This window comes from Salvia hispanica, chromosome 2, assembly GCF_029641045.1.
Source record: "Salvia hispanica isolate PSC_SH4W2 chromosome 2, Shi_PSC_v1, whole genome shotgun sequence".
NCBI lineage: Eukaryota > Viridiplantae > Streptophyta > Magnoliopsida > Lamiales > Lamiaceae > Salvia > Salvia hispanica.
In genome coordinates this window covers 763,551-979,149 of record NC_142693.1, presented here as the reverse complement: position 1 = coordinate 979,149, position 215,599 = coordinate 763,551, and the positions used below count along the sequence as shown (strand labels likewise).

Below are 215,599 nucleotides of genomic sequence, written 5' to 3'. Positions count from 1 at the left end.
AAGTGAATTAAATTTGAAAATTAAAAAGTGAGATGTAGAATACTCTATCTGTTCTTCACTAATTGAAACTGTGTGATTCGGCTTGAGTATTAAAAAATAGAATGAAATAATTTAAGTAGAGTGTAAATTCAACTCATTGTTTTATCGTGACAACACATAATAATATTTGTGTATATTCAACTCATTGTTTGTATCACTAATTAAAACGTACTACTACTATATATAACTCTTGTTGTTCATGTGTTTAACTCTCTATTCGTTTATGAATAATTGCCCAAAAAAAATACAAGATTCATATCCCCACAATAGGAGTCTGCCATTAAACAACTAACCATGATCTACTATAAAGCTCAACAAGGGGGCTCACTTACACAGAATTAACGGCGGGCCCCATAAACAATACTCAACTGTGATGTAGGAGGTGTATTCCGAAAATGAAATGGTCAAATTAAGACGAGAGAAGATCGATTCAACAATAAGAAAATGGCAGATTTAACACCCTATTCGTAGCTATTACCCTCGGCCATTAACAAGTATACATTATGCAGTGTTAAAAACTCTGAAACTCGTGATTCGCAGACACGTGTTAATTGGGATTTCGCGAAAATTACCTGTCTCTCCAACCTCAACCACGTTCAGCAAGATCTTCCGAGGAGCAGGCTTGAGTGGGAACTAGAGAAAAAAAAAAGCGGCAATGAAAATGAAGAAAAGAACCCAATCTATATTTAGATCAATATGAAGAAAAGAACCCAATTTATATTTTAAGTCAATATGAGGGCAAATAAGGTAGAAGCAAATTAGATTGTGAGTAACTACAACATCCTGTCACCCACGGTGTTCTATCACACGTATAGCAAAAAGGCAGTTTCTTGGTCAAAGTTGGAAGGAGCCTTGATTAAAATCTTAAATATATTCTTGAGACTATATTCATGGTAAAAGTATTAAACACTCCCCTTATATTTTACTGACATGCTTTTAATAAAAGAATATACATTTCGTTAAGTTACCTTACACACATTTTATTATATAATTAATTTAACTAGGCTTAACATTATTCTAACTTTTTTAGCTCATTATTCCACCACTTTACAAAGTAGTCTCATTTACTAATTTGATTCGTCAATTAAAACTAACCCATTTTTATTTTTTAAAATATTTCAATGCAAATTATTCTATTCCCTCAGTTCATGAAAAAATAGTTTCATTTTGTTAGTTTTAATTGTCCAAAAAAATAATTTAATTTTAAATGCTTTTTATCTATCTTTTCTCCTCTATATCTTACTTTTTCTCGTTCTTTCTCCTATTTTATCTATTTTTTTCGTAATTCTTTTTATTTTACCAATTTCTAGAATGGACCATAACTTTAAATTTTCTACGAAGACTTATGGACCAGGAGACTATTCTTATTGTGATCGAAAATGAAAATATCTTGCTTCGCATTGGCCTGTCAATGATTTTTCGTAGCAAAATTCCTTTTGTGTAATGTCGAAGATTTACGATAGCTGGGAGAGGTTGGTCGGAGCTGTTTTGAAGAGAGAGGAAGATCGCCAACTTGCCCTTTGTGAAAGCTTCAGCAGCTCAACCACTTCTCGTTCCAGTTTCAGTTTCAGTTTCAGCTTTAGTCCTTTCATCCGAGATTTCAGAAATGGTAATGAAACAATTTTTTTTTTTTTTTTTTTTTTTTTTTTTTTTTTATAAATTCTTTATTGTTTTGTTCATATCTCCGTTGTGCTGATCTCTGCTGCAATTTTTACTGGTTTACTGTTAACAGCAAGTATTAATTTGTAGTATATTTTAGTGATCAAAGTTTTTTGCAATTTTTACTGGTTTACTGGTTTACAGATTATCAATTCTTCACTTATACTCCTCAAGTTATATGAAATAAATTTGTCATTTCATGTACTGACCTATTTTTAGTCCATTTATACAGTCTGGAATTTCATACAATTTCTCTTATGATCTTGATAAGGTTGTAGAAATTCCGGTGAGAGGCTCTGTTGGATATTTGATGGACTCTTATTGGGCTGTGATTATTCGTTGAGCCCAGATGTTGTTAATTGGGTTGAGCCCAATTACTTAACCCCTCTCACCAGATGCTGCCACGTGTCCCCTTTATGGTTGATGATCTCCTAACCGTTGGATGTAGGGTGAGACGGTTTATGTGTGTGTTGGCTTCGTTGAGCCGTTTCACATCTCACATTCACTCTCTCTCTCTTCGGTGTAACTCAGAACACTCTCTCTTCTCTCCTCTCCTCTCTTCTCCGGTGATCTTCCGGCCATCTCTTAGTGATCTTTCTCGGTTCTTTGAGAGTAAGATCTTGTGTGAGTGCTGGTGTGAAGCAATCTCTTCGATTGCTTAAGTTCTGGAGAAGTTCTAGGGTTTGTGAGTGGAGGCTTTGTCCGGTGGATTTTGATCTGGTGTGAGGGGCTTTCACGGTGGAGGTATTGGTGGTCTGAGGGTTAACTCTATCCAATCCAGTTGTGCTCCCTTGGGTCTTAGTTCTGGACGAATAGATCAGTGTTTGTTTGGCGGGTTCTGAGCCAAGATCCTTTGATATCTTGCGCTTACTCTTTAGTGTTCTTAGTCAATTTCTTGTGTTTAGATCCGAGAGGATCTCTCTTTGTATTGCTGACTCGCTTCTTGAGTGTGCAGGTACAATTGAGTGTGATTGAAGCAGGCGTGATAGCTTCAAGGTCTTGTAATAGTTAGAACTAGATTCTAGTGATCTTAGTTTGTATTACTTGTTAAATCAGCCGCGTGGGTGAGAGTTTGGCTGAGCTCTCTTGTACAAGAACAAAGAGGTCTCAGTAATTAGTGAACCTAGACTGATCTGATCCCTACAGTGGTATCAGAGCCACGGGGGGATTAGTCTAGCACGCCGAGTCGCTTAAGGAGGTGGGCAAGTGGAATCCTCCATCGAGAGGGGATTCACTCTGGTAAATTGGCTTAACCTCTTTCTTGTTTTACTTTCTGTTTAGTGCCAACTATAGGTTTGGGCTTTTGTTTCTGGTAGACAGTCTTTGGCAAGGACTTAGGACCTCTGTGTTTTCTTTTCTCTGTGTTGCTTCCGCTGGTTCTAGTGCTCTGTGATCTGTGATCTCAAGTCACTTGACCACCAAGCATCTTGTGCTGCCCAAGTGACCCCCTGCGCCCTCCAGAAGTGAGTGATTGCGAGCTGGGATAGCCTTGGCCAGCCTTGCTCGTGACAGTCAAGGATTTGAGTCTCTTTCTGTTGTGTGAAATCCTTTGGTCTGTTCCTGCTTTGCTGGTGTATGTCTCTGTTCTCAGGTGTGTAAGGCTGTGTGTTTCTGTCTTGCTTCCTGTGTTCTTGCAAGTTTTCTTGTTAAAATGTCTCAACCCGTTGGTGTGGTTCCTTACAATGGTAAAAATGATTTTGCTATTTGGAAACAGAAAATGAAATGTGTTTTGATTCAACAAAAAGTGTTTAAAGTTGTTGATGGTACCTTGCCTGATGGTACTGCTCAGGATAAAATTGATGAGATGAATGAATTGGCAAGGGCTACTATTGTGTTAAATCTATCTGATTCTGTGATTAGGAAAGTTGATCATGAGGAATCTGCTGCTGAAATGTGGAAATTACTTGATACTCTGTATACTGAAACCTCCATGTCTTCCAGAATGTATTTGCTTGAAAAGTTGTTTAAATTTAAGCTTGATCTTGCTAAAGACATTGATGACAATGTGGATAGGTTTCAGAAGTTAGTTCAGGACATTAAGAGGTCAGGTGATAAGACTATAGATGAATACACAAGTATAGCCCTGATGAATGCCATACCTGACTCCTATAGTGATGTTAAGGCTGCCATTAAGTATGGCAGAGACTCTGCTCCTCTAGACCTAATTATTAGCTCCCTGAAATCCAAAGAACTTGAACTAAGGGAAAGGACTGCTGATAAGAATGCTTATAATAAGGTGTTGAATGTTAGAGGTAGATCTAAATCTAGAGGGGGCAATGAACCCAGTAGTGGCTCTGGAAATTCCTCACACCCTAGAAAAAAGTTTAGGTCTAGATCTAGAAGCAAGGACCCTAGAACCTATAGGAAGTGTTTCAACTGTGGTGATGTTGGGCACTATAAAAGAGAGTGCACTAAACCTAAAAAGAATAAGTTCCCTAACAACAATCCCTAGGTTGAAACCCTTGTCAATGTTGCTGCTTATGATAATGTAAATGATTCTGTTTTTATGGTGCATGATCTGCAATTTGTCAATGCCTCCCCTGCATGTCCTTTTACTTCAAATGATTGGCTGTGTGATTCTGGATGTACTTATCATGTGAGTCCTTTTAAGGAGGTGTTTTCTGAGCTAAAACCTGTAACTAAGACTTTTGTGTCAATGGCTGATGACAAGAAGTGTGAAATTCTTGGTATTGGCACTGTGTGTTTGAAGTTTGAAAATGGTTATGTGGTCAGCCTAAAGGATGTCAGGTATGTTCCTGATCTATGCTATAATTTGATGTCTTGTACTGCTCTTGAAAATGAGGGTATAGGAGGAAAGTGGGGAGAAGGTTGCATGAAAATTTGCAGAGGTTCTATGTGTCTTTTCAAAGCTCAGAAGAAGTGTGGCTTGTATGTGTGTAATGCTGTGCCTCTTGCTTGTGACAAAGCTTATGCTAATGTAGTTAAAACTGACAGAACCATGTTGTGGCATAATAGGCTAGGTCATATAAGTGCAAAAGGCCTGAGTATCCTGAGAAAACATGCCTTTCTTTCTGATAATGATGTCCAAAGTGAGTTGCCCTTCTGTGATTCTTGTGTGCTGGGTAAACAACACAGAGTTTCTTTCCCTAATACCCCTGCTCCTGCTAGTGTGAGTAAATGTATTCTTGAATATCTGCACATGGATGTTTGGGGTCCTGCCTCTGTATCCTCTCACTCTGGATGTGTTTACTTCTTATCTGTGATTGATGATTTCTCAAGAAAAGTGTGGTGTTTTTTGATGAAGCACAAGTCTGATGTTTTTGAAAAATTTAAAACTTGGAAAATCTTGATTGAAACTCAAACTGGTAAGAAGATCAAGGCTATTAGGACTGATAATGGCCTGGAGTTTTGTAATAATCAGATGGATGATTTATGTGATAGCTTTGGAATTAAAAGACATAAAACAGTGCCTTATACTCCACAGCAAAATGGAGTTGCTGAGAGAATGAACAGAACTTTACTTGAAAAAGTGAGATGCATGCTTTCTAAATCTGGATTGTCAAAAAGGTTTTGGGGTGAGGCCTTGTTAACTGCTACTTATTTGGTAAATAGGTCTCCTTCTGTGCCTCTGGTTGGTCAGTGTCCTGAATATGTTTTCTATGACAAGCCTCTTGTTTTTTCTCACCTAAGGGTTTTTGGCTGTACTGCCTTTGTGCATAGTAAGTCTGACAAACTTGAGCCTAGATCTAGGAAAGGTGTTTTTCTAGGTTACCCTGAGGGTGTCAAAGGGTATAGAGTCTGGCTAAGGGATGAACCTGGTTTCAAGGTCATAATAAGTAGGGATGTAGTCTTCAATGAAGATGAATTCCCCTGCTCAAGACTGACCTTGAACTCAGATCCTAAAGATGTGGACAATGAACCTCTCAGTGAGGTGGAGTCCACAGATACACTCACTGGTGTGGAGCAGTCTATTGGTGCTCCAAGTGAGGTGGAGCAGCCATTCTGGAACACTTATCCAGTCTATACTCCTAATGAGACACTTAATCAAGGACAACCAAATAATGCTCCAAATGTCTGTGATAACCTGCCTGATATGCATGATAGTCCTCCTCCCCCTGTCCAAAATGTGATTAATAGCCCTGCTGGTATTCAAAATGCTATTGAAGTTCCTAACTTACAGGATTATGTCCTTGCTAGAGATAGAGCTAGAAGAACTAATGTTAAGAAACCTGTTAAGTTTGATGGCTTTGTTGGTTTAGTTGCTCTTTTAAACTTAGCTTTCAATATTCATGAGTCTGATGGGGATGAACCCCAAACCTATAAGCAAGCTACTAAATCTAAATTTTGGAGTCAGTGGCATACAGCCATGATGGAGGAAATGCATTCTTTAAAGATTAACCTTACGTGGATTCTTGTACCTTTGCCTTCTGGTGCGTCTGTAGTTGATTGCAGGTGGCTTTATAAGTTGAAAAATGAGGTGGAGGGCCTTAGGTACAAGGCTAGACTTGTGGCAAAAGGTTTTACCCAACAAGAGGGGGTAGATTATACAGAGATTTTTGCTCCTGTTGTTAAATTTACCACTGTGAGATTAATGCTTGCCTTATGTGCTCATTTTGATTGGGAATTAAAACAGATGGATGTTAAGACTGCCTTCTTGCATGGTGACTTAGATAAACCTATTTACATGAAGCAGCCTGAAGGCTTTGTTGATCCTAAGTTCCCTAACCATGTGTGTTTGTTAAAAAAGGCCCTGTATGGTTTGAAGCAATCTCCCAGGCAGTGGAACATCAAGTTCAATAATTGCATGCATAAGTTAGGTTTTGCTAGAAGCACCTTTGATGCATGCTTGTACATTAAAGATCTTGATTCTGTTCCTGTGTTTCTGTTGTTATATGTGGATGATATGCTCATTATGGGTCCATGTTTGAAAACTATTAAGGCTGTGCAATCTTCTCTGAGTGATAACTTTGACATGAAAGACTTAGGGGATGCTCAGAAAATTCTTGGCATATGCATTTATAGAGATAGGAAGAATTATTCTCTTACTTTGCATCAGGAGCCTTATGTGAATAAAGTGTTGAAGAAATTTAACATGTTTGATGCCAAGCCTGCCTCTGTTCCCCTTGCTGCTCATTTTATGTTGAGTAAAGATCTATGCCCCAAGTCTCAGTCTGATATTGATGCCATGAAGAAAGTCCCTTATGCTAATGCTATTGGATCTGTTATGTATTTAATGGTTAGCACCAGGCCTGACATTGCCTATGCTGTGTCATGCCTTAGTAGATACATGTCTAATCCAGGTCATGTTCATTGGGAAGCTCTGAAATGGCTTCTTAGATACTTGAAGCAAACTGCTAAGTATGGATTATGCTATTCAAAATGTGATGATGGTGTCTTGCTAACGGGTTTTGTGGATTCCAATTATGCTAATGACAGAGATAAGAGGAAGTCAACTACCTCCTATGTATTTTCAGTGTGTAGGTCTTGCATAAGCTGGAAATCACAGCTGCAGCACATTGTGGCCCTGTCCACCACTGAGTCAGAGTATATTGCCATCACTGAGGCAATGAAAGAAGCTGTATGGTTAAAGGGAGTACTTTTTGAACTTAAGTTTGTGAAATCCTCTCCTGTGTTGTTCTCTGATTCTCAATCTGCTATACAGTTATGTAAAAATCCTGTTTTTCATGATAGAACAAAGCATATAGATGTAAGGTTTCATTACATTAGGGATATTGTGGAAAAAGGTGAAGTGTTTCTTCATAAAGTGCATACTGATAAGAACCCAGCTGACATGGGAACTAAGCCCTTACGTTTAGAAAAACTTCTTTTCTGCATAAAGTTCTTGCACTTTGATCTAGGATAGGTTGCATGTCCCGGGGGAAAGACCTCAGTCACCTTATCTGCTGTGGTAAGGGTGGTAGGTGACTGGAGGCTTAAAGTCCTTTAGACTAATGGGTGTCAGCCCCTCTGGTGTCTAAAGGCAACCTGGTAGTGTCCCGAGATGCTTGTGGACTTAGTCCTTTGGTGCTGAGGGATCTGCCTTGTAGGCTATGATGAGAATACCTTAGCCCACAACACTTGATTGGTTTCCCAGAATAAAAGTCCAAGGTGGAGTATGTTGGATATTTGATGGACTCTTATTGGGCTGTGATTATTCGTTGAGCCCAGATGTTGTTAATTGGGTTGAGCCCAATTACTTAACCCCTCTCACCAGATGCTGCCACGTGTCCCCTTTATGGTTGATGGTCTCCTAACCGTTGGATGTAGGGTGAGACGGTTTATGTGTGTGTTGGCTTCGTTGAGCCGTTTCACATCTCACATTCACTCTCTCTCTCTTCGGTGTAACTCAGAACACTCTCTCTTCTCTCCTCTCCTCTCTTCTCCGGTGATCTTCCGGCCATCTCTTGGTGATCTTTCTCGGTTCTTTGAGAGTAAGATCTTGTGTGAGTGCTGGTGTGAAGCAATCTCTTCGATTGCTTAAGTTCTGGAGAAGTTCTAGGGTTTGTGAGTGGAGGCTTTGTCCGGTGGATTTTGATCTGGTGTGAGGGGCTTTCACGGTGGAGGTATTGGTGGTCTGAGGGTTAACTCTATCCAATCCAGTTGTGCTCCCTTGGGTCTTAGTTCTGGACGAATAGATCAGTGTTTGTTTGGCGGGTTCTGAGCCAAGATCCTTTGATATCTTGCGCTTACTCTTTAGTGTTCTTAGTCAATTTCTTGTGTTTAGATCCGAGAGGATCTCTCTTTGTATTGCTGACTCGCTTCTTGAGTGTGCAGGTACAATTGAGTGTGATTGAAGCAGGCGTGATAGCTTCAAGGTCTTGTAATAGTTAGAACTAGATTCTAGTGATCTTAGTTTGTATTACTTGTTAAATCAGCCGCGTGGGTGAGAGTTTGGCTGAGCTCTCTTGTACAAGAACAAAGAGGTCTCGGTAATTAGTGAACCTAGACTGATCTGATCCCTACAGGCTCGATCCTACAGATCTTTCTAGTCAGGAAACTTTCGTCTCCCGTAATGTGATGGCCATAGAGTATGGAGAGTTAAAAAAAGCTACCAAAAACTTTCACCCGAGCATGTTGTTGGGGGAAGGAGCATTTGATTTTGTGTATAAAGGATGGGTCCATGAACAACGTCTTACTGCAACGAAGCCTGGATGTGGAATTATCGTTGCTATCAAGAAGATGAATCTTGAAAGTTTTCAAGGAAATAAGGAGTTGCTGGTTGGTGTTTCTTCCCCTAACTTCTCTTTAGTTCTTTGTTGTACAGTGTAATGTTTAGCAACCATACAAAAATGTTGCAGGATAAAGTACATTACTTGAGTCAACTCCGCCACCCGAATTTGATCAAACTTGTTGGATATAGCTTCAGCGCTAAAAAACAGATTCTGGTGTGTGAGTACATGTGCAAAGGAAGCTTGGACAACCATTTGTTCAGAAGTAAATTTGCCAGATTTGATGACTGCCTTAAGGCCATTAACATCTAACTGTTTTCTAAGTAAATATTGTTGGGAGATGTTCCTCTTGAATATAGCCTAGTAGATAAAATAGTGCTCCCTCTGTCTCAATAAAATATGCGCTTATACGTTACGACTTTGAGTTAGTCTTTACAGTGTGGATTTTGATGCTGATAAATGTCAATTCTTGTGTTTTGGTAGGAGGCCATAACTCCCTCAATTGGGCTACAAGAGTCAAAGTGGCTATCGGTGCTGCAAGAGCTGTTGCCTTCTTGCATGACTTGGAAACACCGGTCATACATCGAGATATTAAGAGTAGCCACATTCTTTTAGATGGCGTAAGTTTGGCAGAGTTTTTAAATTGCTCTCCTAGATATTCAAAACTAAATTTTGGTTTCGATTGAGGATTTCAGGACTTCAACACCAAGTTGTCGGGCTTTGGCCTTGCAAAAGATGGTCCTACTGGTGACAGGACTCATGTATCAACTCGAGTTATGGGTACAAAAGGATACGCTGCTCCAGAGTACTTGAGAACAGGTTCTTGCTTCCCAACTTCTTGTCCTTGTGCTAATTGAAAGGAATGATTAGAGCTGTAAGCCTTTAAACCGAACAGACTAGGGTTCTACACATTGTGCACAAACTCAGCTCAAATATTTTCTGAGCTTCAGTACAGTTACATCTCTAAACCTACTTAGTTACCATGTTCAGATACTGCTCTGGCTGTCCTTTTCAAGGCTTCTGTTTTTTATGAACAGGTCACTTGACCACAAGATTTGATGTGTATGATTTTGGAGCTGTTTTGCTTCAATTAATATCAGGGCGTAAATTTTTAGACCACAATCGGCCTGCAGGAGAGCATATTCTGAGCGCTTGGGCTAAACCTTATTTGAATGGCAAAAAAAGGCTGGCGCAAATTGTGGATAGCAGATTAGAGGGAAATTACCCTCCCAAACAAGCATATGAAGTTGCCAAGATAAGTCTACAATGTCTGAGTGAAGAACCAAGATTAAGACCAAAAATGTCTGAGGTTGTAGGTGTACTTGAAAAACTGTAATACTGATGTATGTTTGGATGCTTGTAGAGAGAGATGTTACAAACTCTGTATTAGTGTCTCCATAAACATATGATCACTATTGTATCTACTTTTCATGTATTTTTCTAAGGCCTTGTGTGAATGAATTTCCATTACTAATCTGTTCCTCTGTATATGGATGGTCTTAGCAGAAAAAAATGTTGACAGATGAAGTGAGAGGAGAAAATCGGATCTATATTTGTCGTATTTTCATCAATACTTAATCATTGATTTTACATGTCAGGATCTTTGGTCGCATCACCCAAGCCCTGGTGGATGAGCATAACTCTCATTTTGATGCGCCATAAACCAAAACCGAAAAAGAAGGAAAATGAAACAAGAGCCGACACTAGCTGTTGTTGCGTCGCATAGCTATCAAGTCTTCGTTGCATAGCTATCAAGTCTTCGTTGCCTGCTTGCCAGCAGTGACTCGACAGATACGCAATGCCAATTGCCCAACATGATGTGTCTGGCACACCCCAAATTAAAATCATGCATCCATCTCTAAATATAAGTGGCATTAATCCAATAGCCAGACAAAACACCAAGACATAACTTTAAAACATGCATATGAGCTTATTCTATAAAATACAACAGCATGATCCATCTGAACTTCTTAAATACCATTCATTCTTACAATTTTCATGCAATAACACCAGGAATAAAATGGGTACAACAGTCAAACTCCCTTGGTATGTAAATTTAGATGTTGCTCTAACACGCAACTCTGTTTCATCTTCTTCTGCCACCACTTTGCGGTATGAGAAATTCACACAGCACAAACAAATGCCAAACCTGTTTGGGAAATTTAATATGCAATATACAGTTACATGGCTAGATTTGGAGATGATGCCTTAAACTAATTGTATAAGAAATATGAATATGTATCCTACAATAACACTTAGGGGGTATTCGGTTGGCAAGACTAAATCTCATGATTAAATATGTATCATGTTTGGTTCATAAGATTGAACCCCGCAACTTAATCCTAGATGGATAATCTCATGATTATTAGTCATAGCCTCTCCCTGCAACTAAAATATTCCCACAACTTAATCCTAGATGGATAGTCTCTTGATAATTAGTCATGACAACCGAATGCCACCGCAGAAGACACAAGATCATATATCACCTGGATATCGAATTCCCCGAAAACCATGGGAATCTGATCAGAGGATGAGAGTGAATCCCTCGCACAAGAAAAATGAATCCAATAATCGCATTGTGAACAGGAGAAAGCAGCTTGGTCTACCAATCCTGGGATGATTTGGTGACAGTACCCACACCTCTCATTTCTTCCATAAGTAAGCATCCGTTTAAGTGTGAGAGGATGAGAGTGACAAGGCATGCTACTTTTGCTTCCGAACTTGACTTTGGACAAATAGCCAAGCGAGGGAATGCAGTTTATGTGGAAAGAGTAGTCACATTTAGCACAATGGTAGAACCAATACTTGCACTCTATACCTTCCTCACACACCTCGCATATGTCATGATCACTACCAGTACTGCTAGTACCACTAGTGATCAAATGAAGAGGATGTTGATCAAATTTATGAAAATGAACCCTTTTTGGTAGTAAGGCGCACCTTAGATGAATGTAGAAATTGCAGTTAGTGCACCTATAGACATCAAAAAAGGTTGAGAGGCGGGAACAACAACTGATGGAGGAGGGCCACATACTGTGGGTGGTGCGAAAAAGAAGGTGTTGGCTGTGTGAGCTGTGCTTTATAACCATTGGGGCAACCATGCACGATAGATCAAGCATATAGGGACCTGAATCAGGCGGAAAGTAGTAGCAGGCTGCATTGCTAGGAAGACAACAGAAAATACAGAAAAATATTGAACTGAAGTACCATTTGTCTGGGTACGGATAAGGGTGTGCCTTATATTCTTCGCTGTCTTCAGCATTTGGAAGCTCAAACTTGATAATGGGGAGGTCTGCACAGACTTTATGAGCAAGAAAAGAGCAGCCGCCTTGTTGAGAGCATTTATAAAATGGAGATGGAATAGTAATGGTTTGTGTGCATATATCACACACTAGTTTGTAAGTGTGGTCATCTTCCTCATCACCTACTAGGATCAAAGGATGCTTGTGAAAAATCTCAATCGCAAGCTTCTTTTCTTCAACACCAATATTATGTGCTTGGTTTCTCTGCGAGTGTGAACGGATCTCCAAACTTGGAAATGCGTCCAAGTCGTCATCTGGATCAACTCTATCCTTGTTTCTACAATGAATATATATTAGATGCTATTAGTATAAGCAATGAAGTTGAGTGAATGAGTTATATACGATCCTTACGTACTGGATTGAATTTTCTCGAGTCCACATCTGACATGAGAAAACTCCAAGGTTTGGGGGCAGATATAGATGGCGTTATGGGTAAGAAGCAAGGGTTGGTTGCAAACTATGCACTTATTATTTCGGATGCCGGCACGAATAGAATAAGCGAGAATATAAGGTTCGGGATTCGAGGGGAGCGTGATAGCAGTAGGCAGTATATGGTGCAGTCTTGATGAATCCAGAAATTACATTGCTGGTATGAGAAGAAAAAACCATCATGTCTCTCCCCACAAACATCGCACAGAGACAAAATCTGTCTACAATGAGCCACGAGCGGGTGAGGTGGATGGCTCTTGTGTTTGCTTTTGATCTCAACACCAAACATTGCAGCTACGGACAGAGGATGCATTTTGAAATTGCAATCCTCACAGTCGTAGGTGAAATTAGGACTTCCTTCTCGGAGACGAAGGGTGTGGTCCTCATCATACGGACTATGATTGGGATGGATAAATTCTTCTACGAATTTGTGCGCGCATGATTTGTGCAGAAAAAAATCGCAAGTAGCAATGGTGCAAGTGTAGGAGGGAGCGGATAGAATTGGCAACCCACAAATTTTGCAAGAATGATAGTCATCAGTCTCATCCACTTCCTTATCATTTACTACAAAGGAAGTCAATGGATGATCATGTCTGAAATGCCTATAACCCTCCATGCCATCTGTGATTCAAAAGACAGAAAGAGGTTGTGTTAGAACCAAAAAAAAAGAGAGATTAACCAAAAAAAATAACAACCTAAGGCAAGAGAAATCGACGAAATGCTGAAGTGCCTCTGATGCAATTGTATGTGAGTGAGCTACACCAGATTTTAAGGAGAGAATGTGTTAAGACATGGCAAAAACTTCGAATATAGTACTAGTCTATATAGGGGGAGTGATCAATTGCTAAATTATCCCTTAATTGCTAACTACAACTAATTTAACACCATAAGATTTTAGAAATCTTGTGGTCTACAATTTGCCATATGTAATTTGTTTTTCATTTTTTAATATTAAAAAGATAATAGCAACTATCAAATTTAGGGTTTAGAAATACAATATCAATATAGTGTATGAAATACATCAACACGAAGGCATAATAATGTCAACACAATTTCATATTGACATTTTACAAGCATAATATTGACATATTATGTAAGGTGTATTGACATAAATCTGTTCGTAAAAAATACGAAAACTTTAAAAAAAAATTAAATTTTTTTTTTCAAATTTTGACGTCGGAACATATGCATGTAGTATATCGTTGGAATTCTTATAAAATTGTCTTTAATTTTATATATGTTATATGAATTTAAAGTTTTGGGATTTCTTTTAAAAGTTAGTTATAACTAACTTTATATTAATACCTCTATTGATTTTTATTGGAATTAATCATATAGCCTTATTGACTTTTTTTGTTGATCGTATTGACATTTCGTGGTTGATGATCTAGGCCTTTAATTTAAATATCTAATGGCTATTATTGAATTGTAGTTGGCAGTTAAGCATTGAGTTAGCAATATAACACTCCCACGTCTATATATACTTGTTTAAGATGGGTTAAAGTATTTAAGATGCACAGTATATACTAGACTTGATCAGTCGGCCAAGAATATTAATCACTTTGCTCAAAATGTCATGTTGTAGGATTTATTTATTTCAAACCAAAAAGGAATTTCAAACTTATGTTTTCAATTATAACTAATTGATGCGTGCTGCTTTAACAAATCATGATGGAGTACTATATATAACTCATTACTCATATACATCAATTTATTTATAATTTATATCACAATGATCCACTATTAAAATTCATTAGACACTAATAATAATATGAGTCTCACTATCCGGTAACACTATATTACTTTCTTTTTCTCCATCCCTCTTACTTTACCAATTATGTATTAATTTTCGTACAGATTCAAATATCCATGTTTTTATAGAACGGATAGAGTATTATATGATAAAGTCTGCCACTTTATTCAGTGCGACGATGATTCGATAATATCAAACTGTATAACTTTCTTTTAAAACAATACTATATTATTTGGAACCACGACTAAGTAGTGATTTATACTACAAAAAGATGTTAATTAGTCTATTTGCTTGCTCCATGGATTTGGTATCTACTAATGAATTTTTAATTTCTAAATTTGTAAGTATATGGCAAATAAAAAATTTAAAGATATTAATGACTTTTCTCTTTATGATTAGTAGATGTTAATTAGTCTATTTGCTTTCTTTCAGAGGATTTGTATCTACCAAAGTTGTACGTATATGGCAAATAAAAATATTTAAAGATTAACTTTCTTTAAGATTAGATTAGTAGATATCAAATGCGATAATTGATAAATCAAGCATATTTATGAGCTTTTGATATGGTAAGCAACCAGTGTTAGCACTTGTTCTACCTCACTTTTATTTTTTTTATGGTCTCTAATGTTAATTGGGATGGGCTTTCTTAGTTCAGCATGACATAACCCACCAAATATGTGGGTTGTTTGATTAATTGAGACCTGAGACATTTATTTTTCAATTCGGTACCCAGACCCATCAAAAATCCAACCTATTCGAATACAGACCTAAACCCAAAATCGGTCCATATAAGATCCACAATTTCATCTAATTTTGACATAGTTTTAACTTTTATTATATTTGTTTTAGATTTCATATATTAACAAAATTCCTCTTTACAATTATATTTTCTCAAAATAAATTGAAAAAAATTAACTCATTAAGGTATATATATAGATATAGGAGTATTTAATGAATAATAGTACTACCTCCGCCCCTGAAAATTTGATACATTTTACTATTTCGATCCGTCTCTGAAAATTTGATACACTTCATTTTTACCATTTTTGACAGTGGACCTATATTCCACTAACTCATTCCTACTCACATTTTATTATAAAACTAATATTTTAAAAGTATGACCCACATCCCACCAACTTTTTCAACTCAATTTCCATTACATTTCTTAAAACCCGTGTTGGGTCAAGGTGTAGCAAATTTTGGGGGACGGAGGTAGTATAATGTAGTATTTTATGTAATTCTAAAATATTGAATAAACATATTACTATAAATAAAAATATAAACTTATGATTAGTTTAATATTCCAAATATAATTATTCTATAATTATAATATCTAACGAGAAATTAAAAAATACAAAAAATAATTTTCTACACAGCTGGGCTGGTCATAGCCCACTTACTAAGTGGGCCTACGCTTGATTGTACCTACATTTAAAGAGAGAAGACCAACCGAATCCAGCCCACAATAGACCCTAGACCGACACGGCCGAGTTGGGCCACCCCACGTTATTCACATACGCTCAAATATTATTTTGCCGGAGAGTACAATCCAAAAAATCTTTATTGAGAAATCGAGGTCTTATAACTCTATGTTCTCTCCGTCCCAACTAAGTTGAGTCAAAACTTTTGGGTATTGAGATTAAGCAATTGTGTTGAAAAGTAGGAGAGAAGGAGTGTGTACCTCAAACTCATTAGTCATTAATCATGTACTCCCTCAGTCTCATCTCAAGTGATTGATTATTTTTCAGCACGTATTTGGAAAAATTGATAATAAATAGTTTAAGTGTAGAGAAAGTAAAGTAAGACAATAATGTAAGTATAGTAAGTAAGACAATAATGTAGATACGACTCACTTCTATATTATTCTCTCTCTTACTTTACTTTCTATTCACTTTAACTATTTATTATCATCTTCGCAAAACAACGGTGAAAAAAGAAATTAATCACTTAAGTCGGGACGAGGGAGTATAAAAAGCCAATATGGACTCAATAAGTTGGATTTTTATATTTGGGAATTAAAGTACCTTTTCTCAAATATTCACATATTGCATGAAGTTCCAAAATGAATGGATGTATATTTTCTGAGGCAAAGAAAATAATGATATAAATTGTAGATGGGGTTGGAAATTAAAGAGGTGGATTACATACATGACATGAGTAGACTTTTAAGTCAAGTCAAGTCAAGTTAATGACAACTAATTGACAGTCTCAAATTTACGTACAGATGAAAAAAGTAAGATTGATACTAGTCGTGGTGTACTATATTAACGTGTGTGACTGATGTCGCAAGTCAAGGTCCACAATCATAATCGATTCTCTGAAATTTTTAAAAAATCCACCAAATTAAATAGTGCTTACTAACCAATTTCAACACACTTTAACTTATACTCCTACTTAATATGAATTATAAGTGTCGTTATATCACAACTACCCTACTCAAATAAAATCAAGAATCCCAAATTCAAGCCTAAAATTGGGTTTTGACACTAACTTAACCAAAATTTTGTTAGGGAGATTCAAAAATACTAAACAGAATGGATAATCTGAAAGTCGTGATGAAATCACTTTATCAAATCAATTTCGGTGGTTCTACCAAAATATTTGATCGAATACAATTCAGAAAAAATCAGAACTTTCTTATGTTGATATCTGAGAAAAGTAATCTATCGAACCAAACAAGAATTGAAGAATATATAACAAGATGAACCAGCGCATCTGTTAATTTCATAACCGAAATTAACTGTTTTCCAAAGGTTTCTGAAATTGCAAATTAGTCCTTTGACTTTCAGACATTACATTTTCAGATGAATCTCTTACACAGCTCGACCCCAGCCAGGGGCTCTGCCCCTTGGACCCCGCTACCCAAGGGCGCTGCCCCCGGACCCCGTCCATCTGTTAAGGGCTTCATATGTCTCATTATGATAATACTGATCAATCAAGTTAATCCAATTACACTAAAATATCCAACAAATTTCACACAATGTAACTCATTCATAAGAAATAAAGATTGACTGTAAAACTTCAATCCTTGGTTTTTCTTTATTTTAGCAACAATGACATCAGTGGTGCCATCCCCTCTGGATTAGGAAACCTCCAATCCTTGTTGTTCTTGATTTGAGCAACAATAACATCAGTGGTGCCATTCCCTCTGGATTAGGAAACCTCCAATCCTTGGTTTTTCTTTATTTGAGCAACAATGACATCACTGGTGCCATTCCCTCTGGATTAGGAAACCTCCAATCCCTGGGTGCTCTTGACTTGAGCAACAATGACATCACTGGCTCTATTCCATCAACTTTCATTCAATTAACAAGTTTATACTTCTTAAAATTGGATGGTAATAGGTTGGAAGGTGTTTTTTTGGAGTGGATAGTAAGGCTACCTTCAATAAGAATGATAAATCTAAGTAGGAACTTAATCAAAGAAGGGATACCTTTTGATTTCGGATATGTTCCCAATGCAATGCTTCTGAATATTGATCTTTCATGGAACAATCTTTCTGGTGGAGTCCCTCAATCTATTTTATATTTCAAAAGTATCAATTTGTCCTACAATCATTTGGAGGGCCAGATTCCGCTCGCTGTCTGGCGTTGGTTTTCGATTGAATCATTCTTGGGCAATCCCATGTTACTTGTTCTAAATGAGTCCATACCGACGCTTCCAGTTGCAATGAAAAGAGAAAAACATCGAAACAATACTGTTATAAACTATGTTGTGGTGATAGTATTTGGCTGTGTGTTTGTGTTTTCAATTTTCTTTGGAGTCTTTTTCTTAAGAAAGAGAGCAGCAGTAACAGCATCAACCTCACCTGTTCTCAAACATGGCGACATATTCAAGATATGGAACTTCGATGGAAGCATAGCCTATCAAGACATCATTGAAGCAACCGCAGACTTTGACTTGAGATACTGTATTGGAACTGGAGCTTACGGGAGTGTCTACAGAGCACAACTTCCCACTGGAAGAGTTGTTGCTGTTAAAAAGCTTCACAAATTTGAAGGAGATAATCCTACCTTCGAATCCTCTTTTAGGAATGAAGCCGAGGTTCTCTCCCGAATTCGCCATCGCCATATTGTCAAGCTTTTTGGATTTTGTCTGCACCAGCGGAGCATGTTTCTCATCTACGACTACATGGAAAGAGGAAGCCTCTTTAGTGTGTTGAAGTATGATGACGAAGTCGTGGAGCTGAACTGGAAGAAGAGGGTAAATGTGGTGAAAGGCATTGCCAATGCCTTGTCTTACATGCATCATGATTGCAACCCTCCTATTTTACATAGAGACATTTCGAGCAGCAACATACTCTTGGATTCAGAGTTTGAAGGTTGTTTATCCGATTTTGGAACAGCTAGATTGTTGGATCCAGATTCGTCCAATCAGACTCTACTTGTGGGAACTCGGGGCTATATTGCACCAGGTTTGCACAAAATAACATATTTTAAAGTAGTAGAAATTGTTTTCATGACGATGACATGTTAGTTGGATGCAGAGTTGGCCTTCACAATGGTTGTTACAGAAAAATGTGACGTATACAGCTTTGGAGTTTTGGCATTGGAAGTCATGTTTGGAGATCATCCGGGGGATTTCGTTTCATCCATGACGATGGGGAAGAGATCCACGCAGTTTGCTCAAAACATGATGGTGCAACAACTCATGGACAAGAGGCTACCATCTCTAGACGAAGATGTAAGAATGTCGAGGGAAGTGATTGCAGTGGTCAAAACAGCTCTGAAATGCATAAGCTGTGATCCAAAGTCGCGGCCGTGTATGAAGGATGTGTCTCAGGAGCTCACTAAGCATCCACCACGATTGGCAATGCCATTCCGATGCATATCGGTGCTTCATCTCATGCACTCAGATTGAACTCACAACTTACAACTGCCTTCTTTTGGTAATAAATTTTCAGATGTTCAGTAGCCATATGGAAATTACTCTGTTTTCTTTGTTTATGTATCAAGATTAAATATTATCAGCTTGGTTTGTATGCATATTATGAGCTTGGTTTCTCTGCGAGTATGTACGGATGTACATTTGACATGAACAAATTTGTTGGTTTGGGGACAGAAATAAATAGTATTATGGGTAAGAAGCAGGGTTTCGTTGCAAACTATGCATTCTTCAGATCGATTTGCATGAATTATTCTCTTTCTTACTTAATTTATCTGCATTGTAACTATTGATCATTATTTTTTCAAAACAGACGCAAAAATGAAACGTCTTGCTTAGATTGGGACGAAAGGAATACAACATAAGAAAAATCACATTTAATTGGAATCAGTCATTATTATAAGGGTAAGTTGTCTTTGTTGTGAACTGATCATGACAAAATGAGGTATTGGAAATTTTCCTCCCTCTAAATTTCTCATTTCTTTTCTGAAAAAGTTGATCATTTTTATTTGATTTTCGCGAGCAATATTTTTGGTACTTTAAAATTTAATTAACACGCAAACAAAAGAATGAAAAATGCTCTAAGTAATTGTCCAATTTAGGCTCATTAGATTTGTATTTTTGTGAAAATATTAAAATATCACATCAAAGATCTTGAGAAGAACCTTGACTTGGGAATATGAGTGTAAAATGGTGTCACGTCGATATTCAAAATGGGCTTTGTGGAATATTATACAGTAGCTACAAATAATCGTGAAATAAGTAACTTGCAAATTGGGCTGGAAATTGGGGTAGTCTGCTAAGTCAGTCAATCCCTTAATATCCAATATTCAAATTTCAATTGTATAACATATCTAAGTTTGTAAAACATATCTAGCTCGGGGAGTGATCAATTGCTAACTCATCATTTAATTGCTAACTACAACTAATTTAAGGTCACATGATTTTAAAAAACGTGTGGTCTATAATTTGCCACGTGTAATTTTCGTTTTTATTAATTAAATAAAAAAAGATAAAAAAAAAACTCCAAATTAGGGTTTTGGATGAAAATGTCAATATAGTGTTCCGAAAATATCAACACAATGCTTTGAGAATGTCAACACAATGCTTTAAGAATGTTAACCCATTGTTTATATTGACATTGTACATGTATTATAATGACATATTTTATATAGTATGCTGACATTTCTGCTTGCACGAAAAAATTAAAAATTGTTGAATTTTTTTTCAAATTTTGACATCGGAACATATGCATACATGATATCGTTGGAATCCTTATGAAATTATCTTTAATTTGATATATGTTATATGAATTTTAAGTTTTGGGATTTCTTTTAAAAGTTAGTTATAACTAAACATGTGTTAGAGTTTGTATACAAGAAATCACCTTTCGAGTGATTGAATACTGTTAAAACTCTTATTTTATTTTCCAAATGAATAAACAGATTATTTTTGTCATAATGTTGTTATATTTTACATTTAATGGATGTTTATTGCATATTTAAATGTATAAGTAATTTAACAAAGTCTAAGCCTTTGTTTTAGTAGACCGGTCGTGGGCGTCGTCCACTTTAAGGTAACACGGTCAGTTCTAAACAAAGAAAAAGAAGAATTTCACAACCTAGATAGGCTTAGACTACCTATCGTGAAAGGTTGCAATGTCAGTCCGATTATTTCTAAGCCTTACTGAAATAAGATGACGTTGGTGTGGTATAGCACTGAATGGATCTAACAGCGAGACAGTCTTTATGCTATCTACTGAAAGACGAGGTCTCGTAAATTATTTCTCAATCAATGTACGTTAGCATTGAGCATACGGTATTAATTATGCACTACTTTGACTTACCAAATGGTGCGGGTTTTTCGTAACCCAATAAGCCTGGTATATTGGGTAGTGGTGATTAGTATCTAGCGGTGCTAGGATTGCTATTATGTTGAATCGTGCGCGAGGTGAGTCTCGTTTGATAACATCCTCAAGAGAAGCTTGAAATAAGGTTTTATTATTCGGAACCTAGCTAGTTGGAGTTTAATTACTCTATGAATAATAAATAAGATTTTCTTGCTGAGTCCTCTCTTGGAATAAATAAGATATTAATTAATTAAGTCCATAGCAGACTATAATTAATTAATGGATGTTTCTATCTTAAGCGCGGGAAATAAATATAATTTATTGGAAACCCGAAGTACTTGTAATTTCGGATTTGGATGGGGAGTGCAGTATTACTTCTGTAGTGGCTGCTCGTAATATTCCAATTTTAAGCTCATATTAAATTGGGTTTAATTTAATTAGTAAAAAGCTAATTGGAGGAGCCCATATCCTAAACCCTAATCCCTGTCTGGGCCCAATATGTGACTTATTATAAATAGGAGAATAAAGGAGACAGAAAATACACTAGATTCATTGTCTAAATTTTCGGCCCTCTCTATTACTAGAAGAGGTCGAATTCTTCTCCTCCGTGGGAAAGGATTTCTGTCTTCTCTATTTAAGTCCTAGTGCGCTGGTGAGATCAGCCCACCCTGATATCAGTTCACAGTCCGGGAACCAGTCAGAAGATCCGTGGTTTTGTACTAAAGATCTTCACGAGGAGAAGGCGCTAGCTATCTTCGATTCTTTGGAGAATCATCAAGGTATAATGGCTAAACCCTAGAACAGCATGTTTTAGATTTTATTTAATTTAAAGCATGTGATTATTTGAGTTATGAGCATGATACGTGAGATAATTACGCGAATAGAATTTGTCTAAATAATCCGCTAAATAGATCTGATTATTATGTAATTGATTTATGCATGCGCTTCCGCTGCCAACCCATACAACATGTAGTTAATTGACATTAATACCCCTATTGATATTTTTTGGAATTAATCCTATGGTCTTATTGACGTTTTTCGTTAATCGTATTGACATTTAGAGAGAACTAATCTAAACCCTTAATTTGAATATCTAATGGCTATTATTTAGTTGTAGTTAGCAATTAAGTTATGAGTTAGCAATATAACACTCCCCTATCTAGCTCGATCACATATTCATTTATATTTTGTCATCACAATTTGAAAAACATATTTAACGATTGGCATAGTTAGATAAATAACTGATCATCATCATCATTGTGTAAATTAGTCCTTAGAAAACGCTAGACTTAAATTGAAAAGAGAAAAAAACACCTCCACCTACATTGCAATGCAATACTACAATGGAAAATGAAAGCTTCGGATATTTTGATTGACCTGGAAGACTTTTACTTTTATGATTTTCACTCATTAAATGTGTGGTGTCAATAATTACCAAGTAATAATAAAGTATGATGCTTGCAAGTTGTATATAAAATGATATTAGAGGTATGAGTAGATGATTAAGAAAAAGAATCATACATATACAAACAAGCCAGACAATATAAGTGATGGGTGTTGTCTTTGTTGCTAATGCTATGGTCATTTTGAGCATCTGCATATTATTGATCAATAATGTAGTTGCATCTAATGTTTCAGATTCGAACAGAGAAAAGAAGGCGTTGATGAATTTTGGATGGCCTTATATCAACTCCTCTGCTCATCACTGCCATTGGAAAGGCATCACTTGTGACGGTCATGGCCGCGTTGCAGAGTTAAGCCTCATGTCTCGAGAAAGATGCAATCCGAGTGAAGCTTGGTGTCATGATCTTGGCTATTTGGATCCGCTTGTTTTCACATCACTCACTAGCATTCATCTCACCTCATGCGGTCTCTATGGATCTATCCCAGAAGAAATAGGTTCCCTCTCCAACCTATCTTATCTCAATTTGTCCAATAATCTACTCAATTCCGAACTGCCTCTTTCATTGGAAAATCAGAGTGAGTTGCGCGTTCTAGACATTTCTGATAACCGTTTCATTTATGGTGACTTTAATTCTGATAACCGTTACCGTTTCATTCATGGTTTCGTGCCACCTGATATAGGAAGCTTATCCAAACTTACTTATCTCAATTTGTCCTACAATCGTTTAGAGGGCCAGATTCCACCCACACTGTGGCGTAAATTTGGGATGGAATCGTTCATCGGGAATCCCAAGTTACTCGAATCAATTGATTCTGTAGGTGGAAGCAAACATATAGACAACAAACGTATAGACAAGTCAGTTATAATCTATGCAGTAATAGTATTTTTCTGTGTGTTTCTTCCTTCAATTTTACTTGGAATCTGTTTCATAAGAAAGCGAGCACCGGTATCAAACAGTCCTGATCCCAAACATGGAGACATATTCAAGATTTGGAACTTCGATGGCAACATCGCATATCAAGACATCATTGAAGCAACACAAGACTTTGACTTGAGATACTGCATTGGAACGGGAGCTTATGGGAGCGTCTACAGAGCACAACTTCCCACCGGAAGAGTTGTTGCTGTCAAGAAGCTTCATAGATTTGAAGGAAATAATCCTACTTTTGACTCCTCTTTTAGGAATGAAGCCAAGGTTCTCTCTCTTTTTCGGCTTTTGTCTGCATCAGCGATGCATGTTTCTCATCTACGACCACATGGAAAGAGGAAGCCTCTTTAGCGTGTTGAAGTATGATGACGAAGCCGTGGAGCTGAACTGGAAGAAGAGGGTAAATGTCATGAAGGGCATTGCCAATGCCTTATCATACATGCATCACGATTGCAACCCTCCTATTCTACACAGAGACGTATCGAGCAGCAACGTACTCTTGGATTCAGAGTTTGAAGGTTCTTTATCTGATTTTGGTACAGCTAGATTGTTGGATCCAGATTCGTCCAATCAGACTCTGCTAGTCGGGACTCGAGGCTATATTGCACCAGGTTTAAATATCGCTTACCATACCACATCTCCAATTAACGCATTAACTATATCCATGAATTTGATGGTTATATGTTTGTTGTTTGCAGAGTTAGCCTTCACAATGGTGGTTACAGAAAAATGTGACGTATATAGCTTCGGAGTTGTGGCACTGGAAATCATGTTTGGAGATCATCCAGGGGATTTCATTTCCTCCATGACGACGATGAAGAGATCCACACTGTTTGCTCAAAACATGATGGTGCAACAACTCTTGGACAAGCGGCTACCATCTCCAGATGAAGATGTAAGAGTGTCGAGGGAAGTAGCTGGATTGGTGAAAACAGCACTCAAATGCATAAGCTCTAATCCAAAGTCGCGACCGTGTATGAAGGAAGTGTCTCAGGAACTTGCTAAGCACCCACCACGTTTGACAATGCCATTCCGCTCCATATCAGTGCTTCATCTCATGCATTCAGATTGAGCTTATGTCATGATTTTGCCATTGTGTCGTGTTCTCTCTTCTCCCATTTTGTTAGTTTTTTTCCGATAATAATCAGTGTCTCGTGTCGAACAAATCATAAAGATCTCTATGAATCAAGTCACCTCTGTTTTTAGAAGAGCTTCTAAACAAAATGTGGAGTGTTACTTGAGTCTTTTCCTGTCCTAACATTTTCTATTTCATTCAGCATTTTGATCAGATCAAGATTGTGGGTTTTTCCTTCAATCAAAAGAAGGTCAAAATAATAATTATAAGAAAAAAGTACTCCTTCTCAACCAAGATCTATTTATAGCTTGTTGTTCAATAATATCACGAATTTGGCCAGATTCTCCCAAATTTTAATAAGTTTGTGGTGTTTACGACCAAGTTTTAATTTCATGATAGTGTTTGGAATTTCCTAAAAAAGTTCACTAAAGATACGCAATAAGTCAAAAGAGTACAGTCAAGTCATTCCACTAAAGATAGAAATGTTATCCGAATTTCGGAGCGGATCACCTAGGGCAACCCCTAATTCATCTTCTAATACATGCACACATACATAGGTCCATCACTCATGTATGTGTGCATATATTAGAAGATGAATTAGGATTTGCCGTAAGTGATCCTTACCGAATTTCATAACCATCAAAGCTTGAATCATAAACATACCACTTTAAAACATCATCAATTCGCATACTGCTAAGGACCTTCTCCTTAACTGCGATCTGCAGCTTGTTTGCAGCGATCAAAAAGTGTTCTGGCGCCCTTCGTCGGGTCAGTGGAAATAATAGTTTCGAGTTGTGCGCGGGATCCTCCCGTCGGGCAACGCGATAACTAGGCGGCTGATAAAATACTCCGGCGTCCAATTAGGATCGGCGGAGGGAATCCATTGGAAAACATACGTTATCTTTGTGGAAAAATAATAATTCATTAATTGATTGAATGAATACAATATCTCCTATTTATAAGACTAGAATACTAAGAAACAATATCTAAACAAATATAGAAAAGATACGGTAAATCAAAATATAACTAAATAATTGGGATTTCTAAAGATATGATATGGGATCGTATCACAGACGCTAATTATATAGCTTAGTGCTCTGTCCTTTTTAATAACTCAACCTAGGGTTGAATTATTTCCAATTTAATCCACCATTTATTTTAACTGTTAAGCTTCAAACTTGTTACTACCTCTTCAATGGAGTGTGTTTTTTGTCTGAAAAGTGTGCGTCTCCGGTCGTCAAGCATGATTCACGAATGATATGTATTCAAAGACAAATAATAACAATGGTACAGTTACAACTTACAACCAAAATGCCCCGTTATAAATAAAGAAATAGATGACACAAGATCAAGTACTCTACGAATCATACAACGATTGTCTGCTATATATTGTCTGCTAAACATTGAATGATCACATTGTATGCTCTTTACATGATTTGTTGCTTCTTCATCAATACTTTATCATTGATTTTACATGTCAGGATCTTCGGTCGCATCACCCAATCCCTGTTGGATGAGCATAACTCTCATTTTGATGCGCCATAAACCAAAACCGAAAAAAGAAGGAAAATAAACAAGAGCCGACACTAGCTGCTGTTGCGTTGCATAGCTATCAAGTCTTCGTTGCCTGCTTGCCAGTGGTGACTCGACCGATACGCAATGCCAATTGCTCAACATGATGTGTCTGGCTCACCCCAAATTAAAATCATGCATCCATCACTAAATATAAGTGACATTAATCTAATAGCCACACAAAACACCAAGACATAACTTTAAAACATGCATGTGAGCTTATTCTATACAAATACAACAGCAAAATCAATCTGAACTTCTTAAACACCATATATTTTTACAATTTTCATGCAATAACTCCAGGAATAAAATGAGTACAACAGTCAAACTCTCTTGGTATGCAAATTTCGACATTGCTCTAACACGCAACTCTGTTTCATCTGCTTCTGCCACCACTTTGCGGTATGAGAAATTCACACAGCACAAACAAATGCCAAACCTGTTGTGAAATTTAATATGCAATTTATAGTTACATGGCTAGAATTGGAGATGATGGCTTAAACTAATTGTATAAGAAATATGAATAAAAGAATGTGGGATTAATCGTGGTGAAGCTATCTTACCAGTGTGAATTTGAAGAAATTTTTAATGGACGATAATTCCTTCTTCATCTCCTCAAACACAAATCCTTTATAATTCCTTCTTCATCTCCTCAAACACAAATCCTTTATAATTCCTTCTTCATCTCCTACAAAGTCCATGTCATTGCTTCCATTAGCTACAAGAAATCCTTCTCCCATCTAATACTCAATCAATTCATGCCTTTCAATTCTCCTACCTTTAGGAAAAATGTTACAGTATGCAAAACACTTCTTGAGTGATGGTACCGACAATTATCAAAGCTCAACTCAAATATCTTTGTGATATAATCTCATTCACCCCTTGAAAGCATAGTTTACACAATAGTACTCCCTCCGTCCCTGAAAATTTGTCATCTATTTCCTTTTTTGTCCGTCCCTAAAAATTTGTCACCTTTCACTTTTACCATTTTTGGCAGTGGACCCAACATTCCACTAACTCATTCTCATTCACATTTTATTTTAAACGAATATTTTTCTTGTCTCATTTAAATATATTCTTCTAGCATAGATAGTATGGTTAACCAAAAAAGGAACATCAGCTTCTCCTTTTTTCGTGTAAACACGTAGATTAAGAAATAATATTGTTTAGAGGTTATGTGGAGAGAGAATAAAGAATGAAAGATAGAAAGAAAGTGAAGTAATAAGAGAGGTTATAAAGTTTTTGAAAAAATAAAAATAAAAATTTGACTTAGTTGTACTGTGACAGCTCAAAAATTAATACGATTCAACTACAATGGGACAAAAAGGAATAATTTTCAGCGCAAAATTTTATGTAGTATTGTTTTGTGATTTTAAGAAATGTTTCATTTTTAGTGGAACAATAAAAAAAAGCTTTATTATTTTTTATGGGACATAGGTAACTAATATTTAATGAAACACAGAATGCAAAATAGAAGATCTAATTTGTGTTAAATATGTTGGGTATTTTATTTGCAATTTACAGTCTTAACAACTAATGGAAAATACCTGCATTTTGGGAGCAACAAAATCATGCAATGAATAACTCTTGCTATTCCCTCAACTGAAAATGAGCATAAATTTCTGAAAAATATGGTGTCCACATCATCTTCAATTAGTAATCTCATTGACAAAAAGCAATGAAAGTAAAGGGAGTTGCAATGTGAGGTTTCTTACCTGTAGTAATGAAGAAAGGTTGAGCAAATCAAATGGGCACTTTAGAGGCACCCACTCATCAAATTCTCAAGTTTTCCCCTCCTTCCTTTAATTATCAAACACAAAAAGGATTAAATGGAGAAAATGTTCAATCAACAAGTCAATGAAAGCGAATATAATGTGGTGGTGAGGAAATAGACATACAACTGTTTCTATTAAAAGGAAACAAGAAAATGCTTTCATACTCACCTACTATTTCTCCATCAATCCAAATGTCGGGGATATGGGAAATGTTGGGCCATTGGGAATCAGCTGCATCACTTTGTTGTTCAATACTTATTTCTGGGCAGCCCTTAATATCTAAGATATCAAGTGATGTGAGGCCCCGCAGTGCATGTAGACTCCTTAACTTCTTGCAATTATATATACTCAATTGCCTTAGAGATGAGAGGTTCCCCAACCATTCAGACAACTCTTCCATTCCATAATTCTCTATCTCTAACCATCTAATAGAGGTGAGATGTTGTATTGATTCTGGCAAATTTCCCCAACCTTCCCTCCCTTTCAATTTTATATACATAAGTGAGCGGGAGTTGCATCTTTGCAATAAGCCTTCAACGGTCTCCATAGATCCCTCCATACTAACATCTATGTTTAACTCATCACTAGAAAATATGGCCCTAAATTGAGAAACATCAGTAATTCTTAACCGTGTTAGACGAGGCAATGTCGGCAGACAATCGACATTTATATATTTCTCAATTATTCCCGGTAGATTCTTTAGGCTACTTAAATTATCCAACTCCAGTTCTTCAAGTGAGGATCCTACCATTTCACATGGAAAATACAGCAAAGCTTGGCATTTACAAATCTCCAGCATTTTAAGACATGTGAGGCTTCCTTGTGATTGTTGCGCACCAATAACTGCTACTCGTTCCAAATTTGGACAGTCACTTATAATCAACATCTCCAAAGAATTGAGGGTGCCTAGACCATCTGGTAGTTCTCTCAAATTGGAACACATGCTTATATGTAACTCCAACAGATTGGGATTGTTATAGAATAACCAATTTGGGAGATATTCCAAATCATCTATTCCTTCTATCCAAAGCTCTGTTAGCAACTTTAATTTTGTCTTGAATATACATGTTAAAAGCATGCTCCCACTCATCTTGATGATCAAACTTTTGAGGCATGACCACGAATGATTAGGAAAACTCATCAACTGCTTGCACTGAGAGATCTCCAAGTGTTGGAGGTTAGGAAATACCTTCACATCACTTTCACATGCAGATTCTACTTCTGCCCACTCTGCAAGATTAGGCATGTCTATCAACACAAGCCTTTCTAGTGCTGCAAAAACAATCCATGTCTCCTCATTCACTAATCCATAGAAAGAAGAATTTATTGACTTCAATTTTGTCAATTGTTCTAACCACAGAGACTTGAGATTTGGCAACTGCCCAAACATTGGGATTTCATCACATTCTGAGCACTTGGAGAGTTTTATCTCAATCAACTTGTTAAGTGGTACCCAACAGCCTTGAGGTACATTTTCAACTGCCATCTTCTGAATCCATGATGGAAATTTTTTGCCTTTGAATCCTTCAATCACTAACTTTTTCAGATTTGAGTGTGGTTGAAGACCTTCCAACACATTCTCATCATTTGGAGTTTCACCTTCTCTATCCTCACTCCATGTCAAATGCAACTCCAATATTTTTGACTTGTTAGATACACTAGCTTTCTCAGCCTCTTCCTTGTTTTCAACCCTTTCAAGGTTCGAAATTTCCAATTTTCCTTTGAGACCATTCAAACTCCCGAGCTCTTCAATTTTGCATCCATTCTTGTCGCCAACTATAAAATACTCTAGCGTCCGGAGAGAAGTTAAACTCCCAATCTTAGCAGGCAACTCTACACCATCATTAATATATAGATGCCTTAATTTAATCAAGCACTTCAGAGTACTAGGCAGTTTCCACAATCTTCCTGTATCTGCGTTTAATGTTTGCAACTGATGGAGTTCCCCAATCCAGTCCGGCAAATAATGTATATGCGTCGAGGAAATATCAAGTTTCCTTAAATGTATCAACTTTCTTATTGAACTTGGCAACTTTTCACACCAATCATCTGCGAGAACTAAAACATGTAGACGCTCGAACTCTGTAAACTTGTTACGATAAATGTGTCCCTCGAACAATAATGTACGCAAATATTTTGCCACTTCTTTTGGAATTCGACTTTCTCCATCGTGAATCATGTATCTCACTCGAATCCCGCCTTCTGTATTATTAGAAGAACCTGAAATTGAACATGTGAGATCGTGCACAAGATCATGCATCACACAACTCTCTACATTTCCATAATCATCTCTTTCTGCAACTTGTAGTAGAGAGTTATGAAGAAGAACTTTCACAAATTTGTCTCCTAGGCACTCCATCTCACCGCTTCCATTAGCTCCAAGGAATCCTTGTGCCATCCAATACTCAATCAGTTCCTGACTTTTGATTTTGCGACCTTTAGGAAAGACCGAACAACATACAAAACACTTCTTCAGTGACGGTAGAGACAAATTATCAAAGCTTAACTTCAATATCTTTGTGATACGATCCCCTTCATCATGTGAAAGCCATTTCTCTTCAATCGATAGCCATTCTTTTTCAGATTTCTTATATAGCGCCCCACCAACTACATTAGCAGCTAATGGCAAACCTTGACATCTTGTTGCAATCTTCCTCCCAATGGCCTCAAACTCTGATGGAATATCCTCTTTTCCAAAAGATTTTGCTTTGATTATTGACCAACAATCTTCATTTGATAATCCTTTGAGCTCATGTGACTGAAGTGATTGCATAGTTGAAGCTACTTCCATATTTCTTGTGGTAACAACAATTGCATTCCTCTTGGTAGAAGTGACGCCAACCAAAGAATTGATAAAATCATCCCATTTGGAACGATCTTGATTCCAAACATCATCAAGAATCATAAGATAAGTTTTATCTTTGAAAGCTTTTTTAAGCCTTTTCAAAATATCCTGCCTACTCTCAACCTCAACTTGATCATGATAATTCTTTTTCACAAAACCTTTCCTACTCTCAACATCAACTTGACCAAACGAAGCCTTTTTAAGAAAATCCTTCCTACTTTGATCTTCAACTTGATCAGAAGAAGTGTTTTCGAGAATATCTTGGCTACTCTCAGTTTCATCAAGATCAGAAGAAGTCAACTCCTTGAGGATTTTCTTGAAAATAATTATTGGATCAAAAATTTGAGAAACATGTACCCAAAGATGTGATCCAAAGAGAGTTTTTATCTTTGGATGATGGAAGACATTCCTAGTCAAAGTTGTCTTCCCCAATCCTCCCAATCCCACAATGGCAAAGATAGAAATTAGACGTTCATCGGTGGTAGTACCAGTGTTAATAACCTCCACTATTTCCGACACCAACTCATCTCTTCCAATGAAAATTGGATCATGTGAGAAGGAATCGGTTTCAAAAGTAGGCAAAGTTGTCACATTGGTGGCAAGCCTCTCTTTGAGGCCAAGATCGGCTCCCTCTTTTCGAACATACTCCAAATTATCATTGATTTCTTGGATTTTAAGAGCTATATTTCTGGGATGCGCAATATGACTGAAGGGTGAGAAGCATGAGAGTACCTTTTCCTTCACGGGCTTGATGGAGTTAATTTGTTTGGAGAGAAGATGATAGTTGAGTTCATCCAACACGTTGTCAGCATCGAAGGCCACGTCTTCGAGATTCCTCAGCCAGCTTTTGACAGCCCCACCGGGAATGGTACGGCTCTCAGCATCGTTCAACAAATGCTGGATGGTATCTAAACTCCCAGCTAGCTTTGCTGCTTCTTTGTCGAGACCACGGACTAGTGAGATCTCTTTCTTGGAATGGTCGATGAGGTTTTGAACTAGAACTTTAATGACGGCGGCGACAACTTCTCCTTCCATTGTATGAGATTGTAACTGATTCAGAAAGAGCCAAAGAAAAATGGATGAATTGGTGTGGAGAGAAGGAGAAGGAGATAGCTGCAATAGAGAGAGATAACAATAATTGTGGTGTGATTGTAACTGAAAGAGAAATGGATGAATTGGTATAGAGAGAAGGAGAGACCAATAATACAATGGGATAAGTGGTTGGTTTGATGCAGTACAGTTTAATCAATGCCTTTTCTACCTAACCTCATTAATTTCAATTCTGGCCGACAGCTATTTATTTTTAATTTCTAATTGACTTGTGGCTTGACGCCCAATTTAAATGTTGGATTCAATTAAATACTCCCTCCGTCCACAATTAAGAGTCTCATGTCTAAATACACGAGTTTTAAGATATATTAAAAAAAGTGAATAGAAAAAAGTTAGTGGAATAGGAGCCACTTGTATATATTAGTTTTAAATAATACTCCATCTATCCCATTAAAAATGAAACGTTTTTCTTGTCCCATTAAAAATGAAATGTTTCTTAAAATAGAAATAACTTTATCTCTACTTTTCCCTCTCTCTTACTTTATTCTCTCTCATTTAACTCACAAACAACACTACATAAAATCATGTGCCGAAAAACAAACGTTTCATATTTATTGGGACGGAGGGAGTATCTGAGTGGAATGGGTTAGTGGAATGTGAGTTCTCTTTACCATTTATAGTAATTATGAACTAGGACTCTTATTCATTGACGGACAAAAATGAAAAAACGGGACTCTTATTTGTGGACTGAGGGAGTAGTAAATTCTTCAAACTCGCATGATGGAGTAATGTTTGACTACACAAAAGAAAAGGGAAAGAAAGTACGTACCAAATAAATACTGAGTATATTTCCTATATCCTTTATTAGATTCCAATTTGATTTCATTAATTTTAAGAAATAAAAAGAAAATTGAAAGAAATAATATATCTCAATTTGATTAGTACGAATTTATAAAAATATAAAAAATATATCTAAACTATGTGTCACTCTTTAATTCTGCACCAATTTTGATAAATATAAAGAAAAATTATTAAAAAATTAGTAGAATGTAAATGTTATTTTTAAATATTAAATTTATACTAATAAATTTATAAATGATAGTAGTATTAAATATAAAGAATTATTAAAGGATAAGTGCTTGGTTTGAGGCAGTACAGTTTACGGTCTCTCATTCAAGGCTATCAGTTCTGGCTGACAACTTTTTTTATTTTAATTTCAAATTGACTTGTGGATTGACCCCCAATTTAAGTGTTGATTCAATAAAATAAATTGTTAAAACTCTCATAATGGAGTAATGTTTAATTAGAAAAAAAAAAGAAAAGGGAAAGAAATTACGTACCAAATAAATACTAAGTATATTCTCTAACCCTTATTAGATTTTAATTTGATTTAATGAATTTTAAGAAATAAAAGAAAATTGAAAGAAATAATATATCACAAGATTAGTACGAAATTATAAAAATATAAAAAAAAATATCTAAACTATGTGTCACTCTTTAATTCTGCACCAATTTTGATAAATATAAAGAAAAATTATTAAAAAATTAGTAGAATGTAAATTTTAATTTAAATATTAAATTTAACTAATAATATTAAATTTCATGCAGTTCAGTTTACGGTCTCTCATTCAAGGCTATCAATTATTGCCGACAACTTCTTTTATTTTAATTTCAAATGAACTTGTGGATTGACGCCCAATTTAAATGTTGATTCAATAAAATAAATTGTTAAAACTCTCATAATAGAGTAATGTTTAAGTAAAGAAAATGGAAGAAATACTTACCCTCTATCCCTTATTAGATTTCAATATAATTTTATGAATTTTAAGAAATAAAAATAAAAATGAAGAAATCATGTCGTAATCTGATTAGTACGAAATTTTAAAAAATATTAAAAGATTATCTAAAATATGTGTCACTCTTTAGTTATGTACCTATTTTTAAAAAATATAAAGGAAAATTAATAAAAATTTATTGAATGTAAATGCAATTTTTAAAATATGAATTAAATAAGTGAATAATGATACTCCATAATAGATTTGAAAGGTAAAAAAGTGAGATGCCGAATACTCCATCTGTTCTTCACTAATTGAAACTGTGTGATTCGGCTTGAGTTTTAATAAATAGAGTGTAAATTCAACTCATTGTTTTATCATGACAACACATAATAATAGTTGTGTATATTCAACTCATTACTAAATAAAACGTACTATAGTATAACTCTATTTGTTCATGTGTTCAACTCTCTATTCGTTTATGAATAATTGCGCCAAAAAAATTACAAGATTCATATCTCCACAATAGGAGTCTGCCATTAAACAGCTAACCATAATGCTGTAAAGCTCAACAAGGTGGCTCACTTACACAGAATTAAGACAACAGAAGATCGATTCGACAATAAGAAAATGACAAATTTAACACCCTATTCGTAGCTATTACCCTCGGTCAGTAACAAGTATACATTATGCAATGTGTTAAAAACTCTGAAACTCGTGATTCGCAGAGACGTGTTAATTGGGATTTCGTGAAAATTACCTGTCTCTCCAACCTCAACCACGTTCAGCAAAATCTTCCAAGGAGCGAGCTTGAGCGGGAACTAGAGAAAAAAAAAAGCAAAAATGAAAATGAAGAAAAGAACCCAATCTATATTTTAGGTCAATATGAAGGCAAATAAGGTAGAAGCAAAGTAGATTGTGAGTAAGTACAACATCCTGTCACCCACGGCGTTCTATCACACGTATAGCAGAAAGGTTGTTTCTTGGTCAAAGTTGGAAGGAGCCTTGATTAAAATCTTAAATATATTCTTGAGACTATATTCATGGTAAAAGTATTAAACACTCCCCTTATATTTTACTGACGTGCTTTTAATAAAAGAATATACATTTCGTTAAGTTACTTTACACACATTTTATTATATAATTAATTTAACTAGGTTTAACATTATTCTAACTTTTTTAGCTCATTATTCCACCACTTTACAAAGTAGTATAATTTACTAATTTGATTCGACAATTAAAACTAACCCATTTTTATTTTTTAAAATATTTCAATGCAAATTATTCTATTCCATCGGTTCATGAAAAACAGTTTCATTTTGTCAGTTTTAATTGTCCAAAAAAATAATTTAATTTTAAATGCTTTTTATCTATCTTTTCTCCTCTATATCTTACTTTTTCTCGTTCTTTCTCCTATTTTATCTATTTTTTTCGTAATTCTTTTTATTTTACCAATTTCTAGAATGGACCATAACTTTAAATTTTCTACGAAGACTTATGGACCAGGAGACGATTCTTATTGTGATCGAAAAGGAAAATATCTTGCTTCGCATTGGCCTGTCAATGATTTTTCGTAGCAAAATTCCTTTTGTGTAATGTCGAGGATTTACGATAGCTGGGAGAGGTTGGTCGGAGCTGTTTTGAAGAGAGAGGAATACCGCCAACTTGCCCTTTGTGAAAGCTTCAGCAGCTCAACCACTTCTCGTTCCAGTTTCAGTTTCAGTTTCAGCTTTAGTCCTTTCATCCGAGATTTCAGAAATGGTAATGAAACAATTTTTTATTTTTATTTTTATTTTTATAAATTCTTTATTGTTTTGTTCATATCTCCGTTGTGCTGATCTCTACTGCAATTTTTACTGGTTTACTGTTAATAGCAAGTATTAATTTGTAGTAGTATATTTTAGTATAAATCGAAAATATATTGAAGATGTGGTCATAAATTGTAGTTCCCTCCGTTCCATAGTAGTGGAGGCATTTTTTTTCGGCACGGAGATTAAGAAAAAGTTGTGTTAGGTGAGTTAAGTAATGGAGAATAAAGTAGGAAATGAAAAAGGTAGAGAGATGTAGAGAGAATAAAGTAAGAGAGAGTAAAGTAGGTGTGGAAAAATGCGTTGACTATTACCAAAAAAGGAAATGACTCTACTGCTATGGAACGTACCAAAATGGCAAAATGACTCTACTACTATGGAACGGAGAGAGTAATTAGCACTTCTAAGAATCGAGTGTTTGCTAATACCAAAGCTCCATTCTCAAGGAAGATTATCAATTCTTCACTTATACTCCTCAAGTTATGAAATATATTTGTCATTTCATGTACTCAGCTATTTTTAGTCCATTTATACAGTCTGGAATTTCATACAGTTTCTCTTATGATCATGATAAGGTTGTAGAAATTCCGGTGAGAGGCTCGATCCTACAGATCTTTCTAGTCAGGAAACTTTCGTCTCCCGTAATGTGATGGCCATAGAGTATGGAGAGTTAAAAAAAGCTACCAAAAACTTTCACTGGGACAATTTGTTGGGGGGAGGAGCATTTGGTTTTGTGTATAAAGGATGGATCCACGAACACCATCTTACAGCAACGAAGCCTGGACGTGGAATTATCGTTGCTATCAAGAAGAAGAATCTAGAAAGTTTTCAAGGAAAAAAGGAGTTACTGGTTGGTGTTTCTTCCCCTAACTTCTCTTTAGTTCTTTGTTGTACAGTGTAATGTTTACCAACCATACAAAAATGTTGCAGGATAAAATACATTACTTGAGTCAACTCCGTCACCCGAATTTGATCAAACTTGTTGGATATAGCTTCAGCGCAAAAAAACAGATTCTGGTGTGTGAGTACATGTGCAAAGGAAGCTTGGACAACAATTTGTTCAGAAGTAAATTTGCCAGATTTGATGACTGCCTTAAGGCCCTTAACATCTAACTGTTTTCTAAGTAAATATTGTTGGGAGATGTTCCTCTTGAATATAGCCTAGTAGATAAAATAGTGCTCCCTCTGTCTCAATAAAATATGCGCTTATACGTTACGACTTTGAGTTAGTCTTTACAATGTGGATTTTGATGCTGATAAATGTCAATTCTTGTGTTTTGGTAGTAAGGCATAACTCCCTCAATTGGGCTACAAGGGTCAAAGTGGCTATCGGTGCTGCAAGAGCTGTTGCCTTCTTGCATGACTTGGAAACACCGGTCATACATCGAGATATTAAGAGTAGCGACATTCTTTTAGATGGCGTAAGTTTGGCAGAGTTTTTAAATTGCTCTGGTTTTTCTAAACTAAATTTTGGTTTCGATTGATGATTGCAGGACTTCAACACCAAGTTGTCGGGCTTTGGCCTTGCAATAGATGGTCCTACCGGTGGCATGACTCATGTATCAACTCAAGTTATGGGTACATACGGATACGCTGCTCCGGAGTACATAGCAACAGGTTCTTGCATCCCAACTTGTTGTCCTTTTGCTAAATGAAAAGAATAATCTGAGCTGAAAAATAAACAAACACAGTTTCTACTCTTCACCTTGTGCCCAAACTCAGCTCTAACATTTTCTGAAGCTTCAGTTACATCTCTAAACCTACTTAGTTACCATGTTCAGATACTGCTCTGGCTGTCCTTTTCAAGGCTTCTGGTTTTTATGAACAGGGAAATTGACCACGAGATGTGATGTGTATAGTTTTGGAGCCGTTTTGCTAGAATTACTGTCAGGGCGTCGAATTTTTGATTCCAATCGGCCTGCAGGAGAGCAGAATCTGGTCGACTGGGCAAAACCTTATTTGCATGACAAAAGAAGACTGTTTCGAATTGTGGATAGCAGATTAGAGGGCAATTACCCTCCCAAACAAGCATATGAAGTTGCCAAGATAAGTCTGCAATGTCTGAATGTAGAACCAAGTTTAAGACCAAAAATGTCTGAGGTTGTAGGTATACTTGAAAAACTGTAATACTGATGTATGTTTGGATCCTTGTAGAGAGAGATGTTACAAACTCTGTATTAGTGTCTCCATAAACATATGATCACTATTGTATCTACTTTTTTATGTATTTTTCTAAGGTCTTGTGTGAATGAATTTCCATTACTAATCTGTTCCTCTGTGTATGGATGGTCTTAGCAGACAAAAAATGCTGACAGATGAAGTGAGAGGAGAAAAACGCATCTATATATGTCATATTTTCTTCAGTTGGAGCTCGCTCACAGCTATGTTTGATTGATCTTAGAAATGCAACCAAAATCCGAGTCACAATGTTCGAGATTTCTGGGAGAAATTGGTCGGTGCTGATCTCTACAAGGAGGAGCTTCTGCTACCACACTTCTGCTCTAACTCAGCCACCGGTATGATTTTATTGTTAATAATAAATGTGATTCACTTTTGGTGTTCAATTCTAGTTATTTTTCTGGTCATGTTCTGAATCATGCTGGCTTTGATTTTGTTTTACTCGTATGATCGCTATAAAGGAGGTAATCCTCATGTTATTGCCTACTGCATATTTGAACAATCTGTTTATACTATGCCCAAATTAATGATTATTTGATAGAAGATAAAATAAAAAGAAGTCATTTTGCAGATCGCAATCTCTCTTTTCCACGTGTAGCAATCTTTCTTGAATTTCTTTTTTTTTCTTCTCTTTGATTTTGCCAATATTCAAAGCTTGATTACTAGGCTCAATGCCCTGAGCTAGTTTTCCTTAGCTGCTTTCATCTCAAAGCACGTTGCACCTCTTCAAGTGTGATTGTGTTCTCCATTCCACGTTGCACGTTGACGAGTATGATTGCCTTGTCTTCATCATCTAGGCTGACATCAATGTTCTCCAAGTCATCCACTGCCTTGCTAAATTCATCCAGCTGTTCACTTATTCCTTTTTTCTCAAGAAATTAGTAGGAATACAACCTTCGTTTCATGAATAAAATCGGTTTGCTAGTGACTTTGTCATGTAAAAGATTTCCAGCTTCGTCAAAGGTTTCCTTTGAAACCTCACACTATACATTGTCTGCCAAACATAGAATGATCACATTGTATGCTCTTTCCATGATTTTCTGCTTCTTCATCAATACTTTATCATTGATTTCATGTCAGGATCTTTGGTCGCATTCACCCAATCCATGTTGGATGAGCATAACTCTCATTTTGATGCGCCATAAACCAAAACCGAAAAAGAAGGAAACTAAACAAGAGCCGACACTAGCTGTTGTTGCGTTGCATAGCTATCGAGTCATCATTGCATGCTTTCCAGCGGTGACTCGATAGATACGCAATGCCAATTGCCCAACCTGATGTGTCTGGCACACCCCAAATTAAAATCATGCATCCATCACTAAATATAAGTGACATTAGCCAGACAAAACACCAAGACAACTTTTTAAAACATGCATATGAGCTTATTCTATAAAATACAACAGCAACATCAATCCGAACTTCTTAAATACCATACATTTTTACAAATTTCATGCAATAACACCAGGAATAAAATAAGTACAACAGTCAAACTCTCTTGGTATGTAAATTTAGACGTTGCTCTAACACGCGACTCTGTTTCATCTTCTTCTGCCACCACTTTGCGGTATGAGAAATTCACACAGCACAAATAAATGCCAAACCTGTTGGGAAATTCAATATGCAATTTACAGTTACATGACTAGAATTGGAGATGATGGCTTAAACTAACTGTATAAGAAATATGAATGAAAGAATATGGGATTAATCGTTGGTGAAGCTGAATTTTACCGGTGTGAATTTCAAGAAATTTTTAATAGTTTTCTTTTCTTAATTCAGTATATTCTTCTAGCATAGATAGTATTGTTAGCCAAACTATCATCAGTTTCTCTTTGTTGTGAGTCCACACATAGATTAAAAAAATTATTGTTTAGAAGTTAAGTAGATAGACAAATTAGTAGGAAAAGATAGAAAGATAGTGAAGAAGTAGGACAGGAAATAAAGTTTGTGCCAAAAATATTTTGGACTAATTTAATTTGTAACAGCACAAAAAATGAATACGATTCAACAACAGTGAGACATGAGACGGAAGGAGTGATAAATATAATATAAACACACTTTCTTATCTTAATTATAATCATTATATGTTAATCTATCTATGTAGTAGTAATAAACACGAATGCAGTATAGAAGACTGCATTTTGGGAGCAGAGCAATGCAGCTAAATGGAGAAATGGATAACTCTTGCTATTCCCACAACTGAGAATGAGAATAAATGTGTGAAAGACATTGGTTTACACATCAGCTTCAATTAATAATCCCATCAACAAAAAGCAAAAAAGTAAATAGAATTGCAATGTGAGGTTTCTTACCAGTAAACATGAAGAAAGGTTGAGCAAATCAAATGGACACTTTAGAGGCATCCACTCATCAAACTCTTAGTATGTTTTCTCCTTCCGTTTTCAGCTATCAAACACAAAATGGATTAAGGGAGAAAAGGTGAAATCTGTAAGTCACTAAAAGTCAATATAATGTGGTGGTGAGGAAATAGAAATGCAACTGTTTATATAAAATGAAACAAGAAAATGTATTCATACTCACGTATGCTGTGTCCATCAATCGTGATGCTGGGGATATGGGAAATGTTGGGCCATTGGGAATCAGCTGCATCACTTTGTTGTTCAATACTTATTTCTGGGCATCCCTTAATATCTAACCATTCAAGTGATGTGAAACCTGGCATTGCATGAAGACTCCTTAACTTCTTGCAATTATTTAAAACCAACCATCTTAGAGATGAGAGGTTCCCCAACCATTGAGGCAACTTTTCCATTCCATAATTCTCTATCTTTAAAACCTCAATGAAGGTGAGATATTGAATTGATTCTTGCAAATTTCCCCAAGCTTCCCTCCCTTTCAATTCTAAATACCTAAGAGAGCTGGAGTTGCATCTTTGCAATAAGCCATCAACGGTCTCCATGGATCCATCCACATTAACATATATTTTTAACCTATTCATGAAATAAGAGGCCATAAATTGAGAATCACCAATAATTCGTAAACGTGTTAAACGAATCAATTTCGGCAGACAATCAATTATGCCGGGTAGATTCTTCAGGCTACTTAAATTCTTCAACTCCAGTTCCTCAAGCAAGGATCCTACCATTTCACATGGTAAATACATCAAAGCTTTGCATCCACAAATCTCCAATATTTTAAGACATGCAAGGCTTCCTTGTGATTGCTGTGCACCAATATCTGCTGCTCGTTCCATATTTGGACAGTCCCTTATGCTCAACTTCTTCAAAGAATTGAGGGTGCCTAGACCATCTGGTAATTCTCTCAAATTGGAACACATTCTTATACTTAAATCCAAGAGATTGGGATTGTTATAGAATAACCAATTTGGGAGATATTCCAGATCATCTATTCCTTCTATGCAAAGCTCTGTTAGCAACTTTAATTTCGTCTTGAATATGCATGTGAAAGGCATGCTCCCACTCCCCTTGATGATCAAACTTTTTAGGCATGGCCACGAATGATTAGGAAAACTCGTCAATTGCTTGCACTGAGAGATCTCCAAGTGTTGGAGGTTAGGAAATACCTTCACATCACTTGCACCTGCTGATTCTACTTCTGCCCACTCTGCCAACTTAGGAATTTTAACCATCGCGAGCCTTTCTAGAGCTGGAAAAACTACACGTGTCTCCTCATTCACTAATCCATAGAATGAAGAATTTATGGACTTCAAATTTGTCAATCCTTCTAACCACAGAGACTTGAGATTTGGCAACTGCCCGAACATTGGGATTTCTTCACATTCTGAGCACATGAAGAGTTTTATCTCAACCAACTTGTTGAGTGGTACCCAACAACCTTGAGACACATTTTCAACTGCCATCTTCTGGGTCCAGGACGGAAATCTTTTTGCCTTGAATCCTTCAATCACTAATATCTTTAGATTAGAGTGAGGTTGGAGGCCTTCTAACACATTCTCATCATTTGGAGTTTCTCCTTTTCTATATTGATCCCATCTAAAACACAAATCCAATAATTTTGACTTGTGAGATAGACTTGTTTTCTCAGCCACTTCCTTGCTATCAACCCTTTCAAGATAAGAAATTTCCAGTTTTCCTTTAAGACCATTCAAACTCCCGAGCTCCTCGATTTTGCATCCATTCTCGTCGCCAACTTTAAAATACTTTAGCGTCTGGAACACACAATGCAAAACACACAATGCAAAACAGAAGATCCAATTTTTGTTAAACATGTTGGGTATATAAATTTTCACTTTACAGTCTTAACAGCTAATGGAAAACACCTGCATTTTGGGAGCAGCAAAATCACACAATGAATAACTCTTCTTGCTATTGCCTCAATTGAAAATGAGTAGAAATGTCTGAAAAGTGTGGTGTCCACATACGCTTCAATTAATAATCCCAACAACAAAAAGCTAAGTAAAGAGAATTGCAATGTGAGGTTTGTTACCAGTAATAATGAAGAAAGGTTGCGCAATTCAAATGGACACTTTAGAGGCACCCACTCATCAAATTCTCAAGTTTTCCCCTCCTTCCTTTAATTATCAAACACAAAAAGGATTAATGGAGAAAATGTTCAATCAACAAGTCAATGAAAGTCAATACAAGGTGGTGGTGAGGAAATAGACATGCAACTGTTTCTATTAAAAGGAAACAAGAATATGTATTCATACTCACTTATTCTGTGTCCATCAATATAGATGTAGGGGATATGGGAAATGTTGGGCCATTGGGAATCAGCTGCTTCAATACTTATTTCTGGGCTGCCCTTAATATGTAAGGATGCAAGTGATGTGAGGCCCCGCAGTGTATGTAGACTCCTTAACTTCTTGCAATCATATATACACAATTTCCTTAGAGATGAGAGGTTCCCCAACCATTCAGGCAACTCTTCCATTCCATAATTCTCTATCTGTAAGTGATCAATAGAGGTGAGATGTTGAATTGATTCTGGCAAATTTCCCCAACCTTCCCTTCCTTTCAAATCTAAATACCAAAGTGAGCGGGAGTTGTATCTTTGCAATAAGCCATCAATGGTCTCCATAGATCCCTCCATACTAACATCTACTTTTAACCTAATACTATCTAAAATGGCCATAAACTGAGAAACACCAGTAATAACTAAATGTGTTAGACGAGGCAATGTTGGCAGCCAATCAATTATCCCAGGCAGATTCTTTAGGCTACTTAAATTCTGCAACTCCAGTTTCTCAAGCGAGGATCCTATCATTTCACATGGAAAATACATCAAAGCTTTGGATTCACAAATCTCCAACCTTTTAAGACATGTGAGGCTTCCTTTTGATCGTTGAGCACCAATATCGGCTACTCGTTCCAAATTTGGACAGTCTCTTATAGTCAGCTTCTCCAAAGAATTGAGGGTGCCTAGACCATCTGGTAGTTCTCTCAAATTGGAACACATTCTTATACTTAACTCCAAGAGATTGGGATTGTTATAGAATAACCAATTTGGGAGATATTCCAGATCATCTATTCCTTCTATGCAAAGCTCTGTTAGCAACTTTAATTTCGTCTTGAATATGCATGTTAAAGGCATGCTCCCAGTCTCCCTGATTATCAAACTTTTGAGGCATGACCACGAATGGTTAGGAAATCTCGTCAATTGCTTGCACTGAGAGATCTCCAAGTGTTGAAGGTTAGGAATTAACTTGACATCACTTGCACCTGCAGATTCTACTTCTGCCCACTCTGCTAGCTTAGGCATTTCAACTAACACAAGCCTTTCAAGAGCTGGAAAAACAATACGTGTCTCCTCATTCACTAATCCATAGAATGAAGAATTTATTGACTTCAAATTTGTCAATCCTTCTAACCAGAGAGACTTGAGATTTGGCAACTGCCCAAGCATTGGGATTCCTTCACATTCTGAGCACTTGAAGAGTTTTATCTCAAACAACTTGTTAAGTGGTGTCCAACAGCCTTGAGTTACATTTTCAACTGCCATCTTCTGAATCCATGATGGAAATTTTTTGCCTTTGAATCCTTCAATCACTAACTGTCTAAGATTTGAGTGTGGTTGAAGACCTTCCAACACATTCTCATCATTTCGAGTTTCACCTTTTCTATCCTCATTCCATGTCAAACACAACTTCATTAATTTTGACTTGTTAGATAGACTTGTTTTCTCAGCCTCTTCCTTGTTCTCAACCCTTTCAAGCTTAGAGATTTTCAGGTGTCCTTTGAGACCATTCAAACTCCCGAGCTCTTCAATTTTGCATCCGTTCTTGTATCCAACTTCGAAATACTCTAGCGTTTGAAGAGAAGTTAAACTCCCAATCTCAGCAGGCAACTTTACACCATCATCAATATAAAGATGCCTTAAATTAGTCAAGTACTTCATAGTACGAGGAAGTTCCCTCAATCTTCGTGTACATGCCTTTAATGTTTGCAACTGATGGAGTTCACCAATCCAGCCCGGCAAGTATTTGATATACGTCGATGAAATATCAAGTTTCCTTAAATGTATCAACTTCCTTATCGAAGTTGGCAACTTAGTATACCAATTATCTGGAAAAACTAAAGCATGTAGATGCTCGAAATCTGCAAACATGTTACCATAAATGTTTCCCTCGAACAGTACCGTACGCAAATATTTTGCCACTTCTTTTGGAAAACGACTTTCTTCATCATAAATCATGTATCTCACTCGGCTCCCGCCTTCAGTATTATTAGAAGAAACTGAAATTGAACATGCGAGATCATGCACAAGATCGTGCATCACACAACTCTCTACATTTCCATAATCATCTCTTTCAGCAACTTGTAGTAGAGAGTTGTGCAGAAGAACTTTCATAAATTTGTCGCCCAAGCACTCCATCTCACTGTTTCCATTAGCTTCAAGAAATCCTTCTGCCATCCAATACTCAATCAGTTCCTGACTTTTGATTTTGCGACCTTTAGGAAAAAGCGAACAATATGCAAAACACTTTTTGAGTGACGGTAGAGACAAATTATCAAAGCTCAACTTCAATATCTTTGTGATATGATCCCCTTCATCATGAGAAAGCCATTTCTCTTCGATCGAGAGCCATTCTTCTTCTGATTTATTGCACAGTGCTCCACCAACTACGTTAGCAGCTAATGGCAGACCTTGACATCTTGTTGCAATCTTCCTCCCTATGGTCTCAAACTTTAATGGAATATCATCCTCTTTTCCAAAAGCTTTTGCTTTGATTATTGACCAACAATCTTCGTGTGATAATCCTTCAAGCTGATGTGTATGAAGTGATTGCATTGTTGAAACGACTTCCATATTTCTGGTGGTAACAACAATCGCATTTCCCTTGACAGAAGAAACGCCAACCAATGAATTGATAAAATCATTCCATTTGGGACGATCTTGATTCCAAACATCATCAAGAATAAGAAGATATGTTTTATGTGTGAAAGCTTTTCTAAGCCTTTTCAAAATATCCTGCCTACTCTCAACTTCAACTTGATCATGAGAATTCTTTTTCACAAAATTTGGCCTACTCTCAAAATTAACTTGATCAAAAGAAGTATTTTTCAGAAAATCCCGCCTACTCTGATCTTCAGCTTGATCACAAGAAGAGTTTTCGAGAATATTTGGGTTACTCTCAACTTCAACTTGATCAGAAGAAGTTAACTCCTTGAGGATTTTTTTGTAAAGGATGATTGGATCAAAAATTTGAGAAACATGCACCCAAAGATGTGATCCAAAGTGAGTTTTTATCTTTGGGTGATGGAAGACATTCCTAGTCAAGGTTGTCTTCCCCAATCCTCCCATTCCCACAATGGCAAAGATAGAAACTACACGTTCATCAGTTGTGGTACGAGTGTTAATAACCTCAACTATTTCCGATACCAACTCATCTCTTCCAATGAAAATTGGATCAAGAGTGAATGAGTCAGTTTCAAAAGTAGGCAAAGTTGGCACATTGGTGGCAAGAGTCTCTTTGAGCCCAAGCCCGGCTCCTCTTTGTAAATGGACTCCAAATTCTCATTGATTTCTCGAATTTTAAGAGCTATATTTCTAGGGTGCGAAATATGACTCAAGGATGAGAAGCATGAGAGTACCTTTTCTTTCTTGGGCTTGATGGACTTGATTTGTTTGGAGAGAAGATGATAGTTGAGTTCATCCAAAACATTGTCAGCATCAAACGCCACATCTTCGAGCTTCCTCAGCCAGCTTTTGACAGCCCCACCTGGAATGGTACGGCTTTCAGCATCGTTCAACAGTTGCTGGATTGTATCTAAACTCCCAGCTAGCTTTGCAGCTTCTTTGTCGAGACCTCGGATTAGTGAGATCTCTGTCTTGGAATGGTCGATGAGGTTTTGAACTAAAACTTTAATGACGGCTGCGACAACTTCTCCTTCCATTGTTTGAGATTGTACCTGATTCAGAAAGACTCAAGGAGAAATGGATGAATTGGTATAGAGAGAATGAGAGAGCTATAGAGAGTGATGAAAATAATTGTGGTTAACTGCAGTATAATTTAAACTTTGCACTTTACACTTTACACTTTACAGCCTTTCATTCAAGATACTTTGCTTTCATTTTCATACAACTACTACTGTTATTTTAATTCTTGCCGACAACTTATTTTTTTTTAAATTTCTTCATAAAAGGATCAATTCCTTTCTTGTGTTGATTTTTCCTTGATAACATGTATATTCAATTAGTTTATTTCCAACTTTCTAACATGAGAAGATATGGACAAAAAAAGTACTAGTAATATTTAATTACTACTATGATTTATAGGTATATATTCAATTAGTGATAAAAAGAATAACACGACTTTTAATTATTTATCACACATAAAACAATGAGTTAGAATATATATGCCATCCTGTTACCAAAAACAAAAATACAAATAAAATGTTAAACAACTTCTCTAAAGAGTTAAGATAATCATTCGGCAATGTAAACGATAGTTTAAATCTTTTAGATGGCGTAAGTTTGGCAGAGTTATTATATAATCATTATTTATAACTTAATTAATTTGTAATAGTATTTTTAAGATTAAATAAAAATACTTTTTAATAAAAAGGAAAAGTATGGGCTCATTTTCTGCACAGAATAGGATCCCAATTCCTTTAATACTTTATTATGCATATGCTTATCTTGTGGGCTAATTTTATAAATATGCTAATCTTGTGAAGGCTAACTTTCATTCAAGTATGCATTTCTTTTATCATTTTCTTATATTTTTATTCTTCCTATCAACTTTTTTCTTTCAATTGAAAATTTAGTTGTGGTTTGACGACCAGATATAAACATACGGAGTATTATATATCTATTGAGTTTCAAGTTAATAGAGATTTATTCAAACTCTCTTAACAAAGTTTCTTCACATAAAAGGTGGAGTTTGACTTGAACCAATTTGCGTGTGATGATTAGTTATTGTTTTAATTAGGAAAATTATTTATCAATAATACGGGTATTGGTCTTAAAATTATAAATATTGGTATTTCTTACGAATTTTAAAAGTGATCTTAATTCCTATTCTGTTGAAAGGGGAAACATTGAACATAATCTTATTGATGAAGATAAAGTATCCAATTATTTATATTGTCAACCTTGTATAGTAGACATCCCTTTGAGTCTTGTTTTAAATCAAAGTGTTCCAGTTCTCATGAACAAAATATGCACCTTTCCGCTACAATTCGTGAGTTACTTCTTACAATGTGGATTTCGACGTTCATAAGTATAAAATGTCAACTCTTGTGTTTCAGTAGGATGGCATTACTCTTTTAACTGGGAAACAAGAGTCAACGTGGCTATAGGTGCTGCTAGAGCTATTGCTTTCTTGCATGACTTGGAAAAACCGGTCATACATGGAAATATTATGAGTAGTAAAATTCTTATAGACAGAGTAAGTTTGGCAGAGTTTTTTTTAAGTACTCTGTGTTTTCTAAACTGTTCTCATAGACATTTCAAACTAATTCTTGGTTCCGATTGAGGATTGCAGGACTTTACCGCCAAGTTTTCAACCTTTGGCTTTGCAAGAGATGGTCCTATCGGTGACAGGACTCATGTATCAACTCGAATCACGGGTACATATGGATATACTGCTCCAGAGTACATCGCAGAAGGTTCTTGCATCCCAACAAACTCAGCTCATATATTTTCTGAGCTTCAATTAAATCTCTAAAACCTTGTTGGTTACCATGTTTAGCTACTGCTCTGGCTGTCCTTTTGAAGGCTGCTGTTTTTTTTATGAACAGGTCACTTAACCACGAGATCTGATGTGTATAGTTTTGGAGCCGTTTTGCTAGAATTACTGTCAGGGCGTCGAATGATTGATTCCAGACGGCCTGCTGGAGAGCGGAATCTGGTCGACTGGGCAAAACCTTATTTGCATGACAAAAGAAGACTGTTTCGAATTGTGGATAGCAGATTAGAGGGTACTTACAGTTTCAAACAAGCATATGAAGTTGCCAAGATAACTCTACAGTGTCTGAGTGTAGAACCAAAATTGAGGCCAAAAATGTCTGAGGTTGTAGGCGTACTTGAAAAACTGTAATACCAATGTATGTTTGGATGCTTGTAGAGGAAAATCCTACCAAACTCTCTATTAGTGTTTCCATAAACATATGATTACTATTGTGTGAATAAATTTCCATTACTAATCTGTTCCTCTGTATGTGGATGGTCTTAATCAGATTTTATTGTCTACCATATATATACACTTCCACAGCCTGCACAAAAGCAGAGGGAGAGCCGACACTAGTTGTTGCTGCGTTGCATAGCTATCGAGTCATCATTGCATGCTTTCCAGCGGTGACTCGACAGATACGCAATGCCAATTGCTCAACATGATGTGTCTGGCAGTAATCTAGCTAATAGCCAGACAAATTGGTACCAAGACATAACTACAAAGCATAGGAGCTTATTCAATAAAATAAAACAACAACAAAATCAATCCAAACTTCTTAAATACTATACAAATTACAATTTTGACACAATAACACCAGGGATAAAATGAGTATAATTGTCAAACTCTCTTGGTATGCAAATTTCGGCGTTGCTCTAATACACGTCTCTGCTTCATCTTCTTCAGCCACCACTTTGCGGTATAGTTAAGAAAAACACACAACACAAACAAAACCTGTTGGGAAATTTTAACATGAAATTTACAGTCTTGAAGAAGTAGAGGAAAACATCATGGCTAGAATTGGAGATGATGTCTCAAACAAATTGTATAAGAAACAGTATGAATCAAAGAATATGGGATTAATCTTTGGTGAAGCTGAATCTTAACAGTGTGAATTTGAAAAAATCTTTAATGGACAATAGTTCCTTCTTCACCTCCTCGCTCTTCGGAAGCACCTCAAATTTCAAACACAAATCCCTTCCCCTTTTACTTCTTCTTCATGTTCTTCAGCTTCTTCTTCTTAATCAAAATAAAACACGAAAACATTGTGTATAATAAGTCGAAGTATTACTAGTTCATATCTATTTGACTTGTAACTTGAAATTTGAACTCTAACATCTTCTTTTGTATTCCAATCAAAACACAAAAAACCTGCATATACCAATCATACACCGAGATTTCAAGACTGCTAATATTCTTGTAGATTGGGTATTTATGCTGAACTTATTTTCTTGCTTGGTTGTAATTAACTAATGCAGTTATAATTAACTATACATGCTTCTTTTTCTCTGGTTATGCAGATGTACAAATGCACATTTGATGTTTCATTATTGATTGCAAATTAACTCTTAAAATTGTGTTGGTGACTTTGGCTGTTAATGCATAGAAGATCCAATTTGTGATGTGAGGTTTGTTACCAGTAAAAATGAAGAATGGTTGAGCAAATCAAATGGACATTTTAGAGGCACCCACTCTTCAAACTCTTAGTACGTTTTCTCCTTCCATATTCACCTATAAAACACAAGAAGGATTAATGGAGAAGAGGTTAAATCAACAAGTCACTGAAAGCGAATATAATTTGGTGGTGAGGAAATAGACATGCAACTGTTTCTATTAAAAGGAAACAAGAAAATGCATTCATACTCACCTACTATTTCTCCATCAATCCAAATGTCGCGGATATGGGAAATGTTGGGCCATTGGGAATCAGCTGCATCACTTTGTTGTTCAATTCTTATTTCTGGGCAGCCCTTAATTTCTAAGATTAGAAGTGATGTGAGGCCCCGCAGTGCATGTAGACACCTTAACTTCTTGCAATTATATATATCCAATCTCCATAGAGATGAGAGGTTCCCCAACCATTCAGGCAACTCTTCAATTCCATAATTCTCTATATTTAACCATTTAAAAGAGGTGAGATGTTGAATTGATTCTGGCAAATTTCCCCAAGTTTCCCTCCCTTTCAATCTTAATTCCTTAAATGAGTGGGTGTAGCATCCTTGCAATAAACCATCAACGATCTCCATAGATCCCTCCATACTAACATCTATTTGTAACCAATTATATGAATAAGTGACCATCAATGGAGAAACACCAATAATTCGTAAACGTGATAGACGAGGCCATTTTGGCAGACAATCAATTATCCCGGGTAGATTCTTTAGGCTACTTAAATATATCAACTCCAGTATCTCAAGCAAGGATCCTACCATTTCCCATGGAAGGTACAACAAAGCTTTGCATTCACAAATCTCCAACCTTTTAAGACATGTGAGGCTTCCTTGTGATTGTTGCAAACCAGTAACTCCTATTCGTTCCAAATTTGGACAGTCCCTTATACTCAACTTCTCCAAAGAACTGAGGGTGCCTAGACCATCTGGTAGTTCTTTCAAATTGGAACACATTCTTACACTTAACTCCAAGAGATTGGGATTGTTATAGAATAACCAATTTGGGAGATATTCCAGATCATCAATTCCTTCTATCCAAAGCTCTGTTAGCAACTTTAATTCTGTCCTGAATATGTGTGTGAAAGGCATGCTCCCACTCCCCTTGATGATCAAACTTTTGAGGCATGGCCACGAATGATTAGGAAAATTCATCAATTGCTTGCACTGAGAGATCTCCAAGTGTTGGAGGTTAGGAAATACCTTCACATCACTTGCACCTTCAGATTCTACTTCTGCCCACTCTATAAGCTTAGGAATTTCAACCAACGCGAGCCTTTCTAGAGCTGGAAAAACAATACGTGTCTCCTCATTCACTAATCCATAGAAAGAAGAATTTATGGACGCCAAATTTGTCAATCCTTTTAACCAGAGAGACTTAAGATTTGGCAATTGCCCAAGCATTGGGATTTCTTCACATTCGGAGCAGTTGGAGAGTTTTATCTCAATCAACTTGTTAAGTGGTACCCAACAACCTTGAGACAAATTTTCAATTACCATGTTTCGAGTCCATGATGGAAATCTTTTTCCCTTGAATCCTTCAATCTCTAAATTCTTCAGATTAGAGTGAGGTTGGAGGCCTTCCAACACATTCTCATCATTTGTAGCTTCAACTTCTCTATCCTCATTCCATGTCAAACGCAACTCAAATATTTTTGACTTGTTAGATAGACTTGCTTTCTCAGCCTCTTCCTTGTTTTCAACCTTTTCAAGGTTAGAAATTTCCAATTTTCCTTTGAGACCATTCAAACTCCCGAGCTCTTCGATTTTGCATCCATTCTTGTCGCCAACTATAAAATACTCTAGCGTCCGGAGAGAAGTTAAATTCCCAATCCCGGCAGGCAAGGGTGACTTATTAATATACAAATGCCTTAAATTAATCAAGTACTTCAAAGTACTAGGCAGTTCCAAAAATCTTCTTGTACATGCATTTAATGTTTGCAACTGATGGAGATCACCAATCCAGCCCGGCAAATATTTTATATGCGTTGATGAAATATCAAGTTTCCTTAAATGTATCAACTTCCTTATCGAACTTGGCAACTTAGTACACCACTCATATGCAAGAACTAAAGCATGTAGATGCTCGAAATCTGCAAACTTGATACGATAAATCTGTTCCTCGAACAATAACGTACGCAAATATTTTGCCACTTCTTTTGGAATACAACTTTCTTCATCATGAATCATGTATCTCACTCGTCTCCCGCCTTCTGTATCAGTAGAACCTGAAATTGAACATGCGAGATCGTGCACAAGATCGTGCATCACACAACTCTCTACATTTCCATAATCATCTATTTCTGCAACTTGTAGTAGAGAGTTGTGCAGAAGAACTTTCATAAATTTGTCACCCAAGCACTCCATCTCACTGTTTCCTTTAGCTTCAAGAAATCCTTCTGCCATCCAATACTCAATCAGTTCATGACTTTTGATTCTGCAACCTTTAGGAAAAAGCGAACAATATGCAAAACACTTTTTGAGTGACGGTAGAGACAAATTATCAAAGCTCAACTTTAATATCTTTGTGATACGATCCCCTTCATCACGTGAAAGCCATTTCTCTTCAATCGAGAGCCATTCTTCTTCAGATTTATTGCATAGCACTCCCCCAACAACATTTGCAGCTAATGGCAAACCTTGACATCTTGTTGCAATTTTCCTCCCTATGGCCTCAAACTCTAATGGAATATCCTCTTTTCCAAAAGTTTTTGCTTTAATTATTGACCAACAATCTTCGTGTGATAACCCTTTCAGCTCATGTGTATGAAGTGATTGCATAGTTGAAACGACTTCTATACTTCTGGTGGTAACAACAATCGCATTTCCCTTGACAGAAGTAATGCCAACCAAAGAATTGATAAAATCATTCCATTTGGGACGATCTTGATTCCAAACATCATCGAGAATAAGAAGGAATGTTTTATCTTTCAAAGCCTTTTGAAGCCTTTTTAGAATATTTTGCAAACAGTCAACCTCAACTTGATCATGAGAATTCTTTTTCACAAAATCTTGCCTACTCCCAAAATTAACTTGACCAAAAGAATTCTTTTTCAGAAAATCCTGCCTACTCTGAACTTCTACTTGATCAGAAGAAGTGTTCTCAAGAATAGTTGGGCTACTCTTAGATTCAACTTGATCAGAAGAAGTCAACTCCTTGAGGATTTTCTTGAAAAGAGTGATTGGATCAAAAATTTGAGAAACATGCACCCAAAGATGTGATCCAAAGTGAGTTTTTATCTTTGGATGATGGAAGACATTCCTAGTCAAGGTTGTCTTCCCCAATCCTCCCATTCCCACAATGGCAAAGATAGAAACTACACGTTCATCAGTTGTGGTACGAGTGTTAATAACCTCAACTATTTCCGAAACCAACTCATCTCTTCCAATGAAAATTGGATCATGTGAGAAGGAATCGGTTTCAAAAGTAGGCAAAGTTTGCACACCAGTTGAAATCCTCCCTTTAAGGCCAAGCCCAGCTCCCTCTTTGTAAATGGACTCCAAATTCTCATTGATTTCTTGAATTTTATGAGCTATATTTCTGGGATGCGCAATACGAGTCAATGATGAGAAGCATGAGAGTACCTTTTCTTTCATGGGCTTGATGGAGTTGATTTGTTTGGAGAGGTGATGATAGTTGAATTCGTCCAAAACATTGTCAGCATCAAACGCCACATCTTCGAGCTTCCTCAGCCAGCTTTTGACAGCCCCACCTGGAATAGTACGGCTCTCAGCATCGTTCAACAATTGCTGGATCGTATCTAAACTCCCAGCTAGCTTTGCTGCTTCTTTGTCGAGACCTCGGATTAGTGAGATCTCTGTCTTGGAATGGTCGATGAGGTTTTGAACTAAAACTTTAATGACGGCGGCGACAGCTTCTCCTTCCATTGTTTGAGTTTGTAACTGATTCAGAAAGAGCCAAAGAGAAATGGATGAATTGGTACAGAGAGAATGAGAGAGATGCAATCGAAAGTGATAAGAATAATTGTGGTGAGCTGCAGTATAGTTTACACTTTACACTTTACACTTTATTCCATTCAAGATACTTTGCTTTCGTTTTCATACTACTCTAACTCTTGCCGACAACTTATTTTTTAAAAATTTCTTCATTAAAGGATCGAGAATTGTTGTATATGTTACGGAATGGATAATGCTGCTGATTTACATGCACTTATAGGTGTAATATTCTATACGCAGTGTGATCAATTAATTCCCTTCTTGTGTTGATTTTCCTTGATCACAGGGATTTCTTTTCCACTTTCCAGTTCAAGTATATTTCAATTCTTATCTTGAAGCCCAATTTAAGTTTCGATTCAATAGAAAAACTGTTCAACTAATTTAGTCCTGACTTCCACTAATTCGTTCTATGTTATTGATTAAAATAACATAACAAAAATGAACATATTTCAGTTTAACATGTATGAATTTTAAGAAATATAAAAGAAATTATCTAAAATATTTTGAGATTATCGAGTTTTAAGAAATACCAAATTAGATGAAAAATAAAAAAGTTATCGGAACGTGACTTCTATTTTTAAATATTAATTTTATAATAAACTTTAAATAATAAGTGAAATATTAGGTTTAATTAATGATTTATACAGTATATACAATTAGTGATGACAAACAAAAAAAAAAAACAACAGCTTTTATCACACATGTTCTCATGATAAAACAATGAGTTGATACAAACTATGCAAAACATGAACGAGATCAAAAGTGCGAAAATGGAAACGTGCAAAACGTGCCATCTTTCTTTCGGATAAGCAAAACTGGGGATGAAAACGGGCTCTGACTGGGGCGAATGACGCCCGAGGCTAACATCTCCTTCACCTGCCTCTCAATCTCGTTCTTCTGAAAGTATGGGTAGCGATACGGCCTCACATTAACTGGTTTTGAATTTGGGAGTAAGTGTATACGATGGTCGAAAGGTCGTGGCGGCGGCATTCCCGTCGGAGCGTGAAACACTGCCTCGTGGGATCTCAAAACCGCCAACACCATGGGATCCAGGTCGTCCGGAAAGTGGGGTGGTTCGGTAGCAGCCCCCTGATACTCGTCCTCGGGGACCGAAATCAACTCGAACGCCTCAGCCTCGCCCCGAAGTGACAGCAAGCTCGCGGCTGCCTTGAGGGACACCGGCTGAGCTTTCGGTGTGGTCACCCTCAACGAAATTGGTACCCCATTGCGCATAAACTCCAGCGTCCCTTCCACAAAATCGCTAGTTACACGCCTCAACGATTTCAGCCACGCCAATCCCAGAATCACTTCTGGCCCATGTATCGGAAGTATATGCAAATCAATCAAGAACACGTGGGATTGAATCACTATCCGCGTCTGGAGGCTAGCGTGTGAGCAAACCAACGATTCTCCATTGCCCACATACACTCTGAACGGTTTGACAGCCGTTAAAGGAAGTGATAACTGCTGCGCCACTCTAGGATGCAAAAAATCGTGAGTGCTGCCCGTATCGACCAGAATGGCAACGGGGTCAGCGCCAATTGTACCCCGCAATTCCATCGCCTCTGGTCGTTGTTTCCCGTCCAGCGCAAAGATGTGGGAAAGGTCCGCCGTTATCACCTCCGGGTCCTGCTGCTCGGCCAATGCCTCTGGTTCCTCGACTTCGTCCTGCACCTCTCCTCCCATATAGGCCAAAAACGGTTGTTTGCAAGCATGGCTTGGCACCCACTTCTCTTGGCAATAAACACAAAGGCCGCGCCGTGTGCGATCTGCTCTCTCTGCTGCGGTTAGGTGGATAACTGGCAGCTTCGCGTAATCGGGGCCTCTGGCGCGAACAGGTCTGGTCGTTGGCTGGAGTTGCTGCTGTGGCTGAGATGATGATGCCGGCATACCTTTCTGCTCTCTGGAAGTCCAATTCCGTCGCTGGAAACCCGGTTGGGTTGGTGGCTTCTCCACGCTCCCGTCAAATTCAGTAGCGAGGGCCATTGCAGCCGCCACCGAACGCGGGTGTTGGTGTTTAACCTGGGATCGAACAGGCTGCTGGAGACCAGCCACATAAATAGGTAAAAAAGTAGATTCCGGAACGTTTGGGATTCGATTCCGCATAGACTCAAAGGTCGCGTTGTATTCTGCCAAAGAACCCGTCTGCACCAATTTGGCTATCAAACCCAGGTAATCCTCAAAACATTGCGGATCAAAACGACGCCGCACATCCTCCAAGAAGTCCTTCCACAGTACCACTGGGTTGCTAGCGCGATAGTTAAACACCCACTCTGCCGCTTGATTCTCAAAAAGCATAACCACATAATGTAGACGATAGGCCTCGGGCATCATCAAATGGTCAAAATAGTATTGGATTCTGGCAATCCCATTAACAGCATCCGACCTATCGAAACGTGGTGGCTTCATCTTCACATCCCTTGGTTCCTCCCATGCCCGATGGTTCCCATTATTGTTCCACGCTGGATTATCCCACGAAGTCGGTTGACGAGCCAAGGGTGCCAGCATCCCCTGGTTGCCCCCCGGAGGCTCCCAGCAATTTCCCTGGCCTGAACCCGCGCGCCATCTGCTGACCAGTCCGTCACCACAGCCAGGAGCAGAAAAGGTGGGCAGAGACGATCCAAGCGAGGGAATCCCTCCAGTCGCGCCCACAGCTGATCCCGGTTGCTCCCACCGATGAGATGATGTAGAGGCCGGCATGGTCATCACCACTGATTGGGTAGGGATTGAGAGAGGCGTCGAACGAGGTAGGGAATCAGTAAACCAGTGCGAAGGAAGTCCAAAACTCTGCTCCGGCGCCGATCGCGGAGGCACTAAACGCCGATCAAAATCATCCATCCGAGTCTCAAGTCTCGCTAAAGAAGCCAAAATATGCTCAAACATTGTTGACACCGGAGTCGGGCCCTGAATCGGCGTACTAGATGAAACAGTTGCACTGATTGGCGAGATGGTCGACCGAAACAATGGTAACCCATCCGATCGAACGGCATCAGAAGTGATAGCGTCCATGAGTTCAGTGAAAGCACCAATTTGTTAAGAGTCTTCCTCTCAACTTGATGCCGTTAATAGAAACAAGAAGTCCCGGGAGGCGGAATCCCGTCGACAACTAGGGTTTGTAGCGATAAAATAAAGAAAACAGAAAAATAGGCGAATTCTCGATGATTCTATTATTAATTTCAGCGCCTATTTATAATCTAAGGACCCTAGGGTTGGTTCGACTTACGGCCCGGGAAAGAACCAACAAAGAAAACCCGGAACGGAGCTTATAAATTGCTCGACTCAAAAGTTCCAAAAATAATAATAAAACAAAACAATAAATTCAGAAATTAGCAATAAATAATCCTATTCTATTCCACGCTTCATTTAGAGACAAAGTCTCCAAATCTAACAGGTGGCCTTGTTCTTCTTCTCGGCTTCCCCTGTTTACTCGCCTCCCTCGGCGACGGTCTTCCCCGTTCCACCGTGTCGCAATTCAGTTCCGGCGCTTGCAACTCCTCAACCTCCTCTTCCTCTATGACGGTCCGGCGCTGCTCCGTCTGGATTAGAGGGACTACCGTATCATAATTACTGCCAAATTCTGGATTTTCAATTGATATGCATACAAATCCTCCCTTGCAATTGGTTCATTCATTTTGAACCTCCAACTAACTACCATGCATATTGTTAAGGGAGTTTTCCCTTAACGGTGGCCGGCGTTGATGCTCGGCTACCAAAGCAGTTCCGACGCCCTGTCTTAGGGTCGGCGGAGATAATAGTTTCGAGTTGTGCGCGGGTTCTTCCTGTCGGGCAACACGATAACTAGGGTTTGTAGAGAATTCAATAATATGTTGGACAAATAATGATGTTATTGATTTACTGAATGAATGCAAATAATAACCATCTATCCCTATTTATAATACTCAAATACTATACCCTAACTTATTGACCAAGATAACAAATATATGGAAGGATTTGGTTAATCAAAAGATATAACTAAATAATAAGATATAGGATCATATCAACTCTCCACGGTTAAAATCCACCTTGTCCTCAAGGTGAAAGATAGCCGATAGCAAAAGCTTCCCCTCCAGGATCAAACGTGAACAGTCGTTGGTGATAATAGATATAGATCAAACCTTGTACACTTGACTGGCACCATGATGCAATTTTGTCTGTAAACATGACATGGGATCTTGAACTCTTAGAGTTAATCTTCGATGCTCCACTATTTCTACTTTACAGGCCTCCAGTTAGAATCGTGATATCCTCATAGCCAACAACATTCTCCTCAAGCCAAGTCTCTACATCATCTTTCATCTTCAATTCCCGATGTGTTGGAACAATCAGATCACCAATGTTCTCATCATATACCCCGACGAGCACTTGCGGCGGCATATTGTCCATCTTGACGACCTCTTCCAAGGGACTCGTCGTTCGGCTTGACGATCTCTTCCAGGGTCAAGGAAAATCCTCAGCTAGATTTTTGTCAACAATACTCTCCTCAAACAATGCATTCACACGGGCGAGAAGGGCGGCTTGCTCCAATCTATAAATACGCAGATTCTCGTTGTAATCACTTACGGGGGCTAATTGGCCTGGGCAAGGCGAACGAACCATGAGATTGGGTGTATTGGGCAGACCATGCTGCTTCCCGAATTAATAAACTTGCTAGCCTGGCGTGTCCGGTGCGTGAAGTCGGACGGTGGCGGGGCACCGGCAGGCAACGGAGCTGTTCCGTGACTCGGCAATCGGTCGGACCGGTACGTAGGCTGCTCGGCGCGGCTATTATGAAGATGCTAGTGTCGCCTCGGAGTAGGATACTCCTCAAAACCCTGTCGCTGACGGTGGTCTCTGTGATCATCCCACCCAACTTGATCCCAATTGTTAGCAATGGTTCGTGGATGAGGTTGGTCGTGAAAACTCCCCCGATACCTCGCGTTAGGACGCCGTGTAGGAGTTGGTCTATCTGCGCTCGGGAGCGGCGATGGGTCCCGCCATGGCTGCCCTGCACTTCGATGCTCTACCCTGTTGGGAGTCGGCTTAGATCGTGGCGTAGCATATAATCTTCTGATACGACGATCCGTGGCATCCCACTTATCAAACACAGCAAGGAGATAATCCAGCTTGGCATGAATCTCTTTCTCGCATGCAGTCTCTCTAGGAATCGTCCGGCGGTTGTACCTGTCCGGCTGGTAGAGCGGTTGTGGTGGGTGGTCGAATTGCGAGGGCTCTCCTCCCTCGGCTTCCCAGGCTGCTGGAACACGTTTTTGTGGCGGCTGAAAGCTGTTAAACCCGTGTGGCAACACTTTGCGATAGCGGGACTCCTGATCGGGCAGCGGCTGTGTATGCTTGTGAACGAAATGGCAATGATGATTGTGTGCCATGATGACGGATTGAATGGCTCTTTTTTTTTTTAATTGACAGAATATGGAGGGTGAGATGCGGTGGTGATGGTGGTGTTGCGGAATCATTCCGTTGGTGAGCTCTCAATGAAAGCACCAATTGTTAAGGGAGTATTCCCTTAACGTTGGCCGGCGTTGATGCTTGGTGGCCAAAGCAGTTCCGGCACCTAATCTTAGGGTCGGCGGAGATAATAGTTTCGAGTTGTGCGCGGGTTCTTCCTGTCGGGCAACACGATAACTAGGGTTTGTAGAGAATTCAACAATATGTTAGACAAATAATGATTTTATTGATATATAACCATCTATCTCTATTTATAATACTCAAATACTATACCCTAACTTATTGACCAAGATAACAAATAAATGGAAGCATTTGGTTAATCAAAAGATATAACTAAATAATAAGATATAGGATCGTATCACATATCCTTCAAAATTTTGACAATTCAGGTCGCGTGCTATGTTAAAACTTTTTTATTCTCTTTTAACTAACTTGTTGATACTGCTCACGTGGATGTGATCTTGGATAGTTTTAACTCCGAAAAGCTCATACTATCCAACTTTTTTTGGAGTTAAAACCACCTCAGACAATCAAAAGTAGTGGTAGTAGTGTTGTATATCGCTATGCAATGAGAATAACACGAACAAGGCAATGGTTTACGTGGTTCAGCGTAAGCCTACATCCACGGGCGAACAAAGAGATCTTTTCCCTAAACTCGATCAAAAAAGATTACAATGTGAATCACAAAAGGCCATAGCATACAGAGTCAGGAAACTTTCATCTTCCGTAATGACATCAACACAATCCCAGGCATGTTGTGGGGGAAAGGGGCAGGGGCATTTCTTCTTCCGAATTGGATCAAACTTGTTCGATATAGCTGCAAGCAGACAACAGGATTTTGGTATATGAGTTCATGCGTAAAGGAAGCTTGGACAACCAACCGTTCACAAGTAAATATGGCATACTTGACTTACTTCCTTCACATCTATCCATTTTTCTTAGTAATAAATACTAGTAAATAAGTAAGAAAATAAGCAAGTTTAATGGATGGACGGAGTATAAGCAATTAGTAATCCCATCATCAAAAGCAAAGAAAGTAAAGTGAATTGCAATGTGAGGTTTGTTACCAGTAATAATGAAGAAAGGTTGAGCAATTCAAATGGACCTTTAGAGGCACCCACTCATCAAATTCATATGTTTTCTCCTTTTCTCTTTAACTATCAAACACATAAAAGGATCAATAGAGAAAAGGTTAAATCATCAAGTCAACGAAAGTCAATATAATGTGATGGTGAGGAAATAGACATGCAACTGTTTCTATAAAAGGGAAACAAGAATATGTATTCATACTCACCTACTATTTCTCCATTAATCTTGATGGCGCGGATATGGGAAATGTTGGGCCATTGGGAATCAGCTGCATCACTTTGTCCTTCAATACTTATTTCTGGGCAGCCCTTAATATATAAGGATCCAAGTGATGTGAGGCCCCGCAGTGCATGTAGACGCCTTAACTTCTTGCAATTATGTATTCTCAATATCGCTAGAGATGTGAGGTTCTCAAACCATTCAGGCAACTCTTCCATTCCATAATTCTCTATCTTTAACCAAACAATAGAGGTGAGATGTTGAATTGATTCTGGCAAATTTCCCCAAGCTTCCCTCCCTTTCAATTCTAATACCTCAAGTGAGTGGGAGTTGCATCTTTGCAATAAGCCCTCAACGGTCTCCATAGATCCCTCCATACTAACATCTATTTTTAACCTATTACTTGAGAAAATGGCCATAAATTGAGAAACCCTGATAATTCCCAAATCTGTCAGACGAGGCAATTTTGGCAGATAATCAATTATTCTAGGTAGATTCTTTAGGCTACTTAAATTATTACACACCAATACCTCAAGCAAGGATCCTACCATTTCACATGGAAAATACATCAAAGCTTTGCATTCACAAATCTCCAACCTTTTAAGACATGTGAGGCTTCCTTCTGATTGTTGTGCACCAATATCTGCAACTCGTTCCAAATTTGTACAGTCCCATATAATCAACTTCTCCAAAGAACTGAGGGTGCCTAGACCATCTGGTAATTCTCTCAAATTGGAACACATTTTTATACTTAACTCCAAGAGATTGGGATTGTTATAGAATAACCAATATGGGAGATATTTCAGATCATATATTCCTTCTATCCAAAGCTCTATTAGCAACTTCAATTTCGTCTTGAATATGCATGTTAAAGGAATGCTCCCAGTCTCCCTGATTATCAAATGTTTGAGGCATGGCCATGAATAATTAGGAAAACTCATCAATTGCTTGCACTGAGAGATCTGCAAGTGTTGGAGGTTAGGAAATACCTTCACATCACTTGCACCTGCAGATTCTACTTCTGCCCACTCTGTCAGCTTCTGCAGGTTATGTAATACGAGTTTTTCAAGAGCTGGAAAAACAATACATGTATCCTCATTCACTAATCCATAGAAAGAAGAATTTATGGACTTCAAATTTGTCAATCCTTCTAACCACAGAGACTTGAGATTTGGCAACTGCCCAAACATTGGGATTTCTTCACATTCTGAGCACTTGGAGAGTTTTATCTCAACCAACTTGTTAAGTGGTACCCAACAACCTTGAGACACGTTTTCAACTGCCATCTTCTTGGTCCAGGACGGAAATCTTTTTGCCTTGAATCCTTTAATCACTAACTTCTTCAGATTAGAGTGAGGTTGGAGGCCTTCTAACACATTCTCATCATTTGAAGTTTCACCTTCTCTATCTTGATCCCATCTCAAACACAAATCCAATAATTTTGACTTGTGAGATAGACTTGCTTTCACACCTGCTTCCTTGCTATCAACCCTTTCAAGATAAGAAATTACCAGTTTTCCTTTGAGACCATTCAAACTCCCGAGCTCCTCGATTTGGCATCCATTCTTGTCGCCAACTTTAAAATACTTTAGCGTCTGTAGAGAAGTTAAACTCCCAATCTCGGCAGGCAACTCTACACCATCATTGATATAAAGATGCCTTAAATTAATCAAGAACTTCATAGTACTAGGCAGTTCCCTAAATTCTCCTATATATGCCTTTATTGCTGCATTTAATGTTTGCAACTGATGTAGTTCACCAATCCAGTCTGGCAAATATTTTATACGCGTCGACGAAATATCAAGTTTCCTTAAATGTATCAACTTCCTTATCGAACTTGGCAACTTTTCACATCCATAATCTGCAAGAATTAAAATATGTAGACGATCGAAATTGGCAAACATGTTACCATAACTGTTTCCAATGAACAATAATGTACGCAAATATTTTGCCACTTCTTTTGGAATACGACTTTCTTCATCATGAATCATGTATCTCACTCGGCTCCCGCCTTCTGTATTATTAGAAGAAACTGAAATTGAACATGCGAGATCATGCACAAGATCATGCATCACACAACTCTCTACATTTCCATAGTCATCTCTTTCTGCAACTTGTAGTAGAGAGTTGTGCATAAGAACTTTCATAAATTTGTCGCCCAAGCACTCCATCTCAATGCTTTCATTAGCTTCAAGAAATCTTTCTGCCATCCAATTCTCAATCAGTTCCTGACTTTTGATTTCACTACCTTTAGGAAAAAGCGAACAATATGCAAAACACTTTTTGAGTGACGGTAGAGACAAATTATCAAAGCTCAACTTCAATATCTTTGTGATACGATCCCCTTCATCATGTGAAATCCATTTCTCCTCAATCGAGAGCCATTCTTCTTCTGATTTATTGTATAGTGCTCCACCAACTACACTTGCAGCTAATGGCAAACCTTGACATCTTTTTGCAATCTTCCTCCCTATGGTCTCAAACTCTGATGGAATATCCTGTTTTCCAAAAGTTTTTTCTTTGATTATTGACCAACAATCTTCATGTGATAATCCTTCAAGCTGATGTCTATAAAGTAATTGCATACTTGAAGCGACTTCCATATTTCTTGTGGTAACAACAATCGCATTTCCCTTGATAGAAGTAATGCCAAACAAAGAGTTGATAAAATCATCCCATTTTGGACTATCTTGATTCCAAACATCATCAAGAACAAGAAGATATGGTGTATCTTTTAATGCCTTTTGAAGCTTTCTCAGAATATTTTGCATATTGTCAACCTCAACTTGATCATGAGATTTCTTTTTCAGAAAATCCTGCTTACTTTGAACTTCACCTTGACCAAAAGAATTCTTTTTCAGAAAATCCTGCCTACTCTGAACTTCCACTTGATCAGAAGAATTGTTTTCGAGAATATCTTGGCTACTCTCGATTTCAACTTGATCAGAAGAAGGCAACTCCTTGAGGATTTTCTTGAAAAGAATTATTGGATCAAAAAATTGAGAAACATGCACCCAAATATGTGATCCAAAGTTAGTTTTTATCTTTGGATGATGGAAGACATTCCTAGTCAAGGTTGTCTTCCCCATTCCTCCCATTCCCACTATGGCAACAATAGAAATTAGACGTTCATCAGTGGTGGTACTAGTGTTAATAACCTCAACTATTTCCGACACCAGCTCATCTCTTCCAATGAAAATTGGATCTAGAGCGAATGAGTTTGTTTCAAAAGTAGGAAAAGTTGGTACATTGGTGGTGGTCTGTTGGAGGCCAAGCCCGGCCCCCTCTTTGTAAATGGACTCCAAATTCACATTGATTTCTTGGATTTTAAGAGCTATATTTCTGGAATGCCCAATATGACTCAAGGATGAGATGCATGATAGTACCTTTTGTTTCATGGGTTTGGTGGGCATAATGGGCCTGATTTGTTTGGAGAGGAGATGATAGTTGAATTCATCCAAAACGTTATCAGCATCAAACGCTACATCTTCGAGCTTCCTCAGCCAGCTTTTGACAGCCCCACCGGGAATGGTACGGCTCTCAGCATCATTCAACAGTTGCTGGATCGTATCTAAACTACCAGCTAGCTTTTCTGCTTCTTTGTCGAGACCTCGGATTAGTGAGATCTCATTCTTGGAATGGTCGATGAGGTTCTGAACTAAAACTTTAATAACTGTGGCGACAACTTCTCCTTCCATTGTTTGAGCTTAAAACTGATTCAGAAAGAGAAATGGATACTTGGTACAGAGAGGAGGACAGAGCAGAAAGGAATGCAGTACAGTTTACAGCCTTCCATTCAAGGTATTTTGCTTTCATTTTCTTATATTAGTATTTCAATTCTTACAAATAACTACTCCTTCCGTCCCTTATTAGTTGACACCATTTGTCCTTTTGACTCGACAAGGACTTTAAGAAATATAGTGGAAAAAGTTAGTAGAACGTGAGTTCTACTTATATACTTAATTTTATAATTAAATATGAGTGGAATGAAATATAGTAGAAAAAGTTAGTGGAATGTGAGTTCCACTTTTATATAGTTAATTTTATAATAAAATATAAATGGAATGAGTTTGTAATGTACTATCCATTACCAAAAGTTATAATAGGTAAGAGTGTTAATTAATTGGGAGTGGAAAAAAAATGGAATTGGTACCATCTAATGGATGACAAAGGAAATATTTTTTTAAAATATATCTAATTTACTTGTGGATTGACGCCCATTTTAAATGTTGATTCAATAAAAAAAATTGTTCAAACTCGCTCAATGGAGAAAATGCTTGATTACAAAAAGAATAAGTGAAAAAAATAAAATAAATTACTCCCTTCGTCCTTTAAATTTTGTCACACTATGTTTCAAATTGTTAGAGTTTGTATACTAGAAATCACGTTTCGAGTGATTGAATACTGTGAAACTCTTATTTTATTTTCCAATGAATAAAACAGATTATTTTTGTCATAATGTTGTTATGTTTTACATTTAATGCATGTTAATTGCATGTTTAAATGTATAAGTTAGCTTAACAAAGTCTAAGTCTTTGTTTTAGTAGACCGGTCGTGGGCAGCGTCCACTTTAAGGTAACACGGTCAGTCCTAAACAAAGAAAAAAAAGAATTTCACGACCTAGATGGAATTAGACTATCCATCGTGAAAGGTTGCAATGTCAGTCCGCATATTTCTAAGCCTTACTGAAATAAGATGATATTGGTGTGGTAAAACACTAAACGGATCTAACAGCAAGACGAGTCTTTGTGCTATCTACTGAAAGACGAGGTCTTGATAAATATTTGTTTCTTAATGAATGTAGGTTAGCATTGAGCATATGGTATTGATTATGCATTACTTTGACTTATCAAATGGTGCGGGTTTTTCGCAACTCAATAATCCTTATATATTGGGTAGTGGTGAGTAATATCTAGCGGTGCTAAGGTTGCTATTATATTGAATCGTGCGCGAGGTGAGTCTCGTTTGATAATGTCCTCAAGAGGAGCGTGAAACAAGATTTTATTATTCAGAATCTAGCTAGTTGGAGTTTGATTACTCTAAGAATAATAAATAAGCGTTTCATGTCAAATCCACTCTTGGAATTAATAAAAAGTTACTCCCTCCGTCCCACAAAAGATGGCACACTTTTCTTTTTAGTTTGTCCCACAAAAGATGTCACATTTCCCTTTTTGGAAAAAGTTCTCTCTCACATGAATATAAAAATTATATTTTCTCTCTCCATTTAACACACAAAACAAACCTCCTAAAATCCCGTGCCATTCTCAAAGTATGCCAACTTCTCTGGGACGGAGGGAGTAATTAATTAAGTCCAGACATTAATTAAAAATGGACATTTTTGTCTTAAGCGCAGCAAATGAAAGTTAAAACGGAAACTCGGATTACTTATAATTTCGGATTTGGATAAAGAGTTCAATATTATTTCTGTAGTGACTACTCGTAATATTCCAATTAAAGCTTGTATTAAATTGTGTGTACTATTTAATTAGTAAAAAATAAATTGAGTGAACCCACATCCAAAACCTTCCATAGATATCTGTCTGGACCCAAAAAAGAACTTAATATAAATACTATTATTAAAAAAGAAATTTCTCCAAGCTAGTATCATATGTTTGAATATTTTCAAAATATTACTCATGTTTGAATTTTATCATGAATAACTAGAAACTATGCATATTTATATTAAAGAATGAATGTGTATGATGTTGAAAATTTCAAATATTATTCTGTATATTATTGATTCAGATGTTATTGCATAAATAACTTCTTTTCCATCATTTTTGTTGCTTTCAATGAATTCCCTACATCGTAGTATATTGTAACCACTAACTCGAAATATATAGATATAAGGACTTTTTTTCTATGCAGATAATGACAAAACTTTAATCATGTATGAAGTATCAGAACTTATTAGGAAATTAAATAAGAAATTGCTGACAGAAATGTGACAAATTCATATGACAGTGAATTTAGGGATTGTCAAAAATGCCCTTCAAGTGATTTGGACATTTTCATCAGAAAAATGGCAAAAAAAAACTATATTTATGATTATGTAAAACGTTAGGGTTCTCCGGCGCTATTTTTTTTTGCTAGGGGTGTGTAGTATCACAAGCCCAAATAATAGGAACTAATGAGCAGTTCGCTCATCCATTTAAAGTACAATTAAAGAAAAATTCACAAACTAGCTAAGTTAAAAAGGCAAAGATCTCTCAAACGAATGGGTGGAACTATTAGGAGACATACCTTAGAGTTAGTTCTTCACAATATCTATTTCCTTCTTGTTTGCTCTTGGAGATGAATATTTTGAATAGGCAATGGAATTAGTTTTGCACATGATATATGCCGAATGACTGATATAATATTGTATTTATTGAATTAATTACTAATATATTTGGCATTGGTTAGTTGAAACTATTGAAAGTGCCAAGATTACCAGCGGTCATTACAACATAATTAAACATAAATTAATTACTAGTAGGTAATAGGGGCTTAATTGTTAACTATGGCGGCAGATTCTAATTACGAGATGCTCCAATTAGAACAAGTAATTGTCAAACCATGAAAGTAACTATATGAACGGATAGTGAGCTTTGGTACCATCCAAATTCTGAAGTTTTGGATTAAACGTTCAATCTGTACAATTTATATAGTCGAAAACTCAAAATATTAATTTTCTATTAATATTCCTTGTATTATGAATCGTGCTGTCTTTGATTTTTTTACTTGTATGACTGCTATAAAGAAGCTACAGGAATTTCTTAATGTATTCTTTTACCTCAATGGATATAAAAGGATATATTCCTTTGTTTTAATTTTCATTGAATTTTGGTTATTTTCCCAAACCCAAATCATGGATTTTATTCTGATAAATGAATGACTTCTCTTGGTAATTCACCACAGTTTCCTCTTGTTGTTGCCTAAATGCCCCAATTTGTTAATACCGGTCATCCATCGAAATATTAAGAGTAGTAACATTCTTTTAGATGGTGTAAGTTTGGCAAAGTTTTTGAATCGCTCTGGTTTTTCTAAACTGTTCTAGTAGATAACTCATTTTTGGTTCTGGCCGAGGATTGCAGGACTTTAACACAGTTGTCAGGCTTTGGTCTTGCAATAGATGGTCTCTGGAGTCATGTATCAATTAAAGTTATGGGTACATATGAATATGCTGTTCCGGAGTAAGTGGAAACAGGTTCTTGTCTAATTACTAATTGAAAAGAATGATTAGAGTTGCAAAACAAACAAACTAGGCCTGAGCTCAAACTCAGCACGTTTGGTTTCTACTCTACCCTTGTGCGCGAACTCACCTAAACCTAGTCAGTATCTATGCCTAGCTACTGGTCTGGCTGCCTTTGAACGCTGCTGTTTTTATATGAACAGGTGACTTCAGAAATGGTGCTGAAGCAATATTTTTTTTAAATAAATTCTGTATTGTTTTGTACTTTTGTTCATATCTGCGATGTGCTGATCTCCACAGCAATTTTTACTAGTTTACTATTGTTTAATCGACCAAAGTTTTTTGAATTGGGCTTTTACCCTGTGTGTGTTTAGGAGTTACTCTTTACAATGTGGATTTTGATGCTCATAAATGTAAGTTCTTGTGTTTTGGTAGGAGAGCATAACTCCCCCTATTATTGCCTTCTTGCATGACTTGGAAATACCAGTCATACATCGAGATATTAAGAGTAGCCATTCTTTTAGATGGCGTAAGTTTGCAAAGTTTTTTAGTTGCTCTGTTTTTTTTTCTAAACTGTTCTCCTAGATATTCTAAACTCATTTTTGGTTCCAATCGAGGATTGCAGGACTTCAACACCAAGGTTTCCGGCTTTGGTCTTGCAAGAGATGGTCCTACCAGTGACAGGACTCATGTATCGACTCGAGTTATGGGTACATACGGATATGCTGCTCCGGAGTACTTGAGAACAGGTTCTTGCTTCCCAACTTCCTGTCCTTTTGCTAATTGAAAGGAGGGATTAGAGCTGTAAGCCTTTTGCTAATTGAAAGGACCAACACATAACTACAAAACTTAGGAGCTTTTTCAATAAAATACAACAACAAAATCAATCCAAACTTGTTAAATACATCTTACAATTTTCAAGCAACAATCATGAATAAAATTAGTACAACTGTCAAACTCTCTTGGTATACGAATTTCGACGATGCTCTAACATACGTCTTTGCTTCATCTTCTTCTGCCACCACTTTGCAGTGTAAGAATACACACAACATAAATAAATGCCAAACCTGTTGGGAAATTTAAATATGCAATTTAAAGTCTGAAGAAGTAAAGGAAAACATTAAGTAAAAACATGGGTAGAATTGGAGATGATGTCTCAAACAAAATGTATATATCCACATTCTCTACAAAAATGATATGTCAAACATGAATCTTACCAGTGTGAATATGAATTATGAAGATATGTTTAATTGATAATAATTCCTTCTTCATCCTCTCGCTCTGTCGAAGCTCCTCCTCCTCGTCCTCCTTCTTCTTCTTCTAACATTTTCTTTGGTGTTTCCAATCACAACACAAAAAACCTGCATATTTATTTCTTCATAATCACAATCCTAAAGATCATTGCCAGCCAAAGGAGTCCTAAATAATTTTGGAACAAGAATTTACATACAAAATTAAACCAAGGAGAACAAAGCTAGACTATAAAACATAAGAAGACTCACAAATGATCATCGCACCATATTATTATCACATGTTTTCTTCGGCGGATAGCATGGAAATACATTATCACGACTTGCGCTTCAGCTTTGACTCTGCAATTGGTATGATTTTATTCTGATATATGACTGCTTTTGGTATTTCACCACAGTTTCCTCATGTTGATGCCTACATTAACAATTTGTTAATACATACTATGTTGTCCTAAGTAATGGATATTTCATAGAAGATCAAATCTTGAAAGAACTCATTTTGCTCCCTGAGTGTGGCATGTGTATGTGGTAAGCTTCATTTACCTTGTGTGTTCTGCTCCATGCCTCGAAACCTATCACTTTGTTGGTCGAGGAGAATCAAAGAGGCTCTAGATGTTCACAGGTAAATATTGTTAGAAGATGTTTCTTCTTGACGATTAGCCTAATATATAAAAATAGTACTCCATCCGTTCTCCTCTATCTCATTAGAGTAAGACTATGGTGTAAAGGTGTGTGGCCCTCATTAGCCAAAAAGAAAAATAATCCAATTTTAACGGATTTGGATCCCCTGCTATGGAGAGAAGCACATCACGGGTGCTGTTCCTAACAGCATAACATTTCATTAAAAAGAATTTGATATTTCAATATTATAAATTATAAGTTAAATATTAAGTTGTGAGGAACATCGTCCCTATGCTTCTGTCCACAGCAGCGGATCCAAATCCAATTTTACCATAACAACTCAAAAAGGAAAATATGCCTAATCTACTGTTTCCTAAGGATGGATTCAAACTTTAGGATATGATAAGCCTTTTGCTTAATATCCATGATTTATGATTATTTGCTTAATATCTCAAGAATCCTTTGATTCTTGTTTACAATAAAAGCATTCAAAATGGCCTCAACAAAATATGCACATAATCATTTTATATTAAACTACCCGTACAGTATGAAACAAGAATACACAATAGAACATCCAATTTGAGTAATAAATGTTAATTTGGGATATTAATTTGCAAAGAAATGTGTGAAAGAAATTGGAATTCACATCCTCAAAAATAGGATGCTTGAAATGCGTGAAATGTAAGTAGTGTTTGTAGTGTGTGAAATGTGTAGTGTGTGTGAAATTTATGTAGAGTGTGAAATGTGTGAATTGTGTGCAGTGGATATATAGTGAAATTGTTGTAGAGTGTGAAATGTGTGAATTGTGTGTAGAGTGTCAAACATATGATTACTATGTATTTTACTTTGTTTTGTCTAAGTCTTTTCCTCTGAATATGGAATACTCTTAGTAGATAAAAATGTTGACTGATGAAGTGAGATGAGAAAATCGGAACTATATATGTAATATTTTCTTCACAGTTTGAACTTGCTAACCAGCTATGATTGATTAATCTTAGAAATACAACCAAATTTGAGTCCCCAATGTTTATGATTTCAGGGAGAAATTGGTTGGTGATGTTATCGACAGGGAGGAGCTCCGGCCACCTGCGCTTTGCGACATCTCGTGACTGGTATGACTTTATTGTTGAATGAATTCCTTCTTTGTTGAACAATAGTAAATGAGATTCCCTTTTGGTGTTAAATTCTTGTTATTTTTCTGGCCATGTTCCAAATCGTGCTGGCTTTCATTTTTTTATATGGGAAAAAGCTAGCTTCAATTCTGGCTTAATGATTTGCTTATATGGTTGATTTAAAGAATCTACATATATTTCTTCATGCCTTGTCTTTCCTCAATGGTTAAAATTCACATATAGTAACAGATATATCAATCTGTGTTGGAGACTTTTGGTGTTCATGATAGTTTTCACACCTACTAGTAATACTTTTCTTGTCTCATTTCTATTCTTCTAGCATAGATAGTATGGTTTACCAAACTATCATCAGCTACTCCATGGTGTGTGTAAGATTAAGAAAAAATATTGTTTAGAGGTTAAGTGGAGAGAAAATAAAGACTGAAAGATAGAAAGAGAGCGAAGTAATAAGCGAGGTTATAAAGTTTTTGCCAAAAAAAAGATTCGACTCAATTACCTTGTGACAATTAAAAAATGAATACGATTTAACTAGTGGGACAGAAAAGGATGATAAATATAAAAGTGTAGAGGGAATAAAATAACAAATGTTTATTTATGTAGTGTTGTTTTGACACGAGATTTTATGGAGTGTTGTTTTGTGAATAAGTGTGTATGGATTAAATTAGGAGAGAATAAAGTAGAGATGAATTGTTTTATTTTAAGAAATGTTTATTTTTTAGTGGAACAACAAATAAAAAAACGTGTTTATTTTTAATGGGATATATGGAGTATTAAACTAATATTTGATGAAACACAGAATGCAAAATAGAAGATCCAATTTTTCTTTAAACATGTTGGAGATATTAATTTGCAATTTACAGTCTCAACAGCCAATGGAAAATACCTGCATTTTGGGAGCTGAGCATTCATCAAAACCCACGCAATGGATACCTCTTGCTATTCCCTCAACTGAAAATGAGCAGAAATGTCTGAAAAAAATGGTGTCCACATCCTCTTCAATTAGTAATCTCATTGACAAAAAGCAAAGAAAGTAAAGAGAGTTGCAATGTGAGGTTTCTTACCAGTATTAATGAAGAAAGGTTGAGCAAATCAAATGGACACTTTAGAGGCAGCCACTCATCAAAATCACAAGTTTTCTCCTCCATCCTTTAATTATCAAACACACAAAGGGTTAACGGAGAAAAGGAGAAATCTATAAGTCACTGAAATTTATAGACACGCAACTGTTCTATAAAAAAGAAACAAGAAAAAGTATTCATACTCACCTATTCTGTGTCCATCAATCATAATGTAGTTGATATGGGAAATGTTGGGCCATTGGGAATCAGCTACATCACTTTGTTGCTTAAAACTTATTTCTGGGCAGCCTCTAATAACTAAGTATTGAAGTGATGTGAGGCCCCGCACTGCATGTAGACACCTTAACTTCTTGCAATTAAATATATGCAATACCCTTAGAGATGAGAGGTTCCCCAACCATTCAGGCAACTCTTCCATTCCATAATTCTCTATAATTAACCAATCAAGAGAGGTGAAAAGATGAATTGATTCTGGCAAATTTTCCCAAGATTCCCTCCCTTTCAGTTCTAATTTCTTAAGTGGGTGAGTGATGCATATTTGCAATAAGCCATCAACGGTCTCCATAGATCCCTCCATACCAACATCTATTCTCAACTCTTTACCATAATAAGCAGCCACAAATTGAGAAACACCATATATTGCAAAATGTGTTCGACGAGGGAATTCCAACAGAAAATCAATTATTCCGGGTAGATTCCTTAGGCTTCTTAAATTCTCCAACTCCAGTTCCTCAAGCAAGGATCCTACCATTTCCCATGGAAAATACAGCAAAGCTTTGCATTCACAAATCGACAACCTTTTAAGACATGCAAGGCTTCCTTGTGATTCTTGTGCACCAATATCTGCTACTCGTTCCAAATTTGGACAGTCGCTTATAATAAAATTCTCCAAAGAATTGAGGGTGCCTAGACCATCCGGTAATTCTCTCAAATTGGAACAGCTTCTTATACTTAACTCCAACAGAGTGGGATTGTTATAGAATACCCAATTTGGGAGATATTCCAAATCATCTATTCCTTCTATGCGAAGCTCAGTCAGCAACTTTAATTCCGTCTTGAATATGTATGTTAAAGGTATGCTCCCAGCCCCCCTGATTATCAAACTTTTGAGGCATGACCACGTATAATTAGGAATATTCGTCAATTGCTTGCACTTAGAGATCTCCAAGTGTTGGAGGTTAGGAAATACCTTGGCATCACTTGCACCTGTTGATTCTACTTCTGCCCACTCTGCAAGATTAGGCATTTCAACCAACACGAGCCTTTCTAGAGCTGGAAAAACAATATGTGTCTCCTCATTTACTAATCCATAGAATGAAGAATTTATGGACTTCAAATTTGTCAATCCTTTTAAACAGAGATACTTGAGATTTGGCAACTGCCCAAACATTGGGATTTCTTCACATTCTGAGCAGTTGATGAGTTTTATCTCAATCAACTTGTTAAGTGGTACCCAACAACCTTGAGGTACATTTTCAACTGCCATCTTCTGGGTCCATGACGGAAACTTTTTTCCTTTGAATCCTTCAATCACTAACTTTCTCAGATTTGAGTGTGGTTGAAGACCTTCCAACACATTCTCATCATTTGGAGTTTCACCTTCTCTATATTGATCCCATCTCAAACACAACTTCAATATTTTTGACTTGTTAGATAGAATTGCTTTCCCAGCCACTTCCTTGGCATCAACCAAAGCAAGGTTATAAATTTTCAGTTTTCCTTTGAGACCATTCAAACTTCCGAGCTCTTCGATTTTGCATCCATTCTTGCCGCCAACTTTAAAATACTGTAGCGTATGGAGAGAAGTTAAACTCCCAATCTCAGCAGGCAACTTTACAAATGAATAGATATAAAGATGCCTTAAATTAATCAAGTACTTCAAAGTACTAGGCAGTTCACTTAATACTTTTGTGCCTGCATTTAATGTTTGCAACTGGTGGAGTTCACCAATCCAATCTGGCAAATATTCGATATATGTCGACGAAATATCAAGTTTTCTTAAATGTATTAACTTCCTTATTGAACTTGGAAACCTTTTAAATTTAGGATCGGCAAGAATTAACACATGTAGATGCTCGAAATCAGCAAACTTGCTACCATAAATTTTTCCCGCATACAAAAACGTACGCAAATATTTTTCGGATTCTTTTGGAATATGACAATTTTCATCATGAATCTTGTATCTTACTCGGATCCCGCCTTCTGTATTATTTGAAGAACCTAAAACTGAATATGCGAGATCATGCACAAGATCGTGCATCACACAACTCTCTACATTTCCATAATCGTCTCTTTTTGCAACTTGTAGTAGAGAGTTGTGTAGAAGAACATTCAGAAATTTGTCACCTAAGCACTCCATCTCATTGCTTCCATTAGCTTCAAGATATCCTTCTGCCATCCAATATTCAATCAGTTCTCGACTTTTGATTTTCCACCCTTTAGGGAAAATCGAACAACATGCAAAACACTTCTTGAGTGACGGTAGAGACAAATTATCAAAGCTTAACTTCAATATCATTGTGATATGATCCCCTTCATTGTATGAAAGCCATTTCTCTTGTATTGAGAGCCATTCTTCTTCACATTTATTGCATAGAGCTCCACCAACTATATTGGCAGCTAATGGTAAACCTTGACATCTTGTTGCAATCTTCCTCCCTATGGCCTCAAACTCAAATGGAATATCCTTTTTCCCAAAAGTTTTTGCTTTGATTATTGACCAACAATCTTCATGTGATAACCCTTTGAGCTCATGTGTATGAAGTGATTGCATAGTTGAAACGACTTCCATATTTCTGGTGGTAACAACAATCGCATTTCCGTTGACAGAAGTAACGCCAACCAAAGAATTGATAAAATCATCCCATTTGGGACGATCTTGATTCCAAACATCATCAAGAATAAGAAGATATGTTTTATTTTTTAAAGCTTTTTGAAGCCTTTTCAGAATATCCTGCCTACTCTCAACCTCAATTTGATCATGAGAATTCTTTTTCACAAAATCTTGCCTACTCTCAACATCTACTCGACCAAACGAAGCCTTTTTAAGAGAATCCTGCCTACTCTGAACTTCAACTTGATCAGAAGAAGTGTTTTCGAGAATATCTTGATTACTCTCAATTTCAAATTGATAGGAAAAAGTTAACTCCTTAAGGATTTTCTTGAAAAGAATGATTGGATCAAAAATTTGAGAGACATGCACCCAAATATGTGATCCAAAGTGAGTTTTTATCATTGGATGATGGAAGACATTCCTAGTAAGGGTTGTCTTCCCCAATCCTCCCATTCCCACAATGGCGTAGATAGAAACTACACGTTCATCAGTTGTGGTACCAGTGTTAATAACCTCAACTATTTCCGACACCAACTCATCTCTTCCAATGAAAATTGGATCAAGAGTGAATGAGTCAGTTTCAAAAGAAGCATGGGGCAAAATTGGCACATTGGTGGCAAGCGTCTCTTTGAGGCCAAGCCCGGTTCCTTCTTTGTAAATGGACTCCAAATTCTCATTGATTTCTTCGATTTTAAGAGCTATATTTCTGGGATGCGCAATATGACTCAAGGATGAGAAGCATGATAGTACCTTTTCTTTCATGGGCTTGGTGGACTTGATTCGTTTGGAGAGAAGATGATAGTTGAGTTCATCCAAAACGTTGTCAGCATCGAAGGCCACGTCTTCGAGCTTCCTCAGCCAGCTTTTGACAGCCCCACCGGGAATGGTACGGCTCTCAGCATCGTTCAACAATTGCTGGATCGTATCTAAACTCCCAGCTAGCTTTGCTGCTTCTTTGTCGAGACCTCGGATTAGTGAGATCTCTTTCTTGGAATGGTCGATGAGGTTTTGAACTAAAACTTTAATGACAGCTGCGACAGCTTCTCCTTCCATTGTTTGAGCTTTTAACTGATTCAGAAAGACCCAAAGAGAAATGGATGAATTGGTATTGAGAGGAGAGAGCTGCAAGCCTGCAATAGAGAGTGATAAGAATAATTGTGGTGAGCTGTAGCTAAATTTTACATTGAACACTTTACAGCTTCCCATTCAAAATACTTTGTTTTCATATTCATACTACTATTATTTTAATTCTTTCCTACAACCTTTTTTTAAAAAAAAATTATAATTTAGGTATATTTCAATTCTTAACTCCGATTGAAGCACGGTTTAAGTTTTTATTAACACATTAAATTATTAATCTTGAATATAAAATCTAATTACTATAATTGAGCTCAATATTTAGCAATCGAGATGATCATACAAAACATGAATTATATGTTCAATCTATTACAAGTCCCAAACGAAATGTACACAATATGTTTCTAATTTCTATCTATTACAAGATCCTAAACGAAATGTAATTTACAAATAACGTAAGTGAGTTGTACTGGGCAGGCCTAAGCCGTCACGGGTGTCAGTAGAGATGTCAATCTAGTCCGAAACCCACGAGTTGACCCGAATTACCCGGTAAAATCATAGGGTTAGGGCCGAAAAATCGCAACCCATATTCAAAAGCGGGCTACACGGGCTAACCCGTTTGTAGGGGTGTAAATTCGGGTACCCGTGGGTACCCAAACCCGAAAATTCGGGTACCCGAACCCGAAATCTCAAAAATATCATACCCAATACCCGACCTATATGTGAATTCGGATACCCTAATACCCTATGCGGGTACCCGAACCCAACCAATCGGGTACCCATAAACCCGGAATTATTATATTTGAAATTTACTCTTTTATATAAATTAAATTGTGATGAGAATAGAAATTATTAAAATAACACAATACTTATACTATTTATTGACTTTAATTCTACTCCTATATTATATAAAATAAACATTAGATAAATAGACACTACTTAATTTTAAAATAAAATTTTTTTGGTATAAATTGAAACATAAAAGAGATTAATTTTTTAAGACATTAACTAAGCATGTGAATAAAATGGAGAAAGCATAACTAATTAACTATATATTTTCAAAAGATAACAAGTAAGAACATAAATAATGCAATATGAACCGAACACGAATGTAAAGAAGTATTAAAGTCGAGATAATAGAATAATATGTCAAAGCAACCAAACATATAATCTAAATAATGTCAAAGCAACCAAACATAATCCAAATAGTAAACTAAGAACTTTATAACCCAAAATATTTATCACAAATACATAATTAATCATGTTTAATCGAGTATTAGTCGGGTACCCTAATACGGGGTTCGGGTACCCTAAACCAGAAGAATCCTAACATTAACTACCCAAACCGGTACCCGAACCCATAATTTCGGGATTCGGATACCCCAAATCCGTCGAGTATTGGGACTGGGTCGGAAATACCCGAAACTCGCGGATTAAATTTTCAGGCCTACCCGTTTGGGTCGGCGGGTTATGCGGGCTGGCCCGGGTGGGTTGCGGTTTAGCTCACGGGTTTAGCATTTAATATAAAAAATAAATTAAAATTTTAGATTATATACTTATATGAAGTATATTCGGTAATATCAATATTAAATACAACATTGATATGGAGAATATATGGTAATTATGTCTCCTCTCTCAAATTGAAAGTTATGGTTATATGAAATGCATGATTTCTAGTTAAATGATTTCTAGTTAATTGTAGTCAGACTCATGTGTGCTATTAATTAAATGATATGTTTATCTATTTTATTTCAATTTTCAATTGCTATTATTTTCTTTCTCTTGATCACTTTGATAATACTTTACTATTTGCGACAATTTGTTTTTTAATAATTTAGAATATTGGATTGGATAGAAAGTAACATATAAGATTACTATTGACCCGAATAGCCCGTGGGTTAGCTCGAAACCCGAAAATTTAGGGTTAGGGCCGAAAAATTATAGCCCGAAAAATTCACAAGCCGAATAACCCGCACCCAAATAGCCCGATAACCCGAGTAGATTGGCCCGAACCTGAGTGGGTTTGCCCAGCTGACATCCCTAGGTGTGAGTGTACAAGTTTCTATAGTCGAAAACTAAACATTAATTTTACATACCCATTATATACACTGCATGTATTTAAAATTTGAACACGTCCCCCATAGATAAAAGTATGGTAGTGAAATCATATAGATATAAATTTCATTAAACTATGATTAAATTTTCAGAATCATAAAAAAATATTTTTGCACTTTATAATGATGTTATTATAATCGAAAAACTTTCGTTGGTATTTTCCGAACACAACATAACAGAATCCATCTCCATATCGACTATGAATTTACACCCCAAATCCCAAAATGAGAAGTAGCTACCGTCTAAATCCTAAAGGTAGTAAACTATTAGTAGATGGTAATCACAAGAGGTGTTCTAGAGACATTGGAATTCATTGTGAATATAACATGTACTACCTCCGTCCTCAAAAAATAGAAAATTTAAAATAACACGAGTTTTAATGCAATATTGGTAAAAATAAGAGAGATGAAAATTAAAAGTAGTGAAAGTGGATTGTGAAGTCCACGTTCTAAAATAGAAATACTTAAAAGTTTCTATCTTTAAGAGACCCAAATTGGTAATAGTAAAAGTTATAAATAAAAGGATGCGCAAGAGTAACGTATTGTTTAACTATTTCAAAATTAGACAGTTTTTACTTTTCAAGGACAAATTAATAAGGAAATCATTCATACTTTTCACGGGAGGGAGTATTGTATTGAGTCGAGTGTTTTATAAGCTTCATTTTGAGTTTTCTTTGTTGGTTTTTTCCCGAGATTAGGTGGTCGAACCATCCCTAAGGTCCTTAGACTTATAAATAGGGGATTTGTCATAATATTGAAACATCATGAATGAAAAGAACCCTATTTTTTTTTCTCTTGCATCGTCTCTTAACCCTACTTCTAAAACACATCCAGTCCGGCAGGGAAACCCCGTGCGCCGTAACACCATGGAGTAGACAGTTCATGGTTCTTTTGATGTAATTCGTTTTAGTATGTTTGGCTAAATCTCCACCATTGCACTGAATATGTAGTAGGGTGTGAATGGTTGGATATTTTGCTGAATTTTATGGTTTGATTTATGTGTGATTCTTGTTGATTAATTGTTCACTTATTCTGCTAATCTTGAGACGTCTTGATAGGTGGAAATTTGTAGCCATTATTCTATTGCCTCTTTAACACAGATCTAGGTCAAAACTCACAGCCTAGAAACTCAAGATTTGATTCTTGTTGAGAGAAAAAAGTTATCCTTGATACTCCCTCCGTCCCAGAAAGATTGTCCCAGATCATTTTTTGCATTCGTTTTGTAAAAATAATAATAAATAGGTAAAACTGAAAGATAGTAAAAATAAGAGAAAGAATAATGTAGGTAAGACTATTCTCTACATTATTCTCTCTTTTACTTTATTCTCTCTCTACTTTAACTATTTATTATTATTTTTGCAAAACAAATGTGGAAAAGGAAAGGAGATAATCTTTCTGGGACGGAGGGAGTAGTTGTTATCTATCAAAATTGATTTGGTGTTTACTGCGCTCCACAGGGGCATTAAGTTATTACTACTCCCTCCGTCCAAAAAAAAAAAAGGGGGCACATTTACTATTTTTGGCCATCCACGAAAAGTAGATCACATTCATTTATGGAAAGTTTTCAATAAATAATAATCCTACACATCATTCCACTAATACTACTTCTCACTTACTTTTTCTCCTCTATTACTTTTTTCCCATTTCTCTTACTTTACCAATTCTACATTAAAACTTGTGTCATACACTAATTGCTTTATTTTCTGTAGACGGAGGGTTGCGATTCTGGCCAACCTAGCGAGAATATTCTCCCACGTTGTTGTTGTTGAATTCAATTGCAAGCCTTCAGATGCTTGCGATATCTCCGACCACGAAGGAAGATTGACTTCAGCCATGAGTCTCTCAATGAAAGCACCAATTGTTAAGGGTGAAGTTCCCTTAACACGATAAAAGGTAGTCGCCGGGTCTTTGCCGGTCGATCAAACCAAGAATTAAGATAACAAAGACGATAAAAGCTAAAAAGATAATTTCATATTTCTTCATTGAATAATGAGAATAACAATAGGTACTATTTATAATACTCCTATGAATAACCTAACTTAGTGAATAAGATAATAATGATATGGAAAAGATATGATAAAATAACAATAGAGATATGAGAGATATTCTATAGATATTTCCGTAGATATATCCGTATCAGAGTATGATTTAATTATTGTGTTTAACAATTTTAGAAATTAACCTAATGCTTTCTATTTCTACACAACCTAGTAATGGTGGTAGGTTAGTGAGTAAAAAAGTTGGAGAGGTGTTCAGCTTAGGGAGCGAAAAATAAACTTTATCGTAGTAGTCTGAAGTATCCAAGTTCATATGCCCGACACATATAGGAGCAATGCCTTTTTCTTGTTTCTTTTCTACAGTTTGGGTTTGGTTTGTTCTTGTTGTATTTTATCTCTCTTGTCAAACTTTATTCTATAAACTTTGAATTAAATAACCTACGCCTCCCCATGGTTCTGGTTTGACACCCTTTTACTACAACGACATGGGTACTTTTGCAGAAAGGGTGTGATTTCAGAGCTACTACTATTTTATAAGCTTGTGTTTTTTTATTTATCAATATCCAAGCCCTAAATAAATACATACTACTCTCAAGAACACTCGAAACGTGAAGATTGAAGACTTTGAATTAAAGATTGAAACTTCCACTCTGATCATTCGTCCTCTGGGAGTATCTAGTTTGCATAACATATATATTACCTCTTTAATGTGTTACTGTTAATTAAAGTAATTAGGATATGAAATAGTTAGCCTAGAGATAAGAATAATTCAATCTTTGTCAATAGAACTTAGTAGTGTTGAGGTTTTGTAAGATGTCTTAGGTTTTAGGAACTTTACTAGATGTTAGTATTTGAAGAGGACTTCAGTACCAATATCTAATATATGGTTTCTCAACTCCAAATGGGGTTTAATCTAGCTAAGTGACCGACCTAGCAACTTTAGATACACTAAAAGGGAAGAGGAATTAATTGGCTAATATAGCTTAATTTAGTGCATCGAATCCTAGAATTCTACCTCATTTTCGTGTTAATCTTATCACATCTTATTTGAATTTAATTTAATTTTGTTAAGTTATTATAATTAAGAACAAAAGCCCTTTTGAATCATCTAATTAAGATTACTTCATTAGTTACAAATTAAATTATTTATGAAGGTTTGTTTTAGTCATCAGTGCCGGTTGATTGGTTTGGTTTTGGTTAGTTGTTAAGGGATTTTCTTTTCCATTTTGCTTCGCATGATTAAGTTCTAAATTGGCTTAGTTATTCATATATGATTTGGTAAAAGCTTCATGATAAAACAAATCATGATAAGGCTCCCAAATAAACTTGGTAAACGGTAATGATTTGACGGTTCCCCTAAAATTCAAGTGTGTAGCAAAAAAAAAAAAAAAAAAAAAACTGCTCTTTTTGACGATCAAGGTTCTAAGATATGCTTATGTTCTTGATGCAGTTATAGAAGACAAGTCTTGGAGGCTAAGAAAAGTATATTTTTGGTTTTATTTATTTCCTAGTTAATAGAATTAGGAGATGGAAAAAATATTAGTTGTTTTTGCTTATTATCTTTTTAGTTATTTTCTTTCCATAAGCTTAGGATTTCATAGTTATTTTCTTTCTATAAGTTTAGGATTCTCTTTGCCTATATAAAGGCTTCATTGTTGATCTTCAAAGACAGACTTTTGATTATTAATTTTACATTGAGTTTTATACTCTGAAGTTCTCAATTTAGTTGAGTTCTTTTTATCTACCAGTTCAGTCATTCTCATATTTCCCCGTTCATTTGCATCATTTGGTATCACGATCCAGGTTGATTATCAATGGCTGAACGTAGATATGGCGGCAGACATGGCGATGCTCGTAGTGGCGGGCGTGTTCTGCGCGCCATCGAGAACGATGATCTGAGACAACAGGTTCGAGAGCTCCAGCGCGACATCGAGAACGGTGATCTGCGCCAACAGGTTCGAGACCTACAACGACGATTGGCGCGATTGGAGAAGCATCGTGGGAAATCCAACCCGATGAGATCTAATGCGTCGGAGTGTCATTTTGTGGACGATCCGTTATTCAACGACGTCTACAGTGGCCAGTCTAAGCCCGTATACGACAAGGATATATTGTCGATGCCGGTGTATGATGAGCCCCTATACGACGAAGATATATTTTCGATATCGGTTTATAATAAGCCCGTACATGGCGAGGATATATTGTCGATGCCGGTATATGATAAGCCAGTATACGACGATGATATATTCTCTGAGCTCTCTGGATTGATGAGTCAATCCTCACCACCTTCCGTCAAGTTTGATGACGCTGCCGAAGACGAGAGCGTTGTCGTCGATGACGATAAGGAGTACAAGAAAGATGATGGACCGCGTTGGGAACGCCACACAGATCTGCTAGCCGTCGCCGCACTCCGCGCTGAAGAGGTGATGGAACGTGTAACGACTGAATTTTTCAATGGTGATGTAAGTGAGAGCCTTGATGATGTCAGCAGCGAGTGTTATAGCAATTATAGTCATGGTAGGGGTGTGAGCTTTGGAGGGGACGATATGTCCCTTGAATTGATTCACCCCGATGGTTTGATTGAACTAAAAGTGATTGATGATAGGATGGTAGGGTGTGGGTATGAGAAGGAATGTTCTCAAGTCTATTCTATTGTTCAGCATGATGTTCTAGAGGAATGTATGCCTATTCTTGGAGTGGAGAAATTGAGCATCGAGGAAGTTCAGAAGTTTGATTTGAAATCGTTGGATGATAAGATGAAGAAATGGCTTCAGGTAGTGAAAATAGTTGTGCAAGGTCTTTTATCGAGTGAAAAGCATTTATGCGAACAGATTTTAAATGGTTTGAAATGCTATTTCGACGAACTAGACTCGAGGACGAGTCTTTTTCAAGAAGGGGAGTATGATGCAGTTATAGAAGACAAGTCTTGGAGGCTAAGAAAAGTATATTTTTGGTTTTATTTATTTCCTAGTTAATAGAATTAGGAGATGGAAAAAATATTAGTTGTTTTTGCTTATTATCTTTTTAGTTATTTTCTTTCCATAAGCTTAGGATTTCATAGTTATTTTCTTTCTATAAGTTTAGGATTCTCTTTGCCTATATAAAGGCTTCATTGTTGATCTTCAAAGACAGACTTTTGATTATTAATTTTACATTGAGTTTTATACTCTGAAGTTCTCAATTTAGTTGAGTTCTTTTTATCTACCAGTTCAGTCATAGCAAATGATGCAAATGAACGGGGAAATATGAGAATGACTGAACTGGTAGATAAAAAGAACTCAACTAAATTGAGAACTTCAGAGTATAAAACTCAATGTAAAATTAATAATCAAAAGTCTGTCTTTGAAGATCAACAATGAAGCCTTTATATAGGCAAAGAGAATCCTAAACTTATAGAAAGAAAATAACTATGAAATCCTAAGCTTATGGAAAGAAAATAACTAAAAAGATAATAAGCAAAAACAACTAATATTTTTTCCATCTCCTAATTCTATTAACTAGGAAATAAATAAAACCAAAAATATACTTTTCTTAGCCTCCAAGACTTGTCTTCTATAACTGCATCAGTTCTATTAAAGAATTATGATTTTTCCATTATAATCGCTTTTAAAATAATTAAAAATATAAATCAACAGCACAATTCCAGTTCAATTATATACCAAAAATCACCAAAGTAATGAAGAAGAGACATAAAAATAATAAAATTGAGTCTAATTAAACGGCAAATCTGACACTCATTAATTCCAATAGTTAGTAGACATACCTTAGAGTTTTTCGCAATATCTCTTTCTTCTTTTCTCTTGGAGATGGATATTGTCGATAGACCGTGCTGCTTCTTCTTCTTAATTATATACACTGAATTGATTAATTATTATGTTGCGCATTGTTTAAATGGACCCATGTCATGATTATAGATATCAATTTCACTTTATTTAGCTTTTTTATAAATCTAGAATACTAATTTAGTATTCTTATTATTTATTTTTTATTGTTAGGATTTGATTTGTTTGATTAGATTTGATTCTGACCCTCCATCGCCACGTAATTAAACATGACAAAAGTAATTGACAGGTCATTAGTGGCTTAATTAACAGTATTTAACTACAAGATGCTCTAATTATTGTTGTCCAGCGTGCGATTAATAAAATATTAAATGTACAACTTTGGATGAATTAGTGCAAGCTATGCTGGAGTCCATTTTCACCATTAAATATATATAACTCATCAAGTTGCTTATTTTTTATTTAAAAGAATTTTACTCCACTAATTAACTTTTTCTAAAGACGCTCAAACTTTTGATAAAGGCATCTAATAAAGGGTTCAACATTAAGATTAAATAAACTAGTGTCTCACCACCCCATGGCACATCGTAATTTCTTCCTAAATGTATATAAATATCAAATAATTTTGGATAAAATTTTAAAAATATATTTACTAAATTTTTTGATAAATATTTAAAGTCATTTAGATATTTAATGCAAAAACGGCCAAACACACGCCAACAACCTAATATTGAGGATGAAGAAATTTTTTCACCACCAAGTTTATACATCAAGTTTTATTATAATTAAAAATCTTAGGTTATTTTCCCATATAGTTGTTGCATAGAGATCGAATTTCCATTGTATTAACCAACTATGTAAGACTGCCCCCATCACCACAGAAACAATTCTAACATCATTCAGCATTTAGCGCACGTTATATAATTACTTTAGATTTAGATCAATTATTTATTTGCTTAATTAAATAAGTAATAGACGCCTCTTATATATCAAAACGTTATACAGTATGTAATAATTTATTCAAACGTGATAATGAAAACATTGTTAGGACATACATAGTCCATATTAAAATAGAAAGACCACAAAAACACTTAGTTCAAAAAGCCCACACAATAACGGAACAGACGTGGAGTAGGAAATTTAAGATTTGTTGGGCTACAATTTGAAATGAAGAGCTGATTTTGGGTCTTCTCAAATGTCACCTCAAAAAGAATTGGGCTATTATAAAATAAATAGATAGGCCATAAACAATGCGTCTCCACTTAAACAATACGTTTCCACAGTAATTGCTAAATAATCACGAAATTCATATCCATTGACATTTCGAATACCTTTTCTTCAATCAAGTAAATCGTGAAAGAATATGAGCTTTTCGATAAAAATCATTCCATAAACTGTAAAAGTAACACAAAGATGAAAGGCCAAACATTTGATGTCACTGTCAAACTCAGAGGAATAGAAAAAGTCGGGGCGTTACAGGCATTTTCCAAACTAAGCATAAAAGACGCGCTATTGACTACAAATTTATGCCCGCTATTCCCACAACTGAAAATGAGCAGAAATGTGTGAAACACATTGGTATCCACATCCTATTCAACAAAAAAGCAAAGAAAGTAAAGAGAATTGCAATGTGAGGTTTCTTACCAGTAAACATGAAGATAGAAAGGTTTGAGCAAATCAAATGGACACTTCAGAGGCACCCACTCATCAAACTCATATGTTTTCTCCTCCTCTCTTAAACTATCAAACACAAAAAGGATTAATGGAAAAAAGGTTCACTGAAAGTCAATATAATCTAGTGGGGAGGAATTGGACATGCAACTGTTTCTATAAAAAGGAAACAAGAATATGTATTCATACTCACCAATCTTGATGTTGGGGATATGGGAAATGTTGGGCCATTGGGAATCAGCTGCATCACTTTCTTGTTCAATACTTATTTCTGGGCAGCCCTTAATATTTAACCATTGAAGGGATGTGAGGCCGCGCAACGCATGTAGACGCCTTAACTTCTTGCAATTTTTTATACGTAATCCCCTTAGAGATGTGAGGTTCCCCAACCATTCTGGCAACTCTTCCATTCCAAAATCCTCCCACTTAAAATAATAGAGAGCAGTAAGATGTTGAATTGATTCTGGCAAATTTCCCCAACCTTCCCTCCCTTTCAAATTTAATTCCACAAGTGAGTGGGAGTTGCATCTTTGCAATAAGCCATCAACAGTCTCCATAGATACCTTCATGCCAACATCTATTATTAACTGACCACCAGAATAAGTGGCCATAAACTGAAGAACACCAATAATTTTAAATTTTGGTAGACGATCCAATTTCGTCAGACAGTCAATTATCCTGGGTAGATTCTTCAGGCTACTTAAATTCTTCAACTCCAGTTTCTCAAGCAAGGATCCTAACATTTCACATGGAAAATACATCAACGCATCGCAGTCACAAATTTCCAACCTTTTAAGAGATGCAAGGCTTCCTTGTGATTCTTTTGCACCAATATCTCCTACTCGTTCCAAATTTGGGCAGTAGTTTATATTCAACCTCTCCAAAGAATTGAGGGTGCCTAGACCATCCGGTAATTCTCTCAAATTTAAACACAGTCTTATACTTAACTCCAAGAGATTGGGATTGTTATAGAATAACCAATTTGGGAGATATTTCAGATCATATATTCCTTCTATCCAAAGCTCTGTTAGCAACTTTAATTTCGCCTTGAATATGTACGTTAAAGGCATGCTCCGAGTCTCCCTGATTATCAAACTTTTGAGGCATGACCCTGAATGATTAGGAAAACTCATCAATTGCTTGCACCAAGAGATCTCCAAGTGTTGGAGGTTAGGAAATAACTTGATATCACTTGACCCTGCAGATTCTACTTCTGCCCACTCGGTCAGTTTAGGCATTTCAACCAGCACGAGCCTTTCTAGAGCTGGAAAAACAATACGTGTCTCCTCATTCACTAATCCATAGAATGAAGAATTTATGGAATGCACGTTTGTCAATTCTTCTAACCAAAGAGACTTGAGATTTGGCAACTGCCCAAACATTGGGATTTCTTCACATTCTGAGCACTTGGAGAGTTTTATATCAACCAACTTGTTAAGTGGTATCCAACAACCTTGAGACACATTTTGAATTACCATATTTCGAGTCCAGGATGGGAATCTTTTTCCCTTGAATCCTTCAATCACTAACTTTCTAAGATTTGAGTGTGGTTGAAGACCTCCCAACACATTCTCATCATTTGTAGCTTCAACTTCTCTACGTATGTTCCATGTCAAATGCAACTCCAATATTTTTGACTTGCTAGATAGACTTGCTTTCTCAGCCTCTTCCTTGTTTTCAACCCTTTCAAGGTTAGAAATTTCCAATTTTCCTTTGAGACTATTCAAACTCCCGAGCTCTTCGATTTTACATCCATTCTTGTCGCCAACTATAAAATACTCTAGCGTCCGGAGAGAAGTTAAATTCCCAATCCCGACAGGCAAGGACAACTTCTTAATATACAAATGCCTTAAATTAATCAAGTACTTCAGAGTACTAGGCAGTTCCCTCAATCTTCTTGTACCTACGTTTAAGGTTTGCAACTGATGGAGATCACCAATCCAGCCCGGCAAATATTTTATACGCGTCGACGAAATATCAAATTTCCTTAAATGTATCAACTTCCTCACCGAACTTGGCAACTTTTTACATTCATAATCATCAAGAATTAAAACATGTAGATGTTCAAAATCTGCAAACATGTTACCATAAATGTTTCCCTTGAACAATAATGTACGCAAATATTTTGCCACTTCTTTTGGAATATGACGTTCTTCATCATTAATCATGTATCTCACTCGGCTCCTGCCTTCTGTATTATTAGAAGAACCTGAAATTGAACATGCGAGATCGTGCACAAGATCGTGCATCACACAACTCTCTACATTTCCATAATCATCTCTTTCTGCAACTTGTAGCAGAGAGTTGTGTAGAAGAACTTTCATAAATTTGTCGCCTAAGCACTCCATCTCACCACTTCCATTAGCTTCAAGAAATCCTTCTGCCATCCAACACTCAATCAGTTCTTGACTTTTGATTCTGTGACCTTTAGGATAAAGCGAACAATATGCAAAGCACTTTCTGAGTGACGATAGAGACAAATTATCAAAGCTCAACTTCAATATCTTTGTGATACGATCCCCTTCATCATGTGAAAGCCATTTCTCTTCAATCGAGAGCCATTCTTCTTCAGATTTATTGTACAACGCTCCACCAACTACATTAGCAGCTAATGGCAAACCTTGACATCTTGTTGCAATTTTCCTCCCTATGGTCTCAAACTCTGATGGAATATCCTCTTTTCCAAAAGTTTTTGCTTTTATTATTGACCAACAATCTTCATGTGATAATCCTTTGAGCTCATGTGTATGAAGTGATTGCATAATTGAAGCGACTTCCATATTTCTAGAGGTAATAACAATTGCATTCCTCTTGGTAGAAGTGACGCCAACCAAAGAATTGATAAAATCATCCCATTTGGGACGATCTTGATTCCATACATCATCAAGAATAAGAAGATAAGTTTTGTCTTTCAAAGCTTCTTGAAGCTATTTCATAATATCTTCTCTACTCTCAACTTCAACTTTATCAGTAGAAGTTAAGCATTTGAGTATTTTCTTGAAAAGAATGATTGGATCAAAAATTTGAGAAACATGCACCCAAATATGTGATCCAAAGAGAGTTTTTATCTTTGGATGATGGAAGATATTCCTAGTCAAGGTTGTCTTCCCCAATCCTCCCATTCCCACAATGGCAAAGATAGAAACTACACGTTCATCAGTTGTGGTACCAGTGTTAATAACCTCAACTATTTCCGACACCAACTCATCTCTTCCAATGAAAATTGGATCATGTGAGAAGGAATCGGTTTCAAAACTAGGCAAAGTTGGCACACCAGTGGGAATCCTCCCTTGGAGGCCAAGCCCGGCTCCCTCTTTGTAAATGGACTCCAAACTCACATTGATTTCTTGGATTTTAAGAGCTATATTTCTGGGATGCGCAATATGACTCAAGGATGAAAAGCATGAGAGTACCTTTTCTTTCATGGGCTTCATGGAGTTGATTCGTTTGGAGAGAAGATGATAGTCGAGCTCATCCAAAACGTTGTCAGCATCAAAGGCCACATCTTCGAGCTTCCTCAGCCAGCTTTTGACAGCCCCACCGGGAATGGTATGGCTCTCAGCATCGTTCAACAATTGCTGGATCGTTTCTAAACTCCCAGCTAGCTTTGCTGCTTCTTTGTCGAGACCTCGGATTAGTGAGATCTCTGCCTTGGAATAGTCGATGAGGTTTTGAACTAAAACTTCAATGACAGCGGCGACAGCTTCTCTTTCCATTGTTTGCGACTGTAACTGATTCGGAAAGAGCCAAAGAGAAATGGATGAATTGGTATAGAGAGAAGGAGAGAGCTGCAATCGAAAGTGATAAGAATAATTGTGGTGAGCTGCAGTATTGTTTACACTTTACACTTTACACTTTACAGCCTTCCATTCAAGATACTTTGCTTTCATTTTCATACTACTCCTGTTATTTTAATTCTTGTCTACAACTTTTTTATAAAAAAAATCTTGATAAATGGATCGAGAATTGTAATATTTGGTACCTATGGTAAGTTACAATTTTGGACTATGATATTCTATACATGATAGTGTGATCAATTCCTTGATCACATGTATATTCAATTAGTTAATTTCCAACTTTCCAACATGAGAAGATATGGACAAAAAGAGTATTAATATTTAATTACTATGATTATATATTCAATTAGTGATTAAAAAAAACACAGCCTTTATTTATCACACATAAAACAATGAGTTGAATATATACGCAATCCTGTTACCAAAAACAAAAATACAAATAATGTTAAACAACTTCTCTAACACAGAGAGTTAAACGAAAGTTTGAATCTTTTAGATGGCGTAAGTTTGGGTTTAGATTAAATAAAAATACTTTTAATAAAAAGGAAAAGTATGGGTTCATTTTCTGCACAGAATAGGATCCCATTCCCTTTAATACTTTATCATGCATATGCTTATCTTGTGGGCTAACATTATAAATATGCTAATCTTGTGAAGGCTAACTTTCATTCAAGTATGCTTTTCTTTTTCATTTTCTTATACTTCAATTCTTCCAGGAAACTTTTTTGTTTAAATTTAAATTTTAGTTGTGGTTTGATGACCAGATATAAATATATTATATATATATATATATATTGAAATATTTTATTTAATAAAGATTTTGTTCAAACTCTTAACAAAGTTTGTTCACATAAAAGGTGGAGTTTGACTTGAACCAATTTGCTTGTGTGGTGAGTAGTTATAGTTTTTAATGAGGAAACTTATTTATCAATAGTACGTATAATGGTCTTAAAAATATTGGAATATTTTTGGTATTCCTTTAGGATCTGTATCAAGAAATGATAAACAAAATAGAAACCGCGGGACTATGGCTCAGGTTGCACCAACAACTTCACACAGGCCAGGAACCTCCTCTATCTTCACCAAAGACCACAAGAGAGCACAGCGAGACAAACCAGACCCCAAAACCCTAGGAGTCTGCCGATTGCTACTTTGCACCGGCCACCTCTCACACGAAATCACAATCACAGCTCAGAATCACCTCCGTAAGATCTAGAGGTCACAGATCTCTCAATGCACAAGGAATCACCAGAAGATCTTCACCCAAAACGCTAGATTCGAACTCAACCGTTCGAGATGGCTAACCGATCTATCAACACAGGAGTTGAAGGATCTACACTCTTCGCTCACTTTACCAGAGAGAAGAAGTCACCGGAGAAGAAGATTGGCAAGAACAGAGATGAGAGAGATAGTTCTAGAGAGAAGGAAGAGCTCAAACGTCTGAAAGAGATAGGGTGAATGAATGAATGGAATGAGAGAAGTCACTAGACTTGTCTCACATAACAAACACAGCTCCAGATCCAACAGCTCAGGAGCATGATCCTCGTGGGGTTGCCACGCGACAACAATCGGTTCTCCCAAGTAACGGGCCATAATAACAACTGGGCCGTTGCACAAGTTCTGGGCCTAGAATTAAATCAGCCCAAAGCATTTAATTCACCAAGCCCAAACATTCCATTGGGGTCCATTTATCTCACAACCTCAGTGGTAAAAGTTCACATATAAAAGGATATATTCCTTCGTTTCTATTTTCACTGAAATTGGTTATTAGCTCTTGTTGTAGCCTACTTACTGCCTACATAAACAATTTGTTTGTATATACTATGACCCAATTAATGATTATTTGATAGAAGATATAATCTTGACAAGGACTCATTTTGCAGATCGCAATCTTTCTTGAATTAACTTTGCCAATATTCAAAGCTTGATTAGTAGGCTGAGTGCCCTGAGCTAGTTTCTCTGTCTCTATATTTGATCACATACAACTACCCCTAACTTAATTCTCTTTACTGCTTAGTTGTACAGTGTAATGTTTACCAATCATTCAAAATGTTGCAGGATGAAATACATTATTTGAGTCAACTCCGTCACCCGAATTTGATCAAACTTGTTGTTTATAGCTGCAATGCAGACAACAGGATTCTGGTATATGAGTTCATGCGCAAAGGAAGCTTGTACAACCATTTGTTCGCAAGTAAATTTGGCATACTTTACTTACTTCCTTAACTTCTCACCATACTCGCAAGTAAATATTGTTAAGAGATGTTTCCTCTTGAAGATTAGCCTTATAAAAAATTAGTACACCCTCCTGTCTCCTCTGTCTCATTAGAGTAAATAACTACACTTTATATTTTTCACTTTGACCAATATTATACTACGCTTTAACTAATTGATCAATTAGATGAAACATGCATTTAACAATACTGCTAATAATTACTGCCAAATTCTGGATTTTCAATTGATATGCATACAAATCCTCCTTTGCAATTGGTTCATTCATTTTGAACCTCCAACTAACTACCATGCATATCCTTCAAAATTTAGACAATTCAGGTCGCGTGTTATGTTAAAACATTTTTACTCTCTTTTCAACTAACTTGTTGACACTGCTCATGAGGATGTGATCTTGGATATTTAACTCCGAAAAGCTCATACTATCCAAATTTTTTGGAGTTAAAACCACTTCAAACAATCAAAAGTAGTAGTAGTAGTAGTGGTGTTGAACCTCGCAATGCAATGAGAATAACACGAACAAGGCAATGGTTTATGTGGTTCAGCATAAGCCTACATCCACGGGCGAACAAAGAGATCTTGATCAATAAGCCTAAACTTGATCAAACAAGATTACAATGTGAATCACTAAAGGCCAAAGGCCATAGAGTATGGGGAGAGCTAGACTCGATCCTGCAATCTCGATCTCTAGTCAGGAAACTTTCGTCTTCCATAATGACATCAACACATTTCTTCTTCTGAATTTGATCAAACTTGTTGGATATAGCTGCAATGCAGACAACATGATGTTGGTATATGAGTTCCTGCGCAAAGGAAGCTTGGACAACCACCTGTTCAAAAATAAATTTGGCATACTTGACTTAATTCCTTAACATCGAACCATTTTTCTTAATAAATAGTAAATGAGTATGAAAATAAGGCAAGTTTAACGGGATAAACAAAAAAGGAAAATATACCAAGTCTAAATGGATGGATGGAGTATAAGCTACTCTACTTTGGGATAAGATAAGCCTCTTGATAATTTCCATAATTTATGATAACTAGCTTAATTTATATTCTATGGAAAGGATCAACATTGCACAAAACTCTTAGTGATAAAGATAAAAGTATCCAATCAGGTATATACTTTCAATCCTATATTTTATGACTGCTTTTGGTATTTCACCACAGTTTCCTCATGTTGTTTCCTACATTAACAATTTGTTAAAACATGCTATGATGTCCTAATTGATGGATATTTGATAGAAGATCAAATCTTGAAAGAACTCATTTTGCTCCCTGTGTGTGGCATGTGTATGTGGTAAGCTTCATTTACCTTGTGTGTTCTGCTCCATGCCTCGAAACCTAGCACTTCGTTGGTCGAGGAGAATCAAAGAGGCTCTAGATGTTCACAGATAAATATTGTTAGGAGATGTTTCCTCTTGAAGATTAGCCTAATATATAAAAATAGTACTCCATCCGATCTCCTCTATCTCATTAGAGCGTAAGACTATGGGTGTAAAGGTGTGTAGCCCTCATTAGCAAAAAAGAAAAATAAGCCAATTTTAACGGATTTGAATCCCCTAACAATTGATTAAAAAAGAATTTGATATTTTAATATTATAATTTATAAGTTAAATATTAAGTTGTGATGAACATCATCCTTGTGCTTCTGTCTACAACAACGGATCCAAATCCAATTTTAACAGAACAACTCAACAAGAAAAATATGTCTAATCTACTTTTTACTAAGATGGATTGAAACTTTGGGATATGATAAGTCTTTTGCTTAATTTCCATAATTTATGATTATTTGCTTGATTTGTATTCTATGGAAAGGGGCAACTTAGCACAGAACTCTTGGTGATAAAGATAAAAGTATCCAATCATGTATATTCTCAAGAATCCTTTGATTCTTGTTTTCAATAAAAGCATTCAAAATGGCACCAACAAAATATGCACATAATCATTTTATATTAAACTACCCGTATAGTATGAAACAAGAATACACAATAGAACATCCAATTTGAGTAATTAATGTTCGGGATATTAATTTGCAAAGAAATGTGTGAAAGAAATTGGAATCCACATCCTCTTGAATTAATAATCCCATCAAGAAAAAGCAAAGAAAGAAAAGAGAATGCAATGTGAGGTTTCTTATCAGTATTAATGAAAAACACTGCATTTTAGGAGCGGAGTGGATAAGTCTCGCTATTCTGATAGGATATTGATAAGATTTGAGAGCACACGAGAACAAGATGAAATGATAATTTACCTAATGAGAGATTAGGGTATTCTGCCAAGCATGATTTGTTTGAGAAAGAAGAAGTTTTATTCCTTAATTCTCATTGATGACTCGATCTATGGGAATTCCACAATTTATAGAATTCCCCCTATGTGCGACTCGGGAAAAAACCAAGAAGAAAACGAAGTGGACTCAATCTAACCTAACAAATTGCATAAATTGAGGAAAGTAAACAGCGAGCCCTAACAACCAAGATACAGTTAATGGGAGACGTAATCTTTGTATTTGCTTACTGGTTTTGGACTCTTCATTCTTGGGCTGCTTGGTCTGGTGGGCTCCGGGTCTCGTTAGCTGCTTCGGTCTCTTCTTGGGCTTGGGTCACATCTTCAAGGGGCTGCTGGAGTTGGGCCACGACGTCGGAGTTGGGCTGCGGGGTTAGTTCTCTATCATTTTCCCAGCAAACTTGACAACAAACTGGAACACATACTATTAATGTACAATGGACGACAAGGCATAAAAGCATGCAATCCAGACAAAATTCCCTCATGCATCCTCCTTCAAATTCAATTATCAAACACAACAAGGATTAATGAGAAAAGTTAAATCAACAAGTCAATGAAAGTCAATATAATGTGGTAGTGAGGAATAGACAAGATGATCCAATTATTGCTCCCAATTAAAGAATAAGTAATGTCTACACATATTAAAGTATAAAATGCTCTGGTACATCCAATTTCTGAAGTCTTGAAATAAGAGTTCAACCTGTACAATTTTATCAGTATATTCTATAACTCAAATATTAATCTAATATACCACTAGGCCACTACACTATATATTAAATGATTCAAAATCATGATTAAATAGGTAGAATTATTAAAATTACTGCATTTTCTTACCTCATAATTAAGTAATAAATTTTTTATCAATCTCAAGCAAATATACTTAAGTTAGAGTGCTTTGTGCCTCAAATAATGCTATGCTAGTTTTAAACTTTTAATTTAAATTCTTGTTCAGAAACAGGTGCCCTTACAATAAAATTCGATGCATACAGCTTTGGGAACGTTCCTCTGGAGTTACTCACTGGGCTTCGAGTGTTTGAAGATGAGAGAACCGAATCTCGCTGTCAGCAAAATGAAAAAACTGTTGGAGATTGTAGACAGCAAACTAGAGGGGCAATACCCTCTAATTTGCCTAAGTTAGCACCAAATCATGTTGGCAAAAGTTAGCTTCATTTTCTGGCTTAATGATATACTAATATGGTTGATTAAAAGAATGAACAGGAATTTCTTCAATGCTTAAAATTCATAGTATATATAACAGGATTTATCAATTTCTTGCATGGTTGTAACTAAATAATGCAGTTTTAATCACTCATTCATGCTTCTTTTTCTCTGTTTATGCACATAGACAAATGAACATTTGATTGCAAATTGTGTTTGAATATTGTGTTGGTGGCTTTGGTGTTTATGCATGGTTTTCACATCTACTAGTAATATTTTTCTTGTATCAGTATGTATATTCTTCTAGAATAGGTAGTATGGTTAACCAATCTATCATCAGCTTCTCTTCGTTGCGTGGAGAGAATAAAATAGGAAAGGTAGAAACAGAGTGAGGTAATAGGAGAGATTATAAACTTTTAGTAAAAAAAAAAGTTTTATTTTTAATGGGACATAGAGAGTATTGAACTAATATTTGAGGAAAACAGAATGCAAAATAGAAATCCAATTTGTGTTAAACATGTTGGAGATGTTAATATGTAATTTACAGTCTCAACAGCTAATGGAAAATACCTGCGTATTGGGAGCAGCAAAATCGCGCAAACTCGTGTTATTCCCTCACCTGAAAATGAGCAGAAATGTCTGGAAAAGTATGGTTTCCACATCAACTTCAATTAGTAATCTCATTGACAAAAAGCAAAGAAAGTAAAAGGAGTTGCAATGTGAGGTTTGTTACCAGTAATAATGAAGAAAGGTTGAGCAAATCAAATGGACACTTTATAAGAGGCACTCACTCATCAAATTCTCAAGTTTTCCCCTCCATCCTTTAATTATCAAACACAAAAAGGATTAATGGAGAAAATGTTCAATCAGTAAGTCAAGAAAATGAAACAAGAAAATGTATTTATACTCACCTATTCTCTCTCCATCAATCGAAATGTAGTAAATATGGCGAATGTTGGGCCATTGGGAATCAGCTGCATCACTTTGTTGTTTAATACTTATTTCTGGGCAGCCATTAATATCTAAGAAACGAAGCGATGTGAGGCCCCGCAGTGCATGTAGACGCCTTAACTTCGTGCAATTAAATATATTCAATTGCCTTAGAGATGAGAGGTTCCCCAACCATTCAGGCAACTCTTCCATTCCATAATTATTTATCATTAAAACGCCAATAGAGGTGAGATGTTGAATTGATTCTGGCAAATTTCCCCAATCCTCCCTCCCTTTCAAATCTAAATGATGAAGTGAGTGGGAGTTGCATCTTTGCAATAAGCCTTCGACGGTCTCCATAGATCCCACCCCCATACTAACATCTATGGTTAACAAATAACTAGACAAACTGGCCATAAATTGAGAAACATCATAAATTACCAAACGTGTTAGACGAGGCAATGTCGGCAGACAATCGACATTTATATATTTCTCAATTATTCCGGGTAGATTCTTTAGGCTACTTAAATTCTCCAACTTCAGTTCCTCAAGCGAGGATCCTACCATTTCACATGGAAAATACAGCAACGCTTTGCATTCACAAATCGACAAACTTTTAAGACATGCAAGACTTCCTTGTGATTCTTGTGCACCAATATCTGCTACTCGTTCCAAATTTGGACAGTACGATATAATCAACTTCTCTAAAGAATTGAGGGTGCCTAGACCATCTGGTAGTTCTCTCAATTTGGAACACTCTTCTATACATATCTCCAAGAGATTGGGATTGTTATAGAATAACCAATTTGGGAGATATTCCAGATCATCTATTCCTTCTATGCAAAGCTCTGTTAGCAACTTTAATTCTGTCTTGAATATGTATGTTAAAGGCACGCTCCTAGCCCCCTTGACTATCAAACATTTGAGGCATGACCATGAATGACTAGGAAAACTCATCAATTGCTTGCACTTAGATATCTCCAAGTGTTGGAGGTTAGGAAATACCTTCACATCACTTGCACCTGCATATTCTACTTCTGCCCACTCTGTCAGCTTCTTCATGTAACGCAATACGAATTTTTCAAGAGCTGGAAAAACAGAACGTGTCTCTTCATTCACTAATCCATAGAAAGAAGAATTTATGGACTTCAAATTTTCCAATCCTTCTAACCACAGAGACTTAAGATTTGGCAATTGCCCAAGCATTGGGATTTCTTCACATTCTGAGCAGTTGGAAAGTTTTATCTCAATCAACTTATTAAGTGGTACCCAACAACCTTGAGACACATTTTCAATCACCATGTTTCGAGTCCAGGATGGAAATCTTTTTCCCTTGAATCCTTTAATCTCTAACCTTTTCATATTAGAGTGAGGTTGGAGGCCTTCCAACACATACTCATCATTTGTAATTTCACCTTCTCTATCTTGATCCCATCGCAAGCACAAATCCAATAATTTTGACTTGTGACACAGACTTGCTTTCTCAGCCTCTTCCTTGTTTTCAACCCTTTCAAGGTTAGAAATTTCCAATGTTCCTTTGAGACCATTCAAACTCCCGAGCTCTTCGATTTTGCATCCATTCTTGTCGCCAACACTAAAATACTCTAGCGTCTGGAGAGAAGTTAAACTCCCAATCTCAGCAGGCAACTTTGTTAATGAATTGATATAAAGATGCCTTATATTAATCAAGTACTTCAGAGTATTAGGCAGTTCCCTCAATCTTCTTGTACATGCGTTAAATGTTTGCAACTGATGGAGATCACCTATCCAGTCCGGCAAATATTTTATACGCGTCGATGAAATATCAAGTTTCCTTAAATGTATCAACTTCCTTATCGAACTTGGCAACCTTTTACAATCATCATCATCTAGGATTAAAACATGTAGATGCTCAAAATCTGCAAACATGTTACCATAAATGCGCCCCTCGAACAGTAACGTACGCAAATATTTTCCCACATCTTTTGGGATACGATTTTCTTCATCGTGAATCATGTATCTCACTCGGCTCCCGCCTTCTGTATTATTAGAAGAACATGAAATTGAACATGTGAGATCATGCACAAGATCGTGCATCACACAACTCTCTACATTTCCATAATCATCTCTTTCTGCAACTTGCAGTAGAGAGTTGTGCAGAAGAACTTTCATAAATTTGTCACCCAAGCACTCCATCTCACTTCTTCCATTAGCTTCAAGAAATCCTTCGGCCATCCAATACTCAATCAGTTCTTGACTTTTGATTTTACGACCTTTAGGAAAAATCGAACAACATGCAAAACACTTCTTGAGTGACGGCAGAGACAAATTATCAAAGCTCAACTTCAAAACCTTTGTGATATGATCCCCTTCATCGTATGAAAGCCATTTCTCTTCGATCAAGAGCCATTCTTCTTCAGATTTATTGCATAGTACTCCGCCAACTACATTGGCCGCTAATGGCAAACCTTGACATCTTGTTGCAATCTTCCTCCCTATGGCCTCAAACTCTAATGGAATATCCTCTTTTCCAAAAGTTTTTTCTTTGATTATTGACCAACAATCTTCATGTGATAACTCTTTGAGCTCATGTGTATGAAGTGATTGAATAGTTGAAGCGACTTCCATATTTCTGATGGTAACAACAATCGCATTACCCTTGACAGAAGTAACGCCCAACAAGGAATTGATAAAATCATCCCATTTGGGACGATCTTGATTCCAAATATCATCAAGAATAAGAAGATATGTTCTACCTTTTAAAGCTTTTTGAAGCCTTTTCAGAATATCTTGCCTACTCTCAACCTCAATATGATCATGAGAATTCTTTTTCTTAAAATCTTGCCTACTCCCAACATCAACCTGACCAAAAGAAGTCTTTTTCAGAAAATCCCGCCTACTCTGATCTTCTACTTGATCAGAAGAAGTGTTTTCGAGAATATCTGGGTTACTCTCAACTTCAACTTGTTCATAAGAAGTCAACTCCTTGAGGATTTTCTTGAAAAGGATGATTGGATCAAAAATTTGAGAAACATGAACCCAAAGATGTGATCCAAAGTGAGTTTTTATCTTTGGATGATGGAAGACATTCCTAGTCAAGGTTGTCTTCCCCATTCCTCCCATTCCCACAATGGCAAAGATAGAAATTAGACGTTCATCAGCTGTGGTACTAGTGTTAATAACCTCAACTATTTCTGACACCAACTCATCTCTTCCAATGAAAATTGGATCATGTGAGAAGGAATCAGTTTCAAAAGCAGCTTGAGGCAATTTTGGCACATCGTTGGCAAGCCTCTCTTTGAGGCCAAGCTCGGCTCCCTCTTTTCGAACATACTCCAAATTCTCATTGACTTCTTGAATTTTAAGAGCTATATTTCTGGGATGGGCAATATGAGTGAAGGGTGAGAAGCATGAGAGTACCTTTTCTTTCATGGGTGTGATGGAGTTAATTTGTTTGGAGAGGTGATGATAATTGAGTTCATCCAAAACGTTGTCAGCATCAAACGCCACATCTTCGAGCTTCCTCAGCCAGCTTTTGACAGCCTCACCCGGAATGGTACGGCTCTCAGCATCGTTCAACAATCGCTGGATCGTATCTAAACTCCCAGCTAGCTTGTCTGCTTCTTTGTCGAGACCTCGGATAAGTGAGATCTCATTCTTGGAATGGTCGATGAGGTTTTGGACTAAAACTTTAATGACGGCGGTGACAGCTTCTCCTTCCATTGTTTGAGATTGTAACTGATTCAGAAAGAGCCAAAGAAAAATGGATGAATTGGTGTAGAGAGAATGAGAAGGAGAGAGCTGCAATAGAGAGTGATAACAATAATTGTGGTGAGATGCAGCTACACTTTACACTGTACACTGTACACTTTACAGCTATCCATTCAAAATACTATATATCTTAGGAGATAGCTTAGGAGTAGAAAAAGAATACTTATAGTTAATCATGTGTTTAAGAATTAAATGTATGACACTTATAGTTATATTTATTCAGTTTTGAAGAAACAATGAAAAATTCAAAGTGTATCAAAAGAAAATTACGGTTGCCGATATGAAAATTATGAAATGTTGAAGGTGAAATATTATCATAAAAGAAGAAAGGAGTAGTATTTTTCTAAAGTTTTGTGATCATTTTATACTTATAAATCGTAATAGGAAAAGTAGGATCTGCACAGCATAGGATTCCATTCCCTTTTAATCTTTTACTTATGCACTTGCTTTTATTGTGCATGCTGAAGATCTCACAGCCTTTCATTCTATATATGCATATCTATCTTGAGGATAACTATGCTTTTCTTTTTTCATTTTGTTATATTTCAATTATTGCCAGCAACCTTTTTTGTTTTAATTTAAAATTTAGTTGTTGTTTGACGACCACATAAACATATTATATATCTATTCAAATTTTGATTTAATAAAAATTTGTTCAAACTCTCTTAACAAAGTTTCATGACAAAAAAGTGGAATTTGGCTTAAGCCAAATTGCATGTGATGAGTTATTATTGTTATCAACAGGGAAATCTATAATCTACAAGTTTTAAGAAATGTAATAGAGAGTGAATTGAAAAGTGTTTAAAAAATGTAATAGAAAGTGAGTTGAAAAGTAAATAAAATGTGAATTATATTTTTAGATATTGATTTTATAATAGTATTTGAGTGATAATGAGTTAGTGGAATATAAAATTTATTACCAAAAATAGTGTTAAAGTGATAGGTGACAAATTTTTTGGTACCGAACGAAACTAGAAATGTATGACAAATTTTTAAGGATGGATGGAGTAGTATTTTTTATTAATAATAGGAATAATGATCTTAAAAATAATAAATTTTGTGTAAACTCTAGTATTTCTCATGAATTTTAAAAGTAATCTTAAAATCACAAACTTAACAGTGTGGAATTTTTTCCAATTCGGCTAAATTGTTTATGATGTTAACACACTGACGGAGTTATAATTAGGAGCAGTGATTGGATTGGTGTAGCAGTGATGTTTATTAGATTTTGATTTGGGTCTTTTGAATTTTATTTCATAGTTTATTTATTTTGTTATAATTTTGTTTACTAGTTTAAATATTTTTAAAATGAGCCTAGATTGTCAATCCACGTTCCACTAATTTATACTCACTCACATTGGCTCTCCACAGGTGATGAGGACTTGCCAGCTAATTCTATAACAGTCTTTAGCCCTCTGTCCTTTTATTTCGGCCCTTCAATGATATGATATCATGGATGATGAAAGAGTATGAAGAGTTAATAAAAGCTACCAATAACTTTCACTCAGACATGTTGTTGGGGGAAGGGGCCTTTGGTTGTGTTTACAAAGGATGGATTGATGAGCACTATCAATTACTCCCTCCGTTCCAAGGAAGATGACTCCTTTCTTGGGCGGCACGGGATTTTATGCAATTTTATTTTGTGCGTTAAATAGAGAGAGTAAAGTAAGAGAGAGGGGATAAAGTAGAGATAAAGGGGTTTACATTTTAAGTAATGAGTCATCTTGGTTGGGACGGAGAGAGTACATCTCTAAAACCTAGTTAGTTACCATGTTTAGGCTGTACTTTTGAAGGCTGCTGCCTTTTATTATGAGAAGGTCACTTAACCACGAGATCTGATGTGTATAGTTTCGGAGCCGTTTTGCTAGAATTACTGTCAGGGCATCGAATTTTTTATTCCAAACTCTCCGAATTTTTTATTCCAAACTCTCTATTAGTGTTGATGCGTTGCATAGCTATCGAGTCATCATTGCATGCTTTCCAGCGGTGACTCGACAGATATGCAATACCAATTGCTCAACATGATGTGTCTGGCACTCCCCAAATCAAAATCATGCATCCATCACCAAATATAAGTAACAGTAATCAAGCTAATGGTTCTGACTAGTAGCATCTAAATCGAAACAACAAAAACGAGTAAGATTTCCGAACCAAAACAAACTTGCATAGATATTCACAAAAGCCCAATATTCAAGTAAACAAGATCCTGCCCATATAAGACTTATACTGCGGAATTTTAAACCAAAAAAACATCAACGAGATCTAAAGTGCGAAAGCTAAAAAAGTATGATGCAAATTTATTCCTTTCTCTTAAGTTGTAGCGCTTTGTGCCTCAAATAATACTATGCTAGTTTTCATTTAAATTCTTGTTCAGGAGCGGGTCAGTTCACAATGGATTTGGGATCATTCTTCTGGAGTTACTCACTGGGCTTCGAGTCTTTGACCATGAAAGAGCAGAATCTTGTTGTGTGGGTGAAACGATATTTCAGCGAAATGAAAAAAACTGTTGGAGATTGTAGACAGCAGATTAGGCTCATATAAAGATCCAATTTGTGTTATACAACATGTTGGTGGTAATATATTAATTTGCAATTTACAGTCTTAACAGCTAATGGAAAATACCTGCATTTTGGGAGCAGCAAAATCATGCAATGGATAATAACTCTTGCTATTCCCTCAACTGAAAATGAGCAGAAAGGTCTGAAAAATATGGTGTCCACATCCTCTTCAATTAGTAATCTCATTGACAAAAAGCAAAGAAAGTAAAGGGAGTTGCAATGTGAGATTTCTTACCTGTAATCATGAAGAAAGGTTGAGCAAATCAAATGGACACTTTATAAGAGGCACTCACTCATCAAATTCTCAAGTTTTCCCCTCCATCCTTTATTAATGGAGAAAAGGTTAAATCAATAAGTCAATATAATGCGGTGAGTAAATAGATATGCAACTGTTTCTATAAAAGGAAACAAGAATATGTATTCATAGGTACCTATTCTGTGTCCATCAACCCAAATGTTGAGGATATGGGAAATGTTGGGCCATTGGGAATCAGCTGCTTCAATACTTATTTCTGGGCAGCAATTAATATCTAAGAAACGAAGCGATGTGAGGCCCCGCAGTGCATGTAGACGCCTTAACATCTTGCAATTGTATATATGCAATTCCCTTAGAGATGAGAGGTTCCCCAACCATTCAGGCAACTCTTCCATTCCATAATTCTCTAATAATAAATATGTAATAGAGGTGAAATGTTGAATTGATTCTGGCAAATTTCCCCAAGCTTCCCTCCCTTTCAGTTTTAATACCTCAAGTGAGTGGGAGTTGCATCTTTGCAATAAGCCCTCAACGGTCTCCATAGATCCCTCCATACTAACATCTATTTCTAAATAATGACTAGAAAATTTGGCCTCAAATTGAGAAACATCAGTAATGGTTAACCGTGTTAGACGAGGCAATGTTGGCAGACAATCGACATTAATATATTTCTCAATTATTCCATGTAGATTCTTTAGGCTACTTAAATTCCTTAACTCCAGTTCCTCAAGCGAGGATCCTACTATTTCACATGGAAAATACAGCAAAGCTTTGCATTTAGAAATCGCCAAACCTTTAAGGCATGTGAGGCCTCCTTGTGATTGTTGTGCACCAATATCTGCCACTCGTTCCAAATTTGGACACTGGCTTATTATCAGCTGCTCCAAAGAATTTAGGGTGCCTAGACCATCTGGTAGTTCTCTCAAATTGGAACACATTCTTATACATAACTCCAAGAGATTGGGATTGTTATAGAATAGCCAATTTGGGAGATATTCCAGATCATCTATTCCTTCTATCCAAAGCTTTGCTAGCAAGTTTAATTTCGTCTTGAATATGCATGTGAAAGGCATGCTCCCACTCCCCTTGATGATCAAACTTTTGAGGCCTGGCCATGAATAATTAGGAAAACTCTTCAATTGTTTGCACTGAGAGATCTCCAAGTGTTGGAGGTTAGGAAATACCTTGACACCACTTGTACCTGCAGATTCTACTTCTGCCCACTCTGTCAGCTTAGGCATTTCATCGAACTCGAGCCTTTCTAGAACTGGAAAAACAATACGTGTCTCCTCATTCACTAATCCATAGAATGAAGAATTTATGGACTTCAAATTTGTCAATCCTTTTAAACAGAGAGACTTGAGATTTGGCAACTGCCCAAACATTGGGATTTCTTCACATTCAGAGCAGTAGAAGAGTTTTATCTCAATCAACTTGTTAAGTGGTACCCGACAACCTTGAGACACATTTTCAATTACCATATTTCGAGTCCATGATGGAAATCTTTTTCCCTTGAATCCTTTAATCTCTAACTTCTTCAGTTTAGAGTGAGGTTGGAGGCCTTCCAACACATTCTCATCATTTGTAGCTTCAACTTCTCTACGCATGTTCCATGTCAAATGCAACTCCAATATTTTTGACTTGTTAGATAGACTTGCTCTCTCAGCCCCTTCCTTGTTTTCAACCCTTTCAAGATTAAAAATTTCCAGTTTTCCTTTGATACCATTCAAACTTCCAAGCTCTTCGATTTTCCATCCATCTTTCTCACCAACTTTAAAATACTTTAGCGTCTGGAGAGATGTTAAACTCCCAATCTCGGGAGGCAACTCTACACCATCATCAGTATAAAGATGCCTTAAGTTAATCAAGTACTTCAAAGTACTAGGCAGTTTCCTCATTCTTCCTGTACATGCGTTTAATGTTTGCAACTGATGGAGTTCACCAATCCAGTCCGGCAAATATTTGATACGCATCGCCGAAATATCAACTTTCCTCAAATGTATCAACTTTCTTATCGAACTTGGCAACTTAGTACACCAATCATCTGCAAGAACTAAAACATGTAGCCGCTCAAAATCTACAAACTTATTACCATAAATGTTTCCCTCAAACATTAATGTCCGCAGATATTTTGCCACTTCTTTTGGAATTCGACTTTCTTCATCGTGTATCATGTATCTCACTCGGCTCCCGTCTTCTCTATTATTAGAAGAACCTGAAATTGAACATGCAAGATCATGCACAAGATCATGCATCACACAACTTTCTACATTTCCATAATCATTTCTTTCTGCAACTTGTAGTAGAGAGTTGTGCAGAAGAACTTTCATAAATTTGTCGCCTAAGCACTCCATCTCATTGGTTCCATTAGCTTCAAGAAATCCTTCTGCCATCCAATACTCAATCAGTTCATGAATTTTGATTCTGCGACCTTTAGGAAAAAGCGAACAATATACAAAACACTTTTTGAGTGACGATAGAGACAAATTATCAAAGCTCAACTTCAATATCTTTGTGATACGATCCCCCTCATCATGTGAAAGCCATTTCTCTTCAATCGAGAGCCATTCTTCTTCAGATTTATTGCATAGTGCTCCACCAACTACATTGGCCGCTAATGGCAAACCTTGACATCTTGTTGCAATCTTCCTCCCAATGGCCTCAAACTCTGTTGGAATATCCTCTTTTCCAAAAGTTTTAGCTTTGATTATTGACCAACTATCTTCATGTGATAACCCTTTGAGCTCATGTGTATGAAGTGATTGCATAGTTGAGGCGACTTCCATATTTCTGGTGGTAATTACAATCGCATTTCCCTTGACAGAAGTAACGCCAACCAAAGAATTGATAAAATCATCCCATTTGGGACGATCTTGATTCCAAACATCATCGAGAATAAGCAGATAATTTTTATCTTTTAAAGCTTTATGTAGCCTTTTCAGAATATCTTGTCTACTCTCAACCTCAACTTGATCATGAGAATTCTTTTTCACGAAATTTTGCCTACTCTCGACTTCAACTTGACCAAATGAAACTGTTTTTAGCAAATTATACCTACTTTGATCTTCACCTTCAACAAAAGAAGTCATTTTTTGAAAATCCTGCCTACTCTGAACTTCTACTTGATCAAAAGAAGTGTTATCGAGAATATCTTGGCTACTCTCAGTTTCAACTTGATCACAAAAAGGCAACTCCTTAAGGATTTTCTTGAAAAGAATGATTGGATCAAAAATTTGAGAAACATGCACCCAAAGATGTGATCCAAAGTGAGTTTTTATCTTTGGATGATGGAAGACATTCCTAGTCAAGGTTGTCTTCCCCATTCCTCCCATTCCCACAATGGCAAAGATAGAAACGACACGTTCATTAGTTGTGGTACTAGTGTTAATAATCTCAACTATTTCTGACACCAACTCATCTCTTCCAATGAAAATTGGATCAAGAGTGAATGAGTCAGTTTCAAAAGTAGGCAAAGTTGGCACATTGGTGGCAAGAGTCTCTTTGAGCCCAAGCCCGGCTCCCTCTTTGTAAATGGACTCTAAATTCTCATTGATTTCTTGAATTTTAAGAGCTATATTTCTCGGATGCCTCGTATGACTGAAGGATGAGAAGCATGATAGTACCTTTTGTTTCATGGGCTTGGTAGGCATCATGGGCTTGATTTGTTTGGAAAGGTGATGATATTTGAGCTCATCCAAAACGTTGTCAGCATCGAAGGCCATATCTTCGAGCTTCCTCAGCCAGCTTTTGACAGCCCCACCGGGAATGGTACGGCTCTCAGCATCGTTCAACAATTGTTGGATCGTATCTAAACTCCCAGCTAGCTTTGCTGCTTCTTTGTCGAGACCTCGGATTAGTGAGATCTCATTCTTGGAATGGTCGATGAGATTTTGAACTAAAACTTTAATGACTGCAGCGACAGCTTCTCCTTCCATTCTTCTAGGGTTATTTGGCTTAGCTATATTAATCATAAAAAATAGGTCACTTCTAGTTTGTTCTCCATAATTAATCAAAACTTGAGTGACAAATCAAAGTTAAAAAAAAAAATCAACCAAAATTTATTTTATTTGTTATTTTTAGTTTCTTAGCCTTAAATGACATCGCCCTCATCGTCAATGTCAGTCACATTAATGTGCTCATGCCACTATTCATCTACACTACCAAAATTTCACAAGATATGCCAACTCAGCATTGGTTTGCCTAAACAAAATTTCATAGGATAACAACGTATTTTTTAAACCTTATGAATTGTTATTCAAATTTTGAAATTTGCATAACAAACCAAAATTTAACTAAACTTCTGATTTTTCCAAACAATTAACCCTCACTAATATGGGTTACATGGTGGTGAAAGTCCTTATATACTTTAGTTAAAATTTATATGAAAAGCTACCAAATCTGAATTTTGATTATTGAATACTAATTACAAATTAAATTGTAGTTGTGGGATTTAATAATATTAAATTGTGAATTATATTTGAACATGATTAGAGTTCGAGAGTCATGTCCGTTTTAACAATTATTTATAATAAAGTTATGTCCGTTTTAACAATTATTTATAATAAATTTGCTCTTTTTATTTGTAAGAGTGTTAGGAGTACTCATTAACTTTTTCTAAATTCTTGAAATTAAGAGTTCAACATAAATATTGTTGCAGGTGTGAGTGTACAAGTTTCAATAGTAAAAAACTAAACATTAATTTTATATGTCCATTCCCCTGCAGATAAATGTAAGAACAAACAGAAAACATGATAGTGAAATCATATTAAACGGCTACAACATTATGCTTATTTCATTAGACTATGATTAAAATTTCAGAATCTTTATTTTTGCACTTTACAATTATGTTATTATAATCCTAACATTTTCTTTGTAAGATGTCTTTGGTTTTAGAATCTTTAGACAGTTAGATGTAGGTATTTAAAGAGGACTTTAATACCAGTATCTAATCTACAAATTACTCACCTCAAGAATGGGTTTAATCTAGCTAAGCGACCGACCTAGCAACTTTAGAAACGCTAAAAGGCGAGAGGAATTAATTGGCTAACAGCATGATTTTGTGCATCGAATCTAGAATTCCACCTCTAAAATTCAAGTGTGTAGCAAAAAAAACTGCTCATTTTGACGATCAAGGTTCTAAGATATGCTTATGTTCTATTAAGAATTACTATGACTCTTACCAAAGTATGATTTTTCCATTATAATAGCTTTTAAAATAATTAAAATTATAAATCAACAGCACAATTCCAGCTAAATTATACACCACAAATCACAATAGTAATGAAGAAGAGACATCAAAATAATAGTAAAATTGAGTCTAATTAAACGGCAAATCTGACAACGTAATGTCAAACAAACATTAATTCCAATAGTTAGTAGACATACCTTAGAGTTCTTCTCAATATCTCTTTCTTCTTTTCTCTTGGAGAGGGATATTGTCGATAGACCGTTCTTCTTCTTCTTACACTGAATTTATTAATTACTATTGTGCATTGTTTAATTGGACCCATGTAATGATTATGGATATCAATTTCACTTTATTTAGCTTTTTTAAATCTAGAATATGATTTGGTATTCTTATTATTTATTTTTACTTTTAGGATTTGATTTGTTTGATTAGATTTGATATATATATATTTTTTTTTGCAATTACTACATTTTATTATAAATTTTTGTAGAGTATATTTGAGAATAATAAAAATGAATCATTATCTTTCTATGATATTCTATAAATTCTCTGTTTCGTTTGGATTCTGACCCTCCATCCCACATAATTAAACATAACAAAATTAATTTTCAATCATGGAGGGCGGAGGCACAGTATTTAACTACAAGATGCCCTAATTATTGTTGTCCAGTGCGATTAAGAAAATATTAAATGTACAATTTTCCATGAATTAGTGCAAGCTATACTGGAGTCCACTTTCACCAATATTAAATATATATGAGTCATCAAGTTGCTTATTTTTTTATTTAAAAGAATTTTACTCCACTAATTAACTTTTTAAAGTCGTCAAATAAAGAGTTCAACATTAAGATTAAACTATTGTCTCACCACCCCATGGCAAATCGTAATTTCTTCCTAAATGTATATAAATATCAAATAATTTTGGATAAAAATTTTATAAATATATTTATTAAAGCTAGTTCATAAATATATAAAGTCATTTAGATATTTAATGCAAAAACGGCCAAACACACGCCAACAACCTAATATTGAAGATGAAGAAATTTTTTCACGACCAAGTTTATACATAAAGTTTTTTATAATTAAAAATCTTAGGTTATTTTCCCATATAGTTGTTGCGTAGAGATCGAATTTCCGTTGTATTAATCAACTATCAAAGACTGCCCCCATCACCACAGAAACAATTCTAACATCATTCAGCATTTAGCGCACGTTATATAATTACTTTAGATTATCAATTATTTATTTGCTTAATTAAATAGTTAATAGACGCCTCTTAAAAATCAAAACGTTATATGTATTAATTTATTTAAACGTGATAATGAAAACATAGCTAGGACATAGTCCATATTAAAATAGAATGACCATAAAAACACTTTAGTTCAAAAAGTCCACACAATAATGTATGATAGAAAAACCCATCTCGTTTACGGAACAGACTGTGGAGTGGGAAATTTGAGATTTGTTGGGCTACAATTTGAAATGAAGAGCTGATTTTGGGCCTTCTCAAATGTCACCTCAAAAAGAATTGGGCTATAATAAAATAAATAGATAGGCCATAAACAATACTTCTCCACTTAAAGCAAATACGTTTCCACAATAATTACCAAATAATCACGAAATTCATATCCATTGACATTTCGAATACTCTTTTCTTCAATCAAGTAAAACGTGAAAGAATATGAGCTTTTCGATAAAATCATTCTATAAATTGTAAAAGTATAACAAAGATGAAAGACCAAACATTCGACGTCTTTCACTGTCAAACTTAAAGGAGTAGAAAAAGTCGAAGCGTTACAGGGTCTTTCACTGTCAAACTTAAAGGAGTAGAAAAAGTCAAAGCGTTACAGGGTCTTTCACTGTCAAACTTAAATAAGTAGAAAAAGTCGGAGAGCGTTACAGGTATTTTCCAAACTCAGCATAAAAGACCCGTGACTACAAATTTATACTCAAGTTGGGAAGTAGTATAAAGATCGTTCCCAGCCAAAATAGCCCTAGATAGGATGAAATAAAACTTTGTTAGTAAAACAATTCCTCCCTAACTAATTGGTTGGGATTCAAGTTATGAAAATAATAAAAAAAAAATTAAAAATATCTATTAAACCAACTAAAATTCAAAAAACAAAATTAGCCTTAAATGCTCTATTGGCTATGAATTTAGACCCAAAATGAGCAGCAGGATTAGCATATACGACATACTAGAAAATGTTTGTGCATTGCTCAATAATTTAGTGCTCTATTGGCTAAAAAATACTGTCTTATCTTACTATAATCTTAGGAGGATTAAACTACCTACATATCAGTATTAATATTTGATGAAACACGAATGCACAATAGAACATCCAATTTGTGTTATACAACATGTTAATTTGCAATTTACAGTCTCAACAGCTAACGGAAAACACTGCATTTTGGGAGCAGAGCAATGCAGCTAAATGGAGAAATGGATAAGTCTTGCTATTCCCACAACTGAAAATGAGCAGAAATGTGTGAAACACATTGGTATCCACATCCTCTTCAACAAAAAGCAATGAAAGAAAAGAGAATTGCAATGTGAGGTTTCTTACCAGTAAACATTAAGTGTGGTTGAGCAATTCAAATGGACACTTTAGAGGCACCCATTCATGAAACTCACAAGTGTTCTCCTTCTTCCTTCAATGATTAGTGGAGAGAGAGATAAATCATTAAGTCAATGAAAGTCACCATAATCTGTATAAGGAAACAAGAATATGTATTCATACTCACCTACTATTACTCCATCATTCAGAATGATGTTGATATGAGAAATGTTGGGCCATTGGGAATAATCAGCTGCATCACTTTGTTGTTCAACACATATTTCTGGGCAGACCCTAATAGCTAACCATTGAAGTGATGTGAGGCCCCGCATTGCACGTAGACTCCTTAACTTCTTGCAATTAAATATACTTAATCCCCATAAAGATGAGAGGTTCCCAAACCATTCAGGCAACTCTTCCATTCCATAATTCTCTATCTTTAACATTGCAATAGAGGTGAGATGTTGTATTGATTCTGGCAAACTTCCCCAAGCTTCCCTCCCTTTCAATTCTAATACCTCAAGTGAGTGGGAGTTGCATCTTTGCAATAAGACTTCAACGGTCTCCATAGATCCCTCCATACTAACATCTATTTGTAACCTACTACTGGAATAACTGGCCATAAATTGAGAAAAACCCATAATTTCTAATTGTGTTAGACGAGGAAATTTTGGCAAACAATCAATTATTCCAGGTAGATTGTTTAGGCTACTTAAATACTCCAACCTCAATACCTCAAGCAAAGATCCTACCATTTCCAATGGAAAGTACAACAAAGCTTTGCATTCACAAATCTCCAACCTTTTAAGACATGTGAGGCTTCCTTGTGATTGTTGAACACCAGTAACTCCTACTCGTTCCAAATTTGGACAGTCACTTATAATCAACTTCTCCAAAGAACTGAGGGTGCCTAGACCATCTGGTAGTTCTCTCAAATTGGAACACCTTCTTATATTTAACTCCAAGAGATTGGGATTGTTATAGAAGAGCCAATTTGGGAGATATTCCAGATCATCTATTCCTTCTATCCAAAGCTCTGTTAGCAACTTCAATTCTGTCTTGAATATGTGTGTGAAAGGCATGCTCCCACTCCCCTTGATTATCAAACTTTTGAGGCATGACCACGAATAATTAGGAAAACTCATCAATTGCTTGCACTGAGAGATCTCCAAGTGTTGGAGGTTAGGAAATACCTTCACATCACTTGCACCTGCAGATTCCACTTCTGCCCACTCTGTCAGCTGAGGCATGTAATGCAATACGAGTCTTTCGAGAGATGGAAAAACAATATGTGTCTCCTCATTCACTAATCCATAGAATGAAGAATTTATGGACTTCAAATTTGTCAATCCTCTTAAATTGAGAGACTTAAGATTTGGCAATTGCCCAACCATTGGGATTTCTTCACAAGCTGAGCAGTCGGAGAGTTTTATCTCTATCAACTTGTTAAGTGGAACCCAACAACCTTGACAAACATTTTCAATTACCATATTTTGAGTCCAGGATGGAAATCTTTTTCCCTTGAATCCTTCAATATCCAACTTCTTCATATTAGAGTGAGGTTGGAGGCCTTCCAACACATTCTCATCATTTGTAGCTTCAGCTTCTCTGCGCATGTTCCATGTCAAACGCAACTCCAATATTTTTGACTTGTTAGATAGACATGCTTTCTCAGCCTCTTCCTTGTTTTCAACCTTTTCAAGGTTAGATATTTCCAGTTTTCCTTTGAGACCATTCAAACTTCCTAGCTCTTCGATTTTGCATCCGTTCTTGTCGCAAACAATAAAATACTCTAGCGTCTGGAGAGAAGTTAAACACCCAATCTCAGCAGGCAACTTTGTTAATGAATTGATATAAAGATGCCTTAAATTAATCAAGTACTTCAGAGTGCTAGGCAGTTCCCTCAATGTTCTTGTACATGCGTTTAATGTTTGCATCTGATGGAGTTCACCGATCCAGTCCGGCAAGTATTTGATACACGTCAACGAGATATCAAGTTTCCTTAGATGTATCAACTTCCTTATCGAAATTGGCAACTTATCACACCAATCATCTGCAAGAACTAAAACATGTAGATGCTCGAAATCTGCAAACTTGTTATGATAAATGTCTCCCTCGAACAATAATGTCCGCAAATATTTTGCCACTTCTTTTGGAATTCTACTTTCTTCATCATGAATCATGTATCTCACTCGGCTCCCACCTTCTGTATTATTAGAAGAACATGAAATTGAACATGCGAGATCATGCACAAGATCGTGCATCACACAACTCTCTACATTTCCATAATCATCTCTTTCTGCAACTTGTAGTAGAGAGTTGTGCACAAGAACTTTCATAAATTTGTCGCCCAAGCACTCCATCTCACTGTTTCCATTAGCTTCAAGAAATCCTTCTGCCATCCAATACTCAATCAGTTCTTGACTTTTAATTTTGCGACCTTTAGGAAAAATCGAACAACATGCAAAACACTTCTTGAGTGATGGTAGAGACAAATTATCAAAGCTTAACTTCAATATATTTGTGATATGATCCCCTTCATCATGTGAAAGCCATTTCTCTTCAATCGAGAGCCATTCTTCTTCAGATTTATTGTATAGCGCTCCACCGACTACATTAGCAGCTAATGGCAAACCCTGACATCTTGTTGCAATCTTCCTCCCTATGTCCTCAAACTCTAATGGAATATCATTCTCTTTTCCAAACGTTTTTGCTTTGATTATTGACCAACAATCTTCATGTGATAACCCTTGGAGCTCATGTGTATGATGTGATTGCATAGTTGAAACGACTTCCATAACTCTGGTGGTAACGACAATCGCATTTCCCTTCAGAGAAGTAACGCCAACTAAAGAATTGAAAAAATTATCCCATTTGGGACGATGTTCATTCCAAACATCATCAAGAATGATAAGATATGTTTTATCTTTTAAAGCCTTTTGAAGCCTTTTCAGAATATCCTGCCTACTCTCAACCTCAACTTGATCATGTGAATTCTTTTTCACAAAATCTTGCCTACTCCCATCATCAACCTGACCAAACGAAGCCTTTTTAAGAAAATCCTTCCTACTCTGATCTTCAACTTGATCAGAAGAAGTGTTTTCGAGAATATCTTGGCTACTCTCAGTTTCATCATGATCAGAAGAAGTCAACTCCTTGAGGATTTTCTTGAAAAGAATTATTGGATCAAAAATTTGAGAAACATGCACCCAAAGATGTGATCCAAAGAGAGTTTTTATCCTTGGATGATGGAAGACATTCCTAGTCAAAGTTGTCTTCCCCAATCCTCCCATTCCCACAATGGCAAAGATAGAAATTAGACGTTCATCGGTGGTAGTACCAGTGTTAATAACCTCCACTATTTCCGACACCAACTCATCTCTCCCAATGAAAATTGGATAATGTGAGAAGGAATCGGTTTCAAAAGTAGGCAAAGTTGGCACATTGGTGGCAAGCCTCTCTTTGAGGCCAAGATCGGCTCCCTCTTTTCGAACATACTCCAAATTCTCATTGATTTCTTGGATTTTAAGAGCTATATTTCTGGGATTGGCAATATGACTCAAAGATGAGAAGCATGAGAGTACCTTTTCTTTCATGGGCTTGATGGACTTGATTTGTTTGGAGAGGTGATGATAGTTGAGTTCATCCAAAACGTTGTCAGCATCGAAGGCCACATCTTCGAGCTTCCTCAGCCAGCTTTTGATAGCCCCACCGGGAATGGTACGGCTCTCAGCATCGTTCAACAATTGCTGGATCGTATCCAGACTCCCAGCTAGCTTTGCTGCTTCTTTGTCGAGACCTCGGATTAGTGAGATCTCTGTCTTGGAATGGTCGATGAGGTTTTGAACTAAAACTTTAATGACGGCGACGACAGCTTCTCCTTCCATTGTTTGAGATTGTAAATGAATCAGTGAGAGTCAACGCGAAATGGATGACTTGGTATAGAGAGAAGAAGAGAGCTGAAAGAGAATGGAATAAGAATTATTGTGGTATAGAATTATTGTTTGTGTTTTACACTTTACAGCCTTCCACTCTCATTACTTTAAATTTCTTGCCGACAACCTTTTTTTTTTTTTTTAATTTCTTATTTAGGTATAGTTCAATTCTTATCTTCGATTGAAACCCAATTTACATTTTTTATAGAACTCTTCACATATTAATTTATTGATCTTGAATTTATAAAATTTAATTAAATTGAGCTGAATATTTAGCAATCTAGATGATCTTACTAAGTATGGGTTGGGCCTGAGTATACCTAATGGCCCAAATGGAGCCTGCTTCAACTATTGAGCCTAGCCCAAGCCTGCTCTGTTTCACTGATGGTCGGGCCTGCCGGGCCAATACGGTCCAATTGACAACTCTAGTCCCAAACAAAATCTAATTTACAAATAACATAAGTGAGTTGTACTGGAAAACGCTTGGGCTAGGCTACAGGTGGGCCTAGGCCTGGGTTTGTAAAATAGCTCAATTGAAATCGACTAAACTATGAAGCCCAAACTAGGCCCGCTCTATTTTACTAGTGGATTGGATTGGTTCAGTCCACTTGACATCTCTATTCACACTATTCTATGAAACTATTTTGGCTTATTAAATAAAAAAGCGTTAGTAATAATTTTAATTCATAAATAAAATACTACTAACAATCATAAAAATTATGGTTAATATGTTAATTACTACTCGAATTGACCTTTAACTTTTAAATTTTCTATGAAGAGTAATGGACCGGGAGAAGACCCATGGAAATGGAAATGGAAATGGAGAGGAAAGTGTGTTCGCATTTGGCACTCATTGAATTTTCGTAGCATAATTCCTTTTGAGTAATGTCGAGGAAGATCGCCAACTTTAATCCTGCTGTCGTCCGAGATTTCAGAATTGGTGAATGAAATCGAAAATTTCATTCAAATTGTTGTAGTATATGCTTAAACAAACGAATATAAATGGAAGGTGTGGTCACAAATTGTAATTAGCACTTCTAACAATAAGTGTTTGCCAATGTCAAAGCTCCATTCTCATGGAAGATTATCAATTCTTCACTTATAGTATCTCTCAAGTTATGAAATAAAAATTTCAAAGTTTCTATATTTGATCACATAGTACAGTTTTTCATAAAAATTCTATTATGTGATGGCTATAGAGTTAAAAAAAGCTACCTAAAACTTTCACTCAAGCATGTTGTTGGGGGATGGAGCATTTGGTTTTTATTATAAAGGCTGGATCCATGAACACCATCATTTGTTCAGGAGTAAATTTTCTTGATGACTGCCTTAAGGCCCTTAACATCTAACTGTTTTCTAAGCAAATATTGTTGGGAGATGTTCCTCTTGAAGATTAGCCTAGTAGATAAAATAGTTCTTCCTCTGTCTCAACAAAATATGCGTTTATCCGTTACGATTCATGAGTTAGTCTTTACAATGTGGATTTTGAAGTTCATAAATGTCAATTCTTGTGTTTTGGTAGGAGTTGCATAACTTGCCTTCTTGCATGAGTTTTTTAACTACTCTGGTTTTTCTAAACTGCTCTCCTAAATAATCTAAACTCATTTTTGGTTTCGATCGAGGATTGCAGGACTTCAACACCAAGTTGTCCCGCTTTGGCTGTGCGAGAGATAGTCCTACCGGTGACAGGACTCATGTGTCAACTCAAGTTACGGGTACATACTTATATGCTGCTCCGGAGTACTTGAAAACAGGTTCTTGCTTCCCAACTTCCTGTCCTTTTGCTAATTGAAAGGAATGATTAGAGCTGTAAGCCTTTTGCTAATTGAAAGGACCAACACATAACAACAAAACATAGGAGCTTGTTCAATAAAATACAACAACAAAATCAATCCAAACTTGTTAAATACATCTTACAATTTTCAAGCAATAATCATGAATAAAATTTGTACAACTGTCAAACTCTCTTGGTAGTTGGTATATGAATTTCGACGACGCTCTAACGTACGTCTTTGCTTCATCTTCTTCTGCCATCACTTTGCAGTATAAGAAGTGCACACAACATAAATAAATGCCAAACCTGTTGGGAAATTTAAATATGCAATTTAAAGTCTGAAGAAGTAAAGGAAAACATATGTAAAAACATGGGTAGAATTGGAGATGATGTCTTAAACAAATTGTATGTATCCACATTCTCTACAAATATGATATGTCAAACATGAATCTTACCAGTGTGAATATGAAGAAATGTTTAATGGCCAAAATTCCTTCTTCATCTTCCCGCTCTTTGGTAGCACCTCAAACTCAAACACAAATTCTTTCCCCTTTTACTTTCTTCTTTAGAAGCTGCTTCTTCTTCTCTGGCTGCTTCTTCTTCTTAATCAAAATGAAACACGAAAACATAGTGTATAGCGTTCAATTAATTAACCATGTAGATTTAAGTGTGTACAACTTAGTCTTGCAAATTGATCTACTAAAAATGTCTAGCACCAAACTAGTTGCAATTAAATCCAAACATTACTAATTTTGGAACAAGAATTTACATACAAAATTAAACTAAAGAGAACAAAGCTAGAATATAAAAGATAAGAAGACTCACAAATGATCATCGCACCATATTTTTATCACATGTTTTCTTCGGAGGATAGCGTGGAAAAACATTATCACGACTTGCGCTTCAGCTTTGACTCAGCAACTGGTATGATTTTATTCTGATATATGACTGCTTTTGGTATTTCACCACAGTTTCCTCATGTTGTTGCCTACATTAACAATTTGTTAATACATACTATGATGTCCTAATTAATGGATACTTGATAGAAGATCAAATCTTGAAAGAACTCATTTTGCTCCGTGTGTCTGGCATGAGTATGTGGTAAGCTTCATTTACCTTGTGTGCTCTGCTCCATGCCTCGAAACCTAGCACTTCGTTGGTCGAGGATAATCAAAGAGGCTCTAGATGTTCACAGGTAAATATTGTTAGCAGATGTTTCCTCTTGAAGATTAGCCTAATATATAAAAATAGTACTCCATCCGATCTCCTTTATCTCATTAGAGTAAGACTATGGTGTAAAGGTGTGTGGCCCTCATTAGCAAAAAAGAAAAATAATCCAATTTTAACGGATTTGGATACCCTGCTATGGAGAGAAGCACATCACGGGTGCTGTTCCTAACAGCATAACATTTCATTAAAAAGAATTTGATATTTCAATATTATAATAAGTTAAATATTAAGTTGTGAGGAACATCATCCCTGTGCTTCTGCCCACTGCAGCGGATCCAAATCCAATTTTAACAGAACAACTCAAAAAGGAAAGTATGTCTAATCTACTGTTTACTATGATAAGCCTTTTGCTTAATTTCCACAAGTTATGATTATTTGCTTGATTTGTATTCTATGGAAAGGGGCAACTTAGCACAGAACTCTTGGTGATAAAGATAAAAGTATCCAATCATGTATACTCTCAAGAATCCTTTGATTCTTGTTTTCAATAAAAGCATTCAAAATGGCACCAACAAAATATGCACATAATCATTTTATATTAAACTACCCGTATAATATGAAACAAGAATACACAATAGAACATCCAATTTGAGTAATAAATGTTCGGGATATTAATTTGCAAAGAAATGTCTGAAAGAAATTGGAATCCACATCCTCTTCAATTAATAATCCCATCAACAAAAAGCAAAGAAACAAGAGAGAATGCAATATGAGGTTTCTTACCAGTTTTAATGAAAAACACTGCATTTTAGGTTTGCATGCAGCAGCAGTGGATAAGTGAAGTCTTGCTATTCACACAACTGAAAATGAGCAGAAATGTCTGAAAGAAATTGGAATTCACATCCTCAAAAATAGGATGCTTGAAATGTGTGAAATGTAAGTAGTGTTTGTAGTGTGTGAAATGTGTAGTGTGTGTGAAATTTATGTAGAGTGTGAAATATGTGAAGTGTGTGTAGTGTGTGCAGTGGATATATAGTGAAATTCGATGTCCGTGTTCTAACATATCTAGATTATTCATGTTAATATCTGGGTAATGAAATTCAGGTCCAATCTGCCTAGCTTGCATATAGGAAATCATCATAAAAAAAACTATTATTATAAAAATGACATATTATGTTATGCATTCTGAGAGTTATAAAAATGCCCAACAAGATTATTTAATGAAAGTCAAGTTGCAGAGGAGAATGGGAGCTCACCATTTAAAAGAATACACCTCAATTGCGAGGCCTGAATCTCACAGGTAAGTGACGGAATGATCTCTTCCCTCTTATACAACAAATCCTCCAATGCCAACACCTTCTCCTGATCATGTGCCATTTTCTCCTCTGCGAACCTCTTAAACTGCCTTGCCTCCATTTGAACCTCTGCCTTCGCTCATTCTCAACAATGACGAGATACACAAGAGCCGACAAGGATTAAAAGCATCAAACAATCACAATATTGACTCAGGCATCCTCCTTCAATTATCAAACACAACAAGGATTAATGGAGTAAAGTTAAATCAACAAGTCAATGAAAGTCAATATAATCTGGTGGTGAGGAAATAGACATGCAACTGTTTCTATAAAATGTAACAAGAAAATGTATTCATACTCACTTATTATGCGTCCATCAATCTTAATGTAGTTGATATGGGAAATGTTGGGCCATTGGGAATCCGCTGCATCACTTTGTTGTTCAATACTCATTTCTGGGCAGCCCTTAATATATAAGCGCTCAAGTGAAGTGAGGCCCCGCAGTGCATGTAGACTCCTTAACGCCTTGCAATTAAATATATGCAAGCTCCATAGAGATGAGAGGTTCCCAAACCATTCAGGCAACTCTTCTATTCCATAATTCTCTATCTTTAAAACACCAATAGAGGTGAAAGATTGAATTGATTCTGGCAAATTTCCCCAAGCTTCCCTCCCTTTCAATTCTAAATACCAAAGTGAGTGGGAGTTGCATCTTTGCAATAAGCTATCAACAGTCTCCATAGATCCCTCCATACTAACATCTATTTCTAATCTATAACTAGAAAATATGGCCATAAATTGAGAAAAACCAATAATTTCTAAACATGTTAGACGAGGAAATTTTGGCAGACAATCAATTATCCCGGGTAGATTCTTTAGGCTACTTAAATTCTTCAACTCCAGTTTCTCAAGAAAGGATCCTACCACTTCACATGGTAAATATATCAAAGCATTGCATTCACAAATCTCCAATATTTTAAGACATGCAAGGCTTCCTTGTGATTGCTGCATACCAATATCTGCTACTCGTTCCAAATTCGGACAGTCCCTTATAATAAACTTCTCCAAAGAATTGAGGGTGCCTAGACCATCTGGTAGTTCTCTCAAATTGGAACACATTCTTATACGTAAGTCCAAGAGATTGGGATTGTTATAGAATAGCCAATTTGGGAGATATTCCAGATCATCTATTCCTTCTATATAAAGCTCTGTTAGCAACTTTATTTCTGTCTTGAATATGCATGTTAAAGGCATACTCCCAGTCTCCTTGATTATCAAACTTTTGATGCATGACCACGAATGATTAGGAAAACTCGTCAATTGCTTGCACAGAGAGATCTCCAAGTGTTGGAGGTTAGGAAATACCTTGACGTCAGTTGCACCTGGAGATTCTACTTCTGCCCACTCTGTCAGCTTAGGAATTTCAACCAACGCGAGCCTTTCTAGAGATGGAAAAACAATATGTGTCTCCTCATTCACTAATCCATAGAATGAAGAATTTATGGACTTCAAATTTGTCAATCCTTCTAACCAGAGAGACTTGAGATTTGGCAACTGCCCAAACATTGGGATTTCTTCACATTCTGAGCACTTGTAGAGTTTTATCTCAACTAACTTGTTAAGTGGTACCCAACAACCTTGAGACACATTTTCAGTTACCATATTTCGAGTCCATGATGGAAATCTTTTTCCCTTGAATCCTTTAATCTCAAACTTCTTAAGATTTGAGTGTGGTTGAAGACCTTCCAACACATTCTCATTATTTGGAGTTTCACTTTCTCTATTCCAACTCCAAGTCAAACGCAACTCCAATATTTTTGACTTGTTAGATAGACTTGCTTTCTCAGCCTCTTCCTTATTTTCAACCCTTTCAAGCTTAGAAATTTCCAATTTTCCTTTGAGACCATTCAAACTCCCAAGCTCTTCTATTTTGCATCCATTCTTGACGCCAACTATAAAATACTCTAGTGTCTGGAGAGAAGTTAAACTCCCAATCTCGGCAGGCAACTTTACACCATCATCAATATAAAGATGCCTTAAATTAATCAAGTACTTCAGAGTACTAGGCAGTTTCCTCAATCTTCTTGTACTTGCGTTTAATGTTTGCAACTGATGGAGTTCACCAATCCAGACCGGCAAATATTTGATACGAGTCGATGAAATATCAAGTTTCCTTAAATGTATCAACATTCTTATTGAACCTGGCAACTTATCACACCAATCATTAGCAAGAATTAAAACATGCAGATGATTGAAATCAGCAAACATGTTACCATAAATTCTTCCCTCAAACAGTAATGTACGCAAATATTTTGCCACTTCTTTTGGAATACGACTTTTTCCATCATGAATCATGTATCTCACAAGGCTCCCAACTTCTGCGTTATTAGAGGAACCTGAAATTGAACATGCGAGATCATGCACAAGATCGTGCATCACACAACTCTCTACATTTCCATACTCATCTCTTTCTGCAACTTGTAGTAGAGAGTTGTGCAGAAGAACTTTCACAAATTTGTCGCCTAAGTACTCCATTTCACTACTTCTATTAGCTTCAAGAAATCCTTCTGCCATCCAATACTCAATCAGTTCCCGACTTTTGATTTTGCGACCTTTAGGAAAGACCGAACAACATGCAAAACACTTCTTGAGTGACGGTAGAGACAAATTATCAAAGCTCAACTTCAATATCTTTGTGATACGATCCCCATTATCATGTGAAAGCCATTTCTCTTCGATCGAGAGCCATTCATCTTCCAATTTATTGCATAGTGCTCCACCAACTACATTAGCAGCTAATGGCAAACCTTGACATCTTGTTGCAATCTTCCTTCCTATTTCCTCAAACTCTAATGGAATATCCTTTTTTCCAAAAGTTTTTGCTTTGATTATTGACCAACAATCTTCATGTGATAATACTTTGAGGTCATGTTTATGAAATGATTGCATAGTTGAAGCGACTTCCATATTTCTTGTGGTAATAACAATTGCATTCCTCTTGGTAGAAGTGACGCCAACCAACGAATTGATAAAATCATCCCATTTAGAATGATCTTGATTCCAAACATCATCAAGAATAAGAATATAAGTTTGATCTTTTAAAGCTTTTTTCAGCCTTTTCAGAATAGCTTGCCTACTCTCGACCTCAACTTGATCATGAGAATTCTTTTTTACAAAATCTTGCCTACCCTCATCAACTTGACCAAACGAAGCCTTTTTCAAAAAATCCAGCCTACTCTGAACTTTACCTTGACCAAAAGAAGTCTTTCTCAGAAACTCTTGCCTACTCTGATCTTCAACTTGATCAGAAGAATGGTTTTTGGGAATATCTTGGCTACTCTCAGATTCAACTTGATCAGAAGAAGTCAACTCGTTGAGAATTTTCTTGAAAAGAATGATTGGATCAAAAATTTGAGAAACATGCACCCAAATATGTGATCCAAACTGACTCTTTTCCTTTAGAATATGAAAGACATTCCTAGTCAAAGTTGTCTTCCCCAATCCTCCCATTCCAACAATGGCAAAGAAAGAAATTACACCTTCATTAGTTGCGGTAATAGTGTTAATATTGTCAACTATTTCCGACACCAACTCATCTCTTCCAACGAAAATTTGATCATTTGAGAAGGAATCAGTTTCAAAAGCAGCATGAGGCAATTTTGGCACATCGTCGGCAAGCCTCTCTTTAAGGCCAAGCTCGGCTCCCTCTTTTATAACATACTCCAAATTCTCATTGATTTCTTGGATTTTAAGAGCTATATTTCTTGGATGCGCAATATGACTCAAGGATGAGAAGCATGAGAGTACCTTTTCATTCATGGGCTTGATGGACTTGATTTGTTTGGAGAGGTGATGATAGTTGAGCTCATCCAAAACGTTGTCAGCATCAAACGCCACATCTTCGAGCCTCCTCAGCCAGCTTTTGACAGCCCCACTGGGAATGGTACGGCTCTCAGCATCGTTCAACAATTGCTGGATCGTTTCTAAACTCCCAGCTAGCTTTTCTGCTTCTTTGTCGAGTCCTCGGATTAGTGAGATCTCTTTCTTTGAATGGTCGATGAGGTTTTGAACTAAAACTTGAATGACTGCGGCGACAGCTTCTCCTTCCATTGTTTGAGCTTGTAACTGAATTGGAAAGAGAAATGGATAATTGGTAACGAGAGAATGAGAGAGTTGGAAGAGAATGGGATAAGGATAAGTGGTTTGATGCAGTATAGTTTACAGCCTTTCATTCAAGATATTTTGCTTTCATTTTCTTCTATTCCATTCCTTTCTTTAAATTAGAGAACTTTGAAACCGCATAAATTTTAAGATAAAATTCGTAAAATAAGGAAAAAGAAGAGGAAAAATAGTTAAAAGTAAAAGAAAGGAAGATAAAAAATAGTAGAAGTACTTACTATTGAATTATACGATCAACATAATTAATTATAGAAATTATAAATAAGGTGATATGTAAGGATAATATATGATACACAAATTTAGTTGTGGATTGCCAATTGTAATTAGCACTTCCAAGAAGCAAGTGTTTGCCAATACCAAAGCTCCTTTCTCGTGGAAGATTATCAATTCTTCACTTATACTCCTCAAGTTATGAAATAAATTTGTCATTTCATGTACTGACCTATTTTTAGTCCATTTATACAATCTGGAATTTCAAAGCTTCCGTGCCTCTATATTTGATCACATAGTACAGTTTTTCATAAAAATTCTCTTATGATCTTGATAAGATTGTAGAAATTCCGGTGAGAGGCTCGATCCTACAGATCTTTCTAGTCAGGAAACTTTCGTCTCCCGTAATGTGATGGCCATAGAGTATGGAAAGTTAAAAAAAGCTACCAAAAACTTAGGAGCATTTGGTTTTGTTTATAAAGGCTGGGTCCATGAACAAGCGTAAAAGTGGCAATAGGTACTGCAAGAGCTATTCCTTCTTGAATGACTTGGAAATACCAGTCATACATCGAGATATTAAGAGTAACTACATTCTTTTAGATGGCGTAAGTTTGGCTTGGCAGAGTTTTTTAGATTTGTTATATTTGTTTTAGAGCTATTCCTTCTTGAATGACATTATATTTGTTTTAGATTTCATATATTAACAAATTGAAAAAAATTAACTCATTAAGGTATATATATATATATATATATAGAGTCTTGTTAGGTTGAGATTATTTAGCTAAATTGAGAAATGAGATGCAATATGGGCCACTCATTCAAAATATTTGTGAAATGTCAACAACATGTAGTTTATGTCAACAGAGGGGCATAATTGTAATTTTATTAATTTTTTTATTAATTTTTTTAATTTTTTTTTAATTTTTTTTTAATTTTTTTAATTTTTTTTTTTAATTTTTTTAATTTTTTTTTAATTTTTTTTTTCGTTTTTTTTTCGTTTTTTTTATTTTTTTTATTTTTTTTATTTTTTTTTTAATTTTTTTTTAATTTTTTTTTTAATTTTTTTTAATTTTTTTTAATTTTTTTAATTTTTTTTAATTTTTTTTATTTTTTTTAATTTTTTTTTAATTTTTTTTAATTTTTTTTTAAATTTTTTATTTATTTTTAACTATATGTACAATTCATGTCAACTACATATTAAATGTCAACAACTTTATTCAATAAATACTATTGACATGAATGGTATAAGTAGTTGACATTATATTGTGGAGTTAACATGAATTGTATATGTAGTTGACATGGATTATACACATAGTTGACATTATATGTGTGTAGTTGACATGAATTGTGTGTGTGGTTGACATGGATTGTACACATAGTTGACATTATATGTGAGTAGTTGACATGAATTGTGTGTGTGGTTGACATGGATTGTACACATAGTTGACATTATATGTGTGTAGTTGACATGAATTATATATGTAGTTGAAAAATAAAAAATAAAAAAAATAAAAAAAAACGAAAAAACAAATTAAAAAAAAAAAAAATTAAAAAAACGAAAAAAAAAAAAAAAAAATAAAAAATAAATAAAAAAAAAAAAAAAAAAATTTAAAAAAAATTAAAAAAAAATTAAAAAAAATAATTTAAATAAATTAATAAAAAATTAAAATTAAAAAATATATAATAAAATTTACTATGATATTACCATTTTGCCCTTTTATAATTAATTAATCCAAAGATATTTTCCATGTGGAAAAATCTGGACCACTCATTTAATAAAAATGAGTGGCTCATATTGCATCTCATTTCTCAATTAGCAAAAAAAATCTCAATTGATCACAATCCTATATATATATATATATATAGGAGTATTTATGAATAATAGTATAATGTACTCCCTCCGTCCCATAAAAGTTGATACAAAACTTTTGGGCACGGAGATTAAGAATTTATATTAAATAAATAGGAGAGATGAAAAAAGTAGGAAATATAAGAGAGAGTAAAGTAAATGATGGAATAAATGAAGAGTGATTAGATGTTTTGTCTTTTGTTAAAAAATGAAATGACTCAACTTTTGTTGGGACGGGCTAAAAAGGGATACGACTCAACTTTTGTTGGACGGAGGGAGTAGTATTTTATGTAATTCTAAAATATTGAATAAACATATTACTATAAATAAAAATATAAAACCTTATGATTAGTTTAATATTCCAAATATAATTATTCTATAATTATAATATCTAACGAGAAATTAAAAAATACATAAAAGATAATTTTCTGCACAGCTGGGCTGGTCATAGCCCACTTACTAAGTGGGCCTACGCTTGATTGTACCTACATTTAAAGAGAGAAGACCAACCGAATCTAGCCCACAATAGACCCTAGACCGACACGGCCGAGTTGGGCCACCCCACGTTATTCACATACGCTCAAATATTATCTTGCCGGAGAGTACAATCCATAAAATCTTTATTGAGAAATCGGGGTCAAGAACTCTATGCTCTCTCCGTCCCAACTAAGTTGAGTCAAAACTTTTGGATATTGAGATTAAGTAATTGTATTGAAAAGTAGGAAAGATAAAGAGAGAGTAAAGTAGGTGATAAGTAAAATAACATTGGTTGAATGTTTTGTTTTTTGTCAAAAAATGAAATGTTTCAACTTAGTTTGGACATCCTAAAAAGGAATTCAACTCAACTAAGTTGGGAAGGAGTGTGCACTTCAAACTCATTAGTCATTAATCATATTAGTCTCATCTCAAGTGATTGATTGTTTTTCAGTACGTGTTTGGAAAAATTGATAATAAATAGTTTAAGTGTAGAGAAAGTAAAGTAAGACAATAATGTAAGTATAGTAAGTAAGACAATAATGTAGATACGACTCACTTCTATATTATTCTATCTTATTTTACTTTCTATTCACTTTAACTATTTATTATTATATTCGCAAAATAACGGTGAAAAAAGAAATTAATCATTTAAGTCGGGACGAGGGAGTATAAAAAGCCAATATGGACTCAATAAGTTGGATTTTTATATTTGGGAATTAAAGTACCTTTTCTCAAATATTCACATATTGCATGAAGTTCCAAAATGAATGGATGTATATTTTCTGAGGCAAAGAAAATAATGATATAAATTGTAGATGGGGTTGGAAATTAAAGAGGTGGATTACATACATGACATGAGTAGACTTCTAAGTCAAGTCAAGTCAAGTTAATGACAACTAATTGACAGTCTCAAATTTACGTACAGATGAAAAAAGTAAGATTGATACTAGTCGTGGTGTATTATATTAACGTGTGTGACTGATGTCGCAAGTCAAGGTCCACAATCATAATCGATTCTCTGAAATTTTTAAAAAATCCACCAAATTAAATAGTGCTTACTAACCAATTTCAACACACTTTAACTTATACTCCTACTTAATATGAATTATAAGTGTCGTTATTTCACAACTACCCTACTCAAATAAAATCAAGAATCCCAAATTCAAGCCTAAAATTGGGTTTTGACACTAACTTAACCAAAATTTTGTTAGGGAGATTCAAAAATACTAAACAAAACGGATAATCTGAAAGTCGTGATGAAATCACTTTATCAAATCAATTTCGGTGGTTCTACCAAAATATTTGATCGGATACAATTCAGAAAAAATCAAAACTTTCTTATGTTGATATCTGAGAAAAGTAATCTATCGAACCAAACAAGAATTGAACAATATTTAACAAGATGAACCAGCGCATCTGTTAATTTCATAACCGAAATTAACTGTTTTCCAAAGGTTTCTGAAATTGCAAACTAGTCCTTTGACTTTCAGACATTACATTTTCAGATGAATCTCTTACACAGCTCGACCCCAGCCAGGGGCTCTGCCCCTTGGACCCCGCTACCCAAGGGCACTGCCCCCGGACCCCCATCCATCTGTTAGGGGCTTCATATGTCTCATTATGATAATACTGATCAATCAACTTAATCCAATTACACTAAAATATCCAACAAATTTCACACAATGTATCTCATTCATAAGAAATAAAGATTGACTGTAAAACTTCAAACTTGTTAATAACTCTTCAATGGAGGATGGAAAACAAGAAGATGTAAAATTAAAGTGTGCCTTCTAATCTATACGCTCATTGTGTGTGAAAAGTGTGCATGAATGATTAATTTTTGTGGTTAATTAAAAGGTTAAAGCCAAACTATAATATTTGATTAGTCTATTAGATGTTTCTACCTCAACCAACTGGGAAATCATTATAAATCATTTCCTAAAAAACTTTTAATTTGGGAATATGAGTGTAATATTTTCTCGTGTCAATATTCAAAACGCGCTTTTGGAAAACGGTTATAGAATTGCTTAAATATGAGAAAAATGTTTTACGGATAAGTATAATTGAATAGATATTTTTAAAATAAGTTAGAGTATAATAAAATATTAAAAATTAAATCAAAGTAAATTGTAGTCTCCAAGAAATAAATAGACTTAACATGAAAGGAGAAAAAAACACGTCCACATAAATTGCAATTTGTAGACATTGAATATTCTATGGCAGTTCAGGCATTGACCTGGAAGACTTTGATTTTTATGATTTTCAGTCATTAAATGTGTGGTGTCAATAATTACCATATGAAACTTGCAAGTTTATATAAAGTGATATTAGAGGTATGAATAGAGGACTAAGAAACAGAATCATATATATGAAAACTAAAGAATACTATAAAAAGATGAATGTCATGTTTGTTGCTAATGCTATCATCACTGTGAGCATCTGCTCATTGTTGATCAATAACGTAGCTGCTTCAAACTCGAGCAGAGAATTGAAGGCGTTGATGGATTTCAGATGGCCTTATATCAACTCCACAGCTCATCACTGCCACATGGAAGGCATTACCTGTGACGATCATGGCCGCGTTGTAGAGCTAAGCCTACAAACGGATGTAGGATGCGATTATTATGCTAGGTGTCATGATCTTGGCTATTTGGATCCGCTTGTTTTCACATCTCTCACTAGCATTCATCTGAGCTCGTGCGGTCTCTATGGAGTTATCCCACCACACATAGGTTACCTCTCCAACCTATCTTATCTCAATTTCTCGAATAATGCACTCATATCCCAACTGCCTCTTTCATTGGCAAATCTGAGTGAGTTACTTGTGCTTGACATTTCTCATAACTATGGCGTCTATGGTCGCGTGCCACCTGAGATAGGAAGCTTATCAGAACTAACTCATCTCGATTTGTCTCACAATAGCCTTGAGGGTGAGTTGCCTCTTTCACTTTCAAATCTCACTAAATTGGAGATGCTTGACATTTCTTATAACTATGGTGTCTATGGTCGCATGCCACCTGAGATAGGAAGCTTATCAGAACTAACTCATCTCGATTTATCTGGAAATCAACTCGATGGTGAGTTGCCTCTTTCACTGTTAAATCTAACTAATTTGCTAGACATTGACATTTCTTGGAATAACTTTTCTGGTGGCATTCCACCTGAGATAGGAACCTTATCAGAACTAATTCATCTTGATTTGTCTCACAATCGACTCAAGGGTGAGTTGCCTCTTTCACTTCCAAATCTCACTAAATTGATAGAACTCGACATTTCTTCTAATGACATCACTGGTGCCATTCCCTCTGGATTAGGAAACCTCCAATCCTTGGTTGTTCTTGATTTGAGCAACAATAGCATCAGTGGTGCCATTCCCTCTGGATTAGGAAACCTCCAATCCTTGGTTGTTCTTGATTTGAGCAACAATGACATCACTGGCTCTATTCCATCAACTTTCATTCAATTAACAAGTTTATACTTCTTAAAATTGGATGTGAATAGGTTGGAAGGTGTTTTTTTGGAGTGGATAGTAAGGCTACCTTCAATAAGAATGATAAATCTAAGTAGGAACTTAATCAAAGAAGGGATACCTTTTGATTTCGGATATGTTCCTAATGCAATGCTTCTGATTATTGATCTTTCATGGAACAATCTTTCTGGTGGAGTCCCTCAATCTATTTTATATTTCAATAGTATCAATTTGTCCTACAATCATTTGGAGGGCCAGATTCCGCTCACTGTCTGGCGTAGGTTTTCGATTGAATCATTCTTGGGCAATCCCATGTTACTTGTTCTAAATGAGTCCATGCCGACACTTCCAGTTGCAATGAAAAGAGAAAAACATCGACACAATACTGTTATAAAGTATGTTGTGGTGATAGTATTTGGCTGTGTGTTTGTGTTTTCAATTTTCTTTGGGGTCTTTTTCTTAAGAAAGAGAGCAGCAGTAACAGCATCAACCTCACCTGTTCTCAAACATGGCGACATATTCAAGATATGGAACTTCGATGGCAGCATCGCCTATCAAGACATCATTGAAGCAACCGCAGACTTTGACTTGAGATACTGTATTGGAACTGGAGCTTACGGGAGTGTCTACAGAGCACAACTTCCCACCGGAAGAGTTGTTGCTGTTAAAAAGCTTCACAAATTTGAAGGAGATAATCCTACCTTTGAATCCTCTTTTAGGAATGAAGCCGAGGTTCTCTCCCGAATTCGCCATCGCCATATTGTCAAGCTTTTTGGATTTTGTCTGCACCAGCGGAGCATGTTTCTCATCTACGACTACATGGAAAGAGGAAGCCTCTTTGGTGTGTTGAAGTATGATGACGAAGTCGTGGAGCTGAACTGGAAGAAGAGGGTAAATGTGGTGAAAGGCATTGCCAATGCCTTGTCTTACATGCATCATGATTGCAACCCTCCTATTTTACATAGAGACATTTCGAGCAGCAACATACTCTTGGATTCAGAGTTTGAAGGTTGTTTATCCGATTTTGGAACAGCTAGATTGTTGGATCCAGATTCTTCCAATCAGACTCTACTTGTGGGAACTCGGGGCTATATTGCACCAGGTTTGCACAACATAACATATTTTAAAGTAGTAGAAATTGTTTTCATGACGATGACATGTTAGTTGGATGCAGAGTTGGCCTTCACAATGGTTGTTACAGAAAAATGTGACGTATACAGCTTTGGAGTTTTGGCATTGGAAGTCATGTTTGGAGATCATCCGGGGGATTTCGTTTCATCCATGACGATGGGGAAGAGATCCACGCAGTTTGCTCAAAACATGATGGTGCAACAACTCATGGACAAGAGGCTACCATCTCTAGACGAAGATGTAAGAATGTCGAGGGAAGTGATTGCAGTGGTCAAAACAGCTCTGAAATGCGTAAGCTGTGATCCAAAGTCGCGGCCGTGTATGAAGGATGTGTCTCAGGAGCTCGCTAAGCATCCACCACGATTGGCAATGCCATTCCGATGCATATCGGTGCTTCATCTCATGCACTCAGATTGAACTCACAACTTACAACTGCCTTCGTTTGGTAATAAATTTTCAGATGTTCAGTAGCCATATGGAAATTACTCTGTTTTCTTTGTTTATGTATCAAGATTAAATATTATCAGCTTGGTTTGTGTGCATATTATGAGCTTGGTTTCTCTGCGAGTATGTACGGATCTACATTTGACATGAACAAATTTGTTGGTTTGGGGACAGAAATAAATAGTATTATGGGTAAGAAGCAGGGTTTCGTTGCAAACTATGCATTCTTCAGATCGATTTGCATGAATTATTCTCTTTCTTACTTAATTTATCTGCACTGTACTATTGATCATTATTTTTTCAAAATAGACGCAAAAATGAAACGTCTTGCTTAGATTGGGACGGAAGGAATACAACATAAGAAAAATCACATTTAATTGGAATCAGTCATTATTATAAGGGTAAGTTGTCTTTGTTGTGAACTGATCATGACAAAATGAGGTATTGGAAATTTTCCTCCCTCTAAATTTCTCATTTCTTTTCTGAAAAAGTTGATCATTTTTATTTGATTTTCGCGAGCAATATTTTTGGTACTTTAAAATTTAATTAACACGCAAACAAAAGAATGAAAAATGCTCTAAGTAATTGTCCAATTTAGGCTCATTAGATTTGTATTTTTCTGAAAATATTAAAATATCACATCAAAGATCTTGAGAAGAACCTTGACTTGGGAATATGAGTGTAAAATGGTGTCACGTCGATATTCAAAATGGGCTTTGTGGAATATTATACAGAAGCTACAAATAATTGTGAAATAAGTAACTTGCAAATTGGGCTGGAAATTGGGGTAGTCTTCTAAGTCAGTCAATCCCTTAATATCCAATGCTCAAATTTCAATTATATAACATATCTAAGTTTGTAAAACATATCTAGCTCGATCACATATTCATTTATATTTTGTCATCACAATTTGAAAAACATATTTAACGATTGGCATAGTTAGATAAATAAATGATCAACATCATCATTGAGTAAATTAGTCCTTAGAAAACGCTAGACTTAAATTGAATAGAGAAAAAAACACCTCCACCTACATTGCAATGCAATACTACAATGGAAAATGAAAGCTTCGGATATTTTGATTGACCTGGAAGACTTTTACTTTTATGATTTTCACTCATTAAATGTGTGGTGTCAATAATTACCAAGTAATAATAAAGTATGATGCTTGCAAGTTGTATATAAAATGATATTAGAGGTATGAGTAGATGATTAAGAAAAAGAATCATACATATACAAACAAGCCAGACAATATAAGTGATGGGTGTTGTCTTTGTTGCTAATGCTATGGTCATTTTGAGCATCTGCATATTATTGATCAATAATGTAGTTGCATCTAATGTTTCAGATTCGAACAGAGAAAAGAAGGCGTTGATGAATTTTGGATGGCCTTATATCAACTCCTCTGCTCATCACTGCCATTGGAAAGGCATCACTTGTGACGGTCATGGCCGCGTTGCAGAGTTAAGCCTCATGTCTCGAGAAAGATGCAATCCGAGTGAAGCTTGATGTCAGGATCTTGGCTATTTGGATCCGCTTGTTTTCACATCACTCACTAGCATTCATCTCACCTCATGCGGTCTCTATGGATCTATCCCAGAAGAAATAGGTTCCCTCTCCAACCTATCTTATCTCAATTTGTCCAATAATCTACTCAATTCCGGACTGCCTCTTTCATTGGAAAATCTATGCTGTAATAGTATTTTTCTGTGTGTTTGTTCCTTCAATTTTACTTGGAATCTGTTTCATAAGAAAGAGAGCACCAGCATCAAACAGTCCTGATCCCAAACATGGAGACATATTCAAGATTTGGAACTTCGATGGCAACATCGCATATCAAGACATCATTGAAGCAACACAGGACTTTAACTTGAGATACTGCATTGGAACTGGAGCTTACGGGAGCGTCTACAGAGCACAACTTCCCACTGGAAGAGTTGTTGCTGTCAAGAAGCTTCATAGATTTGAAGGAAATAATCCTACTTTTGACTCCTCTTTTAGAAATGAAGCCAAGGTTCTCTCTCAGATTCGCCATCGCCATATTGTCAAGCTTTTCGGCTTTTGTCTGCATCAGCGATGCATGTTTCTCATCTACGACTACATGGAAAGAGGAAGCCTCTTTAGTGTGTTGAAGTATAACGACGAAGCCGTGGAGCTGAACTGGAAGAAGAGGGTAAATGTGGTGAAGGGCATTGCCAATGCCTTATCATACATGCATCACGATTGCAACCCTCCTATTCTACACAGAGACGTATCGAGCAGCAACGTACTCTTGGATTCAGAGTTTGAAGGTTGTTTATCTGATTTTGGTACAACTAGATTGTTGGATCCAGATTCGTCCAATCAGACTCTGCTAGCCGGGACTCGAGGCTATGTTGCACCAGGTTTAAATATTGCTTACCATACCACATCTCCAACTAACGCATTAACTATATCCATGAATTTGATGGTTATATCTTTGTTGTTTGCAGAGTTAGCCTTCACAATGGTGGTTACAGAAAAATGTGACGTGTATAGCTTCAGAGTTGTGGCACTGGAAATCATGTTTGGAGATCATCCAGGGGATTTCATTTCCTCCATGACGACGATGAAGAGATCCACACTGTTTGCTCAAAACATGATGGTGCAACAACTCTTGGATGGTGCAACAACTCTTGGACAAGCGGCTACCATCTCCAGATGAAGATGTAAGAGTGTCGAGGGAAGTGGCTGGAGTGGTGAAAACAGCACTCAAATGCATAAGCTCTAATCCAAAGTCGCGACCGTGTATGAAGGAAGTGTCTCAGGAACTTGCTAAGCACCCACCACGTTTGACAATGCCATTCCGCTCCATATCAGTGCTTCATCTCATGCATTCAGATTGAGCTTATGTCATGATTTTGCCATTGTGTCGTGTTGTATCTTCTCCCATTTTGTTAGTTTTTTTCCGATAATAATCAGTGTCTCGTGTCGAGCAAAGCATAAATATCTCTATGAATCAAGTCACCTCTGTTTTTAGAAGAGTTTCTAAACAAAATGTGGAGTGTTACTTAAGTCTTTTCCTGTCCTAACATTTTCTATTTCATTCAGCATTTTGATCAGATCTAAGATTGTGGGTTTTCCTTCAATCAAAAGAAGGTCAAAATAATAATTATAAGAAAAAAGAACTCCTTCTCAACCAAGATCTATTTATAGCTTATTGTTCAATAATATCACGAATTTGGCCAGATTCTCCCAAATTTTAATAAGTCTGTGGTGTTTGTTGGATATTTTAGTGTAATTGGATTAACTTGATTTATCAGTATTATTATAATGATACATCATTTAAGTATGGAGGTGTGTAGTGCACGCTTATTTGAATTCATTATGATGTTAGGGGCGAAGCCCCTAAACAGATGAACGGGGGTCCGGGGGCAGCGCCCCCAGGTAGCGGAGTCCAAGGGGCGGCAGCCCCTGGCTGGGGTCGAGCTGTTTCAGAAATTCATCCGAAAATGTAATTTCTGAAAATCGAAGGACTAATTTGCAATTTCGGAAACCTTTTGAAAATCAGTTATTTTCAGTTTAATTTCCAACGGATGCACTGTTTCGTCAACGGCTGCATCGGTTCATCTTCTTCAAAATCTGATCAATTCTTCTGGTTCATCATCTTGAATACACATATGAATTTTCTGCATACTCTGAATTTTATCTGATCAAATAACTTTGGTAGAACCACCGAAATTGATTTGATCTGAAAGTGTTTATCACGACTTTCAGATATCCATTTTTTCCGTTCTATATATTAAATCTCCCTAACAGTGTTTACGACCAAGTTTTAATTTCATGATAGTGTTTGGAATTTCCTAAAAAAATTCACTATAAGTTCGCGGCAAAATCCTAAATACGCAATAAGTCAAAAGAGTACAGTCAAGTCAGTCCACTAAAGAGAGAAATTTTATCACCATCAAAGCTTGAATCATAAACATACAACTTTAAAACATCATCAATTCGCAGACGCTAATTATATAGCTTAGTGCTCTGTCCTTTATAATAACTCAACCTAGGGTTGAATTATTTCCAATTTAATCCACCATTTATTTTAACTGTAAAGCTTCAAACTAGTTACTACCTCTTCAATGGAGTGTGTTTTTTGTCTAAAAAGTGTGTGTCTCCGGTCGTCAAGCATGATTCACGAATGATATCTATTCCAAGACAAATAATAACAATGGTACAGTTACAACTTACAACCAAAATGCCCCGTTATAAATAAAGAAATAGATGACACAAGATCAAGTACTCAACGAATCACACAACGATTGTCTGCTATATATTGTCCGCTAAACATTGAATGATCACATTGTATGCTCTTTCCATGATTTTTTGCCTCTTCATCAATACTTTATCATTGATTTTACATGTCAGGATCTTTGGTCACCCAAGCCCTGTTGGATGAGCATAACTCTCTTTTTGATGCGCCATAAACCAAAACCAGAAAAGAAGGAAAATAAACAAGAGCCGACACTAGCTGTTGTTGCGTTGCATAGCTATCAAGTCTTTGGTTGCCTGCTTGCCAGCGGTGACTCGACAGATACGCAATGCCAATTGGCCAACATGATGTGTCTGGCACACCCCATATTAAAATCATGCATCCATCACTAAATATAAGTGACATTAATCTAATAGCCAGACAAAATACCAAGACATAACTTTTTAAAACATGCATATGAGCTTATTCTATAAAATACAACAGCCAAATCAATCTGAACTTCTTAAATACCATACATTTTTACAATTTTCATGCAATAACACCAGGAATATTAAAATGAGTACAACAGTCGAACTCTCTTGGTATGAAAATTTTGACGTTGCTCTAACACGCGACTCTGTTTCATCTTCTTCTGCCACCGCTTTGCGGTATGAGAAATTCACACAGCACAAACGAATGCCAAACCTGTTGCGAAATCTAACAGTATGCAATTCACAGTTACAAGGCTAGAATTGGAGATGATGGCTTAAACTAATTGTATAAGAAATATGAATGAGAGAATATGGGATTAATCGTTGGTGAAGCTATCTTACCAGTGTGAATTTGAAGAAATTTTTAATGGACGATAATTCCTTCTTCATCTCCTCAAACACAAATCCTTTATAATTCCTTCTTCATCTCCTCAAACACAAATCCTTTATAATTCCTTCTTCATCTCCTACAAATTCCATGTCATTGCTTCCATTAGCTACAAGAAATCCTTCTCCCATCCAATACTCAATCAATTCATGCCTTTCAATTCTCCTACCTTTAGGAAAAATGTTACAGTATGCAAAACACTTCTTGAGTGATGGTACCGACAATTATCAAAGCTCAACTCAAATAAAGAATGAAAGATAGAAAGAAAGTGAAGTAATAAGAGAGGATTTACAGTCTTAACAACTAATGGAAAATACCTGCATTTTGGGAGCAACAAAATCATGCAATGAATAACTCTTGCTATTCCCTCAACTGAAAATGAGCATAAATTTCTGAAAAATATGGTGTCCACATCATCTTCAATTAGTAACCTCATTGACAAAAAGCAATGAAAGTAAAGGGAGTTGCAATGTGAGGTTTCTTACCTGTAGTAATGAAGAGAGGTTGAGCAAATCAAATGGGCACTTTAGAGGCACCCACTCATCAAATTCTCAAGTTTTCCCCTCCTTCCTTTAATTATCAAACACAAAAAGGATTAAATGGAGAAAATGTTCAATCAACAAGTCAATGAAAGCGAATATAATGTGGTGGTGAGGAAATAGACATGCAACTGTTTCTATTAAAAGGAAACAAGAAAATGCTTTCATACTCACCTACTATTTCTCCATCAATCCAAATGTCGGGGATATGGGAAATGTTGGGCCATTGGGAATCAGGTGCATCACTTTGTTGTTCAATACTTATTTCTGGGCAGCCCTTAATACATAAGAATCCAAGTGAAGTGAGGCCCCGCAGTGCATGTAGACTCCTTAACTTCTTGCAATCATATATTCTCAATTTCCTTAGAGATGAGAGGTTCCCCAACCATTCAGGAAACTCTTCCATTCCATAATTCTCTATCTTTAACCATTTAATAGAGGTGAGATGTTGAATTGATTCTGGCAAATTTCCCCAATCTTCCCTCCCTTTCAATTCTAAACGCCAAAGTGAGCGGGGGTTGCATCTTTGCAATAAGTACTCAACGGTCTCCATAGATCCCTCCACGCTAACATTTATTTTTAGTGTCGAATAAGATAAAATGGCATAAAATTGAGAAACTCCAGCAAATACAAAATCTTTTAGACAAGGCAATTTTGGCAGATAATCAATTATTTCGGGTGGATTCTTTAGGCTACTTAAATGCTGCAACTTCAGTTCCTCAAGCACGGATCCTACCATTTCACATGGAAAATACAGCAAAGCTTTGCAATAAAAAATCTCCAACCTTTTAAGACATGCGAGGCTTCCTTGGGGTTGTAGCACACCAGTAACTGCCATTCGTTCCAAATTTGGACAGTGGCTTATAATCAACTTCTCCAAAGAATTGAGGGTACCTAGACCATCTGGTAATTCTCGCAAATTGTAACAATTTCTTATACTTAACTCCAAGAGATTGGGATGGTTATAGAATAAACAATTTGGGAGATATTCCAGATCATATATTCCTTCTATCCAAAGCTCTGTTAGCAACTTTAATTCTGTCTTGAATATGTGTGTGAAAGGCACGCGTCCCTTGATTATCAAACTTTTGAGGCATGACCACGAATGATTAGGAAAACTCATCAATTGCTTGCACTGAGAGATCTCTAAGTGTTGGAGGTTAGGAAATACCTTCACATCACTTGCACCTGTAGATTCTACTTCTTCCCACTGTGTCAGTTTAGGCATTTCAACCAACACGAGCCTTTCTAGAGCTGGAAAAACAACACGTGTCTCCTCATTCACTAATCCATAGAATGAAGAATTTATGGACTGCACGTTTGTCAATCCTTCTAACCAGAGAGACTTGAGATTTGGCAACTGCCCAAACATTGGGATTTCTTCACATTCTGAGCACATGTAGAGCTGTATCTCAACCAACTTGTTAAGTGGTAACCAAGAGCCATGAGGTACATTTTCAATTGCCATCTTCTGGGTCCAGGACGGAAATCTTTTTGCCTTGAATCCTTTAATCACTAACATCTTCAGATTAGAGTGAGGTTGGAGGCCTTCCAACACATTCTCATCAGTTGGAGATTCACCTTCTCTATGTTCATCCCATCTCAAACACAAATCCAATAATTTTGACTTGTGAGATAGACTTGCTTTCTCAGCCACTTCCTTGCTATCAACCCTTTCAAGAAAAGAAATTTCCAGTTTTCCTTTAAGACCATTCAAACTCCCGAGCTCTTCAATTTTGCATCCATTCTCGTCGCCAACTTTAAAATACTCTAGCGTCCGGAGAGAAGTTAAACTCCCAATCTCGGCAGGCAACTCTACACCATCATTAATATATAGATGCCTTAAATTAATCAAGTACTTCAGAGTACTAGGCAGTTTCCACAATCTTCCTGTATCTGCGTTTAATGTTTGCAACTGATGGAGATCCCCAATCCAGTCCGGCAAATAATTTATACGCGTTGACGAAATATCAAGTTTCCTTAAATGTATCAACTTCCTTGTCGAACTTGGCAACTTAGTACACAAACGATCTGCAAGAACTAAAGCATGTAGACGCTCGAAATCTGCAAACTTGTTACGATAAATGTGTCCCTCGAACAATAATGTTCGCAAATATTTTGCCACTTCTTTTGGAATACGACTTTCTTCATCATGATTCATGTATCTCACTCGGCTCCGTCCTTCAGTTCTATTAGAGGAACCTGAAATTGAGCATGCGAGATCATGCACAAGATCGTGCATCACACAACTCTCTACATTTCCATAATCATCTCTTTCTGCAACTTGTAGTAGAGAGTTGTGCAGAAGAACTTTCATAAATTTGTCACCTAAGCACTCCATCTCAGTGCTTCCATTAGCTTCAAGAAATCCTTCTGCCATCCAATACTCAATCAGTTCTTGACTTTTGATTCTGCGACCTTTAGGAAAAAGGGAACAATATGCAAAACACTTTTTGAGTGACGGCAGAGACAAATTATCAAAGCTCAACTTCAATATCTTTGTGATATGATCCCCTTCATTATAAGAAATCCATTTCTCTTCAATCGAGAGCCATTCTTCTTTAGATTTATTGCATAGCACTCCACCAACTACATTAGCAGCTAACGGCAAACCTTGACATCTTGTGGCAATCTTCCTCCCTATGGCCTCAAACTCTAATGGAATATCCTCTTTTCCAAAAGTTTTTGCTTGGATTATTGACCAACAATCTTCGTCTGATAATCCTTTGAGCTCATGTGTATGAAGAGATAGCATAGTTGAAGCAACTTCCGTATTTCTGGTGGTAATAGCAATTGCATTCCTTTTGGTAGAAGTAACGCCAACCAAAGAATTGATAAAATCATCCCATTTGGGACGATCTTCATTCCATACATCATCAAGAATTAGAAGATAAGTTTTGTCTTCCAAAGCTTTTTGAAGCTTTTTTAGAATATCTTCCCTACTCTCAACTTCAACTTGATCGGTAGAAGTTAAGCATTTGAGGATTTTCTTGAAAAGAATGATTGGATCAAAAATTTGAGAAACATGCACCCAAAGACGTGATCCAAAGTGATTTTTTATCTTTGGATGATGGAAGACTTTTCTAGTCAAGGTTGTCTTCCCCAATCCTCCCATTCCCACGATGGCAAACATAGAAACTACACGTTCATCCGTTGTGGTACCAGTGTTAATAACCTCAACTATTTCGGACACCAACTCATCTCTTCCAATGAAAATTGGATCATATGAGAAGGAATCAGTTTCAAAAGCTGCGTGAGGCAAATTGGACACATTGTTGGCAAGCCTCTCTTTGAGGCCAAGCCCGGCTCCCTCTTTTTGAATGGACTCCAAATTCTCATTGATTTCTTGGATTTTGAGAGCTATGTTTCTCTGATGCCCAATCTTACTGAAGGATGAGAAGCACGATAGTACCTTTTGTTTCATGGGTTTGATGGACTTGATTTGTTTGGAGAGAAGATGATAGTTGAGTTCATCCAAAACGTTGTCAGCATCAAACGCCACATCTTCGAGCTTCCTCAACCAGCTTTTGACAGTCCCACCGGGAATGGTACGGCTTTCAGCATCGTTCAAGAATTTCTGGATCGTATCTAGACTCCCAGCTAGCTTTGCTGCTTCTTTGTCGAGACCACGGATTAGTGAGATCTCTTTCTTGGATTGGTCGATGAGGTTTTGGACTAAAACTTGAATGACGGCGGCGACAGCTTCTCCTTCCATTGTTTGAGATCGTAACTGATTCAGAAAGAGAAATGGATAATTGGTATAGAGAGGACAGAGCATGAATAGAATCAGTATAGTTTACAGCCTTTCGTTCAAGGTAGTTTGCTTTCATTTTCTTATGTTATTTCAGTTCTTGCCGAGAACTATTTTTAAAATTTCTAATTTACTTGTGGATTGACGCCCATTTTAAATGTTGATTCAATTAAAAAAATTGTTACCTTTTTCCTATAAATGGTAATAATGTATCACATTTCATTTAAAACCAATGAGCTGTTAATTATGGAGCCTAATCTCCTACCATATTTAGGATTTGTTTCCTAGAAGTATATTTCTTTGTGATAGATTTATTCCATAGAAGATATTTCCTTATGGAATATGTTTCCTAGTTTGACTAGAATTAGGGTTCTCTATTTTGCTTATAAATAGAGGTGTCCCCTCATTGTAAAAACATCCTGAAATTATATAGTGAAATCCCTGGCTTGGCATCGCCCCCAGACGTAGATACACTTTGTATCGAACTGGGTAAACAATTCGTTGTGTTCATTCTCCTTTTATATTCGTGATTGCCTGTGTTTATTTCCCAACAACTGGTATCAGAGCCTAGGGTTTAAGAGGCAGAAATCACGATGGGGATCGACGGGAAGATTGCTGTAGAGAAGTTCGATGGATCTGATTTCGGATTTTGGAAGATGCAGATTGAGGATTACCTGTACGGTAAAGATTTGTGAAAACCTTTAAAAGCCAAACCCGAAAAGATAGAACCGGAAGAGTGGGAGCTGCTGGACAGAAAAGCGATGAGCGCGATTAGGCTACGTTGTCCAAGGAGGTGGCTTATCACACGACTGCAGCAAAGTCGACGATGGAGATGATGAAGATCTTGGAGGGTATGTATCAGAAACCATCAACGGCAAACAAGGTACATCTGATTAGACGATTGCTTAATTTTAGAATGCAAGAGGGAAAGGAGGTGCAACAACATCTCAACGAGTTCAACATGATTACTTCGCAACTGAACTCTGTTGATATTAAATTCACTGATGAAATTCGTGCCCTAATTTTGCTATCGTTCCTGCCTGAGAGTTGGGCTGGCACAGTGACAGCAGTTACTGCTGCAGAGACAAACCTAACAGTTGACAGAGTAAGAGATCTGATGATTGGTGAGGAAGTTCGCCGGAAAGAATCAGGATTTTCTACTTCTGGTTCAGTATTGAGTACAGAACAGAGAGGCAGATCGAAGGGAAGGCAAAATCGTGGAAGATCAAAATCCAGAGGAAGGAGCCAATCCAAGAAGGATTTGGATCGAGTTAAATGCTGGAATTGTGATGAGTTTGGACACTTTAGAAATCAGTGTGAGGCACCGAAGAAATATAAGAATAAGGATCAGAAAGAGAAGAATACAACAAACGCTACCATGTCAGATGACGACGGTGAGGCGTTGGTCCTAAGTGTGAGTAGTCCGATGGAATCGTGGGTATTGGATTCTGGAGCTTCGTTCCATTCATGCAGCAATGTGGAGGTAATGGAAAACTACGTTCCTGGCGATTTAGGGAAAGTATATCTGGCTGATGACGAGCCCTTAGATATCGCGAGAAAGGGAAACGTGAAGGTAGTGACATCCAATGGATCCGTAATAAAACTGAATGGAGTCAGACACATTCCTAGATTACAGAGAAACTTGATTTCGATTGGGCAGCTTGATGCAGAAGGGTACACGGTAACATTTGGCTGGAAGATTACCAAGGGTGCTATGATAGTAGCTCGAGGTAAGAAGGAGGGTACATTGTATACCACAACTAACTCCAAAGATTGCATTGATCTTGCAAGTGAAGCAAATAATGCAGATTTGTGGCATTGTCGTCTTGGCCACATGAGCGAGAAAGGGATGAAGATAATGTGCTCAAAAGGTTTACTGTCGGGCCTGAAAACAGTTGAAGTTGGCCTATGCGAGGATTGCGTGTTTGGGAAACAGAAAAGGGTGAGTTTCTCAAGAGGAGGCAGAAAATTGAAGACGCAGAAGTTGGAGTTGGTCCATAGCGATCTATGGGGACCAGCACCTGTGAAGTCCCTAGGAGGCTCTGAATATTATATGACATTCATCGAAGACTCTACTCGAAAGGTATGAGTTTATTTTCTGATGAGTAAATCTGATGCGTTTGATACTTTCAGAAAGTGGAAAGCCCTTATTGAAACTGAAACCGGGCTGAAGGTGAAGTGTCTAAGATCCGATAATGAAGGAGAATATGAACTTGCAGAGTTCAAGGAGTTTTGCGCAGAGAATGGAATTCGCATGGAGAAGACTGTGAAAGGAACTCCACAGCAGAATGGAATCGCAGCGAGCAAGATGCATGAGGTTGAAAAGTGGATTGCCAAAGAATTTTTGGACAGATGCAGTCAACACAGCTGCGTTCCTAATTAATAGAGGTCCATCAGTTCCGTTGGAGTTTCGGATACCCGAGGAGGTTTGGACAGGTAAAGAGGTGAATCTATCTTACCTACATATCTTCGGTTGTGTTGCTTATGCTCATGTTAGTTCTGTTGAGAGAAGTAAGTTGGATGCCAAATCTAGTAAGTGTATGTTCATTGGTTATGGAGGCGATGAGTTCGGTTATAGACTCTGGGATGAGCAGAACCGTAAGGTTATTCGCAGTAGAGATGTCGTTTTCAATGAACTGGTATTGTACAAGGATAGATTGGAGGCGTCAAGTTCCAGCAGTTCTGAGCCCCAAGTGGTCGAGCTAGACATCTCAAACTCGAGTGGGAGCAAGGAGAGTCAGAATGCTGAAGAGGTGTTTGAAGAAGAACCAAGCACTCCACCACCGATTATTCCGCTGCCTAAACAGACTAGAGAGCGACGTGCACCTGATAGGTACTCGCCCTCTAATTACTATTTGTTACTTACTGATGGTGGTGAACCTGAGTGTTATGCAGAGGCAGGAGAAGACCCTGATAAACGAAGGTGGAAAATTGCCATGGATGACGAGTTTGTCTCTCTTCTCCTGAATGGCACATGGGAGCTTGTGGAACTTCCAAAAGGGAAAAAGGCATTGCATTGCAAGTGGGTCTATCGAATTAAAGGTGAAGCTGATGGTAGCAAGCACTACAAGGCTAGGCTAGTTGTCAAGGGATTTGAGCAACGATACGGTATTGATTATACAGATGTCTTCACTCCTGTTGTGAAACTGTCTATTATTCGTTTAGTGTTGAGTATGGTAGTTGCAGAAAATCTATTGTTACATCAGATGGATGTAAAGACGGCATTCCTTCATGGTGATTTGGAGGATGAGTTGTACATGACACAGCCTGAGGGATTCGTAGTAAAAGGAAAGGAAAATCTTGTGTGCAAGTTGAAGAAGAGCTTGTATGGCTTAAAGCAAGCTCCCAAGTAGTGGTACAAGAAGTTTGATGGATTCATGATGGATACTGTCTATAAAAGATGCTACGCTGGCCATTGTTGTTACTACAAGAGGTTTGACAAGAGCTATCTTATCCTGTTATTATATGTTGATGATATGTTGATTGCAGGAGGTGATCCAAAGGAGATGGATAAGTTGAAAAGGCAATTGTCTGAACGATTCTCCATGAAAGATCTTGAAGAGGCTAATCAAATTTTGGGCATGAGAATCGAGCGTGACAAGGCGGCAGGAAAATTGTATCTTTCGCAAGTGGCTTACATTGGTAAGGTTTTGGAAAGATTCAACATGGATAATTCGAAGCCAGTAAGTGTGCCTTTGGGCAGTCACTTCAAGTTGTCGAAGAAGGAGTCGCCGAGTACAAAAGAAGAACGTGTTGAGATGAAAAAAGTTCCTTATGCTTCAGCAATTGGGAGTATTATGTATGCAATGGTGTGTACGAGGCCTGATATTGCACAAGCAGTTGGAGTAGTGAGTCGGTTCATGGGTGATCCGGGCAAGCAACATTGGGAAGCAGTTAAATGGATCCTTAGATACTTGAGAGGTACTACAGAAAGAGTCTTATGTTTCAATGGCAAGAATGTCGAGCTGGCAGGTTATGTGGATGCAGACTTGGCGTCCAATGATCTTGATGGGAGAAGAAGTATAACCGGGTACGTATTTACTTATGGTGGTACTGCTATTTCATGGACTTCTAAGTTGCAGAAGACCGTTGCTTTGTCTACTACGGAGGCTGAATATGTAGCCGCAACGGAGGCAAGCAAGGAGATGGTGTGGTTGCAGAGTTTCTTAGATGAACTTGGGAAGGAAAACAAGAGTAGCAGACTCTACAGTGATAGTCAGAGTGCTATTTTCTTGGCAAAGAATTCAGCGTTTCATTCTAGGACAAAGCATGTGGAGTTGAAGTATCATTACATTCGACACCTAGTGGAGATGAAAATCCTGCAACTTGAGAAGATACTTGGAAGTGAGAATCCAGCATACATGTTTACTAAGGTGGTGACCTTAGAGAAATTGAAGCTATGCATAGCTTCAATTGGCCTTGAAACTTGAAGAGAAGGTTAGGCGATGCTAAGCGGATGCAGGGATGAGATCACGAGGATATGGTGGCGTAGGAGTTGTTAGTCTCCAAGTGGGAGATTGTTAATTATGGAGCCTAATCTCCTACCATATTTAGGATTTATTTCCTAGAAGTATATTTCCTTGTGATAGATTTATTCCATAGAAGATATTTCCTTATGGAATATGTTTCCTAGTTTGACTAGAATTAGGGTTCTCTATTTTGCTTATAAATAGAGGTGTCCCCTCGTTGTAAAATCATCCTGAAATTATATAGTGAAATCCCTGGCTTGACATCGCCCCCAGACGTAGATACACTTTGTATCGAACTGGGTAAACAATTCGTTGTGTTCATTCTCCTTTTATATTCGTGATTGCCTGTGTTTATTTCCCAACATGAGCAATGCACAAGGGGATTCCAAGCCAGCTTAGAAAGCAAGCCAATGGATCTTAGGGAAGGCACAGAAGATAGTACTATTATACTTGTAGTATAATATCATACTTATCATCTATTTTTTATGATGTAATAATCTTGTGTAGTATTTTAAAGAGACATTACAAAACCTATAGACACAAAACTCACAATTAAATTGTACTATTATTACTACTACTATGAGTAAAAACGATTGATACGGCACCGTTATGAAATGTTCAAAAGACGTAGAGGTTGATCACATAACATAGCCTCACAAAACAAAAAAGTTGAGACCCTTGTTCAATTTGATTTTTATTGAGACGTGAACAAAAAAGTTACCAGCACAGCGTGAACCACAAGTGTCGGAGTAAACTGATTTAGCATGACAAATGCAGCTCCAAAGTCAGCGCGGATTTTGCAGAGAAAGCGGTTTAGAGTTCGGGTTCACAGAGTTTGTTATGAAGTCAGTTTGTTGACTTGACTTGTGGTGGTTATAACTGAGAGTATGTATGCTGATTAGAGAATCAACACACCATTTCATCCGTGGATGTAGGTTCAACCAAACCACGTATGTCCGGTGTCTTTTATTTGTGATCAGTTCGGTCCATCACATCTGGTCAAGGCTCGTGCTTGTGGTTCTTGAATCTTGCTAGTTTCACAAATTGTGTCATCTGTGGGAAGTTTGGTGATCCACAATGACATCGAAAAGGTTTGATGTGGAGCGGTTCATGGACAAAAATGATTTTGGGCTATGACACATGAAAATGAAAGCGATTGGGAAGGCACTGAAGTTTGAAGAAAAACATATGGGGCAGAAGGTGGATGATAAGTCCACCGTTACAAAGCAAGAAGTGATGAAGAAGGAGCATAGCGCCATTATTATCAGTCTTGGAGGTGGATTTTTGAGGGAGGTCTCTAAGGAGAAGACTGTTAAAGACTCTACTGCACCAACCGGCAACGCCTTAGACGATCATTTAGCAGTGCAACAGACGGAGACGGAAGGGGATCAGCACGATCAGGAGGAAGAGGGGGTGCCAGACATGGAGGAGCAGCCGGCAGTGAATGATGAGGAGAGCTCATCGATGGCAAGGAAGCTGAAGCCAAGAGACAAGCTCAAGACGCCGGCCAAGTTCCAGAATTACCGCACCAAATAGGCATAGCAGCAACTTTATTTCTATGTTTTTCCTTGTTATTTTTGGTTTTATTATTTTGAGACATTACTTTATTTTCATTGAGTCGGGCTAAAACTGTAAGGCCCTGTTCGAGTTTTCGTTGGTTCTCATGTCCTGGATGTTTAGGTTAAGTCGAACCAATCCTAGGGTCTTATAAATATATAAATAAACTACTTTATTAGTCTTGATTAAGATCTAATGTCGCAAAATAAATAAATCAGTTAATGATTTGATCATATGATTTTTAATATACTTTAATATTGCAAAATTCAATTAGTGATTTAATATCATCCAACCCTTTCATATATTGTAGTATTAGAGAAATCCTGCTCACAATAAATAAGTAGATCAAACAGTAAATTATTCACATCGAACCATTTTGTCAATAAAAGAAATCATATGACATTAGTGCTTGATTAAATAATTTGTAATATATTTGAGATTTAATGTTACAAAGTATATAGATCAATTAATGAATTATTCTCATTCAACTCTTTGGTTTTTAAGAGAACTAGTAATAACATTAATCTTCGTTGAGATCTAATGTTGAAAAAAAACAGATAGATCAATCAATGATCTGATTAAATGATTTTTTAAAGTACTTGGGACCTAATATTACAAAATTCGATCAGTGATTTATTTTCATCCAATCTTTTGATTAGTAGAGGCATTGATTATAATAACGTTATTAGTATTTGATTAAATAATTTTTTTAATATACTTGAGATCTAATATCACAAAAAATAGTTAAATTAAAGCAAATTATTCCTTTTGAACTATTTGGTTTGTAAGAGAAATAATAATGTCATTAGTCTTGATTGTGTTCTAATGTTACAAAATAGATGAATGAATTAGTGGTTTATTTTCATCTAATCTTTTATTTAATTATTAGAGAAATCTAAAAGATATTTGATATTTCAATTTTTTTATGTGATTGATAACTAATACTGCAAATTTTTAATTAGTGATTTATTCTCATTCAGCCTTTTAATTTTTATTAGAAATACTATGGTTATATTAAAAAAATTTTGTAAGTTTTTACTTTTGTTGAAACTATAAAACGTAATTAATGTACTAAGTTTAATTCAAATTTGAAAAATAAGAACAATTATAATTGTGAGTCAAAAGTATAAAATATAGATTGAGGGTTAATAAAGTCTTTTTGATTTATCCACTAACAATAAATAATATTTTAATATTATAATTAATATATAAATTTACTAATATATACTTACGTGGTTGACCATAATGTGGTAGCATCACTCATATCAAAATATAGCATTTGAGACTTGGGCGAAGATGTTGGGAAAGAAAGGTGCAATTGACTTGGGCAGATCAAAGGGCCTTACAGTGTTGGGAAAGAAGTCCTATGATTATGGAAAGCACACCTCGACAAAGCCACTTGACTATGTAATTTCTCTCTATAGGCAGTGAATCTAGGCGGAAACAAAGCTCAGATAGCCGCCGGAGTCACTAAAGAAGTCAGAGGATTGATCGCATGCATTGCATACAGGAACACACCCCGTGCATTTTGATATCTCGAGAGTCAAACATTTCACCCGATCAGGTAAAAAAAATCACCAATAACAAACATTTGCGATAGCGAAGTTTTCTTTTAAACACGCATAAACGGATCCATATGCTTTTTTCCGAAGTTTGAATTTTATAAAATAAGAAAAAAGAAAAGTTCTAATTTGGGAACCTATAGTGTAGAATCTCCCTAAAGTAGTAAAAACCCAACACTAGACTAGTTGGACATAACCTTTTTTCTCCGAAGAAGTGTGCATCTATCAAGAATGTAATAACCCTTAGCGCAAAGTATGATTTTCCCATTCTTATAGAATTAATAATAAATAAATGAATAAATCAACAGCGTAAATCCATTTACAGTAAAATAAAATAAAAAATCACAAACCAGCAAAGTGAAAAAAAAGGCCAAGATCTCTCAGATGTATGGATAGACATACCTTAGAGTTCTTCACAATATCTCTTCTTCTTCTTTGCTCTGCTCTTGTAGAGAATAGGCAATGGAATTAGTCTTCTCCTCCTTGCACATAATATGTACCTAATGACTAATATAATATTGTATATATTGAATTAATTAATATATTTGGCATTGGTTAGTTCAAAACTATTGAAAGTGCCAAGATTCCCAGCTGTCATTACAACATAATCAAACATATAATTACTGGTAGTAGGTAATAGGAGCTTAATTGTCAACTATGGCCGGCAGTTTTTAATTACAAGATGCTCCAGTTATTGCCCCCTAACGTGTGCGATTGAAGATGTAAATGTCGAACTTTGAAATTAAGTTGGTTTGGTTTGCATGATAACATTTCATAATTAAATTTGTATTATATTTAATTTATGAGATTGAATATGATGATTTAATTTTACATGGAAAGTCATGTGATAATAATTAGTCATAACTAACCTCCTCCTACTAAATATTCTTACCAATTTAATTCTAAATTATATCTTACTATTATTTTTTTAGGAAACCGAACACCAACTATATAAACTAATACTCCTTCCGTCCTCCATTTATTGTTCACTTTGGTTTCGGCACGAGTTTTAAGAAATGTAAAAGAAAGGGTTGAAAACGTTAGTGGGATATAAGTTCCACTTTTGTATATTAGTTTTACAATAAAATGTGAGTGAAATAAGTTTGTGGAATGTGAGACTTATTTACCATTTATGATAAAAATTGAAAATAAATAATTAATAAAAAATAGATAAAAATGATAAAATTAGATAATTAATAGGGGACGGATGGATTATTAAAGGCGCTTTGGTACCATCCAAATTCTGAAGTTTTGAAATAAGTGTTCAACCTGTACAATTTATATTTTATATTCTCGAAAAGTCAAAATATTACTTTTATATACCCACTAGGCCACTACACTAAATTTCAAATTCTAACCCACCCCTAGATGAAAGAGAGCAATTATATAAAAACACAATAGCGAATAACATTATAATGCGCTCTAACAACTTAGGCTAATAGTTCATTATTCATTAATAATATATAAATTATTCAAAGTTATGATTAAATATGTAGAATTATTAAAATATACTACTGTAATTTCTTACCTCATCAGTAAGTAATTAATTTTTGATTAATCTCAAGCAAATATGTTATTTTCCAAACAAAACAGAAAAGATCTCTATATATTGACTATGAATTAACACAAACAGAGTAGCATCTATATCCTAAATTGCAAACCAAAATAGCGCTAAAACAATCAATTACAATTATTAATCGTCTTTAAAGAAAAACACAAAACATAGGGAAAAATATTATTGATTAATAAACAAAAGCAAAAACAATACCATTGAAAAAGAAAAATGAGAAGAAAGAGAGAAACAAAGCTATTAGTACTATACATGAAACAAGCTCAACATATACACGAAAGCAGCGCTAATGCGATGCCACAATCGGTCAATATACTGGTTCGCCTCGACATAGGGATCCTCGACTACACCAACCTAGGCCTTCGCAAGCGCGACATTTTCCCACACGGTCCAGATGGCCACTTCCCCCGCTCATCCTCACCCTCCTCCTCCTCTGCCCCCATTTGCGAGGAAGAGGCCCAGATCGACACCCGCACAAAACTTTTGCGAATCCCTACCACGAGAAAGGCCTCCCATTGGTCAAAATCTTTGAACTTCAATTCTTTGTCGGGGTACTGGGACAAGGCCCGGTACTTCACATCCTCCTCAGACATACCGCTGATTGCCATGCGCAGGTTGTTTTGGTAGAGGGTGGCAAAACGACTGAGCTTAGGCCTCAACCGTTCCCACTGTTTTCGGCATTGCTCGGGAGTGCGAGGATTCGCCCCAGCCGGTTTGAGTGAGAGGTAGGCCTCACTAATGCGATGTCACAATCGGTCAATATACTGGTTTGCCTCGACATAGGGATCCTCGACTACACCGACCCAGACCTTCGCAAGCGCGACATTTTCCCACACGGTCCAGATCGACCTCTTCCCCCACTCATCCTCACTCTCCTCCTCCTCTGCCCCCGTTTGCGAGGAAGAGCTCGGGGCTTTGCCCTTTCCCCTACCCCCGCCCCTGGCCTTGCCCTTGCCTTTGCCCCTGCCCCTTGCAGTAGGCTCCGCCTCATCGGGAGTCTCACGGATCGGCGATAGCCCCAACTCCTCAAAAGAGAAAGTCTCGATGCCGGCGTACTGAGTCTCCGGAACAGTACTAGGGGAATCATCGGACAACAAATCTATATATGGGCGATAGACAGATTCCCTAGGTGTCCTCGGGCTCCTGTGCTGCATCGTCCCACCCATCCCCGCCATATTTGGCGTCATACTCCCCATCCCCATTGCCTCGGGCATCATCCCACCCATCTGACTCATCCAATTATACATATTGTAGAACATTTGGGGAGTAATCCCCGCCATCTCTGTCATTTAGGGATTCATCCCCGCATTAAAGTTTCCCTCCGTTTCGGCGGGAAACGTGGGTGTGTTTGATCCGCTCGTGGTGGGGGAGTTCCTATTGTATTCCATTTAGTAGGAATGAAACTTGTAGATTAGAGAAAGAAACTTGTCAACACAAGTGGTGTGAATGAAATGAAGTTCAACGAGCCGTATTTATAGAGTTTAAAAAAAATAATAAAAAATTGAATTTTAAGTCGGACGTCCGACCCACGCCACAATGGCAGACATCCTCCCGCCTGTCGCGCGGATATCCGAAGATATCCGACGTCCTCACGGGACGTCCGTGTCCGATGTTTTCCTTCACAATGGCGGACGTCCGGTCAGACTTCCGCGACGTCCGACCGGTGGAGATGCTCTAAATTAGATATGTGCTCAAAACAGTATTGAACCCAACACTAAATTTGGCCAACGTAATTATTCAAATCTTGGAACAATTAATTAAAAGCAAGCTACGAAACAGAGTGAAATTATACTCATTTCTAAACCAAAACAAACTTGCATGCATATTCACAAAATCCCAATATTCAAATGCAAGCTAAACTACACAAATACTAAGAGTTACTACGAAATTTTAAACCACAAAACATCAACGAGATCTAAAGTGCGAAAATGCAAATGTATTCCTTTTTTCTTAAGTTGTACTCCGCGCTTTGTGCCTGAAATAATACTATGCTAGTTTTCATTTAAAATCTTGTTCAGGAACATGTCGGCTCACAATGAAATCCGATGTATATGATCATTCTTCTGGAGTTACTCACCGGGCTTCGAGTCTTTGATGAAAATCAGCCCATGAAAGAGCAGAATCTCGTTCTCTGGGTGAAACAGTATTTCAGCAATAAGTAAAATTTTTTGCAGATTGTAGACAGCATATTAGAGGGGCAAGCTAATTCTACATTGACTAAGTTAGCACCAAATCATGTTGGCTTTCTTTTTTAATATGGGCAAAAGTTAGCTTCATTTTCTGGCTTAATGGTTAAAATTCATACAGTATATAACAAAATTAAACAATCTGTTTTCATTCTCTTTGAATATAGCCATTTTCCCACACCCAAAAACATTGTTTTCTTGCATGCTTGTAACTAACTAATGCAGTTTTAATTAATCACTTATACATGCTTCTTTTTCTCTGGTTTTCACATGTACTAGTAACATTTTTCAGTATATTCATCTAGCATAGATACTATGGTTAACCAAACTATCATCAGTTTCTCTTTGTTGGATGCAACCACACGGATATTAAGAAAAAATATTGTTTAGAGGTTAAGTTGAGAAAGAATAAAGTAGGAAAGATAGAAAGGGAATGAAGTAACAGGAGAGGTTATAAAGTTTTTGCCAAAAAAAAAAAAAAATCATTTTATTTTAAATGAGACATAGAGAGTATTAAACTAATATTTTATGAAACACAGAATGCAAAATAGAAGATCCAATTTTGGGGATATTAATTTGCAATTTACAGTCTCAACAGCTAATGGAAAATACCTGCATTATGGGAGCAGAGCAATACAGCAAAATCGAGCAATGGATAACTCTTGCTATTTCCCACAACTGAAAATGAGCAGAAATATGGGAAAGACATTGGTATCCACGTCCTATTCAATTAATAATCCCATCAACAGAAGCAAAGAAAGTAAAGAGAATTGCAATGTGAGGTTTCTTACCAGTAAACATGAAGAAAGGTTTGAGCAATTCAAATGGACACTTTAGAGGCATCCACTCATCAAACTCTTAGTCTGTTTTCTCCTTCCCGCTTTAACTATCAAACACAAAAATGATTAATGGAGAGAGTCTATATAATGTGGTGGTGAGGAAATAGACATGCAACTGTTTCTATAAAATAAAGCAAGAAAATGTATTCAATACTCACCTATTCTGTGTCCATCAAACTCAATCCATATGGTGCGGATATGGGAAATGTTGGGCCATTGGGAATCAGCTGCATCACTTTGTTCTTCAATATGTATTTCCGGGCAACCCTTAATATATAAGTATCGAAGTGACGTGAGGCCCTGCAGTGCATGTAGACTCCTTAACTTCTTGCAATTAAATATATTCAATTGCCTTAGAGATGAGAGGTTCCCCAACCATTCAGGCAACTCTTCCATTCCATAATTCTCTATCTTTAAATAGTCAATAGAGGTGAGATGTTGAATTGATTCTGGCAAATTTCCCCAACCTTCCCTCCCTTTCAATTCTAATCCCTCAAGAGAGCGGGAGTTGCATCTTTGCAATAAGCCTTCAACGGTCTCCATAGAACCCTCCATACTAACATCTACTTTTAACCTAGTACTAGCAAAAAGGGCCATAAATTGAGAAAAACCAGTAATAACTAAAATTGTTAGACGGGGCCAATTCGGCAGACAATCAATTATCCCGGGGAGATTCTTTAGGCTACTTAAATTCTCCAAATCCAGATTCTCAAGCAAGGATCCCACCATTTCACATGGAAAATACAGCAAAGCTTTGCATTCACAAATCAACAAACATTTAAGACATGTGAGGCTTCCTTGTGATTGTTGTGCACCAATATCTGCAACTTGTTCCAAATTTGGACAGTCTCTTATAATCAACTTCTCCAAAGAATTGAGGGTGCCTAGACCATCTGGTAGTTCTTTCAAATTGGTACACATTATTATAATTAACTCCAAGAGATTGGGATTGTTATAGAATAACCAATTTGGGAGATATTCCAGATCATCTATTCCTTCTATCCAAAGCTCTGTTAGCAACTTTAATCCTGTCTTGAATATGTATGTTAAAGGCACGCTCCCACTTCCCTTGATTATCAAACTTTTGAGGCATGACCATGAATGATTAGGAACAGTTATCAGTTGCTTGCACCGAGAGATCTCCAAGTGTTGGAGGTTAGGAAATACCTTCACATCACTTGCACCTCCTGGTTCTACTTCTGCCCACTCTGTCAGCTTCTGCATGTCACGCAACACGAGCCTTTCAAGAGCTGGGAAAACAATACGTGTCTCCTCATTCACTAATCCATAGAAAGAAGAATTTATGGACTTCAAATTTGTCAATCCTTCTAACCAGAGAGACTTGAGATTTGGCAACTGCCCAAACATTGGGATTTCTTCACATTCTGAGCACTTGGAGAGTTTTATCTCAATCAGCTTGTTAAGTGGTACCCAACAACCTTGAGGTACATTTTCAACTGCCATCTTCTGGTTCCAGGACGGAAATCTTTTTGACTTGAATCCTTCAATCACTAACTTTTTCAGATTTGAGTGTGGTTGAAGACCTTCCAACACATTCTCATCATTTGGAGTTTCAACTTCTCTATCTTGATCCCATCTCAAACACAAATCCAATAATTTTGACTTGTGAGATAGACTTGCTTTCTCAGCCACTTCCTTGCTATCAACCCTTTCAAGATAAGAAATTTCCAGTTTTCCTTTAAGACCATTCAAACTCCCGAGCTCCTCGATTTTGCATCCATTCTTGTCGCCAACTTTAAAATACTTGAGCGTCTGGAGAGAAGTTAAACTCCCAATCTCGGCAGGCAACTCTACACCATCATCGATATAAAGATGCCTTAAATTAATCGAGTACTTCAGAGTGTTAGGCAGTTCCCTCAATCTTCCTGTACATGCGTTTAACGTTTGCAACTGATGGAGTTCACCAATCCAGTCCGGCAAATATTTGATACGCGTTGACGAAATATCAAATTTCCTTAAATGTATCAACTTCCTTATTGAACTTGGCAACTTTTCACATCCATAATCTACAAGGATTAAAACATGTACACTATCGAAATTGGCAAACATGTTACCATAAATGTTTCCGTCGAACAATAGTGTACGCAAATATTTTGCCACTTCTTTTGGAATACAACTTTCTTCATCATGATACATGTATCTCACTCGGCTCCCGCCTTCTGTATTATTAGAAGGACCTGAAATTGAGCATGCAAGATCATGCACAAGATCGTGCATCACACAACTCTCTACATTTCCATAATCATCTTTTTCTGCAACTTGTAGTAGAGAGTTGTGCAGAAGAACTTTCATAAATTTGTCGCCTAAGCACTCTATCTCACTGCTTCCATTAGCTTCAAGAAATCCTTCAGCCATCCAATACTCAATCAGTTCTTGACTTTTGATTTTGCGACCTTTAGGAAAAAGGGAACAATATGCAAAACACTTTTTGAGTGACGGCAGAGACAAATTATCAAAGCTCAACTTCAAAATCTTTGTGATATGATCCCCTTCATTATAGGAAAGCCATTTCTCTTCGATCAAGATCCATTCTTCTTCAGATTTATAGCATAGTGCTCCACCAAATACATTAGCAGCTAATGGCAAACCTTGACATCTTGTTGCAATCTTCCTCCCTATGGCCTCAAACTCTGATGGAATATCCTCTTTTCCAAAAGTTTTTGCTTTGATTATTGACCAACAATCTTCATGTGATAATCCTTTGAGTTCATGTGTATAAAGTGATTGCATAGTTGTAGTGACTTCCATATTTCTGGTGGTAATAACAATTGCATTCCTCTTGGTAGAAGTTACGCCAACCAATGAATTGATAAAATCATCCCATTTGGGACGATCTTCATTCCAAACGTCATCAAGAATTAGAAGATAAGTTTTGTCTTTCAAAGCTTCCTGAAGCTTTTTCATAATATCTTCCCTACTCTCAACTTCAACTTTATCGGTAGAAGTTAAACATTTGAGGATTTTCTTGAAGAGCGTGATTGGATCAAAAATTTGAGAAACATGCACCCAAAGATGTGATCCAAATGGAGATTTTATCTTTGGATGATGGAAGACATTCCTAGTTAAGGTTGTCTTCCCCAATCCTCCCATTCCCACAATGGCAAAGATAGAAATTACACATTCATCAGTTGTGGTACTAGTGTTAATAATCTCAACTATTTCCGATACCAACTCATCTCTTCCAATAAAAATTGGATCATGTGAGAAGGAATCAGTTTCAAAAGCAGCATGCGGCAATTTTGGCACATCGTTTGCAAGCCTCTCTTTGAGGCCAAGCTCGGCTCCCTCTTTTCGAACATACTCCAATTTCTCATTGATTTCTTGGATTTTAAGAGCTATATTTCTGGGATGCGCACTATGACTCAAAGATGAGAAGCATGAGAGTACCTTTTCTTTCATGGGCTTGATGGACTTGATTTGTTTGGAGAGGTGATGGTAATTGAGTTCATCCAAAACGTTGTCAGCATCGAACGCCACATCTTCGAGCTTCCTCAGCCAGCTTTTGACAGCCCCACCGGGAACGGCACGGCTCTCAGCATCGTTCAACAATTGCTGGATCGTGTCTAAACTCCCAGATAGCTTTGCTGCTTCTTTGTCGAGACCACGGATAAGTGAGATCTCTTTCTTGGAATGGTCGATGAGGTTTTGAACTAAAACTTTAATGACAGCTGCGACAGCTTCTCCTTCCATTGTTTGAGCTTATAACTGATTCCTGCAATAGAGAGTGATAAGAATAATTGTGGTGAGCTGTAGCTAAATTTTACACTGTACACTTTACAGCTTCCCATTCAAAATACTTTGTTTTCATATTCATACTACTATTATTTTAATTCTTGCCTACAACCTTTAAAAAAATTGTAATTTAGGTATATTTCAATTCTTACCTCCGATTGAAGCACGATTTAAATTTTTATTAACACATTAAATTATTAATCTTGAATATAAAATCTAATTACTATAATTGAGCTCAATATTTAGCAATCGAGATGATCATACAAAACATGAATTATATGTTCAATCTATTACAAGTCCCAAACGAAATGTACACAATATGTTTCTAATTTCTATCTATTACAAGACCCTAAACGAAATGTAATTTACAAATAACGTGAGTGAGTTGTACTGGCAGGCCTAAGCCGTCACGGGTGTGAGTAATGATGTCAATCTAGTCCGAAACCCACGAGTCGACCCGAATTACCAGGTAAAATCATAGGGTTAGGGCCGAAAAATCGCAACCCATATTCAAAACCGGGCTACACGGGCTAACCCGTTTGTAAGGGTGTAAATTCGGGTACCGGTGGGTACCCAAACCCGAAAATTCGGTACCCGAACCCGAAATCTCAAAAATATCATACTCAATACCCGTGGTGATACGAGCATATCTCCTAAAATATTCCCCATATATTATTATTTAGTTAGTTATTGATCTACCATATCTTTTCATATTTATTAGGATTATTTTCTTGTTCTTTAAGTTAGGGTATCCATTATTATAAATAGTAGACATTGTTCATCATTCGATCAATTAAGAAATATCAATTTATCTTATTTTCCGTTTATCGTATTTTAATTTCTTTGTTTGGTTTGATCGACGGGCAAAGCTCCCTCGACTACCGTTTATCCCTAAATTTGACGCCGGATTGATCATCGGGCAACAGCTCCCGCGACGTTCGACGCGAATTATCCGAGTTAAGGAACTTCATCCTTAACAATTTGGTGCTTAAACGCAGCGACGGTGCCTAATCACTTCCCGATTCCCACCACTGATGAGCTGTTTGACGAACTTGGATCGGCTCGGTTTTTCACCAAGTTGGATCTGCGCTCCGGGTACCACCAGATAAGGATGCGCGAGGAAGATATATATAAGACAGTCTTTCGAACTCATGACGGCCATTTCGAGTTCTTGGTCATGCCATTTGGGCTGACGAATGCACCGTCTACATTCCAAGCGGCCATGAATAATCTATTTCGGCCTCTCTTGCGACAGTTTGTGATCGTCTTTTTTGACGACATCCTCATCTACAGTCCCACTCTGCTGTCCCATATCCGCCATCTGCACGAGGTACTGTCGATCTTAACTAAAAATCATTTCTTTGTGAAATTATCTAATTGCACTTTTGCGTGTACGACGGTCGAGTACCTCAGACACTTGATTGCAGACGACCAGCTTAAAGCAGATCCCTCCAAGATTGAGGCGATGTTGGCGTGGCCTGTACCTACTACTGTTCGACAGCTCCGGAGTTTTTTGGGACTAACGGGATACTACAGGCGCTTTGTGATGCACTACGCTTCTATTGCAGCTCCGCTCACAGAACTTTTGAAGGACTCCTTCTTATGGTCGCCCGCGGCAGAGACAAGTTTCGTGGCTTTGAAGGAAGCTATGTCTTCGGCGCCAGTCCTTCGTTTGCCGGATTTTAAGAGGACTTTTTACCTAGAAATTGACGCGTCAGATTTTGGAATCAGAGTTGTTTTGCTTCAAGATGGCCATCCGTTAGCGTTTTTCAATAAGAAGCTGGGGCCGAAGCGGCGAATATCCTCTACATATCATAAGGAGCTTTATGCATTGTGGAGGCAGTGCAGAAGTGGCGCCAATATTTGTTGGGTCGAGAATTTGTTATTAGAAGTGACCAGAAGAGTTTGAAAGACCTTTTGCAACAAATTATACAGACACCGGATCAACAATTTTACGCTCGAAAGTTAATGGGGTATAAGTTCCGGATCGAGTACAAAACTGGGGCCTCTAACAAGGTCGCTGACGCACTGTCAAGAAGGGATATGGAGGTGATTCAGGTGCCGCACCGGGAAGCTGACACAACCGTACCAGCCAGCAATCCCGACCAGTGCCGGAGATCCTCGGCATTCTGCGGGAGGAGACAGAGGGTGCGGCTGACATGATCGAGCTCCGTTCAGCGCTGGATCTAGGAACGGTTGATCCGGATGTGTCGTTGGTGGACGGGCTGCTCTATTACAAACGCCGCCTGTATGTTAGCAAAGATTCGCGGTTGAAGGAGGCATTGCTCCGCGAATATCACGCGGCCCCATCTGCCGGTCATCTGGGCATAGACCGCACATTTAAGCGTCTAACGGCGGTGTTCTATTGGAAGGGAATGAGAAAGGAGGTGAAGAAATTCGTTGAGTCTTGTTTTGAGTGCCAAACCACAAAATACTCGACCCAAAAACCTGGAGGCTTGTTGCAGCCTCTACCGATCCCTTTACAGGTTTGGGAGGACGTCTCGATGGACTTCATCACTAGCCTTCCTTAGTCCAGGGGGTATACTACTATTTTGGTGGCAGTGGACCGCCTGACCAAGTATGCTCACTTCGCCCCGTTACCCAAGAGTTACAATGCATTGAAGGTAGCCTCGGTGTTTATTGACACGGTGGTCAAGCATCACGGTTTTCCAAAGACGTTGGTATCCAGTTTTCTTAAATGAGGTATGGGAAGATATGCTACGGCTGAGCGGTACGAAGCTTAATTTCTCTACCGCCTATCACCCTCAGTCGGATGGGCAGACGGAGGTGCGGAATCGGGGTCTGGAACAATATTTGAGGGCATTTGTGGCGGATAGGCCGTCCAAATGGGTTAATTTCCTTCCTTGGGCTGATTTGGCATTGAACTGCTTTCATCACGAGGGGTTGGGAACTTCGCCTTTTACGGCGCTTTATGGTCGCGAGCCGCCGTCTTTGATTGCAGCCCCCCTTCGGCGGCAACGCCCCCAGACGTGGCGGAAATGATAAAGCAGAGAGGGGAGTTGATTGTGATGCTTCGGCGGAATTTGGACCGTGCACATCAACGGATGAGAGTAGCAGCTAATAAACATCGTCGGCATGTGGAATTTGAGGTAGGAGACATGGTGTTGCTGAAATTACAATTGTATAGACAACATTCGGTCGCGAGACCGCTGACAACTAAGCTAGCCAGGCGATTCTATGGTCCTTTCAAGGTGTTGGAGTGAATAGGGCAGGTGGCGTATCATCTAAATTGCCTGAAGGGAGTAGGGTGCACGATGTGTTTCATATCAGTTTGTTGAAGCCATTTATTGGCAGGGAGAGCAGTGCGGCTGAAGCTCTGCCGCAGAAGTTTGCACATGGCAGACCGGTCGTTCGACCGTCTAGGGTCTTGGATCGCCGAACTATCTGGTGCAATGGCGAGGCTGTCGAGGAGTTACTGCTGGAATGGGGCGATGATGGGGCGATCAGCCGAGTTAGGAATCGAGAGACATGGTGCGTAGGCGGTTTCCGGATTTGCTCCTTGAGGACAAGGACGCACCTAAGGAGGGGGGAGTTGTTACGGTGCAACCGTCAACTCGCCTAAAGGAAACTGGCCAGGAGCCGTTTGTGGAAGAAAGTGCCGTTGATACGAGGGAGAGAAGCGGCAAGGAGCCAGAGAGATCAATCGCCAAGGGCCGGTCACGCCGTCGGAGACGTCAACCGGATCACTTTGGCGATTTTGCCAAGCATTGAAGTGGAGAGTTTAATATTATTTTAGTTAGTTATTTTATATTTCGTGGCAGTACTAATTTGAGACCTTTTTATTGTTATTTTAATTATTTTAGCATCGAGCGGATTATAAGCTCCTTTCCGGGTTTTCTTTGTTGATTCTTTCCCGGATCGTAGGTCGAATCAACCCTAGGGTCCTAGATATAAATAGGCGTGTATTTTATTTCACTCTTTACGGAATAAAATATTTTCTCGCAATCTACTTTCTTCTTCAACAAACCCTAGTTCTTGTCGTGTTTGATCGTCGGGCAGCCGTTCCCGCAACTACACGTAGGAATCGAATCAAGGTTAAGGAGTTTATCCTTAACTAGTTGATACTAGCGTATCTCCTAAAATATTCCCCATATATTATTATTTAGTTAGTTATTTATCTACCATATCTTTTCATATTTATTAGGATTATTTTCTTGTTCTTTAAGTTAGGGTATCCATTATTATAAATAGTGGACATTGTTCTTCATTCGGTCAATTAAGAAAATATCAATTTATCTTATTTTCCGTTTATCGTATTTTAATTTCTTTGTTTTGTTTGATCGACGAGAAAGCTCCCACGACTACCGTTTATCCCTAAATTTGACGCCGGATTGATCGTCGGGCAACAGCTCCCGCGACGTTCGACGCGAATTATCCGAGTTAAGGAACTTCATCCTTAACACGTGGTATGTGAATTCGGATACCCTAATACCCAATGCGAGTACTCGAACCCAACCAATCGGGTACCCATAAACCCAGAATTATTATATTTGAAATTTACTCTTTTATATAAATTAAATTGTGATGAGAATAGAAATTATTAAAATAACACAATACTTATACTATTTATTGACTATAATTCTATTCCTATATTATTTAGGGATATTGACATCTAATATCACGAAACTTTCAAAAAGTTAGATTTTTCCCACGAACTTTAAAATTGGCAAATAATACCACGAACTTTATCCCGTGTTTGTTTTTTCCCACGAATGAAAAAATTCATGTTATTTTAATAGATTGAAGAACAATTTTGGAGGGTGTGTTTTAAGAAAAACTATCTTAAAAAATTGAAAAACTTGAAACTTTCAAAATTGTTGTCGAGAAATTACGAAAACAAATTGGTATCATAATATTATTTATGGGAATTTTTTCATTCGTGGGAAAAAACAAACATGGGGTAAAGTTCGTGATATTATTTGCCAATTTTAAAGTTCGTGGGAAAAACTCAACTTTTTGAAAGTTCGTGGTATTAGATGCCAATATCCCTATTATATAAAATAGACATTAGACAAATAGACACTACTTAATTTTAAAATAATTTTTTTTTTTGTATAAATTGAAACATAAAAGAGATGAATTTTTTAAGACATTATCTAAACTTGTAAATAAAATGGAGAAAGCATAACTAATTAACTATATATTTTCAAAAGATATCAAGTAAGAACATAAATAATGCAACATGAACTGAACACGAATGTAAAGAAGTATTAAAGTCGAGATAATAGAACAATGAAATGTCAAAGCAACCAAACATATAATCTAAATAATGTCAAAGCAACCAAACATAATCCAAATAGTAAACTAAGAACTTGATAACCCAAAATATTTATCACAAATACATAATTAATCATGTTTAATCGGGTATTAGTCGGGTACCCTAATACGGGGTTCGGGTACCCTAAACCCGAAGAATCCTAACATTAACTACCCAAACCCGTACCCGAACCCATAATTTCGGGTTTCGGGTACCCAAAATTCGTCGGGTATTGGGACTGGGTCGGGAATACCCGAAACTCGCGGATTAAATTTTCAGGCCTACCAGTTTGGGTCGGCGGGTTATGCGGGCTGGCCCTGGTGGGTTGCGGGTTAACCAACGGGTTGAGCATTTAATATAAAAAATATAACTAAAATTTTAGATTATATACTTATATGAAGTATATTCGGTAATATCAATATTAAATATAACATTGATATGAAGAATATATGGTAATTATGTCTCCTCTCTCAAATTGAAAGTTACGGTTATATGAAATGCATGATTTCTAGTTAATTGTAGACAGATTCATGTGTGCTATTAATTAAATGATATGTTTATCTATTTTATTTCAATTTTCAATTGCTATTATTTTCTTTCTCTTGATCACTTTGATAATACTTTACTATTTGCGACAATATGTTTTTTAATAATTTAGAATATTGGATTGGATAGAATGTAACATATAAGATTACTATTGACCCGAATAGCCCGTGGGTTACCTCGAAACCCGAAGATTTAGGGTTAGGGCAGAAAAATTATAGCCCGAAAAATTCACAGCCCGAATAACCCTCACCCAACCCGATAACCCGAGTGGATTGGCCCGAACCTGAGTGGGTTTGCCCAACTGACATCCCTAGGTGTGAGTGTACAAGTTTCTATAGTCGAAAACTCTGGCGGCTATTAGTATCTCCGAGAATCCGGTTCAACACGATAGAACGAAACATGTGGAAGTAGATCGGCACTTCATAAAGGAGAATCTTGAGGCAAAAGTGGTGGAGATTGTTAATTATGGAGCCTAATCTCCTACCATATTTAGGATTTGTTTCCTAGAAGTATATTTCCTTGTGATAGATTTATTCCATAGAAGATATTTCCTTATGGAATATGTTTCCTAGTTTGACTAGAATTAGGGTTCTCTATTTTGCTTATAAATAGAAGTGTCCCCTCATTGTAAAATCATCCTGAAATTATATAGTGAAATCCCTGGCTTGGCATCGCCCCCAGACGTAGATACACTTTGTATCGAACTGGGTAAACAGTTCGTTGTGTTCATTCTCCTTTTATATTCGTGATTGCCTGTGTTTATTTCCCAACAACTGGTATCAGAGCCTAGGGTTTTGAGAGGCAGAAATCACGATGGGGATCGACGGAAAGATTGCTGTAGAGAAGTTTGACGGATCTGATTTCGGATTTTGGAAGATGCAGATTGAGGATTACCTGTACGGTAAAGATTTGTGGAAACCTTTAAAAGCCAAACCCGAAAAGATGGAACCGGAGGAGTGGGAGCTGCTGGACAGAAAAGCGATGAGCGCGATTAGGCTATCGTTGTCCAAGGAGGTGGCTTATCACACGACTGCAGCAAAGTCGACGAAGGAGATGATGAAGATCTTGGAGGATATGTATCAGAAACCATCAACGGCAAACAAGGTACATCTGATTAGACGATTGTTTAATTTTAGAATGCAAGAGGGAAAGGAGGTGCAACAACATCTCAACGAGTTCAACATGATTACTTCGCAACTGAACTCTGTTGATATTAAATTCGCTGATGAAATTCGTGCCCTAATTTTGCTATCGTCCCTGCCTGAGAGTTGGGCTGGCACAGTGACAGTAGTTACTGCTGCAGAGACAAACCTAACAGTTGACAGAGTAAGAGATCTGATGATTGGTGAGGAAGTTCGCCGGAAAGAATCAGGATCTTCTACTTCTGGTTCAGTATTGAGTACAGAACAGAGAGGCAGATCGAAGGGAAGGCAAAATCGTGGAAGATCAAAATCCAGAGGAAGGAGCCAATCCAAGAAGGATTTGGATCGAGTTAAATGCTGGAATTGTGATGAGTTTGGACACTTTAGAAATCAGTGTGAGGCACCGAAGAAATATAAGAATAAGGATCAGAAAGAGAAGAATACAACAAACGCTACCATGTCAGATGACGACGGCGAGGCGTTGGTCCTAAGTGTGAGTAGTCCGATGGAATCGTGGGTATTGGATTCTGGAGCTTCGTTCCATTCATGCAGCAATGTGGAGGTAATGGAAAACTACGTTCCTGGCGATTTAGGGAAAGTATATCTGGCTGATGACGAGCCCTTAGATATCGCGAGAAAGGGAAACGTGAAGGTAGTGACATCCAATGGATCCGTAATAAAACTGAATGGAGTCAGACACATTCCTAGATTACAGAGAAACTTGATTTCGATTGGGCAGCTTGATGCAGAAGGGTACACGGTAACATTTGGCTGGAAGATTACCAAGGGTGCTATGATAGTAGCTCGAGGTAAGAAGGAGGGTACATTGTATACCACAACTAACTCCAAAGATTGCATTGATCTTGCAAGTGAAGCAAATAATGCAGATTTGTGGCATTGTCGTCTTGGCCACATGAGCGAGAAAGGGATGAAGATAATGTGCTCAAAAGGTTTACTGCCGGGCCTGAAAACAGTTGAAGTTGGCCTATGCGAGGATTGCGTGTTTGGGAAACAAAAAAGGGTGAGTTTCTCAAGAGGAGGCAGAAAATTGAAGACGCAGAAGTTGGAGTTGGTCCATAGCGATCTATGGGGACCAGCACCTGTGAAGTCCCTAGGAGGCTCTGAATATTATATGACATTCATCGACGACTCTACTCGAAAGGTATGGGTTTATTTTCTGAAGAGTAAATCTGATGCGTTTGATACTTTCAGAAAGTGGAAAGCCCTTGTTGAAACTGAAACCGGGCTGAAGGTGAAGTGTCTAAGATCCGATAATGGAGGAGAATATGAACTTTCAGAGTTCAAGAAGTTTTGCGCAGAGAATGGAATTCGCATGGAGAAGACTGTGAAAGGAACTCCACAGCAGAATGGAATCGCGGAGCGCATGAACAGAACGTTGAATGAGCGAGCAAGATGCATGAGGTTGAAAAGTGGATTGCCAAAGAATTTTTGGGCAGATGCAGTCAGCACAGCTGCGTTCCTAATCAACAGAGGTCCATCAGTTCCGTTGGAGTTTCGGATACCCGAGGAGGTTTGGACAAGAAAAGAGGTGAATCTATCTTACCTACGTATCTTTGGTTGTGTTGCTTATGCTCATGTTAGTTCTGTTGAGAAAAGTAAGTTGGATGCCAAATCTATTAAGTGTACGTTCATTGGTTATGGAGGCGATGAGTTCGGTTATAGACTCTGGGATGAGCAAAACCGTAAGGTTATTCGCAGTAGAGATGTCGTTTTCAATGAACAAGTATTGTACAAGGATAGATTGGAGGCGTCGAGTTCCAGCAGTTCTGAGCCCCAAGTGGTCGAGCTAGACATCTCAAACTCGAGTGGGAGCAAGGAGAGTCAGAATGCTGAAGAGGTGCTTGAAGAAGAACCAAACACTCCACCACCGATTATTCCGCTGCCTAAACAGACTAGAGAGCGACGTGCACCTGATAGGTACTCGCCCTCTAATTACTATTTGTTACTTACTGATGGTGGTGAACCTGAGTGTTATGTAGAGGCAGGAGAAGGCCCTGATAAACGAAGGTGGAAAATTGCCATGGATGACGAGTTTGCCTCTCTTCTCCTGAATGGCACATGGGAGCGTGTGGAACTTCCAAAAGGGAAAAAGGCATTGCATTGCAAGTGGGTCTATCGAATCAAAGGTGAAGCTGATGGTAGCAAGCGCTACAAGGCTAGGCTGGTTGTCAAGGGATTTGAGCAACGATACGGTATTGATTATACAGATGTCTTCACTCCTGTTGTGAAATTGACTACTATTCGTTTAGTGTTGAGTATGGTAGCTGCAGAAAATCTATTGTTACATCAGATGGATGTAAAGACGGCATTCCTTCATGGTGATTTGGAGGATGAGTTGTACATGACAAAGCCTGAGGGATTCGTAGTAAAAGGAAAGGAAAATCTTGTGTGCAAGTTGAAGAAGAGCTTGTATGGTTTAAAGCAAGCTCCAAAGCAGTGGTACAAAAAGTTTGATGGATTCATGATGGAGATTGGCTATAAAAGATGCTATGCTGACCATTGTTGTTACTACAAGAGGTTTGACAAGAGCTATCTCATCCTGTTATTATATGTTGATGATATGTTGATCGCAGGAGGTGATCCAAAGGAGATGGATAAGTTGAAAAAGCAATTGTCTGAACGATTCTCCATGAAAGATCTTGGAGAGGCTAATCAAATTTTGGGCATGAGAATCGAGCGTGACAAGGCGGCAGGAAAATTGTATCTTTCGCAAGCTGCTTACATTGGTAAGGTTTTGGAAAGATTCAACATGGATAATTCGAAGCCAGTAAGTGTGCCTTTGGGTAGTCACTTCAAGCTATCGAAGAAGGAGTCGCCGAGTACAAAAGAAGAACGTGCTGAGATGAAGAAAGTTCCTTATGCTTCAGCAATTGGCAGTATTATGTATGCAATGGTGTGTACGAGGCCTGATATTGCACAAGCAGTTGGAGTAGTGAGTCGGTTCATGGGTGATCCGGGCAAGCAACATTGGGAAGCAGTTAAATGGATCCTTAGATACTTGAGAAGTACTACAGAAAGAGTCTTATGTTTCAATGGCAAGAATGTCGAGTTGGCAGGTTATGTGGATGCAGACTTGGCGTCCAATGATCTTGATGGGAGAAGAAGTACAACCGGGTATGTATTTACTTATGGTGGTACTGCTATTTCATGGACTTCTAAGTTGCAGAAGACCGTTGCTTTGTCTACTACGGAGGCTGAATATGTAGCCGCGACGGAGGCAAGCAAGGAGATGGTGTGGTTGCAAAGTTTCTTAGATGAACTTGGGAAGGAGAACAAGAGTAGCAGACTCTACAGTGATAGTCAGAGTGCTATTTTCTTGGCAAAGAATCCAGCGTTTCATTCTAGGACAAAGCATGTGGAGTTGAAGTATCATTACATTCGACACCTAGTGGAGATGAAAATCCTGCAACTTGAGAAGATACTTGGAAGTGAGAATCCAGCAGACATGTTTACTAAGGTGGTGACCTTAGAGAAATTGAAGCTATGCATAGCTTCAATTGGCCTTGAAACTTGAAGAGAAGGTTAGGCGATGCTAAGCGGATGCAGGGATGAGATCACGAGGATATGGTGGCGTAGGAGTTGTTAGTCTCCAAGTGGGAGATTGTTAATTATGGAGCCTAATCTCCTACCATATTTAGGATTTGTTTCCTAGAAGTATATTTACTTGTGATAGATTTATTCCATAGAAGATATTTCCTTATGGAATATGTTTCCTAGTTTGACTAGAATTAGGGTTCTCTATTTTGCTTATAAATAGAAGTGTCCCCTCATTGTAAAATCATCCTGAAATTATATAGTGAAATCCCTGGCTTGGCATCGCCCCCAGACGTAGATACACTTTGTATCGAACTGGGTAAACAGTTCGTTGTGTTCATTCTCCTTTTATATTCGTGATTGCCTGTGTTTATTTCCCAACAGAGATACCATATGTCAAATCTGAAGACTAACCGGCGGACATATTGACAAAGGCGGTGAACTCGAAGTCTTTTCGAGAAGTACTATGCAAGCTAAGTATTGGTAACTCCGTTACTTAGCTTGAGGGGGAGTGTTGGAATGAGATCACATAAAATCCGGAAAATAACGTTGAATTGATTGGGAGAATATTTTGCCTAGAATAGAGTTGTGAATTAGGTTTACCTTTTATAGAGATAGCCTACACTATAAATATGTAATCTCTGTATTATACTTGTATGACATAATAGAATGAAGAATTCCACCGATTTATACTCTACCGATTTCTAAAAGCTCCCAAATAAACTTGGTAGACGGTAGTGATTTGACGGTTCTCCTAAAATTCAAGTGTGTAGCAAAAAAAAAAAACTGCTCTTTTTGACGATCAAGGTTCTAACTTCTAAGATATGCTTATGTTCTATTAAAGAATTACTATGATTTTTCCACTATAATAGCTTTTAAAATAATTAAAAATATAAATCAACAGCACAATTCCAGCTCAATTATATACCAAAAATCACCAAAGTAATGAAGAAGAGACATAAAAATAATAAAATTGATTCTAATTAAACGGCAAATCTGACAACGTAATGTCAAACATTCATTAATTCCAATAGTTACTAGACATACCTTAGAGTTCTTCTCAATATCTCTTTCTTCTTTTCTCTTGGAGATGGATATTATCTAATGACCGTGCTTCTTCTTCTTAGTTATATACACTGAATTGATTAACTATTATATTGCGCATTGTTTAATTGGACCCATGTCATGATTATAGATATCAATTTCAATTCATTTAGCTTTTTATAAATCTAGAATATAATAAATTTAGTATTTGATTTTTTTGATTAGATTTGAACTTTTTGTTTCTTGCAATCATATTTTATTATAAATATTTGTAGAGTGTATTTGAGAATAATAAAAATGAATCATTATCTTTCTATGATTTTTCTATAAATTCTCTGATTCGTTTGGATTCTGACCCTCCATCGCCACATAATTAAACATAACAAAATTAATTAACAGGTCATTAGTGGCTTAATTTTCAATCACGGTGGGCGGAGGCACAGTATTTAACTACAAGATGCTCTAATTATTGTTATCAGCGTGCGATTAAGAAAATATTAAATGTACAAATTAGTGCAAGCTATGCTGGAGTCCATTTTCACCATTATAAGTCATCAAGTTACTTAATTTTTTATTTAAAAGAATTTACTCCACTAATTAACTTTTTCTAAAGACGCTCAAACTTTTGTTAAAGTCGCTGAGTAAAGAGTTCAACGTAATGATTAAAATAGTGTCCCACCACCCAATGGAAAATCGTAATTTCTTCCTAAATGTATATAAATATCAAATAATTTTGGATAAAATTTTTAAAAATATATTTACTAAAATTAGTTCATAAATATTTAACGTCATTTAGATATTTAATGCAAAAACGGCCACGCCAACAACATAATAATGAAGTTGAAGAAATTCTCATCTCTATGCAATATTAAGTTTCCACGACCAAGTTTATACATAAAGTTTTATAATGATGAAAAATAGGTTATTTTCCCATATAGTTGTTGCAGAGAGATCGAATTTTGTATTAACCAACTTTGTAAGACTGCCCCCATCACCACAGAAATAACTCTAACATCATTAAGCATTTAGCGCACGTTATATTTATTACTTTAGATTTGGATCAATTATTTATTTACTTAATTAAATAATCAATAGACGCCTCTTAAAAATCAAAACGTTATATGTAATAATTTATTTAAACGTGATAATGAAAACATAGCTAGGACATAGTCCATATTAAAATAGAAAGACCACAAAAACAGTTTAGTTCAAAAAGCCCACACAATGTATAAAAGAAAAACCCATCTCGTTTACGGAACAGACGTGGAGTGGGAAATTTATGATTTGTTGGGCTACAATTTGAAGTGAAGAGCTGATTTTGGGCCTTCTCAAATGTCATCTCGTAAAGAATTGGTCTACTATAAAATAAATAGATAGGCCATAAACAATACGTCTCCTCTTAAGCAATACGTTTCCACGATAATTGCTCTTTTCTTCAATCAAATAAAACGTGAGAGAATATGAAATGAAAGGCCAAACATTCGACTTCTTTCATTGCAGCAAGATCTGTCCCTTCGTTGCCAACTGTGCTACGCCCCTGCGGGCATCTGACTTCTTTCATGGTCAAACTTAAAGGAGTGGAAAAAGTAGTACAAAGATCGTTCCCAGGCAAAATAGCCCTAGATACAATGAAATAAAACTTAGTTTAGTGAAACAATTCCCCCCCCCCCCCCCTAACTAATTGATTAGGTTTCAAGTTATGAAAATCATAAAATAAATTGAAGAAATATTTGTTTAACCTATTAAAATTTCAAAAGAACTGTTAGGATCTAACTACCGATTGAACTTACTCAAACAGGAAATGTAAAGCACACTTGAACGATTACGTGGTTCGGCAAAAGAATGCCTACGTCCACGGAGAAGCCTAATGAAGTTTATTGATTCTAACTATCAAGAAGATGATACTCACACATACAAAATGAATGCTCTCAACTAATCACAAGCAAGAGCTCTAATCCCCTCAATTTTAAGTGTGTTTCGTTGTGTGTGCATCAGTTACAAAATACCAGTGATGAGCTAATATATGAGTGTACAAGTGGGAAAAACTAACTAATCTTCAACTCTCTAAAATACTCCCTCCGTCCCAGATTCGTAGTAACATTTTGCTATAAAAGTCCGTCTCACATTTGGAGTAACATTTAGAATTTACTATATTTGCACATAAAATTTTACCCCATTATTCACTAAAATTACACCCAAATGTCATTATCTACATTAAAATAAATCAAAACAAAAATAACAAACCAAAAAGTCAAAAAGGACCCACCAACTCACTTAATTTATTACACACTTCATCATCTCACTCCACCAACACACTTCATTTATTACATACTCCACCTCTCACTTCATTAATTACACACTACACCAATTCCTTAAAACCCGTGCCATAACTAAATGTAACTACAAATGTGGGACGGAGGGAGTATTAGTTACAACAGCCATTCTCCAACGGCTCTTTCAGCTTCAAGAAACATTGCTCAACCAAAATATTTGCAAGGGAACACCTTCACAATTACAAAGTTAGCCTTAAATGCTATATTGGCTATGAATTTAGACTCAAAATGAGCAGCAGCATTAGCATATACGACACACTAGAAAATGTTTGTACATTGCTCAAAAATTTAGTGCTCTATTGGCTATAAAAACACTGTCTTATCTTACCTATAATCTTATATACTTAAACTACGTAAATACCAGTATTAATATTTGATGAAACACGAATGCACAACAGAACATGCAATTTGTGTTATACAACATGTTGGTGGTAATATATTAGTACTAATTTGCAATTTACAGTCTAAACATGGAAAACACTGCATTTTGGGAGCAGAGCAATGCAGCAAAATCGAGCAATGGATAAGTCTTGCTATTCCCACAACTGAAAATGAGCAGAAATGTCTGATAGACATTGGTATCCACATCCTCATCAACAAAAAGCAATGAAAGAAAAGAGAATTGCAATGTGAGGTTTCTGACCAGTAAACATGAAGTGTAGTTGAGCAATTCAAATGGACACTTTAGAGGCACCCACTCATCAAACTCTTAGTATGTTTTCTCCTTCCGTTTTCAACTATCAAACACATAAATGATTAATGGAGAATAGGTTAAATCAACAAGTCACTGAAAGTCTATATAATGTGGCGGTGAGGAAATAGGCATGTAACTGTTTCTACAAAAAGGAAACAAGAATATGTATTCATACTCACTTATTATCTCTTCATCAATATAGATGTTGCGGATATGGGAAATGTTGGGCCATTGGGAATCAGCTGCATCACTCTGTTGTTCAATACCACTTATTTCTGGGCAGCCCCTAATATATAAGTGTTGAAGTGATGTGAGGCCCCGCAGTGCATGTAGACTCCTTAACTTCTTGCAATCATATAACCACAATACCCTTAGAGATGAGAGGTTCCCCAACCATTCAGGCAACTCTTCCATTCCATAATTCTCTATGCTTAAAAAATAAAGTGAGGAGAGATGTTGAGTTGATTCTGGCAAATTTCCCCAAGCTTCCCTCCCTTTCAATTGTAATTGGTTAACTGAGTGGGAGTAGCATCCTTGCAATAAGCCATCAACGGTCTCCATAGATCCCCCCATACTAGCATCTATATATAAATCATGATTACAAGAACGGCCCCCCAATCGAGAAACACCAATAATATCTAAACGTGTTAGACGAGGCAATTTCGGCAGACGGTCAATTATTTCGGGTAGATTCTTTAGGCTACTTAAATTCTCCAACTGCAGTTCCTCAAGCAAGGATCCTATCACTTCACATGGAATATACAGCAAAGCTTTGCATTCACAAATCTCCAACCTTTTAAGACATGTGAGGCTTCCTTGTGAATGTTGTGCACCAATACCTGCTACTCGTTCCAAATTTGGACAGTCGCTTATAATCAACTTCTCCAAAGAATTGAGGGTGCCTAGACCATCTGGTAATTCTCTCAAATTGCAACACTTTCTTAGACGTAACTCCAAGAGATTGGGATTGTTATAGAATAGCCAATTTGGGAGATATTTCAGATCATCTATTCCTTCTATCCAAAGCCCTGATAGCAACTTTAATTTCGTCTTGAATATGTATGTTAAAGGTATGCTCCCAGTCTCCCTGATTCTCAAACTTTTGAGGCATGGCCACGAATGATTAGGAAAAATCATCAATTGTTTGCACTGAGAGATCTCCAAGTGTTGGAGGTTAGGAAATACCTTCACATCACTTGCACCTGCAGATTCTACTTCTTCCCACTCCGTAAGCTTAGGCATTTCAACCAACACGAGCCTTTCTATAGCTGGAAAAACAATACGTGTCTCCTCATTCACTAATCCATAGAATGATGAATTTATGGACTGCACGTTTGTCAATCCTTCTAACCAGAGAAACTTGAGATTTGGCAACTGCCCAAACATTGGGATTTCTTCACATTCTGAGCACTTGGAGAGCTTTATCTCAATCAACTTGTTAAGTGCTACCATATTTTCAATTACCATATTTCGCGTCCAGGATGGAAATCTTTTTCCCTTGAACCCTTCAATCTCTAACTTCTTCAGATTAGAGTGAGGTTGGAGGCCTTCCAACACATCCTCATCATTTGTAGCTTCAACTTCTCTATCTTGATCCCATCTCAAACGCAAATCCAATATTTTTGACTTGTGGGATAGACTTGCTTTCTCAGCCTCATCCTTGCTAGTAACCCTTTCAAGCTTAGAAATTACAAGGCTTCCTTTGAGACCATTCAAACTTCCGAGTTCTTCGATTTTCCATCCATCTTTGTCACCAACATTAAAATACTCTAGTGTTTGGAGAGAAGTTAATCTCCCAATCTCAGCAGGCAACTCTACATACCAAGCAATGTAAAGATGTCTCAAGTTAGTCAAATACTTAAGAGTACTAGGCAGTTTCTTCAATCTTCTTGAACGTGCGTTTAATGTTTGCAACTTATGGAAGTCACCAATCCAATTTGGCAAATATTTGATATATGTCGCCGATATATCAAGTTTCCTTAAATGTATCAACTTTCGTATCGAACTTGGCAACATACTACACCAATCATCTGCAAGAACTAGAACATGTAGACGCTCGAAATCAGCAAACTTGTTACGATAAATGTGTCCCTCGAACAATAATGTCCGCAAATATTTTGCCACTTCTTTTGGAATTCGACTTTCTTCATCATGAATCATGTATCTCACACGGCTCCCGCCTTCTGTATTATTTGAAGAACCTGAAATTGAACATGCGAGATCATGCACAAGATCGTGCATCGCACAACTCTCTACACTTCCATAATCATCTCTTTCTGCAACTTGTAGGAGAGAGTTGTGCAGAAGAATTTTTATAAATTTGTCGCCTAAGCACTCCATCTCAATGCTTCCATTAGCTTCAAGAAATCCTTCTGCCATCCAATACTCAATTAGTTCCTGACTTTTGATTTTGCGACCTTTAGGAAACACCGAACAACATGCAAAACACTTCTTTAGTGACGGTAGAGACAAATTATCAAAGCTCAACTTCAATATCTTTGTGATATGATCCCCTTCATCATGAGAAAGCCATTTATCTTCGATCGAGAGCCATTCTTCTTCCGATTTATTGCATAATGCTCCACCAACTACACTAGCAGCTAATGGCAAACCTTGACATCTTGTTGCAATCTTCCTCCCTATGGCCTCAAACTCTAATGGAATATCCTCTTTTCCAAAAGTTTTTGCTTTAATTATTGACCAACAATCTTCATGTGATAACCCTTTGAGCTCATGTGTATGAAGTGATTGCATAGTTGAAACGACTTCCATATTTCTGGTGGTAACTAAAATCGCATTTCCCTTGACAGAAGTAATGCCAATCAAAGAATTGATAAAATCATCCCATTTGGGACGATCATCATTCCAAACATCATCAAGAATAAGAAAATAAGTTTTATCTTTTAAAACCTTTTGAAGCCTTTTCAGAATATCTTGCCTACTGTCAACCTCAACTTGATCATGTGAATTCTTTTTCACAAAATCTTGCCTACTCTCAAAATCAACTTGACCAAAAGAATTCTTTTTGAGAAAATCTTGCCTACTCTGTACTTCTTCTTGATCAGAAGAAGTGTTATCGAGAATATCTTGGCTACTCTCAGTTTCAACTTGATCAGAAGAAGGCAACTCCTTAAGGATTTTCTTGAAAAGAATGATTGGATCAAAAATTTGAGAGACATGAACCCAAATATGTGATCCAAAGTGAGTTTTTATCTTTGGATGATGGAAGACATTCCTAGTCAAGGTTGTCTTCCCCATTCCTCCCATTCCAACAATGGCAAAGATAGAAACTACACGTTCATTAGTTGTCGTACCGGTGTTAATAACCTCAACTATTTCCGACAACAACTCATCTCTTCCAATGAAAATTGGATCATGTGAGAAGGAATCGGTTTCAAAAGTAGGCAAAGTTGGCACATTGGTGGCAAGAGTCTCTTTCAGACCAAGCCCAGCTCCCTCTTTGTAAATGGACTCCAAATTCTCATTGATTTCTTGGATTTTAAGAGCTATATTTCTGGGATGCGCAATATGACTCAAAGATGAGAAGCATGAGAGTACCTTTTCTTTCATGGGCTTGGTGGGCATCATGGGCTTGATTTGTTTGGAGAGGTGATGATAGTTGAGTTCATCCAAAACATTGTCAGCATCGAAGGCCACATCTTCGAGTTTCCTCAGCCAGCTTTTGACAGCTCCACCGGGAATGGTACGGCTCTCAGCATCGTTCAACAATTGCTGGATCGTATCTAAACTCCCAGCTAGCTTTTCTGCTTCTTTGTCGAGACCTCGAATCAGTGAGATCTCTTTCTTGGAATGGTCGATGAGGTTTTGAACTAAAACTTTAATGACGGCGGCGACAGCTTCTCCTTCCATTGTTTGAGTTTGTAACTGATTCAGAAAGAGCCAAAGAGAAATGGATGAATTGGTACAGAGAGAATGAGAGAAATGCAATCGAAAGTGAGAAGAATAATTGTGATGAGCTGCAGTATAGTTTACACTTTACACTTTACGTGTAGCCTTCCATTCAAGATACTTTGCTTTCATTTTCATACAACTTGTTATTCTTATGGTAAGTTACAATTTTGGTGTAGCATATTCTATACACAGTGTGATCAATTAATTCCTTTCTTGTGTTGATTTTCCTTGATCACGGGGATTTCTTTTCCACTTTCTAGTTTAAGCATATTTCAATTCTTATCTTGAAGCCAAATTTAAGTTTCGATTCAATAGAAAAACTGTTCAACTTATTTAGTTCGAGTTCCACTAATTCGCTCTATGTTATCGATTTGGTAAGTTAGATTAAAATAAAGAGTAAAGGTCAAAACTGGTCCTGAACATATGTCCATTTTACGATTTTGGTCCTAAACTTTATCTTTTGAATTTTTTGGTCCTATACATTTCAAATTGGATCACAATTGGTCCTCTGTTAACAATTCCGTTAATTTTATAGCGGTCAACGGATTTAACCCAATTTTGACCAATTAAAGCTCTTAATTATGATTTTTAACTCACTAATTATATCATTAATTATTATTCTAGTGTAACACTCCTAATAAAATAAAATAAATATATTAACAATAAATATACTAAAAGTAAATAAAATTAAAATAATTCATGAAGGTTGAACACTCTTCGAAGCCATCTCGCTGAACGACGGCGGCGACGACACGAACAAGTCCTTCAGCTTATGGCTGACGGCGACGGAGGCCTTCTCCGACGAGCTCTCTCCGCCGTTGCGATCGGGATCGCAGCCCGGTGGCAGCCTCCTTCAGCCGGCCGGTCCGCTTCCGCCGCGGGTGAGAAGCATTCTGAGGGTTGTGCAGCGGCGGAGGTGGATTACCCCCTACACGGCTATTCACATCCCCTCCCCCCAACAACAAAAAAAAAAACTCCTTTCTCACTTCCCCAATATTTGCTTTTGTCTCTCTCTCACCCCACCCCAAACATTTGTTCTCTCTATCTCTAACTCCCCCACGGCCCCACGGAGTGTTCTCTCTCTCCGACACCTACAAACCCTTTCCTTATGTTCGTCCTCCATTTCTCTAAAAACTCACCGCCATTATCACTCTCTTTCCTACTGTGATTAAGGATTTGAATTTGGTTGGTGGAGGTTGTGTGCACCGGTGGTGGAGGCTCTCCATGGTCGGCGTCATGGCCGTTGTTGATACCTTTTTTGGTTTCGTGATAGGTCGTGATGTCTAGATCCCAGATCTGAGACTAATTCTTTTGCCTTTTAACCCTAATTCATCAAGTTGGGATTTTTTTCGATTTATGGTTTATTTGAGGTACTATTTGTTGATTGTTGATTGTTGAACAATATTGCTCAACAATTTGGATCCAATGATGTTTCTGGTTTATTATTTGATTGAAAATTTTCTTTTTAATTTGCTGATTTTGGTTGTTTCCTTCAACATTTTCATAACTTAGAACTATGAATAAATTCATTATTCTTACTTAATTAATTAATTATTCAATTAGGCGAATTTAATTTTTAATTAATTATGCATTTCGATAATATTATAAATAATTTATATTTTTATTAAAAAAAATAATTTTGATAATTAAATAATTAAAAATTGCTTAAGTTGGTCAAAATTGTGATTAAAATCGTTGACCGTTAAATATTAACGGAATTTTTAACGGAGGACCAATTGTGATCCGATTTGAAATGTACAGGACCAAAAAATTCAAAAGATAAAGTTTAGGACCAAAATCGTAAAATGGGCATATGTTCAGGACCAATTTTGGTCTTTACTCTAAAATAAAATAAATAAATATATTTCAGTTTAATTTATATGAATTTTAAGAAATAGTAGTATAAAAGAAATTATCTAAAAAATTTTTAGATTATCGAGTTTTAAGAAATACCAAATTAGATGAAAAATAAAAAAATTATCGGAATGTGACTTCTATTTTTAAATATTAATTTTATAATAAAATTTAAATAATAAGTGAAATATTAGGTTTAATTAATGATTTATACAGTATATACAATTAGTGATGAAAAACAAATAACAACAGCTTTTATCACACATGTTCTCATGATAAAACAATGAGTTGATACATACTATGCAAAACATGAACGAGATCAAAAGTGCGAAAATGGAAATTTATTCTTTTTTCTTAACTTCCTTAACTTCTCACCATGCTCGCAAGTAAATATTTTTTAAGAGATGTTTCCTTATAAAAAATTAGTACACCCTCCTGTCTCCTCTGTCTCATTAGAGTAAATAACTACACATTATATTTTTCACTTTGACCAATATAATATACTACGCATTAACTAATTGATTCATTAGATGAAACATGCATTTAACAATACTACTAATAATTACTGCCAAATTCTGGATTTTCAATTGATATGCATACAAATCCTCCCTTGCAATTGGTTCATTCATTTTGAACCTCCATGCATATCCTTCAAATTAACTTTTTTACTCTCTTTTCAACTAACTCGTTAATACTGCTCACGAGGATGTGATCTTGGATAGTTTTAACTCGAAAAAGCTCATACTATCCAACTTTTTTGGAGTTAAACCACTTCAGACAATCAAAAGTAGCAGTAGTAGTAGTAGTATTGAACCTCGCAATGCAATGAGAATAACACGAACAAGGCAATGGTTTATGTGGTTCAGCGTAAGCCTACATCCATAGGCGAACAAAGAGATCTTTTAATTCACTAAACTCGATCAAACAAGATCACAATGTGAATCACAAATGGCCATAGCATAGAGAGTCAGGAAACATTCATCTTTAGTACTGACATCAACACAATCCCAGGCATGTTGTGGGGGGAAAGGGGCAGAGGCATTTCGTCTTCCGAATTGGATCAAACGTGTTGGATATAGCTGCAACGCAGACAACATGATTTTTGTATATGAGTTCATGCGCAAAGGTCACAAGTAAATTTGGCATACATGACTTACTTCCGTAACATCTAACCATTTTTCATAGTACTAAATAGTAGTAAATGAGTAAGAAAATAAGCCAAGTTTAATTAGATAACCCAAAAAGGAAAATATACCGGAGTCTAAATGGATGGATGAAGTATAAGCTACTCTACTCTCGATAATTTCCATGATTTATGATAACTTGCTTAATTTATATTCTATGGAAAGGATCAACATTACACAAAACTCTTAATTTCCATAATTTATGATGATTGTGCAATTAGCGTTGACCTTAGTTTTTTAACGAAACTGTCAAAAAAATGACTACTTCGGCGATATTTTCATTTGTCAAGGACCAGTTTTTCAGAAAGTGAATGTTTTGGACCAAATTCGTAATTTGATCATGTGTTTAGGACCAAAATTTACCATTACTCTACTAAGGGTGTGATCAATTGCTAACTATTTAAGTTGCTAACTCTACTAATTAATCTACTAACTAATCAACGCAGTGTATTATAAATGTCAACCCATAATTTTGTTGAACTTCAATATATTGTGTTGATATTATATATTGACATTTTTAATACACTGCATTGATTAGTTAGCAACTTAAACATTTAGCAATATAATGCACCCCTACTCTATTATTAATATTTGATGAAATACGAATGCAAAATAGAAGATCCAATTTGTGTGAAACATATATGTTGGGGATACTAATTTGCAGTTTACAGTCTCAAATAGCTAATGGAGTACATTGCATTTTGGGAGCAGAGCAATGTAGCAAAATCGAGCAATGGATAACTTTTGCTATTTCCCGCAACTAAAAATGAGCATAAATATGTGAAAGCCATTGGTATCCAGATCCTATTCAATTAATAGAAGCAAAGAAGAGAGAATTGCAATGTGCGGTTTCTTACCAGTAAAAATGAAGAAAGGTTGGGCAATTCCAATGGACACTTTAGAGGCACCCACTCATCAAACTCTTAGTCTGTTTTCTCCTCCATCCTTTAATTATCAAACACATAAAGGATTAATGGAGAAAAGGTGAAATCAATAAGTCACTGAAAGTGAATATATAATGTGGTGGTGAGGAAATAGACATGCATGATGCAACTGTTTCTATAAAAGGAAACCAGAAAATGTATTCGTACTAACCTATTCTGTATTCATTAAGCTCAATGTAGGAGATATGGGAAATGTTGGGCCATTGGGAATCAACTGCATCAATACTTATTTCTGGGCACCCCTTAATATCTAAGATTCGAAGTGATGTGAGGCCCTGCAGTGCATGTAGACTCTTTAACTTCTTGCAATTATATATACTCAATTCCATTAGAGATGAGAGATTCCCCAACCATTCAGGCAACTCTTCCATTCCATAATTCTCTATCTCTAACTGACCGATAGAGGTGAGATGTTGAATTGATTCTGGCAAATTTCCCCAACCTTCCCTCCCTTTCAAGTGTAATTTCTTAAGTGAGTGGGAGTAGCATCCTTGCAATAAGCCATCAACGGTCTCCATAGATCCCTCCATACTAACATCTATTCCTAACTCATTACTGGAATAACCGGCCCTAAATTGAGAAACACCATAAATTACCAAATGTGTTAGACGAGGCAATTTCGGCAGACAATCAATTATTCCGGGTAGACTCTTTAGGCTACTTAAATTCAAAAACTCCAGTTTCTCAAGCGAGGATCCTACCATTTCACATGGAAAGTACAACAAAGCTTTGCATTCACAAATCTTCAATATTTTAAGACATGCAAGGCTTCCTTGTGATTGTTGTACACCAATATCTGCTACTTGTTCCAAATTTGGACAGTCGCTTATACTCAACATCTCCAAAGAATTGAGGGTGCCTAGACCATCTGGTAATTCTCTCAAATTGGAACACTCTGTTAAACTTAACTCCAAGAGATTGGGATTGTTTTTGAATAACCAATTTGGGAGATATTCCAGATCATCTATTCCTTCTATCCAAAGCTCTGTTAGCAACTTTAATTTCGTCTTGAAAATGTTTGCGAAAGGCACGCTCCCAGTCCCCCTAATTATCAAACGTGTGAGGCACGGCCACGAATGATTAGGAAAACTCTTCAATTGCTTGCACCAACAGACCTCCAAGTGTTGGAGGTTAGGAAATAACTTGACATCACCTGCACCCGCTGATTCCAGATCTGCCCACTCTGTCAGCTTCTGCATGTAACGCAATACGATTTTTTCAAGAGCTGGAAAAACAATACGTGTCTCCTCGTTCACTAATCCATAGAATGAAGAATTTATTGACTTCAAATTTCTCAATCCTACTAACCAGAGAGACTTCAGATTTGGCAATTGTCCAAACATTGGGATTTCTTCACATTCTGAACAGTAGAAGAGTTTTATCTTAATCAACTTGTTCAGTGGTACCCAAGAGCCTTGAGGTACATTTTCAATTGTCATCTTCTGGGCCCATGACGGAAATTTTTTACCTTTGAATCCTTCAATCACTAACTTTGTTAGGTTTGAGTGTGGTTGAAGACCTTCCAACACATTCTCATCATTTGGAGTTTCACCTTCTCTATCCTTATTCCATTTCAAATATAACTTCAATAATTTTGACTTGTGGGATAGACTTGCTTTCCCAGCCACTTCCTTGTTATCAACCCTTTCAAGGTTAGAAATTTCCAATTTTCCTTTGAGACCATTCAAACTCCCAAGCTCTTCGATTTTCCATCCATCTTTCTCACCAACTTTAAAATACTTTAGCGTCCGGAGAGAAGTTAAACTCCCAATCTCGGCAGGCAACTTTGCAAAGGAATTGATATAAAGATGCCTTAAATTAATCAAGTACTTCAGAGTACTAGGCAGTTCCTTCAATTCTCTTCCACTTGCGTTTAATGTTTGCATCTGATGGAGATCACCAATCCAGTCCGGCAAATATTTGATACGCGTCGAAGAAATATCAAGTTTTCTTAAATGTATCAACTTCCTTATCGAACTTGGCAACTTTTCACACCAATAAAATTCAAGACTTAAAACATGTAGATGCTCAAAATCTGCAAACATGTTATCATCAATGTATCCCACGAACAATAACGTACGCAAATATTTTGCCACATCTTTTGGAATACGACGTCCTTTATCACAAATCATATATCTCACTCGGCTCCCGCCTTCTGTATTATTAGAAGAAACTGAAATTGAACATGCGAGATCATGCACAAGATCGTGCATCACACAACTCTTTACATTTCCATAATCATCTCTTTCTGTAACTTGTAGTAAAGAGTTGTGCAGAAGAACTTTCATAAATTTATCACCCAAGCACTCCATCTCACTATTTCCATTAGCTTCAAGAAATCCTTCCGCCATCCAATACTCAATCAGTTCTTGACTTTTGATTTTGCGACCTTTAGGAAAAATCGAACAACATGCAAAACACTTCTTGAGTGACGGTAGAGACAAATTATCAAAGCTCAACTTCAAAATCTTTGTGATATGATCCCCTTCATTGTATGAAAGCCATTTCTCTTCGATCAAGAGCCATTCTTCTTCAGATTTATTGCATAGTGCTCCACCAACTACATTGGCTGCTAATGGCAAACCTTGGCATCTTGTTGCAATCTTCCTCCCTATGGCCTCAAACTCTAATGGAATATCCACTTTTCCAAAAGTTTTTGCTTTGATTATTGACCAACAATCTTCATGTGATAATCCTTTGAGCTCATGTGTATGAAGTGATTGCATAGTTGAAACGACTTCCATATTTCTGGTTGTAACAACAATCGCATTCCCCTTGGTAGATGTAACACCAACCAAAGAATTGATAAAATCATCCCATTTGGGACGATCTTGATTCCAAACATCATCAAGAATCATAAGACAAGTTTTATTTTTTAAAGCTTTTTGAAGCCTTTTCAGAATATCTTGCCTACTCTCAACATCAACTTGACCAAAAGAAGTCTTTTTCAGAAAATCCCGCCTACTCTTATCTTCTACTCGATCAGAAGAAGTGTTTTCGAGAATACCTGGGTTACTCTCAACTTCAACTTGATCATAGGAAGTCAACTCCATGAGGATTTTCTTGAAAAGAATGATTGGGTCAAAATTTTGAGAAACATGCACCCAAATATGTGATCCAAAGTGAGTTTTTATCTTTGGATGATGGAAGACATTCCTAGTCAAGGTTGTCTTCCCCATTCCTCCCATTCCCACGATGGCAAAGATAGAAACTACACGCTCATCAGTTGTGGTACCAATGTTAATAACCTCAACTATTTCCGACACCAACTCATCTCTTCCAATGAAAATTGGATCATGTGAGAAGGAATCAGTTTCAAATGCAGTACGAGGCAATTTTGGCACATCGTTGGCTAGCCTCTCTTTGAGGCCAAGTCCGGCTCCCTCTTTGTAAATGGACTCCAAATTCACATTGATTTCTCTGATTTTAAGAGCTATATTTCTCGGATGCGTGATATGACTGAAGGATGAGAAGCAAGATAGTGCCTTTTGTTTCATCGGCTTGGTGGGCATGATGGGCTTGATTTGTTTGGAGAGATGATGATAGTTGAATTCATCCAAAACGTTGTCAGCATCAAACGCCACATCTTCGAGCTTCCTCAGCCAGCTTTTGACAGCCCCACCGGGAATGGTACGGCTTTCAGCATCGTTCAAGAATTGCTGGATAGTATCTAGACTCCCAGTTAGCTTTGCTGCTTCTTTGTCGAGACCTCGGATTAGTGAGATCTCTTTCTTGGATTGTTCTATGAGGTTTTGGACTACTACTTTAATGACCGCGGCGACAGCTTCTCCTTCCATTGTTTGATCCTGTAACTGATTCAGTAAGAGAAATGGATAATTGGTGTAAAGAGAAGGACAGAGCAGGAATAGAATCAGTATAGTTTACATCCTTTTTATTCAAGGTAGTTTGCTTTCATTTTCTTATGTTATTTCAGTTCTTGCCGACAACTATTTTTTAAAATTTCTAATTTACTTGTGGATTGACGCCCAATTTAAATGTTGATTTAATTAAAAAATTGTTCAAACTCGCATAACGGAGTAACGTTTGATTTAAATAGGACAAGTGAAAGAAAGAAATAAATAAGTTCATTCCATCTTTCTCTTGCTCCCTCCATCAACGAATAGGAGTAACGGCTCATTTAGGTTTCAATTTGATTCGTATTGAGACTTGGGACTGGCCAAATCTAGTTACCAGCACGGCGTGAACCAAACATGTGTTGGAGTAAACTAGTTCAGCTCGGATTTGGCAGTGAAAGCGGTTGAGTTTGGTTTCACAGAGTTAGTTATGAAGTCAGCTTCTTGAGTTGACTTGAGGTGGTTAAAACGGAGAGGATATATGCTGATCAGAGAATCAACACACCATTCCATTCATCCAAGATAAGTCGAGTTTCTTCATCAAAGAATTGAGTGAAACACTTGTAAAATAGCTAGAGAGTTTTGTATCATTCCTGATCTGAGTTTTGAAATATAGGATACATTGAATAGCTAGTTTTTTTTTATTGTGATGCATGGCTCTATATCGGATTATAACTGCGATCAAGATTGTGATCAATTGGGTCCATCACATCTGGTCAAGGCTCGTGCTTGTGGTTCCTGAATCTTGCTAGGTTTACAAAATACCGCCATTTGTGGGAAGTTTGGCGATCCACAATGACAATGACAAGGTTTGATATGGAGCAGTATTTTGGACTATGGCGCATAAAAATGAAAGCGATACTTATTCAGCAAGGACTTTGGGAGGCACTGGAGTTTGAAGAAAAACATATGGGGCAGAAGGTGGATGAAAAGTCCACCATTACAAAGCAAGAAGTGATGGAGAAGGCGCATAACGCCATTATTCTCACTTTCTCAGTCTTGGAGATGGAGTTTTGAGGGAGGTCTCTAAGGAGAAGACTGCGGCTGTAGTTTGGGCAAAACTTGAGTCAATTTACATAACCAAGTATTTAGCCAACATGCTATTAATGAAGCAAAGATGTATAATACTCCTTCAAATTCCAAGATGGGAGATGAATATCTGATCAAGAGTTCTCCAAGGCAGTGGATGATTTGGAGAACATTGATATGGCCATAGAAGATGAAGAAAAGGCCATTGTTCCTACAGAACTTCTTGCCTAAGAGTTTTGATCAATTAAATGATGCTATGCTCTATGGAAGAGATAACAAACACAATTACACAGGAAGAAGTTTATGTCTGCCTTTAAGACAAAAGGAGTCCTAGAAATGAAGCTTGAAGTCCACTAATCAAATGGCAGAGAGCCTAAATGTAAAGAATCAAGGCAAGAAAGATTTCAAGAAGAAATTTCAGAAAAAGAAATTAAATCTTGCGAATCCTGCAGATGGAAAGGAGATTGGATTTGTCACTATTGCAAGAAACTTGGACATCTAAAGGAAAACTGCTATGCTTGGAAAAGAAAGTCAGAGGATTGATCGCATGCATTACATACCTTTTGTTATCTCGAGAGTCAAACATTTCACCCGATCAGGTAAAATAAATCACCAATAACAAACATTTACGATAACAAAAATCTACAATAACAAACACTTGCGATAGCAAAATTTTCTTTTAAACACGCGAATCGGATATGCTTTTTTCCAAAGCTTGAATTTAAAAAAAAAAAAGTTTTTAATTTTGGAAACCTATATTGTATAATCTCCCAAAATAGAAAAAACCTGACACTAGACTAGTTGGCCATAACCCTTAGCGCAAAGTATGATTTTTCCATCCTTATAGTAGCATGCATAATAACCAACTAATAAATCAACAGCATAAATCCATTTAAAGGAAAACTAAATAAAAAATCAAAAACCAGCAAAGTAAAAAAAGGCCAAGATCTCTCAGATGTATGGGTAGACATACCTTAGAGCTCTTCACAATATCTCTTCTTCTTCTTCTTTGCTCTGCGCTCTTGTAGTGAATAGGCAATGGAATTTGTCTTCTCCTTCTTGCACATGATATATACCTAATGACTGATATAATATTGAATATATTGAATTAATTAATATATTCCGTGTTAATTATGGAGCCTAATCTCCTACCATATTTAGGATTTGTTTCCTAGAAGTATATTTCCTTGTGATAGATTTATTCCATAGAAGATATTTCCTTATGGAATATGTTTCCTAGTTTGACTAGAATTAGGGTTCTCTATTTTGCTCATAAATAGAGGTGTCCCCTCATTGTAAAATCATCCTGAAATTATATAGTGAAATCCCTGGCTTGGCATCGCCCCCAGACGTAGATACACTTTGTATCGAACTGGGTAAACAATTCGTTGTGTTCATTCTCCTTTTATATTCGTGATTGCCTGTGTTTATTTCCCAACAACTGGTATCTAGAGCCTAGGGTTTTGAGAGGCAGAAATCACGATGGGGATCGACGGAAAGATTGCTGTAGAGAAGTTTGACGGATCTGATTTCGGATTTTGGAAGATGCAGATTGAGGATTACCTGTACGGTAAAGATTTGTGGAAACCTTTAAAAGCCAAACCCGAAAAGATGGAACCGGAGGAGTGGGAGCTGCTGGACAGAAAAGCGATGAGCGCGATTAGGCTATCGTTGTCCAAGGAGGTGGCTTATCACACGACTGCAGCAAAGTCGACGAAGGAGATGATGAAGATCTTGGAGGATATGTATCAGAAACCATCAACGGCAAACAAGGTACATCTGATTAGACGATTGTTTAATTTTAGAATGCAAGAGGGAAAGGAGGTGCAACAACATCTCAACGAGTTCAACATGATTACTTCGCAACTGAACTCTGTTGATATTAAATTCGCTGATGAAATTCGTGCCCTAATTTTGCTATCGTCCCTGCCTGAGAGTTGGGCTGGCACAGTGACAGCAGTTACTGCTGCAGAGACAAACCTAACAGTTGACAGAGTAAGAGATCTGATGATTGGTGAGGAAGTTCGCCGGAAAGAATCAGGATCTTCTACTTCTGGTTCAGTATTGAGTACAGAACAGAGAGGCAGATCGAAGGGAAGGCAAAATCGTGGAAGATCAAAATCCAGAGGAAGGAGCCAATCCAAGAAGGATTTGGATCGAGTTAAATGCTGGAATTGTGATGAGTTTGGACACTTTAGAAATCAGTGTGAGGCACAGAAGAAATATAAGAATAAGGATCAGAAAGAGAAGAATACTGCAAACGCTACCATGTCAGATGACGATGGCGAGGCGTTGGTCCTAAGTGTGAGTAGTCCGATGGATTCGTGGGTATTGGATTCTGGAGCGTCGTTCCATTCATGCAGCAATGTGGAGGTAATGGAAAACTACGTTTCTGGCGATTTAGGGAAAGTATATCTGGCTGATGACGAGCCCTTAGATATCGTGGGAAAGGGAAACGTGAAGGTAGTGACATCCAATGGATCCATAATAAAACTGAATGGAGTCAGACACATTCCTGGATTACAGAGAAACTTGATTTCGATTGGGCAGCTTGATGCAGAAGGGTACACGGTAACATTTGGCTGCAACAATTGGAAGATTACCAAGGGAGCTATGATAGTAGCTCGAGGTAAGAAGGAGGGTACGTTGTATACCACAACTAACTCCAAAGATTGCATTGATCTTGCAAGTGAAGCAAATAATGCAGATTTGTGGCATTGTCGTCTTGGCCACATGAGCGAGAAAGGGATGAAGATAATGTGCTCAAAAGGTTTACTGCCGGGCCTGAAAACAGTTGAAGTTGGCCTATGCGAGGATTGCGTGTTTGGGAAACAGAAAAGGGTGAGTTTCTCAAGAGGAGGCAGAAAATTGAAGACGCAGAAGTTGGAGTTGGTCCATAGCGATCTATGGGGACCAGCACCTGTGAAGTCCCTAGGAGGCTCTGAATATTATATGACATTCATCGACGACTCTACTCGAAAGGTATGGGTTTATTTTCTGAAGAGTAAATCTGATGCGTTTGATACTTTCAGAAAGTGGAAAGCCCTTGTTGAAACTGAAACCGGGCTGAAGGTGAAGTGTCTAAGATCCGATAATGGAGGAGAATATGAACTTGCAGAGTTCAAGGAGTTTTGCGCAGAGAATGGAATTCGCATGGAGAAGACTGTGAAAGGAACTCCACAGCAGAATGGAATCGCGGAGCGCATGAACAGAACGTTGAATGAGCGAGCAAGATGCATGAGGTTGAAAAGTGGATTGCCAAAGAATTTTTGGGCAGATGCAGTCAGCACAGCTGCGTTCCTAATCAACAGAGGTCCATCAGTTCCGTTGGAGTTTCGGATACCCGAGGAGGTTTGGACAAGAAAAGAGGTGAATCTATCTTACCTACGTATCTTTGGTTGTGTTGCTTATGCTCATGTTAGTTCTGTTGAGAGAAGTAAGTTGGATGCCAAATCTATTAAGTGTACGTTCATTGGTTATGGAGGCGATGAGTTCGGTTATAGACTCTGGGATGAGCAAAATCGTAAGGTTATTCGCAGTAGAGATGTCGTTTTCAATGAACAAGTATTGTACAAGGATAGATTGGAGGCGTCGAGTTCCAGCAGTTCTGAGCCCCAAGTGGTCGAGCTAGACATCTCAAACTCAAGTGGGAGCAAGGAGAGTCAGAATGCTGAAGAGGTGCTTGAAGAAGAACCAAGCACTCCACCACCGATGATTCCGCTGCCTAAACAGACTAGAGAGCGACGTGCACCTGATAGGTACTCGCCCTCTAATTACTATTTGTTACTTACTGATGGTGGTGAACCTGAGTGTTATGCAGAGGCAGGAGAAGGCCCTGATAAACGAAGGTGGAAAATTGCCATGGATGACGAGTTTGCCTCTCTTCTCCTGAATGGCACATGGGAGCTTGTGGAACTTCCAAAAGGGAAAAAGGCATTGCATTGCAAGTGGGTCTATCGAATCAAAGGTGAAGCTGATGGTAGCAAGCGCTACAAGGCTAGGCTGGTTGTCAAGGGATTTGAGCAACGATACGGTATTGATTATACAGATGTCTTCACTCCTGTTGTGAAATTGACTACTATTCGTTTAGTGTTGAGTATGGTAGCTGCAGAAAATCTATTGTTACATCAGATGGATGTAAAGACGGCATTCCTTCATGGTGATTTGGAGGATGAGTTGTACATGACACAGCCTGAGGGATTCGTAGTAAAAGGAAAGGAAAATCTTGTGTGCAAGTTGAAGAAGAGCTTGTATGGTTTAAAGCAAGCTCCAAAGCAGTGGTACAAAAAGTTTGATGGATTCATGATGGAGATTGGCTATAAAAGATGCTATGCTGACCATTGTCGTTACTACAAGAGGTTTGACAAGAGCTATCTTATCCTGTTATTATATGTTGATGATATGTTGATCGCAGGAGGTGATCCAAAGGAGATGGATAAGTTGAAAAGGCAATTGTCTGAACGATTCTCCATGAAAGATCTTGGAGAGGCTAATCAAATTTTGGGCATGAGAATCGAGCGTGACAAGGCGGCAGGAAAATTGTATCTTTCGCAAGCTGCTTACATTGGTAAGGTTTTGGAAAGATTCAACATGGATAATTCGAAGCCAGTAAGTGTGCCTTTGGGCAGTCACTTCAAGCTATCGAAGAAGGAGTCGCCGAGTACAAAAGAAGAACGTGCTGAGATGAAGAAAGTTCCTTATGCTTCAGCAATTGGCAGTATTATGTATGCAATGGTGTGTACGAGGCCGGATATTGCACAAGCAGTTGGAGTAGTGAGTCGGTTCATGGGTGATCCGGGCAAGCAACATTGGGAAGCAGTTAAATGGATCCTTAGATACTTGAGAGGTACTACAGAAAGAGTCTTATGTTTCAATGGCAAGAATGTCGAGTTGGCAGGTTATGTGGATGCAGACTTGGCGTCCAATGATCTTGATGGGAGAAGAAGTACAACCGGGTATGTATTTACTTATGGTGGTACTGCTATTTCATGGACTTCTAAGTTGCAGAAGACCGTTGCTTTGGCTACTACGGAGGCTGAATATGTAGCCGCGACGGAGGCAAGCAAGGAGATGGTGTGGTTGCAAAGTTTCTTAGATGAACTTGGGAAGGAGAACAAGAGTAGCAGACTCTACAGTGATAGTCAGAGTGCTATTTTCTTGGCAAAGAATCCAGCGTTTCATTCTAGGACAAAGCATGTGGAGTTGAAGTATCATTACATTCGACACCTAGTGGAGATGAAAATCCTGCAACTTGAGAAGATACTTGGAAGTGAGAATCCAGCAGACATGTTTACTAAGGTGGTGACCTTAGAGAAATTGAAGCTATGCATAGCTTCAATTGGCCTTGAAACTTGAAGAGAAGGTTAGGCGATGCTAAGCGGATGCAGGGATGAGATCACGAGGATATGATGGCGTAGGAGTTGTTAGTCTCCAAGTGGGAGATTGTTAATTATGGAGCCTAATCTCCTACCATATTTAGGATTTGTTTCCTAGAAGTATATTTCCTTGTGATAGATTTATTCCATAGAAGATATTTCCTTATGGAATATGTTTCCTAGTTTGACTAGAATTAGGGTTCTCTATTTTGCTCATAAATAGAGGTGTCCCCTCATTGTAAAATCATCCTGAAATTATATAGTGAAATCCCTGGCTTGGCATCGCCCCCAGACGTAGATACACTTTGTATCGAACTGGGTAAACAATTCGTTGTATTCATTCTCCTTTTATATTCGTGATTGCATGTGTTTATTTCCCAACATTCCGCATTGGTTTGTTGAAATTATTGAAAGTGCCAAGATTCCCAGCTGTCATTACTACATAATTTAATTAGTAATTAATCACTGTCTTAATAGTCAACTATTGGTGTCAGTTTTTAATTACAAGATGCTCCGATTATTGCTCCATAACGTGTGATTACAGAATAAGTAAATGTCAAGCCTTGAAATTAACTAGATCTACACATATTAAAGTATATAATGCTCTGGTACATCCAATTTCTGAAGTCTTGAAATAAGAGTTGACTCAAATAATAACTTTATATACACGCTAGGCCACTACACAAAATTTCAAATTATTCAAAATTATGATTAAATAGGTAGAATTATTAATATATACTGTATTTTCTTACCTCATAATTAAGTAATTAATTTTTGATTAATCTCATGCAAATACTTAAATTGGCACACAAAACAGAAAAGATCTATATATACTGACTATGAATTAACACACAAACAGAGTACCATCTATATCCTAAATTGGCAGCCAAAGTAGCGCTAAAACAATTAATTATTAATTTAAAAAAAAAACACAAATAAGCACACCATGATGACAAAAAAGATAGGGAATATATACTTGATTAAAGAAGAAAAGTAAAAACGATACCATTGAAAAAGAAAAATGAGAAGAAACAGAAAAAACAAAACTATACATGAATGACCAAAAAAAGCATATGAAGTTGCCAAGATATGCCTGCAATGTCTGTGTCGGTTAACAGCTGGTATCTCCTGGCACACAACAACAAACTTGGGTTCCCATGCGTCTGAATCACTGTTACGAATGCAGCTACACCAACATCACAGAGGACTTCAACATCCGAAACAGGGGCTGAAACAGGGGAGGAGCCAAGCACAACACCGACTGAGGAGGAGCCAAATACAGCGTCCCCACGCCCAGAGGATCAGCCGGCGGGTACAGAGCCGGAGAGCGTGATTAGAGAGGAGCCGGCGAGGAAGCTGAGGCCAAGGAAGGATCTAAAGGCGCCGGATCGCTACCAAGACTTCGTCGCCAAGTAAGCGCCGAAGCTGTTCGAGGAAATTCCACAGCTAGTTTAGTTTTTAGTTAAGGATAATATTTGTTTTCGTTGTTTTATTGTTTTTATTTAATTATGAACGAATAATTGAGTCGAGCGTTTTATAAGCTCCGTCGGGTTTTCTTTGTTGGTTCTTTCCCGATGCATAGGATTAGGTCGAACCAACCCTAGGGTCCTAGATAATATAAATAGGGCATCTCATTAATTTCATTCTCGATTAATGAAGAATATTATCGCCCAAATACTTGCGTTACACACTCAACCCTAAATCACTGCCGACGGAGATCTCCTCCGCGCCAGTTCAATCGTTGGCCGCCGACTCTCATCTCGAGGGCGCCGGATTCTTGTGTTTCGTACCTCATCGGATCGATTATTTTTGTTAAGGGAAAGGGGGTTCATAACAACTGGTGTCTTTCATCTCGAACTCAATGGAAATTGTAGATAACACGATCAATTCGCCGGTGGCACTGACTGGAGGCAACGCCCAGGAGTTGGGGATCGGTCCGTCACGCCGGCAACAACAAGGGGGTCGGCGCAATCTGCAGGGTGCTCCTCGCCCCCCACCACGCGGCGATCTACCGCTTACAAGGCCGCATGCTGATAACCAAGGGGACCCCATCACACGTGGCCTAGACCAAATCATGGCCAGATTCGATCAATTGGAAGGCCGCATCGATGGATTGGAGAACCCGGTTCCACAGGATTCTGACCCTCCTGATGACGGGTTTGAGTCTGACGACAGAGAGTATGCAGAACATCGCGACTGGTCTCCGTTGCCACCCGTGCGCAGGAGAGATGACTTGCGTGATACGCGACACGGCCGGCGCCGCCAGCGTGGGGTTCTCCATACCCGTCAGGATCGGCGTCAGATGAGGGATTCCCCACGCGGATGAGGGATTCCCCACGCGGATATGCCTCAGACAACCGATTGGCCATCACGTATCCACGGCAACGCTCGTGTTGGGATCCGCCAGAAACTAGGCAGCGCGCTAGACGGGGTGGCCGTCACACCACGTATTGGGACCCACCGCATAGGCCGGATCACCATCAAAACCATCACCGGGACATACAACGTGGAGTTAAAATTCACGCACCACACTTTGACGGGTCGGATGCCACTAATTGGATTTCCCGCGTGGAGTACTACTTCGATCATATGTTGGTCCCGGAGGAGGATCGTCTCCACTACACGGTAATGCTTTTTGACCCTCCTGCAACTGAATGGATTTTTAATTATCGAGATAATAATCCTTTAGTTACTTGGCCGGAGTTTTTGGAGGATGTCCGCCACAGGTTTGATCCACAGAGTTTTCGCAATTTTATCGGACCTCTGGCGAAGTTGGTCCAGACTGGATCGGTGTCGGATTATCATGATACGTTTGAAAAATACTTAAACAGAGTGCAAGGCCTCTCGGATGAAGCCTTAATCCCAATTTTTGTCGAGGGCCTCTTACCCGAGCTGCAGGAGAAAGTGGAGCTCAGACAACCGCACTCGCTCGCAGAGGCGATGCGTTGGCCCTTCGATTGGGGGCGTCGCAGGAACGCCGTTCCCAGCAGGCAGGTTCATTCCAGAAACGGAGTTGGTCAGGCCGGGATTCGAGACTGACTGCCGCTTCCACCCCATCGCAGAACGCGAAATTACCGCCGAGTCAGCCAGGTGGAGTTTCGACAATTCGCGATTCGCAGAGGCCAAAAGTGGTTCCCATTCTTGTATCAAATGCCGAGAAGTCTGAGCGATCGCGCAAGGGCCTTTGTTGGCACTGTCCAGAGAAGTACGTCCCCGGCCATGTGTGTGCCGCTAAACTCCTATGCTACATTGGTGATGATGAGGAGGACGAATGTGAGGGACTGGAAGAAGGAAACCAGCTTGGGGACCAGGTGATAACGGCGGATTTATCCCATCTGCATTCCTTAAACGGGAACAGCCGCTCGAAGCCATTCCAGGTGGTTGGCAAAATTGGCACTACCGAGGTCACGGTCCTAATTGATACGGGCAGTACTCATGATTTTCTTCACCCCCGTATGGCGGAGCGCCTTCAGCTAGCCTTAACCCCCATTCGGCCGTTCAGAATTTATGTTGGGAACGGGGGGTCTTTGGTCTGCTCCCACGTCTCTCGGCGCACCAAACTTTCTATGCAAGGGGTAGCGTTCGAAATTGATCTTCATATATTAGATATCCATGGACCTGACGTGATTCTTGGTATGGCATGGCTGGAATCGTTGGGCAAAATATCCGCCGATTTTGTGGGAAAGACATTGGAGTTTCAGCGCGATAATCAGCGCATCTTATTGCGGGGCGATCTGCCAGTCCCCCGCCAGATTTCGTTACACTCGTTGGCCTTGCTCGCTTCTTTTTCCCCAGCCCATGAATTCTACGAATTGATACCCTTGGACCCCGCTGAACCGACGGCAACATTGCTGACTGCAGCGGCGGACTTTCCTTCGGATCTGCCAGCAGATTTCCGCCGCGTGCTAGAGGAGAATAGCAGGGTGTTCGATCTTCCAGAGGGAATGCCACCAGCTCGGCCGTTCGATCACCGAATCCATTTGCTGCCGCACACCAAACCAGTCAATGTGAGACCATATCGCTATCCATATTTTCAAAAAAATGAGATCGAGCGACAGGTTAGGGAAATGTTAGATCAGGGGATCATCCAGAGGAGCCAGAGTCCGTTCTCTTCACCCGTTTTATTGATTCGGAAAAAAGATGGCACGTTTCGCTTTTGCATTGACTATAGAGCCTTGAATTTGGCTACGGTGCCTGATCATTTCCCCATCCCAACAGCCGATGAATTGTTTGATGAGTTGGGAAAGGCAAAATTCTTCACCAAGTTGGACTTGCGCTCGGGCTACCACCAGATCAGAATGCATGAGGAAGATATTTTCAAAACGGCTTTCCGAACGCATGACGGCCATTTCGAGTTCTTAGTAATGCCGTTTGGCCTGACCAATGCTCCATCGACCTTTCAGGGGGCAATGAACTGCATTTTCCAACCACTACTTCGAAAGTGTGTGATTGTATTCTTCGATGATATCTTGATATACAGTCCAACATTGGAGTCACATTGTTTACACTTGGCTGAGGTACTATCGCTCCTACGCGCCCACAAATTTTTTGTCAAATTATCTAAATGTTCCTTTTGTAGCACCGCCGTTGAATATTTGGGGCATTTGATTTCAGATGGTCAATTAAGAGCAGATCCAGCAAAGTTAGAAGCAATGACGGCATGGCCTTTACCTCGCACGGTGAAACAATTGAGGGGATTCCTGGGATTAACAGGGTATTATCGACGTTTTGTAGCCAATTACGCCGCCATCGCCGCACCATTGACGAACTTGTCGAAAAAGGATGCCTTCGGGTGGACCGAGGAGGCGGGTGCAGCGTTCGAAGCGCTAAAGGTGGCTATGACATCCGCCCCGGTGCTTCGCCTACCAGATTTCACCAAGACATTTTATATTGAAACAGACGCCTCTGACGTAGGCATTGGGGCGGTTCTGATTCAAGACAATCACCCCATTGCATTTTTCAGCCGCAAGCTGGGCCCGCGCCGCCGAGTAGCATCTACGTATCACAAGGAATTGTTTGCTATTGTTGAGGCAGTGCAAAAATGGCGACAATATCTTTTGGGAAGAGAATTCGTCATCCGCAGCGACCAGAAAAGCTTAAAAGAGTTGCTTCTACAGGTGGTGCAGACTCCCGATCAGCAACTCTATGTGCGGAAGTTGATGGGTTATAAATTCCGCATCGAATATAAAAAAGGGGCGACTAATCGGGCGGCTGATGCGTTGTCCCGCCGCGAGGGCAAGGAGCCGATGACGGCGGCAGACTCGTCGTCTGAGTCCGCCCAGGTGGGGGACGAGTCGAATGCTGATGGGGCTTTATTAGCAGCTGCAGCCCATCCCATTCCCAAGTTACTCGACGTTTTGCGACACGAAACAGCAACTCGCCCAGACTTGCTGGAGCTCTCGGACAAAATTCGGTCAGGTGCGGCTCCTGCCCACTTGTCATTTGTAGATGGGCTTATCTACTACAATCGCCGGATTCTCGTCAGCTCTTCGTCGACCATGAAGAGGTTGTTATTGGAGGAACATCACAGCACTCCGTTGGCGGGCCACCCGGGCCACGAAAGGACTTTTCGTCTATTGGCAGCGGGCTTCTTTTGGCCCAAAATGAGGAAGGATGTAAGGGACTTTGTTGATGCGTGCGTCGTCTGCCAATCGACTAAATATTCCACCCATAAACCAGCGGGTTTGCTGCAACCCCTACCGGTTCCTTCGCAGGTGTGGGAGGACGTTTCTATGGATTTTATCACGGGATTACCGCAGTCTAGAGGATACACTACTATAATGGTTGTGGTTGACAGATTGTCAAAGTACGCTCATTTCGCGCCACTGCCAACGCGTTTCGACGCCTTGCGAGTGGCCCATTTATTTGTCAACACGGTTGTGCGCCATCATGGGTTTCCAAAGACCTTGGTGTCGGACCGAGACTCCGTCTTCTTAAATGCCACCTGGGAGGAGATATTGCGCCTTAGCGGGACCAAGTTAAACTTTTCCACGGCCTATCATCCCCAATCCGATGGCCAAACGGAGATCCGAAATCGAGGGCTGGAGCAATATCTGCGCGCTTTTACTGCAGATCGACCATCCACGTGGTCAAATTTTTTACCATGGGCTGAGCTATCGCTTAATTGCTTTTACCATGCTGGGCTAGGAACATCACCATTTAAAGCCTTATATGGCCGGGAGCCGCCGTTGCTGGTGGCCGCTGTACCCTCGGCAAAAACCCCACCAAATGTAGCGGATTTAATCAAGGAGAGGGGAGAATTGCTGGTCGAACTTCGAAAAAATTTGGCGAAGGCTCAGCAGCGCATGAGCGCATCAGCAAACAAGCATCGGACACACATTGAGTTTGAAGTCGGGGATTTTGTGTGGCTTAAGTTGCAGCCTTACCGCCAACACTCGGTGGCGAAACCCGTCTCAGCTAAATTGGCAAAGCGTTTTTATGGTCCGTTCGAAATTCTGCAGCGTGTTGGGCCGGTTGCTTATAAGCTACAATTGCCGGAGGGGAGTCGAATTCACAATGTATTCCACGTGAGCTTGTTGCGGGCATTCGTGAAGGGCGATGAGGTGGAGCCGTTACCATCAAAGTTCAAGGGGAATCGTCCTATTGTTCACCCAGTCGCCATATTGAACTCTCAGGTGATGTGGCATGACGGGGCTGCAGTGGAGCACGTATTGGTTAGGTGGTCTGATGGTTCCGAATCTCCTTCATGGGAGCCGTTGGAGGTGATGCGGCGCCGTTTCCCTATTCTCCCCCTTGAGGACAAGGCGGTGGCTAAGGAAGGGGGAGTTGTTACGAATGCAGCTACACCAACATCACAGAGGACTTCAACATCCGAAACAGGGGCTGAAACAGGGGAGGAGCCAAGCACAACACCGACTGAGGAGGAGCCAAATACAGCGTCCCCACGCCCAGAGGATCAGCCGGCGGGTACAGAGCCGGAGAGCGTGATTAGAGAGGAGCCGGCGAGGAAGCTGAGGCCAAGGAAGGATCTAAAGGCGCCGGATCGCTACCAAGACTTCGTCGCCAAGTAAGCGCCGAAGCTGTTCGAGGAAATTCCACAGCTAGTTTAGTTTTTAGTTAAGGATAATATTTGTTTTCGTTGTTTTATTGTTTTTATTTAATTATGAACGAATAATTGAGTCGAGCGTTTTATAAGCTCCGTCGGGTTTTCTTTGTTGGTTCTTTCCCGATGCATAGGATTAGGTCGAACCAACCCTAGGGTCCTAGATAATATAAATAGGGCATCTCATTAATTTCATTCTCGATTAATGAAGAATATTATCGCCCAAATACTTGCGTTACACACTCAACCCTAAATCACTGCCGACGGAGATCTCCTCCGCGCCAGTTCAATCGTTGGCCGCCGACTCTCATCTCGAGGGCGCCGGATTCTTGTGTTTCGTACCTCATCGGATCGATTATTTTTGTTAAGGGAAAGGGGGTTCATAACAATCACCAAAACGTTTCAAGAGCTCGTGAACAAACCAGTTCCACAATAAAGAGGGGCAACGGCGAATGAAAAATTGCTTCCAAGGCTTGGCTGGTGCGTGTATGGCGAGCATGGCAACGCCAACACGAGTGGTTGGTGGGATCTTTGGAACTGTGACATACTCAACGACTGGTATGATTTTATTCTGATATATGATTGCTTTTGGTATTTCACCACAGTTTCCTCATGTTGTTTCCCACATTAACAATTTGTTAATACAACTATGATGTCCTAAGTAATGGATATTTCATAGAAGATCAAATCTTGAAAGAACTCATTTTGCTCCGTGTGTGTGGCCTGTGTATGTGGTAAGCTTCATTTACCTTGTGTGTTCTGCTCCATGCCTCGAAACCTAGCACTTCGTTGGTCGAGGAGAATGAAAGAGGCTCTAGATGTTCACAGGTAAATATTGTTAGGAGATGTCTCTTCTTGAAGATTAGCCTAATATATAAAAATAGTACTCCATCCAATCTCCTGTATCTCAATAGAGTAAGAATATGGTGTAAAGGTGTGTGGCCCTCTGTTGGAGACGTTCTCCCCAACGAATTGAACTCCGCATCACCACGCCGCTGACGGTTCCGTCCCCCACGGTTCGGATAAAAAACTTCGCCAAAGCGGTCTCCACGACCACCCCTTTCTGTCCTGCCACGCCCTCGGCCTCTGTGGTGGTTGGGTCGGTCATAGGCCTCTCGTACTCGACGATCGTGTCGGCGGTAATCCTCCACTCCTGGTCGGCCTCGTCAAGTTCAGAATCATGGCTGTCCATATGGTTTTCCGGCGGTCACCCGGTCCAAATTATCAAAACCGGAATTCAATTTCTCGAACCCTAGCGTGATTGGGTCTGCCGCTGATATTTTAATATTATAATTTATAAGTTAAATATTAAGTTGTGAGGAACAACATCCCTGTGCTTCCGTCCACAGCAGCATACCCATATCCAAGTTTAACAAAACAACTCAAAAAGGAAAATATGTCTAATCTACTGTTTACTAAGATGGATTGAAACTTTGGGATATGATAAGTTTTTGCTTAATTTATTGAAAGGGGCAACTTCACACAGAACTCTTGGTGATAAAGATAAAAGTATCCAATCATGTATATTCTCAAGAATCCTTTGATTCTTGTTTTCAATAAAAGCATTCAAAATGGCATCAACAAAATACGCACATAATCATTTTATATTAAACTACCCGTATAGTATGAAACATGAATGCACAATAGAACATCCAATTTGAGTAATAAATGTTTGGGATATTAATTTGCAAAGAAATGTGTGAAAGAAATTGGAATTCCACATCCTCTTCAATTAATAATCCCATCAAGAAAAAACAAAGAAAGTAACAAGACTTTGAATTAAGCTCCATGAAGATGGAGATCGAGAAAGAGGGAAGACATACTATTTGGGAGAAAATGAATATTACTTTTTGATATTCGCATAAAACAGAGAAAACCATCACCTTATATAATAAGGGTGTATGGTGCAGGTACATGAAGAGCATACAATAAAAACTCACAAAATTGACTAACAAAAGTAACATACTCCCTCTGTCCTACAAAAGATGTCACATTTTCCTTTTTTAAAAAAAGTTCTCTCTCACGTGAATATAAAAATTATATTTTTCTCTCTCCATTTAACACGTAAAACAAAACATCCTAAAATTCCGTGTCGTCTCACAAGTGTGACATCTTTTGTGGGACGGAGGGAGTAACTAACTAAGTGACAGCTAGCTCAAGTATTGGCAAGTATATGACTGAATATATTTCATGCCTTATTCTAATAGAAAGAAAAGAGAATGCAATGTGAGGTTTGTTACCAGTATTAAAGAAAAACACTGCATTTTAGGAGCGGAGCATGCAGCACCAATGGATAAGTCTTGCTATTCCCACAACTGAAAATTCACATCCTCTTTAATTAATAATCCCATCAACAAAAACCAAAGAAAGAAAAGAGAATTGCAATGTGAGGTTTCTTACAAGCATCAATGGCATAACATATAAGAGACGACTAGGATGGAAGAAAACATCAAATGCATACAAAATTCTCCCTTGCTTCTTCCTTCAACTATCAAACACAAAAAGGATTAATGGAGAAAAGGTGAAATCAACAAGTCACTGAAAGTCAATATAATGTGGTGGTGAGGAAATAGAAATGCAACTGTTTATATAAAATGAAACAAGAAAATGTATTCATACTCACCTATGCTGTGTCCATCAATCGTGATGCTGGGGATATGGGAAATGTTGGGCCATTGGGAATCAGCTGCATCACTTTGTTGTTCAATAATTATTTCTGGGCAGCCTCTAATATCTAAGATGTAAAGTGATGTGAGGCCCCGGAGTGCATGTAGACTCCTTAACTTCTTGCAATTAAATATCCACAATACGCTTAGAGATGAGAGGTTCCCAAACCATTCAGGCAACTCTTCCATTCCATAATTCTCTATCGTTAACCATCTAATAGAGGTGAGATGTTGAATTGATTCTGGCAAATTTCCCCAAGCTTCTCTCCCTTTCAATTTTATATACCTAAGTGAGCGGGAGTTGCATCTTTGCAATAAGCCTTCAACGGTCTCCAAAGATCCCTCCACACTAACATCCATCTCTAACATATTACTAGACAAAGTGGCCATAAATTGAGAAACACCAGTAATTACTAAACTTGCTAGACGAGGTAATTTCGGCAGACAATCAATTATTCTAGGTAGATTCTTTAGGCTACTTAAATTCTTCAACACCAATACCTCAAGCAAGGATCCTACCATTTCACATGGTATGTACAGCAAAGCTTTGCATTCACAAATCTCCAACCTTTTAAGACGTGCAAGGCTTCCTTGTGATTGTTGTACACCAAGATCAGCTAATCGTTCCAAATTTGGACAGTCTCTTATAATCAGCTTCTCCAAAGAATTGAGGGTGCCTAGACCATCTGGTAGTTCTCTGAAACTGGAACACATTCTTATACTTAACTCCAAGAGATTGGGATTGTTATAGAATAAACAATTTGGGAGATATTCCAGATCATCTATTCCTTCTATCCAAAGCTCTGTCAGCAACTTTAATTTCGTCTTGAATATGTATGTTAAAGCGCCCCCACTCCCCTTGATTATCAAACTTTTGAGGCATGTCCATGAATGATTAGGAAAACTCATCAATTGCTTGCACTGAGTGATCTCCAAGTGTTGGAGGTTAGGAAATACCTTCACATCATTTGCACCTGTAGATTCTACTTCTTCCCAATCCGCAAGCTTAGGAATTTCAATCAACACGAGCCTTTCTAGAGCTGGAAAAACAATATGTGTCTCCTCATTCACTAATCCATAGAAAGAAGAATTTATGGACTTCAAATTACTGAATCCTTGCAAACAAAGAGACTTGAGATTTGGCAACTGCCCAAACATTGGGATTTCTTCACATTCTGAGCATTTTGAGAGCTTTATCTCAATCAACTTGTTAAGTGCTACCCAACAACCTTGAGGCACATTTTCAATTACCATATTTCGCGTCCAGGATGGAAATCTTTTTCCCTTGAACCCTTCAATCTCTAATTTCTTCATATTAGGGTGAGGTTGGAGGCCTTCTAACACATTCTCATCATTTGGAGTTTCAACTTCTCTATCTTGATCCCATCTCAAACACAAATCCAATAATTTTGACTTTTGAGATAGACTTGCTTTCTCAGCCACCTCCTTGTTTTCAACCTTTTCAAGGTTAGAAATTTCCAATGTTCCTTTGAGACCATTCAAACTTCCAAGCTCTTCAATTTTCCATCCATCTTTCTCACCAACTTTAAAATACTTTAGCGTCTGGAGAGAAGTTAAACTCCCAATCTCGGCAGGCAACTCTACATCATCATCAATATAAAGATGCCTTAAATTAATCAAGTACTTCAAAGTACTAGGCAGTTCCCTCAAGAAACTTCCTGTACATACGTTTAATGTTTGCAACTGATGGAGTTCACCAATCCAGTCCGGCAAATATTTTATACGCGTCGACGAAATATCAAGTTTCCTTAAATGTATCAACTTCCTTATCGAACTTGGCAACCTTTTACATTCATCATCAGCTAGAATTAAAACATGTAGATGCTCAAAATCTGCAAACATGTTACCATAAATGCACCCCTCGAACAGTAACGTACGCAAATATTTTGCCACATCTTTTGGAATATGACTTTCTTCATCGTGAATCATGTATCTCACTCGGCTCCCGCCTTCTGTATTATTAGAAGAACCTGAAATTGAACATGCGAGGTCATGCACAAGATCGTGCATCACACAACTCTCTACATTTCCATAATCATCTCTTTCTACAACTTGTAGTAGAGAGTTGTGCAGAAGAACTTTCATAAATTTGTCACCCAAGCACTCCATCTCACTTCTTCCATTAGCTTCAAGAAATCCTTCTGCCATCCAATACTCAATCAGTTCTTGACTTTTGATTTTGCGACCTTTAGGAAAAAGTGAATAACATGCAAAACATTTTTTCAGTGAGGGTAGAGACAAATTATCAAAGCTCAACTTCAATATCTTTGTGATACGATCCCCTTCATCATGTGAAAGCCATTTCTCCTCGATCGAGAGCCATTCATCTTCCGATTTATTGCATAGTGCTCCACCAACTACATTAGCAGCTAATGGCAAACCTTGACATCTTGTTGCAATCTTCCTCCCTATGGCCTCAAACTCTAATGGAATATCCTCTTTTCCAAAAGTTTTTGCTTGGATTATTAACCAACAATCTTCATTTGATAATCCTTTGAGCTCATGTGTATGAAGTGATTTCATAGTTGAAGCGACTTCCATGTTTCTGGTGGTAATAACAATCACATTCCTCTTGGTAGAAGTGATGCCCACCAAAGAATTGATAAAATCATCCCATTTGGGATGATCTTGATTCCAAACATCATCGAGAATAAGCATATAAGTTTTATCTTTTAAAGCTTTTTGAAGCCTTTTCAGAATACCTTGCCTACTCTCGACCTCAACTTGATCATGATAATTCCTTTTCACAAAATCTTGACTACTCTCAACATCAACTTGACCAAAAGAAGTCTTTTTGAGAAAATCCTGCCTACTCTGATCAGAAGAAGTGTTTTTGAGAATACCTTGGCTACTCTCGATTTCATCATGATCAGAAGAAGTCAACTCCTTGAGGATTTTTTTGAAAAGAATGATTGGATCAAAAATTTGAGAAACATGCACCCAAATATGTGATCCAAAGAGAGTTTTTATCTTTGGATGATGAAAGACATTCCTAGTCAAGGTTGTCTTCCCCAATCCTCCCATTCCAACAATGGCAAATATAGAAATTACACGTTCATCAGTTGTGGTACTAGTGTTAATAACCTCAATTATTTCCGACACCAACTCATCTCTTCCTATGAAAATTGGATCATGTGAGAAGGAATCAGTTTCAAAAGCAGCATGAGGCAGTTTTGGCACATCGTTGGCTAGCCTCTCTTTGAGGCCAAGCCCGGCTCCCTCTTTTTGAATGGACTCTAAATTCTCATTGATTTCTTGAATTTTTAGAGCTATATTTCTGGGATGCGCAATATGACTGAATGGTGAGAAGCATGAGAGTACCTTTTGTTTCATGGGTTTGATAGAGTTAATTTGTTTCGAGAGAAGATGGTAATTGAGCTCATCCAAAACGTTGTCACCATCAAACGCCACATCTTCGAGCTTCCTCAGCCAGCTTTCGACAGCCCCACCGGGAATAGTACGGTTCTCAGCATCGTTCAAGAATTTCTGGATCGTATCCAAATTCCCAGCTAGCTTTGCTGCTTCTTTGTCGAGACCACGGATTAGTGAGATCTCTGTCTTGGAATGGTCGATGAGGTTTTGAACTACAACTTTAATGACGGCAGCAACAGCTTCTCCTTCCATTGCTTAAGCTTATAACTGATTCAGAAAGAGAAAAGGATAATTGGTATAGAGTGAAAGACAGAGTTGGAAGAGAATGCAGTACAGTTTAAAGCCTTTCATTCAAGGTAGTTTGCTTTCATGACGACTAATATATATATTTTTTTTATTTCTAATTTACTTGTGGATTGATGCCAATTGTAAATGTTTATGTAAAAGAAAGTTTCTGGCTTAGAGGAATGTTGGAAGATTTTGGTATTGCTCAAGCGACTTTGAGCATTGGCTGTGATAACAACAGCGCATTCTACTTTAGCCAAGTTTATCACGAGAGGAGCAAGCATATCGATGTAAGCTTGTACTTCATTCGGAAGAGGATAGAGGAAGGAGGGAGAAAAGTCTTCAAAGTGGACACAACAGACAATCCAACAGATATGCTGACTAAACCTCTACCAAAGGCCAAAACATGAGTTGTGTATGAATTTGGCGAATCTTTGCAGGGGTAGTCTGAATGGCAGTTAAGCCATCAAGTTGGAGTTTGTAGAGATTGATGGATCAGCTGCGCATCAGCTTGTTCTATCAAGATTAAAGATTGGGGTCGATTAATCTGGGCCATCGATTCATTTCTACCCTATGTTTGAAATGAATATAAGTACTCCATCCGTTCCCTCATAGTTGAGGCGAAACTTTTCTGTACGGAGTTTATGAAAGGAATGTGGAGTATGTTAAATAAATACTCCTCCATCCGCCATTAGGAGTCTCATTCATGGACGACACGAGTTTTAAGAAATGTTAAGAAAAGTGGATGGAAAAAAGTTAGTGGAATAGAGGTCTCACTTATATATATTAGTTTTAAATGAAATGTGAGTGGAATGAGTTACTGGAAGGTGGGACCCTATTACCATTTATGGTAAAAGTGAACCGGGACTCTTATTCGCGGACGGACTAAAATAGAAAAACGAGACTCCTATTCGCGGACGGAGGGAGTACTATATATGGAAATGACTCAACTATCAGGGAACTTCCCGAAATGGAAAAAAAATGACTCAACTATGAGGGAACGGAGGGAGTAGTTTGTTATAGTTTGTTGAATTAGTTTTTTTTTTTTTAGCTCATTTTTCTTTTGCAATTCAATAAGATTTACTTTCCATCAATTGCTCTCTCTTATTCACACAATCACACACTCACATTCAACAGTTTGGATTTGATTTGACGAGAGTTGATCGACTCATTTTATGAGTCGTTACTTTTGTGGAACCTATGCACGTATGGTCCATCTTGCTCGAGGACAAGCAACAAGACTTAAGTTTGTGGTTATTTCATACTCCCTCCGTCCATGATTAAAAGTCTCATTTCAAAATGGCGCCGGTTTTAATAAAATGTTAAGAAAAGTGGGTGGAAGAAAGTTAGTGGGATAGGGATCTCACTTGTATATATTAGTTTTAAATGATATGTGAATGGGATGATGATACGGGCCCCCCATCGGCAAGGCTTAAGGAGGTGGAGATAGAGCCGGAAGCGAGGATTGACGCCGACACCAATGTGTCGGCGGAGGAGGAGCAGCCGCGGCCGGCACGGCGGGAGCGCTCGGAGAAGCGTCAGTCGAAGAGGCCATCGAGATATGGCGACTTTGTGTCGCGTTAGGAGTGAATTATTTTTATTTATTTGGCGTCATTTAATTATTGTAATATTTGGATTAATATGTTTTTATTTTATTTCTCGTTGAGCGAACGTTAAGCTCCTTTCCGGGTTTTCTTCGTTGATTCTTTCCCGGATCGTAGGTCGAATCAACCCTAGGGTCCTTAGATATAAATAGGCGTGTATTTTATTCCTCTCTCAAGAAATAAAATACTCTTACGCAGCTTTCTCTTTTCGTGCAACAAACGCACAAAACCTAGAACTCGACGGCGAATTGATCGACGGGCAAAAGCTCCCGCGACGTTCGACGCGATTTCGCTATTGTTGAGGCACTTTGGCCTTAACAGATGAGTTAGTGGAATGTGAGGTCTCTTTACCATTTATGGTAATTATGAACCGGGACTCATATTCGTGGACGGACCAAAATAAATAAATGAGACTCTTATTCGTAGACGGATGGAGTATTAATCGAAGAGCGCAAAGTACGATTTTTCCATTCTTAATCATACACTAGTATTTATAAAATGACAAATCAACAGCGTAAATCCATTTAAAGTAAAACAAAATAAAAAATCACAAACCAGCGGAGTGAAAAAAAGGCCAAGATCTCTCATATATATGGGTAGATCGAACTATTAGCGACATACCTTACAGTTCTATCTCTTCTTCTTCGCTCTTGTAGATGAATATTGTGAATAGGCAATGAAATCAGTTTTCTCCTTCTTGCACATGATATATTCCTAATGACTGATATAATATTGTATATATTGAATTAAGTACTAATATATTTGGCATTGCTTCGTTGAAAGTATTGAAAGTGCCAAGATTCCCAGCTGTCATTCAACATAATTAAACATAAATTAATTACTAGTAGGTAATAGGGGCTTAATTGTCAACTATGGCGGCAGTTTTTAACGACAACATGCTCCAATTAGTCATATAGCTAACTCTCTCCTATTAAACCATCTCACCAATTTAATATTAAATTATATCTTATTGTTTTATCTAAGAAACCAATTAAAGCCTATATAAACGGATATTAAAGTGCGCTTTGGTAGCATCCAAATTCTGATGTTTTGAAATTAAGTGTGCCTCCTATTAATTTATATACCCACTAGGCCACTACACGATATTTCAAATTGAACCCACCCTAGATGAAAGAGAAAACAAATATATAAAAACACGATAGCGAAATAACATTATAATGCGCTATAACAACTTAGGCTACAAGATTATTCAAAATTATAATTAAATATGTAGAATTATTAAAATATACTGTCTATTTTCTTACCTGTAATTATTTTTTTATTAATTCCAAGCAAATAAACTTAAATTTTTTTAATTCTATAATTTCCGTTGTTATTTTTCAAACAAAACAGAAAAGATCTCTATATATTGACTATGAATCAACACACAAACAGAGTAACATCTATATATTCAAATGCCTTAAACGTTAAATATGAATAGAAAAGATCTCTATATATTTTCGTTGTTATTTTCCAAACAAAACAGAAAAGATCTCTATATATTCAAATGTCTTGAACATTAAATATGAGTAGAAAATAAAACGATTCGCTACTCACTATGAATCATAATCTTAATCTCAATGAGTAGAATATAAAAATAAAATGACGATTCGCTACTCATTTTGATTCATAATCTTAATCTCAATGAGCAGAAAATTAAATTGTATAATAACCTTGCCAGGGTCCATGATAACACCAATGGTATCTTCAAAAAATAAAAATCGAGACAATGTTAATAAACAGAAGATGATGATAACAATAATAATAATAATAATAATAATAATAATAATACTAATAATAATAAAAAATTCATACAGAGCCTAAAAGGTTGGGTTTATTTCCATAGCTATAATAAATGTCATTTTTATCACCTTTACATTACTTTCTTTAGTGGGCATGTATGAAGAGCCCCGTATATGGAGCCATATTAATAATTAATACTACTATGTAGAGTTGAATAATTCTCATATTATAAATATATTAAAAAAATAAATATGCCACTATTTTTATATTATGGTTTGCATTTTTTATTCTCTAACTTATTTTTTGTGTCAGTTTCGCATTTGATAATAAATTAACGGATATGGTTGGTAGTTACAAATCATAGTGCTCTTATAATCATAAAGAATTGTAACCTCCATTTTAATCTTATTTCTTTTTAAAAAATTGATTAGGCTTAAAATTTATAGATATCCAAATTCATCCCGCAACTTTGAATATTTTAAAATAAGGCCAAACTCACATTTTAATATTAATATAGATTAATTGGTTGGAGGTTAAGTGGAGAGACAAATACTCCTTCCATACATAAAAATAATTTTCTTTTTCTATTTTAGTTCTTCCCTAAAAATAGCTTTATTCTATTCTGGACAAGTTTTTTTCTCTTAATTTATTTAAAATGTGATAATGAAAATATTGTTAGGACATAGTCCATATAAAAACAGAAAGCCCACAAAAATAATTTAGTTCAAAAAGCCCACACAATAATGTATCATTGAAAGAATTAAACAAGCTGGCCCATTAATTAAACAACTCCAACCCCAAATAAAAAATAGTTTTGGCCCAGAACCAAAATTACCCAATTGACTAACAAAGTAGGGACCGTCCCCTATCTCATCTTCTCAATCTACATTCTGTAACCCTATTGAGAAGACTATAAATTTCTTATTGAAATGGTAACTCATTGACGTTACTGAGGTGGAGAGATTTACGAAACAGACGTGGAGTGGGAAATTTAAGATTTGTTGGGCTACAATTGAAATGAAGAGCTGATTTTGGGCCTTCTTAAATGTTACGTCAAAAAGAATTGGGCTATAATAAAATAAATGGATAGGCCGCAATAGGTTTTCCACAATACTCTCTCCGTCCCAGATAATTCGACATAGTATTCTATTTCGGACCATCCCACATAATTTGTCCAATTTCACTTTTATTATTTTTAGTAGTGGACTCATATTCCACTGACTCATTTCTACTCACATTTTATTATAAAACTAAACCTTTCAAAATAGGACTCACATTCCACTAACCTTTTCAACTCAATTACCATTAAATTTCTTAAAACCTGTGTCGGATCAAAGTGTTCCAGATTATCTGGGACAGAGGGAGTAATTGCATAATAATCACGAAATTAGTATCTATTGACATTTCGAACACCAATCGATATGAGCTTTTCGATAAAAAACAATTCCATAAATTGTAAAACTAAAATGAAAGGCCAAACATTCAACATGTTTCACGGTTAGGAGAAAAAAAGTCAGGGCGTTATAGGTATTTTCCAAACCCAGCATAAAAGACCCGCTATTGACCATACAAATTCATACCCAAATTGGGAAGAAGTAGTATAAAGATCGTTCCCGCCCTAAATACGATGAAATAAAACTTTGTTAGTAAAACAATTCCCCCTAACTAATTGATTGGGATTCAAGTTATGAAAATCATAAAAAAAAAAAAAAATTAAAAATATCTATTAAACCAACTAAAATTCAAAAAACAAAATTAGCCTTAAATGCTCTATTGGCTATGAATTTAGACCCAAAATGAGCAGCAGCATTAGCATATACGACACACTAGAAAATGTCCGTGCATTGCTAAAAAATTTAGTGCTCTTTTGGCTATAAAAACACTGTCTTATCTTCGTAATAATCTTATATATTAAACTACCTACATAGCTGCAGTATTAATATTTGATGAAACACGAATGCACAATTGAAGATCCAATTTGTGTTATACAACATGTTAATTTGCAATTTACAGTCTCAACAGCTAACGGAAAACACTGCATTTTGGGAGCAGAGCAATGCAGCTAAATGGAGAAATGGATAACTCATGCTATTCCCACAACTGAAAATGAGCAGAAATGTGTGAAACACATTGGTATCCACATCCTCTTCAACAAAAAAGCAAAGAAAGAAAAGAGAATTGCAATGTGAGGTTTCTTACCAGTAAACATTAAGTGTGGTTGAGCAATTAGAGGCACCCACTCATCAAACTCTTACTATGTTTTCTCCTTCTTCCTTCAATGATTAATGGAGACAGAGATAAATCAATAAGTCAATGAAAGTCAACATAATCTGGCGAATATGTATTAATACTCACCTACTATTTCTCCATCAATCAGAATGAAGTTGATATGAGAAATGTTGGGCCATTGGGAATCAGCTGCATCACTTTGTTGTTCAATCCTTATTTCTGGGCAGCCCCTAATATATAAGTATCCAAGTGATGTGAGGCCCCGCAGTGCATGTAGACTCCTTAACTTCTTGCAATTAAATATCCACAATACGCTTAGAGATGAGAGGTTCCCAAACCATTCAGGCAACTCTTCCATTCCATAATTCTCTATCGTTAACCATCTAATAGAGGTGAGATGTTGAATTGATTCTGGCAAATTTCCCCAAGCTTCTCTCCCTTTCAATTTTATATACCTAAGTGAGCGGGAGTTGCATCTTTGCAATAAGCCTTCAACGGTCTCCAAAGATCCCTCCACACTAACATCCATCTCTAACATATTACTAGACAAAGTGGCCATAAATTGAGAAACACCAGTAATTACTAAACTTGCTAGACGAGGTAATTTCGGCAGACAATCAATTATTCTAGGTAGATTCTTTAGGCTACTTAAATTCTTCAACACCAATACCTCAAGCAAGGATCCTACCATTTCACATGGTATGTACAGCAAAGCTTTGCATTCACAAATCTCCAACCTTTTAAGACGTGCAAGGCTTCCTTGTGATTGTTGTACACCAAGATCAGCTAATCGTTCCAAATTTGGACAGTCTCTTATAATCAGCTTCTCCAAAGAATTGAGGGTGCCTAGACCATCTGGTAGTTCTCTGAAACTGGAACACATTCTTATACTTAACTCCAAGAGATTGGGATTGTTATAGAATAAACAATTTGGGAGATATTCCAGATCATCTATTCCTTCTATCCAAAGCTCTGTCAGCAACTTTAATTTCGTCTTGAATATGTATGTTAAAGCGCCCCCACTCCCCTTGATTATCAAACTTTTGAGGCATGTCCATGAATGATTAGGAAAACTCATCAATTGCTTGCACTGAGTGATCTCCAAGTGTTGGAGGTTAGGAAATACCTTCACATCATTTGCACCTGTAGATTCTACTTCTTCCCAATCCGCAAGCTTAGGAATTTCAATCAACACGAGCCTTTCTAGAGCTGGAAAAACAATATGTGTCTCCTCATTCACTAATCCATAGAAAGAAGAATTTATGGACTTCAAATTACTGAATCCTTGCAAACAAAGAGACTTGAGATTTGGCAACTGCCCAAACATTGGGATTTCTTCACATTCTGAGCATTTTGAGAGCTTTATCTCAATCAACTTGTTAAGTGCTACCCAACAACCTTGAGGCACATTTTCAATTACCATATTTCGCGTCCAGGATGGAAATCTTTTTCCCTTGAACCCTTCAATCTCTAATTTCTTCATATTAGGGTGAGGTTGGAGGCCTTCTAACACATTCTCATCATTTGGAGTTTCAACTTCTCTATCTTGATCCCATCTCAAACACAAATCCAATAATTTTGACTTTTGAGATAGACTTGCTTTCTCAGCCACCTCCTTGTTTTCAACCTTTTCAAGGTTAGAAATTTCCAATGTTCCTTTGAGACCATTCAAACTTCCAAGCTCTTCAATTTTCCATCCATCTTTCTCACCAACTTTAAAATACTTTAGCGTCTGGAGAGAAGTTAAACTCCCAATCTCGGCAGGCAACTCTACATCATCATCAATATAAAGATGCCTTAAATTAATCAAGTACTTCAAAGTACTAGGCAGTTCCCTCAAGAAACTTCCTGTACATACGTTTAATGTTTGCAACTGATGGAGTTCACCAATCCAGTCCGGCAAATATTTTATACGCGTCGACGAAATATCAAGTTTCCTTAAATGTATCAACTTCCTTATCGAACTTGGCAACCTTTTACATTCATCATCAGCTAGAATTAAAACATGTAGATGCTCAAAATCTGCAAACATGTTACCATAAATGCACCCCTCGAACAGTAACGTACGCAAATATTTTGCCACATCTTTTGGAATATGACTTTCTTCATCGTGAATCATGTATCTCACTCGGCTCCCGCCTTCTGTATTATTAGAAGAACCTGAAATTGAACATGCGAGGTCATGCACAAGATCGTGCATCACACAACTCTCTACATTTCCATAATCATCTCTTTCTACAACTTGTAGTAGAGAGTTGTGCAGAAGAACTTTCATAAATTTGTCACCCAAGCACTCCATCTCACTTCTTCCATTAGCTTCAAGAAATCCTTCTGCCATCCAATACTCAATCAGTTCTTGACTTTTGATTTTGCGACCTTTAGGAAAAAGTGAATAACATGCAAAACATTTTTTCAGTGAGGGTAGAGACAAATTATCAATGCTCAACTTGATACGATCCCCTTCATCATGTGAAAGCCATTTCTCCTCGATCGAGAGCCATTCATCTTCCGATTTATTGCATAGTGCTCCACCAACTACATTAGCAGCTAATGGCAAACCTTGACATCTTGTTGCAATCTTCCTCCCTATGGCCTCAAACTCTAATGGAATATCCTCTTTTCCAAAAGTTTTTGCTTGGATTATTAACCAACAATCTTCATTTGATAATCCTTTGAGCTCATGTGTATGAAGTGATTGCATAGTTGAAGCGACTTCCATGTTTCTGGTGGTAATAACAATCACATTCCTCTTGGTAGAAGTGATGCCCACCAAAGAATTGATAAAATCATCCCATTTGGGATGATCTTGATTCCAAACATCATCGAGAATAAGCATATAAGTTTTATCTTTTAAAGCTTTTTGAAGCCTTTTAAGAATACCTTGCCTACTCTCGACCTCAACTTGATCATGATAATTCCTTTTCACATAATCTTGACTACTCTCAACATCAACTTGACCAAAAGAAGTCTTTTTGAGAAAATCCTGCCTACTCTGATCAGAAGAAGTGTTTTTGAGAATACCTTGGCTACTCTCGATTTCATCATGATCAGAAGAAGTCAACTCCTTGAGGATTTTTTTGAAAAGAATGATTGGATCAAAAATTTGGGAAACATGCACCCAAATATGTGATCCAAAGAGAGTTTTTATCTTTGGATGATGAAAGACATTCCTAGTCAAGGTTGTCTTCCCCAATCCTCCCATTCCAACAATGGCAAAGATAGAAATTACACGTTCATCAGTTGTGGTACTAGTGTTAATAACCTCAACTATTTCCGACACCAACTCATCTCTTCCTATGAAAATTGGATCATGTGAGAAGGAATCAGTTTCAAAAGCAGCATGAGGCAGTTTTGGCACATCGTTGGCTAGCCTCTCTTTGAGGCCAAGCCCGGCTCCCTCTTTTTGAATGGACTCTAAATTCTCATTGATTTCTTGAATTTTTAGAGCTATATTTCTGGGATGCGCAATATGACTGAATGGTGAGAAGCATGAGAGTACCTTTTGTTTCATGGGTTTGATAGAGTTAATTTGTTTCGAGAGAAGATGGTAATTGAGCTCATCCAAAACGTTGTCACCATCAAACGCCACATCTTCGAGCTTCCTCAGCCAGCTTTCGACAGCCCCACCGGGAATAGTACGGTTCTCAGCATCGTTCAAGAATTTCTGGATCGTATCCAAATTCCCAGCTAGCTTTGCTGCTTCTTTGTCGAGACCACGGATTAGTGAGATCTCTGTCTTGGAATGGTCGATGAGGTTTTGAACTACAACTTTAATGACAGCAGCAACAGCTTCTCCTTCCATTGCTTAAGCTTATAACTGATTCAGAAAGAAAAAAGGATAATTGGTATAGAGTGAAAGACAGAGTTGGAAGAGAATGCAGTACAGTTTAAAGCCTTTCATTCAAGGTAGTTTGCTTTCATGACGACTAATATATATATTTTTTTTATTTCTAATTTACTTGTGGATTGACGCCAATTGTAAATGTTTATGTAAAAGAAAGTTTCTGGCTTAGAGGAATGTTGGAAGATTTTGGTATTGCTCAAGCGACTTTGAGCATTGGCTGTGATAACAACAGCGCATTGTACTTTAGCCAAGCACCAAGTTTATCACGAGAGGAGCAAGCATATCGATGTAAGCTTGTACTTCATTCGGGAGAGGATAGAGGAAGGAGGGATAAAAGTCTTCAAAGTGGACACAACAGACAATCCAACAGATATGCTGACTAAACCTCTACCAAAGGCCAAAACATGAGTTGTGTATGAATTTGGCGAATCTTTGCAGGGGTAGTCTGAATGGCAGTTAAGCCATCAAGTTGGAGTTTGTAGAGATTGATGGATCAGCTGCGCATCAGCTTGTTCTATCAAGATTAAAGATTGGGGTCGATTAATCTGGGCCATCGATTCATTTCTACCCTATGTTTGAAATGAATATAAGTACTCCATCCGTTCCCTCATAGTTGAGGCGAAACTTTTCAGTACAGAGTTTATGAAAGGAATGTGGAGTATGTTAAATAAATACTCATCCATCCGCCATTAGGAGTCTCATTCATGGACGACACAAGTTTTAAGAAATGTTAAGAAAAGTGGATGGAAAAAAGTAGTGGAATAGAGGTCCCACTTATATATATTAGTTTTAAATGAAATGTGAGTGGAATGAGTTACTGGAAGGTGGGACCCTATTACCATTTATGGTAAAAGTGAACCGGGACTCTTATTCGCGGACGGACTAAAATGGAAAAACGAGACTCCTATTCGCGGACGGAGGGAGTACTATATATGGAAATGACTCAACTATCAGGGAACTTCCCGAAATGGAAAAAAAATCACTCAACTATGAGGGAACGGAGGGAGTAGTTTGTTATAGTTTGTTGAATTAGTTTTTTTTTTTTAGCTCATTTTTCTTTTGCAATTCAATAAGATTTACTTTCCATCAATTGCTCTCTCTTATTCACACACTCACATTCAACAGTTTGGATTTGATTTGACGAGAGTTGATCGACTCATTTTATGAGTCGTTACTTTTGTGGAACCTATGCCCGTATGGTCCATCTTGCTCGAGGACAAGCAACAAGACTTAAGTTTGTGGTTATTTCATACTCCCTCCGTCCATGATTAAAAGTCTCATTTTAAAATAGCGCGGGTTTTAATAAAATGTTAAGAAAAGTCCCACTTGTATATATTAGTTTTAAATGATATGTGAGTGGAATGAGTTAGTGGAATGTAAGGTCTCTTTACTATTTATGATAATTATAAATCGGGACTCTTATTCACGGACAGACCAAAATGGAAAAATTGGACTCTTATTCGTGGACAAAGGGAGGGTTAATCGAATAGCGCAAAGTACGATTTTACCATTCTTAATCATACACTAGTATTTATAAAATGACAAATCAACAGCGTCAATCCATTTAATGTAAAACAAAATAAAAAATCACAAACCAGCGGAGTGAAAAAAAGGCCAAGATCTCTCATATATATGGGTAGATCGAACTATTAGCGACATACCTTACAGTTCTATCTCTTCTTCTTCTTTGCTCTTGTAGTCGTAGATGAATATTGTGAATAGGCAATGAAATCAGTTTTCTCCTTCTTGCACATGATATATACCTAATGACTGATATAATATTGTGTATATTGAATTATGTAATAATATATTTGGCATTGCTTAGTTGAAAGTATTGAAAGTGCCAAGATTCCCAGCTGTCATTCAACATAATTAAACATAAATTTATTACTAGTAGGTAATAGGGGCTTAATTGTCAACTATGGCGGCTGTTTTTAACGACGACATGCTCCAGTTAGTCATATAGCTAACTCTCTCCTATTAAACCATCTCACCAATTTAATACTCTCTCCGTCCCGCTTTAAGAGTCCTGGTTGGTCAATTTTAAGCGTCTCGCTTTAGGAATTTCGGTTGGGATAAACTAATAAAAAATATCTATAAAGTAAGTAAAAAAGTGTTAAAAATGTGTCCCAACATCCACTACAACATTTATTTATTACACATTCAATTAAAAGTTGGTCCCAACATCCACTACAAAATTATTTATTACACACTCAAGCACTTTTTTAAAACATGTGTCCGTCTCAACTGGGACTCCTAAAACGGGACGGAAAAGGAGTATTAAATTATATCTTTCTAAGAAACCAAATAAAGCCTATATAAACGGATATTAAAGTGCGCTTTGGTAGCATCCAAATTCTGATGTTTTGAAATTAAGTGTTCAACCTATACAATTTATATAGTCGAAAACTCAAATGCTCCTATTAATTTATATACCCACTAGGCCACTACACGATATTTCAAATTGAACCCATCCTAGATGAAAGAGACAACAAATATATAAAAACACGATAGCGAAATAACATTATAATGCGCTCTAACAACTTAGGCTACAAGATTATTCAAAATTATAATTTAATATGTAGAATTAAAATATACTGTCTATTTTCTTACCTGTAATTATTTTTTATTATTTCGAAGCAAATATACTTAAATATTTTAAATTCTATAATTTCCGTTGTTATTTTCCAAACAAAACATAAAAGATCTCTATATATTGACTATGAATCAACACACAAACAGAGTAACATCTATATATTCAAATGCCTTAAAAGTTAAATATGAATAGAAAAGATCTCTATATATTTTCGTTGTTATTTTCCAAACAAAACAGAAAAGATCTCTATATATTCAAATGTCTTAAACGTTAAATATGAGTAGAAAATAAAAATAAAATGACGATTTGCTACTCACTATGAATCATAATCTTAATCTCAGTGAGTAGAATATAAAAATAAAATGATGATTCGCTACTCACTATGAATCATAATCTTAATCTCAATGAGCAGAAAATTAAATTGTATAATAACATTGTCAGGGTCCATGATAACACCAATGGTATCTTCAAAAAATAAAAGTCTAGACAATGTTAATAAAATAATAATAATAATAATAATAATAATAATAATATAATAAATTCGGGTCCTATTCTAATGCTTATAGCACCCTAATCCAAAATCAAGACTAAATCTCAATCCTTAGATTTTAAAATGAGTGGATGAGATTAAAGCTCACAAATCTCAATAAATAGTAGACAAAATATCAACAAAAGGGTAATATCGTCATTATGTTATCATATGATAATTTTTGTAGGTGTTTTTTTATATCAACATTGTGTATTACAAATATCAACAATATGATATTAGAATATCAATACAAGGACAAGAAAATATCAACACATTTTTATTGAGATTGGACATGCATAATATTGAGATTTTGCCTACACTATATTGAGATATTTTGTTGCATTTGTTGATAAAAGCTGCTTATCAACATGTACGAAAATTGAAATATAATTTATCAAATTTCATCACCCGAATATCGTCGGAACATATGCAATTGAGATCTCGTTGGAATCCTTATTAAATTATTTTTAATTTGATATATTTTTTGCGAAAAAATAATTTAAATTGAGAGAGTTACGTAAATTTAAAGATTTGAGATGATTTTGAGGAGAGAGAAAGTAGTTAGTTATAATTACTACACATAGGATTTGACCTTAATATCCTTTTAATTTAATTAATAATTATTTAAATTTAAAATATATTACACTTGACATTATATTAACCACAAGATCTTCTAATCTAATGGTTGAAAATTGGTCTCAATTTTGGATTGGTAATTAGTTAGCAATTGATTACATCCCTAATAAATTCATAGCCTAAAAGTTTGGGTTTATTTCCATAGCTATAATAAATGTCATTTTTATTACCTTTACGTTACTTTCTTTAGTGGGCATGTATGAAGAGACCCGTATATGGAGCCATATTAGTAATTAATACTACTATGTAGAGTTGAATAATTCTCATATTATAAATATATTAAAAAAATAAATATGCCACTATTTTTATATTATGGTTTGCTTTTATTCTCTAACTTATTTTTTGTGTCAGTTTCGCATTTGAAAATAAATTAACTGATATGGTTGGAAGTTACAAATCATTGTGCTCTTATAATCATAAATAGTTGTAACCTCCATTTTAATCTTATTTCTTTTTAAAAAATTGATTAGGCTTAAAATTTATAGATATCCAAATTCTTCCCGCAACTTTGAATATTTCAAAATAAGGCCAAACTCGTCTTTTATATTAGTATAGATATAGATTAATTGGTTGGAGGTTAAGTCGAGAGACAAATACTCCTTCCATCACATAAAAATAAATTCTTTTTTCTATTTTAATTCTTCCCATAAAAATAGCTTTTTTCTATTTTGGACAAGTTTTTTTCTCTTAATTTATTTAAAATGTGATAATGAAAATATTGATAGGACATAGTCCATATAAAAACAGAAAGCCCACAAAAATAATTTAGTTCAAAAAGCCCACACAATAATGTATGATTGAAAAGCCTACTCGTTTGGATTTTCCTTTTTGATCTTACTTGGCTAAAATAATGCATGCGTGCTCACTTTATCCCTCGGTCTTTTTCTTGATAAAATATCCGTTAGTTCACCTACTATAACCCAGATATATAATTCTGTTAAATGAATTAATTCCAGCCTAATCTCCAAAAAAGAATTAAACAAGCTGGCCCATTAATTAAACAACTCCAACCCCAAATAAAAAATAGTTTTGGCCCAGAACCAAAATTACCCAATTGACTAACAAAGTAGGGAGCGTCCCCTTTCTCATCTTCTCAATCTACATTCTGTATAACCCTATTGAGAAGAATATACATTTCTTATTGAAATGATAACTCATTGTTGGGCTACAATTTGAAATGAAGAGCTGATTTTGGGCCTTCTTAAATGTTACGTCAAAAAGAATTGGGCTATAATAAAATAAATAGATAGGCCGCAATAGGTTTCCACAATAATTGCCTAATAATCACGAAATTAGTACTCCCTTTATCCCATAAAAGTTGGAGATAAAACTTTTGATCACGGAGATTAAAATTTATATTAAATAAATAGGAGAGATGAAAAAAGTAGGAAAAATAAGAGAGTGTAAGTAAATGATGGAATAAAGTAAGAGTGATTAGATGTTTTGTTTTTTATAAAAAAAAAATGACTCAACTTTGTTGGGACGGACTAAAAAGAAATACAACTCAACTTTTATGGGATGGAGGGAGTATCTATTAACATTTCGAACACCCTTTTCTTCAATCAATAAGAGCTTTTCGAAAAAAAGTAAAAACCATTCTATAAATTGTAAAACTAAAATGAAAGGCCAAATATTCA

General features: G+C 37.1%; 23 protein-coding genes and 4 pseudogenes across 43 annotated transcripts; 7 read left to right on the top strand and 20 right to left on the bottom strand.

Annotated features, from left to right (window-relative positions):
- The first annotated feature begins 1,465 nt into the window (after positions 1–1,465).
- LOC148931309 (putative serine/threonine-protein kinase PBL3) lies at positions 1,466–10,304 on the top strand. The gene is made up of 7 exons (XM_089065890.1): positions 1,466–1,648; positions 1,970–1,991; positions 8,625–8,877; positions 8,958–9,093; positions 9,312–9,448; positions 9,524–9,647; positions 9,866–10,304. The coding sequence occupies exons 1-7, from the start codon at positions 1,483–1,485 to the stop codon at positions 10,162–10,164; spliced, it is 1,137 nt and encodes a 378-aa protein (XP_088922016.1). The 5' UTR covers positions 1,466–1,482; the 3' UTR covers positions 10,165–10,304.
- A 959-nt stretch (positions 10,305–11,263) lies between these two features.
- LOC148931308 (uncharacterized) lies at positions 11,264–13,175 on the bottom strand. Its single transcript, XM_089063876.1, has 3 exons — positions 12,766–13,175; positions 12,482–12,691; positions 11,264–12,407 (listed from the first exon to the last, which is right to left on the bottom strand). The coding sequence occupies exons 1-3, from the start codon at positions 13,173–13,175 to the stop codon at positions 11,264–11,266; spliced, it is 1,764 nt and encodes a 587-aa protein (XP_088920002.1).
- A 3,361-nt stretch (positions 13,176–16,536) lies between these two features.
- On the top strand, positions 16,537–19,317 carry LOC148931307 (MDIS1-interacting receptor like kinase 2-like). The gene is made up of 3 exons (XM_089063875.1): positions 16,537–16,545; positions 17,376–18,726; positions 18,799–19,317. Exons 1-3 carry the CDS (start codon positions 16,537–16,539, stop codon positions 19,170–19,172), a joined length of 1,734 nt encoding a protein of 577 aa, XP_088920001.1. The 3' UTR covers positions 19,173–19,317.
- A 3,226-nt stretch (positions 19,318–22,543) lies between these two features.
- Positions 22,544–24,586, top strand: LOC148931306 (MDIS1-interacting receptor like kinase 2-like; annotated as a pseudogene). Its single transcript, XR_016135887.1, has 2 exons — positions 22,544–23,989; positions 24,077–24,586. The product of XR_016135887.1 is annotated as an MDIS1-interacting receptor like kinase 2-like (transcript).
- Positions 24,587–25,765: 1,179 nt separating this feature from the next.
- Positions 25,766–31,798, bottom strand: LOC148931305 (disease resistance protein RGA2-like). 2 transcript variants are annotated; one of them, XM_089063813.1, is made up of 5 exons: positions 27,969–31,798; positions 27,741–27,825; positions 27,573–27,647; positions 26,589–26,803; positions 25,766–26,464 (listed from the first exon to the last, which is right to left on the bottom strand). In XM_089063813.1, the coding sequence occupies exons 1-2, from the start codon at positions 31,678–31,680 to the stop codon at positions 27,782–27,784; spliced, it is 3,756 nt and encodes a 1,251-aa protein (XP_088919939.1). In that variant the 5' UTR covers positions 31,681–31,798; the 3' UTR covers positions 25,766–26,464; positions 26,589–26,803; positions 27,573–27,647; positions 27,741–27,781. The 2 variants fall into 2 exon arrangements, with proteins under 2 accessions (XP_088919939.1, XP_088919938.1); XM_089063812.1 differs by having other exon boundaries at positions 26,589–26,713.
- A 3,191-nt stretch (positions 31,799–34,989) lies between these two features.
- On the top strand, positions 34,990–37,514 carry LOC148931304 (putative serine/threonine-protein kinase PBL3). Its single transcript, XM_089065888.1, has 6 exons — positions 34,990–35,231; positions 35,854–36,128; positions 36,209–36,344; positions 36,563–36,699; positions 36,772–36,895; positions 37,107–37,514. Exons 1-6 carry the CDS (start codon positions 35,066–35,068, stop codon positions 37,403–37,405), a joined length of 1,137 nt encoding a protein of 378 aa, XP_088922014.1. The 5' UTR covers positions 34,990–35,065; the 3' UTR covers positions 37,406–37,514.
- Positions 37,515–38,157: 643 nt separating this feature from the next.
- LOC148931303 (disease resistance protein RGA2-like) lies at positions 38,158–45,809 on the bottom strand (annotated as a pseudogene).
- LOC148931293 (disease resistance protein RGA2-like) lies at positions 38,423–146,718 on the bottom strand. Of its 4 annotated transcripts, XM_089064339.1 has the most exons (6): positions 146,685–146,718; positions 135,118–138,673; positions 134,890–134,974; positions 134,722–134,796; positions 134,359–134,483; positions 133,915–134,242 (listed from the first exon to the last, which is right to left on the bottom strand). In XM_089064339.1, the coding sequence occupies exons 2-3, from the start codon at positions 138,656–138,658 to the stop codon at positions 134,931–134,933; spliced, it is 3,585 nt and encodes a 1,194-aa protein (XP_088920465.1). In that variant the 5' UTR covers positions 138,659–138,673; positions 146,685–146,718; the 3' UTR covers positions 133,915–134,242; positions 134,359–134,483; positions 134,722–134,796; positions 134,890–134,930. The 4 variants fall into 4 exon arrangements, with proteins under 4 accessions (XP_088920463.1, XP_088920465.1, XP_088920464.1 ...); XM_089064337.1 differs by lacking the exons at positions 133,915–134,242; positions 146,685–146,718 and adding an exon at positions 38,423–39,057 and having other exon boundaries at positions 135,118–138,847; XM_089064338.1 differs by lacking the exon at positions 146,685–146,718 and having other exon boundaries at positions 134,359–134,573; positions 135,118–138,847.
- LOC148931302 (putative serine/threonine-protein kinase PBL9) lies at positions 47,181–48,053 on the top strand. Its single transcript, XM_089063484.1, has 3 exons — positions 47,181–47,288; positions 47,385–47,508; positions 47,641–48,053. Exons 1-3 carry the CDS (start codon positions 47,262–47,264, stop codon positions 47,937–47,939), a joined length of 450 nt encoding a protein of 149 aa, XP_088919610.1. The 5' UTR covers positions 47,181–47,261; the 3' UTR covers positions 47,940–48,053.
- Positions 49,349–53,170, bottom strand: LOC148931301 (disease resistance protein RGA2-like). The gene is made up of 2 exons (XM_089063873.1): positions 52,360–53,170; positions 49,349–52,218 (listed from the first exon to the last, which is right to left on the bottom strand). The coding sequence occupies exons 1-2, from the start codon at positions 53,123–53,125 to the stop codon at positions 49,349–49,351; spliced, it is 3,636 nt and encodes a 1,211-aa protein (XP_088919999.1). The 5' UTR covers positions 53,126–53,170.
- LOC148931300 (uncharacterized) lies at positions 54,400–55,603 on the bottom strand (annotated as a pseudogene).
- LOC148931299 (putative disease resistance protein RGA1) lies at positions 59,744–63,642 on the bottom strand. The gene is made up of 3 exons (XM_089065493.1): positions 62,871–63,642; positions 59,931–62,729; positions 59,744–59,793 (listed from the first exon to the last, which is right to left on the bottom strand). Exons 1-3 carry the CDS (start codon positions 63,640–63,642, stop codon positions 59,744–59,746), a joined length of 3,621 nt encoding a protein of 1,206 aa, XP_088921619.1.
- On the bottom strand, positions 67,968–83,070 carry LOC148931298 (disease resistance protein RGA2-like). 2 transcript variants are annotated; one of them, XM_089065491.1, is made up of 8 exons: positions 82,986–83,070; positions 71,388–75,164; positions 71,184–71,268; positions 71,006–71,090; positions 68,912–68,976; positions 68,621–68,783; positions 68,336–68,479; positions 67,968–68,185 (listed from the first exon to the last, which is right to left on the bottom strand). In XM_089065491.1, exons 2-3 carry the CDS (start codon positions 75,085–75,087, stop codon positions 71,225–71,227), a joined length of 3,744 nt encoding a protein of 1,247 aa, XP_088921617.1. In that variant the 5' UTR covers positions 75,088–75,164; positions 82,986–83,070; the 3' UTR covers positions 67,968–68,185; positions 68,336–68,479; positions 68,621–68,783; positions 68,912–68,976; positions 71,006–71,090; positions 71,184–71,224. The 2 variants fall into 2 exon arrangements, with proteins under 2 accessions (XP_088921617.1, XP_088921618.1); XM_089065492.1 differs by having other exon boundaries at positions 68,636–68,783.
- LOC125218576 (putative disease resistance protein RGA3) lies at positions 84,348–88,403 on the bottom strand. 2 transcript variants are annotated; one of them, XR_016135296.1, is made up of 3 exons: positions 84,869–88,391; positions 84,649–84,744; positions 84,348–84,549 (listed from the first exon to the last, which is right to left on the bottom strand). XR_016135296.1 is itself a non-coding variant. In XM_048120268.2 (2 exons), exons 1-2 carry the CDS (start codon positions 87,453–87,455, stop codon positions 84,740–84,742), a joined length of 2,592 nt encoding a protein of 863 aa, XP_047976225.2. In that variant the 5' UTR covers positions 87,456–88,403; the 3' UTR covers positions 84,348–84,739. The 2 variants fall into 2 exon arrangements, 1 of the variants encoding a protein (XP_047976225.2); XM_048120268.2 differs by having other exon boundaries at positions 84,348–84,744; positions 84,869–88,403.
- On the bottom strand, positions 87,603–88,391 carry LOC125206748 (putative disease resistance protein RGA4). Its single transcript, XM_048105984.2, has one exon. The coding sequence runs from the start codon at positions 88,389–88,391 to the stop codon at positions 87,603–87,605; it is 789 nt and encodes a 262-aa protein (XP_047961941.2).
- Positions 91,187–99,030, bottom strand: LOC125206439 (disease resistance protein RGA2-like). 7 transcript variants are annotated; one of them, XM_089064323.1, is made up of 7 exons: positions 95,060–99,030; positions 94,940–94,969; positions 94,719–94,767; positions 93,959–94,048; positions 93,222–93,483; positions 92,020–92,084; positions 91,187–91,534 (listed from the first exon to the last, which is right to left on the bottom strand). In XM_089064323.1, the coding sequence occupies exons 1-4, from the start codon at positions 98,778–98,780 to the stop codon at positions 94,006–94,008; spliced, it is 3,843 nt and encodes a 1,280-aa protein (XP_088920449.1). In that variant the 5' UTR covers positions 98,781–99,030; the 3' UTR covers positions 91,187–91,534; positions 92,020–92,084; positions 93,222–93,483; positions 93,959–94,005. The 7 variants fall into 7 exon arrangements, with proteins under 7 accessions (XP_088920449.1, XP_088920451.1, XP_088920450.1 ...); XM_089064325.1 differs by having other exon boundaries at positions 93,222–93,402; XM_089064324.1 differs by having other exon boundaries at positions 93,222–93,355.
- Positions 101,106–107,080, bottom strand: LOC125190773 (disease resistance protein RGA2-like). Its single transcript, XM_089063976.1, has 5 exons — positions 107,028–107,080; positions 101,818–105,600; positions 101,622–101,709; positions 101,451–101,528; positions 101,106–101,331 (listed from the first exon to the last, which is right to left on the bottom strand). The coding sequence occupies exons 2-3, from the start codon at positions 105,575–105,577 to the stop codon at positions 101,663–101,665; spliced, it is 3,807 nt and encodes a 1,268-aa protein (XP_088920102.1). The 5' UTR covers positions 105,578–105,600; positions 107,028–107,080; the 3' UTR covers positions 101,106–101,331; positions 101,451–101,528; positions 101,622–101,662.
- LOC148931297 (disease resistance protein RGA2-like) lies at positions 108,518–113,346 on the bottom strand. 2 transcript variants are annotated; one of them, XM_089064332.1, is made up of 3 exons: positions 109,576–113,346; positions 109,398–109,482; positions 108,518–108,824 (listed from the first exon to the last, which is right to left on the bottom strand). In XM_089064332.1, exons 1-2 carry the CDS (start codon positions 113,273–113,275, stop codon positions 109,439–109,441), a joined length of 3,744 nt encoding a protein of 1,247 aa, XP_088920458.1. In that variant the 5' UTR covers positions 113,276–113,346; the 3' UTR covers positions 108,518–108,824; positions 109,398–109,438. The 2 variants fall into 2 exon arrangements, with proteins under 2 accessions (XP_088920458.1, XP_088920457.1); XM_089064331.1 differs by lacking the exon at positions 108,518–108,824 and adding an exon at positions 109,142–109,299.
- LOC148931291 (putative disease resistance protein RGA4) lies at positions 109,142–211,932 on the bottom strand. Of its 2 annotated transcripts, none has more exons than XM_089064334.1 (4): positions 211,863–211,932; positions 206,484–210,174; positions 206,328–206,401; positions 109,142–109,299 (listed from the first exon to the last, which is right to left on the bottom strand). In XM_089064334.1, exons 2-3 carry the CDS (start codon positions 210,157–210,159, stop codon positions 206,355–206,357), a joined length of 3,723 nt encoding a protein of 1,240 aa, XP_088920460.1. In that variant the 5' UTR covers positions 210,160–210,174; positions 211,863–211,932; the 3' UTR covers positions 109,142–109,299; positions 206,328–206,354. The 2 variants fall into 2 exon arrangements, with proteins under 2 accessions (XP_088920460.1, XP_088920459.1); XM_089064333.1 differs by lacking the exon at positions 109,142–109,299 and adding an exon at positions 206,094–206,228.
- On the bottom strand, positions 115,166–121,363 carry LOC125218546 (putative disease resistance protein RGA1). 5 transcript variants are annotated; one of them, XM_089064343.1, is made up of 6 exons: positions 117,524–121,363; positions 117,051–117,147; positions 116,214–116,278; positions 115,923–116,085; positions 115,553–115,699; positions 115,166–115,403 (listed from the first exon to the last, which is right to left on the bottom strand). In XM_089064343.1, exon 1 carries the CDS (start codon positions 121,070–121,072, stop codon positions 117,824–117,826), a length of 3,249 nt encoding a protein of 1,082 aa, XP_088920469.1. In that variant the 5' UTR covers positions 121,073–121,363; the 3' UTR covers positions 115,166–115,403; positions 115,553–115,699; positions 115,923–116,085; positions 116,214–116,278; positions 117,051–117,147; positions 117,524–117,823. The 5 variants fall into 5 exon arrangements, with proteins under 5 accessions (XP_088920469.1, XP_088920468.1, XP_088920470.1 ...); XM_089064342.1 differs by having other exon boundaries at positions 117,051–117,127; XM_089064344.1 differs by lacking the exon at positions 117,051–117,147 and having other exon boundaries at positions 117,524–117,784; positions 117,925–121,363.
- Positions 121,096–121,672, bottom strand: LOC148931296 (putative disease resistance protein RGA3). The gene is made up of 2 exons (XM_089063864.1): positions 121,151–121,672; positions 121,096–121,101 (listed from the first exon to the last, which is right to left on the bottom strand). The coding sequence occupies exons 1-2, from the start codon at positions 121,670–121,672 to the stop codon at positions 121,096–121,098; spliced, it is 528 nt and encodes a 175-aa protein (XP_088919990.1).
- Positions 126,614–129,437, top strand: LOC148931295 (uncharacterized). Its single transcript, XM_089065995.1, has 2 exons — positions 126,614–128,848; positions 128,921–129,437. The coding sequence occupies exons 1-2, from the start codon at positions 126,646–126,648 to the stop codon at positions 129,292–129,294; spliced, it is 2,577 nt and encodes an 858-aa protein (XP_088922121.1). The 5' UTR covers positions 126,614–126,645; the 3' UTR covers positions 129,295–129,437.
- Positions 130,582–132,401, top strand: LOC148931294 (MDIS1-interacting receptor like kinase 2 pseudogene; annotated as a pseudogene). Its single transcript, XR_016135105.1, has 3 exons — positions 130,582–130,776; positions 130,931–131,705; positions 131,793–132,401. The product of XR_016135105.1 is annotated as an MDIS1-interacting receptor like kinase 2 pseudogene (transcript).
- Positions 149,631–166,312, bottom strand: LOC125218530 (putative disease resistance protein RGA1). Its single transcript, XM_048120217.2, has 5 exons — positions 166,199–166,312; positions 151,036–154,610; positions 150,830–150,924; positions 150,651–150,716; positions 149,631–149,983 (listed from the first exon to the last, which is right to left on the bottom strand). The coding sequence occupies exons 2-3, from the start codon at positions 154,586–154,588 to the stop codon at positions 150,872–150,874; spliced, it is 3,606 nt and encodes a 1,201-aa protein (XP_047976174.2). The 5' UTR covers positions 154,589–154,610; positions 166,199–166,312; the 3' UTR covers positions 149,631–149,983; positions 150,651–150,716; positions 150,830–150,871.
- LOC125206935 (putative disease resistance protein RGA1) lies at positions 169,313–173,131 on the bottom strand. Its single transcript, XM_089063858.1, has 2 exons — positions 172,318–173,131; positions 169,313–172,176 (listed from the first exon to the last, which is right to left on the bottom strand). The coding sequence occupies exons 1-2, from the start codon at positions 173,090–173,092 to the stop codon at positions 169,313–169,315; spliced, it is 3,639 nt and encodes a 1,212-aa protein (XP_088919984.1). The 5' UTR covers positions 173,093–173,131.
- Positions 175,944–183,071, bottom strand: LOC148931292 (disease resistance protein RGA2-like). Its single transcript, XM_089064335.1, has 4 exons — positions 182,973–183,071; positions 177,268–180,922; positions 177,030–177,117; positions 175,944–176,067 (listed from the first exon to the last, which is right to left on the bottom strand). Exons 2-3 carry the CDS (start codon positions 180,911–180,913, stop codon positions 177,071–177,073), a joined length of 3,693 nt encoding a protein of 1,230 aa, XP_088920461.1. The 5' UTR covers positions 180,914–180,922; positions 182,973–183,071; the 3' UTR covers positions 175,944–176,067; positions 177,030–177,070.
- LOC125218492 (putative disease resistance protein RGA4) lies at positions 195,936–203,134 on the bottom strand. The gene is made up of 4 exons (XM_089064330.1): positions 203,007–203,134; positions 197,061–200,763; positions 196,838–196,925; positions 195,936–196,752 (listed from the first exon to the last, which is right to left on the bottom strand). Exons 2-3 carry the CDS (start codon positions 200,746–200,748, stop codon positions 196,843–196,845), a joined length of 3,771 nt encoding a protein of 1,256 aa, XP_088920456.1. The 5' UTR covers positions 200,749–200,763; positions 203,007–203,134; the 3' UTR covers positions 195,936–196,752; positions 196,838–196,842.
- Positions 211,933–215,599: the final 3,667 nt, after the last annotated feature.

What these genes read in the sequence shown, in the direction of transcription:
- LOC125190773 (XM_089063976.1), bottom strand. Translation starts at nt 105,577, where the DNA reads ATGGAAGGAGAAGCTGTCGCTGCAGTCATTAAAGTTTTAGTTCAAAAT. An exon ending in GGTTGATGGACACAGAATAG is followed by an intron (nt 101,710 to 101,817) that starts GTACCTATGAAT and finishes CCATTAATAAAG; the next exon opens with GATGGAGGGGAAAACTTGAG.
- LOC148931304 (XM_089065888.1), top strand. Translation starts at nt 35,066, where the DNA reads ATGTCGAGGATTTACGATAGCTGGGAGAGGTTGGTCGGAGCTGTTTTG. An exon ending in GGACAACAATTTGTTCAGAA is followed by an intron (nt 36,345 to 36,562) that starts GTAAATTTGCCA and finishes GTGTTTTGGTAG; the next exon opens with TAAGGCATAACTCCCTCAAT. An exon ending in TCCGGAGTACATAGCAACAG is followed by an intron (nt 36,896 to 37,106) that starts GTTCTTGCATCC and finishes TTTTATGAACAG; the next exon opens with GGAAATTGACCACGAGATGT.
- LOC148931301 (XM_089063873.1), bottom strand. Translation starts at nt 53,125, where the DNA reads ATGGAAGGAGAAGCTGTCGCCGCCGTCATTAAAGTTTTAGTTCAAAAC. An exon ending in TGATCAAGTTGAATCTAAGA is followed by an intron (nt 52,219 to 52,359) that starts GTAGCCCAACTA and finishes CTCATGATCAAG; the next exon opens with TTGAGGTTGACTGTTTGCAA.
- LOC125206439 (XM_089064323.1), bottom strand. Translation starts at nt 98,780, where the DNA reads ATGGAAGGAGAAGCTGTCACCGCCGTCATTAAAGTTTTAGTCCAAAAC. An exon ending in GATTGATGGAGAGAGAATAG is followed by an intron (nt 94,970 to 95,059) that starts GTGAGTATAAAT and finishes TGATAATTAAAG; the next exon opens with GATGGAGGGGAAAACTTGAG. An exon ending in AAAACTTGAGAATTTGATGA is followed by an intron (nt 94,768 to 94,939) that starts GTGAGTGCCTCT and finishes GCTCATTTTCAG; the next exon opens with GTGAGGGAATAACACGAGTT.
- LOC148931302 (XM_089063484.1), top strand. Translation starts at nt 47,262, where the DNA reads ATGAGTAGTAAAATTCTTATAGACAGA. An exon ending in GTAAAATTCTTATAGACAGA is followed by an intron (nt 47,289 to 47,384) that starts GTAAGTTTGGCA and finishes TGAGGATTGCAG; the next exon opens with GACTTTACCGCCAAGTTTTC. An exon ending in TCCAGAGTACATCGCAGAAG is followed by an intron (nt 47,509 to 47,640) that starts GTTCTTGCATCC and finishes TTTTATGAACAG; the next exon opens with GTCACTTAACCACGAGATCT.
- LOC125218530 (XM_048120217.2), bottom strand. Translation starts at nt 154,588, where the DNA reads ATGGAAGGAGAAGCTGTCGCAGCTGTCATTAAAGTTTTAGTTCAAAAC. An exon ending in GTTTGATGGACACAGAATAG is followed by an intron (nt 150,925 to 151,035) that starts GTGAGTATTGAA and finishes TGTGTTTGATAG; the next exon opens with TTAAAGCGGGAAGGAGAAAA.
- LOC125206935 (XM_089063858.1), bottom strand. Translation starts at nt 173,092, where the DNA reads ATGGAAGGAGAAGCTGTCGCCGCCGTCATTAAAGTTTTAGTTCAAAAC. An exon ending in TGATCAAGTTGAAACTGAGA is followed by an intron (nt 172,177 to 172,317) that starts GTAGCCAAGATA and finishes CACATGATCAAG; the next exon opens with TTGAGGTTGACAGTAGGCAA.
- LOC148931297 (XM_089064332.1), bottom strand. Translation starts at nt 113,275, where the DNA reads ATGGAAGGAGAAGCTGTCGTCGCCGTCATTAAAGTTTTAGTTCAAAAC. An exon ending in GAATGATGGAGTAATAGTAG is followed by an intron (nt 109,483 to 109,575) that starts GTGAGTATGAAT and finishes TAATCATTGAAG; the next exon opens with GAAGAAGGAGAACACTTGTG.
- LOC148931291 (XM_089064334.1), bottom strand. Translation starts at nt 210,159, where the DNA reads ATGGAAGGAGAAGCTGTTGCTGCTGTCATTAAAGTTGTAGTTCAAAAC. An exon ending in GATTGATGGAGAAATAGTAG is followed by an intron (nt 206,402 to 206,483) that starts GTGAGTATTAAT and finishes TAATCATTGAAG; the next exon opens with GAAGAAGGAGAAAACATAGT.
- LOC148931292 (XM_089064335.1), bottom strand. Translation starts at nt 180,913, where the DNA reads ATGGAAGGAGAAGCTGTCGCCGCGGTCATTAAAGTAGTAGTCCAAAAC. An exon ending in GCTTAATGAATACAGAATAG is followed by an intron (nt 177,118 to 177,267) that starts GTTAGTACGAAT and finishes TGATAATTAAAG; the next exon opens with GATGGAGGAGAAAACAGACT.
- LOC148931293 (XM_089064337.1), bottom strand. Translation starts at nt 138,721, where the DNA reads ATGCTCTGTCCTCTCTATACCAATTATCCATTTCTCTTTCTGAATCAG. An exon ending in GATTGATGGAGAAATAGTAG is followed by an intron (nt 134,975 to 135,117) that starts GTGAGTATGAAA and finishes TGATAATTAAAG; the next exon opens with GAAGGAGGGGAAAACTTGAG.
- LOC125206748 (XM_048105984.2), bottom strand. Translation starts at nt 88,391, where the DNA reads ATGGAAAGAGAAGCTGTCGCCGCTGTCATTGAAGTTTTAGTTCAAAAC.
- LOC148931309 (XM_089065890.1), top strand. Translation starts at nt 1,483, where the DNA reads ATGTCGAAGATTTACGATAGCTGGGAGAGGTTGGTCGGAGCTGTTTTG. An exon ending in TGTAGAAATTCCGGTGAGAG is followed by an intron (nt 1,992 to 8,624) that starts GCTCTGTTGGAT and finishes TGATCCCTACAG; the next exon opens with GCTCGATCCTACAGATCTTT. An exon ending in GCCACATTCTTTTAGATGGC is followed by an intron (nt 9,449 to 9,523) that starts GTAAGTTTGGCA and finishes TGAGGATTTCAG; the next exon opens with GACTTCAACACCAAGTTGTC.
- LOC125218576 (XM_048120268.2), bottom strand. Translation starts at nt 87,455, where the DNA reads ATGGAAGTCGCTTCAATTATGCAATCACTTCATACACATGAGCTCAAA.
- LOC125218492 (XM_089064330.1), bottom strand. Translation starts at nt 200,748, where the DNA reads ATGGAAGGAGAAGCTGTTGCTGCCGTCATTAAAGTTGTAGTTCAAAAC. An exon ending in GATTGATGGACACAGCATAG is followed by an intron (nt 196,926 to 197,060) that starts GTGAGTATGAAT and finishes TGTGTTTGATAG; the next exon opens with TTGAAGGAAGAAGCAAGGGA.
- LOC148931308 (XM_089063876.1), bottom strand. Translation starts at nt 13,175, where the DNA reads ATGGAGGGTTATAGGCATTTCAGACATGATCATCCATTGACTTCCTTT. An exon ending in TGTAGACAGATTTTGTCTCT is followed by an intron (nt 12,692 to 12,765) that starts GTGCGATGTTTG and finishes GGATTCATCAAG; the next exon opens with ACTGCACCATATACTGCCTA. An exon ending in GAGAAAATTCAATCCAGTAC is followed by an intron (nt 12,408 to 12,481) that starts GTAAGGATCGTA and finishes TATTCATTGTAG; the next exon opens with AAACAAGGATAGAGTTGATC.
- LOC148931307 (XM_089063875.1), top strand. An exon ending in TCGGGGCTATATTGCACCAG is followed by an intron (nt 18,727 to 18,798) that starts GTTTGCACAAAA and finishes AGTTGGATGCAG; the next exon opens with AGTTGGCCTTCACAATGGTT.
- LOC148931296 (XM_089063864.1), bottom strand. Translation starts at nt 121,672, where the DNA reads ATGGAAGGAGAAGCTGTCGCCGCAGTCATTCAAGTTTTAGTTCAAAAC.
- LOC148931305 (XM_089063813.1), bottom strand. Translation starts at nt 31,680, where the DNA reads ATGGAAGGAGAAGTTGTCGCCGCCGTCATTAAAGTTCTAGTTCAAAAC. An exon ending in GATTGATGGAGAAATAGTAG is followed by an intron (nt 27,826 to 27,968) that starts GTGAGTATGAAA and finishes TGATAATTAAAG; the next exon opens with GAAGGAGGGGAAAACTTGAG.
- LOC125218546 (XM_089064343.1), bottom strand. Translation starts at nt 121,072, where the DNA reads ATGGGAGGATTGGGGAAGACAACTTTGACTAGGAATGTCTTTCATATT.
- LOC148931299 (XM_089065493.1), bottom strand. Translation starts at nt 63,642, where the DNA reads ATGGAAGGAGAAGTTGTCGCCACAGTTATTAAAGTTTTAGTTCAGAAC. An exon ending in TGATCAAGTTGAAATCGAGA is followed by an intron (nt 62,730 to 62,870) that starts GTAGCCAAGATA and finishes CTCATGATCAAG; the next exon opens with TTGAGGTTGACAATATGCAA. An exon ending in GATTAATGGAGAAATAGTAG is followed by an intron (nt 59,794 to 59,930) that starts GTGAGTATGAAT and finishes TGTGTTTGATAG; the next exon opens with TTAAAGAGAAAAGGAGAAAA.
- LOC148931295 (XM_089065995.1), top strand. Translation starts at nt 126,646, where the DNA reads ATGAAAACTAAAGAATACTATAAAAAGATGAATGTCATGTTTGTTGCT. An exon ending in TCGGGGCTATATTGCACCAG is followed by an intron (nt 128,849 to 128,920) that starts GTTTGCACAACA and finishes AGTTGGATGCAG; the next exon opens with AGTTGGCCTTCACAATGGTT.
- LOC148931298 (XM_089065491.1), bottom strand. Translation starts at nt 75,087, where the DNA reads ATGGAAGGAGAAGCTGTCGCAGCTGTCATTAAAGTTTTAGTTCAAAAC. An exon ending in GATTGATGGACACAGAATAG is followed by an intron (nt 71,269 to 71,387) that starts GTGAGTATGAAT and finishes TGATAATTAAAG; the next exon opens with GATGGAGGAGAAAACTTGTG.